This window comes from Prionailurus viverrinus, chromosome B3, assembly GCF_022837055.1.
Source record: "Prionailurus viverrinus isolate Anna chromosome B3, UM_Priviv_1.0, whole genome shotgun sequence".
NCBI classification, from domain to species: Eukaryota; Metazoa; Chordata; class Mammalia; order Carnivora; family Felidae; genus Prionailurus; species Prionailurus viverrinus.
In genome coordinates, this window is record NC_062566.1 from 50,996,460 (window position 1) to 51,284,817 (window position 288,358).

At 38.8% G+C, this 288,358-nt stretch overlaps 4 protein-coding genes across 14 annotated transcripts; 1 reads left to right on the forward strand and 3 right to left on the reverse strand.

The window, feature by feature from the left end:
* Nucleotides 1-15,566: 15,566 nt before the first annotated feature.
* SLC12A1 (solute carrier family 12 member 1) lies at nucleotides 15,567-117,024 on the reverse strand. The gene is made up of 26 exons (XM_047863020.1): nucleotides 116,605-117,024; nucleotides 104,500-104,634; nucleotides 104,269-104,344; nucleotides 98,474-98,569; nucleotides 95,772-95,911; nucleotides 94,608-94,718; nucleotides 92,572-92,683; nucleotides 90,489-90,616; nucleotides 70,703-70,787; nucleotides 68,113-68,264; nucleotides 66,865-66,972; nucleotides 66,423-66,546; nucleotides 64,536-64,637; nucleotides 61,976-62,131; nucleotides 58,486-58,585; nucleotides 57,592-57,703; nucleotides 49,005-49,145; nucleotides 46,381-46,487; nucleotides 42,617-42,699; nucleotides 32,968-33,111; nucleotides 30,023-30,154; nucleotides 29,673-29,784; nucleotides 27,734-27,820; nucleotides 18,431-18,566; nucleotides 16,760-16,827; nucleotides 15,567-15,721 (listed from the first exon to the last, which is right to left on the reverse strand). Exons 1-26 carry the CDS (start codon nucleotides 117,022-117,024, stop codon nucleotides 15,586-15,588), a joined length of 3,303 nt encoding a protein of 1,100 aa, XP_047718976.1. The 3' UTR covers nucleotides 15,567-15,585.
* Nucleotides 117,025-122,140: 5,116 nt separating this feature from the next.
* On the reverse strand, nucleotides 122,141-131,913 carry CTXN2 (cortexin 2). 9 transcript variants are annotated; one of them, XM_047863761.1, is made up of 4 exons: nucleotides 131,810-131,831; nucleotides 130,168-130,265; nucleotides 123,560-123,646; nucleotides 122,141-122,941 (listed from the first exon to the last, which is right to left on the reverse strand). In XM_047863761.1, exon 4 carries the CDS (start codon nucleotides 122,882-122,884, stop codon nucleotides 122,639-122,641), a length of 246 nt encoding a protein of 81 aa, XP_047719717.1. In that variant the 5' UTR covers nucleotides 122,885-122,941; nucleotides 123,560-123,646; nucleotides 130,168-130,265; nucleotides 131,810-131,831; the 3' UTR covers nucleotides 122,141-122,638. The 9 variants fall into 9 exon arrangements, with proteins under 9 accessions (XP_047719717.1, XP_047719715.1, XP_047719711.1 ...); XM_047863759.1 differs by lacking the exons at nucleotides 123,560-123,646; nucleotides 131,810-131,831 and adding an exon at nucleotides 131,832-131,850 and having other exon boundaries at nucleotides 130,168-130,202; XM_047863755.1 differs by lacking the exon at nucleotides 123,560-123,646.
* A 17,384-nt stretch (nucleotides 131,914-149,297) lies between these two features.
* On the forward strand, nucleotides 149,298-181,036 carry MYEF2 (myelin expression factor 2). Of its 3 annotated transcripts, XM_047863563.1 has the most exons (17): nucleotides 149,300-149,555; nucleotides 154,531-154,739; nucleotides 155,967-156,019; nucleotides 157,236-157,243; nucleotides 157,347-157,440; nucleotides 161,205-161,396; nucleotides 162,148-162,301; nucleotides 162,850-162,899; nucleotides 163,018-163,081; nucleotides 167,690-167,791; nucleotides 169,256-169,306; nucleotides 169,599-169,667; nucleotides 169,911-170,009; nucleotides 170,299-170,361; nucleotides 172,071-172,279; nucleotides 172,359-172,410; nucleotides 179,471-181,036. In XM_047863563.1, exons 1-17 carry the CDS (start codon nucleotides 149,395-149,397, stop codon nucleotides 179,632-179,634), a joined length of 1,794 nt encoding a protein of 597 aa, XP_047719519.1. In that variant the 5' UTR covers nucleotides 149,300-149,394; the 3' UTR covers nucleotides 179,635-181,036. The 3 variants fall into 3 exon arrangements, with proteins under 3 accessions (XP_047719521.1, XP_047719520.1, XP_047719519.1); XM_047863564.1 differs by lacking the exon at nucleotides 170,299-170,361 and having other exon boundaries at nucleotides 149,299-149,555; XM_047863565.1 differs by lacking the exons at nucleotides 169,911-170,009; nucleotides 170,299-170,361 and having other exon boundaries at nucleotides 149,298-149,555.
* Nucleotides 180,211-206,767, reverse strand: SLC24A5 (solute carrier family 24 member 5). The gene is made up of 9 exons (XM_047863566.1): nucleotides 206,647-206,767; nucleotides 205,760-205,939; nucleotides 188,241-188,324; nucleotides 188,044-188,147; nucleotides 187,608-187,708; nucleotides 185,527-185,810; nucleotides 183,251-183,457; nucleotides 181,252-181,353; nucleotides 180,211-180,533 (listed from the first exon to the last, which is right to left on the reverse strand). The coding sequence occupies exons 1-9, from the start codon at nucleotides 206,765-206,767 to the stop codon at nucleotides 180,211-180,213; spliced, it is 1,506 nt and encodes a 501-aa protein (XP_047719522.1).
* Between the last annotated feature and the right edge of the window lie 81,591 nt (nucleotides 206,768-288,358).

Below are 288,358 nucleotides of genomic sequence, written 5' to 3' on the forward strand. Positions count from 1 at the left end.
TTTCTTTGCTTTTCCTTCTGCATCTCTGATCTCCATCTGGGATCACTGTCCTTTTGCCCAAAGTGTTTTATGAATACTAACTGTCCTTTTGCCAATTTTTGTGGACTTTTCAGTTTTTGTCAGTTTGAACTGACAAAACTCTTGAACACTTCCTTAGGGTTCTTTGACAATCACTCAGGAATGGAAGAGGTGGGAATATTAAAAGAAAATTATCATAATTTCCCATAACTGCATAGCTCTGCTTATCTGAATTCAGAACATTCCACTGTGGGCAAAAATACTTCATTTATCATGCCACAGTTCACCTTTACCAGAAATATGTGTAAGCCAAGAAAAGACAGAAGCCATACTTTGGGTTCTGGTACCAAAAGATAGAAGTTCTTTGTTTCAAGCCCAGAGTTTTTTACACCATAGGCAAAACACCAGAGTAATGCTGAGGATAGGTGTGATGTATACCTATCTTTTGGGGAAGGGAAATTAAAATAAGGGAGATAGGAAAGAAGAACTCGTATACAGGTAAATAAATTTCAGTAAAAAGTACATATGTTTGTTCACTATCTGAAAGTTTGTCCTTTGGTCCAGAATACCATCCGCCTCCAGAATAGCACAATACCCCCTAAAATACCTTGTGTTTCCTTAGGAGTATCTATAGCCCAATTTGAAAACACTAGACTAGCATATACCTTGTGAATTCACAAGAATGTTCCTGCCGGGCTCTTAAGAAGAACACAAAAATCAAATATATGTAGCCTTTCAATTTCATAAGAGCAGCACATGGATCGTAAGAATAGAAGTAGCTCAGGAGCTAGACATTATGTTGAGTGGCAGTTAAATAAAGCAGGTAAGGAGGAAGCAAATTGTTAACAAAATAAGCATTTATTACTAGAAACTACTTTGGACTAATTCACATATGACTGCCACATGGTACTACAAAAGTTCAAGGGGATCAGAATAGTAAACATACAAACTCAGAAATGCAGTTGTCACGAATACACTGAATACCCAATCTGTTAACAGGATCACCATGAAAAGCTGACTCTGAATTATGCCAGTGTGTAGGAGTACCAGCAGGTGAAATTTCTGTATTTACAGCCCATAGAAGGACATTTTATTTCCTTTTAAAAGCATCACTGAGTTTTTAGGAAGTAAAGAAAATAAAAACAGGTAGCTTGAGAGCCAGGATACACATGAAAATCACCTAGAAAGCTCGGTCAAATGCCCATGTCCAAACCCTACTGCAAACTGACTACTCAGAATCTCCAGGGTGATTCTTGTTGGCCACCTCTGGTTAAGGACCATTGCTTTAGGGAATTTATTTCTAGAGAATCTGCTGGGGTCGATACAGAGGGAGAGAGAGAATCTTAAGCAGGCTCCACAAGTGGGGCTTGATCCCACCACCCTGGGATCATGACCTAAACCAAAATTAAGAGTCAGACGCTCAACCAATGGAGCCACCCAGGTGCCCCAATTTTACACCTTTTTAACCATTCTAAGACATGTGAAGGTCTGTCTGCCTGCTGCCTTTAACAGCACAAACTGGTAGTCACAAAAGCATGGGTCTCGGGGAAGCTTCTAGATCTGGGATCAATAAGACTCACAAAAGCAGGCCAGGTCTGTTCCTAAGTGTTCCCAGGGATGGGCTTATCTTCTCACCTTCCCTGAGAGCACGGGTGCCTTTCGTCTTGGCTCCATCTGTTGGGGACCATCTACTTCCTTCTGCTCCTCTTCCCCAACATGGGCCCCATCTCGGTCAGGTCCGTTTCCTGGATGAAACAAATGGGTCCAGGGAGCAGGTATGGAGAATGAATGTGGAAAAAGAAGATGATGTTAGGGCCACACTGGACAGTTTCAGTGTGAGTGGAAACCCACTGGTTGGTTGGTTTGGGGCAAGTGAATGTATGACAATCATTCTGAGCAGAACGTGAGCATGAGAGCCTTATTATATCATTGAGGGTGGCTCCAGGGGAAAGAATGCCTAGTTAAAACACTACCTCAGACAGTTTTGATCTCTCTATTTCTCAGGTCTCGTTGGTTGCACCTGATTTCCTCCACGACATTAAACAACCGTTGTATATGATTTTTCTGTTGGTAGCACACAGTTTTTCCAAATTAAAAAAAAAAAGACAGGAACAAAAAGGTTATGCTTTTCATCTATGTCTGTGTAAACAAACCCAGTAATTACCATAACTCAAATTGCTGCTGAAATTCTCCATATTTTAATGTGCACACTGTCGCTCTTGCTACTAAATCTCTGCATATATCCTGGGAAGTTAATCCTGAATTAGGAAACAGAAAAACTGATTAAAATAAAATTGGGCCAAGTCCATGATTTTTATATTCATAAGATTCAAAATTTCTGTGAGGAAATGTGCAATGCAAATTGAATTATCTTCCAGAATAATAACAAAAAAAGAGAAACAATGGTAAAATATGGGTATCCATGCAGAGAGATGTATGAATTAGGCTTGCTAAGGTTTCAGTTGATTGTGATTCAATATTCTGCTGCTCTGAAACAACCTTTACTTACTAGGCTGCACAAACTCAATTCTCTTCAGTCGGTAGTGGATATTATCCAGTTTTCATGTAGCAACATTTCATCAAATTTTACACCTGTATCAAGAGATGTTTGTTGCTGAACTTTGAAGAAAGCATTATCAGTCCTTATAAGCATTTTAATCACTGTCATTCCTGATTGCCTTTAGGACAAAAGTGCAGTTGTAAATGTTCAAAGAAAAGTCAGGAAGGTAAAAGAGCATTGTTTGGGCATCTATTGGCCTGGGCTAAGTGAAACGGACTATTAAGGAAATAATTCAGAAAATTCGAGTCTCCACATTTTCTTTTAATAAATTGGAACTAATCTGAATGTTTTCACTACATATCTTCCTTATTTTCCCCCAACCCCCAGACCCCCTTTCCATCCCTCTCTGCTCTCTGTCCCAGGAGGCTGACCTGTCTGGACCTCACCAATGAACTCTCTTGTCCTCTGGCTTGCCTTGGGGTTTGACCTCCAGCAGGAGGTCAGTGGGGTAGGGGAGGGTAAGTTCTGGGTCCTCTCTTGATGGCTGTGTCCCTCCACTGAAGACCACTGCTCTTGCCAAGGTTGCCCTTTCTTCTAGGCTCTAGAAGCTACATGCTCCCCTTTCCCTTCACGCCTTCTACTTCAGGATACTACTTTCTCCTCTGTAGTTTTGATTTCCCACATCTTGGCCCACACCTTTATAAATAGCACCTTTAGTAAACTCTCCTTAAATTATCCTGATTTGAATGCTCTGTTTCCCATTACAACCCTTACAGAGGCAGACTCTGTTTTATCCAGTCCTATATCTAAATTCTCTTCACATTCTGGGGCCACCAATATCTCTTACCAGGACTACCGAGAGATGTCTCTACTTCCACCTTTTATGCCTCAAAATCTTCTGAAGTTTTCCCATCACAAATATAAAATCCAAATTCCTTCCCATGGCGCAAGACCAGTCATACTCATCTCCTTGGTTCTAGAGCATACTGATTTCTCTTTTGCCTGAGGACCTTTGTCCCTATTATTCACTCTGCCTAGATTGTTCTGTTCCCTGCTTTTCATGTAGTTCACACAATCCAAGACAAAAATTGAGTAAGGAGATGGATTTTATTCAGTCGATTGCAATAGGAAACACCACAGATCTAAAGATTAGAGTGCATATTAGTTTCTTATGGTTGCTGTAACAAATTACCACAAAATTAGTGGCTTAAAATGATAGAAAGTTATTATTCTTATAGTTTTGGAGGTCAGAAGTCCAAAATGAGTCTTATTGGCTAAAAAGGAGTGTACTCTGGAGAGTCTAGGGGAGAATCTGCTCCCTTGCTTTTTCCCACATCTAGGGCTGAATTCCTTGGCTCATGGTCCCTTCTTCTGTCTTCACAACCAGTGGTGTAGCATCTTCTCTCTGACTCTGCTCCTCTCTGCTTCCATCACACAGCCACCTTCTGTCTATGGTCACGTCTCCTGTTCCCCTCTTACAGGAATATTTGTGATTATATACAGGGTTGACCCAGATAATCTGGGATAATTGTCCCATCTCAGGCTCCTTAATCGCATCTGCAAACACCCCTTTTTCATAAAAGGTAACTTTTATAGATTTTAGCAATTAAGACCTAGATCTCTTTTATGGGGCATCATTAGCCTACTACACTATATCCTAGAACAGTAGTTTTGCCTTAGATCTTTATAGGGAGTAGAAATAGTGGAAGAGGAAATATTTATTCCTGTGTCTAGCTAGTTTTAGGGGGACAAACAATTCTAACGTCAGCTAATTATTCATGAGACAAGGAACAGAGTCTATGGCTGACTTTGTCAGCTGATGTAGGCAAAAGGGGAATGGTTTAGGTTTGCTCTTGTCACAGGTAAATACAGCAGTCACATCCATAAGTCTTGAGAGAATTATGAGAAAGAGTGGACAGCAAGTCTTATCTAAGCCTGCGGGGAATGGTGGTTCATTGCAGTTTGCCATTTTCTAGAACACAAAAGGGTGGGTGATTTGAGGGGGAGGGATGTTTGGGGATATTTCTTAACCATCATTGTTTTCCAGGAGCATAGAGTTCAGGTAACATTAAACATTGTCAGCAACTTCTCTTCCTTAAATAATTTTTTGTAGATCCCCTCACTGACCACTCTAAGTACACCCTAAGTTTCCATTATTCTCTGTTACAGTTTCCTCTTTATTTCTTTATGGTATTTTTCATAATCCATAATTATTTTGTGTATTTGTTTGTCTATCAAAACCATAAACTTCTTGAGCACGGGGAACACGGCTGTCTTATATTTGAAGAGCTTAGGACAATGTGTCTTCATATCTTCAGGACGTTTTTGTTGAATTGACAAAAGAAGAAATACCAGATGGCCAATAGACTCAGGAGAAACTGTCTAGTAATGACCTCATTGGTAGTAAAAGAAATAAGGATGAAAATAACAGTGGGATAAGCAAAAAAGAGTCAGAAATCCCAGACAGGAGGACCCACATGTTCAGAGACACAGAGGTGTGTGCTAAATGTGAGTCACAGCTGGTGTGGGATGGAGTCTGAGCTCGGTGGGGTGAGGCTCCACAGTTAGTCAGAAACCAGACCCCAAAGGAACTTGGGATTTATACTTCCTATTCCCCTCAGTGCCCTGCATTCATTCATCCTTTCAACAAATATTTGTTGAATATATTTCATGTGCCAGGCACTGGTCTAGACATTGGGGACATAGCAGGAAACAGAACAGACAAAAATAAGTCCGAATAAATAGAAGTGATTGAAATAAACAGTTCTGAGTGTTAAAGAGAAGAGCAAAGCAGGAGGGTGAGATGTGGAATGTAGGTTTGTGATTTATAGAGAGTGGCCAGGAAAGGCCTCCATGAGAATATACGATCTGCCAGGTGTGGAGTTGAGGGGCAGGGGGCCTTTAACCAAACTTAAAGGAAGTGACATCCTAGAGAAGGGCATTCTAGACAGAGGGCACAGCAAACACTCAGATCCTAAGGTGTAAACTCACCTGTCAGATGGCTGGTGTGTTGGGGTGCCTGGGTGGCCAGTCAGTTAAGTGTCCAACTCTTGATTTGGGCTCAGGCCGTGATCTCACGCTTCATGCGTCATTGGGCTCTACACTGACAGCATGGAGCTTGCTTGTGATTCTCTCTTCTCTATATGCCCCTCCCTTGCTTCTGCTTTCTCTCTTTCTCAGAATAAATAAATAAACATTAAAAAAAAAAAAGATGGCCATTGTGGTCTGAACAGAGTAACTTGGGTCTTACAGTTGTCGGAGATGAGATCACAGAAGCGGGGGAGGGGTGCAGTTGCAGGGCCTTGTAAGCTTCTGTAAGGATGGTGGCTTTTCCACTAAGTGAAATGGGAAGCTCTTGGAAGATTTTGATAAGGGGAGTAACATACTGTATTTCATTTAATAGGATCACTTGGGCTGCTATGCTGAATGAGACAAAAAGGACCGAGGCCTGATGCGGGAAGACCTTTCAGGAGGCTACTCAGTGATCAGGGGAGAAATGATGATGGTTGCACAGATCAGGGAGGTTGCAGTGGAGATGGTGAGAAGTGGCTAGAATCTGGATATATTCTGAAACTGGGTCAGATGAGAGGTGAGAGAGAGAAGTCAAAGATGACCCCAAGATTCATGGCAAGGATGGGGTTGCCATTTACTGAGATCTGGAAGAATGCTAAACGAGCAGCTTTGGGAAGGGAGGTCAAGAGCTCAGTTTTGGACACATTAAGTCCAAAGTTCACAAGTAATACTTTTTCAAAAGGGAATTCGTTTTGTGAATGTACCTGCGAGCATTAGGAAATCATACAACTGGTGTTCATACCTCTCCAATGTGCTGATTGCATTAGTGGCTGCATAGTTTAACACGCCTCAAGACCTGTTCTTGCTTTCCTCTCTGAACTTCCTACCTTCCCTGAGAATATTTCTACCTCTCCTTTGTTGGGAGAAGTACAAGGAAAATTAGAAAATTTAAGTACATAATTGCTTTGGAAGTAGAAAGTCCATATGTGAAATAACTCCTTTTGCTGATCTCTTGGGCATCCAGAAGAGCAGACAAACTGCATTCAGAAGCTCAGGACAGCCACCGGCTTTGGGGACATAGGTGCATTGGAACGGAGGCCCATGCTTTGGCTCCCAAGGCTCTGCAGCTGAGTGCACAGGTTGGCATGTCTTTCCCCAGTAAGTCAAGTGTTTAGCTTTGGGCCCAAACAGCCCTCTGCTGAGAGGTCGTCCAGGCTAAGAAAGCAAGCAAAGGCTCTTTGCTTCCAATGCCATTGCTCTCGCCTTCTCTGAAGCCGCAACATTCATAACCTGGAGCCTGCTCTCACACTCTGAGTTCCCCTTCCATATCCCTCATCTTGAACTGTCCAACCTGAAAATATACTCTGCCTTGCTGCAGAGTCATTCCATGTAAGTCAATTTTCCAGATAACTGAAGCTTAGCTGTCCTTTGACGTCACCTATGTGAAGGAGAATTGTTCTGAGGATGAACTGCACCATTCTTGCTTTCTTAACCAGAGTACCTGGAAGAGAACTGAACATTTCTGCCAGAAGGCTGTCCTCTCACAATGATGATGTCCTCTGGCTCTGATGAGGGATGTAGAGTCTGTGTTTGCTACACTTAATGACCTCAGACTGCCATGTTTTTGAGGGGTGTATTTCTTTTTCAAAGTGTTTCTTGTTTTCTTCTGCATTACCCTTGCTGTCATTCATTGTTAGTTTCTGCCCACTTAATGTGTTGGAAAACACTGACTGAAAAACCATGTAATCAGAACTGTATATGCATATACTGTCTGAGAACCTTGATTTAGTACTAGAGGATCTCTGAGGTCTTTTTCAGTTTTAATTTATTTTTGTGGCTCTAGATTTCCTGGAAAATGGGCATAATTAATTATGTGTATATAGTGGGGTTTTGTTTGGATACTTCTCAGGGTGTTTGTAACTTATTATCTAAGTCCTAACTTGGCTCTTAGTGGCTGATATATGATCTTCAGAAGTGTGAGATACCATTTGTGATAGAATTCTAAGATGGCCCCTTCATGGTCACCCTGTGTAATTTGCTTCTCTTCAGCTTGGGCAAGACCTATGAGTATGATAGGATGGCACTCCAATGACTAGGTTACCTTCTATGTTTGGCAAAGGTAAAGGGATTTTGGATATGTAATTAAAGTTTCTAATTAGCTAGCTTTAATGTAATCAAAAGGGAGATCAACCCTGGTGGGTCTGGCTTAATCAGGTGAAGCCCTTAAGAAAGGGTCTAGAGTGAAGAGGTTTTCTCCCCTGCTGGCCTTGAAAAAGCTAGCTGCCATGATTTCTATAGTTGCAAGGAAATTAATTTAGTTAGCAACCACGTGAACTGGAAGCACCTTGAACCTCAGATGAGACCACAGCCCCAGCCAATGCCTTGACTGCAGTATTGTGAAACCCTGAGCAGAAAACTCAGTTAAGTGATGTCTGTACTCTCAACCCATGGAAACTGTGAGATAATAAATGGATATTGTTTTAAGCTGATAACTTTACAATAATTTATTATGGAGGAATAGAAAATTAATACAGCATCCTATTTGGATTTTGGGTTTAAAAGGTAAAAGAGCATACTGCACTTGCCATGCATGGGTTCACACAAACTTAATCACATTATGATAATTACCTCATCCTACTACGTATGGATAATATCAATTCTGAGGTTTATGCAGGCCCGGAAATAAAACCCAAGAATTTATTAAGATTATGCTTGTCCATTCCTGAGAATCAGCAAATAAAACGTGCAGGGCTGTTGTGGGAAGTCCAAGCCAACATTTCTCTATCAGTCATCGTACCCAGGAGAGAATCATAAGTTTAAAAAAAAGATCTCATGTTAAAAATAAAAAAAGCTAAACTACACTAAACTTAGTGGATATGAGGTGGAGTCAAAGTGTTTTTACAGTGATGTTTTTTTTTTCTTACTTATTTTATAGATAAGTGCAGCACAATATAATGATGGTACAATATCTTACATTTTTCATAACTTTATAAAACTTTTTTAAAATGTTTATTTATTTATTTATTTATTTTGAGAGAGAGAATCCCTAGCAGCCTCCGTGCTGTCAGCGCAGAGCTCGACCTGGGACTTGATCTCATCAACCCATGAGATCATGACCTAAGCCAAAATGAAGACAGTTGGATGCTTAACCAACTGAGGCACTGAGGTGCCCGAGTGTTTCATAAAACTTTTTAAAGCTTATTACATATGGCCCTCACGATATATGTCACTTCAACTTGACGTTGTATTTAATTAATTTAATAATTAAATACAACCTGGAAGGCAAGTAGTTTAGTTATTTATGGATGTCATTTAGAAAATTTTTAATTCCAGTATAATTAACATATAGTATTATATTAGTTTCAGGTGTGCAGGATGGTGGTTCAACAATTCCATACATTATGGGTTTCATTTTTACATTATTTAAAAAATACTCTTGGGGCGCCTGGGTGGCGCAGTCGGTTAAGCGTCCGACTTCAGCCAGGTCACGATCTCACGGTCCATGAGTTCGAGCCCCGCGTCAGGCTCTGGGCTGATGGCTCAGAGCCTGGAGCCTGTTTCCAATTCTGTGTCTCCCTCTCTCTCTGCCCCTCCCCCGTTCATGCTCTGTCTCTCTCTGTCCCAAAAATAAATAAACGTTGAAAAAAAAATTAAAAAAAAATACTCTTTTTGAGTAGTCATTATTGACACGGTAAAAATTAGATTTCTCTCTCACATACCTGTCCTTCATTCATCTTGTTTTACTCTTTAGAGTCAACCCTTACTGGTTACCTGAGCATTCCTCTAGAGGTATTCTATGCAATAACAAATAAATATTCAAATTATCAATAAATACAGGTACCTAATGCTCACTAGGTGTGATTAAGTAGTTTACCCTATTTTCTAAAAAGATAAATCTGTATCCCTGATTATGACAAATTATTACCTCAATATATTGATAAAATTGAGTTGTTAATATTTTATTTGGGATTTTTCTGTGTTTATTCATACAAGGAAGTTATTTGTCCTTTCCAGTTTTCATGGTCTGTTGTCTTTTGATATTGTTATGGTAGTTTCCCAGAATAAATGAAGAAGGGAAAGAGTTTTATCTTACTCCATTCAGCAGTAGCTTAAATAGAATTGTAATTATCTCTCCTTTGAAAGTTTAAAAGGTGTCACCTGGAAAAAAATTCTTTGGGTTGATACCTTTCTGCAGCTAATTATTTGACAATCTTTGAGTTTTATTCTTAAGTATTAGGTTTTGTCAGGTATTTTATGTTTTCTGTTAATTTTAGTAAAAAATATAAATTTTACTGGAAACTGATGTATTTCACTGGAATTTAACAATTTACCAGGCTAGAATTTTATTTTTTATTTATTAAAAAAATTTTTTTAATCTTTATTTTTGAGAGAGAGAGAGAGAGAGAGAGAGAGAGAGAGAGAAAGTGTGAGTGGGGGAGAGACAGAGAGAGAGGGAGACACAGAATCTGAAACAGGCTCCAGGCTCTGAGCTGTTAGCACAGAGCCCAATGCGGGGCTCGAACTCACGAACCGTGAGATCATGACCTGAGCCCAAGCCTGACGCTCAACTGACTGAGCCACCCAGATGCCCCCAGGCTAGAATTTTAAAGAGCATTCTTTAAAATTCCAAAGTTGTACCAATAGTCTCTTGCCTGTTCATAAATTTATAAATTTGTATGCATTTCTTTTTTATCCTTCAATGTTTCTTTTTTTGTTTTAGTAATAATAGCCACAAACAGTACTTGAGTTTGCCAGCTGTACTGTTTTTGTCTTTTCTGAAAATCATAATGTCTAACACTTAGTTAAGTTACCATGAAGCACTCCGCTATTAATACACATGATTTCATTTCTTTGCAACAACCCTCAAGGGTAGTTTTGTGGGGTTTTTTTTTAACATTTATTTTTGAGGGAGAGAGAGCGAGGGGTGAGGGCAGAGAGCAAGGGGGACAGAGGATATGAAGCAGGCTCTGCCCTGTCAGCTCAGAGCCCAAAGTGGGGCTCAATCTCTTGAAATGCACAATCATGACCCGAGTTGAAGTCAGATGCTTAATGGATTTAGCCCCTCAAGGGTAGATTATGAATCCTCAAGTTATGTAGGAGAAAATGGATTCTTCAGGAGGCAAGGTAGTGATCCCTCCACTACTCAGTAAGGCAACTGAGACTCAACTCTTCTCTGTGACTCCAGAAACTGAGTTTTTGATTTTACTTCCCTACTTTTCTTCCTCAATTTTTTGAAAACAAGTGTTTTTGAAAACACTTTCTCTGCACAAAAAAGGAAGGCTGACATCATTGTTTCAACATCAGAAATCCTCAAAGAGGTGCATAAGGCTGGGCATGCCTTGCTGAGGAGAGGGGATTCCACCAGTGGAACAGGGCTGATGGTGCGGGAGAGCTGGTGGCTCCGCAAGGGTACGTGGGCCACCTGCTGGGGCTGGAGCAAGGTCTGACTTCTTGGCCATTACTGCAACTAATTGATGGGGGTGTTGTGAGCTGTCAACAGCTGGGATGCAGTAGCACTAAAATGACTCACACCCCGAGAGAAATTTCTCTTCTCCCCTTGTGGAGTTCAGACAGATCTCACCCTCAGGTTGGTGTGTCCCTAATCTCTGCAGAGGGAAGGATTAGAAATATCTAGTGACCTGGGGGGCAACATCCAGTCAGCCAGGGCCCCATGGGGCACTGAATCTTTTTCTTTTTTTAAGTTCATGTATTTTTGAAAGAAAGCATGAGCAAGGGAAGGGCAGAGAGAGAGGGGGACAGAGGATCAGAAGCAGGCTCCGCCATGACAGCAGACAGCCCCATGCAGAGCTGGAACCCACAAATTCCAAGATGATGACCTGAGCTGAAGTCATCCTTTAGGGACTGAGCTACCCAGGTGCTCTGGGCGCTCATTCTTTTAAACCACAATGATGACAAGCAGATATGACAGGAGTTGTTGACACGGGACCTCCACCACACCTCTTGGTCAGTGTGACAATCTTCCTATTTAATCTTAACTAGGGGTCTGCTTGATATCATCTTGCAGAGCCAGTGTAGTAACCCAGCAGCCTGAGAACAGTGAGACCCAGGGCCAGAATCGCCCATCCCTGTGAACTTTCTTCCTTATATTAGGAGACATGCACTAAAAGCTGATTTTCTCCTGGGCTCAGCCTCTGTGGAAAGCACTTAACTTTCTGGTACCTTTCCAGGGCATTTGTGAGATGCTCCACTGCACCTATGTCTGCTTCCAGTGCTGGGGTGGCCTCACTGGGTGGTCTTTTCCGAATACTCTTTGTATCCAGCAAAATGGATCCCACTCAGTGCTGTACTCTGGCCTACCTCCACTTTCTCATCTCCAGATGCAAATTGTGGACAGGTTAGTGGAAGTCTTTCAGAGTCTCCTGTGATTTTTTTCCCTCTGGAGTATTGGTTGCAAGCTGACCTTTGCTGAATCTTGTCCCAAGTAAACTATAGCTTGATTGGTTTTTTTAAAGTTTTTACTTATTTTGAGAGAGAGAGAGTGTGAAGAGGAAGGGCAGAGAAAGAGGGAGAGAATCCCAAGAAGGCTGGGAGCTGTCACTGCAGAGCTTGTTATGGGGCTTGATCCCACGAACCATGAGATCATGACCTGGCTGAAATCAAGAGTTGGACCCTCCACCGACTGAGCCAACCAGGCACCCCCTAGCTCAATTGCTTTTTAAAAAGTTACCATGTTGATGATATACTTCCTTAGTTTCCTACTGTGATGCAGATCTTTCCTATTTTCATTTCTTTGGTCATTTCAGGGGAGATAGGATACTCAGTAGAGAAAGAAAGTCTTTGCTCCAGCTGTGCTTGGGGTGTTTTTTGGTTTTTTGTTTTTCTTTTTTGAACAGAAGTCTGGTCTTCCTGCATTTAAGGTATCTGTAGGACTTACAAAGAGAAACACTATGAAAATTAGTGATTGAATATTTGGATCTGAGACTTCAGGGAGATGTGGGTGAGAAATACAAATTTGGGAGACATCAGCCTATGGTGGCAGTCACGTCACAGGAATAGGAGAGACTGCCTGGAGCAGGTTCCAAAATCTTACAGATCATCAGTCCCTCTCCCAGATTCTAATTTAGCAGGCCTAGAGTAGTCTCCAAGAATCTACAATCTATTTTTTTTTAAGCTTCCAAATAAAGATTTCTAGAATTGAGTATTAAGAGAAGAACTTGTAAGACAATGCTCCCAGAATGGTCCTATTTAGGTACGAAAGGTTTATGTCTATTGCACATAGTTATGTTGTAGGGATGGTGGCAGGGTCATCCACTGAAAAAGTGATGAAGATTTTGAGAAGCCATGATGAGGAAGAAGTGGGGATACTGTGGAGACACATAGACAAAATGAGAGGACTGAGAGTTAGACACCAATGCAGGTGATTGTGCAACTGTCTCCTTCCTACTCAGAAAGTTGAGTGTAGACAGGAAGATGAATGGTTGGCTTAATTGAGTTGGGTGAAGCATGGGACAAGTACAGGGCATTAAGGGCTACAAAAAAGCTGCTGGTGTCTGACCACTGCCTCTATCCATTCCATTTTCTGCTGCCCTAACCTAACCTACTCTGGACCTCAAAGCCACAGTCCCTTCTGCCACCTGACCCTTTTCTCTCAGTCCATGTACCCTTCTTTTGTTAACCTGGAATCCAGGGATGTCGCTTCAGTCACTGTCTTGCCAGGAGCCCTCAGAAAATTAAATAACTAGTTTAAGGTCAAACTACTATAAATGGTGAGATGAAAATTTGAACTTAGGCCAGCCCAAGTTTTGTTTGTTTTAAGACCACTATTTTATAGGACCCCCGCGATGGGAACGGTGATGTCCCACCAGACCCTGGTTAATGAAGGACTTATTGCCCCAGCCACCAGGAATGCAGTTAGCAGTCAGACTTCAGCTCCCAGGCCCCTCAGGGATCCCTTGGCTGCAAAGAACTGCCTCACCCAAGGTCACACCCCTTCATGGACAGCACACATCCAGTAATGAATCAATGCATAAATATAAAGGCCCAGCCCTCTCAGCCCTGCTTGGGACTACTCAGAAGGAACTTTCTGTCTCCAGAGCTCCCTGTGACATTGGCTGAGGCTGTCCTCGGGCCTGCATCACAGCTCACCTTTCCTTCCACAGTTGTTGATCCCAAGAATACTCCTTAATAAACACACTACATGCTAAATGCTCTTTCAGAGTCTGCTTCCCAGGGAACCCAGTGTGCAACAGCCTCTCAAGGATATAGGAGCCAGACTTTCCTGTTACAGAAGTCCTATTACTTCTCACTTTTCCCAGAGTGTTTCTGAGAATTGTCAGGTCCAGAAGAAGCTGAATGCTCCTTCCCCTGGTCACAGGGACCACATCTCATATAGTCTTTGGATTTCAGTTCTTTAGGGCTCAAGAGAGATGGCTTAATATGGGGCTGAGTTAGGCAAACGGTCCTGGATTTGGAGTGTGGCTTGCCTGCTGCTTAAATTTTGCTGACTGTTTTTCCCTTTTCCTCCCTAGTCATCCTCCTGAGCTGAGTCTGGGCTTGGAATTCCTAATCTTGATTCCCAGTTTCAAACAAGCTTCAGACAAGGCAACTGATTGAAATTTTTTTTTTAAGTTTATTTTGAGAAAGAGAGAGAGAGAGACAGCGTGAGCTGGGGAGGGACAGAGAGGGAGAGACAGAATCCCAAGCAGGTTCTGTGCTGTCAGTGCAAAGTCTGAAGTGGGCTTAAATTCACACACCCATGATATCATGACCTGTGTGCCAAGATCAAGAGTCAGACGCTAACTGACTGAGCTACCCAGGAGCCCCACAACTGATTGAATGTTTAATGCTCACATTTGATGTGCCATTGTACCGTGATCTTAGTGACTGAAAAGTAAAAACATGAGCTAGGCCAAAGCAAACAAATTTCAGTGCTTTTATTTCAGGTTCATTGTTTTCCTTGTATTTTAGCAGTTAGAATAAACAGTCAAAACATGTTAGGAAAAAAAATTAAGTCATCCATCAGAAAAAAAAATTATAGGGTTTTCAATGTGATTAAGTATAATAAGAATACTAACAAAAATGAAAAAAATCAATACTTGCATGTTATATACAACATACAATTTTGTAATTTTGTAAGTTTCTCCACTTTACATTTTAATTATTCTTTTCAATCTACACAATCACTATATAGAGTAACTAAGTATATGATTCAGGATATATTTGTTTATAATGGTTTGAAAATTCGTGGTATTTGGTTTTCAGTTAGACATCTATGAAGATTTCATCTGTGTTAACCACTTAATTAGAAAAAATATGCAATGTACTATCATGGAGATTTCAAAATATTTAGCAGGTGAAACAATTGAAGTTTATCTATTAAAATGGAATCTAGTTTATTTAACTGGAATATTGTTGCCTTCTAATCCAGCTAACATACTCTTCAATCAGCAGCAAATTGAAGCCCTATGTTATCAATGATCGCTCAGATCACTCTAAGTATATAAGCTATGTTACATTAAATAACCTTATTTAGGTAACTGCTTTAAACATTCTGTAGACTCAAGTACTTCTTAAAGTTTTCAGTTATTGATTTTCAAATCTTCTTTGTAGGTATAAGCCTCTCAGAAGGCCAAGCATAATCAGTTCCTGCCCAGCCGGTCTTTTCCTTTGATAACCACCCATGGTTACTATACCAGCCTGTCAATAAGCATTTAATGAAAACCTGCTATGGGGCTGAGGCCTCTACTGGAGCTGAGAAGAAAACAAAAGATTAAGTTTGCCTAGAGAAGCTTACAATCAAGTTGGTGGTTTTCATGAGCATAAGCCAGCATGGTTTCCTTGATTTTCTTATTTATCAACAGCAACAAGAAATTGTTTTTCTAGGGATAGCATTGAGTTGGACACCCTCTTAAGCTGAGAGAGGAAAAAAAATAGCCCCCAGTAACTAATAAAAAAATGACATAATTTATGTGGAATCCTGTACGATTGTCTCCAGAGGTTTGCATATCCATCTATCAGATTTATAACATAAAGTACCACACATGTTTCTTAATTATCTACACATTAAGTTAAGAGGTGTTCTTATCCTTCATGTATTAAGAGTAAAATGTCAGCACATTTTTGTGGTTTCCTCTAACTAGTAAAACAGGAGGGAGGTTCTTCGTGAGGATTTCCAACCAAGCCATGTACAACCAATCTGATATAGATCCTTTTCTCGCCACTGGAAGGCTCCTGACAGCAATGGAAGAAAAATTTTAAAAGTGACAATTACTACAGGCAGTAACATCACTAGTCATCTGAGCTATTTAATAACCAGTGGCCTGAAACTTTTATAACCCTCCCCCAGAAAATGAAAGCATAGACATTATTTCGAAAATAGATATTAAACTGATATATTTCTTGGATAATACAAATATCTAAAACCAGAAAAATAGGCTTAGGCACTGTAGAGTAGCAACAAAGCATAACTATAAATTTTCACTCCTCTTTAAATAGAAAATTTGATCAAGCAATACCTCTCCTTTTTGGATGGAAATGATATTCCCAATAGTTTAAGTCTCTTATATTTGGCAGAAATCTCAGAAAACAGCTATTTGAACCCTCTCACCCAAATTGGGAGACTGTTCTAGGTCTTAGGTGGATAGTTCTCCAGTGTAGACCTTGAAGACATATTAATCTTCACACACAGGAATCAGACCATGAGGTATAAACGTAAAATAGTTGGTTTTCATGTTTAGCTATCACTGCTTGAGTCCACATTCATATTTACAACAGGTACACTTCTAACATTTGTGGGATGGAGGGTAAGAGTGGAAATGGGAAAGTCCCCTGCCTTTTTCTCCCACCCTGACCTCTTCTAACAGAGCAAGGAGCCTCATGAACATGCTATAGACTCTATATCTCAGGACCACTCCCAGAGAAGGTGCCCATGAGCCTCAGAGGCTGACTTAAGGCCTGCTAGGCAGGGAGTTCCAGGGTCAGGTTCCCGGAGCATGGTCTGAAGAGGAAGCCAGGGTTCTACGTGGGCACATGCCCTGGCCCCATGGGTAGGGCACACCGGATGGAAAGTCCAAGTGGGGCCTTCTAAAGCCCACGGGCTCCAGTTGGCAGGGTCTCAGGGTGGCATTTATTTTCCTTCACGGTCTAAAATCCCACATGTTCCAAATTTTTTTAAACTTTCCACCTGAATAGTTTAGACTTTTTAAGTTGATTAACCCATTTACCTAAGATTTCCCTGTAACATTCTTAAATATCTGCAGTGATACTTACAGGACAATGAGATTAGCAGCTCTTGAGTGTTCCTGTAAGAGTTCATTCAGGCGAACTTGGCGGTAACTCTGTGGACAACATTCAGGTTTTGTTGAGGGCAGTTCTACCAGAATTATGAATGATAATCTATCTTCTTCCCTCAAATAGTGGAGAAGTAGAAAAGCCTCACTTTAAAAAATTACAATTATTTCATCCATATTTGGAAACTAACAGCGTTTTAAAAACTCATGAGAATTTTTGGAAATAAAAAGAGTAAGACAAGGTTGTCATTGTGCAATAGTGGCTTATTAAATTCTAAGGGAAAAAGCAAGCAAGCAGAAGACATGGGTAATAGTAAAGAGAAGATGAGAATGGCCAGATCTGGGAACAGGTTTGAGGTAGAAGAAAACTAACTGAATCTTGATACCTAAGAACATAAATTATATCGTCACCTACACTGTTTAGGCTCTTTGAATATTTTATCAGCACAGGGGACTCGTTCCAACTAAAAAGGCAACCAAGACTCACTTGGAAAAATAACTACATTGATGATTTTGCTTTGATGAAAGTAATATTTATTATTATATTTCATTGGTTCAGAAACCAAGGCTTAGATGTATGATTTGCTCAATTATATGAAAAATCTTTGTCAGATCTGGGCAGTTTATTATACACAGTTTATAAATTTCAGCTCAGGGGGCTCCTGGGTGGCTCACTTGGTTAAGCATCCACCTTCAGCTCAGGTCATGATCTTGCAATTTGTGAGTTCGAGCCCTACGTGGGGCTCTGTGCTGACAGCTCAGAGCCTGAAGCCTGCTTCAGATTCTGTGTCTCCCTCTCTGTCTGACCCTCCCCCATTCATGCTCTGTCTCTCTCTCTCTGAGTCTCAAAAGTAAGTAAATAAACATTCAGGGAAAAAATTTTAGCTCAGTATTTTTTCTACTAAATTTGAAAGGCTTTAGTATCTCTCATTCAAATTTGTTTCAAATTCAGCTCCTAATGTAGTTTATTTAAATTCTGTAGTTTAGAGGTTTCTGTGGCCCTTTTCCTTGAATATCTAATCCAATTCAAATGTCAGTTCTTCTACCTAATTCTGTTGTCCCAGCCCTTTTCATCATCCTCATGATCACAACTTCATTCAGCTCAGGCCACATGGGGTAACTTCCGTCTTCTGGGTTCTCCAGAAAAGCTCCCCACTTTATATCCATCCTACAACATGTGCCCAATCCAACTTTCACAATTCTTGTTCCAATTGCATATTTTCTCAGATCCCTTTGTTAGTTTTCATAGCCTCATCAGGTTAAAATTTCTTTGTTACTTGTGTTATATTGTGAGTCAACTACCTTGATCTACTTTGCACACATATTGACTTAAATTATTTTAGACTGATGGGTATGTCTTCTGTTCTATAAAATTAAATTTGAAAGAAGACTTCATAATATATATCAATAATCTGGTTTTTTAAAATCTTTTTTAAAAAGAATTCATTTCATATCAAAACTGGAAACTAGTTTCTAAATCCTCATATCCCATAATATGATTGAAAAGCACTTGAAAAATGCAGAAACCCTGGATCTTGAATAATGAAATTCTATAACAGATAATGTTACTTCTTGATCATTAAATCAACTGTTGTTTTCTTTTGCAGCTAGTTAGACAGTAAAGTAAAAATTAAGGAAGACAAGTCCTTACCTTTTCCTTGACTGCTTCCAGTTCTGCATCTGTAATTTTCCACGGGGTTTCTCTCTTTAATTTCTCAGCAGTTGTTAAATCTTTGCAGCTTTCATGGAGACGATATGGTTCAATCATCTCTTCAAAGACTTTCCAGCTGAAATTGGAATTATAAAGGAGGGCTCACAGTGGGAAACTAACTCATTATTTCACAGATACTCCAGGTATGACTGGCTCTGCTGGCTGCAGAATCAGAGCTGAATGTCATGCAAATCTTTTAAGAATTATCTTTGCAGGGGACTTACTGTGAGTAAAGTCATGGATATAGTACTGCCTCCCTACCCAAGGCAAGGCCTCAACATGTTTGAGGCCTTGTTAGCCTACTGGGTATTAGATCCTCAATATAAACGCACCAACACACAGATAGCAATTATTCTGCAAATACACTTTCTACACGGTATAGTCAAAGACACAGTTGTAATGTAGACATGTTAGCCCATAAATAAGTTTCCATCTGCTGAACTGAGTTTCCATCTGCTTATTGTACAGACTGTATGGGAGACATTTATGGATTAATGTGGGAGATGAGCTAGGTTCCTTGGGGTGGGAGCTGGCAAGTCCTGCCCTCCCCTTTAGTCCAAGCGCCCCACCCCCTGCTGGCAGGGGGCTGTGGATAGCTAGAAGAATAATAAATTTAATGGTTGTAGAGCAATTTGGATGTATGCTGCAAATAATGGAGCTTTCGTCCTTCTGATGTCTGCTGTTGCTGCCTGAGATTTTTATTTTTTTTTATTTATTTATTTTTTTAACGTTTTTGTTTTTGTTTTTGTTTTTAATTTTTTTTTTCAACGTTTATTTATTTTTGGGACCGAGAGAGACAGAGCATGAACGGGAGAGGGTCAGAGAGAGGGAGACACAGAATCTGAAACAGGCTCCAGGCTCTGAGCTGTCAGCACAGAGCCCGATGCGGGGCTCGAACTCATGGATGTGAGATCATGACCTGAGCTGAAGTCGGCCGCTTAACCGACTGAGCCACCCAGGCGCCCCGCTGCCTGAGATTTTTAAATGACTGTTTTTCAGGTGCATGTCAGAGAAAAGAAAACAAAAATCAATAATATTTTAATGTCTAAAAATCCAAGGCCATTTTAGAGCAATTAAGAAGATGTCATTGAGTAGAAAAGTAGCAGTGCTATCTCACAGCTGTAGATCATTTTAAAACTTGCTAGAAAATCTCATTCTTGTCTTTCATAAGAATCTCATAGGATTTTTTTAAAACAGTAGTACAAAACAAAGCTTATAGTTTATGAGAGTAGTTGTCTTTAGTGTGCTACTTTAAGATGATCTCAAATATAAACAAGATCTTTTGATTTCATATAATGTAGCTTACTTATAATTTAGTACCTTTGAATTGAGGGGGAACTAAAATCAAAGTGCTGTTAGGTTAAGGGGTGCCTGGGTGGCTCAGTTGGTTAGGCATCTGACTTCAGCTCAGGTCATAATCTCACAGCTTGTGGGTTCAAGCCCTGCATCGGGCTCTGTGCTGATGGCTCAGAGTCTGGAGCCTGCTTTGGATTTTGTGTCTCCCTCTGTCTCTGTCCATCCCCTGCTCATGGTCTGTCTCTCTTTCTCTCTCAAAAATAAACAAATATTGGGGCGCCTGGGTGGCGCAGTCGGTTAAGCGTCCGACTTCAGCCAGGTCACGATCTCGCGGTCAGTGAGTTTGAGCCCTGCGTCAGGCTCTGGGCTGATGGCACGGAGCCTGGAGCCTGTTTCCGATTCTGTGTCTCCCTCTCTCTCTGCCCCTCCCCCGTTCATGCTCTATCTCTCTCTGTCCCAAAAATAAACGTTGAAAACAAAATTTTTTTTAAATAAACAAATATTAAAAAATTTTTTTTTGTTTAAGTGCTATTAGGTTAAGGAATTAAAATATGAGGAGATGAGTTCAATGATCTCATCAGTTGCCCTGATTTAGGATTTGCAGATCAAAGTGCAGAGATTACAAAGGAGAACATGCCAGTGTGCCTTTGTTAGGGATAGAAGAGCTACTTAATGTAGTGGAGTTCTGACATTTTGACTCATTTGGAACGATAGACAACACTAGAGAACACTGATATGCCTTATTATTCTTTCAGCTACACAATACTTCTCTTTGTTATTCCTTCCAACAGTGCCATGCCTTCAGAGACCTTTGGCAGTAATCTGTGCAGTGGAAAGACCCTGGCCTAGGAGAGAAGAGCCTGAGTTCTTAGTCCTGCTCTTCCATTGTCCTCCTGGACCTGGATAACCTTGCCTATAATAGGAGGTCATGATGGTTGCTCAAAGCTGGCAATGAGGATCGGTGTGATGGTTAGATGTGATCTGGGTAACAGTGCTCTGAGAAGTATACAGTGCCCTGTAAAACCAAGGCATTCATTTTACTGAATAGCCACAGGACTGAGGTTAGTACTGACTCTCTGTTTAAGCTCTCCACGTAATTATTTTGATCAGACTACATTTTCTTTGCATCTCAACCCTGGTACTTACAGGAAGACCAGTTCAAAAATAGTTTCCTAAGAAATGGAAGTAGAGTAGAGGTTGCTTGCTGTCTCCCTGGTATTCATACTATGCCCCTTTGGATGGGAGTGACTCCATCCTCAGCATCAGCCAATCAGGACAATTCTATTCCTTCTACCAGAGCATTTGGCCCGGGTAGACACATAGCCCAGGCAAGGTTGACCAAGAGGCACCTAACATCCCATTGACCACAGTAAGTGGCTCAGTGGCTCAAGCTGGTACAACCTGAATGGAACCCATGACCTGAGTTCGATGACTGAAGAAGAGACAAACCTTCTCTCCCACTGAACATAAATGAGCAAGTATGTAGACTGCTATTGGCTGTCATCCTGTTTTTATGAGCTAAATCAATTTGATTGATGATTTCATAACGGAAGGTGGGGTAGAGATTATGGAAGCGAATTAGTCCTTGATTGCAAAATTAACCTTCTAGATCAAACTTTGCCTGAAAGCCAAAAACATAGTTGGATTTTTCAGTTATGTTTGCAAATAATTTTCATTATTCAAGTCATTGTCAGTTTTCTTTTCCTGGTATTGAAACATGCTAAGTGACACAATAGGTTATAATGGGACTGTATTTGCCCATTTACTTTGTCTGAACTCTTAACGGTTCCTTGTCTATGTTCGTCTTTGACTTCATCCTAAGATTCATCCCTGAACTGGCCATTTTCCATCCTCCTAGCTAGGTGATGCAAAGGTGGCTCAAGATTTCTATTCTGATTCTCATTAAATCTGACTTTTCTTTTTAATTGACTCTAGAATAGGCCAAGATTTACATGCTATTGAATGTAAATGGCAATGAATTCAATTTTAAAAATTAACTTATACCTGCCCTGCCTTCCCCATCCTGTGCTTCACAATAACAAAGTTTAAAAATTTTTTAATTGCAAAAAAAATTTTCCCTAAGTTCATGTAAGCTTTCTTTTCTCAAATTAATATACCAGTTGTTTTGTGACCACTTTAGTAGCTTCAAACTAAATTATCCAGTTAATTGCTTCTACTTTCTCTTTAATTTCTGTATAAAGATTGTTGTCTTTTTGGCCTATGGCTTTTAATTCAGCATATTCAATAAAAAATTAATTTAACCACAAGAGATTTTCAGTTTCTCCAGGCTCAATTATTTTCTCATTAACTTTGCTTTTATACTCCCTTTCACCCTTGCCCAGTCATATTTATAATGTTTCTATGATCAAATATCTCCATCAAGACTTACTGATATTTTATGGGTAGCTGAAAGATTTATTAGAGGTAACTTAAGGCATTTAACATTAGCCTCCAACTTGGGAATCATTGACAAACTATTTTCGACATTGTGTGTCACCTGGTGACCAAAAAAAAGCCCAGTGATGGAGAAATGATTATTAACGGTAGATAGGGGCTGCCTAGTCAAGAAAAGCTGAAGTTGAGCTGGTGCCCTAAGCGTTGGGCCCTGGAACTAGGGCCGCATCAGCCCAGAGGAAGAGTCTTCTTCCTCTAATTGAGCCACTCAGAGGAGATGCCTTTTAAAAATTATCACAAACGCCTCAACAAAGTAGGTTTAGAGGGAACATGCCTCAACATAATAAAGGCCATAAGTGAAAAACCCACAGCTAATCATCAACAACTGTGAAAAACTGAAAGCTTTCCCTCTAAGATCAGGAACAAGACAAGGAGGTCCACTCTCACCACTTTTATTGAACATGGTACTAGAAGTCTTAGCCACAGCAATCAGACAAGGAAAAGGAATAAAAGGTGTCCAAATTGGTAAGGAAGAAGTAAACTTTCACTATTCGCAGATGACATACTACTATGTATCAAAAACCCTAAATATTCCACTAAAAAATTACTAGAACTGATAAATGAATTCAGTAAGATCACAGGATACAAAATCAATGTATTGAAATCCATTGCATTTCTATACACTAATAATAAAACAACAGAAAGAGAAATTAAGAAAGATATCCCATTTACAATTACACCAAAAATAATAAAATATCTAGGAATAAGTTCAACCAGGAGGTGAAAGACTTGTGCTCTGAAAACTATAAAACATTAATGAAAGAAATTGAAGATGACACAAACAAATGGGAAGATAATGCATGCTCATAGATTAGAAGAACAAATATTCTTAAAATGTCTATACTGCTCAGAGCAATCTCCAGATTTAATGCAATCTCTATCAAAATACCAACAGCATTTTCATAGAACTAGAACAAATAATCCTAAAATTTGTATGGAACCATGAAAGACTCCACATAGCCAAAACAATCGTGAAAAAAGGAAAACAAAAGAAAAAAGAAAAACAAAAAAAGAAAAAAGATATCTGGAGATATCACAATTCTAGACTTCAAGTTATACTATAAAACTATAGTAATCAAAACAGTATGGTACTAGCATAAAGACAGACACATAGATCAATGGAAGAAGATAAAAAACAAGGAACAAACCCATGATTATATGGTCAATTAATCTTCAACAAAGGAGGCAAGGGCATTCAATGGAAAAAAGACTCTCTCTTCAACAAATGATATTTGGAAAACTGGACAGCGGCATACAAGAGAATGAAACTAGACCATTTTCTTACATCATACACAAAAATAAACTCAAAATGGATTAGAGATGTATATGTGAGACCTGAAACCATAAAAACCCTAGAAGAGAGCAAGGCAGTGTGACAGTGGCCATAGCAATATTTTTCTATGTATGTCTCCTGAGCAAGGGAAATACAATCAAAAATAAACTATTGGAACTACATCAAAACAAAAACCTTCTGCAAAGTGAAGGAAACAATCAATAAAACTAAATGGCAACCTAATGAGTGGGAGAAGATATTTGTAAATGATATATCTGATAAACTGTTAGTATCCAAAATATATAAAGAACTTACACAACTCCACACCCAAAAAAGTAAATAATCCTGATGGGTGGAAGACATGAACAGACACGTCTCCAAAGAAGACATACAGATGTCCAACAGACACATGAAAAGATACTCAATATCACTCATCATCAGGGAAATGCAAACCAAAATTACAATGAGATATTACTTCATACCTATAAGAATGGCTAAAATAGAAAACACAAGAAAAAGTAACTGTGGTGAGAACGTGGAGAAAAAGGAACCCCGTGAAATGTTGGTGGGAATGAAAACTGGTGCGGTCACTCTGGAAAACAGTGACTTTTTTTTGAGGTTTCTCAAAAAGTTAAAAATAGAACTACACTGTTATCTAGCAATCATACCACTGGGTATTTTACCCAAAAAATACAAAAACACTAATTTGAAAGGACATATGCATCCCTATGTTGATTGCAGCATTATTTACAATAGCCAAATTATGGAAGCAGCCCAGTGTCCATCGACTGGTAGATGGATACAGAAGAGGTGTATATAGACACAATGGAATATTATTCAGCCAAAGTAAAGAATGAAATCTTGCCATCTGCAGCAACATGGATAGAGCTAGAGAGCATAATGCTCAGTGAAATAAGCCAGTCAGAGAAATATGAATACTATATGATTCCACTCCTATGTGGAATTTAAGAAACAAAACAAGCAAAAAAAGGAAAAAGAGAGAGAGAGACATACCAAGAAATTTACTCTTAACTATAAAGAACAACCTGATGATGATCAGAGGGGAGGTGGGTGGAAGATGGGTGAAATCGGCAAAGGAGACTAAGAGTACACTTATCATGATGAGCACTGAGTAATGTATAGAATTGTTGAATTACTACTTTGTATCCCTGAAACTAATATTACACTATTAACTACACTGGAATTAAAATAAAAAACTTAATAAAAAATTATCACAAAGTACCAGATGTGCTACCAGTGGCCATCTGTGAGATTTACTGAATGATCATTCTCTGTTTTAAAATAGGGTTACCTTTACATATTTGAATAGATTTGCCAACACCAGATACGTGACTGTTTTACAAAGCAATATGGCATCAGTTATGGTGGAAGACTGAAGAGAGGAGAATGGCACTTCCAGCACCCCTCTTCTTGGTGGTGTCTTGTCTTCACACCAGGTGACATTAGCTGCAAAGATTCTTTTACTCCAATATAAAATGGATTTTGTTTTTTGCATCTTCCTCAAGACATTGAAATATCAGAGAAAAAGATCTCCAAAATTGTGAAATCTAATTCATTTTTTTTTCCTGAGAAAGGGAAATAGATCTCTTCATTGTAGGATGGTGAGGATATTAGAAACACCGAATTAAAATGGAGTCTAAAATCAAATTTAAGATACCAGGACAAAAGCAAAAATGCCTGGTCCTTTGTTTCTTGCTACTCTCCATAATGTCTGCTGCCTAAAAAGAGAAAAAAAAACATGGCACAAAGTTCAGGGTTAGTAAAATACATTGCGTCTAGACTATGATGGGCACTCAAAGAATGGAAAGACATTAGTGGAAGAGGTACATTGACATTCTTCATGATAGGACAGATAAGACAGATATGCAGGGGGTGACCACAGCAGCTGGGCAGAGAGGAGCATGGAAGGGAAAGAAACAAGGACTTGAGTAGAGAAAACCAGATTGATGGGTATAGAGGCAAAGGATACAGGAACAAATTAATCAGTAAGCACAGACAGTCCTTAGCTACTGCTAAGACAAACAACAGCAAGAGGAATTTGGCTGCAAGAAGTAGATGACTAATTTGTGCCCAGCATTGAGCCAGGGCCTCTGGAAAATCCAAAGGCAGTAGGGTACACCGTGACTACCCTCCAGACAACAGTAAATGGCTCTATGCTTGCAGAGCTCTGGCAGGCTCTGGCCTGTTGCAAAGTAGCACATGCTAGGAAATCATTGTACCTGCTGTGTTATGAAATAGAATGCATTTCCACCAATTAGAGACACAAGATGAGCCTGTTTGATCACATCTCTGCAAATGCCAAGAGGTGATGACTTAGGAATTAAAATTCTTCAAATGAAGTGTGGGAGGTTACCAGAGATTACTACATGACAACCCAATTCATATCAGAAAGTTAATTACATTTACCAAGGAGAATTATAAACTTTGTTCTTAATTTTTCTTAAGTATTTAAAGCTGCAGAAATAGAGGAATACAAGGCATTGGTGGTATATATGATATGAAGACAGATTCCATGGTAATAACCAAAATGTAATCTGTTGATTATAGCTTTCTTATCACAATTAAAACATTTTGAGGGCGCCTGGGTGGCTCAGTCAGTTAAGAGTCAGACTCTTGGTTTCAGCTTCAGGTCATGATCTAGAGGATTGTGTGTTCAAGCCCCACGTTGGGCTCTGTGCTGGCAGTCTAGAGCCTGCTTGGGATTCTCTCTCCTTCTCTCTCTGCCCCTCCCCACTTCTCTCTCTTTTTTTTTCTCTCTCTCTCTCAAAATAAATAATTTTTTTTAAAAAAGGTATTTTGTAAAGCCACTTTAATTGATCCATAGCCTTAGAGGAATCATGAATACCCTCAAATAACACAAAGTTCAATGTTGTTGTTTAGTCAATAAGAATGCATCTTAAATCTAGATGTTTCTCCATTAGTTATTAAACTCATCTAGGATCAAAAGGAGGGAAGGGCAATAAGACTGGAGTGTGGAACTGCAACCCATCAAGAACTGCAGGCGAAGGGAGAAATGACTGATGGCCAACAGAAATGAGAAGAGGTCCAACAGGCCACCGAGAACCTAAGCTATACTGAGATCTTCGTTTCCCTTTGTAGTCTCAACCTTGAAGGACCACTCCATACGGAATCAAATGTGCTAAATTGCATCCAGATGTTGGGACGCCTGGGTGGCTCTGTCAGTTGAGCATCTGACTCTTGATTTTGGCTCATGTCTTGTTCTTGCAGTTTGCGGTTTTGAGCCCCACATCACTGCACTGAACTGAGCCTGCTTGGGATTCTCTCTCCCCTCTCTTTCTCTGCCCTTCCCCACGTGCATGGATGTGTGCTTTCAATCTCTCTCTCTCAAAATAAATAAACTTTAAAAAAATTTAAATTGTATCCAGATGTAATAGTAAATATGATTCTGGACTGTAAACAGTTGAAAATGCTTTATAATTGCTAAATTATCACTAGGTATTTTATTCAGTCTCAGCTTTAATTTCCAGGCAATTTTCTTACACCTCTGGGAATTCCTGTGAGAATCTAACCTACAAATTGTTTTCACATATATGGACTTGACACATTTAACAATTAACAAGGGTTAAAAAGATGTCATGATCTGAAGACATTTAAACAATTACTTCAATTTTGTCATTTAAAAATTTTGAAGCCAATACATTTCTTTGCCAGGCTTCAGTTTTAGAGGACCCCCCGCCTCGCCAAATTTCATAGCTTGACGTGTTGGGTCCCTAGTGCCTAAAAGTGAAAATGGCCATGGAGGGTGGGTTCTGTCATTGTGCCAAGAAGACTCAAGCTGTTTCTATCTTCTCTATCAGAGCTCCCCCTGCAGGATGCCCCACTAGGAATTTTAAATGATGAAAGCTTGCCCCTGACTGCTCAGTCCAAAAGAGTCTGAGCCCGTACTTCCTGCTATTTTGGCCACCACGGAAAGCAAGAACAGGAAGGGCAATTCTAAAATGCTAACTAACCTGTGTTTCAACAGCTCTCCCTCTCAAGCTCAACTTTACCATAAAACCTTTTCCTTCTGTTAGAATTTATTTGATAGCTCGGCATGATTATTTGAAGTCCTTTTTTATTATATCTTATTAGGCAGTCACTGCAGTGAATAGATAACATTTCTACCCCTTAATAATCAACACAAAAGAAAATGAGAGAGTACCAGGGGTAAACAATGGATCTTGTTAAATGTTTCATACCTCTCTTTGTTTGGCTTAATGTTGATGTCTCCAATGATATGGATATCTGCAAATTTTATCCTAAATTTGCTCAGAAGGGAAGCCATTCTGAAAACATAAAAGAGAAATACCCCATCACTGCATGTCTCGCTATTTTCAGTCAAAGAGGTTTGTGTTTAAGATACCACAAGCAGTCATGCCTTATTTCAGGTTCACTTTCACACAAAGGCTGTGGTCAGGGTTTGATTTTCATCACAGTGTATTAAATGTGGACCAAGCAATTCCACCAAAGACAGAGAAATTCATGTAGGTACAAACCCTGGAAACAGAAAATCCAACCCTGCATTCATGTTCTAGGTAAGAAAATATAGAGCTGTACATGCTTCCTTATCATTTTGGGGGAAAAAAAGAGGACAAGTTTTAACATTACTGGCTATTACCTTGCTGATCATTTTTATAGAGTTACTGACAATGTACTGAAAAACTAATAATTATGTCACATATATTGGAGGTTCTTTCCCTGGCAACTGGAATTTTTTATGTAATTTCAAAGTTACAGAAAAATTGCAAGGACAGCACAAAAAAAATCCCAGATCCACCAGCTGTTTATATCTTGCTCTATTTCACTGAACACTTTTTCTTCCTTATATATAGCTACCTCTATCTACAACCTTCTTTTCCTTCTTTCTTTCTTGCCTTCTATCCATCTGCCCACCTGCCCATCTGCCATTTAAAGTAAGCTGCAGCCATCAGGTCCCTTTCCCTCTAAACACTTGGGTGGGTATTTCCTAAGAATAAGAACATTCTCTTATACAAACCGAGTATAATTTTTGAAAGCAGGGCATTTAGCACTGATGCCATACTATCATCTAATCTACTGACCAATTTTAAATTTCATCACTTGTCCCAATAAGTTACTAAAGGCTTTAAGAAATAGAAATTATTATATAGAAATTGTTATAGCTATCATGTTACTTTCCATTTAAATATGACTCTCTTTAAGAGGAATTAAATCTATATATCTATGTCTGTCTATGTCTATGTCTATGTCTATGTCTGTATCTCTATCTCTCTATCTCTATCTCTATCTCTATCTCTATCTCTATCTCTCTATCTCTGTATCTATATAATATCCTTCCAGGACAGAGGAGAAAACATGAAAAATTACTGAATAAAAGCCTGTCATTATTTTGTGATTTCTGGAAGGCCTCAGGATGTAGTCCTACCATAAGGGAGCAAGGGCCACTCGAGGTCGCTCTTCAGATTTCCACCAGAGACCTTTGGATGCACCACATTCTCAATATCCTTGCTGCCTCCACAGCCACATGTCAGACCTCTGTGACTAAATTAATGACAAATCTGCGAATTTCCATGGTGGGCACTTATTTATTTTTTTAATTAAAGGAGTTTTCAACAGTTATTCATTTAAACTCTTTCAAACTACAGATGAGAAACTGGGGACCCAGATATGTACAGTGACTGTGACAAAATCTTGCAGCTCGTTGGTGGCAGAGCTGGGACAAGGATCGGGTTCAGTCCTTTAGTTCTATTTTAAGTGTACTGTGCTACAGTGACCACCACAAATCAAAAGGTTCGACCCCCCAGCCCCACCCCAAGGAAGCTATTGAACACAAATCCCTTCAGGCTTTTTGTTTCTTGGATACATTTACTAGTCAAACCAAAACAAACATTATACAAGATAATGATGCTCTCAATAAAGAATTGAGATGAGACTTCTGTGTCAAATTCCTTTTAAAAGCATTTGTGGCAGGGGATCAAGGGACATGAAGACAAAATGTATGCAATTTATTGACCAGAAAACCAAGTAGACACGAGGCTTATCGCGGTGGCTTTATCTTTAAATCTGTTGTGCCTCAAAAACACTTAAAGTTCTTAAAATTAAAGTATTGAAACAAAAAACATCCCAAGTGTTCTAACAAATGAGGGATGCGTTACTCACGCAATTTTTTCTTCTTCAATGCGGTTGATCTTCCCTCCAACATAGATCCTTAATTTACAGTCTTTCCATTTTTTTCTGAGAGTCAAGATATAGGGGATAAGGAGTGTTAACCCTGAAGAAAGAGTAAATTATGACAGAAAGTATAAGCATATCTCACTGAAAGAGAATGAATAGCCTTATATCTTTATTCATTCCCCCATTTGTTGCTCCTAAATAATTTAAAATCTCTGGGAAACACAGAAATATTATTCTTAAACTGATATCATTTTCATCTACCTTCCCATGCAGTTTGTTAAATTTATCAACACAGTAATTTTGCTCCCTAGTGTATATTCTGGAATTGTTTTTACCTCCGTCATCAAACAACCACCACACATCAATTGTGCCTTTTCCCTGTTTCTTTTTAAATTGGGTGCTGGCTTCCACTAGTTTCTGGTTGAACTCCCCCACGTGCATTGACTGGATTGTGCTCATGCTGCTGTCTGTAATGAAAGAAAAGTGGTATACCTATTGGTCTTTTGAAGAAAGAAACAAAATAACTTGCCAATAAATCTATTCAGGAAAATAGAGGAAGGGTCATGAATTTTAAGTGTTTTTATAGCTATAGGTAAACAGTGAGCTATGAGAAGGGGAGATAAAGGTCAAGTCCCACAGTAATTTAGGTTACCTTCAATAGTCCAACAAAATATGATATTGGTTTTATGATTACAGTTTTCATTATAAAACAGTAGATTATTTTCAAGTTCTTAGTAATCTCCAGGGTGGAATTTATTGTTTAGACAGGTAACGATGCTAAGTTATCTGATACAATAGACAAAAACCCCCGTTTTACAAAATTTCAGATATAACTCAATCATATTTCAAATTTACTTGAAACTAGAACATGTGGTGATTGGTTTTCTAGAGATAAGCAATAGAATCAGAACTATTTCTTCATTAGAGCATTCAATGAGTACAACTGGTATAAATTCCATGAATGTCTGCATTATGAAAGTGGCTAGGGACCAAATGCATCTTGACTCTATGACCCTTTGGACCTAATGTCAGCCTGGCTTGCTCTCTGTTTTCAAGGAGACTCCTGAAGCCAAGGAAAAGCCATGGAGCTCTATGAAAGAGATGAAAAAGCCAATACGGAAAGACAAAATTCCTTTACTGGAGTTATAGATAAGGATGCACATAAAGTACTTAAACATTTTTTTTTTTTTTGATGCTTTTTCCACCCTATCAAGGATACATTGAAAGTCTGCTAGGGAATGAGGCCAGTTTGAGCAGGACCCTCACTCCTATTTTCCAGTAGAGGTTTTTGTTGCTACACTGTATATATTATTTCTCATTTCCATGTCTTTTAAAGTTGTGACTTTATTGCTCTATTTCAAAGAGATGATGTCAGCCAAGTGCTTAGAGTAGGGCTGACAGCTGCTTCCGAGCTTCCTCTCTGATCTGAGAGGTTCTGAAGATGCTTTGTTCTGTCTTTTGCGGCATCCATGTTTTGGGCCTGTCAGTCCTGAAGCAATTATCTTACATTGCTTCTATCTCCCTAGGACTTCTGAGGGAGAAAGTAAATATCTTTACAAAATGGACCAAACTCTGCTCCCACTTACATGCAAATCAAAGCATCCAGGGGACTCACGCATTAGTGTCTGAAGGTAGGGTTTGTCCTGATCTAGAACTCAAAAGAGTTGTCAACCAGCGAAGGCCCAGAGCAGTGAAGGGGCCTACTTTAGAGCTACGTTTGAAATTTTAGGTGTTGGAAATAAAACATAACATCATTTTGCTTTTCTGAGCAATGAGACATGTTGACTTTCAGAAGAGTACCTCTTTGCCAAAAGATTTGTGATGCAGAAACAGGCTTCCAAAATAAATAATAAGTCCCTTCTCATTAATAAGAACATTGATGCTTCCCTCCTCTGCCATCAGCTAAAGAATAGTATTGGGCTATGACTTCTGAATTTTCCATTGCTTTTCGAGACGGTAACTAACATTGAAAGACTGAATGGTAGAGCAGATTCAATGAATAGTTAACATGTCTCATGAATAAACCAAATAATTGAAAAGGAAAGAAGATAGTTAGAATCTAGATGGTATTATTCTAATATTTACATTCTGAAAGTCCTGATGTACCTCCAGCTTTAGATTCAAACACATCATTTTCCTAGACAATGTCATGTTAAGGTACATAATATATAATAAGCTTTCCTATAGCCCATGGAATATTCCAGAAACCCGAGGGTACTTCCAGTATTTGAAGGGGGCAATGTTTATATTTTATGTTATAAATATGTTGTAAATATGTTGTAAATATATAAAAATATTGTATTACAGGTAAAATTTCATCCTTGGACTATAGTAGGAAAACAAGCAAACAGGTCCAAACTTTTTCCAGCGTATTAGAAGGCCTCATTGAAGAACCTCTTTGAAAGAGGTCAAACTAGCCTATAAGCCTGCTAAGGTGCAATATGGATCTTGCTATTTGATGTAAAAAACCTCCCAGAGAAATAATCTTTTCTGGGCCTCATACCAAGTGACTTCAGTTAAGTATAGGATTATTTGTGTACGTTAACATTATAATTTTCTACCAGCAGAGGTCGCTGTGGACCTCATTAAACTTAAACCCATGGTTTTTCTGGAAAGAAAGCAATTTCTTATTTACAAAAAAGTTATATATTTGAATCACCTATTTATAAATTTTACAAAAAGCTCTCATTCTGTGGTCTTTCGTTACTGGGGTGTATATTGGACATTCAGAGGTTGAGTATACCTCTCTGCTGAAATCTACAGGTAATTGGTATTAAGAAAGTTCCTAGTCCAGAATTCAGGTTTGTGATAAAGATAGCTGCCTTTTGAAACTAGGGATCTAGCTGGATCCCTCATTTACCTGTACTAGTTAATTTAAGTCTCCTTAAATGTCTGCAAGGTGTGTGTGTGTGTCTGTGTGCATGTGTACAGATAAACCCATTTGGGTATTCATTCTTAAATTTCTATCCCCTTTCCATTTTAACTAAGAAATGTCTATTTTATGGCACTCCAGTCTGCTTAAGCACTTCAGGACTCCCAAACCAAATATTATTATTTTAAAATTAAGTTTTTACACTTAGATGGTACAAAGGGCTTAATGTTATTGATAAATGACAACAATGTCTACATTTTATCTGTGCTATCGTCTTGAAAGAAATGTCTTTCAGTCCTGAGCTACACTCAATGCCCTCAACATCTTAGATGCTGACTTCTGACCCCTATAGATACTCAAGCAGTGGCTCATTTCATAATCTTTCTTGCAAATTTGGAAAGCACTTACCTTTCTTAGGCGTTGGCTTAGTGATGTTCAATTGGCTGGCTTTTTTAAACAAGCCTCGGATGCCTCCACTCCCTTCTTCACATTCGTTATCTTTGATAGTGGCTTCCAAAGCCAGCCGCTCCTGTTCCAATTTCTCTAATTCATCTAGTGAAAGAAGACAAAACTCACTTACTTAACTCAGTGACAAAGTTTCTAGGAGCCATCTCATAGACTATTTTAATATAAACGTGGTGGATATGCAATAAAATTAACATCATGTGATTTTTCCATATGATTATTAAAAGGTAATGCATATCAGCAAAGTATATTCAGAAAGTAATAACTAGCTTGGAAAAATATCTCTATGTGTTGTTATAATACATGAAATCACTGGGCTTTTTATTTGTGAAGGCAAGGGAGGCTATTTAATGACATCTTTATTCACTTCTGGCAAAAACCAAAATGCCAGATCCATTGTTCATAAGATCTTGTACACTGTTTGCCACTGATTTACTGACCTAAACTACTGTGTCAGATATTTTACAAGTAGAGGTGACAAAATTACCAAAGTATACTGGTATATATCAGGCACCCAACAATGCCTCCTGAACTGCAATGTAAAACTAGACAGCAAGAAGTAAGGAAAGGTAACCAAACTTTATAAAGGCTTAAATAAGCTCCGAATAGAAATTACAGTGAAAAATATCCACTAACAATTCTTTCTGATAGGCAAAATACTTTCTGGAATGAGTGACCAAAGGGAAAGAAAGAAAAGCTGAGGTTTCTGTGTGCCTGTCCGAGTTCAAATTGCTAAGAAGGGTCTCACAACACTCGAGTCTGGAACAAGAGTCAAGCTGTGCAGCCTCCTGTCCAGGGCTTAGACCCAGTTTCCAAGCTTTGATGTTGCATCTGACTGCCTTTTATCTTTTTTGGGTTCTGATTGTGACGAAAAATTCCTAGCTCCTACGTAATGCCCTGCATCACTTTCTGACCTCAACCTACATTGGGTCAGGGTAAATAAGACTTTAAAAGCAGTCATGGGACAGTGCTTAAAGAATGATGGGCATTCTTGCTTACAGTGGGCAAGGTGGCCTCTTGTCAGATCCCCTCATCTTCTTGCTTGCTGAGAACAGAGCCTTAGAAAGTGAGCAGTGTTCTGAGGAACAGAGTGGAAAACCTAGATTCAGTGTTACAAAACACTGGTAGGGCTTCTGTAAATGTCAACCCTTGGAGCCCATTGCCTTATCTATCTGGGAAGCGAAGCTATACAAACTCTAGATTTATCAATTATGTACTAACTAAATCTGTCAGGACAGTCACATCCCTAGACGGTGCTGTTATTCAGCTACACAGAATTGTCTGGCCTTTTTCCAGGTCTTAGCAATTAATCTTTTGCCAGTGGCATGAGATTTAAGGTCAAATCACCCATGTGATTTCCCCAAAGCCTCAAAGGTTCTCAAGATCAGCAGCTATAGAAAATCTGAGAAATTAGACTGATGGTATTAAAGCTCAGACAGGAGTTGCTTACCCCTGACTTTTGAAAGGTGAACACAAGCTGCATTGCACTGGAGGTCATGACCCATTACAGCTATGCTGCTGGCTTTATGTGACATTAAGCAAGTCATTGACTTTTCCTATGCCTCTGATTTCCTATCTGTGAAATGGAAAATTGTAACCCTTCCCCTTTCCCACTCTCCCAGCTTTGCAAAAAGAACAAACAACAGTTTCTGCATGGTACTTTGTTGCTCCTTAAAGACCAAAGCAACGAGTGTGTTCTATAGGCAGTGTATTTATGCAACTTCTGGAAATGGGCTTAGTCATGCAAAGCAAATTGAGTATTTTGAGAAGCCTGGGAGTTATTTTAGCAGTTACCATTTATTGCGCACTCTTTGGGTGCCAGGGATTGTGCTGCATATTTTCCTTCCCAAATGCTTCTGAGATAGTTGCTATTGTTATCCTCATTTTGAAGATGAAGAGACTGAGGCTCAGAAAGGTTAAGTGATTTGTCTGATGTCATCCCGAAAATAACAGGGTTCAAATCCAAAGTATCATGCCCCTTGCTTTCATCTACTGTTTGGGGTGCTGTAGGGGCCAGTTGAGGGGTCATCTACCCTTTGCAGTCGTCCGGAAGGCGCGTATTTGTGTGCGTCTTCGGGGGCAACTGCCAGGGCCATGCTGGGGAAGAGTTTCTTTTGCTGTACTTTTTTGGCAGACTCCAGCACACCCTGTGATTAGACACAAGTTGCCACATTCTTTGTCCTCTAGTTTGGACAAAGGAGGAAAAAAGATAAATCCTCCTTTGTAACAGAGTCAGCTGGCTGAATGAACTGGGAGCTACTCCAACTATTTGCTCAAAGGTATGTACACAGCCCATCCTGGACAGAGCAAACTGCAAAATCCCAGGCCCCAGAGACAAAACCAGACTTTGCTTGAATGCGTCAGATTCCGCGGTCCCCTCAAAGACAACAGACAGAGGCCGACGGAGAGAGTCTGTTCTAAGGGCTGAAATCTGCTTGCTTGGCCCTCTTGGATTTTCACACCCACACGGTGGTCTGCTCACTTGCACAGTGACTTTGCAAATTCTTATTAGAGTTAATTCTTAATTATTCCCTTTGTAGGTGATCTAAGGGCTCCTCCTGTGCAATCCATCCTTTTCTAATTTCAGTGCTAAGCAGAAGTGACGGTTTGATTATCTGTTCTGAATCATCTATCTGGTGTACAGCTTGCTTCTGTTCACATGCGAGTCAAGAGTGGACTTTGTGAAAACATTTCTTTCAACAAGAGTACTCACCAGCTGACTTGTGGAAGTGTGCCATTGGCCACAAAGGGGGGTGAGCCAAGGGAGTATGAATGGAGAGATATAAACGGATTTCCACGAGCACAAAAATAAAAATTGCTCATTCCCTCATGACTGCTTCTGTGATGTTCAGGATTCACAAAGCCCTTTCCTCATAGTCTCTTATTTGATCCCAACATGAGTACGGGGATGCAGGCAGAACTAGTGGCATTCTCCCCATTTTACTGGGAAGGAAACTTGGGCTCAGACAGTTCAAGGTTGCACACTGGTGATGCAAGCCTCCTGCTTCCAATTCTAGCTCTCTTGTTCCCATCCTTCCTCAGCAATAGGCCCTGACTGCCAATAGCTACCTGTTGAAGAAATCCACAGTCTGCATTTTTTTGAAGAAGCCATCCCTAAATCTCTCAATTAAAGAAATTTTTATAATGCTCTATATGTCCATGATACTCTGCTTCAAACTTTATTCCAGTAGACATAACTGTGTGACCTAGACTAGTTTTAAGATACATGTTTTTTTATGCCCTCTAGACTGCAAATTCCTGGAGGGTAGCTTATTTCATACTTCATCACCTCCATTTATTGAGAGTTTATTTTGTGCCAGGTACAATGCCAAGCACTCTGCAGCCATAATATCCTTTAATCCAAAACAATACATCTGTGAGCTAGGGGCTATAATTATTTCCATCGGATAATGTGAAAAGTGGGACACAGAGAAGATGAGTCATTTGACTAAGGTTACACAGTCAGAAAGTGTCAAGCTGGGATTTAAACCCAAGTCTGACTGATTTCAAAGTCTTCACATACTGCCTCTCACATTCTCAGCTGTGCCCAAACCTCCCTCCTCGTGCCTACCATCACAGTAAACACTCAAGAATAGTTTGTTGGGATAAAAGAACAAGTCAATGGTATTCAACACAGTTCAATACAGTTGAAAGTATCTCTATAATGGAGGGAAAACAAGTGAATTGTGGTCACAGATGAGCATGTGTAAAATTATGTGGAGGGGGGGGATACAAAAGACAATGTTGAAAAGGAGTGGGGTTAATGCCATATACAGAGTTATAGAAAGAGGACGTAATAGGGGCTGTTGGCCCAAACCAGGCTGGAATGTCACAGAGGGTAGGACAGGCAGGACTGATCACAAGAAGGAGAGTCAAGATGGGAATTTGAATCTTCCATAATAGATAATTCTATAGTTTATCACAATTTACAAAACCACAATGCAAGAGAGAGAGAGAGAGAGAGAGAGAGAGACACTGAGAGAGAGAGAATAAGAGCCTGCCTTTCTCTCATTCCAAGATTAAGAGAGTTTCTGAGGTTCTAATGATGGAAGAAAAAGCTTAGACCTTTCTGTTCTCTCACTTGAGTGGATTTGTAACCAATTCCTCAGATATAGTCCCAAACAGTTCTCATGGAGAGAACAAAGAGTGACCTTGTTCCGTGTCTTCATGCAAATGCCAAAACCACTTGAACAGTAGTTACCTGTTTTCAAGTCCTTTATAAATTGATTGTATGATAACCAACGGGAGTGACTATAGTTTGAAATTCAATTTAGTTGTCAAGATTGCCTCAAATGTTCTATCCCCAGTCTTTACATATATATATATATATATATATATATATATATATATATATATATATATATAAAGATGTTTTCAGAAATAGGTAGGAGTCTACACATTACAATTCACTTTGAATCTCAAGGATGGAGAACAGTCAATTATCTGACAGCAGAAAAGGGAACAGGGAAACCCACTGAGGAATCGCATCGCCTCCCATTTCACAGCATCCTTTCTCTTTATTAATTATTAAATTATGATTCTTTCCCTGGTCAATCAATTCAAAGCTGTAAATGCTCACATGAATCAACGTGACTTACCCCAGATGAAGTCTCGTTGAATTGAAGGCAGGAAGCAATCCTGCAGTGGTCGTCTTCCAATCAAGTAATTATTTACTAGCCTGCCATCTGTCTTTATTTTGCTAAGCTACTCCATCAGACACAGCAGAATCCCCATGCTCGGAGATGGTCATAAATCGTGTAGTACTTACATGGAGCACTTGACCGCAATATATTGCGGATCACGTTTCATCATTTTATTCCTACCAGTGCAATTTGCACTCTTTGTTGTAGATGGCAAACTTGCTAAATACCCTTGGGAAGCTAACAATATGAAATATTGCATTTTTTTTGTGTTGTCAGGCAATAAATTAATTTATTAAGAGAAACTGTCAGCCATCAGTATTGGATGAGTTGCTGCAGTGTACAAGTTAGAATGTTATGAGCATCGATCTTATTTATATGAAAAAGTTATTCTCCTCACATAATCCTGTGACACAGTATAGAAATAATTGTCATTAGCTGGTAAATTACCTATAAAGCTGATTTCTATTCACTGCTTTATTAACTACAGTATATGGGCACTCTGAATTGCTAATATTTCCTTTAAATTATAATCTGTGATGACACTGTGGTGCCTGTGTTGGAAAAGCTATGATGATAATCATTAACATAGTATAATGCAATACTTAAGATTTATCAGGCTCTTATTAAGCCCTATATTACAGTATAATATAATGAAACACAAGCTTGTTTCTTCCAATTCAAAATCTAATATGAGGGTGGTGTCATAAATTACATAAACTTCAAAACAATGCATGGAAATGTGGCATAAAGTTAATTTCTATCATTATGCTGTTGTTTTTCTGTATGTTCTTCATGTATTTGTATAACACTTTTTTGTTTACTCTAGATAATTGGTACTTATAATTATTTTATTAGCATCCAACTGTATTTTTCCTTTCTTGAGTAAGAGACAGAAATATTTCAAACATCAAAGTTGAGATAAATTGGATACATCCCTTGGGAAATTAAAAGGGGATGCAGTTCACTGCCAGGGTTCTTTCAGAAATACTACAAAATTTGCTTGCTGTATTGCCTTACAGGACTAAACTGATGGTGCATTTTGGTGGATGGAGCAGGAAAGGGTGGGAGTGATATTTTCCAGCTACCATCTCATCTTTCAGCTTGAGGAGATCAATATAACATACAAAGAAAATGTGTAATCTTAGTCATTTTCCTCTCTAGATCTCCTTCTTAAAAGGTAGACTGGCAGTTTCAAACAGACACAGATTTGAATCTTACCTCTACCAATTGCTAGCCTTGTGAATCTTGGGTAAACCTCAACTTATTACCTGTTCGCTGGGGCAAAGATAGTACACTCTTCATAGGGTAGTTGGGATGACAAATGTTATGATATATGTGAACATGAAGCATAACACGTGGCACATAATAAGTGCTAAAAATGGTTAGGGGTGCCTGGCTGGCTCAGTAGAGCTTGTGAGTCTTGACCTTGGGGTTTTGAGTTCAAGCCCCACACTGGGCATGGAGCCTACTTAAAAAAAAAAATGGTGGCTCCTGTTGCTGCTAATGTATTAAGTTCTACCAGAAAAAAATATAAATTAATTATGAACACTGAATGAGAATTAGTATATCTTTCTGCAGATGTAAAAGATCCATAAAAGAGAATAGGGGGCATAAGACAGGAAGCCTGAAGATCTCTTTGTTACATTTTTGCACAGGATAGATTCTCAGCTTTATCTTTTAAAGCTCTTCATACATAATCATAGAGTATACATATCACACAGTGGTTCTCTATCCTATATAAACGCTTGATCTTCAATTTCTTCTTCTCCCTTACAATACACTGGATTGGCTGCATCAGGAAGTTCACCTAATCCTCTTACATTGCCTTCTGTTATGAGGGAGACAATCATACATGGCCAGATAGAATCTGGACCATCAGGCACTGGCCCTCTCAAATCCCTTTCAGGCTTTTCCTTCCTGATGAATCAGTCAACAAAATCCCGATCCTTCTCTACCTGGAGACCAAATGCCCCAAGAGAAAAACAGGCAACTAGAGAGCTTGCTCTACCTCCAAAGAGAATTGACACTATTGTGCACAATCGTCCTCAATTTATCACTCTACACTTATAAATCTACATACCTAATCATCATTCCTCAACTCTTTTGCTCTAATTTTAGAAGATGAAGCTTTTTTTTTTTTCTGTTTCAGACCAACTCTTCCATCCATGCCTATCCCATGATTCATCCTATTCCTCCAGAATCTTACTCCATGGGTCATCCTTTGTTTTCATTTCCATCTTCAATCTCTCCCATTATCTTGGGCCCATTTCCTCAGTGTGAAAACATGACCCTCTCTTGCATTCTAAGGTCAATGGGTCTTCCTCTGGTAAATCTCAATCTCTTTCCTCTCGTTTGCATCCAAACTTCTCAAAGTGGTGGGCCACATCCATAGTCTCTGATTCTCTCCTCAACCCACTCCAACCCAGATCCTGCCAACACCACTCTACAGATAAGATTTTCACTCAGATTATCTGTGCTGTGTCAATTGCATTTCAGGAACAATCTCACTGATATTTCCTGCTGTATTTGACAATGTTGATGATTCTTATTTTGAGCACTCTATTCCCGTAGCTTCTGTGACACCACAGATTCCTGGTTCCTTTATCTTTCTGAGGGCTCCTTTCCTGCTCATCCTTTGGGGGCTTTTTCCCTGTACTTTGGGGCTCTTGACTACATGCACTCTTTAGATTTTATTTTCCAGTGTCATTGTTTCAAGTTTTACCTTAACTATGAAGTCTCCTGTACCAATCCACTTGGGTTGCCATAACACATACCACAGACTGGGTGCTTAAATAATAGACATTTACTTTCTCATAGTTCTGTAGACTAGAAGTCCAAGAAAAAAGTGTTGGCGGGGTGGTTTCATTCTGAGGCCTCACTTCCTGGATTGTAGATGGCTGTCTTCTTCCTTTCCTCTGTGCTTGTCTGTGTGCTAATCTCATTTCATAAGGACACCAGCCATATTGCATTAAGTCCCACCCTTGTGATCCTATTTTATCTGACTTACTTCCTGACAGACCCTATCTCCAAACCCAGTCACATTCTGAGAAATTAATTCGCTACAGAACTCTGGGGGAAAATAGCTTGGCCCATAACATCTCCTAAATGTGCATCTCCAGCTCACAGTTCTCCTTTAAGACCAGGACTATCTAACTGCCAATTGGACATTTCTGGTAGAATTTCCCACAGGAGATTGTTTAAAACTAAACCAGGAGATTGGCTTCATTATACCTACTCTTCCTCTTGTGTTTCCCATTTCCACAGGCAGTATCACCATTGATGCAGTCAGCCAAGGGGTCCTTTTTCACTCCTCCCTTTTTCATATCCAACCAACCCCCAAATGCTGCTCTGTGTGTCTTCAAAGTACTCCTGTCCTTTCCTCTCCATCCCTAGCTCTAGTTCAGGCTGTTCCATTCTCTGCCTTTGATTTTTACAAAAATCTTTTTGATTTGTCTCTCTGTTTCCATTCTAGCCCCTGTAACTGAAAGAGTATGAGATGTAAACCCCTATTTGACCACATTATTCCGTCACTTAAATCTCTTCAATGGTTCTGCACTGTCTGCAGAATATTTCTACACTTTTTAATATGGCAAATGAGGCTTTTAAAATCAGGATCTTATATCAGCAGCCTCAAATTTCACTATTATCTGCTTCATACTTCCTACTTCAGTAACCTGAATCTGCTCTGGGTAGCCCATATACCCCATCCTTCCATAATCCTGTATATTCACACCTTTGCTTGATGCTCTGGTCTTTGTCAGGAATGCTGTTTCCCAAACTCATTTCTCTTTCGCCCAACATTGCCTAGTTAACTCTACTCATCCACTAGATATCAAATCTAAAGTAACTTCCTCCAGAAAGACCTCTTGGAGTAAGATGTCCCTCTCTCTTCTCCATTATACTCTACAAATATACTTACTAGCACACTGATTAGTTTTGGTCTACCCAGCACCATCATTTACACCATGTCTGGTACACAAGAGACACCCAAAAAGTATCTCTTTGTTTTAGTGTTGGTCATCAGGGGACTCTATTTTCAAGTTCATCTGAAGAGATAAGTCATGAATTAGTGCCCTGTCCTAATATTTCAATGACTATTTAGATGTGTCCTTTATCTCATTCGTAAGTTTAAATATAAGTTATAACAAAAAGCTAAGTTTAAACATAAGAGGGTATGTTTAACTTCTTAAGATTAAACAAGTATACTGGGGCGCCTGAGTGGTTCAGGCATTTGAGCATCTGACTGCACCTCAGGTCATGATCTCGTGGTTCTTGAGTTCGAGCCCCACATCGGGCTCTGTGCTGACAGTTCAGGGCCTGGAGCCTACTTTGGATTCTGTGTCTCCCTCTCTCTCTACTACTCCCTTACTCACACTGTGTCTCTCTCAAAAATAAATAAACCTTAAAAAAAATTAAAAAAACAAACAAACAAGTAATCCTCTAAAGAGAAAAAAGCAGAGTTACTAATCTGAATTAGTGTTTCGGCCTGGGACTTAGATTAGTGATTCACAGCATGATACATTCAGGCTCATTTCCATGTTGGCTGAAAACCAGATCATAGACTCTTAAAAACAATATACATGGTTTTTTGAGAAAAGAATTAATCTCTATTTTCTCAAACATCTTGCAGAAATTAATTCAGCAGTTTATTTTACCAAAGGTGTTTATTTTCAGTGATGCTGGCTTTGTAGTTTTGTGATAAGAATAATAATTTATGACTGCCCTGGATTATTCCATATTTTATTTTGCAGGACAAAGGCGGTTTGTGTTAGCAGTGGAGAAAACACTGGGGAAGTGTATACACCTCAGGTCAGCACAAGAACATAAGCTCTATCATTAGGGGGTTTTGTCTGTATTGTGCACTGCTCCATCCCCAGCACCTAGAAAAATACCAGGCATGGAGTAGGTGCTCAATAAATATCTGTGGCTTGAATAAAGAAAGTACATACCTTGCACTTGAAGAAACTGAGAGATGTCAAACCCTTGGCTGATTCTGACTATGACCACACCAATCTCAAAATCAAATGCATCACTGAAAGTGAAAGCAAACTGGTTATTTAAATGACCCCTTTAATCTTGAGGTTTTGTACTAATAGTAAGAGAGTCCAAGATTCTCAATTCTAAGATTTTAACATAACTAAACTATGAAAATTCACTTGAGAATACAGCCAAGAGCTGATGCCTTTTGTTAGTTTGTTTTTCTCCTTTTATGCCTTTTAAAAATGTTTTCTGGATAAAGGTAACTGATTCATTTACTCCGGAACCAATTTATTCAAATAATACTGTCACCTAGAATTTTGATTATGAGCTTGTTACATGCTTTTAAAATAATTGTTTCATTTCTAATGTAAGCAAAACAATCACTGAAATATTTAGAACAGAGAGTTTCTAGGCAGCAAAGACCCTTTGAAATTATCAGCCAAATCCCTACTTATGGAGAAAGAATCCTACAACATTTCTGACATCAAGTTCCCAGTGAAAAATATCTCCAGTTCCTGTAAGGAACTTTCGCCATTGACTTTGGGCAGACTGTTTGAAACAATGCTTTTTCATAACAACCCAATGCCGTTGGCTGTTGTGCCTTCTCTACACTCAATCCAATAGAATTAGATTTTCTAGAAGGAAAAGAAAGGCTCTCTTTCTTTTATCTCTGTTCTTGTAGAATATTTTTTTTCTCTGCTCCTAAATATGGGGCAAACCAATTAGTACTTTGAGTTCATTAAAAATTTTCTCCTTGGGGGTTCCTTTGTTCAGTCTCAAATGGATCGGAAGCCTAGGACCCTTTCCATAGAAGGTCACCCTCTACCAGAAATCATGCAGTTTGTGATTATCTTATATAGGCAAACAGGTTTCTAATAGCCAAAGTGAACCTGAATTTTCAAATAATGATATGAATAAATTCAGTGTAATATGAATATCCATTCAAAATTCAATCTATAAGTGATCTTTACTTAGCAACATAGACCTAGCAAAAGTCGCCACAAAATAAATTCCTGATAAGTCTTGTTTCTAATTGTCCTTGATTGTAAAAAGGAGACAATGTGTTCCACAAAAAATATTTGGGTTCTGTGCTAGGAAGAATAATTTTAGACTTCCCAAAGACATCCACATTCTAATCCCTGGAACCTGTGAATATGTTACTTTATGCCACAAAAGGGACTTTATGGATGGGATTAGTTTAGAGACCTTGAGATGAGATTAACCTAGATTATCTAGGAGGGTCCAGTGTAATCACCAGGGTCCTTAAAGTGCATTTGGGAAGCAGAAGAGGAGGTGAGGGCAATGTGGTATGACCCATCAAGAGCTTTGAAGATGGAGGAAGAAGGCCATGAGCAGTGGACTGCTCTAGAACCTAGAAAGGGCAAGGCTGGGGATTCTCTCCTAAAGCTTCCAGAAGGGAATATAGCCTAGCCTACACCTCGATTTTAGCCCAGTGAATTAGTGTCAGACTTTTAACTCACACATCTGTAGGCTATTAAATTTGTGCTGTTTTAAGCCACTAAGCTTGAGGCAATTTTTTATGGCAGCCAATGAAAACTAATACAGATTCAAATTAAAATTAAGCCATACCTAAGAATATTATAAACATTCAAAATCTTTTATCTAAAGAAAAATTATAAAATTCTATATTATTGTAATAATGCCCCCATGTTAACAGTAATACTATGCTTTACTCTTACTCACAAAACCAATCAAAATAGTTAGAAAGGGAAATATAATACAGTATGGAGGTATGATGGTCTTCCCTTCTATATTGACCTCACTGCTGTGGTAGTAAGGTCATTTAGCCTTACTAAGCCAGCTAAGTTTTATACTAGTATAAATTTGAGCCACCTTAACACTGAACTTTACTACCAATAAGACCAATTTGGTATAAAATCCAGAAGTCTCCTTGGCCTAATATTATTGGGTTTGATTATTTTGGTCCCTTTAGATTTCTAGAATGTTTCAAAGGTGGGCACATTGGAAGATGACCCCAGATAATTTTGTATCAATTAATGGACACTAAATGACTGACGGTTTACATATGTCTTATTTGCTTCAATACTTTTTTCCCCCAAAGATGAAGATGAAATTTCTTTCCTCTCTGTCCCCCTTTTTTTCCCAGTGGTAAAGATGAAATTTTATTTTAGAATCTGGATAACAGAGAGCAGCTCTAATCTATTTCCAAGAATGGTCAGCAACTGACTGTTTCTGAATATATCAAAATGCTGGTTGGTGAACATGGTAAAATTCTACCCTCATCACCTGCTTTAGCCTTAACATACTGAACTTAGGGTATCACCAGGGGCCAAGTGGCAGCATTTGGCATCCAGACTTTATACCTTCGGGAAACACAATTCAGGAGAATGCATTTAGTACACAAGTTCCCCATGTCAGAAGGATTGTTAAGTGAATGTGTTTGGTCAGTAAACACATACAAATTTCAGATGATGAAAATTATTTTTTTATACTTCTTTTCAATACACTAAAACTACAATGTTTTTATAATGTTCCTTAAATCTCTCCCAAACAATGATAAATACAATGCTCATTCTAGCAGGGGCCAGGACATAGCCTGGCATAAGAAGCACTGTGAATACATGTGCTTGTTTTGAAGAGGTGAGGCTTTCTTTCCTGTGTATTACAGACTTTTAAAGTTCAGCCAGACTTCTCAGGGCACATTCCCTACCCTGTTGTATGGAATCAGAGCAAAGCCAGACTCCAGATGGGAAATATTCCATTTTCAGAGCTTTTGACAAAAGATAGCTGTTAGCATAGCTAACATCGCCCCCCTTGAGGCAAATATGGCTAAATATTTTCAAGACGGGAAGAAAGGCTCAGTTTTCTAGAATGGTCACTAAGGGTACTCTGAGCCTTTCCATATGTGTAGACTTCATTTTCACTTATGCAAAAGAAAGAACCAAGCCAGGTAATACTTTCGCTATACATGTACTATTGGAGGCAGCATAGCATTTTGGTCATGAGCTTAAACTTTGAATTTGGATAGTCCTGGGTTGGAATTCCAGCTATGTCACAACTGTCATTTTCTTCATGTTACTTAATTTTTAATGTCTGCATTTCTCCTTATAAAATGGGAACAGTATTAGCACTTACTTCAAAGTCTTCTTGTGGGAATTAAATGGGATAATTTGTGTGAAGGACATTAGCCTGGTGCCTGCTAGTCTCTTAAAGACTATCATTACGACCCTTGTCCCAAGACTTTTCCAATATATAGATATTAGATGTCACGTCCCATTTAAAACTCACTTTTTGTCCTTAAACCAACCCAGAGACACTGATATATGAAAGCCTCATATCAGCAAAGAGGCATCTGAGGCTCAGGGGTAGTAAACTCCTTATCCAGGGCTCAGAGGAGATGATGACTGAATTGGGCACACCAGCCAATCCAAGATTCCAGGTGTTTTGAAAGAACACTTCCTTCCTTACTTAGCTGTCCTTTGCTTTTAATCTTATGAATAGGTTTTAAGACTGCAAATCTTAATAATTACCTTTTTCTTTGACACCAAGTTTCCTCCACCCTGCTTCCTCTGACACTATGATCCCCTCAAGTTCTATTATTGGCAGTGTTTCTTGCACTTTGGTAAAGAATTCAGAGTACCAGGGGAATGCCTTCTTCTCAGGCAATTTAATCTGGTACAACAGCACCTGTTATGTACTGCCCTGGTTAGTGGTTTGTAAACAAGAACATGTCCTGAAAGCCATCACTTACTGTATGATTCCCACATAGTTCTCAATCTCTGTCAAGGGAGCTTTCCTCCAGTTTTTTTTATATCCGATCACCAGAGTGTTGGGTTTCATTCTTCCTAAGCCCGAGGCCTAAACAGAGGAGATAAACACATGGGCAATCCTTTCCAGACCAGGAAACTACCACTGCAAATGAAAAATAATGTCCAAAAGAGCACTGAAGTAATGTTCTGAAGATTCTGAAGATTAGATTACATTTTAGAGCATGTCCTTCATGCCCGTACCCAAGCATAAAATAGAAAGATTATTTCTAAATCATCTCAGCCATAAATGGATTTTAGATGACAGAAATGTAGCTTTTCTAAATTAGCAGTCATTTGCATTTCTTCTGACACACTCATTAAAATGGTTCAATAATTTAAAATCAAGTGAGGGTCGGCTTAACCGTTGGCATGCGTGTTGTAACTTAGTGGTTCAAAGCTCATTTCCACCTGTTTTACCCATAATGTCATTAGCAATAAAATCCATGTTTGGAAAATTCTAAGATACAAGGATCACTGAAACTCGTACTTGTATTATTTATCGAAGGGTAATGGCGCTATGTCTCTAGGACCTAAGCTTCTTACCTGATAGTATCATTAATAGCCATCTTCCATATCAGGTTTCACTCCCCCCCCCTTTAGATGACAGGATATGGCTTCCAGTTAATTAAACTTAATTTGGCAATAGTATTGAATACCTATTAATTACAAAGTGTTATGTCAGGTGCTGTAGAAGAGCAGTGAAGCATATTCTTTGGCCTTAAGGAGCTTGGAATAAGGTGAAGAAGGCAAGATACACACAAATAATTATAATTCAAGTGCACATGCAGTAGGAACTCATATGGAAGCATAAGGGAAGAAAACCTGAATTCTAGCTGTGTCTTCATGGATGGCTTCAGGGGAAAGGTGCCATTCATTCCAGATCTTGCAGGTCAGTTAGAGGTTGACAAGCATGGAAAAGAGAGCAGTGGGAGTGAAGGAAGAACACTCTGGGTCACAGGAGGAGTGAAGCCAATGACCAGAGCAGAACACATTAAAGGGGACAGTGGCGAGCAGGAGGAAGCAGGCATTGATGGAGGGTTCCTGAAATAAACTTTGCCTCCACATCTGTTGTGTTTCTCCTAGAAATGTCCAGGTGGCACGATAACTCCTTACAGCCATCATTTGGTGCTCAGCAGATACACGGCAGGATGGAGCTACACTACAGTTTGGGGATGTGGTCATTTGTACCATAACTTCTTAGAAGCAAAGAAGTCTTCATCCAAAATGGATGGTCATAATGGTCAGTGCTTCCCTTTAATACCACCCTGTCTTTCCCTTTGTACCCCACTTTTCTTTAAGGAAATTCAAGTGAACAAGCTTTCTGCATTGTCGAATGTTTTATGGTTTCTTCTGGATTAATAGAAGACTTACTTTCCAGGCCTGTGTCTTTTCTCTCCCTGCTTATTTCATGTCAGACCACCCATTCCTTATTGAAAGTTTTATTATTTCACCAATCTTCCAAGATAATTTTACCTTAAATGTGTAACCTTCCCAACATATTTCACCACAGGGCTCCTGAAAAGTAACTCACTAAAGACAATCAGCTTCTTAAAATGACACCTGTTTCCATGGTTTGGCAAATTAGTAACAGGTGAAAGGATGCTCATTGGGGGTAATAGGTCTTTCAGAAATGGCTTCTGTGTGCAGCTACTTTGCAAGAGTTCTTCAGGAATATAAGAGACAGGAATATACCAAATACTCTTAATCTCCAAAGTAGTACAGTTTATTTTTTCTCTCCTGACTGCATAAGCATCAGTGTCACCTGGACGTCATCCTGAATTTTGTCATTCCTGTAAACGGTAACTCTGAGAGCAAATACATCATTCAGTACATATAGAATCAGGGCTTTCCAACCATATTAAAGCCAGAATGATTAGAAAGCCAAGCCCTACAGTTTCTTGGGGTCTCTTGGATTGTTTGAAGAATGGTTCACCATTCTATTATGATCAGAACTGGGGAAAGACTCTGTGTACTAATTATGGAAGGGGAGAAAAAAAGGAAAGAATAAGGGAGAAAAAGATAAGAGAACCAAGGGCTTCCGTGTTGAGCCACAGAGATTATTACATTTTACTCAACATTCTGGAAATAATTTAGGAGGATAGGGAGATTTTTACGCCCAGATCACCATGCATTTATTTAGTCGAATCTAGCAGCTTGCCCTCGCACCATTCACAGAAGAAAAAAGGAGCAGAATGCCTGACTTGAGTATTGCTATATGCAGTATGAGATGCAAAAATAGTTTGAAGTTTTAATAGGATCCTGAATGTCGTCAACCATCAGAACAAATTTGCATTTCAATAAGTGTGGGGACAGAATGTATGCTGGTGGCCAAAGGCAACCTCATTTCCCATTTCCAGCATATCATCCATAGTTCATTGTAATAGAACCTCTCTGCTTTTGTTTTAGTTTTGCCTCTCCTCAGGAATTCGAAATGAGTTCCTTAACCATCTGCATTGATCTCTGATGCTGGGCTGCCTAACGGGAGCCATTCACTTTGGGAGCCTCATTAATAGCGAGTGCTAATTGTCTTTTGCCTCCGTACTCATTCCCTCAGTGTCAGCCTTACCTGAAGGAGACTTCGGACACCATCTCTGAAACAGTCTGCTGCCACTGCAGCATAAAAAGCCTTGATTTTGTTCTTGATAAGCCAGGCCTGCTTTTTTGCCATGCCGCTGTTCATCTCTTTAACACACAGCTTGCGCGGTCCCTGTACGACACGATGAAATATTGGTTAGAAGCCCTGCTATTATCCATTGCGCTGCTGTTGTTTTCTAAAGGACAAAAATAGCCAGCAATGCCCCATCGAGTTAAGAAGTGGGAAAGAGGGAAAAACACCTCACTAAACAGGGTTCACGTAGACTCAACCTTTTGGAGCAGGCCTCTGCTGCTCCCATCATTCACTTTCCACCCAGAATGTCCAGATGCATTAACACCTGTTTAATTAACTGCCTCATGCCAATGAAAGAAAGAGCTGAGGGCATCATGGCACAGGAGGAAAATACTGAAAATGCGAATGAAGAAATTCAGGATAAATACACAATGAACCTTTGACTCAATAGCAAGAGGTATGTTTAAGAACACTAAGGAAATCTCAGCTAGACCCCAATTTGAAGAAATGGGCAGAGATCTTGGCAGTCAGAACATGGTGGGTTGCCACTTTCCTTGTGTAATGTTGACCTTCCCCCATCCAACTAAATTAGGATTTCCCTCTCACTCAATGAATTTCGTGGGAACAGAAGTTCATATACCTGTGGCATAGGAAGAATACGGGAGCTTAATTATAAAATGAAACATTTTATAATTTTAAGATTTGAGCTCTGGAAATTCATTTCAACTAAAAATTTGATTCTTTTTCTCCTTCCTTACAGGTCCAAGCCAAGTCTTTTCTTTGCAAGTTTCAAATCACCCCTAAAAGTGTTTCTGATGATCTATAATGTGCCTGATAGGATATGAATCTATTTTCCTAGGAAATTCTTCCAACTCATGAACAGATTAGGTATGTTGTTGAACTGTCTTAGATCTCTTACAAGCTACCTAGGATCTTGATGAAATGCAATGTGTAGGTCTGGAATGAGGCTTAAGATTCTGCATTTCTAACAAACCCCCAGGCCATGCTTGGAGTCACAGTCTTAGAGGGTCTTTCACTAGAGAGAAAGGGCTTGGGATATATGAAAAAGATACCAGGATTTGTGGTCTGCAGAAGTGGTTTCAAATCTAAAATTGGGGGTGCCTGGGTGGCGCAGTCGGTTAAGCGTCCGACTTCAGCCAGGTCACGATCTCGCGGTCTGTGAGTTCGAGCCCTGCGTCGGGCTCTGGGCTGATGGCTCAGAGCCTGGAGCCTGTTTCCGATTCTGTGTCTCCCTCTCTCTCTGCCCCTCCCCCGTTCATGTTCTGCCTCTCTCTCTGTCCCAAAAATGAATAAACTTTGAAAAAAAAAAATTAAAAAAAAAAATCTAAAATTGGCCGTTTGGAAGAAGTTAATTATTTCTGAGCGTTGCTATAATTTTCTGAAAACAGGGATAAAACCTCTAGCCTGCAGGGTTGTTTTGAGCAGTAATGATAAAGTGCCCAGTCTGATGTCTGGAATATAGTAGGTGCTCATTCAAAGTTGGATGATTTTTATAATCTTAAATGAGTTTTCACAATCTTGTTGGAGCCCCAGACCTATTTCTACCACTGTGTTTGTTCTATGACAGAGTTTTGAATTGGGAGCCAGAGCTGGCTCTGGCACTGGCTGGCTGATACCCTGGTGTGTCATGTGCCTTTTCTTGGTGTGGGTTCTACATTTTAAAAATAAGGAAATTGTCTAGTTCATCACTGTCCAGTATGGTAGCCCTTATCCATTCACTGTTGAGCATTTGCAATGTGTCTGCTCCACACTGAGATGTGCTGAAAATGTAAAATACACACTAGATTTTGAAGCCTTAGGATGGAAAAAAAGAATGCAAAATATCTCATTAATATTTTTTATATTGTGCATATTGAAATAATAATATTTAGGATGCATTACATTAAATAAAATGTATTAAACTTAACTTTTCTTGTCTCCTTTTACTTTTTTGATGGCTGCTAGAAAATTTTAAGTTACATATTATGTTTCTATTATGCAATACTAGACAATCTTTGGTCACTTCCATTTTAATATTCTATTTGAATTGGATCAGATTCGTTATGTACTAATTTTAGTATTTTTTCTAGAACTTGCCAGCTTTTCAGAAGACTTGTCAAAAACTTTTTAAAACAGTTTGGGTGGCTTACATTAAAGTTACAAAACAAGAACCTTCAAAGATGATGGGTAAGTAAAGATACAGGGAGGACACGGGCACCTGGGTGGCTCAGTCGGTTAAGCGTCTGACTTCAGCCCAGGTCACGATCTCATGGTCTGTGAGTTCGAGCCCCGCGTCGGGCTCTGGGCTGATGGCTCAGAGCCTGGAGCCTGCTTCCGATTCTGTGTCTCCCTCTCTCTCTGACCCTCCCCTGTTCATGCTCTGTCTCTGTCTCAAAAGTAAAATAAACGTTAAAAAAAAAATTAAAAAAAAAAAAAAAGATACAGGGAGGACAGTTATTAAGCCAGAAGACCTAAACTAAAGAAAGATATGCCATTATGGATAAAATTCTGCTTAGGGTTCTAGAATGTCCATGCATTTTGAACCATTAGTTCTCTTTGGGCACTCTAGACTCCATCAGCTGCAAAGAAAGAAGAGATATTTTTTCAGGGAGGCTCAATGGTAACAGTATCCATGTGACAGAAGAACAACCAACAGCTAGAAAAGGTATTGGGCCATCAGTATATTGAGTTGTACCACAATGACTGTGCACCCCTGGGGAAAGTGGCATTGATTTAAATAAATGCAGTCTAATGTATGTCTATTATTGTTACAAAAATCCAGATTAAGCATTAATTGTGACAGAAAGATGTACTTTAATGCCTAAATTTGCCATATTGAGAAGTCATAAAAATATTTCAGACAGAATCTCTCTTTGCTAAAAGCGATTATAGTATCATTGTAGCACACTTACTAATGTGAGGCAAGGCTGCAATACAAATGTAGTAAGGAAAAATAAGCTAACAAAGAGGGAACACACACTGGAACATAATTACTCTCAACATTCAAATATGTCATAGTCACAAAAATGGATTTTGCCACTCAATTAAAATATTATAGAGATTAGCTCAGTTAGGATCCAAAATATGAATGCATAAATTAATTCAGGATTTGAACAAAGAAGCCCTAAAAGTCTTGTACGTATTATAACTTTGACATTGATTGAGAAAAGGGTAAAGAAATTCTAATTATTTAGTCTGGAGAAGTAGTTGATGGGATGCTACCTCAAATAAATGAATATTACGAAAAGAATTTGCGAATGAGTTCCAACATCATTAGGATCAAATAGAGAAATGTGGGCCAAAAGCAATGTTCTTTCCAACTTTCATTTTTCAAGACACTGAGAGTCTTACTGCTCTGTCTTTGCTTTCATTGCCGCTTTGGTTGGAAGTGTGGGAAAGAGAATTTTTCCTTTCTGATTTGGTCCATATTTCATCTCACCATGTGCCTAGTGCCCATTCTCAGGTCGTTTCATTTTTCCTGCATTGTGCCATGTCACTCTCTTATGAACGTCATGACAGAGCCTCAATGACTAAAGAATAATAGATGCATCTATAAAAATGCATCAACTTGGTGGTTGTGAACATTGAGACAAAGAGGTTGAAGATAGAAGAAAACATCAAAACTTTAGTTTCCTCTGGTTCATCTGTGCTTGAACTGCCCTCTGCTGTGCCAGAGTTAGGAGTTGGTTGTGTTCCCTGAGTTTTCTGAAGAGTGTCTTTGAATTCAAATAGAGCTTTAGGTTTTATTAAGATGTTTTCTAAATTTTAAGAAAAAAAAAAGAGAGAAAGGAAAACAGTAAGGGTGAAATTCTGTTAAAAGGGGATCTACGTAAGGAAGCTGGTCAAAAGCTATCTGTCATCTCCTTTACCATGAGAGGAGAGCAGGACAATCAAGGTTTAAGGAATGTGAAAGAGTAGGCAAACATTAATCAAAATAGATCTACATCTTGGCACACTTATGTGTAATGAGTAGAAGAATGCCAACAAACCTCAGGTAACATTGCCTTTGGAGAGGGAGAGAGCCATGTGCTAAGTGGTTTTAACAAGGACTTCAGCTTGAGCTGTGGTTTATTTCATTTTAAAAGTGAGTAGGAACATTTATGACAAAAATGTTAACAGTCATTAATTAAAAGAAGTAGGATATGGGTGTCATTTTATTTTATATAGTCTAATCATATGAAATTGCCTGTATTCAACAGTTTGGACCGACAAAAATGTAAATTTCATATGCTTCGACATAATATTTTTCTTAATGTTTCAAAATAAAAAATAGAAACAATCTAAAAAAACTTTATTTTTCAGCCACCAGAACAGCACAATGTACTTAATAAAAGATACCACCGTACACTTGAAAGTCTTTTGCAATTTTAAGACAAACAAAATTTAGAAAAGAGCTAAGTATTGCATTTGGGGGGCAATAAAGGCTTTATCTGATTTGCATTCTAAATCCCAGATCAGTTGGATCAAGTTTTCATCTTTAAAGTATATTTGTCTTTGATTTGTTTTCATAAAAATTACCCTGCCTTTCAACTAAAGCTGAGAAGTATGTGAGTGAGTGACTGTTGCGGCATGCACGATGCCTTCTCACACGATGCCTTCTCGCACGGGGAAGGTAAATGTGAGATGGCACCAACTGAGCAAGGTATACCCAGAGAACTAAGGGTACATAAACCCAAACTAAGTTATTGTAATGATTGATTTTATTATCGCTCTAACTCCTATGAATGAGGTAAGTGAGGAGACTAATTGACAAAGAAAGGCAATGTGTTTTTATGTTGGGAAAAGAGGGTAGAATTGGTGGAGATTGCAACCCCTCACTTAATACTTGCTTGTGGCTGAACCCCTGAATTAGACTACGCTTGACAATATGAGAAGATACTAGAAGGTGGAGTCCTACTCCCTCTGATCTTTCTATGGTGATAAGAATGAAGCACAGAAGAAGAAAATTACTTTTGTTCCGATTTTCTTTTCAATGTTTTATATTTTTGAGAGAGAAAGAGACAGAGACAGAACGTGAGCCGGGGAGGGACAGAGAGAGAGGGAGACACAGAATCCGAAGCAGGCTCCAGGCTCTGAGCTGTCAGCACAGAGCCCAATGCGGGGGGCTCGAACCCATGAACCGTGAGATCGTGACCCGAACCGAAGTCCAAACGCTTAACCAACTGAGCCATTCAGGTGCCCCTACTTTTGTTCAATATAAAGCCTCCTGGGATATAAGTATATCAATGATCTATCATGTGGTAATTCAAAGGAGAAGAATAGCCAGCATTTTAAGTTACCAAGCTGGATTCCTTAAAAGAGATGCCCATATTTGTCCTGATGAAGGTACCTCTGAAATCTTAAGGCTTGTAGCAAAGAAGCAAGAAGGAAAAAGAGGCTCTGGTGGATGAGTGTAAGAGTTAGTTGAATATTTGGAAGGATACAGTGGGGGCTTGGGGTTCAGCCAAAAGAATAACTCTTTCAATTCAATTCAGCAGCTTTGAGGGCTATAATGTCTAGTCCTTTAAAAATGTCTCTGTTGTAGGGGCACGTGGGTGGCTCAGTTTTGGTTAAGCGTCCAACTTCGGCTCAGGTCATGATCTCACAGTTCATGAGTTCAAGCCCGGCGTCTGGCTCTGTGCTGACAGCTCAGAGCCTGGAGCTGCTTCGAATTATGTGTCTCCCTCTCTCTCTGCACCTCCCCCAACTCACACTCTGTCTCTCTCTCTCAAAAATAAATAAACATTAAAAAATTTAAAATGTCTCTGTTGTAGAAAATGGCAGCTGGGCCACACACTTTCCATCGACCCACCAGCATCGAAATACCACTGAGCTCTGAGTCTTGCTCCTTCCTTGTAGTGTCACCACATTTCAAGTTAGCTCTTAAATAACTGGAGGCCAGCAGAGGGTTGGAGCACAAAGCCAGCTATCCTATGATTAGTTTGCAGGAATACGTATCTTACTGTTCTATCATGATCATGTTGGGTACCTAAAAAAGTCCAAAAATCCAGTGTCTGGATCTGGTTTCCTTAAGAAAGGATGCTTCCAGTTTTGTTGAAAGGGATAGATTTTTGGAATTAAATGGCAACTATGGTATACCAAAAATAATGATGATGAAAATAACAATACCAACAGTAACGACTACAATTAAGTGAGCATTTACTGTTTGACAGATGCTGAGCTGGCACTGGAAAGATCATCTGATAGAATTCTCACAATAGCTTTGTAACACAGGTGCTAATGTTGTTATTATTCTTCCCATTTTCTAAAAAAAAAAAGAGCATCGAGGCACTGTAAGACTAAATTATGTACCTAAGGGACTCACAGCTAACAGGTGGCAAAGAGTGATTCAGAACTTGACCATGTGTCTCAAAAGCCCATGAGCACCAGCTTCCCAGAGTTAAAAACTACATTGTCACCTCTCAACATTATCTTTTCTTATTTGACCTTTCCCATAGGTTGGCCTAAACACCAATAACTGTGCTTTTGGAAAAAGTTTTCTAGTGGTATGCTGACCTCCCCCCATGTCACTTTCCATCTGTTTCTTTGCAAAGATGATTGACGACTAAGTCTAGAGTTGAAAAATGCTGACAGCATCTGCAGCCCCAGGAGCTCACAGAGAGTAACTAACTGGAAAGTCATTAACTGATGCAGTAACTATTTCCTGTCCCTGAGAGAACCTCAGGACCTGGGAGCATGACTCATGGGCCTTACTCAGAGAGACCAGCACAATGATATATAATGTGGTCCAATATACCTGTCAGACAACAGGGCTATTGGAGGCACAGACAAGGATGCTTACTTCACGTGATACTCCACAATCACGCTCTTTTATTAGAGTGCAAGCAGCAAAGGGTTAATTAAAAGCAATATCTCTTGTCTCTATTAGAAGACCTTTTCTCCCTTGCCAATATAGGACTGTTCATACTCTCAGTTCATTTCTTCTGTCCTAAAGATTTTATATTGCCTGCTAAACTAAGTTTTCTCTAAACTGCTGGAGAAGAAAAACACCCCAAACTGCTTATTCCATCAAAACCAGCTCTTGTATTATATTGACCAAAATGAAATTCAGTAATCCAGGGCACAAAAGTTGATAATATGAGAGAAGGGTGCTTGATAAGATTTTTAAAAATCCTCTGGAGTCACAGTTGGTCATTACTTAACCTGTCAATCTTATGTAGTTGGTAGGGTGCCTTCTACTCCCCTTCTGGATAATTGCACTGAGTTCTATTGTCTCCGTTACTAGCATATGAGCACTTAAAGGAAGGAGAATGTGACCAACTTGCTTCATACAGCAAGTATTAGAGTACTGCCAAGTATAAAAAGATGCCTAAGTGCTGGTCATGATGATGTGCGGTAAATTTTGTCCCTGCATCATGGCACAGCTGACTGGCCCCAGAGTTACACGGCTTACTGACAGCCCTATTCCTGACAAGTACTGGAAGTTTGGGTAGTGGTACCTGATTCTATCAGCACTCCCAAGGACACAAGTCTGCTAAGGCTTTCTTCTCATGGGGTAACGCAGAGCACAGTCCGGTGGCCTGGACTGACATCCTGGTTCTGCCGCTTTCTTATCATGTGACCCTATGCAATAATTCAGTTTTCTTGCATCTCACTTTTCCAACCAATAAAACGAAAAAAGGCATTCTTTTTTCCTTCCCACCTCACTAGGCTGTTATATACCTCAAATAAGAAAAACTAGGAAAAAGCTTCAAAGAATTGATAGTTACTATAAAAATACATTGAAGGAGCTAAGAATTTTGAGTTGTGTGTATGTGTATGAGAGAGAGAGAGAGAGAGACAGAGACAGAGTTTGAGGTAGAGATGTGGGTAGAAGGTGTGAGATTGTTATGGGAACCACAAGTAGAGATAGGCTGATTTGGAGGACTTAGACTTACTATTTTATTAGAATTTTCATGCTTTCTCCTCACTTTAGAGATTGGTAATTGGTCAAGAATCATGGTTAAATTCTTAGCATCTACTTTTAATACCTCCTGGGAAAACCATCAATAAGTTATCATTAGTCTCCTACACACTTCCTAAAAAAAAGGAATCCATTCAACTCCAAATGTTTATCTAAGGCATGGGAAACTTGGTTTAATTCCCTAGATATCTGTAGTGTCATCAATTTTATCCAAATATTTAATCTAAATTCTATGTGCTGTCATTTCAGGACATTATGTCTGGTTTTCTCCTCATCAGTTAATCTATATAATAGTACTCTCTGGCTCATTCCGTGCTTTTATATTTCTGTGGACAGTTACCACCCCAAATGCCTTAATTTTATTTCTGAGCCAGTTCTCTTTTTCTTGTCTCAAAGGCCATCATTTGGAAATATTTATCACTTTTAGTTGGTCTCCCATGAAATCTGAAACACTTTTTATCTACTTATTTAAATTCAGGATCACGGCCTTTGCCAGTCCTTGCTCTATAAATCAAGGAAAAGGGCCCCTGTCCAAACTGCCTTGCCATTTTCTTATCACTGCCTGTGCGCACTTGGTTCGCCTAAAACAACACAAGGTGAGCAGGGAGGGAAAGCACCTTCCTGGGATGAAGTGGCTCTTACCACAAAGACTTCGCAGCAGATGCAAAGGCCACTGTTCTTGGTAAAGGCATGAGTAATGTCCAAGAGAGCAGGTCTTGTCATCGGTCCCCCTGTTAAGACAATGCACTGGGGCCTGGAAATGGAGAAAAGAAGATGTGAAACTGGCCGTTTCAAGAAGCCTATGAACCAGAACAACCCTGATGGAAATGGCAGGAACAGAGGGTTTGGCAAATGGGACAACTTCTTCCCTAAATAGTTCTTGGGTTTCTCATCAGAATTCTTGCATCATCCTACCTGTTCATCTTGCCATCTTTGTATTCTTAGTTCATTAGTCATGGCAAAATGTGAAGTACAAAAAAGGTGGTCTTGGGTTTACCCCTGTTTTCTTCCCTCCAGATACTACCCTATCCTAAATCCCCAATGTGACCTCTTACTCTCCAGCTGGCCTTTTCATGCTGCTTTCCTTCATCTTCCTTGCAAAGCTCATTTTTTTTCAGGTTCCATTCAAAATAAGATATAACTAATGAAGAGTTTAAAATGTTACTTTTCCTAAGAGAATTCAGTAAGCCACAAAGCCTTAAGCTGAACGAAGACAGCACCAATGATTAAGGTTTTGGGGGATTTGGGAACATCTCTCTAAAATCACACTCTTGGATCACCTCTCTATTTCTGTGCATGGAAGGTGACACCTGGCATTATGATAGTTTATAGTTGAGAGTGGGCATAGCTCAGGGTGGAAGAGAAGAAACACTCATTCATAGAGGTGTTGTCATGAAAATGAGGCAGTTTTGTAGGACTACCTATTCTGAGAATATACCCATAAAGTGTATCACTACTCTAGTGCATTTGTCTCCCATAAAGGAAAACCACTTCTAATGTAGAGCAATGCCAAGATGCCTAAGAGGTTAACTTTACCTGAAATTTTTCACATGGTCTTCCACGGTCGTTAATTCCAGGGCATTGTCTAATGCGCTCACATAAGAAAGAGCCTGTGTGGAGGAGCCCCAGTTCACATCTGTGGACAATGGAAGAATTTGGCATTAAAAGCATTGACCTTCCCTCTGTGTAAGCTGTTGCCTTCTATGATTTTCCTTGGCTATCTCATCAGTGAGGAGTGCCCAAATTAGAGAAAACACAATGTGGCATTTCCTAGAGATAGCATTGTGTCCTTTTATGAACACTTTATGAATTCTTAGAAGTGAGATCTCTCTTTCCAGCTAAGGGTCAGACTTTAAAGATTTGGCTCCAGAAATTTTGCTTGGTGAGAGAGGCTATGTGACAACCACGTTGCAAGTGGATAGACTTGGAAAAGGTTAGTCCCTAAGTAAATTCAAAAGGTCTTCATAAATTCTTGAATTGAAAAGAAAAGAGGCATTTCTGTAAACACAGATAGTGTGTAGCAATCTTTATATTTTGAATAGTAAAACTGAATAGCTCAGGGATTCTTCCTCTTGGGTATCTATAAAGAGAGTTTGGCAAGCATTTTAGTTTGATGTTTTATTTAGGGCCTGATCTTCGTAATAAGGGAGGGAAGTGCTACCATCTCCTACCTTTTTTTTTTAAATAAATTAAATATTAGATGGGGCCTCTAAACTTTATAAGAGGCAGTCCTGATGGGAATGTACAGACTTACTCCAGATGGTAGATAGAGTCATCTCCCTAGTCTTGTTTGGAAGAGGCAGGGAGATGGTGGGGAATAATTATCTGGAGGAAAAAAAAAAGACTAATATTGAGTTAGTATTGATTGCACCAGGTATTTAGCATACCTTAGGTTATTTTGTTCTTATAAAAATCCTACTAGTCAAATGGATATTTATAAGTAAAAAGTGAACCTTGAACCATTCCTCATACCAAGTGTAAAAATTAACTCCAACTGGATAATGGGCATAGATTTAAGATCTGAAACAGTAAAACTTTTAGAAGAAGCTTGTGACCTTAGATTAGGGAAAGATATCTTAGATTAGAAGCAAAAAGCCAAATCATAAAAAAAATGATAAATTAGACTTTCTAGAAATTAAGAGGGGTGCCTGGGTGGCTTAGTCGATTAAGCATCCAACTGTCATGATCTCACAGTTCATGAGTTCAAGCCCTGTGTGGGGGTCTGGGCTGACAGCTCAGAACTTGGAGTCTGCTTTGGATTCTGTATGTGCCTCTCTCTCTGCTCCTCTCCTGCTACTTATCATTCTCTCTCTCTCTCTCTAAAAAATAAACATTAAAAAAAATGAAAACAACAACAAAAAAGTAAGGTGACTTGGTTAAAAGCAGGGAATAGACTAGTCTGGAATCAGGCCTCATGCTGACAGCACAGAACGTGCTTCAGGTTCTGTCTTCCACTCTCTCCCTCTGCCCCTCCCCAGCTTGTGTTCTCTCTCTAAAATAAATAAATGTTTTTAAAAAAACAAATTAAGAATGTCTGTTCTTCAAAACAAACTGTAAGGAAAATGAAAAGGCAAGTCATAGCCTTGCAGAAAATATTTGCAAAACACGTACCACTAAAGGATTTACATCTAGAGTATATAAAGAACTCTCAGAACTGAATAATAAGAAAACAAATAGGCACAAGAAAATAAATAGGCAGAAGATTTAAACAGGCATTTGACTGAAGAAGATAGATGGATGGCAAATAAGATATTCAATATCATTAGTCATTAGGAAAATGCAAGCAAGTCATAATGATAGGACTCCACATCTATTAGAAAGTTTTATTTATTTTTTTAATCAACTGACAACGCTAAGTGCTGACAAGGATGTGGAGCATGAGGACTTTCATGCCTTGCTGGTAGGAAGAGAAGATGATATGGTTTCTGTGCAAAACCGTTTGGCAGTTTCTTATTTAAAAAAAATGTATATACACACACTACATGGTCAGAAAACCCACTCTTAGATATCCTACTCCTAGAGAAATGAAAACAGAGGTCCACATAAAGTCCTGTGTGTGCATGTTTATAACAGCTTTACATATAATCATCCCAAGCTTGAAACAACCCAAATGTTCATCAGCTGGTGGATGCAGTTCTTAAATTTTTCAGATATATTCATACAACGAACTACTACTCAACATACATGAACAATCCACTTACACATGCAATAACATGGATGAATCTAAAAACATCCTGTCAAGTGAAAGGAAGCATACACAAGGCTACAAAATGCATCATTCTATGTAATACTCTGAAAAGGCAAAGCTATAGCAACCAAAATCAGAACAGTTACTAGGGGCTGAGTCAGGGGGGGGAAGAGATCGAATACACAAGTGTGAAGGAACTTTGGCTGATGATGGAAATGTCCTCTGTCTTGATTGTGGTGGTGGTTACAAGACTGTGTAAATCTGTCAAAACCTATAGACTGTACATCTAAAGGGGATGTATCTTACCATATGTAAATTATGCCTGATGCGTAAAGTAGTAAAGAAAACAGCAAACAAATCCCTCTAAGCTAGTTACTGCCTCTCTACTTTCCTTGTGCAGTACAGGTAGGGGACATAGGAAGGTGGCTGGGGGCCATCTGGCTCCCGAGACTAGGCCTCTCTGTACCACACTCTGCTCTCTAGCTTCTCCCAGCTTCAGCCTATCCTTCTCATTGATTCAAAAGTTAACACCCAAAGTTCAGCTCTAATTGAATGATCTATGGCAGCTTCTTGTTGCTCACAGAATCCCTAGCATGACATTATGTTTCGTATTTATCTGGCCCAAGCTACTCCTCTGCCCCTTCTCCTTAGCACCCAAGAACTCCATCTGTGTTACAGGCCTTGAGCCATGTCCCTGCATGCCTCCTAACTTCACTCATGCTTTTCCTTCTGCCCAGAATAATCTTCCCTGACTCTGCCTGATTTGTTCATTTAACAAATATTTATTAAGTGCCTACTGAGTGTTAGTCCTGGGAATGCAGGCCACGAACCAGAAGAGTCTTCCTGGACAACCCTAATCAGAACTAATCGCTCCCTCTCCTTTTCTCAGTAGTTCGCTCATGTCATCGCATGGTACTTCCTATATAGTATTATGGTTACTTGCTTGCATCAGGGTCAGTGAACTACTTGAGGATAGGGACTATATCTTATTTAGCAGGATTCTTAGAAGGTGATATAATGGGGTTTGGTATCATACACTCTACTCAAAATGTCAGCTCTAGCTCATCCTGTCACCTTGAAAAACGGTCAACTGTTTGAACTTCAGTTTCTTCATCTGTGAAATGGGTCTAATGATACCTGATATACAGCATCATTGTGAGGATTCAAGGAGTGCTTGGTATATATGGTATATATGGTTAACTATTATGTTATATTTTTAATATCCACTGTTCACATAGCACACCTAAGCACATAGGAGGTGCTCAATAAACATTTGTTGAATGAATGGTTAGTTAGGGAGTGCTTTTGAAACCCCCTCCTGTACAGTCCTTATCTTACCTGGTTTCTTATAAGTCACGTATATATAGAGGAAGAACTCAATGACATAGGTGATGACAGCTGCCCACCAGTTGATAACAAACATGACTGCACAGCACAAAACAGCTCCAAAAAGAGATACCCACATGTTGTAAATTCCATACGCAGGTCTCCATCCTGAAATAAAAAATCTCAGTGCATAAGAAAAACTTTCACACTATTACTTTATACCACTGCATATTAGAATGCAGCTTGGGGGTGCAGGTTGAACATCCGCCTTTGGCTCAGGTGTTGATCTCACGGTTCATGGGTTCGAGCCCCACGTCAGGCTCTGCCCTGACAGCGCAGAGCCTGTTTCAGATTCTGTCTCCCTCTCTCTCTGCCCCTCCCCCCACTTGAGTTCTCTGTCTTTCTCTCAAAAATAAACTTAAAAAATTTTTTAGCTGCAGGCAACAGTTTTTCCTAGCATGAAAATCAGAACTTTTAGGTCAAGTTCCCAATTCTGTTATTAGTTTTCTGTGACCTTGGGTTCCTGGCCTATGAAGGTATAGTAAATAAGAATGCTATAAATATAGGGGCGCCTGGGTGGCGCAGTCGGTTAAGCGTCCGACTTCAGCCAGGTCACGATCTCGCGGTCCGTGAGTTCGAGCCCCGCGTCGGGCTCTGGGTTGATGGCTCAGAGCCTGGAGCCTGTTTCCGATTCTGTGACTCCCTCTCTCTCTGCCCCTCCCCCGTTCATGCTCTGTCTCTCTCTGTCCCAAAAATAAATAAACGTTGAAAAAAAAAATTTAAAAAAAAAAAAAAAAAAAAAAAGAATGCTATAAATATAAAAAATGTGTTACTCATGGCCTCTTTGTATTTCCAGCATGCCCCAATTGTCTTCCCAAACTATGAAATCTTAAGCCTCTGATATCTATGCCATCAGGAGTTAAAAGGAGGCAGGAGAGATGAAAAGAGTAGGGTCTAGTGGGGAGGAGGGAGAGACACTCCTTGGTGCCCCAAGAAAGAGGAGGTTAAGACAACGGGCTTATTGTTCCTATGGAGAAGGTAGAGCTTCATCAAAAGTCAAGCCAGTAACTTCCTGATAGCTCTGTCTTTGCCTTCTTTATGTTAAGAGGATAGTGATTGCCCTTTCAGAAATAATAATCTATGAGAAAAAGGGAGAAGTTTTTCTGTAATAGCTTTTTAAACCCGATGCATTAATGTTTTACATTTTACAGTGTAACTATTTCTCATGGTTCATATATGCATGGGAGTTTCCCATGTTCCTTGCAGTGAAGAAGCTGGAAGACAGTGTGGTCAGCTAGGGAAGTTCTGATTTGAAGGGCATTTGGTCTATGGGTGAAATACATATTAAATTTGGAGTTGCCAAAACACAACAGAGCCTTCAAAGTCTTCAGGAGCAATTTCTGAAATGGCCACCAGATGGAAATAGCACATTGAGAACATCCCTGGAAATGCCTTTATTTTTCCAAGTCTGGCTGTATGTGAGCGCGCGCGCGTGTGTGTGTGTGTGTGTTTGTGTGTAGCAGAGGCAGTGTGTGTGTCATTTTGTGGGTTTGTGTATCCATGTGTCTCTGTGTTTTTTTTCCCCTCTCTCTTTTTCTTTCTTCCTCTTTCACTCCTTCCTTTTCCACTCTTTCCCCCTCCCATCTCTATGATTTCACCTTGCTTTTCAAAGATGAACATAACATGGCATGGAGGCACACATTTCTATACTTGTTGTATTCACTGACTAGAACTTTCTGTTCTCTGTTTAAAAGAAGACAACACAACAGAAATAAAAGTTCCTCAGTTGTCCTCTGAAGCCCAGTGGCCTTGAGTGGACGAAGGCTCCCCTTCTGTCCATATTTTGTCTTACTGGCAGCAGGTTTTGCAAAGGAAGCTTGTGATCACAGCAGGCCCTAATAGAGTGGAAATGTGTTTACATCCCTGATAAAGGCTCTCATGGTGAAGAACTTTCTGAAGGTCAATTGTGACGAGTATCTATTCTGGTGGAAAGGTAGAAGGAATTCTAATAGCGAATGAAAGCAAGGAAGAGGTGAGAGGTGACTAGACAGGGAAGGTTCTTTGGCGTAAAATTTTGCACCACTTTCAACCACAGTCTGAGGAGGGCAGGGATGCCACTGGTTTCAATACGAATCTGCATCGACTGTACTCAGCAGGTAATTATGGGAACTACTCATCCTTCTCTTCTGCACCATGGGCAGGAAACAAATTGATAGTAAGGAAGTTTCAAATATATACATTTATTCCACTTCTGTGGTCACTTTCACCCTGGAAATAAATAGTGGTGTTTTTCTACCGCTGAAATAAATGTGGTTTCTCTTGCAATGAATAATTTATTGCCGCAGGAGAAAATTGACTTTACGGTTGGTCAAAAAGGCCATTGCTCAAATGATTCTTTTTCTATTTCAGAAGTCACCCCCCAACTCACCAAAATAAAGTGGATTACGCTGCCCACTAGGATATAAGGAAATACATAAACACAGATTGAGCACTTTTCACTGACTTATTTCATCTTATTGAGACAAACTAACTGCCTTCTTAGGCTTATTTTAGTTACGAAAAGTCAACTTACCCGGAGATTTGGCATAAGAGGCATGGAAGCAGGAGAAATTAATAAGTGCATATGAGGCCAGGAAAAAGTTGGAGATGATGGGGGCGATGGTGTTCAGTTCCGCTGTGAATGAAGCAGAAGTGAGCATGTACATATGAGTTATGAGACCAGGGGCTGAACAGCTGTCACAGCCTGGAAGCTTGACTTTATTTGGAAATTGAAAACATAGCTAGCATTTGTCAAAGTTTAAGAAGTTAGTGATTTTTCTTTGGGGTTGCATTCATTTAAAAATATTTTTTCAGCCGGGGTTTCCACAAAGTAAGATACAAGAAAACCTACCAATGAGAAAATAGACAATAGGCAAGACCTGTAATTCAAGTGGGCATGGGTAGAGGGTTTGGGGACTGGGCAGATGATAAACTCCCCTGTAGGTAGTCCAGAGGTACCATATCTTCTATTCTTTGTCTGCTGTGGATACAAGGAGAAATTATTTTTCTCCTGTGTCACTAAGCTCTGCAGTGTGACAGATTAAATACCAGGGCTCCAGCAATACCCAATTGGAAATCTCTATACCCAACTTACTCTTCTTGACTCTCAACTCTTGCTAGTCATTTGCTGCCCCCCCCCACTTTTAAACATTTCTAGAGAGTTCTACCTCTCAAGGTGTGCCAGAAAATTTTTACCCCAGTACCTAAATATCCAGTATGATTTAATCCTAGCTGAATTGTTTACTGTATGATATAGGAAGTAATTCAGAGACATTATCATTTATCTGTCAACCACAGTGATGCAAATACAGGTGGCATCTGGGTATGATTCTAGACCATAGATGCCAGCAAGGAATAGGCAAAAATGGCTGCCATGAAGTTTGTGCCATGAAGCTAGTCTACACTGTTCTCAGTGATTTTTAAGGATATTTATTTAATTTATACAATTTTCTAACACTTGGGCTATTCGATCACATAAATGCATTATAGGGCAATGATTTGAGGTGTTATGCTTAAGTTATAGAATGGAAGCTTTTCTGTAAATAATCACTTTTTATTTAATCTTTTAAAAATCTAAAAAACACAGACAGTCATATTTTCTACCTCTTCAACCTTGTAGAAATCTTATGAGGATTCAGGAATTACAGTCACTTCCTGAGTTCATGTGATGATGAGGGGCCTTTATTGTTTAGTGCCACTGTGCTGAGGAAGGCTCTGCCCTTCTAGGCACAGTTATCATGGCCTTGCTTTTGGCTTCTTTTCCTCTGATAGGCTCACCAGCAATGGTAGCACCTTAGGGAGGAACGAGGAACGTGCAGGCTAAAGTTGATGAATGTGCCTCTCCAAGATTGTGCAGCTGTTCCTATATCACTTTGGAGAGGAAGCCGAGATTACAGTCTGGGTAAGTGGTTCTCAAACCTTAGTCGTCTACAAATCTCCTGAGGAACTTGTAAACATGCAGATTCCTTATCTCCAGAGACACTGATTCTAATTCTGGGGTTGGGTCTCAAAAACTGGCACATTAACAAACCCCAGGTGATTCGGATTCTGATATAAGTGGTCAATGGACCATATTTTGAAAATGATACTTCAATTCTCCAGCTAGCTGCCAAACCAGGAGAGGTGGAGACAAGTGGCACCTGGGGAAGACTCTGGAATTACACAATCAGGGAGCTTGGAGGAAGGATTCTCTTGCGTTTGGTTGGATGGATTTCCAACATTCAGATTCAAAGAAGATTCAAAGTCTACCTCAAGTCCTCGAATGTTCTCTACACACAAGGATTCCTTGGATTAGACAGACTCCAATTATCTGAATTGGGATATTAAACATAATACAGGCAATTCGTCAAGCTAAAAAGAAAACCCTAACAGTAATCAGAAGAATTCCTTGGCTTTCAGGAAGCAAGAGAAAACTACGAACCAATAAGAATGAAGGCCATGGCTATAACAAAAGTGAGAATGTATCCTCTCAGGGGTTCATTGTTTTTCCCATATCCCTTTGCAAAGAACTGCAGGGCTTTGTAGATGTTGTCCTTGCACAGTGCCTAATGGAAAAGAAGAGGAGATATTCGTCATTTATATCTATGCACAGTCATTTTCCCTAGGTGATTCAAACAAGAAGATTTGGGGAAAGATGAAGTGGTACATGATATAGGCACAAGTTAACACTGCAGTTTATCATTCTTTATATTATTTGAATCGATCTTGACTATGTGGCAGACAGCATTTGAGCCAGATGCAAACGTTAAACTGTTTCAGAAAATGATGGAAGATGATTGCTCGTGAGAATGAGTATTTCAGCTTGATCCAAGTTTAGTGGAAACAGACGTAGGGAGAGGAACATGCTCTTGTGCTTGTATCACCTGGAACACTTTGGGTGCGCTGACGAGAGAGGCCAGGGCTGAGGACAGCGTTGCCGAAAAGATGCCAGCAGTGATGAGGGGGCCAAACCCTGACACCATGCTCATGACCTTGAGAAAAGACATTCCAGTAAGGAGACTCATCCATCACACAATTAAAAAAGAAAGTCAAAATTTTATGCAAATGCTTCCCTTTCTACTTTCTGTGATTTGGAAACTCCTTTACAAATTAATTGCTTCTAACCAGATTGCCCCCCACCCCTGCTTCATTCTCGAGTTCCTCAATATTTGTTTTTTTCAAAATGGACATGGCCATTTTGTTGTCATTGTTTATAACAATAAGAAATGCTCACCACAATACATCCAGAAGATACTGGAAAGAATAAATAAGGAAATGATTTCAAGGACTTGACAACATTACCCCTGTCTTTTTGGGCATATGTTTCCTGGACAATGGGAAATCCTATCCAGTAGGAACTGGTATTTAAATAAGTTTTGGGGAGGGCTCAGTTGTTTACTGGTCTTCCGAAAAGCTTTCTTGTTCTTCCTGCACATAGAAGCTTTTGAAACATTTGCTTTCTCTGTGATCATTAAATATAATTTTAGATCTTAGACATGATGAGATTCTATCAATTTAAGGCATATTTTGGAATAATGACTTCAACTGAGTTAATTTCTCTTTGTTGGTTGTTAAAATGTACGAATGAAGCCTTCAAGACAAATTTGCCTCTCCCTCTGCTCACCAATCATTCAGACAAATTGATGTTTCAAGTTCTGCAGCTTTCCCAACTTCCCTTCTTCCTCCCCCCTCATTTACCTCCCCTTTTGCCACTCACAATTTCCTTCTTGGCCTTGTTTTCCAGGCACTCCAGGACCACATTGAGGCCCTTTCCTAAACTGAAGTCCATGCACAACGTGCATTCCAAGTGCTAACTATCTAAGTCTCTCCTTCTCCCCGCCATGGAATCTTTCATAATTGACTGGAAGATGCATAATGTCAGGTGGTAATCTTTCTCTGGTGATGCAATTCATACAAGGGCCCATTCTCTTCCCACCACAGTAAACGTAACCACAGGATTTGCCACTACATAATGCCTATAGGGTTCCCTTCCCTCACTCATGAATTGTTCCTTGCTGAATTCAAACGGATCCACAATCAATCATTTGCAAAGTCAGAAGTTTCATTATACTCCACATGACATTCTACAAATGAAAATAGCAATCAACTTTTTTTTTTTTGGTCATTCAAACCTGGAAATTGTTCATCAGCCCATATTGACATGGTTCATGCCGACATCTTGAGAAGTCGTAGCCCAACCCACAGGCTGCTGAACCATTGCAGTTCATCCCAGAAATGATTGTGTCATTCATGCTTCCAGTGGCATCTCGGACCACACAGGCTCCTGGGGAAACAACCATGGCTTGTCATTTCTTTATAAGTGTTCTGCCCCCTATAAGGTTTTCTTCTGAAATCATAGTTTACTTTGAGTCTGAGCAGGTCCATTGCCATCCTCTCTTGTCATTCTGGGATCAGGTACCTGGAGGTTCCCATTCTCAGAGGCTTGAGAGTGCCCCCTGTCTCTAACAAGCTGCCACTTCCACTGCCTTGGGTGCTTTAAGTCCAAGCTTTCACCTACCTCTTTAAGACACTTGGGGGTTGGAACCCTATTACTTTCTGAAATGCACATGGCAATGCTTTGCACATAATATGTATTCGATTCATATATCTGGTTTGGTACTACTGATCAGGTGTTTTGCAGATAGAAGGATTTATTTTCTCAACGGTGAGAGAACCAAGGGGTAGCATTATTGAATTCGGTAATTAAGAGAACTGAGCCCTTGTTTTCAACTAATGATAGTCCTTTCATAATTATTTAAACATAGCTATAATTCTACTTTATATAGAATTTTAATGGCTTAAATAATAAAGAAATGGGGGATAAAATATTAAGATTTCCTTGGTACTATTAATGGTCAAATAATATTCTATCAACTATCAGTGTATTCCATTATTTTTATACATTTTGGTATTTCTGTTATTTTCTACTATAAACATTCTATGATGAACACCTTTGTACACAAAATTTCCTTCCATATTTCAACGTATTTCTCTAGGGTAGATTCCTAGAAATGGAGTTATGAACTTTTTAAAGATTCTTGATAGATATTTTAATCACTGACTTTCCTTAGGAATTTTATAACTATAATCTCTGCCACTATGTATTTGATAGAATTATTGAAATATATGACTATACATGGGATATATGTAGAAACTTTTCTGAACCACCTGAAGGATACATGTTTTGCAAACTAAATCCCAACCAATGAAACTGTTCATTTTGCAATTCCAACTCCAGCCAGTAGGAGTCATCATCCCTTGCTATTAACTTCAAGAGAGGTCTCAGTGACAGGTACCCTGTCAGGTGGTAATCTTTCTCTGGTGATGCAATTCATACAAGGGCCCATTCTCTCCCCACCACAGTAAACATAACATGACAGGACTGCTTAAACAGTTGAAATCATGGATGTTGGTTACCAAGCAAAACTATCCATTCTAGGTTTTACCTTTATGCTTTGTTCTTTTATGTTGAGCTGACTTTTCTGAATCATATATTTTGGCTTCTGCATTATACAACTCCCCAAATTTCAGTGAAGCCAAGCCATGAACCATAACTAATGACAGGCTATAGACCTCATGACTATCCTCCTCTCCAGGGAAAAGCATAGAAACAGATTTTCCGCCCCAGGCAAAAACTGAAAGATTCTCTGAAATCAGGTCTATAACTTTACTCATTCCTTCATTTTTACTTCATGTGAGATAGAAAACCATTTGGGAAATTTAACTTAAGGTGATTTCAATGTCATTTAAAAATGTGTCAATTTTCTAAAGTATTGGAATAAAATCTCTTTACATGTAACTAAACTTGAAAATGCCACAGCAATATAGCTAACATTATCCATTTTCCTCAAATAAGAGACAGTGAGAGGAGCAATAATCTAAGTTAACTGTTTTGCTTTTTTCTCCACAAACCAAAGTAAGATAAATGCAGTTCCCCAATTTCCTTTAAGTAGAGGACTACTGGGATGTGCCCTTCAGCAAACTGGTCATCCGGGCTTCTGCAGTGGGGAACTATATTCTGTGCAGTGCACAGAAAAGAGTTTTCTTCTCTGAATGTTCCACATTGCTTCCTCTCCTACTATGGTATAAGCATGAAGTGACCCCCAACCAGGAGGAGGTGTGGCTGCAGGCACCAGGTGGAATGAAAGTCAGCTTAGGAACAGCAGGTGTATTCACATATTTTCTGTTCACTGAGCAATGTGGGGGCTGGCCACCCACACTGCTGGCAGCTGGGTCTTGTTCTGATTTCCTGCCAACTAGTGACAGTGACATTTCCATATTAGGGACAGTTAGTGCAAGGAGGAGATACAGTCATCAATTCTAGATCTTTCATATTTTCCTAAGCCTTTTTGTTTTTGTCTTGTTTTGCTTTTGGCTTCTTCTCTCTGGCTGTTTCTCACCTCCCTCCCAAGACAAGGGAGGTGGGTGCTGGGTGGGTGCAAAACATCTTTGGCAGGGGGGATTATCACCTAGAGTAGCTAAATTGGATTCTCTTTGTGTTCAGGCAGAATGACAATCTTATTAACTCTATCCTAGCCCTGACCCCGAGACACCTATATTATGGCTTAATTGCATTCAAACCCCTAGAGCATCCAGAGGGGAATAAAAATGTTGTCTTTAAAAAAACACTTTCTACTTATGATCCATTGAAAGCCCACTGGACATGAAAGAACTAGACTCCTTGTAATTCTGGAATTCTTACACCAAAGACATACAACTTACCTACACAAATAGCAACTCCTATGTAGGCAACAGTGGTGATGAAAATGGCCAGCATGGTTCCTCTGGGGATGGCATCTTGGGGATCCTTTGAAAAAATAATGTGGTGGGATGAAGAGACAATGTAATAAGAAACAGAAATGACTTGGGGTTATTACTATATTTCAAATTTTTCATCTACCCTTCCTGAGGCACATTGTAAAGAAAAGATCAAGCAAATGGCAAAATGGTGAGCTTGAGTTTTTTCTGGAGGTGTTCACGTGTTCAGAGTGAATAAAGAAACCTCTAGATCTTCGTGCTGAATGAAAGAGATCGCTAACTGTCCAGGATGGAGTTTTTATAGAAAAGTAAACTAGTTAGATCACTCACTAATGCATCTCCCTCCCTTTTATCCACTGGGAATTTCATGCAGATGTATCCGACCTTAAAGTATTAGGGGAAAGACCCCAAACACACCCCACACATTGATACACATCGAGAATATCCATGTGTGTGTGTGTGTGTGTGTGTGTGTGTGTGTGTGTATTAGTTTTGTACCAAGCATAGGCTTGCTTAAAAAAAATAACTTTTAAGCAAAAAGGACGATGTACTAAATTCTCCAACCCCTCAAATTTCCCTTTTGGAATCTAGTTCAGGAATGACTGCAATGGGAGATATTTGATTTTCATAAGCAGGCATAAAGAAAGAGGCAAATTTAAGCTTATACCAGAAAATGGGCTTTTCTCTTGCTTATGAATGTATATAAATTCACTGAGCTGAGCTGACATCATATATAATATACCATTTTATATCCCATTTTGGGGGCTAAGTCATATCATAATCAATTTCCACACAGCATAACTTCTAAATAATTGAATTCAACTTAACAGGGATTATTAAATAGAGATTTTAATGTATTCATTGCTTATACAGGACAATGCCTGGCATATAGTAGGAGTCAATAAATATTGAATTGAGGGAGGCACAATCTCGGTAGATATTAGTTCCCCCACCAAAGGACCTGAGATTTATCAATACAAATAAGCAGTAAATGCAGCCAAAGTTTGAGATTTTTTTGTTTTTGTTTTTAACTTAAATCTGCTGATCAAATCCATCAGAGAGGGAAAAGAAAAAAAGGGGGGGTGCCTGGGTGCCTCAGTAGGTTAAGTGTTGACTTCTGCTCAGGTCATGATCTCACAGTCTGTAGGTTCGAGCCTCTGGTCGGGTTCTATGCTGACAGCTTGGAGCCTGGAGCCTGCTTCAGATTCTTGTCTCCCTCTCTCTCTGCCCCTCCCCCACTCATGCCCTCTCTCTCTCTCTCTCAAAAAATAAATAAACATTAAAAAAAACCACAACTCATTAGAGAGGCCAAGTCGTGGTAAATGTAAACCCAACCTCACAGCTGGAAATAAAATATACAAACAAATTTTCCCCTAATGGGAGTATGCCAGTCCTATGGAGCCACTATGTGATCATTAATTCCTCCCCATTCTTTTAGGAATGTCTGCCCAGGGGAGTTAAGATGGTGGAGTAGTAAGGGACCCTGAGCTTGTCTCGTCCCTGAAATGCAGCTAGATCAGCATCAAACCATTTTGAACACCCAGGAAATTGATCTGAGAATTAATGCAACAATCCTGCATAATTGGAGCCAGTGAATTTGGCAGGTACATGGTGTGGAGAAGTGAATTGGGGGAGAGAAAAGCTATAGAGCCACAGAGGGTAAGGATCCATTTTCATGGAGAAATGACAGAGAAAGAGAAAGGCAGAGAGTGCAGCACATGGGGATCGCACAAGAAAAGCACTCCCCCTGAAAGTAACTGGAGAGAGAGAGAGAGAGAGAGAGAGAGAGAGAAAATACTCGCAGGGGATTGAACAAGAAATCTGTTCCCCAAAATCACTAAAGGAGAGAAAGGAGAGGGTTTCAATACCACCAAGATTCTATAAAGAGTGGAGCTCAGAGTCTGAAGTTTGAAGCTCAGTGCCTGGCATTGCTTTGGTGAAAAAGTAGGGTGAATCCCCAGGAGTAGGCAGCATGGTCTGAAGGGTGACATCAGGGAGATTTCCCTGATTGGATAGCATTTGGTAGAAGCCATATGGCCTCCCCACAGGCATAGGTCCCAACAGACCCCAGGGAGTGGCCACGTTTAATGATATTAGAACAAAGATGCCAGAGGACAGCAAAACCTGGTGCCAGTTGTATGTTGTGATTTGCCATAAACTCTGGGTGTCTGCCACTGCACAATAGCAGGAACATTCTCTGGGGCAAGCCAGCATGCAGCCATTGCTCAGTGAGATCCTCCCCCAGAGAGTCCTCCAGAAAACCATGGGAGTTACTGAAGTGTGGGGTTTGGAAACACAACCCCATTTGAGATAAAACTCTGGAGGGAAGTGCTACTTGGCAGGCAGACAGCTTGGACGCAAACAGGGTAGAGGCAGGATCAGACAGAAGCTTGAGACAAAGGAGGATGCTTGATTGTGGGCTGGTTGAGGGCATGGGGTTCCTGCACCAGAGACTAAGGAGCTGAGTGAAGCCATTTTCACTTCTAGCGTGCACACATGTATCAACCTCAGTAAGCTAAGCAGCACCACTAAGTGCATAACAGAGTTACTACACCAAGCCCTGCCCACCTGAACCCTCCAGGCATATCCCCCAGAAGACAAACACAAATCCCTTCCACCTGTTTATTAATTTACGTACTATAGTGTGCTGCAAAGTTTCAGTTCTAGGGGAAACTGGATGTAACTTCATTTGGGTTTCATTTTGTTTGCTGGTTTGTTTATTTGTTTGTTTTATTTTTAATTTTTAACTTTTTTTCCTTTCTCTTTTCCCAAAGAAAAAATAAAGGAGTTCATGACCACTAAATCAGCCCCGCAAGAAATTTTAAGAGGGACTCTTTGAGTGGAGAAAAGACAAAACAAAACAAAAAAGACCAAAAGCAGCAAAGAATAGAAAGGACCAGAGAACATCACCAGAAACATCAAATGTACAGGCAACACAATGGCAATAAATTCATTAACTTTCAATAATCACTCTAAATGTAAATGGACTAAGTGATCCAATAAAAAGACGTAGGGTATCAGAATGGATAAAAAAAAATAAGACCCATCTATATGCTGCCTACATATAGCCAAGAGACTCATTTTAGACCTAAAGACATCTACAGATTGAAAGTAAGAGGATGGAGAACCATCTATCATACTAATGGAGCTCAAAGGAAAACCAGAATAGCCATAGTTATATCAGACAAACTAGATTTTAAAACGAAGACTGGGGGGCGCCTGGGTGGTGCAGTCGGTTAAGCGTCCGACTTCAGCCAGGTCACGATCTTGCGGTCCGGGAGTTCGAGCCCCGCGTCGGGCTCTGGGCTGATGGCTCAGAGCCTGGAGCCTGTTTCCGATTCTGTGTCTCCCACTCTCTCTCTCTGCCCCTCCCCCATTCATGCTCTGTCTCTCTCTGTCCCAAAAATAAATAAAACGTTGAAAAAAAAATAAAAAAAAACAAAAAACAAAGACTGGAATAAGAGATGAAAAAGGGCATTATATAATCATTAAGGGGTCTATCCACCAAGAAGATCTAACAATTATAAATATTTATGCACAAAACTTAAAGCACCCAAATATATAAATCAATTAATAACAAACATAAAGAAACTCATTGGTAACAATACCATCATAGTAGGGGACTTCAACACCCCACTAATAGTAATGGAAAGATCATCTAAGCAGAAAATCAACAAGGGAAAAATGGCTTTGAATGACACACTGGAGCAGACGGACTTAACAGATATATTCAGAACATTTAATACTAAAGCAGTAGAATGCACATTCTTCTTGAGTTCACATGGAACATTCTCCAAAATAGATCACATACTGGGTCACAAATCAGCCCTCAACAAGTACAAAAATATTGATATCATACTATGCATATTTTCAGACCACAATGCTATGAAACTTGAAATAAATAACAAGAAAAAAATTGTAAAGACCACAAACACTTGGAGATTAAAGAATATCCTACTAAAGAATGAATGGGTTAAACAACAATTTAAGAGGAAATTAAAAAGTACATGGAAGCCAATGAAAAGGAAAACATGACCATCTAAAACCTCTGGGATGCAGCAAAGGCAGTCATAAAAAGGAAGTATATAGCAATCCAGGGCTTCCTAAAGAAGGAAGAAAGGTCTCAAATACACAACATAACCTTACACCTTAAAAGCTAGAAAAAGAACATCAAAGACAGCCCAAAACCAGCAGAAGAGGGAAATAATAAACATTAGAGCAGAAATCAATGATATCAAAATTAAAAGAAAAAGAGTAGAACAGATCAACAAAACCAGGAGCTGGTTCTTTGAAAGAATTAACAAAATTGATAAACCCTTAGCTAGATTTATCAAAAAGAAAAAGGAAAGAACCCAAGTAAATAAAATCATGAATGAAAGAGCAGAGGGGTGCCTGGGTGGTGTAGTTGTTTAAGCATCCAACTCTTGATCTCTGCTCAGGTCATAATCTCAGTTTGTGAGTCTGAGCCCTATGTCAGGCTCTGCACTGATGATGTAGAGCCTGTTTGGGATGTCTCTCCTTCTCTTTTCCCCTCTTCTCTCTCTTTCTCTCTCTCAAAATAAATAAATAGGGGCGCCTGGGTGGCTCAGTCGGTTAAGCAGCCGACTTCGGCTCAGGTCATGATCTCACGGTCCGTGAGTTTGAGCCCCGCATCAGGCCCTGTGCTGACAGCTCAGAGCCTGGAGCCTGTTTCGGATTCTGTGTCTCCCTCTCTCTGACCCTCCCCCATTCATGCTCTGTCTCTCTCTGTCTCAAAAATAAATAAACGTTAAAAATAAATAAATAAATAAATAAATAAATAAATAAATAAATAAAATTTTAACAAAGAGAGATCACAACCAACACTGTAGAAAAACAAACAAAAATAAGAGAACATTATGAGCAATTATATGCCAACAAACTGGGCAATCTGGAAGAAATGGACAAATTCCTAGACATATCCTACCAAAACTGAAACAGGAAGAAGTAAAAAATTTGAACAGACCCATAACCAGTAAAGAAATTGAATCAATAATCAAAAATCTCTGAATAAACAAGGGTCCCAGGCTGCATGGCTTTCCAGGGGCATTCTAACAAACACTTAAAGAAGAGTTAACACCTATTCTCTTGAAGCTGTTTCACAAAATAGAAATGGAGGGAAAACTTCCAAAGTCATCTATGAGACCAGCATTGCCTTGATTCCAAAACCAGATAAAGACTCCAATAAAAAGAACTACAGACCAATCTTGATGAACATGTATGCAAAAATTCTCAAAAAGATACTAGCAAATGGAATCCAACAATACATTAAAAGCAGTAATCACCATGATCAAGTGGGGTTTATTCTTGAGCTTCAGGGGTGGTTCAACATCCACAAATCAATATATCACATTAATAAAAGAAAGGATGAGAACCACGTGATCTTCTCAATAGATGCAAAAAAGCATTTGACAAAATACAGCATCCTTTCCTGATAAAAACCCTCAAAAAGTAGGGATAGAAGGAACATACCTCAAGATCATATATGAAAGATCTACAGCTAATATCATCCTTAATGGAGAAAAACTGAGAGCTTTCCCTCTAAGGTCAGGAACACAATAAGCATGTCTATACTCACCACTGTTGTACAACATAGTGTTGGAAGTCCTAGCCTCAACAATCAGACAACAAAAAGAAACAGAAGATATCAAAATTGGAAGGATTTGCTCTTTGCAGATGACATGATATTCTGTTTGGAAAACCCAAAAGACTCCACCAAAGAACTGCTAGAACTGATACATGAATTCAGAAAATTTATATCAAAGGATATAAAATCAACATATAGAAATTAGCTGCATTTCTATACACCAATAATGAAGCAGAAGAAAGAGAAATCAAGGAATTTATCCCATTTACAATTGTACCTAAAACCATAAAATACCTAGGAATAAACCTAACCAAAGAGGTACAAAATCTATACACTGAAAACTAAAGAAAGCTTATAAAAGAAACTGAAGAAAACACAAAGAAATGAAAAAACATTCCATGTTCATGGATCAGAAGAACAAATATTGTTGAAATGTTGTTACTGTCCAAAGCAATCTACACATTCATTGCAATCCCTACCAAAATAACACCAGCATTTTTCACAGAACTAGAACAAACAATTCTAAAATTTGTATGGAACCAGGAAAGACCCCGGATAGTTAAAATCATGTTGCAAAAGAAAACCAAAACTGGAGGTACCACAATTCTGGACTTCAATCTGTATTCCAAAGCTGTAATCACCAAGGCAGTATGGTGCACATAGATCAATGGAACAGAATAGAGAACCCAGATTGGACCCATAAATGTATGGCCAACTAATCTTTGACAAAGCAAGAAAGAATATCCAATGGAAAAACAGGTCTTTTCAGCCAATGATGTTGGGAAAACTGGACAACAACATGTAGAAGAATGAGCCTGGACCACTTTCTTACACCATACACAAAAATAAACTCAAAATAGATGAAAGGTCCAAATGCAAGACAGGAAACCATCAAAATCCTAGAGGAGAAAACAAACAGCAACCTCTTTGACCTCAGCCACAGCAACTTCTTATTAGAAATGACTCTGGAGGCAAGGGAAACAAAAGCAAAAATAAACTGTTGGGATTTTATCAAGATAAAAAGCTTTTGCACAGTAAAGGAAACAATCGACAAAACTAAAAGGCAACCAACAGAATGGGAGAAGATATTTGGAATTGACATATCTGATTAATGGCTAGTATCAAAAATCTACAACGAATTTATCAAACTCAACACCAAAAAACAAATATTCCAGTGAAGAAATGAACAGAAGACATGAATAGACACTTTTCCAAAGAAGACATCCAGATGGCTAACAGACACATGAAAAGACGCTCAGCATCACTCATCATCAGGGAAATACCAATCAAAACAATATTGAGATACCACCTTGCACCAGTCAGAGTGACTAAAATTAACAATTCAGGAAACAACAGATGTTGGCGAGGATACAGAGAAAGGGGAACACTTTTGCATTATTGTTGGGAATGCAAACTGGTGCAGCCACTCTGAAAAACAGTATAGAGGTTCCTAAAAAATTTAAAATGGGCTACCCTATGACCCATAAATTGTACCATGAGGTATTTATCCAAAGATACAAAAATGCTGATTCAAAGGGGCACATGCACCCCAATGTTTATAATAGCACTATCAACAATAGCCAAATTATGGAAAGAGCCCAAATGTCCATCAATTGACAAATGGATAAAGAAGATGTGGTATATATATATATATATATATATATATATATATATATACACACACACAATGGAGTATTACTCAGCAATCAAAAAGAATGAAATCTTGCCATTTGCAACAATGCAGATGGAACCAGAATGTATTATGCTAAGCAAAATAAGTCAGAGAATGATAAATATAATATGATTTCACTCATATGTATAATTTAAGAAACAAAAGAGATGAACATAGGGAAAGGGAAGGAAAAATAAGATAAAAACAGAGAGGGAGACAAACCATAAGAGACTTGAATATAGAGAAAAAACTGACGGTTGCTGTAGGGAAGATGGGTGGGGGGGATGTACTAAATGGGTGATGGGTGTTACCATCACTTGTTGGTATTTGTTGGGATGAGCACTGGTTGTTATATGTAAGTGATGAATCACTAAATTCTACTCCTAAAACCATTATTACACTATATGTTAACTAACTTACATTTAAATAAAATTTAAAAATAAAAAATAAAAAAAAGGAGTATCTGCACATAGAGTTGGTTCTGCTACATGTATACCCAGCCTTCTCCTTCTGAACTATTATCTCCAAAAGTGATTTCAGCTAATAGATGCAGTTGAGCAACACATCAAAAGAAAAATACAATTGTGGTAGAAATGGGTCCCTCTCAATCTCCCAATTCATGCTATATTTCAAGTTTTATTTTATAGATTAACTATTTCTTATGATCTGAGTGGAATGCAAAGATTAAGTGAATAAAGGCAATATTAATTTAAGTAGGAATAAAGAAATATATGTAAGGATAAAAGGTGTGGCAATAAAAGGCAGTTGTGTACCTAAAACATGAAAACTTTGTTCTTATGTAGAACTATCTGCTACAAACTGTGAAATTACTTACTTAGAATATACATGAGAGTCAGACTGGACCCAGTATAAATAAGGATGTCAGTATCTTAATAATCATATATTCACATTGTCTGCTCTGGCTCCCTTTCTCCTAGACAGGGACCAGGACTTTGACAAATTCTTAGTTTTTACTTTAAATGTTAGTTTCCATCTCCCCAGCAGTTACCTAAAAATCGAACCTTCTTTAACCTTTTTTAAATTAAATATTATATATATTTTTTGTTAAGGTAGAATACACAGCAATCCATTAGACTGCTGCTTTTGGAGTGTCAACCACATCCTAATCTTGCATCTCTGAAACCACATCTTAACTGTCTTGATTAGATTTGGGTACCCCCCAAATCTTCTCCTAGGAACATATTTACAGATTATGCATTAGTGAGTTAACAAATGGAAAGTTCAGGGTGGGAACTTTGTAGCATTCCCTTGGGCCAACACTTGTTGACTGTCACTGGCAGCCTGAAGTGCCATCCTGTGAAGGATTCTGAGGCTGTGAACAGAGGTAACATCTTGCATATCCCTACAGTGTGTAAATAATACATGCTTACTAATCTGAAATAAATCTATTATGTTGTGATATTTCTGATTTCACTCAGAGAAATACAGGCCACTCTGACTTTTGGTCATGTTAATTATTATTTCTCAAAGTGTTCTCCTTTCTAGATCTTCATGACCCCATTCTCTATTGAGTTCTCTTACCTCTTAGATAGCTCTTTCCCTTTTTCTTCATGGACTCCTTTTCTACCATTAATATTTTGAGGGTCCCTGGGCACTGTCTTGGTTCTTCTCTCTCTTCTCTTTGCACAGACCTGGATGAACTCATCCACACCATGGATCCCAGTCCTGTCCAAGATCCTTTCCAGAGCTCCAGACTCATGAATTTAGTAACCCACTAGACATGTCCACTCTGATGTCCTTTTGCTATTGCAACCTCAATGGCCAAATCTGAGCTTCTTTTTCCTCATCAATTACAGCATGGAATCAATCAGTAGGTTGCACCCAGTATTCAAAGAATACGATAGAATAGAACTGATGTGACAATATCAGAAGATACCATTATTAATAAAGAACTGTTCGGAGAAAATTTATATGTGTGCACTTGATTTGATGTATGTTTTCTGCCTGCAGATCATAGTAGAAAACACTCTTTCCATTTCCTCTCCTAACCCTAACAAAAGCTAACCTCTTTGATCCATTCCCCCTGCCATGGTCTTAATTTAGACTCATGCCATCTCTTGTTCAGAGCTGTAATATCTTTTAACTGGTCTTCCTGACTCCAGTCTCCCTACCTATCACCCCCTACCCTTTATTCCATCCTTACAAGCTGCTAGAAGGCTCTCTCTAAAACACGTTACTCCCTGACCTATGTTCATTAGTGTCTCTAGCTGGTTTTGGGATAATACACAAACTCCCTTTTCTGTAGTCTAAAGAATCTCTGAGTTCTATTTAATAGTATATAGTCATGTATGTGTTGAAAGTTAAGCTTAATTGCAAAATCACCAAATATTTTTAAGCAGAAAGAAAGCAACTTTTTACAATACTATGACCACACAAATGCCTTGAAAATCATGACAGGACATCCTCTGCAGATATATTCTGGTTCTTTGCTTACTCCCAAGGTGTCAGGACACACAGCAGATCCTTTATAAATATGTTTATTAAAGTGTTGCTAAAACTATTTTACTTGCATACTGCACCACACATAAAAACTAATTTTCATCAGCAGCATCTTTCTCTGTGCCTTTCTCTATTCCATTCCATCTACTCCAAATGTCCCTCTCTTCTTTGTTCTGTAGATGAGCCCCTATCTGTCCCTTGAAATTTGGATTGAATGTCCCCCTCCTCTGAAACCCTTCCCTTACTGTTTCAGGGACAGGAAATAATTGTCAATATACAAAAAAAAAACCAATCTGATTTAAAATGGGTAGTTGATCTAAATAGACATTTCTCGACAGAAGACATACAGATGGCCTTCAGACATATGAAAAGATGCTCAACATCACTCAGCATCAGGGAAATGTAAATCAAAACCACAATGAGGGGAGGGGCCAAGATGGCAGAACAGCATGTAAGGTTTTTTTTTTTTGCGTCTCCCATCCACAAAATACAGCCAGATCAACACTAAACCGTCCTGCACACCTAGAAAACTGATTTGACGATTAACACAACAATCTGTACAACCTGAACCACAGAACTCAGCAGGTACCCGGCACAGAGAAGTGAACTGTGGGGGAGAGCAAACACACTGAGGGCAGGAGCTGTTTTTGCTTGCAGAGAGAGGACAGAGACCGGGACGGGGAGAGTTTGGGAAATCACCCCCCCCCCCCCCCGCAAAAGCAACCAGAGAGAAAGTGGAAAAGTGGAAACAGCCAAAGGGACCAATCAAAAAAGGGAGAAGGGAGAAAGGAGAAAGGACAGGGTTTAAATCCATTAAGACTCTATAAATAGGGTGAGCACAGAGTCTGAAACTCCATAGTTCGATACCTGGCGGTGCTCTGGTGGGAAGGGGGAAAACCCAGGAGCAGAGTGAGCTCCAGGGGTCCTTGGGACACACCCCCTGCTTGGAGGACATTTGGTAGAGGCAAAGATCTGAGAGAAGAACCACATTAGCTGGTGTTGGAATAAGGAAATTAAAGGTGAAGATTGGTGCCAGATGTGTGTTGTGATTTACCATAATCCCTGAAACGTTGCTGCTAGATGATTGCATGAGCTTTTTCTGGGTCGGGCTGGCAGTTTCTGGGCAGTTTCTGGGCATTGGCATCAGTGCTATCCCTGGAATGTTCCTGGGTGTGGCCAGCACCAGCCATTGCTTGGTGAGACCCTCCCCCAGAGGATCTGAGCGGGTCAAAGCCACAGTCCCTCAGAAGTGAGGGGTTGGGAAACACAGCCACATCTGAGATAAAACTTGGGAGTAAGGTGCCTCTTGGCAACCTAATGGTTTGGTTACGGGCAGTGTAAAAGCAGGGAGTGGATGGAAGCCAGAGACAAAGGACAGGTGGGGAGAACAGAGTTCCAGTACTAGAGACTGGGTACCTGGGTGACGCCATTTTCACCCCTCCTACGCATGTGCATACACTCCTACAAGCACCAAAACAATCCACCCCAGTAAGCTGAGCAGTGGCATCTAGTGGACAATGGACCCATTACACTAAGCCTGCCCAACCGGGCCAACGTCACTATAGGAACACAAGTCTCTCCACCTGCTTAGTTTACAACTATAAAGTCCTTCATAGTTTGACTTCTAGGAGAAAATGATGTAATCTCAATCATATTTTAGTATGTTGGCTGGTCCATCTATTTCTTTTCTTTTTCATTTCTTTTCTTTTTCTTGAATATAGAAAGAGAAAGAAATTATTTTTACTTTCAATTTTTATTAAAAATATTTTTGTTTAATTTTTTCTACCATATTAATTTTTGTAAATTTTTCAAATTTTATTTTACTTCCATCATTTCACTTTATTCTATTTCATTGTATACCTTTTTTCAAATTTTCAAACGTTTTCCATTTTTTTGGTCCCCTTTTTCTCTAATCTAGCAAGCTTCTTTCATCAACCAGACCAAAACAAACCTAGGATTTAGCATCATTTATTTTATTTTGTGAGTGTGTGCTGTTTTTAATTTTTTATTTTAATTTTTTTTACCTTATTAATTCCTTTTCTTCCTTCAAAATGATGAAATGAAGGAATTCAGCCCAAAATAAAGAGCATGAAGAAATGACAGCCAAGGACTTAATCCACACAGATACAAGCAATATGTCTGTTCCAGAATTTAGAATCATGATAATAAGAATACTAGCTGGGTTTGAAAATAGATTGGAATCCCCTTCTGTGGAGATAAAAGAAGCAAAATGTAGTCAGGATGAAATAAAAAATGCTATACCTGAGCTGTAATCTCTAATGGATGATACGACGGCAAGGATGGATAAGGCAGAGCAGCAAATCAACGATATACAGGACAAACTTATGGACAATACTGAAGCAGAAAAAAAGAGGGAGCCTAAGGCAAAAGAGCATGATTTAACAATTAGAGAAATCAGTGACTCATTAAAAAAGGAACAACCTCAGAATCATAGTGGTCCCAGAAGACAAAGAGAGAGAAAAAGGGGTAGAAGGGTTATGTGAGCAAATCACGAAAGAAAACTTTCCTAACATGGGGAAAGACACAGACATCAAAGTCCAGGAAGCACAGAGGACTCCCATTAGATTCAACAAAAACCAACCATCAACAAGGCATATCATAGTCAAATTCACAAAACACTCAGGCAAAGAAAGAATCATGAAAGCAGCAAGGGAAAAAAAAGTCCTTAACCTGCAACAGAAGACAGATCAGGTTTGCAGCAGACCTATCCACAGAAACTTGGCAGGCCAGAAAGGAGTGGCAGGATATAGTCAATGTGCTGAATCAGAAGAATACACAGCCAAGAATTCTTTATCTAGCAAGGCTATCATTCAAAATAGAAAGAGAGACAAAAAGTTTCCCAAACAAAAATTAAAGAAGTTCGTGACCACTAAGTCAGCCCTACAAGAAATTTTAAGGGGGACACTCTGAGGGGAGAAAAGATGGAAAAAAAAAAACAACAAAAAGAAAGCAAAACAAAAAGACCAAGAGCAACAAAAACTAGAAAGTACCAGAGAGCACCACCAGAAACTCCAATTCTACAAGCGACATGATGGCAATAAATTCGTATCTTTCAGTACTTACTGAAACGTCAATGACTAAATGCTCCAATCAAAAGACATAGGGTAACAGAGTGGATAAGAAAACAAATCCACCTATATGCTCTTTACAAGAGACCCACTTTAGACCTAAAGTCACCTTCAGATTGAAAGTAAGGGGATGGAGAACCATCTATCATACTAATGGTTGTCAAAAGAAAACCAGAGTAGCCAAACTTATATCAGACAATCTAGACTTTAAAATAAAGACTGCATCATGAGATGAGGAAGGGCATTATATCATCATTAAGGGGTCTATCCACCAAGAAGACCTAACAATTGTAAACATTTATGCTCCAAATTTGAAAGCATCCATATATATGAAACAGTTAATCACAAACATAAAGAAACTCATTGATAATAATACCATCATAGTAGGGGACTTCAACACCCCACTTACAGCAATGGAAAGATCATCTAAACAGAAAATCAACAAGGAAACAATGGCTTTGAATGACACACTGGACCAGATGGACTTAACAGATACATTCAGAACATTTCATCCTAAAGCAGCAAAATACACATTCTTCTCCAGGGCACATGGAATATTCTCCAGAATAGATCACATAATGGGACACAAATCAACCCTCAACAAGTACAAAAAGTTCAAGATCATACTGTGCATATTTTCAGACCACAATGCTATGAAACTCGAAATCAACCACAAGAAAAAATTTGAAAAGGTCACAAATACTAGGAGACTGAAGAACATCCTACTAAAGAATTAATGGGATAACCAAGAAGTTAAAGAGGAAATTAAAGTACATGGAAGCCAATGAAAATTATAACACTCCAGCCCAAAACCTCTGGGACGCAGCTATAACAGGAAAGTATATAGCAATCCAGACCTTCCCAAAGAAGGAAGAAAGATCTCAGATACACAACCTAACATTATGCCTTAAAGAGCTGGAAAAAAACCAGCAAATAAAACCCAAAACCAGCAGAAGACAGGAAATAAGAAAGATTAGAGCAGAAATTAATGCTATTGAAATTAAAAAAACCCGGCAGAACAGATCGATAAAACCAGAAGCTGGTTCTTTGAAAGAATTAACAAAATTGATAAACCACTAGCCAGTTTGATCAAAAAGAAAAAGGCAAGGACCTAAATAAATAAAATCAAGAATGAAAGAGGAGAGATCACAGCCAACACAGCAGAAATAAAAACAATAAGAAAATATTATGAGCTATTATATGCCAATAAAATGGGCAATCTGGAAGAAATGGACAAATTCCTAGAAACATATACACTACCAAAACTGAAACAGAAACAAATAGAAAATTTGAACAGACCCATAACCAGTAAGGAAATCAAATTAGTAATCAAAAATCTGCCAAAAAACAAGAGTCCAGGGCCAGATGGAAGGAAAACTTCCAAACTCTTTCTATGAAACCAGTATTACCTTGATTCCAAAACCAGACAAAGACCCCGTTAAAAAGGTGAACTACAGACAGATTTCCCTGATGAACATGGATGCAAAAATCCTCAACAAGATATCAGTTAACCAGATCCAACAACACATTAGAAAAATTACTCACCACAACCAAGTGGGATTCATACCTGGGATGCAGGGCTGGTTCAATATCCACAAGACAATTGATGTGATTCATCACATCAATAAAAGAAAGGACAAGAACCACATGATCCTCTCAACAGATGCAGAGATAGCATTTGACAAAATACAGCATCCTTTATTGATAAAAACCCTCAAGAAAGTAGGGATAGAAGGATCATACCTCCAGATTTTTTTTTTTTTTTAATTTTTTTCAACGTTTATTTATTTTTGGGACAGAGAGAGACAGAGCATGAACGGGGGAGGGGCAGAGAGAGAGGGAGACACAGAATCGGAAACAGGTTCCAGGCTCTGAGCCATCAGCCCAGAGCCCGACGCGGGGCTCAAACTCGCGGACCGCGAGATCGTGACCTGGCTGAAGTCGGACGCTTAACCGACTGCGCCACCCAGGCGCCCTAGATCTTTAAAGCCATATATGAAAGAACCACCGCTAATATCATTCTCAATGGGGAAAAACTGAGAGCCTTCCCCCTAAGGTCAGCAACAAGACAGGGATGTCCACTATCACCCCTGTTATTCAACATAGGATTGGAAGTTTTAGTCTCAGCAATCAGACAATGCAAAGAAATAAAAGGCATCCAAATTGGCCAGGAGGAGGACAAACTTTCACTCTTCACAGATGACATGATACTCTATATGGAAAACCTTAAAGATGCCACCATAGAATTGTGAGAACTGATCCATGAATTCAGCAATTTGAAGGATGTAGAGTCAATGCACAGAAATCAGTTAAAATTCCTATACACCAACAATGAAGCAACAGAAAGAGAAATCGAGGAGTCGATCCCATTTACAATTGCACCAAAAACCATAAAATACCTAGGAATAAATCTAACCAAAGGGGTGAAAAACTTATACACTGCAAACTATAGAAAGACTATGAAAGAAATTGAAGAAGACACAAAAAAATGGAAAAAGATTCCATGCTCCTGGATAGGAATAACAAATATTGTTAATATGTCAATACTACCTAAAGCAATCCACATATTCAATGCAATCCCTATCAAAATAACACCAGCATTCTTCATAGAGTTAGAACAAACAATCCTAAAATTTGTATGGAACCAGAAAAGACCCCAAGATTGCTACAGCAATCTTGAAAAAGAAAACCAAACCTGGAGGCATCACAATCCCGGACTTCAACCTATACTACAAAGCTGTAATCATCAAGACAGTATGTACCGGCACAAGAACAGACACTCAGATCAATGGAACAGAATAGGGAACCCAGTAATGGACCCACAAATGTATGGTCAACTCATCTTTGACAAAGCAGGAAAGAATATCCAATGGAATAAAGGCAGTCTCTTCAGCAAGTGATGCTGGGAAAACTGGACAGCGACATGCAGAAAAATGAACCTGGACCACTTTCTTACACCACACACAAAAATAAACTCAAAATGGATGAAAGACCTAAACATAAGACAGGAAACCATCAAAATCCTCGAGGAGAAAGCAGGCAAAAACCTCTTTGACCTGGTCGCGGCAACTTCATACTCAACGCTTCTCCAGAAGCAAGGGAAACAAAAGCAAAAATGAACTATTGATAGTTCACTATTTTGACCTCATCAAAATAAAAAGCTTCTGGGGGCGCCTGGGTGGCGCAGTCAGTTAAGCGTCCGACTTCAGCCAGGTCACGATCTCGCGCTCCGTGAGTTCGAGCCCCGCATCAGGCTCTGGGCTGATGGCTCAGAGCCTGGAGCCCGTTTCCGATTCTGTGTCTCCCTCTCTCTCTGCCCCTCCCCCGTTCATGCTCTGTCTCTCTCTGTCCCAAAAATAAATAAACGTTGAAAAAAAAATTAAAAAAAAAAAAAAAGCTTCTGTGCAATGAAGGATACAATCAGCAAAACTAAAAGGCAACAGGCGGAATGGGAGGAGATATTTGCAAATGATGAATCAGATAAAGATAGATTAGTATCCAAAATCTGTAGAGAATTTATTAAACTCAACACGCAAAAAACAAATAATCCAGTGAAGAAATGGGCAAAAGACATGAACAGACACTTCTCCAAAGACATTAGATGGCCAAACGACACATGAAAAAATGGTAAACATCACTCATCATCAGGGAAATACAAATCAAAACCACAATGAGATACCACCTCACACCTGTCAGAATGGCTAACATTAACAACTCAGGCAACAACAGATGTTGGCAGAAAGAGGATCTCTTTTGCACTGCTGGTGGAAATGCAAACTGGTACAGCCACTCTGGCAAACAGTATGGAGGTTCCTCAAAAAATAAAAAAGAGACTTACCCTATGACCCAGCAGTAGCACTGCTAGGAATTTACCTAAGGGATGTAGGAGTACTGATGCACAGGGGCACTTGTACCCCAATGTTTATAGCAGCACTCTCAACAATAGCCAAATTATGGAAAGAACCTAAATGTCCATCAACCTATGAATGGATAAAGAAATTGTGGTTTATATACACAATGGAGTACTATGTGGCAATGAGAAAGAATGAAATATGGCCCTTCTATGCTAAGTGAAATAAGCCATACAGAGAAAGATAGATACCATATGTTTTCACTCTTATGTGGATCCTGAGAAACTTAACAGAAACTCATGGGGGAGGGGAAGGACAAAAAATAGGTTAGAGTGGGAGAGAGCCAAAGCATAAGAGACTCAAAATCTGAGAACAAACTGAAGGTTGATGGGGGGTGGGAGGACGGGGAGGGTGGGTGATGGGTATTGAGGAGGGCACCTTTTGGGATGAGCACTGGGTGTTGTATGGAAACCAATTTGACAATAAATTTCATATATTGAAAAAAAAATAAAAATAGAACTACCCTATGACCCAGCAAATAGGTATTTATCCAAGGGATACAGGTATGCTGTTTCGAAGGGGCATATGCAATCCAATGTTTATAGCAGCACTGTCAACAATAGCCAAAGTGTGGAAAGAGCCCAAATGTCCATCAATGGATGAATGGATAAAGAAGATGTGGTGTATATATATATATATATATATATATATATATATATATATATACACACACATACACACACAATAGAGTATTACTCAGCAATCAAAAAGAATGAAATCTTGCCATTTGCAACTACGTGGATGGCACTAGAGGGTATTATGCTAAGTGAAATTAGTCAGAGAAAGACAACTATCATATGACTTCACTCGTATGAGGACTTTAAGATGCAAAAATAGATGAACATAGGGTAAAGGAAGCAAAAATAATATAAAAACAGGGCGGGGACAAAACATAAGAGATATATAGAGAACAAACAAAGGGTTACTGGAGGGGTTTTGGGAGAGGGCATGGGCTAAATGGGTAAGGGGCATTAAGGAATCTACTCCTGAAATCATTGTTGCACTATATGCTAACTACCTTGGATGTAAATTTTTAAAAAATAAATAAATAATGTGTGCTTACAGGGGTGCCTGGGTGGCACAATGGTTAAGAATCCAACTCTTGATTTTGGCTCAGGTTATGATTTCCCAGTTCGCAAGTTCAATGCCTGCCTTGGGCTCTGCACCAAAAGTGGGGGATTCTCTCTCTCCCTCTCTCTCTGCCCTTCCCCTGCTTGTGTTTTCTCTTTATATCAAAATAAATAAACTTAAAAAAACATATGTGCTTATAGTCTGCAGAATTTTGCATTAGTGACCTCTGATACTTTTCTAAATCTGAGAAACTGGAAGCTCAACATCCACAGCTAAATTTCATTAAGCAGACATACTTACTATTTGAATCATTTTGAACAAGTTACTTAATTATCTGAGCCTCTGCCTAATTTATTTTATGCCATATCTCAGCTCAAGAATTGACCATGACACTGTGGTCCCTAATATGACAAATCTAAATGCTCTTATTCATTCACTCAACAAATATGTATTGAAACCTTACTAGCTCTGAGGATGCAGCAATGAATATAACCAAAGGTAAGGTCCCCACTCTGACAGAGTTAAGCACCTCTTGCTTAGGTCCCACCAACAGCTATTTCCTTTTGCACTATAAGGTCATCCAGCCTCATCAGGGCTTCTCCAGTTAAACTGTGAGGGATGACTGTCCTTTTTCTTCTCTACCTGGAATACCTGTACATTTTCTCACCAACAGTCACTATTTAGCTTTTGCTCTAAGTTCACCCTGAAAAGTTACACCCTTAAGGAAATCATCCCAGACTTAACAATTATTTGTTTACTATGTTTATTTCACAATTTATTTAGACATACATGTGGTTTTCATTTGTATATATCTCTTGACAGCTCTTGCAAATATTTCTTGTCTTCCAAAGTTGATTATAAATGTATGAGTTAAAACCTGTGTCTTTTTTGTTAATGGTAGAGACTGTTTACTATCCCCTAACATCCATTCTTATCTTCCTCCTTTTAATACTAGAACTCCCTAAAATTCAAAGTACATGGCTGCCCAGCTAGAGACTACATTTCCTAGCCTTCTTTGCAACTAGGTAAGGTCATAGAGACTAAATTCTGGCCAATGGAATGTCCGCAGAAGTAATACATGCAAGGGCCAGGATTTCTTGCCCTCTACTTCCTTAATCCTCTTCTTATGGGCTGGAACATGATCTTGAAAGTGACCAGTCATCTTGGACATTGCCGGTGAGGGCAAACCAACCCCAAAGGAATGTTAAAACAAGAGAGGTCATCTGGGATTCTGAGCTACCTTTTGGAGAAGATTTTTGTTATTCTACTGCATGACCTATGAGCTAAGATTTTTATCCAGTAGAAAAATAAACTTCTTTCTTGTTTAGATCACTGCTATCAGTATTTTATAAAACATGCAAACCAATAATCTAACATAATGCTCTTTATGGTACTTGACATGAAATACTATGAATGGAGTGCTAAATAAATACTGATTGAATGAATATATGCATATATATTCATGTGTATATTCATATGTATATGTATATGTATATTCATATATGTATATATATTCAGATATATATATCTGAATTCAATAAATAAATATTCACTAATAAAGTGATTTGGTGGGGGTGGGGGTGGGTTTTTCCCCCCCAAATGTTATGTTTTCTTGTTCATTATGTGTTTAAAAGAGAAAGGCGGGTTCTGATTTATTTTCACTGAGCTATATTCATTTTCTTGGAAATGTTATATACTATCAATATACTCTATCCTTCTAATGTCACTGAATAAGAGTTTTGGAAGGAATATCTGAAATAGGATGGTCTGGCATTAAATGTTGGCATTAAAAGAGAGAAGTTTTAAGTAACTGGGACCCATACAGAAATTTTAGTTTTAAAATTTGTAGAGAACTATGGTCACTGTTGGCCTCTATAGCTCATGCTGCTCACCTATGTCACCACCACTTCCCAGGACCACAAAAGCAGAGGAAACAACATACCTCCAAATCTCCTGAGATATTGGCACCAGCAAGAATCCCAGTAGCTGCGGGGAAAAAAATGGCAAAGACAGAGAAGAAGCCTTCACCTTTTGTGAAGCTTGGCCCAAAGTTTTCCGCAAATATTGATGCTGTAACACAAGTAAAGAGAAAATTATCATGTAGACTTTCTTTACAGAGTATGAGATTGGTTTCCTTTAGTTTCTATCAATGTCTTGTGTAAATGTTTCCCTATATTTTAAATGGAAGGAACTTGAAGAGATTGGTGTACTCCTGACAAACCTCATACTCATGTTGCCGAGAGTCAAGGTTGTAGATTTCTAGAACAGCTCTGAAAAACTTTTGTGCCAACAGAGACCCAGGCCTCCTGACTTTTTGAATCTTTCTAGATTGAAAAAGGGGGAAATGGAGAATGTTTCTCATGGCTATACTGGCATATTTGCAAATATACCACACACGTGTACTGCACTATACACACACAGCTACTTTCTTCCATGCATAAATACCCTAATCAACACACAGATTTTCTATGCTTTTTTTTAATTGTAGGAAAGCCCTGTGGGTGAAACTATCTTATGATTTTTCTACTTATGTTTACCCTCCCCATTCCCTGCTCCCAGATATTAGATCTTAAATTCTTATAGCAAATTCTCATATACAGAAGTTTAATATAGTGAAGAGCCTTGGCCATAAAACAGTACTATTCCATGAGGTCTCAGCAAATTATTTAAATTAGAAGCAAACAATGCAGAAGAAAAACAGAAAAAGGAAGGGAGAAAAATGCAAACAAAAGAATCTGGCCTGATGCAAAAACAAGGAAAGAGAATTTGAGTCATCAGAAACAATGCAGCAGGAGCTAGAAGGACTCAGAAAATATATAGCAGGAGCTAGAAGGAGGGAAAGGGATAGAAAGGAAAAAGGACATTAACATACAAAGCAAAGAATACAAACTTTACAAAGAAAAAGAAACAGGTAGAAAGGGGTGATGGGATACCTAAAGGAAACAAATACTAATAATAAATAATGAAGAGAAATATTTTTTTAAATCTCAGCAGTGGATTCTTGAGTAAGCTAGAATGGACAGCTAGGAAGGTGTACATAGGTGGAGTAGAATTTCATGCTCAGTATGATTCCCTCAGGATGATACACCAGCTCCTACAATCTTTTATGCTTGAAAACCTGACAGTGATGCTTAACTAGATAACACTAGATAATCCTAGAGATAAGCAAGGTACAAAGAAGTTTAGAAGGGGGCACCTAGGTGGCTCCGTCCATGGAACAAGTGACTCTTGATCTCAGGGTTGTGAGTACAAGCCCCATGTTGGGCATAGAGATTCCTTGAAAATAAAATCTTATGAGGCACCTGGGTGGCTCAGTCCATCGGGTGTCTGACATTGGCTCAGGCCATGATCTCACAGTCTCTGAGGACAAGCCCTGCATTGGGCTCTGTGCTGACATCTCAGTGCCCAGAGCCTGCTTTGGATTCTCTCTCCATCGCTCTCTGCCCCTGCCCCACTTGTGCTCTGTCTCTGTCTCTGTCTCTCTCTCTCTCTCAAAAATAAACATTAAAAAAATTTTAAACACAATAAAATATATATTTTTTAAGTCTAGCAGGAAAAGGACTATGTTGGACTTTAGTACTCTTAATGGTTGAGCAAATTGCCTGACCTATGTTCTCTTTCCTTGCTTATACAACTCTACTTCTACTATTTGATAGCAACAACAATTTGTCCTACACTTGAAGGTTTTCAAGGAACTTTTGCATCCACTACCTTATTTACTTCTCAAAAATCTCTTCAGGAAGTTATTGTTATCACCCACTCTTGGTCAGGGAAATTTGAGACCCAAACATGTTAGGTGACTGGTCTAGCTGCGAAGTAGCAGAGTTGAGACTCACTGTGGATTTCCTGAAACCAACCCCAGGCTCTTCCCTGGATTGCACTGGCTGGGATTGCACTGGGATTGCACAGGCTCTTCCCTGGATTGCACTGAGATTCTAATGGCTGAAGTGGGGGACACAGGGATGGTGATGGAAGTGGACAGGGGAGAACCACTGATTGCAAAGCAACTAATTTGTCACACGTACCTTGGTAGTTAAAGAAACCTCTGGACTTCTTCTCATTGTTGGATGGAATGACGGTTCCAATAAAGAAGTTTGCAATAGCAATGAGAAGAATGACCAGAAGTATCACTTGAGCCTGGAATGACAAAGAAAAAGGAGGCCAACTTAGATTCATTTAATAACTCTTCACCTAATTGTAAAAGTAATGTCAACTGAAGAAAGATTCTACCTGGTTATTCTGATTAAAACTACTATCCAATAGGCAATAGTGTATCCTTGTAGGATACACTACGTCTGACCTGAGTGTAGCTGTTAACATTTTCAGTGGGCACATCTGCTTGTGCACTTGAAGGTGACATTTCAAAAATATTCCAAGTACTAGGTGGTAACTTGCTGCAGTGTCCTCAGGAACATAAATGGAGTCCAAAGTTTTATCGCTGATAGAGCTTATTTCTTTTCTAGACAGACTGCCTATGGATTCTTTCTTCCCTTTCCCAGTGCTAAATGCAACAGGAGTATGAGAACATGATGATTCATAGAGCTCCTGTGATGCCTCATGCATCTGATTTTGGGCCACCAGTGTGTGCTCAGCACAAGCAGTTTGCAAGGTTGACCAATCAAATTGTCTTTCTTTATCCCCCCCTCGCCTCCTGCTGACATTTCAAGAGTCTTTTGGCTTGGCATTCCCATATGCTCCTCCCTCTGCAGGGAACTCTTTGCATAACTATTTCCTTCTTCTCATCCTTGAAGTCTTAGTTACCTCTTCAGAGAGGACTTTATTGACCACTGAATCTAAATAATAACAGCTATCATTCACTGAGGGCTTACAACAACAGAGACATTTAATTTTACCGGTATTCTTTCAGATAGATAATACCACCAATAACTGTATGAAGTAGGCAACCTTATTATCATCATTTTAAAGATAAAGAAACTGAGGCACAGAGAATTTAGGCAACTTTCTAAAAGTCACACAGATGTAAACCAAGTTCAAATTCAGGTGCTCTGACAACAGAGCTGGCGCTTTAAATCTACCCTCTACTGACATGAAACTACATTGCGTCCCTGAGGGAATAAAGTCATTGTAAGTAGATTCCTCTTATTTTGTATCTCAGTGCCCTGTTCAGTTCCTTTACAGCACTTTCACAACTTACCTTTTTATATTTACTCGTTTATCTACTTGATCATTACTACTATTCCCACAGACCATATGCTCAACTAGGGCCAGGATTGTGCCTGTTTTGGTCACTACAGAATATCCTAGCCTAGCAAAATGCCCAGCATATAATAAGCCCAGAATATAATAAACACTTAATTAATTTTTCTTTGATGTGTGAATGTATAATCCACAAATAAATGCCATATGGGAATGTTTCCCATTGCCTTATGTAGGTGGGTGACTTTGGCCCCCTTTGTATCTCTGGTGACCTCTTGAGGTCTAAGCACTGCATCTCCAGGCACTTAAGACCAGTTGCAATTATATCAGTCACTGTAGAGTTATAAATCAGGAAAAATACATGCTCCTGACATGCAGAAATTTACTAACTGTATTACTATTAGTTAAATCCAGATATTCTCTAGTTCCAGGGCCTTATGATGCCCCCAAATTTGCTCCTGTATTACTGTGTCTCATAGGAGAATGATAGCTCCTGCCTCTATTACCTTCTCCCATTGCATTTGCCATTTCCTTTGGGCTTCAGCACCATAGCCAGCTTGAAATGGGCTACCAGGGGTGTGACTAGGAGACCCAGTTTCCAGCATGTACCACTGCTATGATCATAAGGGGTCTGTGTGTGAAAATGGCAGCAATGTTGGTGTGTATGTCACATGGTGACAGCATAAAGAACAAAGCCCAGACCAATCAGGTGACACATGAGCGGAGTCGTGACTGCCTGGACCTCGTGCTCTGAGGGCTTGGTGCTCTTCCCATTGCTAACCCACAACTTTTGCCATAGCAAGTAATAATAGCAATTCTTTTAGAATACAGGGTTTGTTCTATTCCTGCAATTTGGCCAAGACCTGAGCAGCAGTGGGTGATAGCACCATTTTGAGAAAATCACCTTTGCTTCCCATTCCATTCCAGCTACTGAAATTCCTAAAAGAATCACCACTGTGATGGAGCCTATTATCCGGATGTCATTGGTTGGATCCACCATCATTGAATTGCTCTCCTGGAACAACAACAGAAGTCATTAAAATGGTTAGAGATGGAGCTTTTTTGGCCTGTATGTCTTATTATAGAAGAGACACTGTGCACTCATGTCTGGGGCCCTATAGGATAATAGAAAAATGAAGTGCTCCTAAATCTGAGATGAACATTATTTTGTCCTATAATAATAGGCCATTGTTAGCCAAGTTTGGAAGTTCTAGATGGTCATTCTACTCACAGATTTTAAAGCTATTGTAGCACTAAGGTAAGTATGTGCCCTTATAAATACAATGTTTTCTTTCAGAAGAATGACTAGTTATTTTTGTGTGTCAAGGGGAATCTTAGAGAAATAAAAATGAGTGGTTTCCAACGTGAATATTGGAAAGTAAGTGTCATTCAATTAAACTACAGAAACCAGATAATGCATGTCTTGAAGATCATGTACCTTATGAACTATATAATTCACTCATTTATTCATTTAATTTTCAAATAAAGGTCCTGCTATGAATTGGATTCAGTGAATGCTATTACTTCCAAAAAAGGAGGACTAGAAGTTAGTTCACATACCAGCTAATTAACATGGTCACATACATACCGTCTAGATGGAGCACCTAAACTAGGAAATGCTTAATTTCCTGCAGTGAGTTATTCAAATGTTTGAACTTTCTTTCCCTTTTGGAAATCTATAACCATAATAGTAATATTGCTACTGAAAATAATGTTCATCATTTATCTTTTGTTTCATATTTTACACAGTATTTCATTTGTTCTGTACTGCATTTCTATTAAATACATAGAACAGTATTATTAGCTCATATGACAGATTTGAGAAAAAGGGTTCAGAACAATAGAGGGAGTGGCCCAGAATCCTCTCAGCTGATAAATCTGAGAGTCGGGATTCCAAGCCAGTTCTGATGCCAAGCCCAGAGCTCCTTCCACTATATCCAACTTCCACATTCTACAGAATAAATGTATTTCCTCTCATCTTGCCATGGCGATAACCCCTAGTGCCCTGAAAAGGCAAATTAAACTGAATTATCTTACTTGGCTGAAAAAAAGAAAAACTTTTAATTACCTTAAGAAGATCTACCACTGTTTCAGCAAATCCCACCACATACATAGCAACAGCCACTGCATTGGCAAAAGCAAAGATCAAGCCTATAGACCCACCGAACTCGGGCCCTAAGCTTCTGGAAATAAGATAGTAGGCCCCACCTAAAACAAAAAAATGAACATGTTTTACTTTGAGGAACTGCTAAGGGATTTAGTTTATATGACCAAATAATTTTGAATAATTTTTATTCTAATGAAAATATCATAACTTCCTAATAATTTTAGGAATCTTGTATCACTTTAATGAATAACTTAGCCTTTTCTTGTACTCTGAGAACTGTAATAGAATTTAGCAGAACTATGCTTACTTAGTAAATTCTGATTTATCGAAACCTAATTGTATACAAAGTTTACAAATAATACAGCAAACTTTACCAAAACAAAATGCTTTGCCTTTAAAAAAAATTCATTGGTTTGGGGTGCCTAGGTGGCTCAGTTGGTTAAGCATCCGACTTCGGTTCAGGTCATGATCTCACGGTTTGTGAGTTCAAGCCCTGCATTGGGCTCTGTGCTGACAGCTCAGAGCCTGGAGCCTGCTTCGGATTCTGTGTCTCCCTCTCTCTCTCTGCCCCTCCCCTGCTCATGCTCTATCTCTCTCTGTCTCTCAAAGATAAATAAATGTAATAAAAAAAATTTTTTTAATTCATTGGTGAGTTCAAATCAATGATGTAACCAATGAAAAAAACTTTGTATTTGGAATGTCCAGGAACAGGCAGCCCTAGGCAGAAAATGATGTAGGAGATGTATATCATTGCTATTCTAACTTCCTTTCTGGTATAATTTTCTGGTATATATTTGCTGCATAAAAAAAGTATTTGTATAGTGCTATGTATTATCTACTCTATAAATCAGAATTGGTTCTCTACGCTTTTAGCTCAAGAAGGCATGATTATTGCCAAATACCCACATGTGTATGGGTGGCCAATGGGAAGAAAGATAGAGAGGGTTTGGAACAACTGTTTCTCCTCTGGACCTTGAATAATGTAGTTCTATATATGGCCATGTACCCATGTGCACAGGGAAGCCTGAGCTGGACTGGTTAGCTTCTAGAGTGTACTGAGAGCAGGTAAAAAAGACGAGGTATTGAGAGGCCTAGATAGCTAGGTGTTATCACGAACCATAGTAAATTAATGGCTTTCTACAGTGAGCTAGTCTTAGAGTGGACAGAATTGGGAAGGGAATGACACCGAACAGACATATCTCAAAACAAAACACAACTATCTTTTGTGGAAAAGGAATTTCCTCCACTGTAGTAACTCCTTTGGGTTAAAGGGTCAAAGCTCTCTTCAAAAATGTAACCAATTATCTGGGTGGAGCAAACTGCCATTATTTCCTTTGTCCAGATTACATTAGATAAATTAGCTAGCCAGTCACTTAGGCTTGGTCAAAGTGAGAGACTAGCAGGGGAAGCTCTGAGAGCAGGTGTATTTGTCAGAGGAGAAGGCTCTTAGAAGGCCCTGGGAAGGGGCACCTAGATAAGCTACCCAAGCTGAGGCCCCAGGAGTCAAACAGAATGGGAGGGGGAAGGCAGGAATTAGAACAGCAATGACAAACCTCACCCTCTTCATTTTCTGCCTTAGCTTGCATATTCCTGGATGATTTAAAAGTAACTCTTTGTTATGTTTGTTGGTTTCTATTTTCTTCCTAAGGATGTTTTCAGGCCTGTTAGCCCCTAGAAGTATAGCATTGGGGTGAAATCTGAGGGCTAACTAAGCAGGAAGTGTCAGCCAGGGTGCTGAGTGGGCCTGGCAGAGAGCCAGCAGGGCTCATCCAAGGTACAAAGCAACCATGTATTTTACTGTAATTATCTATGCCTTCTTTCTAGACACCTGGTCACTCTCTGTAAACATGTTTAATCACAGGAAATAGGTCAAAGAAAACATCTAGCGGTCTCTTAATTTTAGTTGAGAGAATTTTGCCTTGATGTTCAAATTTGGGTTAGCTCACTTTGTTTTAAGGCTTTGGGGACTAATTATTTAGATGCAGATTTTACTTCCAGCATTAAACCGACTCTGGACATTACTCTGTAACCAAAGCTTGTCGTCATAAGCAAATGAATTGGCTTACCTCCTCTTACTACTCCATTTGTGCAAATGGCAGACATAGAAATACCTGTGAGTGTCGTCACTACCACACTCAGGCCAATGATGATGACTCCAAGACCTGCAAAATCCCCCAAGAAATGTGTTTGGCTCCAGCACGTCCAGAAGCAGCAGTCTGAATTGTCAAAGAAGGATCAGTCTCCCCACGAAAAACCTGAAATGTTCTAAAAGATCCCATTCCATGAAGATCTAGGAAGCACCTGAAATGTACTAAACTTTAAATTAAAGCCACATCCAGGAATCCTTTCCCAAGAGACACCGGCAAGAGGTATGCAGCCTCGCCTGGAAAATAAAACATTCACCTACACAATTCTGAGCATCTGGAAACCATGAGCTGCAATGCGCCAGAGAGATCCGTTAGAGACGATCCCACCACTGACCAGCGTAGACCAGGACTGCACTCATAGTACCTTATGTTTCCTTCTGCATCCAGGTCACTTGTATAGTCCACCAGGCATCAAGAGCATTGGGCTACTTGCTTGTTCCAGTCAAAAAGGAGTATATAAAAATTTTGCCTACCCGTAGCAAGTGATGAGGGCATTAGATATCTTAGAAATGTTACCTCCACGAACAAACCCGTTAGTTGCTATTGCAGAAGTTGACAACCCAGTAATAGAAGTTACCATGGTGGAAAGAAGAATTATGAGAACTCCAAGACCTGTTAGCAATGAGAGATAGAAGATATTACATTTTACTTTTCTGACTTGGATTCCCTGTTGTTGCAAACTATATACTGCCTTGAATTTAAGTTTTCCTGTCCATGCCTGGGCCCCAGTGGAGTTCCTTTGTGCTCAGGAGAACCTGGTTGGCCTGGCATAAAGATCAAGTCGGCGGCCTGCTCATTACGATGGAGGATGGTTTCCAAAAGTAAACACAATCTGAAATGCGGCCCTGGAAAGGAAAAGTTGACTTCTGCTGGTGTCCTGGGAGAGAAACTACCCTGGCTGTGAAAAGAGAAAACATGACATCTGACCTTCTCTCTTGCTTGAGAGGAACCTGAATGAGAAAGTTGGGGGTTTGACAAAGGTTAAATCCTTCCTCATTTTTCTCGAATCTCTCTTGCCTGAAGGAGAAAAAAAAAGAAGCCAACTTGGATTACCTTTGAAAACACTCCAGAAAGGTCAGTGGTGAACTATCTGAGTCTTTGTTGCCTTTACCTTACAAATGATCGTGCGGGTCACAAGTTTAATTACCTCCTCTGACATATCCATTTGTGGCAATAGCAGAGGTGGATAAACCAGTGATACCAGTCACTGTCACGGCTAAGCCGATGATAATCACACCAAGACCTCAGTTGGGAGAGGAAAAATAAAGGCAATTAAACAGTGCAACAATCCATCAGATCGTTCACATAAAAGCCAGCAAATGGAGGGTAATCAACAAAGAACCACATCTGAATTAACAAATTGGCCTGGAAATCACCAGAGTAAGTGCTCAGCTTTGAAGTTTTCTGCCTGTAGTAGCACAGAGCCTAGAAACCAAAGAGCTAAAATGTGCAGTGAGAATTGCCCACAAATGAACAACAGTGGCTGGTCAAAATGTAGTGGGAACCCCATTTTTTGTGCAGTTCTAGATACCTGTAAACATAATAATTGGTCAATATGATTCCAAGCTGCCTTTATAACTAGACAGGAAATGTTCACCCTTCCAGATAACTCTCTTTTTATGTACATTTGGTTGTGTAGGAGTGGAAAATTATATCCAATGTAACAAATTGTTTATCTGGCAGATAAGTAAAGTGGAAAGAATCAAACTGAACTATGTTCACTTATTGGCTTTGTGACCTCTGGCAAGTTACTTACTTTCTGAGCCAAAAATGGCAATGAGATTAGAAAGAATACATGTGTAAAAATGGCTAGCAGAGCACATAGAACACAGTACACGATCAGTGGCACTGCTTTTTGATTGTGTCCACGATAGTTATAATAGCTGTTGCTTACTGAAAGCCCACTATGTATCCAACTATGGGTCAAGTAGAATGAGAAATGCAAGGAACAAATAAAATGAAATGAAAAAAGCTGCCCTCAAGGATCTTATGGTGCAGAAGGTCAATGATTATAAGAGGGAGAAAGTGATAAACCAGAATTCAGAGAAAGGCAAGGCTGCTTTCAGCTTCAGGAAGCATACAGTCAAGAGGACACTGAAGGGTAGCAGAATATGCTATCTCCAAATGTACCACTTTTGCATAAAGTATATTTTTAGCTAACGGCGACAGAAAAAAATCAGCTACCTTCCCATATTTGTCTTAAAACAAGGCATAAATTTGTAAAGGTGTCTCTACTTTCCTCTATACCAGGAAGGACAGAAGTTAATCATCAGAGGTAATTCTAGACCCTTACTGGCTGGAGTAGTGCCAGAAGAACCTACATAACAGCCTTGACTTAATTTCCATGAGTTCCCTCATGTATCTGCCTTCCCACAATCTGCCATTCTAGAAACTCAGTCCTTTTCCTTTGTCTTGTCACTTCTCTAAGAATACATTGTTCTTTGTTAAGATGTTATGTAAGCCAGGGGCCCCACGGTGGTTCGGTCGGTTAAGCGTCCGACTTCAGCTCAGGTCATGATCTCATGGTTTGTGAGTTGGAACCCCATGTTGGGCTCTGTGTGGACTGCTCAGGGCCTGGAACCTGCTTTGGATTCTGTGTTTCCCTCACTCTCTGCACCACCACTCCCTCAGCCCCCACTCACACTGTCTCTGTCTCCGTCTCTCTCTCAAAAATAAATAAACATTTAAAAAGTATTTTTAAAAAGATGCTATGCAAGCCCAAGTTCTAACCACTCTGTTGAGTTACTCATTGCTGAGTCTTCTCATGTGGACACATGATGCACATGTTAATAAATTTCTGATTGTTATTCTCTTGTTAGGTTGCCTCTTGCCACTGTTAATAAAGAAGTTTAGGGTCACAGGCACTGAAATCACCCTGGTTCTAGTGAGAATGCTCTTGCCTACATATGCTCCCCTACATAAAATGGATGCTTCATAATTGTTGTTGGCAAGCTGTCTTGTTCCAGGGATAATCAGAACAGTAGTCATCTGAGAAAGGCTGTGATTTCTCTGGCCATGCCCTGGGAAAAGGGGAAGTGGAAGGAAATGAAGGACAGACATAAATGGAAACAAGGTTTTGGAGGTTGCCTCTCTTGATGGTCCCAGCTGTATCCTGGCTCTAAAAGAAGTCTCCAGGCTATTTTACAGTTTGAAGTACAGTAGGAGGAGGCTAACTATAGGCATGAGATACAAACTTGGACCATATGGCTTTGGCCCCTACAGACTCTTAAAGCTTGGATTTGCAAGAAATAGTTGCACTAAATTCTTTGAATCTATTGCAGGGATCCTTTGGTATATATTACCTCTACATCACCATGTGGCCTGTTCTTTGCACCTCTACAAGTAATTTCTTCTTATCTTCTGCACACGATTTTGCTTTTGCTTTTGTTTTGAAGACATTTGATATCAAATGTTTAGCTCACCCCAGCAACTGTACAGAACTAAATAGTTTGTATTTCAGGACATGAAACCTACTTTGACTATTATTTTCATACCCTTATTTTCCCTTTGCTTCTATTTTCCCAACAATTCTTATTTATTCTTTTGCACTGTATATATTTCTGTAAACCATTTGAAATCCTAGAACAAAGTTTTATACACTTAAACAGCAACATATTTGCATTTCTCTCACAATCAAACAAAAAAATCCCAGGGTAAAAGGCAGGTTAGAGAACGTTCAGTTCATAGTTTTCTCAAAGTGTGGTCCTTAAACCACCTATTTCAGGAAATATTTAAGTGTTTATTAAAAATGCCCAGACCTGTTGGGATGAGCACTGGGTGTTATATGGAAACCAATTTGGCAATAAATGTCATATAAAAAAAAATGCCCAGACATACTAAGTTGGAATCTTTCAAAGTGAATCCCAGGATTCTGTGGTTTTGGAACCTAACTTCCCAGGTAATTCCTATGCACCCCACAGTCTGAAGACTATCGCACTACCCTAGCCTATCTCAAGTTGTGTCTGTCTAGACAGCACAGTTATTTAGCTTTATCTTCAAAGAATTGATTGGGAAACAGTGAATCCAGGTCCTTAATTTTCAGATGAGAAAATGAAACTCATGGAATGACTTGCTTTAGTTCATACCTCTTTCACTCCCTTCTTCCATGCCTAATGTTTAAATTTATTAGAAACCATCTTGCCCCAGCCTAAGTCCCCTAGACAGAGAACAATTTTATGACATTTTGGGCTTATTCTACAGTTTGCTTTTGGGGAAAAGACAGCCAAAACTCTTGGCCCTAGAATGGTTACCCAAGGGCTGTAGCTACTGTTACTCTTGGCTCCAGCTTCTTTCTGACTTTGTTCCTAGGGTCTCCTCTTGAAAGGATCTTCCCTAAACGATCCCAAATCAAGGAGAAACTACTTGTATTTGCTTCTTTTCTTACCCAATAAAGGGAATCTAAATGGGACCCAGAAGGTGACTTAATCAACTCATTTAGCTTTAAGTTCACAGCAAAGGCCAGTAAAACTGAGTAAGGGTGGTAATAAGTTTCTATGACTCACTAAAGTCTACTTTCTGAGAACTAAAACAACAACAACAAACAAACCTTCATTCAAAGGAAAACCCACTAGACACCCATTTAAAGTAGGATATGACTACTTAAAGGAAAGGTCCTTATTAAAACAACACTGATGTCTGAAAGTATAATACACAGTTTAGCAGAAGATAGGGTTCTCCATGTTTTACACTTTTGCAGTAAGCATGAAACTGGATTGACTGTAAAGAGTAATGTAAGATCTGATTAAGGTTCAGGTTATCGCTTAACACAAGGATGTTAAATAAGTTGCGTTAGAAAGAATTACTCTTGCCCTTGGCTACACTCACACCTCCAAACAAAGTAATGCTGCTTGATGATCTCAATAAGTTACTAAACTGCCCTTAAAAAACTAATTTTGCATGAAACCCTGGGGCAAACACTTGGCAATATTAAGATGCAGATTTTCCATGGAACAGCATCTACTTATTTTGGACCCTGCGGCTATAAGCATTCATTTGATATGCATCATAAAGCTGGCAAGCAGCCCTTTGTCAGGAACCCAGCACTTGCCAAACATGAAACATGGAAAAACTATGGGAACTGGTTCCAGTGTTTCAATTTACAGCTCAGCCCTTTCTTTTTGCGAGTTAGTCTTCCAGTCTGCCTTGAGGAGCAAAGGTGATAAATAATGACTGAGTAACTTTGAATGTGAATTGGGATACGTTCTGGAGTAGTATCTAAAAGCACATCTGAATCTCTATGTTCTTGACACTAATGATTTATAGGTCTTCTCCAAAAATGGATTTGTAATACATTTTCCATACATAAAGTAGAACGTCACTAATTTTTATCACAATAAATCAGGAACTTTGATAAAATTCAAGGAAATTTTTCATATAAATTATATCTATATACTCTTGATTTAAAAAAAAGATTTGCCACAGGAAATCATGTTTTAAGTAAAATATAATCTTCAAAAATGTCAAAGAATCACTCAAAATAATCTCAACATCATGCATTTTCCATTAGAAAAATTAGTAGTAGGGGCACCTGGGTGGCTCAGTCGGTTAAGCGTCTGACTTCAGCTCAGGTCATGATCTTGAGTTCATGAGTTTGAGCCCCACGTTGGGCTCTGTGCTGACAGCCCAGAGCCTGGAGCCTGCTTCAGATTCTGTGTTTCCCTCTCTCTCTGCCTCTATCTCCCTCTCCCTCTCTCTCTCTCTCAAAAATATATAAAAACATTTTAAAAATTAAAAAAAAAGAAAAATTAGTAGTAGTTACACATGTTATCTCAATCATTTCATCTATCACGTTTAAGCCTCTGTCTGGCATATTTTATTAATCTTTGTTTTCTTACCACTGGTACCTGAAAGTAACACAATTATTTTCTTTGGCAAATGTTCAACAATTCAGCATTTCTATTAGTCAGGTCACATTGTTCCCACTTTTCCCACAAGCTGTTCTTGTTGAGTGAAATTTTGCCAATAAGCATAAGGGGGATGCACAAATGTCAGTATGTCCCAAACTATGAATAGTACTGTTTAAAATATATGTGTCCCTACAGATCTGTACACCTAAAACTTTAAGAACAAATAGAAATATTAAATTGAGCATTTATCTGGTTGGTAAACTGGAAAATTCCAGTCTCCCAGAAGTTAACGCTACACTTTCCTCTCTGACAAACATGGTCAAAGAGGCAAAGTAAAAGAGTTCGAGTGCAGATTATTTCTGTGACCTCCATCTCACATTCAGCATTAATGGTGAAAACAAGTTGCTTATTGAGCTTATAACTGACACTGAAAATGGTATACGGGGCATGGGGAAACATGCTTACCAATTCCAGCTTCTCCAACAATCCAAGACAGGCGAATGAAGAGCATGACACCCCAGATATTCAGCATGCATCTTACCTGTGGGCCAAAGGAGCATTGAAAGGGATATGAGAAGTGATAGTGGGGCAAAACCCAGCCATGTCCGTAACTCTGTTGTCCAGGATTTGCTAACATTTAGTCCACTAGGACACGGAACAAACAGATTTCATTTGGAAACATAGGAGCTTTCTCACCAGCACACCTTTCACCCATCCAAACTTCACAACGCCAGCTTTATCCTCCTCTTCCTTGTTTTCAACTTCTTCATCTCCAGGCATTCCATCTCCGTTAGCAACCCTGTCAGCTGAACCTGGTGCCACTGCTACGTTCTGTATTTATACAGGTAGCAAAAAAACACACAATATTTAGTCAACAGAAGTCTCCAGAAAACTTTCAAAGGCAAATCAAAATAATTGACATGAAATTTTGGACACATCAAATTCTAGCATGCATGCACATAAGGTAAGTATTTTCTTGCCCTGGGAGCTGATGGATTCATTTTGTGAGATTTCAGGCACAGCAAAGCTGCAAAGGATCTTGGGCAGTCCTACGGGTGAGAATATTACCTTAGGGGAAAATGGTTAGATTTAGGTAAATTTAGAATACAAAAAGAACAAACAAAAGAAAAAGAAACAAAGGCAGCCTGAAAGTCTATCAGAAGTGAAAGAGGGTCTTTGAGGTATGGTAGGAGGTTAATGTCATTGATGCAGGCTAACTGGACTTCTTTCTATTAACCTCCCTGGGCTTCATCTTATTCACCTAAAATAATAACAAAACTTCTCTAAACATGTCACAGTATCTTTAAGAAGAGTGAATGAAAGAACACATAAAAGCATTTTCTTTTATAAATTTATGTATTCGGTTTTTTTGTTTTAACTTATTTTATAGAGAGAGAGCGAGAGAGAGTTAATGAACAGGGGAGAAGGACAGAGAGAGAGAGAGAGAGAGAGAGAGAGAGAGAGAGAGAGATCTGAAGCAGGCTCCACACTCAGCCAGGAGCCCAACGCAGGGATCCATCCCAACACCCTGGGATCATGACCTGAGTTGAAATCAAGAGTCGGACACTCATCTGACTGCATCACTCAGGCACCCCTATACTCATTTTCTTTAAAAACAGGAAGAAAAGGGTTAAAGTTCTAAAAATATTTAAAGGCACTGTTTGGCTACAAGGATGCTATTCCTGTAGAGGAAGTTTCTTTCAGATTCGATATGCCTTTGCCTGAGAATTGCTGGATGTGCTGGTAGCATTGTACAAAGGGTAAGAAATCTTATGACTGACTACTAGAAAAGTAAGCTGAGTACAAATAAGAAGTAGTATAAAAAATGTCAAAAGCTTATTTAGTTTTTTTTTGTGTGTGATCCAATTTTGAAAAATAGCTTCCTCGTCAGTAAGGATAGTCTCTGAATTCTACTGGAGAAAGAAATAGCCCTGCTTCTCTCAAGTGAAAAACAACCCTAACTTCTCTTTTAGATATGACCTTGAATAATTTCAGATACACCCACTTAATTTAGCCTATCTGACACCTACTTGATTCTAATGGTTAGACTATATACCCCACTGAGTTCCCGAGAAGCAATATTTTCCAGTAAGGGGTTGAAACCATTGGGGGAGTCTCTTAGATTCAGCATTTAACTACCATTATTAAAGAACAACTTTGGGGCGCCTGGGTGGCTCAGTCGGTTAAGCGTCCGACTTCGGCTCAGGTCATGATCTCACAGTTTGTGAGTTCAAGCCCCACGTCGGGCTCTGTGCTGACAGCTCAGAACCTGGAGCCTGCTTCCCACTCTGTGTCTCCCTCTCTCTCTGCCCCTTCCCTGCTCACGCTGTGTCTCTCTCTGTCTCAAAAATAAATAAACATTAAAAAAAAAAACAAAGAACAACTTTGTTCTATTTAAGTGGCCTAAATTAGTTTACAGCTGGGATGATGTGTCCCCCTATTACTGAGATGTCTCAGACAAGGACATTTTTTTTCCCCCTCTAAAATGAGACTGGCATGAAATAAATACTCAGTGTTTACTATAAGGACTTTATTTGAGGGCAATTAAAGTTTTTGTCCTTGCCATGTTTAAGAGTTATTGCTTCTTTGGGCTTTGGTGTATCATTAGCATACCCACTATAATCTGACTCTAATTTGGGCTGTTTACTCCAAGAGACTTTGACTTCTTGTCTTCTTGTTCTTCCATGTTCTTCTACTTCTCTATGTCAATAAGAATTTCTTCCGAGTTTGTTCTCCCACAAGATTTTTTTTCATGATACTAGTGGACATTTGGGTAACCGATGCAATACAATGTGGTAAGTCATTGTATATTAACTACAGGATGTGGGTTACTTCTCCTAGATGCCAACAAAGACCCTACTATACAGCAGGTCATCAATAAACATTACTGAATCCATAAAGTAGGCTTGGAGGCCACCTGATCTCTACCACTTCAGAGAAGATGACCTCATTTCTTAACCATTCCTGCCTCCTATCTCCTTTCTCTTCCATCCCTATTGAGGATTTCATTTTTCATTGTTTTCTCTGTGTAACCCACATTAAAGAAGGGAGAAGAAGAGAATGAATCTCAAGTCAGATCATCTTACTCTTTTCCAACAGCATTGCAGGGGAGGGGTAAAACTGAATCACAAAGGAAGCCGAAATTAATAGTTAAAATTTAGTTTTGAATTACCCGAGGAATATCTTAATCTTAAGCATCCTCTGTCCCTACTTGCACAGATAATTGAAATCTGACATCATATATTCATATTAAAGTAAAATATGGATAAACAAAGTCTACAGAAATTGAGGCTGAACTAGCAGGGCAGAAACTGGCTATCTATACCAGCTAGAAATGCAAGTCATGGATGTAATTCAAAAATTTCCAGTAGCTCATTTTAAAAATAAAAGGAAATTAGTGAAATAACTTGGGTTCAGCTTTGAACCCTTAAATTTTAAAAATATACCTAACTTTCATACAATATATTTCTAATCTTTGAAATGTAATATTCATTAGCTATGGTGGCAACCCACCTTGTAGGAGGAACCTGGATCATGGACTGCTTTAATATGTTTTACGTAATAGATCTATATCAAATATTATCATTTCAACATATAATCAATATAAAAACAGTGATGAGACATTTTAATTCTTTTTTTTTTTAACACTATGTCTTTGAAATCTGGAGTGCAGTTTACAGTGATACCACATCTCAATTTGTACTAGCACGTTTCAAGTGCTCAATAGCCACGTGTGGCTGGGGCTATTATATTGGAGCACACATATCTATGCATTGCAGTCAATTACAGATGGATGGAACATTTGAGGTTTTTCTCCAGGCAGTTAAAAATCCTATTTTTTCTCTGAACGGATTCTATACTCATAAGGCAGCTGTGTGGCTCAAATGTAACTTTAACTTTCCGTAACTAGAAAATCAATGAAAGCAGAGAATTGAGGAATGTGATAAAATGCCAAGGAATGTTGAAGAGATTATTTGGTTAAGAAATTCATTTATTTGATTTGATTTGAGAAAAACTTTTAAAATTGACACTATTCTAGTTAATGAAGATCTCACAGCCAGACCATCAACAGCTACTCATTCAGGGAGAAGGCAATTTCCTTTTCCTCGGTTAATTGGGGATCCCATGAGACAGAGCCTTAGTCACTTGCTTTTTAAAGGCAGTCTTGGGAATAAAACCTATGTTTTCTGATCAATCCTGTATTTGAGGGTTTGGTCCAGGAAATTGCTTTGCTCCCAGATGAACTCCAGTCGTAACTGTGACCCTTACATCTGGATTAATGAGAATACCAATGACTGTAAAAAACATCTTAAAAAATTGGCGAAAGGATGAATAAGATATTTAAAATTTCCCCTTATATGGACATTTCTATCTGATGGATGTCCTTCTGGGCACAGTTTAATGGTTCTTCAATTTATCACTAGGACATACACTATGAAGCAAAAGGAATATTCTATGAGGGCCTGTCAGGGAAATCATCATATATGAAAGTTAGTAGGGAAATAATTTTCTAAAGCTATTCAAAAATAGAGTCAATGTAGGGCATTCAACTATTTCTTAGGTGAATGTGTTCAACCTGCTAGAGTTTCCACGTTTTCAATATATTTATGCCTTAGAAAGGAAAAAAAACCTTTAAATGTATATTTCTTGCCCTGACTATAAAGCCCTGATAATACATTTATAAGTACAGAATCTATTTCCATTGCTTACTCACTTACAGGAGCTTAAAACTCACTACACCATATAAACTTGGAGGCTTGGAATCTAGTTTCAGCGATGCAATTAATTCAGGGTGTGTCCCCCAGCAAGTCACTTAACCTTTCCTGGATAGTGCCAAGGAGGATAAATCCAATGAATTTTCTGAAAATCTTACTTTGAAGTAATTTACTCGAAGGCAAAATCATTTTTCTATGTTTGTCATCTTCCTCTTCTAACATGGCAAAGCAAAACTTGGTTTCACTCTTAATAAATGCCTCCTTTGTGAGCCTATACAGCAATTACAAAGTCAACTTATCATCAAAGTACTGAAAAGACTTTTAGTTGAGGGTTATGGGCACTTAATGGCTGTGAGCTATAACCAGTGGCTGACAGACTCCTGGCTGGTGCATTTTCTTGGGACCAAAGTCTCAAAGAATAGAAGTTTTATGATTGTTCCCTGAAACCAGTTTTTTCCCTCATACTTTGAATTAATTTGTTTGTTCATACTCCATCACCATAAATGATGACCCACCACCTTTCGTAAATGCATTTTAAACTGCATAGCTTTAGGGAATGATTATTAATTTACCAAAAGTTTTACCTGTACATTAAGTATTCAGAGAAAGTAAAATAAAGTTCATTAGGAAGAAAGAAAGAAAGAAAGAAAGAAAGAAAGAAAGAAAGAAAGAAAGAAACTTCTCTTCTCCAGTATTGATAAACTAGTAAAGCTTCAATCACATGCAGTTTAAGGGGTAAATTCCTAATGGGTTTTGCTAGATGATAAAAGATTATTTTATTTAATATGAAATGCGTGATTTTTTCAGACCCCAGAAAAATTACAAATGCATTTCTAGCTATCATCAAAGAAGAAAAAAATAAGTGTATTTATTCTTTCAATTCTAACTAGAGGGGCACCTGGGTGGCTCAGTTAGTTAAGCGTCCAACTTCATCTCAGGTCATGATCTCATGGTTTGTGAGTTCAAGCCCTTCATCCAGCTCGCTGCTGTCAGCATACAGCTGTCCTTAGATCCTCTGTCTCCCTCTCTCTCTCTGCCCCTTTCTGGCTTATGAGCATGCTTTCTCTCTCTCTTTCTCTCTCTCTCTCTCTCTCTCTCTCTCAAAAATAAGTAAACATTTTAAAAATCGTTAAATAAACTATACCTAGATAATATTTGCCACTATACATGTTTTTAGGTTTTCAATCTCAGGATGGTAGAAATCTTAGCCCATCCTAGAGAAACAACTCCATAAATATTTAGGACTATATGATCCCCTCCCAGTTGTTTTAAACTTTCTTTTATTATTAAAATATTTAAATATATGCCATAGTAGGGAGAATAAATAGATCTCATGTGCCTACCACTGAACTTCAACAGTTATGAACATATGGCCAGTACTATTCCACTTAAACCTCTCACACCCCTGCCACTGGATTATTTTAAAACCAATCCCAGCAAGGATCAGAGAATTTTTAGGGTTCATTTCAGCATGAAAAACACGATTTTTAAAAAAAAAATTTTTAATGTATATTTTTGAGAGAGAGACAGTGTGTGAATGCTGGGGCCAGAGACGGAGAGGGAGACACAGAATGTGAAGCAGGCTCCAGGCTCTGAGCTGTCAGCACAGAGCCCGACTTGGGGCTCAAACTCACAAACAGCAAGATCATGACCTGAGCCGAAGTCAGATGCTTAACTGACTGAGCCACCTAAGCACCCCGAAAAACACAATTCTAATCACATTCCTATATTTTACTAATCAATGTTATTATGTTTGTACATTACAAGCCCTTTGTGATAAATGGGAATATTTTAAATTATGAAAGTGAGAGGTTTCTTGTTTTAAAAGTTGCTATAAACCATGCCTCTAAATCACTACTAATGGTCACAATTTATTATAGTATTTTTATTGTACCTGAAAACATATAGCTCACACAAAAATTAACTTATATTTTTGATAACTTAGGCCTAAAGGTAGCTATGTGTGTAATAAGCAGTGTAAGAAAGTAAAATCAAGGGGTGCCTGGGTGGCTCAGTCAGTTGAGTGTCCAACTCTTGATTGGGGCTCAGGTCATGATCCCAGGGTCATGGTATAAAGCCCGGTGTTGATCTCCGTGCTGAGCATGAGGCTGCTTAGGATTCTCTCCCTCCCTCTTCCCCTCTCCCTCATTACACTCTTGTTCTCTCTCTCAAGAAAAAATTAAAAAAAAAACAAGAAAGTCAAAAGATTCTTAATATTTTCCACATATACATGGGAACTGTTAGTCTATTCACCACCTATCACTGAACTAAAAACTAAAACTTCTGATAAGTATTAAAATGAGTCTTTAGTTGCAGATTTTCACTCCAGCAAATATTTTAGGGGTGACCACTAATCCTCCTTCAAGGCACTTATTGCCTCAATTTTTATGTCTACTTAATTGGGCTTGGTGATCTTTCTAATTTGGGATAGCCCCAAGTTGAATGCTAAAGTTCCAAATTTGAACTTTAACACATTTTAGAAAATACTATTTCCCAGAGAATGCATTTGTAAACCTTTGTTTGTCTATTTAAAGAAGATAAACATTTATACATTGGTTTATGTACTTTAATGTTTGTTAACCTGATTACATGTCCTTTATTTCTACCCATAACAAAGTCATTTGACATGTCAAATAAATCCTGGAGAGTAGAGATCAAATCTCTTTAACTCACTTTATACAGCATCTTGTATATAAAAGACTAATAAATGCTTTTGATGATGACAACGAAAATGATCGAGACCTACAATTAATTCTGTAGGAGAAAGAGAGAGAAAAAAAAAATTCTGTAGGAGAAAGCAACATGATCTTTTGGCACAGTCCCCAAAACAAGAAAGGAATTGAATCTCCTGTTCTGCCCATCAGGGCTGAGATGCAATTTCTTCTTTGTGGCTGAGTTCCACTTCCTTCTGTAGCTGTCAAAATGAACTGAGGCAAAGTGAAATGGGAGAGTAGGCTGAGGATGCAAAGTAGCAATAAACAGCATGGACTCTGGGGGCACCTCGGTGACTCAGTGGGTTAAGCACCCAATCTCAGCTCAGGTCATGATCTTGAGGTTTGTGGGTTTGAGCCCCATGTCAGGTCTCTGCTGTCAGTGTGGAGCCTGCTTCAGATCCTCTGTCCTCTCTGCCCCTCTCCTGCCTGTGCTCTTTCTCTCTCTCAAAAATAACAAACATCAAAATAAAATAAATAAATAAATAAATAAATAAATAAATAAATAAATAAATAAATAAAAAGAGCATGGACTCTGGAGTCATGCAGACATGGGTTCAATTTATTAGACACATGACTTTTGTTTCTTGACCTTGGAAGTTTTTTGACTTAGGTTTTTGTTTTCTCTTATAAAAGATCCATAGGATTTTATAAAAACTTTAGAATCTATAAAATAGCAATAACAATAGTACCTACCTTGAAGGTGTGTTATAAAAATTGAATGAGAACTTGCCAAATGTGAGCACCTTGTCTGATAACAAAAAATTCTCGGGGCCCCTGGGTGGCTCAGTCGGTTGGGCATCCGACTTTGGCTCAGGTCATGATCTCACAGTTTGTGGGTTTGAGCCCCCGTGTCTGTGCTGACAGCTCGGAACCTGGAGCTGCTTTGAATTCTCTGTATCTCCCTCTCTCTCTCTGCTCCTCCCCTGCTCACACCCTGTCTCTCTCTCTCTCTCAAAAATAAATAAACATTAAAAAAAATTCTCCATAAAAAGTTTGCTTTTGCATGAGTGTATGTAATCCTTTCTATTCACAAATTACTTTTCCTAATGCTTTTTATTCACAGATTACTTTTTGTTGCTAACTACCTAATGACCCAAGTGTGAAGTTGTTCCATTGTTTTTGTTTTGAAACATTCTCTAAATGGTTGGTTTCCTTAAAAATAATATTGCTATCTTAATTTTTGTGGTATTTTATTCTTTGTATAGACAGTTTATTTCAATGACATCAGAACACTGACTTTGATAGAAAGGCTATATATTTTCCTGATTCTTATATAATTATATTTTTCTGAAATGCTAACAACAATGGTGGTTAGTAAGACTGAAAAGGAGTTCCATTTTGGTTAGCCCTGTAGTTAGGAATTGTGCATATAAAGGTGGCCACAGATTTGCAACAATGTGGATGGAACAAGAGTGTATTATGCTAAGTGAAATAAGTCAGTCAGAGAAAGACAAATGTCATATAATTTCACTCATGTGGAATTTAAGAAATAAATGAACATGGGGAAGGGAAAGAAAAAGAAAATAAGATAAAAACAGAGAGGGAGGCAAACCATAAGAGACTTTAAATATGGAGAACAAATTGAGGGTTGCTGGAGTGGAGGTGGGTGGGGGGATTGGCTAAATGGATGATGGGTATTAAGGAAGGCACTTGTGGGGATGAGCACTGGGTATTGCATGTAAGTGGTGAATCACCGAATTCTACTCCTGAAGCCAATACTATATGTTAACTAACAACACTATATGTTAACTAACTTGAATTTAAATTAAAAAAAAGTAGAAATGAAAGATAAAACCATGATCACTTAATAAAGTAGTTTAGTAATCAAAAAAAAAAAATGTGGCCACAGGATTATGCTGGACAGTAAAAGTACAATTATTTTTACAAAGTAAAAATACTGGATTAATCTTTACCAGATATCTAATAATCATTATATTTTTTATATGGAAAGAACTCCAATGTGCATTGTTTAGTGAAAACAGTAGAATGCACAACAATGTGTAAAATGTTTCAATATGTGTTTGAAAAAAATACAGACGGAAAATTTGATAGATGAGATAGAGATACTTATAGATATATATGTATATTTGTATAGGCATAGAAAATTTCTGGGAGGATTTATAAGAAACTGACAGTAATGACTGGGAGAGAAAAACTGAAGATCTATATTAGATAAGAGACATTTCAAGATATACTTTTCAGTACTTCTTAAATATTTTATTAGTGTATATTTTACTTTTTGAGTAAAAATCAGTGAATACAAAAATTGCCATCATCATTATCAACAATGATTTGTTCAGTTTCTACCCATTGTAGAAGGCAACATGCTAGACTTCATATGCATGTAAACTAGTATTCACAAACATCCTACAGTATCAGTTGAAGTTATGTAGCTTATATAATATTGCAGAGAAAGTAAAGGATGGAGCCATTTTTTCCTGCTTTTAACTAGGGTTTTTGGAAATCTATAATTCATAGCCATCTGTATAGGCATTTAGCTCTTTACTACAGAGAAAATAAAAGGATTTTTTCAACTATGATCTCAAATCATTGGGATTACAAATTTTGTCAATATGTATCATTCCTAGAGTTTCAGTGAAGGTAGAGACTTAAAATAACGTCTTTCAAACCTATTTTTTATTTCAACTATTAGGACAACCTTGACATATAATTTTTTTTCTGACTTGGAAGTTATAGCCAGGATTCTGCAAAAAATCCAACTGGTTTCTGTCTAAATATGTTGTCACTTAATGTAAATACACAATTCTTTCATGGCTTTTTAAAGCATTATACTCGGGTACAAAAAAATATATCACCAAACTTGTACTATGTCAATTGCTTTCCACTTTTAAATTGTTTGAGTAAACATTATCATTTATAGTTTTTTGCATACGAAATTGGTGATGTGTCTGAGTATTATTATGTAATATTTGTTCTATTGATCATGTCTAGTTGTGATTTGGGGAACTACCATAAAAATGTCAAGGGCCACAAGGAGGTAACAGCATAGCTCATTACACTATAGGTCTTCATCTTTCATGGGAGGGAGGGTAAGCAGGAGGAAAAAGAATCAAATTCACTAACAAAGAAGAAAAGGATGAATTGACAAAGTCTCAGATTGTTCATGTCTGGTATCAAAGGATAGCACAGAGGTAGATCATATGGAGAGGTGGACTGGGCCCTACAAGTTTAGAGACACTAGTATATAGATTCATGGTTGCATTAGAATTCTGCTCCCAATTTGGCTATGTGGATACTTCTGTGGGATTTAATGATGAAGTGTCTTGATAACTGAGGGTCAAATTCATAAAAAGAGTAACTTATTACTATACTCATTCAGAATGATTATTCAGGGCATTGAGCCTGAACCTAATTTTTAAACTATTTAATTTGGTATTTCTTTGTATCTGAGAAAAAAGAGCTTTACGTCAAAGTTAAGTCTTTGTGTAATTTTCAAAAAGAATATGATATCCCAAACAGCTATGAAAACTGTCAAATGCAGCTACTGCATTTCGACTACGGTTGTTCAGATTGGCTTTTGAACAACCAACCATTCCCGGAGAGTTTTTCTCCCCTTATGTAAAGATTTACATAAGCTGTGGCTTTAGGAATTGTAAATAAGCTATGTTTCTCTCTCTAGAACATTAGTCCAAAGAACAATGTGAGTTTACTCCATTTCCTTATTAATGGAAATAGACTTTTGTTTTCTTGCAAACTGGGGGACAAATATGAGAATATTTAAATTTTGATGATGCTAATTTTACAAAGGATGAGCTTTAAGACTTATCATGTGGAATGAGGTGGAGTATGGTGGGAGAGAATTTCAGATCTTTTTAAAGAGAACTTTGGCTCATTTTACTTCTTCAGAATAAATTGAAATCCCTTTATAATGCCCTAAGTTTCTTTTTCTGTGCTTTTTGAAAACTCCTTGTGCCCTCTTCTCACAACCAACTTTTCCCTCTTTTCCTTCTCCCCCTTCTCTCTTCTTTCCACTTTCCCACACAAAGCAAAGTGATACCTGGGTCTGATCTCAGGAGCTTCAAATCAACCTCCTTCTCAAAATTTTAATGGGGGCCGCCATTTTTTTCTGACATTGTCACATTGTTAACTTCTTTTGATCAAAGCACTGAATATCCTAGATAAAGTCTAAATCTTCTATCTGTAAAGAAACCAGCCATTCAGCAGACTGTTGCAAATATAGTACATGGGACAAGTAAAGCCTGGTGAGGAGAAAGGATAAGGGTACAGCATTCAGAGCATGGGCTCCTCTCAGGAAGTCACTCAGCCTCTGGTGGTAGGATGCAGAGTCAGGGACCCCGAGCAACCAAGGAGAATACATTTTAGAGATGGGTTTCCTTGTGGAAAGAAGAATGAACAGAAACTAAAGGGAAAACTTCACCCTTATTAGCATCTTCCATGAGAGCAATATTCCTAGACTCCCTAGTGTGGGTAACCATTTGATAAAATCAATGTTGAATGAATGGATATGAAAGGAATTGTTCCAATCAATTTTTTCTTTTACCTCAAAACCTGGGCAAAAGTAAACTATATTTGGATATGTGACAGCTAATTATTCTTTTTAGCAAGTAATTACATCCATAAAGAATGATATTCATTCCAAAATGTGTTCCAGAAGAGCAGGAAGATAAAGTGCATCAATATATTTTAGAGCAAGTTATAGAAGAAGAAATCTATGAAGTTTATCAATGATTTGCTACATGATTAGAAAAAATGCTACCTCTTGCTTCTAGCAGATTTGGGAACCCATTATTGATTTTCATTAAATAATGAAAAGCTTAGCCATTTCTGTACTTAAATTTAATTCAGTTACTTTTATATGCTTAAGAGCATTCAGGAGCCTCAGGCAAAGTTTTGAAGAGGAAGGGATAAAATGCTGAATCTTATAAATCTTGGGTTTCTCTTTAAAGAATATAAAATACCCATGTGCTCTAAAGGCTGACACCACAGTATTAACTACAGTAAGCTCCAGTGATGATTTTTCGTTTTTTTGTTTTTTTTCCCCCTCTTACAACTGCTGCAGAGGCATTCATACTAAGGTGAAATTAGCTTAGTATCTGGTTTGGAATGTTTAACCAAGTGTGCACTGAGTACACTATAAGTTTAAAGAAAATATAATGCACTGCCTCACTTTCAGAGCTAATTCTTTAGTTCTCGGTGCTCAGTAAATATTTGTGAAACACTCCGTGTATTGTCTAGTTATTGGGAACGAGGGACAGCTGTGTAAGGAAGGAGGGTGGTTTGGAATAGACTTCCCCACAAGACACTCCGACATTCATAGAATGATTAAAGAGCAGGAGATCACCTGAAGGAATAAAGGGAGGGAGGATACTTGCCTGTGCCCTGAAGCTTACCTTTGCAAGTTGCTCGTGAATCTCAAGCAGGCTGGGTCGGTTGACCTTGGGCCCGCTGATGCTACCAGTATTGCGATAGTACTCAATCTTGGGAACAGCATCCACGGTGTTGTGGCCAAAGGTTTGTAGGTAGTATGTGTTTGTGTGAGAATCATAAGCATGAAAACTGGCATCTGTTTTAGCGGTTTCTCCATTTTGGAGGAAATTGTCATAGCACTCCTGATTTCCAGGCCTAAAGCTGATTCTGAATCTGTTCTGGGTTTCATCTCCAAAAGAGGTTTCCTCATAATGTGGAGGATCAGTGTTATTATCCACAGCCGCGCTGCTCTCGTGGCTCTCATTTATGACATTAACTTGAAAGCGATTGCTATTACTGGGCGTTGAATCCAGAAATACATTGGAAGAGTTGTTCAGTGACATCTTCCAAAATGGATTTTTTTTTTTTTTGGACTAAGCTGTCTACTTTATGGTTTTTTTAAAAAAAAATCTATGTATTTCCTCCTCAAAATAAACTTTAATGTGTTTACATTAGGGAGCTCCTGGCCTTTGTTCTAGAAGGACTCAACAAATAGATTCTTGATGTATTGTTTCTCTCCTATACATCCTTTGAATGTTCTTCAAAGCTGCCATTGAAAAAGAAAATTAAACTTGTTTCAAGTAATATAAACACATTTAAGTAGGCATAGGGGTATGAGGGCAGAGTTTTCTGTTACAAAACATATAATATCTTAAATTCATTCCATTAAAAATTACCTGTCCAGGAACTCTAGTCACCTGAGCAATTAAATCCCATAATAAATAACTAGGGACCTGCTTCAGCAAACAGAATTTTCAATGGAGTCATTAAAATATTATCTATGTTTGTAGCATTTGTTTGGACTCAGTGCAGTTGGATTTAATATGATTTTAGAAAAGATATAACTCTACCAGTGAGTACAGTAAGAGAAGATGAGAATATTCTCAGTCTGAAACACAGTTCATTGACAGTACTAAATGTTGAAACTGCAAAGTATTTTTTATAGACATGAATTCATACTATCTAATAATGATGATTATATTCCATGATGATTATAAAATTTAAAAATATTTTTTAACTTCTAAAAAATACATGCTTGTTAATTTTTAAAAATAAATCCTGGGGGCACCTGGGTGGCGCAGTTGGTTAAGCGTCCGACTTCAGCCAGGTCACGATCTCACGGTCCGTGAGTTCGAGCCCCGCGTCAGGCTCTGGGCTGATGGCTCAGAGCCTGGAGCCTGTTTCCGTTTCTGTGTCTCCCTCTCTCTCTGCCCCTCCCCTGTTCACGCTCTGTCTCTCTCTGTCCCAAAAATAAATAAACGTTGAAAAAAAAATTAAAAAAATAAATAAATAAAATAAAAAAAAATAAATCCTGTGAAGATGATAGCTTTGTAAATTCATGGATCTTTTACTAGCCTCTCATCTGCTCATACATTTATGTTTTGCAAATACTATCATGGAATCTTTAAAAATATATGGGTATTCAGTGTAACAAAATAAATCTCAGTCCTTAATAAAGGTGTACGCTATATTTAGGTAAGATAATCATGCCCTGTTAATTCTCTTTAATGAAATAGTCTCAAATTCATTGAGAAGCTTTTAATTTGACTGAGAGGCAGACTACATAATCACTTCTTTTACCATCCATGATATGAGCCATCTTAGAACATTCTTTAGTGAGATTAATAGTTCTTTATTGATAACTTAAATTTTGGCTTTTTAGAAAAGCAGACAAATGCAAACAAAACCATGCCTGTCTCCTGAAGTTACTAGGCTATTTCTTTGAATTAAAAAAAATATCTTAACTTCAACTTGCAAAGAACATTTTTTGGGGCAAAACTATAAGTGAGGCTGTTATTTCTTTAGTTTTTATAGACCATCCCATGTCTCTTCATAGTCCTTGACATCCTCACCTTTACTCCATTCCTCAGAATCTACTTTATGACATAATATTAAATGTGATTTTTACCCCATCCAGAAATGTTTAACTTACCATCAGAAGAAGCCTTCTTCTCAGGAAGCTTTATCTGTTTCAACACCACCCAGGCATATATGGGGCACTTAACTTTCACTCCAAAACCTTGGGCTTCTTATTGGTTAGAACCTTCTTTGAAAGAGGTGACTGAGCAGTGATTGGCCTGGAATAATACCGTGGGCCCTGCCCAGTCATTAGCCCTGAGGAACCTTAAGTACTTCATCAACTAGTAACCAGTAGTAAATCATTAATTCATTTAGACAGAAAGTCACATTAAGTTTCTTTAATTCATAAGGGAAGTTGGATTGCTCAACAGTAATAATCCACCAAAATATAATCAGTGCTTCAGCTGTTTGGGGCTAAATAAATTCAATCTCATTGTCTTCACGATTCCTGGTGGCCTCCTATTATTTAACATGTACAGCAAAATCTAGGCCGCCAGAGATAATTTCTATACTTGGTAACTAGAAAATGGTATTTGAGATTATTTTCTTTTTTATAGTAGATATTAGCTGAATTCTTCTCTGCATGGGAAGTGAGCGGATTGAATGTAGAATTGGTGATTTATTGAAAATATTTCTACCTAGTGGAAAAACTGAAGCAGGAATGAAACCGTGGGTAAGGTTCCCAGTGGCATTGCTAAATGACCTTTTTGTCTCTACCTGGCAAAACATTTATATCAAACCTGTTTTTTTAGTGTTGTTGAGAGACAGGTTTTGCTCAAATCTGTGAGGCGGTGATTATTAAGACAGCACAAACAATTCCTCCACACAGGTCCTGTCACTGGTTTTCAATCAGATTGATTGAATGAATCCACCTTGTGTTTTATAAGAAACTACCCAAGTGATTTCCACCTGCCTGAGCAGCACCGTTGTGGCAAAACACAGTGGTTAGGAGCAAGACTCTGAAGTCAGTATACTCAATTTGCATCCCAGCTGTGCCACTTCCTAGCTGCGTGAGCTTTGGCGAATTACTCAGTCTTTCCAAGCCTTAACTTTCTCATCTGTAAAATGCTGTTGTGGATAATAATGTTATCTACCTTGTTGTAAAGTTACTGTGAAGATCAAATGAGTTAATTTGTGTATAGGATTTAGATCAGCACTTGTTTGTACTTAGCACTTGCTTTTACTATGTTGGAAATATTTACAATTGACTGCTGACTTTTACTTAGTCATATCCAAGATTCCAAAGTGAATTGTTAGAGATTGGGATAGGTACTATGCCTATTAAAGTAGGAGGAAAGTTAAGTTGGTGAACAGATGCTGGATTGTAGAAAAGGGTCTGGAGATACCTAAGTAAAACTCCGTAGACGCTCTTAGGTAAGTGTCATGCTAACCAGCCAGGCTAATGCCAGAGGCTGTTTCAAAAATAGAGACAGAATTACAACTATGTACCACTAACTCATTCTGCTCTTAAGTACAAGGCATTTATCTGTTCGACAAAAGGTTCTGACTCCCCACACAGAAGGCATGGGAATTACGCCTTTCAGATTCAGATTCATTTCAGATTCATCTGGGTGTTGATATTATTCAGAACAGCTAAGACGGGGCTGGTACTCAAAATAAGTCCTATTCCCTGGTCCTGGTGGGAAGCTTTGAATTCGCTTGCAGTTATCTCTGCCACCTCTAGTCCCCTTTTCCTTCAACCATTCCCTCAGCTCCATCCCTCTTTCAGGAGCCCACCTATTTATTCCTTAACCTTTTCCTCTGCCAAAGACTGTGCATGCATCTGATAGTGGTCAATTTTGCTTTTTCCTTGCTGTCTGCCTGTCTGACTGCAGTGTTGTGTGAATTAGTTTTAGTCTCGGTCTTACATCAACCAGACATTTTTGTTCTAAGCCTTTTATCTTTTTTTTTTTAATTTTTTTTTTTAATGTTTATTTATTTTTGAGACAGAGAGAGATACAGCATGAACGGGGGAGGGGCAGAGAGAGGGAGACACAGAATTGGAAGCATAAGCCTTTTATCTTAACCATGAAATGAAAGTCTTTGTTCTCTATTAAGGGGATTCAGATGTTCTGGAGCAGATGGGAGATGGTTTGAGGATATGGATGAAATTACAACATCCATAAGCCAACTTTGAAAGGTAAACTCAATTTAGGCCTTTCAGACATAGGAGTAAGGTAATTGGAGGAAACTGTCTGGAGGTGTGCTCCTCTATTTTTTCTCTTGTCTTCCCTCATGGGGCTCTAGGAAAGGGGAAGCTAGAGGATGATATGACTATGACATTGGACTCTCCTAGAAGACTTAGCATTTCATGAAGTTTCCATGATGTATCCATACTATGGCCATCCTTCATATTTTTTTATATTGTTTCCGGCTCTGAAAATGCAGACACTGACCACTCTTTCCCCACCCCACCCCCCACAAAAGTCTAAGGTGAACAATAGATCATGAATAAATGCTATGGATAAAGACACTTTTGGTTAAAATAATTTCTGTTTAGTGGGATTGAAAATAATACTATGGTGGAATTGATGAGATATGAAAAGCTTGTGAGTGTTGAAATTTCAGAAATAATGCTCATACTTCATAAATTTTCTTGTGTTTTAGGTTTTAGGGTCTTCTTTTTGAAATAAAAATCTGACTTTGTTATGTTCTAGTCACCAAAACGCAGGGTCTTGTTGGATGTCTTCCCTGGGAGACAAAAGGTGCATCTTATACTTAGCTACATATCTTAGCAAGTACTTTAAAAACCTGGTTCACTAAGGAGGTGCTTAGTGTCCTGGTATATACAACTTTCAGTGTGTCCAGCTGACTTGGCTCAATAAGGTGTTCTTGGACCAAACTGATAACTGATTACAAGGTGTCCCAGGCCGACACTCCTATACCTACTGGGTCTCAAAGAGCCTCCTTGAGGTGTGGGCTTGGTCCAGAAGATCAACAGCCAACACAGAAGTGTTCTAAATCTATTAGGAGACGGAAAGTATCAGGGAATCATATCTGACACAACTGGTTTTGGAGTGATCTGAGCAGTAACCATAGTCCTAAGATATATAGAAATCTTGAGGATAGTGTCTGGGAGCACAGCATGATGTTTACAAATAATGACTCTGACATTAGACTGCCCATATTCAATTCCTAACACAACCACTCTCTAGCTTGATGACTCTGGGAAGTTATGTAATCTGTCTCAGCTTCAGTTCCTCATCTGTGACACTGAGACAATAAAATGGAAATAGTAGTGTTGAACTCAAAGGATTCATAAGGGGATCAAATCACATAGTAAATGGAAAGCACCCATCTTGGTGCAAACTCTTAGTAAATATTAGTCATTCTTTTTTCTGTGTGTTTGGCAGTTCTGTGTTCTCAAGTGACACAAATAGTTTTGTATTTATTTATCTCCTACTATATTCCTCAATTTGATAACCATAAAGAGTCAAAATTTTGTAGCTGTTAAGAATTTTATAATAATATCCTATCTTTTCATTTATCAAATGAAGAGAATGAAGGTTGATTAAGGAATAATTTACACTAAGCCATTGCTTCTTTAGGTTTGAGAATCCTTATTAGCATTACCAATGAGGATAATAAATGATTGCAAGGTATGTTTCAACAATGTTTTATGGTTTTCATATTGCTTTCACATTCATCTTACATCACTTGGTCCTCTCAACATTCTGCAAGATATGCAGGATAGGTTTCTTTATCCTTGTTTTTGTAGATATGGAAAGGTTCCTCTTAGACAGCTTTATAGGTCATAAAGCTTCTTGGCTAAGTCAACATTAGAATTCAAACCACAGAATTGAGACTCCTAAACTGAAAAAATTTTCGTAACATCCTAAATCCTCATTCATCTCAGATCTCTGGGTTTCCCGATACGTTCACAGAGTTCATAGGGCACTAGAATTGAAAGGGACATTAAAAATCCTCTGGTTAGCTTCCTCACTGAAGTCCATAGAGATTAGATGACTTGGCCAACCATACATGTTTATTGAATTTAGTGGATGAAATGAGCCTCTTCCAGCATGCTTGAGGAGATTACAATTGTATCTTCCATGGGTCCCAGTGGCATAACTCTAAAAAACCATAAAGGTGGAACTCTCACGCAAGTGCATATTCAAATGTCCCTTTATCAAATTCTTCAACTTCATCTTCCCATGTAGAGGAAGGCATGCTACTGTACGGGTCTAACAGGATTTTGAAGCATCTAATAATAAGAAGTCCTAAGAAGATACACAAAATCCCAACAAAAGCAAAGCCAGTTTTTTGTTCCAGAGTCAACGAAAAAGCTGATACTTCATTGACGCTCATCTTAGCTGAGGAGTTGCCACAGTAGGTACTACTCATTATTCACTGTCACATCATTATGGCTCTTCAGAATTCCTGCTGGAGTCACCTGTTGGCCTAAATACAAAATAGAACTCAGTTTAGTGTTATTCATATACGGTATTGAGCAGGTAATTGTTTTATAAAATCTGGCAGTTTTCAAACCCTCTTGACTTAACTCACAAAAGATGTGTGAAAACATCATCAGATATGGATCAGCATCAAATTAGCATTGGAGATGCTATTTCTATTGTAGTAATTACTGAATTGCCTCGGTGGGCAAATGAAACTGTACCTACATGCACTAAATATAAAATCAGATATGAAAGTGAATATTCAAATAATGAACCCTAGAAGTTTGGATTCATTGTGAGATGGTTAAGTCACTACTTCTTTGAACTGAATTGTCATCTAATTTTTGCTTCATTTTTGCACGTGTAGATAACACCATAAATAATCATAGTGTGTGAGCTGGTCAAGCTCGCTAAGGTCCATGTTCTAAGGTCTGTCTCCAGTGCCACTTTGGCTGATACAGATTCTGATCCTTTTAAATAGGTATAAAGTCTCTCTTTTCATTCCCTTAGCTTTTAGGTGTATGCACTTGTGTTTTCTTACCCACTACCACTCCGTATGCTAGATGTTAATTTCTTAAAGAGGTAAATTGTGTTTTTAAAATTATTTTAGTAAGAGCCGTACCCAACAGAACATCCTGCAAGTAGCAGGCAACAGTAGCTGTGGATCATTAGCCATTGCCCCGCCATCCCCATTAGCTTTCAGAACACCCTAAATGGACATAAAATCCAAGTTAAACAGCATGTTTTCCATAAACATTCAGCTTCACAATGAGCTCCCCAGTTCTCTTCCCAGCCAGAATCTTACTCCTAAGCTTGTACTCTACTGAGATTTTAAAACTACAGCAAAATTGTTCAGAAAGTGTATGTTAGGGGCGCCTAGTTGGCTTGGTCGGTTAAGCGTCCGAGTTTGGCTCAGGTCATGATCTCACGGTCCATGAGTTCAAGCCCCACGTCGGGCTCCAGCTCAGAGCCTGGAGCCTGTTTCCGATTCTGTGTCTCCCTCTCTCTCTGCCCCTCCCTGTTCATGCTCTGTCTCTCTCTGTCTCAAAAATAAATAAATGTTAAAAAAAAAATTAGAAAAGAAAGTGTATGTTGGATTGAAGCAAAACGGATTTTCCCACTTGATGTGTTAATTAAGTTAATTAATTAAAATTAAGATGAGTTCATTAGATCAAAGTTTACTAACACACAGCCACCCTTCTTGAGAGGACTGTCATTAAATAGCTTATCATCTAAAAACTGAGAATAATAGATTGCTAGTGTTTGCACTTTTATTGTTGCTTTTTCTAATAATTTTTAAGAATTATTTATTAAAATGACCGACCCTTCAGATTTTTTTTGTATTCAATTTTCAGAAAACCACTGAGACAGAACAGGGATGGGAGGTAAGGAATAAAGAAAGGTAATTAAAAAGAACAAAACTTGTAGCTTTCAAAGTTATTCACCAATGAATAAACCAGTTAATATTTAATGATATTCTTTTTATTATGGTTTGGATTACAAAACAGCTTTATCTTTGCCTTCAAATCTTAAGTGTCAGGAATATTTAAATTTTTTTTTCCAACGTTTATTTATTTTTGGGACAGAGAGAGACAGAGCATGAACGGGGGGAGGGGCAGAGAGAGAGGGAGACACAGAATCGGAAACAGGCTCCAGGCTCTGAGCCATCAGCCCAGAGCCCGATGCGGGGCTCGAACTCCCGGACCGCGAGATCGTGACCTGGCTGAAGTCGGACGCTTAACCGACTGCGCCACCCAGGCGCCCCAAGTGTCAGGAATATTTAATACATTCTGGGGTATGCTGTTATTTGACTTTTTTAATAAAAGGAAAAATACTGTTTTCAACTTCTCTGTTAAACTTCTTTCCATCAAATCATTTTTTTCTGCCCTAATACATATTGGTATAGACTATACTTTGGTTCTTTTCTTAATTTAGTATCACTTAAGTGGCTCAGAGTGATTTCTCTGATCGACCTCTTATAAGTACTCTTTATCTTGTAGAAGACATGAGACTGGACTGAATATCTAATGACCTTGGGACTTAACTAGAACTTTTTTCCGATGAAATTTCTACTTTTATTGCTTTTGTCAGTTAAAGGTCTTTTGCTGAGATCCATACATCCTCTGGTTCATTTGTTTAACAAGTGGAGAAACTGAAAAGCAGTATGTTTATACATGGAGATGCTGAACCAAATATTTGTCATGTAACAGGCTGATTCAGCCAAGTAACTAGTCTGAATTCTTTCTTCACTAGAGCCATGACCTTGCTAGGCTATATCATTTAATAATTTCAGAGAGCATGTGTATAAGAGAAAGCAATAAACCTGGTTTACTGATGGACACTGTGGTATGTACGACAGGCTCCCTTCCATGAAGGATTTATGCCCAGCAGCTAGGAGTGTTGCCACCAGATGGTCTTTGGCTGTAGCCCCTTTCGAGGAGAGCTGCGTCATCCAAGGTCACTTCAATTCCTAAGGCAGACCATTTTTTAAATATTTTTAAAAAATATTTTTATTTTATTTTTGAGAGAGAGAAAAAGAGAGAAAGAGATAGAACATGAGTGGGGGAGGGGCAGAGAGAGAGAGAGAGGGAGGTACAGAATCAGAAGCAGGCTCCAAGCTCTGTCAGCATAGAGCCTGATGCAGGGCTCGAACCCACGAAATGTGAGCTCATGACCTGAGCTGAAGTTGGAGGCTTAACCAACTGAGCCACCCAGGAACCCCAACTGATAAGGCAGACCGTTTTTAATGTCTGATTAATGTGAGAGCAAAAGACCTGATCATCTTGACACAAGGGAGTGCAACTCTAAAAAACCATTCTAGCTCTAGAGTTGTTCATGGAGTAAACCAAGACTGTCACTGGTTCCACGTCACAGCTCGACTTGTGCCTATTCCTGCCTACTTTCTCATTCTTCCACGGGTGTTGAGCCCAAGGACACTACTTAACAAACATCCTCACACTAAACTCTCAGAGTCTGGTTTCTGAGGACCAAATGTAACAATCGGTGGTACAGAAGTGAAAACATCTGGGCAGTTTTCATAATCTGCACTTTTTTTACCGAGTTCATTTTGCCATTATGAAGAAACAGCCTAAACTATGTATAATTATGATACTAGTTAACTTTACATGTTTTTAAAAATCATAATGTAGAAAGAGACACAGGGTCATAGCTGATCATTAGAAGAGTTAAGTCAGTTGGCTCTTAATGATTAATCCACTAGACTCTGTTATTCTTATTAAAACCTATCGACTAAAAAATAAATAAATAAATAAATAAATAAATAAATAAATAAAACCTATTGACTGAGCAAACAAAAAAAAAGGCATTTACTAGTTGTAGCAATAAAACACTCAATTCATGGGGCGCCTGGGTGGCGCAGTCGGTTAAGCGTCCGACTTCAGCCAGGATCTCGCGGTCCGTGAGTTCGAGCCCCGCGTCGGGCTCTGGGCTGATGGCTCAGAGCCTGGAGCCTGTTTCCGATTCTTGTCTCCCTCTCTCTCTGCCCCTCCCCTGTTCATGCTCTGTCTCTCTCTGTCCCAAAAATAAATAAACGTTGAAAAAAAAGAACACTCAATTCATTTGTCAATATTAAATTAAAACACAGTATCTTCCTAGTTAGAGATATAAAATTATACTTTTTATCACAATCATCTAACATACGAGATAATGCTTTGTTCTGAGAGTCTCAAACAATCTGTGAATTGAGCTACTTTACTTTTTAAAGGAAAAACTCCTACTTCTCAAGTACTGGTTACAGTTCCCAGCATATCATAGATATCCAATAAATATTTTAATTGAATCAAAGTAAATTTATTGAAAAATATAATTTTTTAAGAATAAAGTTCTGGGTCCTAAGAATCTAATTGTTGAATATCCAGAAAACATATTAAAAACATTTAACATTTAAATGTCAAAATGAAATGAATAAAAAAAACTTTTATTTGATTTCAAAAAAAAATTGGCCTCAAAGATAAGTATCAAAATTCAGCAGCTCATTCAGAGTTCAGTGTTTCTGTTTGTTTTTATCAAGTTGATTAATAAGAACATTCCTGGAAAGATTCACATGATTTGTACTCAAAGTGATTCTAGCCTGTAAGGGAGAGGATACATGCACAAACAGGAAAAAACTGGTATAGGCTTCTACAAAGACAATAAAAGGAAAGGAGGAGCAAACTTGTATTTAACATACACTGTATACCAAACACTGCTTTACATATGTTATTCTATTTAATCCCCATAATAATCATACAGGGTTAGTAGTATTATCTTCAACATATTGATGAAAAAAGAGATTCAAAAATCAACAAATTTAGAGGAAATAGATATTTCACCCATTTAAGGATCAGGAAAGCTTTTCTTGTAAAAGATTGTATTTGAGATGAGTCTTGAAAAAAGACAGAAGATTTAGATATGCAAGGAAGGAAACAGCATGACAATGAATATGAAGGCAGAAAAGTGCTGAATTTATCCAGAGGAGCAGTTTGTTCAGAGCAATTTGATACAAGCAAAGAGGAGTATGGGAAACAAAACATTGAAAAGGTAGGTTGAGCCAAAATGTGAAATGTCCTGACTGTCAGGCTAAGAGTTTGCAATTTTTTTTAATTTTTTTTTTAACATTTTATTTATTTTTGAGACAGAGAGAGACAGAGCATGAACGGGGGAGGGGCAGAGAGAGAGGGAGACACAGAATTGGAAGCAGGCTCCAGGCTCTGAGCCATCAGCCCGATGCGGGGCTTGAACTCACAGACCTCGAGATCATGACCTGAGCTGAAGTCGGCCGCCCAACTGACTGAGCCACCCAGGCGCCCCATAAGAGTTTGCAATTTATTTGCCCAAGGGCTGACTGGCTTGGTGATGAGACAAAATAAACATAGATTTCAGGGGGGACATCATAGGAAATAAATGTTCCAGGTGAGAAGTAATGAGGGCTTGGACTACAGGGTAGATGAGTGGGAGAGGAAATGGGTTCAAAAGATGTTTATAAAGATATCAGGGATAGTTTTGGCAAATAATGGAAGGTAGTGGGCCATGGAGAGAGGTATCAAAGATGACTCCACTCTTTTAAGCCTGAACAAGTGCAAAGGCAATGTTTTCATCAACCAAAATAAAGAAAATACAAGCAAAGTGTAAATTTAGTAAACAAAGGGTTTAGTTCTGGTCTTAGTGAATTTGTGGTGTTTACATCTGGCACACAATAGACATCAATCAACAGGCAGGTTTTTTTTTTTTTCTTTTTTAAGTTTATTTATTTTGAGACAGAGAGAGAGAGCATGTGCACACTCGTGGGGGAGGGGCAGAGAGAGAGGGGGAGAGAGAGAGAGAGAGAGAATCCCAGGCAGGCTCTGCACTGTCAGCGCAGATCCACACAAGGGCTCTATCTCAAGAACCCATGAGATCATGACCTGAGCCGAAATCAAAAGTCCAACGCTTAACTGACTGAGCCACCCAGGCACCCCTCAATAAACGGTTTTAAATAAATTAATCCAGCTCATTTTGTCCCACATAAAATCACTGGTGGGGAAAACATCTTAAGGATATTATTGCCAAATAGAGTTTGTGGGGAAGAATGCCTCCAGGACACAATTTAATACATAGAAGCATTTACAGATCAAAACTTAAGAGAAGGAAAGAATTGCTGAGTTTTTCAGGAAAGAGGAGACCAAGGAAGATGACAGGTGTATTCTAATATTTGAAGAGTTATCCTGGAGGAAGCCAGATCTACTTGTTCTGGATGGATCCAGAAAGCAATTTTGATGTCATCCCATTAAGGTTCTATTTGCAGTTACCAAAAAGGATTGAAAATGAAAGAAGCCTAACAATGAGCCTCAAAGAATCCCTCTCTTACAAGAAGAAAACAGGATCTGCTAGTAGAGTTGTGTAAGGAATGATCAGAGTTCTAAGTGAATCTGCAGTAGGAAGTTCACTTGGAACAAAGGAAGCTAGAGTTTCTTTTTTTATTTTTTTTTTAAATTTTTTTTTTCAACGTTTATTTATTTTTGGGACAGAGAGAGACAGAGCATGAACGGGGGAGGGGCAGAGAGAGAGGGAGACACAGAATCGGAAACAGGCTCCAGGCTCTAAGCCATCAGCCCAGAGCCTGATGCGGGGCTCGAACTCACGGACCGCGAGATCGTGACCTGGCTGAAGTCGGACGCTTAACCAACTGCACCACCCAGGCGTCCCAGGAAGCTAGAGTTTCTGAAGGTGCTGGTAAACAGTGTTGAATTCTTCAGTGGTGATGGAAACAAGTGATGAAAAACAGGACCCTGGGTTTGGCATTCAGACTTTTTTTTACCGCTTTTAAAGCTTCAGTTGAATGTCCAGGAGGGACAACAATTGAAGAGGGTTTTGGAGTGATGGGTAATGAATAAATGAAGCCCAATGTTAAAAGAAACTTGACAAAAAGGAAGTTTCATTTCCTTTACTTCAACAAAAATTTAAGTGCATAAGTTTAGATCATTAGACTACTTATTTCCAATAATAAGGACAGGATTATATATTCAGCTGTTAAAAGTAGAGCCAAGTAAATACACTTGGGGTTCAAAGAACTAGGAAATTTCCATTTTTAACCAAAAGTTGGGTGACAAAGAACAGAGGTTTTATTAAGATCTTAAAAGGAAGAACTTGGGCTTTTATATTCATTTGAAAATTCTGCCTTATGCTAAAGATGAAAACCAAATACAAGTCAAGAAAAACAACTAAAAGGATAATATTTAAAGCTTGAAAAAAAAGCCTGGCCATTGCTGTAGGCTGTGGACAGACAAGCAAATTAGTAAAAAGTTAAGCAATTGCCTAACAATGTGTTCAGCAAATAGATGCTCTTAGTAATTTAAGCCATATGTGTAGCAACTGAAATACCAGTATTTGTAGGCCTAAATTTTTCAAACATTTGCCCAAACTTTCCATTTTACTTGCTCTGTGAAATGAATAACTTATACTTTCAACAGCAGGTAGAAAATTTTTGAGAATATACTGCTAAGTGCAATGAACTTTGTACCTTTCTATTGATATAGAGCATAATTAGATTAAAAAGTATTGTTAGTAACAAAATATTGTTAAAAATAAATAGAAGTCTCCAGTTACAACACTGATTTCTTCATAATTAATAAGATATCAAAAATTACTCAACAATGTGGATAAAAGATACATTTTACTTTCTCTAGTCCATGGAAGAGATGGAAATGCAAAACAAATCAGTATGCTCTGTAAAACAGACATTTTAATGCCTACCTCAGAGGGAAAACATCATCTTAATATCTTGTTTACTGGGAAATAGAAAAATGAGAGACATTCAGACCATGAGGTTACAAAACCATGATAAATAAGCCCTGTTGAGAAAAAAGAAATGAATTTTCAAAAAAAGAGTAGATGTAGAATTATGTGATAAGAGTCATTCTAAACATCCTACACCATAAAATATGGGTTAAAAGATCAACATTTAGGTCCTTTAGAAATGAGCAATTGAGTTGAAGGTACATCATTTCCTTCATGGCAATTATCAGGAGCTGGGATTTCTAAGTCCTGATGAGTCATAGGATTGGGCCAACAGTATACCGGTAGACCAAAAGGCCAAAATCTCATTCAATGGCTTTGTAGTTAGTAACCAGTAAGCAAAGCCTGTCTTTGATCAGTCATACAAATGATACCATTGTGAGTAGTCAAGCAAATAGTATTTTTATACCTAATATATACATAGCCCTTCATACATGTAAATGTTGTGTTACTTTTTTCTTCTATGAATAAGCGTACTGATTAGAAAGATATAATTTCACTTTTTAGAAACATATAGTATGCATAGAACAATGTGCAACTGCAGAAACCAATATTGAAGAGTATATGCCCATTAAAAAAAGAACCTCTAGCATTTTAATCAACAGGTTTTTTCCTTTGGTTTATTTATCTATTAATGATAGTCTAAACAGTTTATCTGAAATAACAACTATTATATTGGAATATGGTGTTCTTGGTGAAAAGTATTTTGATGTTAGTTATCAGATATAGTAATCTTTAATGCTCATAGTATGGATATTCATGATTTCATGGAATGAGAACTATAAGAAATATCAGGCTTAAAAAATAATGAATCCTCCCATACGCACATAGACACATCCCCCACTCTACATCAAGGTTATTAAATCCTATTCAAAGTAAACAGGGAAAAAGAAACACTGTTCAGTCTGCTTCTGCACAGAGCTAGTTAATCATTAGGAATGGAATGTGTTGGAATTAAAGGAAAACCTTAAATTACAAACCCAGATGTCTTCATCATGATCAAGTGCAAACATTTCAGGCCTTCCCAGAAATCCAAAACCTCAGGATCTGCCAGAATTGCACCCTCCCTCCCCCACCAACCTTTCAGATTTCAACCTTAAGAGAACTTCCCTCTTAAGAGAATCTTCACATAGCTCCCCAAGGACTCTGACATTCGATCTTTTCAAAACACTGGAAATCTGGTCTGAAAATTTTCAAAATGTCTCACTAGAGAAATGTAGACTGTCATTATCATTCTGCCTTGTTTGTCTCCAGTTCTCTTTGGACATGTTAAACTAAAGAAGCATAGCATCAGCAGCTAACTGCACACACACATTTTTTTAAATTTATTTTTTCTTTTTGGCAGCAGCACCAGCACCAGCAGAAATATCAGGGCTGTATCCTCCTTTAGAATTTGAACTGACCAGACCTGCAGGATCCATTCGTGAGCCCCCCTACCCCCCGCCCCTGCTCCCACCTCACCACCCCCTCACCCCCGCCCTCCCCAGCCTCCTTTCCCACTCCTTAGCTTCATAAATACAAGAGAATGAGGACATGCTTCTCATCTGAACCTGCACTGGAACCCTGTCAGTTAATGCGGAGGGTAGGGGGAGAAAGTTACTTCGCAGGCAGCGATGTCTCACCTTCCATGCTTGTTGCCATGGAGATGAAATCCAGCCAGTAGACTTAAGTGTTGGCAGGTTTGTCCGTGTTCGCTGATCGGTTCGGTAACAATGTAAAAGGCGTGTCCTGGGAACCTGCGTGGAGTCACAGTACCGTGGTTAGCGCTCTCCTGGCCTACGTGTGTAAATATCTGTATCTGTCGGTGAGAGATAGAGGACGTGGGCGCTCGTGAAGTACGTGTGCGCGCGCGTGTATTTGCAGGAAAATGTGCCTGATTTATTCGTTGTGGCAGAGTGTAAACATTGGCGCGCGCGCGCGTATATGTGAAGGCATCTGACCGTGTGTGTTTGTGAGACCGACAAGAGTTGGGAAATGAGAAGGGGGAAGGGAATCGGCCACCGCAGCAGCAACAGGCTCTATCTATTCTCAGTTTTGCTAAAAAGAAAAAAAAAAATAGGTGCTCATTTTCACTCATATCACACTGCAGTTTAGCAATCGGAGTTCATCGCCAATTTAATTAATTTATTGTTAAAATCCTTGTTTTCCTCTCTTCTGCAGCAGCATCTGTACCGCGGGCATTTTGTTGTGCTCGTTGACCGCAGTCTCAGTGAAGGAATAGACGCTAAATTCTTCTTTCTTCTCATCTGATTAGAGAAAGACGAGAATGAAAGTGTATTGGTTTAAGTGGGGACTGCATGCGTCATTTGGAGTTGTTTTCTCCTACTCTTCACCTTTTCTTTTCTACGTAAACCCAACCGGATCCTTCCCCCCAAGCTCCCAACCTAGCTCGCCGCCCCACCCCCGCATTTAAGGCAGGAGTCTAGGCGCTGTCCGTAGTGCTGAAAAATTGCGTTGTAAGACCTACCTAGTAGATAGAACACACCAAGAGAGGAATGCTCCATTAAAGCCCATATGTAGTTGCAAGGCACATTTTCTAAAGTGTTAAATACATAGAATCTAAACTTAAACCTCAATGAAAGCAAAGCCAAACAAAAACAAAAGAAAAACAACAACAAGAAAACCTTTCTCCTCATCCTAACTTAGGGGTGTTGTCCTACTCAGTTATAAGGCTCCAATTCTATTCATGTTTGGATACTATATCCAGAAACTTCAAGTTACAAACACCTGTAGATTCTCTAAAAACTTGATTATTGACCTTGGAAATTATTAAATTGTCAGCTATTGGGGAATATGTAGGTGCAGAATTGGGTCACTGTTTGTGTAGAAAAATGCTGAAAACACATCATGTAAAGGTGTGTTAGAATTCAATAATAAAGTGAAGACAAGGTAATGGTCATTCAGAATATTTATGTATTCAGGAAATTTCATGGTCTTATAAAAAATTCTCAATGTATAACTTGTAGTTCATATAAGACTATACTCAAAAATTTTTATTCTTTTTTTATTTAAAACCATTAAACACCCCATAATATAGGTGAACTAACTGCCCACCAATAGACTGCAAAAGTTATTCCATGTTCCTAACCAAGGTTTTAACTGGCTTTTTTTAAAAGCTTGCTAAGGTCCACATCTTATTTTGGTACTATGCCAGAGCAGTGCTTCTTGAAATTTAGTATGAGTATGAATCATCTCAGGATCTTGCTAAAATGCAGGTTTTCACTCAGCAAGTGTGAGTTTGGGTCTCAGATTCTGCATTTCTAACAAGATCCCAGGTGATGCCAGAAGTTGCTAGTTCAGGAACCACACTTCAAGTAGCAAGGTTTTAGAAAGATTGTATTATGGCAATGCGGTCACTCATAGAGTATGGGAAAGGAGGTCGTTTTCTTCCTTCTATTGTTCTATGTATGTTTCTAGACTGCTGTAAGAATATTCTATTCACATAAGTTCAGAGGTTAACCATTTTGTTTGTACAATATTAACAACTATAACAAACTTTATAAATTTAATCATTTGATCTTGATTTGGCATTGTCCGGACACATACCACTGTTTATTTCACTCTATATTTTTACAGTATAACTTGCAATCACCCATTCTTTTTGTAATCCAAGCTCATGGAAAGAAACTAAATTATATGATTTTACTGCTTATGTATAGGCCTCAGTCCAAGGATTTGTTGTCATGATTTTATGCTCATGATACTGATTTTACAAATCTGAATGTTACATATCTAATTCTTACCCAGTTTAAAAAGTGGGATAGGGCCATTGTTTCATTGATCATTTGAGTAAATGCTGATCTGTTGTGTCCCTGACATGACACATGTATACTTAGATTTTGAAGATTCCTCTGGATGGTTTTCTTGTTTTTTAAAAAATCCATTTATACATCAGTTGGTACAGTGCTTTTAGTTAATGCTTTTGAATTGACGCCAAAGGAAAGTTTTTACTATATATTAGGTTTCTAGGTATGTGTTAGTGCATGATCTTGATCTTTTTCAAGCTATATGAATGGTGGTGATGTTCTGGAAACTCTGCAAATGACTCATTCAGGAAAGCATAATGAATTAAAAATCCATTATGTTCCACTTTCTTTGCTAGATGCTAGGATACAAAGACTGATGATCTTTAATCTCTGACCTTGATGAGATACATTGCAAGACAACATGGCAAGTTCTACCAAGTTTTATAGAAGCACAGAGATTAATGATATATATTTTATTCTCTACTGCCAAAGAAGTGATGAAGAATAGCAAAATAGATAAAACCCAGAACATCTGCATTTTGGGTCCTTGCAGCATTGGCCTGCTGCTCAATATGTATTTTAAAAATTGTTGAAAGATATGAAACACATGAATACTTTTCTAATGTGCACATGGTTAATCCATACTTCTGGATAGTCTAGGATTTATTTTCAGAGATATCCAAATTATTAGAAAGATAAATATGTGGGTGGCATTTTTTAGACCTCCCCCAAGCAGAATTGCCTTTACTATGCTTTGACATTACATTTTCAGCTTATATGCAAATATTCTGTATGAAACAGTCTTCAGTTTATATGTCCTGTTCTAAGTGTACTATAGGGTTGCTAATAAAAACTTGGACTTGCCCAACATATCACTTGCTATTCTATATATAAGTTCTCCCTAAAAACATTTCTATTAATGCCAATCTCATGACTTGAACTTTCATACTTCTCCTCTTCACTTAAACCATCCCAAGGTAAGTGTTATGTTCTCCTCTTATACACAATGTACATCGTGTAAGTGATTCCATTTGCCTTTTCTTTTAGTTACAAGGGATGTCAAAGTCAAATTAACAACTAAAAATTAGTACCTGTGTAAAATATTAAGGCTTTTATATTTGTGTTCTTTCTCTATTGCCTTGACTACTGCAATTTTGTTTTCTCAGGTATTGGTATGTTATTTTCTTTTAGTTGCCTGATGTAATGTGTGTCCACATATAAATGTCCTCACAAAATCAGAAATGAAGTAAAGAAATTAAAAATAAGCAAATAAATACATTTATTTTTCTACTTTTTGGCTCAAAATGTTAACTACCTTTTGGGTATATATGGCTATTCTATAATTTTGTTGTTTTTTTTAAGTAATTTTTTTAATGCTTTTTTTGAGAGAGACAGAGTGTGAGTGGGGGAGGGGCAGAGAGAGAGAGGGAGACACAGAATCTGAAGCAGGCTCCAGGCTCGGAGCTGTCGGCACAGAACCCAACACTTGGCCTAAACCCACGAACCATAAAATCATGACTGTAGCCGAAGTCAGACACCTAACTGACTGAGCCACACAGGCACTCCTAAACTTGTTTCTAATAAGATGCTTAACTATAGAAAAAACAATCATGTAGTTAGCTATGAAGATAGAATATAATTTATTATGACTCAATAATAAAGGTTAAGCTAGCAGAAGAAATTTTGAATTTATGGAACTACATATCAGCTTTATTTCAAAATACTTTGTTTCTCTGTTTCTTCTTTTATATTGTAGATAGTGTCCTTTATATGACTAGGACTTTTTTTTTATGTCAGAGAGTGGAAGTGTTGATTATCTAACTTGCTCAGAAACATGGTAACTATAGAAATTTAAAGAACATGATAGCCCCACTCTGAAGAATATACTTTTGAATGAGGGTGTCACAAAGGAGGTAAAAGCAAGAATTTCTTTAACAAGGCAGCTCAGGATTCTTCTCAGAGGAAATTTTGCTTGCTGTGAATTCTTGCTACCCTGGCTCTAGGTGTCTTCTTGCTCTGAAATTATCTATGTTGGGATCATCTCTCAAACTTATTAGGCCAACATGTCACCCTCAGCTTTTCATGGAAATCAATGTCATACCTGACTGGTTTGATTATTTTTTCTAAACTAAAATGTCTTAATGTAGCTGGGTCTTTTTATTCAAAATATTGCTATTTACTCAAATATTCGACACTACAACTTTCAAATGCAGAACTCTAAAAAATGTATTAAAGACAAATACAAATTATTTTTGTTATAGACATTAAAATATTAACCCAAATGCTATTTCACTTAAGATGGTATTAGATAATTTGTTTTATCAAAAAGTCATCTGTTTATCTTTAAGAAATACATTCCTCCTTGGGTGCCTGGGTGGCCCAGTCATTTAAGCCTCTGACTTTGGCTCGGGTCATGATCTCGCACTCTGTGAGTTTGAGCCCTGCATCGGGGTCTGTAATGACAGCTCAGAGCCTGGAGCCTGCTTCGGATTCTGTGTCTACCTTTCTCTTTGCCCTTCCCCCACTCGCACTCTGTCTCTCAAAAATAAATAAATAAACCTTAAAAATGTTTTTAAAAAGAAATACATTCCTAACTATCCTGAGTGTCATTTTTAGCTACCTATGCTTTTGTTCTGTATGAGTGGTTTTAATATTTTTAGAGGGTTAAGATTGATTGAAATTACAATAAGAAATATATGCCCTCTACCTAAAAATACATATAAGCAGATAATTCTGCTCAAAACCCAGAGCATTCACAGGCCCTTGGAAGTCCATTTCTATAATCCTGATGTAATCCAAAGGACAAGTTAAAAATTTCAGCTATAAATGAATGGTTCATCGTCTTGTTCTAACTTTTGCAACTAGGTATTGACTGGCTTAAAGTGCTGTGTTTTTTTTAACCACTCTATTAGTTTTCTAGTTTCTTTTCTTAGAGTTCTTCCTCTAGGTCATTTTACCATCTGATCTCTGGAGAGTACCAATGCTGAATATGCTGAAATAGGATTAGAGAGTACAGTAAGTAATAGGACGATTAGATTTGATTAGAAAATGACTATGGGATTTTTGTCAACAGTGAAGAAATTATCTAAAGTGAGTGGACTCATGAGAGAATTGAGCACGATGACACTTCAGTGTGGATAATGATCTGATGTTGGTCTGTTTGATGAGTACCATTGAAAATGAGATGTTATGTTTTGCTGGTAAAATTTTCTGCAAAGAAAAAATGCACTAAATGTTTCAGTTCAGAGTGATCTATTTAAATGAAGTTTCATTTAATTGGCTTTAATTTACAGCCCATAAGCCTTAAATTGTTTCATTTAAAGTGTACTTCAAGCCCTCTACTATATTTACTCTTGAAGCTAATGAGTATGATAGGATACCTTGGGCACAATCTCCACAAATATGGGAGCCATAACTATGGTATAATATATTTAATTGGTTTAAGTTATTTTACTGGGTTAAAGAAACAAAGAATCAAAGGCAGTTTATTTTGCTGCATTTTATATTTCTCTAATATGAACCAATTAATACATAATTGGCAAGTAAGTATGTCAATAGAATATGGAAATCAATCAGTTTATACACAGTTTTCCTTGATACATTTGGGTTTGACTACCAAGTGAAAGCAATTTAACTCAAAGTCCACACTAACAGCTGAATGCAGTAAACTGTGGAGGAAAGCAGTCCTATACACATGCCCATTCACCTCTTCATCCTCTTGGCTCAATTTAGCCACATGCTCTGTCTTGAAATTGCATATTAACAGTTCTTCCTGGTCTTTGTGCACTTGTCCCTGTTTTCATAATTCAACTTGCCTTATATATTTCTACACCATTTGTTGAAGAGACTGTCTTTTTTCTGTTGGATTTTCTTTCCTGCTTTGCTGAAGATTAGTTGACCATATAGTTGTGGGTCCATTTCTGGGCTTTCTATTCTGTTCCATTGATTTATGTGTCTGTTTTTGTGTCAGTACCAAACTGTCTTGATGACTACAGCTTTATAATATAGCTTGAAGTCTGGAATCATGATGGCTTCAGCTTTTCTTTTTTCTTTTTCAAAATTGTTTTGGCTATTTGGGGTCTTTTATGGTTCCATACAAATTTTAGGATTATTTGTTGTAGCTCTGTGAAAAATGCTGGTGGTTTTTTGATAGGGATTGCATTGAATGTGTAGATTGTTTGGGTCAGTATAGACATTTTAACAATGTTTGTTCTTCCAATCCATGAGTATGGAATGTTTTTTTCCATTTCTTTGTGTCCTCTTCAACTTCTTTTGTAAGTGTTCTATGTTTTCAGAGTGCAGACATTTTACCCCTTTGGTTAGGTTTATTCCCAGTTATCTTATGTTTTTTTTGTGCAACTGTAAATGGTATAGATTCCTTGATTTCTTTTTCTGCTTCTTTCATTATTGGTGTATAGAAATGCAACAGATTTCTGTACTTTGACTTTACATCCTGTGACTTTGCTAAATTCATGATTAGTTCTTTGCTAAATTCATGATTAGTTGTAGCAATTTTTTGGTGGAGTCTTTTGAGCTTTCTACATAGAGTATCATGTCATCTGCAAATGGTGAAAGTTTGACTTCTTCCTTACCAATTTGGATGCCTTTTATTTCTTTTGTTGTCTGATAGCTGAGGCTAAGACTTCCCGTACTGTGTTAAATAGTAATGGTAAGAGTGGACGTCACTGTCTTGTTCCTGACTATAGAGGAAAAGGTCTCAGTTTTTCCCCATTGAGGATGATATTAGCTGTGGGTCTTCATATATGGACTTTAGGATGTCGAGGTATGTTCCATCTATCCCTACTTGGTTGAGGGTTTTTATAAAGAATGGATGCTGTATTTTGCCAAATACTTTTTCTGCATCTACTGAGAGGATCATATGGCTCTTATCCTTTCCTTTATTAATGTCATTCATGAATGCATGAATGAATGAATGAATTAATGTTGATTGATTTTCAAATATTGAACCACCCCTGCAGCCCAGGAATAAATCCCACTTGATTGTGGTGAATAATTCTTTTTATATGCTGTTGGATTCAATTTGCTAGCATCATGTAGAGAATTTTTGTATCCATGTTCACCAGGGAGACTGACCTGTAATTCTCCTTTTTAGTGAGGTCTTTTTCTTATTTTGGAACCAAGGTTATGCTGGCCTCATTGAAGGATGTTGGAAGTTTTCCTTCATTTCTGTGTTTTGGAACAGTTTGAGAGGAATAGGTATTAACTCTTCTTTAATTTTCTGGTAGAATTCCCCTGGGAAGCCATCTGGCCCTGGACTTTTGTTTGTTGGGAAATTTTTGCTTACTGATTCAATTTTTTTTGCTGGTTATGGGTCTGTTCAAATTTTCTATTTCCTCCTATTTCAATTTTGTATGTATTTATATGTTTGTAGGAATTTGTCAATTTCTTCCAGATTTCCCAGTTTACTGGCAAATAATTTTTCATAATATTCTCTTATAATTATTTGTATTTCTGCAGCGTTGGCTGTGATTTCTCCTCTTTCATTTGCGATTTTATTTATTTGGGTCCCTTTTCTTTTCTTTTCAATAAGTTTGGCTGGGGGGTTATCATGTTTATTTTTTTTATTATTTTAATGTTTATTTATTTTTGAGAGAGCGAGAGAGAGGAGGAGAGTGATAGAGGCAGAGTAGGGAAGGGGCAAAGAGAGAGCGAGACACAGGATCTGAAGCAGCCTCCAGGCTCTAAGCTGTCAGCACAGAGCCCGATGCAGGACCTGAGTCCAAGAACTGTGAGATCATGACCTGAGCAGAAGTGGATGCTTAACTGACTGAGCCAATCAGGAGTCCCAGTTTATCATTTTTATTAATTCTCTCAAAGAACCAGTTCTTAGTTTCATTGGTATGTTCTACTGTTTTTTGTTTCTATATTGTGTATTTCTGCTCTAATCTTTATTATTTCCCTTCTGCTGGCTTTAGGCTTTCCCTGCTGTTTATTTTCTAACTCCTTTATTGTAAGTTTAGGTTGTATATTTGAGAATTTTCTGGCTTCTTGAGGTAAACCTGTATGCAATGTATATTTTTAACTTGTATTTTTAACTGTGCTAGTATTTTCATTAGTTTTGTAAATGTTTTTGTGGTGCTCTGGTTGTGAAGTTGCATGGGTTTTACACTGTTTCCCATTCCTCCACCCCCAGCCTTGAATGATTTTTTTTTCTCCTGAATATTATCAGTTATCTTTTTCTTTGAGCGGGCTTTATTTTGTAAAGCAGTTTTAGGATTACAGAAAACCTGACCAGAAAAATACCATATACCTCCTTCCCCCCTTGCCCCACCGTTTTATCTATTATTAACATATTGCATTAGTGTGGTGCATTTGTTATAATTGGTGAACCAATATTGATACATTATTATTAACTAAAGTTCATAATTTACATTAGAGTTCATCTTTGTGTTGTTCAGTTCTGTGGGATTTGACAAATGGTTATTGTCATGTATCCATCATTACAGTATTGTAACAGAATAGTTTTACTTCTCTAAATATCTGGTGCCAGACTTACATATTTCCCCCCTTCCACCCACCTGCATCATGAACCCTTGGAAACCATTGATCTTTTCCTGTTTCTATAGTTTTGTCTTTTCCAGAATTGTATGTATGGAGTCATATACACTCGTTTCTTTTTCAGACTAGCTTTTTGCACTTAGCAATATGCATTTAAGCTTCCCCCATGACTTTTCATAGCTTGATAGCTCATTTCTTTTTATTGCTTAATAACATTCCATTGCATGGATAGACCGAAGTTTAGCCATTAGCTTTTTTTTTTTAACGTTAACTTATTTTTGAGAGAGAAAGAGACAGGGCGTGAGTGGGGGAGGGGCAGAGAGAGGGAGACACAGAATCTGAAGCGGCTCCAGGCTCTGAGCTGTCAGCACAGAGCCTAACGTGGGGCTGGAACTCATGGACAGTGAAATCATGACCTGAGATGCTTAACTGACTGAGCCACCCAGGTTCCCCTAGCCATTAACTTATTGAAGAACGTCTTTGTTTCTTTCAACTTTTGGAAACTATGAATAAAGATGCTATAAATGTTCATGTGCAGGTTTTTGTGTGAACATAAATTTTCAACTTATTTTGGTTAATAACTAAGAGTGCTATTGTTGGGTTGAATGATAAGACGATTTTTAGCTTTCTTACTGTCCTTCAAAGTGACTAAACCGTGTTGCATTCCCACTGGCAGTGAATGAGAGTTCTTGTTGCTTCACGTTCTTCATCAGCGTTTGGTACTTGTCAATGTTTTGGATTTTAGCCATTTTAATAGCTATGTCATGGTATCTCAATGTTTTAATTTGAATTCTCTAATGACATAAGATACTGAACATCTTATGCTTATTTTCCATCTTTGTATTTTCTTTGGTGAGGTGTCTATTCAGAACTTTTTTCACTTTTTAATGGGGTGGTTTGTTTTCTTATCATTGATTTTTGTATATTTTGGACAGATGTCCTTTATAAGATATATGTTTTGCATAGATTTTGTCCCAGTCTGTCTTTTCACTTTTTTTTTAAATGTTTATTTATTTTGAGAGAAAGAAACAGAGCACGAGCAGGGTAGGGGCAGAGAGAGAGACAGACACAGAATCTGAAGCAGGCTCCATGCTCTGAGCTGTCAGCACAGAGCCCGGTGTGGGGCCAAACTCATGAACGGTGAGATCATGACCTGAGCCAAAGCTGGAAACGTAACCGACTGACTCTGTCACCCAGGCGCCTCTGTCTTTTCACTTTTTAAAAAAATTTTTTTAATGTTTTTATTTATTTTTGCGACAGAGAGAGACAGAACATGAGCAGGGGAGGGCCAGAGAGAGAGGGAGACACAGAATCGGAAGCAGGCTCCAGGCTCCGAGCTGTCAGCACAGAGCCCCACAGACTGTGAGATCATGACCTGAGCCAAAGTCGGACGCTCAACTGACGAGCCACCCAGGCGCTCCTGTCTTTTCACTTTTTAAAGTGACCAGTTATTTTCAGGGGATAATTTTGTAGAACAAGAGTTGTTTTATTCCTCTGCCTCCCACCCCCCTGCCAAAAATGTGTGCATTGTTGAAGTAACACTTGAACACTAGATATCAGATTTCTAAAACTAAGCTAGCCAAATAAAACTTACACTTCTCATATTCCAAGCAAAACTAAACTGAATGAGTGTTTGGTAAGATACAAAGTCACTTTAGGCAACTACAGAAGATAATTAGAAAGGTTCACATAGGGGCTTTATATTTCAATACTACCTAAAAGTCAGTAAAATTGAAGTTAGTGACTCTTGGATAAAAGAATACTTGAAAGTAGGAAGATTTTAAGGAAAAAATATAAACCTGGTATTTTGAGGACTGATTAGTTTTAGTAACTTTTACATAAAACCTCTGCATACATATTAGTTCTTATTTTACTGCTCTTAGATGAGTCTTAAACCAATAAACAGCTGGGACTAATAAGGTCTGATTTTTCAAATGCATTTTTGACACAGGTTTCCAGAAATATTAGGAATCTAGATGTAGAAATCTAGGTTGAAGTAAATGAACACCTATATAAACCTATATTTCCTCAATGACTTCGGCATTGTCAGAACATTTACCTTGACAGTTGTATTACCATGCAATTTCTTTAATAATCTGAAGGATAGCTCAAAGAACTCAAAACTGAGATTTGTTGATGAAGTCAAAAGGATAACATCAATATAAGTAAGTATTTTTACATATTTAACCTTATTTAGAGATTTAGACATTCCTAAATGTAACAGATACAATGAGTGAATGGATAAATGGACAAATGCATATAGTAAGTTTACTCTTTTTGCCAAAACGCTTAGACATTGTGCCAAATATTATCTGTTGATACTCAGCACCATCCTCACCCTTCTATATTCCTCCTGTATGTGATATTTCTCAGAATCTGTTGCCAGCAGTATTCTAACCAAATTCTACCAATGAGAGGCACTGGTGTAAAATTTAAGAGGATTTTTTGAGTCCTAGCAATAGCTCCTAGACCTTTGTTCCCCCAGCCCTAATTATTGTGTAAACCTCTAAATCTTTGGGCATGTAATCCTACATGAAATAGCTACAGTGCTTGGCTGAATATTGGCTAATGTTTTTAACATGTTTAAACAGTTTGCGAGGGGAAATACCATGATGTGAAGTCACTCCAGCCTACCATTCTGCAATATAGTATGAAAAAATGTAACACATTTGTACACTACTGAAAAACCATTGCTTCCAATGAACTAGACTCAATAAGCAGCCATCAGGAATGGTGTGTCCCTTGTTTTAAAAGGTTGCAAAGGGTAGGATATGTGGATTTTGTTTGGTGTCATGAAACTGGGGTAACACAAATCCAATGGCATCACCTAAGTCAAAGGAAGTTATTTTTCTCCCCAAATAAGAAATGTAGGTGTAGGCAGTCTGGGGGTTTTACAGTGGCTCAGTAAGGTCATCTGTGTTTCAGTTCCTAGTTTTCTGATCTGACATCCTTAGCTGTGGCTTTTGTCCTTATTCCTGTTCCATCATGGTTTCCAAAGGGATACTCCACCCTCTAGCTTCACAGGACAGAAAGAAGGCAAAGAACTTATTAAGAAAGACACTCTAGGAACGCCTAGGTGGCTCAGTCAGTTAAGCGTCCAACTTTAGCTCAGGTCATGATCTCACAGTTTGTGGGTTCGAGCCCCGCATCAGGCTCTGTGCTGTCAGTTCACAGCCTGGAGCCTGTTTCATATGCTGTGTCTCCCTCTCTCTCTGCCCCTCCCCTGTTCACGCTCTGTCTCTGCCTCAAAAATAAATATTTTTTAAAAAATAAAAAAAAAAAGGAAGACACTCTAGAATCTCTAATGTATTTCTCTTTACAACTTCTTAGATAGAGCTGTGTCCTATGGCCGCTCCCAGTATGTTAGCTGGGCACACTGCTACTCTACACAACATTGTGGTTCTGTCAGCAAGGAACAAAAAGGGAGAATGAATATCATAGAGGAAACTTGCAATGTTCTAAACCATTTGGCAAAGGAGTAAACAAAAGCCAATGTAAATGATGTCTTCAGAACAACAACAACAACAACAAAAAAAACAAAACCAAAAACACTTTAAAAGTAGTGTTGTGTTACCATAGCATAGAAAAAACTATTAAAGCAACTCAGTCATTTCAGTAAAAATAATGATCATTAATATTAAGTTCAGCTGTATATAATAGACTGACTAGCAGCAATTTAATCAGGATAGAAATTTATTTCCTCCTGGAAAGAAACTTGGAGTAATAATGTGAGGGTTGTTACTGTGGCTTTCTAATAATGAGCTGATCAGTCTATTAGTCTATTTTTCTGTTCCATCATCCTCAGCACTTAGTTTCCAATCACAAGGTCACTTCATGGTCAAACATGGTTGCTGTTGCTACAGACATCATTTCTTCATTTCAAGCCAGCAGAAGAAGAATGCAAGGGAGGACAAAAGAGCCATTCTTCCAGTTAAGTTAGTTCTTTCTAAGGAAACTCCTATTTTGTCCTCACATTTCTGCTTATATTGTACTGCCCAGAACACAGTCACCTGGCCAGCCAGAGCTGCAAGTGAGGCTAGGAAATAGTAACTTTCAGCAATTTTCAAAGTCACCTTAGATTCTATTATTAAACAAGAAGAGGAATATGGATTGTGTTAGTTATTATCTCATTTATAGGATTATCTTCAAATATGCAGGACAGTGTGTGGATTGAATTTTATTTTTCATCATTCTAAGAAATCTATTTTCTCTTCCAAACATTGTAATTGAAAACTGAGAATAGCAGTCCCACAAAAGGTAGTTATTTAAATGAAAAACAATATGTGCTATAAAATAATCACTTTCATTAACACTCTTTAGATTAGGACTAAGTCTAAAATGATTAAAAATATTACCACAGAATACCCATTTCTTTGGACAAAGGAAGCCCGTTTCATGGAGTTATTTAAGAGGAGGAGCAACTATGCCTATAGGAAGGGAAGCAGGGTAGAGACATTAGATTGGCTCTTCTGATCCACCTTTTAATGGAGTTACTGGGGTGAGATTGAGGAAAAGGCAGGGTTATTTAAGTTAAGAAATTAGTGAATAAAAATTGAGACAAGTAAATGTCTAGGAATTATAGGAGTCTTTAGTCTTCAAAGAAAAAAATCTCCAAATATTGTTTATAAAAATTAAAATTAGGGGCACCTGGGTGGCTCAGTCAGTTAAGCGTCTGACTTCAACTCAGGTCACGATCTTGCAGTCTGTGAGTTCGAGCCCCGCGTCGGGCTCTGGGCTGATGGCTCAGAGCCTGGAGCCTGCTTCGGATTCTGTGTCTCCCTCTCTCTCTGCGCCCCCCCCCCCCACCCCGTTCATGCTCTGTCTCTCTCTGTCTCAAAACTAAACGTTAAAAAAAATTTTTTTTTTAAAAATTAAAATTAAAATTAAATCTGTTATTGGGTGATGACCCCAGCTTTGTAAAAGTTGAAAAATGAAACAGTTATCTAAGGAATTCAAGCAAAACCCATTGTATTATCTGAGTTATTTGAATAATTGAGGCGAAAGTGGGATTTCTGCCTGGATTATTCACATAATTGCCTTAATTCTAAGATTCATTTGGTGGGTAGAGACCTCTCCTCAGGATGTATTTTTAGAATGCTAAATGTGAAAAATTAGATTCCTAAATTAAGCAAAGCAATAGAAGGAGGGAGTGACAGAGGGGGGAGAGAGAGAGAGAGACAGAATAGTAGGTCATTGTCAGAATAAATCTATACTTTTTTCCCATACTTTTTCTAATGACAATAACTGACATCCACTTTTTTTTTTTTTATCATAGAATTAACTTACATGATGGGAAAGGGAACTATATATGGATCTCAGATATAACCCATAGTATTTTTTAAAGTCATAAATTCCTTTTGGAGTTTCAGTTCTTTAAAGTTTGGAAAATTAGTGGCTCTAAATCCAGCCATTTAATTTTACAAAGCCAAGTAAACTGACTTAACAATCATACTGTACTTTCTGGTTGACTTCATATTGTTGTTGGTCTTTGCCTTCAATTCTTTTTTTTTTTTTTTTCAAAAATTTTTTTCAACGTTTATTTATTTTTGGGACAGAGAGAGACAGAGCATGAATGGGGGAGGGGCAGAGAGAGAGGGAGACACAGAATCGGAAACAGGCTCCAGGCTCTGAGCCATCAGCCCAGAGCCTGACGCGGGGCTCGAACTCACGGACCGCGAGATCGTGACCTGGCTGAAGTCGGACGCTTAACCGACTGCGCCACCCAGGCGCCCCTGCCTTCAATTCTTAAAGACAAATTAAAAGGATGATCACATCCAAGTTGCCACTCCATTCTCTTCTTTGGTAGCAGAACTCTGGGCAGTGAGCCAAACTGAGAAATTATTTGCCAGCCTCCCCTATAGCTGAGTGTATCATATTGCTAAATTTTGACCTATAAGTCAAAATGTTGTTTGAGATTCTGGATGCCTCTTTACTGGACTGCTTCTGGCTTCTACTGAGGACAGGTGCCTAGATCTCCAGTAGCTATCTTGGGCCATAGAAAGACATTAAGAATAGAAGCCACACACTAGGTTGGTGAAAGATTTAGAAGAAACCTGAGCCCATGATGACTATACCTGCTCTAGGGTGCCTACTTTTGCACTATTTTTACTTAATAAAGTAGAAACTTTTATTTTGTTTAAGACACTATTATTTTTAATCTCTGTTACCAGCAGGTGAACACAATTCCTATATGACATTAAAGTATTGGTTGTAAATATTTTAGAATTCTAGGGTTAAATTTCCAGGTATGTATAATGGTCTCTTTAAATCTCCTCTCTCTCTCTCTCTCTCTCTCTCTCTCTCTCTTTCTCTCTCTCTCTCTATCTCTCTCTCTCTGTCTCTCTCACACATACACACTCCAGTTTGTAAGAAAGAAAACTAAGTAGTTATAGTAATTCATTTTGTGCAATTATAAATGATAGCATTTGCAGTGGGAATTTTGAGAAGATAAAAACTAAACAGCATGTGTACATAAACACATGTGTACATAAACTTCAAAAAAAAAACAGTGGAAGGAAGGAAAATACAGAAATATATTGTAGCAATAGAATGTTAATCACTTTTTTTTCACCGATTTAGCTAAGGTAAGTATAATATTTATAGCAAGAGAGGAAGAAAACATCTATAGAGCAGCCCAATGGAGTAGTATCAATAATTTTCTCTTTAGAAGCTGCCCCAATTCTCTCCATCTTTTAAGACCCAGCTCTTCTATGAAATGCTCAGCAATCCTCCTATAGGAAAAACCTTTGCCCTTGTTCCATTTATTAGGACCAGGACTAAGTTATAGTGAGGGAAGCATTTTTCTTAGGCATGGCACAACATTTTAAGAGGTGCCAAAAAGCTCAGTAATCAATAAAAATATTTTAATGAAATATTTTAATTAGCACACTACAGCATGCAGTCCAGTCTTTTGTTTTATAAATAAATTTTTAATTATGCTTCACATTTATCTCAATTATAGCACTCAAAAAGTGCTTTTTATGAATGTTGTCTCCCAACAGTACCATACTCATTTTCATATTCCTCATGTGCCTACTACTCTGTGTTAAGCATGAAGGTCTCTTAAAAAATATTAAATTGAATCTATTGAAAGATTTTGCAAGAAAATACTGTATTAGGGGCAGCAGGATTAAATTTTCATCATTAAATTCAACTATAGCAAAAGAATAACAGAGGATAATGGATGTTTTGAAAGTGCTTATAATTCAGTTCTATGGGAAAATCACCTGACTTCTCTTTGACTAAAACCCTGCTCAGCCTGGAGAGATAGGGAATTATAATACTATTTTATATTCATATAGCACTTTGCCCTACATAAAGTGCTTTCTTTTAATTCTCACCTTAATCCTGTAAAGTAGGTATTATCATCCTTATTTATTACAGAAAGATTGAGAAGTTAACTGACTTGCCCAAGGAGTTATAGGCAGAAAGTGGCAGAACTGAGGTCCTAACCCAGGTTTTCTGTGTCAAAATCCAATGCCTTTCTGCTATTCCAAATGCTAAGTTTTGGGATTGACCAAGGAGAAATAATTCATGCAGTAACTACAACAGCGTGTGTTGTGTTTGTTAAACGATGTCAGTAGCACCCTAAACAGCAGTATTTTACCAAGTGTGCTCCTCATGAGTAAAACTGTTCTGATTTTTATGTGTGTACGTTTGATGAAGTAGCTCAACTCTTCTGGTATAGGATCAGATGTTCCAAGGTATTTTTTGGTTGAGGGCAGAAACTTACATAATTAAAATGTCAAAGAACCGGGGGGGGGGGGGGGGGGAGGGGGGATGAGGAAATTATGTATTACTTGAGTATTAGTTTCTAGCTACCACTTTACCACTAATGTGTATGTGATATTCTGCAAAGCATGTAAACCATACAGGCTTGCTTCTTTATGAAAAGAAACATTTGGGAAGGTCTTTCAGCTGAAAAAGGTTATTTCAATGTGAAATACTATTACAGTATTCAAGAGTTAGGAATTAAGTTTAATGGGTTACTTTTTTATATTTAGGGGGAAAAATCTAGGACTATATTTTAAAACTCCATACAGTAATTAAATTTGAGAGCCTATAACTGCTTCAAATATAATTTTCACCAACATAAACACAACTCCAAACCAAAATGTCCATGATCAGCCAATCTAGTAGAAGCTTTCTTCTGAAAAACAAAACAAAACAAAAAACTATAGATTCTCCTCAGGGGTTGCTATCCAGAGAATTAAAAAACTTGTCTTCTTTTTATATGCCGATAGCTGAATTCCACAGGAAATCCTCTTTCTTAAAAACGACCAGAATTCAAAGAAATTCAAAGGTATTCATTTTGGTGAATTGCAACCTGTCATCAATAACTATTTATTGAATGTCCACGGGGTGCCTAGGCATTTAAGTGGCAAGTGATTTGTTTGTATTATTCAAAGGATTTCTAAGGCGAGTCTGAAGATTTGCAGACGTCTTTAAAGATGCAAAGTGGTGTGTGCTTCTCTCATTTAAACTGCCCCTACAAGGAATGAACTGAATAGTCTGGGTTTCAGAGCTCTAGGGATTTCCAGCACTCAGATCCGACTTTTGTAAGCGAAGACCCCATTGGGTGCCAATCGATAGGCGGGCTGGTGGTCAGAACACAGCCCCACCAGGGGCTTCTGGACAAGTTAGGCCCTCCCTGGTCTGAAGCAGGGCTGACTGCGGCAATGGCGGCCCTGACCCGCCACCCCATCCCTCCCCCCTACCCCTCCGCTCCCACCCCCCACACGCGGCTCACACCCTCTCCCAGTCTCCCAGCCTCGACCGGTTCTCGCGAGATCCGGGCAACTGAGCGCTCGGGGCCTTTTCAAATCGGGATCCGTTACCGCTTTCCCGGCCGCCGCCATTGTAGCGCTCGGAGCCCCTCAGCGCAGGCGGCCGTGGCGGAGGCGGAGGCAGCGGCAGCGGGATGGCGGACGCCGACAAGCCCGAGGTGCTCGGGGCCGCTGGCGACGACAGTCCGCATCAGCAGCCAGTGGAGCAGCCGGGCGAGCCGCGGCGAGAACCGCACCCGCCGGAGCCAGAGAAGCAGCCGCCGCAGCACAGCAGCAGTTCCAATGGCGTTAAAATGTATTGTCTTTTCCTCCGGGGATCGGGACGAGGTGGGGGGCGGGGAGTTGGCCTCGGAGGGGGGCCGAAGCCGGCCTGGGCCTCGGTGGGGGATAACTGCTCCCGGGCCGTAGGCGGCGGGAGGAGCAGGTGCAAGTAGGGCCGCTCCCAGGCCCTTCCCTCCCGCCCCGGCCGGGGGAGCCGGGGTGCGAGCCGGGGGGCCGACGCCCCTCCCCTGTTTCCAGCCGGACACTGCGGGTCACTCCTTCTTCCCAGACTTCCAGCTGGAGAACCTTTGAGCAAAGCACGGCGGCCGCCACTGTCTGGAGGAAAATGGTCCCCCTTTTAAAGCCCAGTACAGTAGTTAGTGTTCATCACTAGGGAGTAACTAGGGATGACATCATCGGACATTTCCTCTTAACTACCGAGAACGTATTTAAAAGGAATAGTCCCCGATCTCCCGGCCTCATTCTGAGCTTTATAAGTTCAGTGTTTGTTGTTGCTTTCTAAACATGTATTAATTTCTGAATATATATATATATACACGCCACAGAGGAAGTTTAATAATGTGCTGTGAGCCTAAATCCATTGTGTTACCCTTGAATTGGTAAGAGGTTATTCAGAAAGGGAAATGTGCATGGTTCCTGGGTCCCCCACATCCCTCTCAAATGTTTGTAAGCCTTGCAGGTTTTTTTTTTTTAAGAACTCCATGTGTGATGGCTTGTTCTTAATTTTGGTAAAATGGTAAAATAAGATTTTTTTTTAATTGAAGAAAGTGTCTAGAAAGAATGTAGTTGACTCAAATCCATAATAATTTTTAGTTATAAGGAACTGTTGGGCTCCCCATTGTTCTTGTTATATAGGAGGATACGAATCAGGCATTCTTTTGCATGTGCCCAGCTCTTTAAACTTGAAGTTGAAAGTATGTTAATAATTTACTGAAAACATCTTTTTCCTTCTCTCAGTTATGCCTCAGAGTAGAAAGCAGTGAACATGTGGTCAAACTAAAATAGAAAAGAGAATTTTTCTTTTCTTTTGTATAAGAATGTTTGAAGCAGTATGGTAAGACCTGGACTAGTTTATGTAGGAATTGGTCGCAGATAAGATAGCTCTCCCAGCTCAGTTATGACACTCTTCCTCTCACTTGGGTTTGAATAGGATAGGTTGCATCTTCCAGGCAGAATAGAGGTGCAGGTGTAGGAGATTCGACCTTGGTGGAATTTGTTCCTAGGTGCAGAATGGTGCACCTCAGTAACTGAGCATCTGGAAAGGGAGCACTTTCTACCATGCATGCCAAACTATGGGCTCTCAGGGATTTGGCCTCATAAATTCTAATAGAAGGCATTGGAATGATAAAATGTGTGCTTTTTGTTTATCTCTAAATGTGGGCTTGCCACCCTTTTCTCCTAAACAAAAACCACAGTCTTGAATTACAGAGAGAAGCCCTACTATACTTGGGTGTGATTAGTATAATAGTGTCCATACAGATAAAGCTGGCATGTAAACCTCCCAGATCTAAAAGTCTCTAATCCCTCTTAAAGTCTCATTGTGGGTTAGCTAGACAAGAGGACAGAGGTAGGAAATGAATCTCTTTCACTTCAAAGTGAGGAAAAGGAAAATATTAAGTAAAGAAATTAAGAAATGCTAGTAGAATATACAAATGAAGATTCTTTTAATATTGTTTATAGTTAATATCTCTCAGACCTTCCTGTTTTCCCAAGTTGAATAAAGAAGCAAATCTACTCTCAAGGGTTTCTTGTACTGTCAGTTCCATAAGAACCATATAATGGTCCAGCATGGGTCGGTCATTCATACTGAAAAACTAGGAACATTTACCTGTGTCAAGCCAACAACCTTTTTTTGACCCTGTGAACCAACCGGAGTAGTTAACAATCTAACACATAACCCTTGACTACCATACATTTTTAAGGGTAAGAATTCACAGAGGTTATAAAAATTACCAAATATTGCCTTAAAATATGTATTGCTTAGAAGAGAACAGAGTGCCACTTATCAAGGTTGAAATGACTTTTGCTGAGGTTAATCCATAGTCACTGAGTATAGAGACCACTATGTCTTATTCATCTTTGTATCCCCAAGGCCTTATGTTTATAAAGGCCCAGTAAATACTTGTTTAAGAAATGCAGAAGTGAACTTTTATGATTGTGAAACTTATACACAGAGAATTTCATGGGCATATTCACATCTTTTGACAAGAAATTAAAGATGTTTCCCTAGGTTTAGTCTTTTCCTTTATGCCAAAATGGTATACTAGCTATCCTTTTCTTAAGTGAACAGGAGGAAAAATAGCAGTATTGTTATAACTCTTCATTATTTTCAGTGTGATTAACATCTTGGAGTATATGGAAATTGAAAGTTACATTAGGGTATAAAGTGTTGTGTAAAATATTAAGCATCGAAGCAAGGTGAAGTGTTTGAAGTAGAGTAGTATTTTTTATTATATTAGGAGTAAGAATGGAACTGGGCTTAATTTTAGATTTCATACTATAGCATGTTTTTAAAACCACGTTTTAAAATTATGTTTTCTTATTTGATGTTGAATATTGATTTTTCAGAAATTTATAACTTCAGTGGGCATAATTCCATCTTAAGAGTAGATAACATTTTTGTGACTTAAGATAGTCACAGTCTTTATTTCAAGTACATTAAAGGGGGTGGTTTAAGTGAATAGTTTGAGCATTATTACAGGGAATTCTGGATATAGTGCCAATATTTGATGTTATGTAGCATCATTTCCCTAAGAGCTTTCACCTGTATCTTAACTGTCCATTCCATAGTGTATTTATGACATAAAAAGAGTTTAGGAATTGAATATTAAATTGTTTGTTTCTCAATAATCAGACCATACCTCTAGCCATTAAACTGGTCTGCCTTCCATAGATAATTTATACACTATAGATGAGTAGTGTAGTAATAACCTTTAATATGCCACTAAGTGAGGAAAACTTGAAGAAATTGCTCTCTCTGGTCATACTTGTAATAAATATTTTGGAGAGGGTATCCTACATTAATATCATTGCTTTTCAGTGGAATTATCAGATTGTTTTAAGCAAATGCTTACATATAAGCATCTTCTATTCATATAAGAATAGAAGAACATTGTAATTCAGAACTCTGTGCATTTTTCACAGCTGGTTTCATTCAGGAAGAAAATAGGTAGGAGAAGGCATACTTAGCTAGAGACTATATAGATGTCTGCTTACCTAAACAGAGACAGTTATTTTACAAACATTCATAGAATACAGTCTACTATGTACATACATTCTTTGGGGGCTTAAAAGGAAGAGTTTGTTCTTGTATCTACTGTACTTAGAACCACAGTAAAGGCCTCTGTACCTTTTGGCCGCTTGCTGCCATTTTCAAAAGTCGCACACTGTTCAGACAGGTAGGTACTTGCTGGAGCTGGGACAGTTGTGAAGACTTACTCTAGGCTGTGCCATTTCTGATGAGGGAAGATGTTTGATTGTAAAGGTGTCCCTGTCAAGGTCTGAAAAGGTGGCAAAGCAAGTTTGGCTCTAATGTCTCTTCCTTGATTTTAGCAGTTTTTCTGGCAGACGGCAACACCATCTGTGCCCAGATGAGCATGGGTTCTTAATTGACTGTTCATTCAAAAATTAGTATTTATTGAGCAACATGTTGTGTGCAGTCACCATGCTAGGTGCTGCTCATACCAATGCAGGTAGTTTTCGTTCTTACAGAGTTTTTTTTTTTTTAATTTTTTTTTTCAACGTTTATTTATTTTTGGGACAGAGAGAGACAGAGCATGAACGGGGGAGGGGCAGAGAGAGAGGGAGACACAGAATCGGAAACAGGCTCCAGGCTCTGAGCCATCAGCCCAGAGCCTGACGCGGGGCTCGAACTCACGGACCGCGAGATCGTGACCTGGCTGAAGTCGGACGCTTAACCGACTGCGCCACCCAGGCGCCCCTACAGAGGTTTTTACATCCTATATTTATGGTTGTGTTGTTACCTGCTCAGAAAGGTAGTGTCTAAAAATATCAATATCACATGGAACAGATGACTACAATAAGACGTGTGTGTGGAGCACTACAGTGTATAGAGTCCCACAGTTGGTTGGCTTAGAAGATAAGTGAGTGCCTGGATTATGAAACCTGGTTGGTTGTTGGAAAAACCCAGGAAGCTTTAAAAATTTTGGATTTCTGAATGTCATTTCCAGAGATTTTTATTAGTATGTGATTGTGGAAAATTGCTTTAAATTGAAGTATTAATTAAATAGTTTTAGATTCACTAGAATAATTAGTGATTTAAAACCTATTGTTATTTCTTCTGTGAAAGAAGATTCCTTTTGATAAGTAAGTTGCATTTTTAAGATATATACCCAAATTTTTATCTATAGGATTTACTTTAAGTATATACTTTTATGTTATGGATGGTTGGTGGGTAGCATCAGATCGTCGCATTGTGATTACAGTCTTACAAATTAAATGTTTTTCCAGTTAGGGTCTCATTAAAAAGTTGATTTATAAAATTTTGATTCGTGTTGTCTTTTAAGTACTGCTTCCTACCTCCGTTCCATCCCATCGTGTAGGTGATAACTACTAGTAAAAATTATATGATTCTATGAAATACCCTATCTTAGTTTATAGGTTAATACATAGAAAGTGTTGAGTATGAACATATTAGAATACCTTACTAATTAATTATCCTGATCAAAGTTGGGAATAGAAAAAATTATGAGAGTCATATGGGCGTGTATGCATGTATAGATACCATAATATAACTATGTATTTTAGTTATGTTTTTAAGCAAACTTTATGAGAAGTTTGGTAATATACCCAAATTCTTGCTCTGAAATGGCATTGGGTAATTTCAAAGCAAGCAAGCTGACTCTCCAGGTCTAACTTGGTGGAGAGTTTTGAGAAGTGAAGTGATAAATATGCAATATTTATGTAATGTAGGCTTCCATTATTAGAAACATGACAGATTTTCTTCTTGTTTTGTTTTTAATTCATAGGGAAAATGATGAATCAGTCAAAGAAGATAAATCTGAATTAAAAGAAAAATCTTCAGGAAATAAGAAGGCCAATAGATTTCATCCTTATTCAAAAGATAAGAATTCAGGCACTGGAGAAAAGAAGGGTCCAAATCGAAACAGAGTTTTCATTAGCAACATCCCATATGATATGAAATGGCAAGCTATTAAAGATCTAATGAGAGAAAAAGGTAACCATTCCTGATAAACCCACTGTTGGCTTATCTTCATATAGAAGGGGGAGGAACTAAGCAAACTTTTTTATTCCTCTGAGCCACACAGACTCAAAAAATTGATTTTTGTTTATTTCTTGACACATGAATTAATCTTTTCCTCTTCTCTCACTTGACAACAATTTCATTACAAAGTCATACGGATAAATGAAGTTTTTTTTTTTCCCATTTTAGTGGTATAGTAGTGAGCCAGCATATGCATGCCACCAAGAATTTTGTTAAAGTGATTGCTTTGTCTAGTTGAAGTTTTTATAGATTTTTAAAGGACTATTGCATTAGTTAAGCAATACATTAGCGTGTTAAAGTATGAATAATAAGGTCTGATTATTTTTTTCCAAAAGCTGTTTTGTTATTATCTTGGTGGATTCTGGAATCTGGCTGTGGAGTTCATTTTGTTTGCATTGTCATGAATGCCATGATGCTGTCTCTGCAGTTCTATTTTAAAATTGCGTTACTGCTGTTGCAGTTTTGTTTTTAGAATAACTTGAAAACCTTCATTTTATATATATGGTTGGTTTTGGGGAAAAATAATTTTAATATTTGATCTTGTAAAAGTTAGTTTTGTTATCTCTTGAAAAATTGAGTTTCAACAGTCCTGCAAACTATGTACTTGGCTTTGAGGCTGATCTCTTCTAATAAATAAAAAAAACCTTGCATTGGTGTATCTGTTGTAAGGTGACAACTATTTGATTGGTTTTATTCATTGACTTTATTTAGAAAGTGTGTGGCTTGCTGTGAAGCATGACTTGTAAATTTAGTTTACTGATGGCAAACATGATTGAAGACATTCAGGTAGAAAGTCACCTTAAAACAGCTGTTGTGTGTAGGCGACCAAAGTTACTTGAAAAGTGTTAATGTTGATGTTTTTAATATGATAGGTTAAGGGACCATTTGTATGTATATGTGCATTTGTTCACCAACTATATCATGCTGGCCAAAATATGATCTGTAGTATGAATTAGGTTAATATGGTTGTTAGCTTTTTTAGAGAATGTGGATGATGTACATTTCAGAAAATTAGTTAAATTTACATAGCCATTGATAGGAGGTATGTTGGTCTGGTTTTGATTGTTGGTGAATAATAGGTGCTTTTCTGTAGAGTTGTGCACAGGTGTGCAGTAAAGCAAGATATTGGTGTTTAAATGTATTGTTTCTTGGTATCTTCCTTTTGTATGTCTTATGTAGTCGGTGAGGTTACATACGTGGAGCTCTTTAAGGATGCGGAAGGAAAATCAAGGGTAAGTGCTGTGGGCCATAATCTGCTTGAGGTTTAAAAGTTCCTCAGCAGTTTACTTTTTTGTATAATATTTGTACCAGTTTTTGGAAACTTAAGTTTCATTTTGTTTTACTTTATTATGCAAGATTTGAGGCTTTATACTAGCAAGTCTGATATTTATTCAATCCAAACTAGCTGCCTGGAAGGGATGGGTTTGTAAATGTTCATAAAGGGCATTCACTTTTCTAATGCTTTAAGGTAATGCTTCTTAGCCAAGAGATTTTACTATAGGATTTTTTTTGTTGTGTTTTGATGTCTTCAAGGATATTCTAAAAGTTACTGCATTGATAATATTCCCTAAGAGTTCTCTGACAAGCCCATAGCTTAAAGGTGTTAATTCAGAATGTATGTTTGAAATTTACATTGAAGAACTTAATTTGGTAGCCTGCAAGACTACATAAGAGGCAGTGCTCTGACCAATTGGTATGAATGACATTGATGATTAAATTGACATAGAAGGAATTGGTTGATAGTAGGTTTTGATTTTTAGCAACAAGAAAGCAATACACTGAGGAATACAATGGAAAGCTTTAACAGTGTTCAATTATATTGCAAAAACCAGTTGGTGCATAAGAAAAACTTTGTCGTCACATTCACATGGCACTTCGAACAGTAATGGCAATTATTTTGAAAATGTATAGGTTTGTTTCTTTAGCATAAGTGATTATTTTATGTACTTAAACTGGATGCTGTTAAATTGTGTGCAGCCAGTTTTCTCTAATAGAGAAATTAATTAAAAATGAGATTATTTCCTATTTTTACCTTAATAAAATTGAAAGATATACATTAAAAACAATTTGTGCATAATACATTTTTTGAAAATAGTCGTAACAATGGAAGAAGTGTTTTATGGAAACCTTCAATTTCCCTGAGTTACTTTTGATTGAATTTGTGAAAATACCTTATTTAGTCTTAACCTAAAGAAGAGTCCTCTAAAAGTAAATATGTGTTCCAAGCTTGTTAAATGCTAGATGCTACTGCCTTTAAATAGATCGATTTAAACATTGACAGAAGATTTGTGGTCACTTGCTATTATGTTCTAGAAGTGTAAAAGATAAAAAGTGATTGTGTTATCAGTTGCTTTTCATGACTTAAATATTAGAGTTTACCATTAACTTCGTCTACTGATCTAAAACTTTTCTTCTTTTGCATATATTGACAAATCTACCTGGATATAGGGTTGTGGGTAAGAATTTTTTTTAAGTTTCTTAAGTCAAATTTAAACTTCTGATTAAGAAAAAGAAAATTTAGTATATAAACATTTCCTATAAATTTTTTTCCCCATTAAGTGTTGTTGAATTCAAAGATGAAGAATTCGTAAAGAAAGCGCTAGAAACTATGAACAAATATGATCTTAGTGGAAGACCCCTGAATATTAAAGAGGTAAGATTTCTTATATTTGGAATAATTTAAACTTTTGGATATAAAGACATGTTTTCTTTGGATTTTCATCTTGGGGGATGTATTTCTCTGGCTCCTCCTTTTTTTTTTTTAAAGCCTAGATGCTTATTAAAGCATTATATAATTGAAGATAGTTTTGCTTGTGCATGGTTTCCTGTTTGCTTTTAAGCAGTTTTCCTATATATTTGATTTGTTCCAAGTTGTTATAAGCAGAGGTGCATGATTTAAAAAATGCAGATATTTAAAGATGGCAAGGTTTATGTATTGACTTTATTTGGTATAGACATTTTCAGTTTTTAGATTGTGGTGTTTAACTTGAGAATTAGATATTCTTGTAGTTGATAGTAAAGGGTGCTTAATAATGCAAATACCTTATGGATTTGAATAAAATTGATACTCACTTTTAGTTAAAATTACCCTGAAACTATGCCAGATTAAAATTTGAGAAAACTTGTGAATCTGTTAGTGAAATTTGTAACTGGAACTTGGAAACCCCTAAAGTGGGTATGTTCCCTTTGTATGGAACAGTAGTATAATACATTGACAAAAGAATAATCAGAAGATACTTAAAAAACTATGTACACTTAAGTGTAATTGACCTTGGTAATGATTAGCTTGAATAGCAGTCATTTTCATTTCTTCCTTTAGTTCATATTGTTAATCTTACCTGAATTGTTTGATCATGGACCAGTTACGTATATATTCTTGCTAAAGTCTGTGTTACAAATGATTGAGGATGTACTTTAGGACCCTGAAGAGTCTCTACCAGCAAGGTTGCAAGTCTCTGATAGTAGAGCATTTCTGTCAGTCACAGTTTAATTTGGTTGAGTAATGATAGGAGTCCCAGCTCACTTTCTAGCTCTGTGACTAGGCAGGTTACTTATTCTCTAAACCTCAGTAATTATAATAGTACAAATGGTAGTACTTACCTAATAGAGTTTTTATGAGTATTAAATGAGATAACATGGTAGAGAATTCAAGCTCTGGCATCAGATAATCTGGGTGATTCAGGGCAAATTACTTACCTTTAATTACTTAAAAAATTACCTAACTTTAATCACTCTCTATTTCTTTGTTTCTTTATCACTAAAGTGAGAATGATATTAGAAGCTGTCTGATAGTTTTATAAGGTTTCAGTTAATATATGTAAAACATTTAATAAATGTTAGCTACTAACTATAATTGTGATGTTATTATATAAAGCACTTAGCACAGTGCTCAAAATATTATATAACTACATAAGAAATGTTAGCTGTAATAATAATTGCTTGTTGTTATTCCAGTCCAAGGTGGGAATATTCCTGGTTGTTGGTCTCTTGATTCTGACTATGAGGTGATAATAGCTTAAAATTAAAGCCCATGCTACCAACAAATACAAGTATTCCAAATCCCTTTATTGGAGTCAGCTTCTGAACTCCTCTAATTCTGTTTGAGCCTGGGGGGTTTGTCTGTCCGTCCTCCTTCCTTCCTTCCTTCCTTCCTTCCTTCCTTCCTTCCTCCCTCCCTCCCTCCCTCCCTCCCTCCCTCCCTTCCTCTCTCTTCCCTTTCCTTTTCCCTTTCCCTTTCCCTCCCTCCCTCCTTCCTCCTTTCCTTCCTTCCTTCCTTCCTTCCTTCCTTCCTTCCTTCCTTCCTATTTTGACTGGGAAGTAGAGAAAGTTTAGACTGTTGTACTCTGTGCCAGCCATTTACCTGGTGGTTTTTATGCTAAAGGACAAACCTATGTTGTTTGTGTTCTTTTAAGTTTTAGCACTTCCTGTATCCTCAGTAATATTTTAGAGACCCTAGAATAGAGTTATGTGATCAAATTGATGTAGGATACTTCCATTTTTAAATTTTTTTAAGAGGGAAAAATAACTGAGTTTGGCCTAGCTAAATGATGAAGTATTCTTTATTCAGTTAACTTTATGGATTATTATTACTAAAGGTCCCTTTCCTGGGAATTTCTGATTTACAAATGGATGACTGGGCTCAGTGCTAAAACTACTAGTGAGAGTCTAAGAAAAAATATATTTCCAATATTCCCTACCAGATATTAGAATTTTATTTTTTCATTAATTAAATGGTGTTAGGAGCAGTTATAAAATTTAATAGGCCCTCTAATAGCAATAACAGGTAGTGACTGGCAGGCTGTCCTCCAAGGGGAAAAGAGGAATAAAAACCATGTTATATAGTGGCTACTTTGTTTTAGATGAATTGTATTTATATATGTTTTACGTTTTATTATGCATATGTGTGTATGTATTTTTGTGTGTATATATGTTTATATATATGTCAAAAATATAAAAAGACAAATCAAAACATACTAAGATGTTAAGGACAACAGTGTATCTCAATAGTTTATGAAGCACCTCCTCTACCTCTACCCCTCCTTCTCTCCATAGGTAACCACTATCATAAATTTTCAATTTGTGCAAGTTTTTGAAGCTTTAGTTAGACCTGAAACATTTATTATTTACTAACTTAAAAATTTTGCAGCATTTTTCAAAACATTTATTTCTTTATTTCTGTATTTCTCTTTATTTCTTCATGGTGAAAAAATACTTTGGAAGCTAGTATACCTTTATTAATTGCATTCAGTTTTTTTTTTAAATTTTTTTTTTAACGTTGTATTTATTTTTGAGACAGGGAGAGACAGAGCATGAACAGAGGAGGGTCAGAGAGAGGGAGACACAGAATCTGAAACAGGCTCCAGGCTCTGAGCTGTCAGCACAGAGCCTGACGCGGGGCTCAAACTCACGGACTGTGAGATCATGACCTGAGCCAAAGTCAGCCGCTTAACCGACTGAGCCACCCAGGTGCCCCTGCATTTAGTTTTTCACCTTCTATTCTCCCAGCCTTCCTAGAGAATTTATTAAGGTCATCCAACTTTCTTTTTATTAATATTCCCAGACTGAGACTAGCAATATAGAGTTGATGGTTACATTTATCATTGTCATTTGGTATTGCAGATAATAGTCTATCAGTGTGTTTATGTGTTTTTTGTGTGTGTTTTGCATTCCACCTGGTGAGATAAGTGAGAAGTACATTTAAACTCACTATTTTTGTTTTGTTTAAAGGTAGAATATTTCTCTTATACAGTTAATGAACTTAAAGCAGTTTTTAATATCATTTGCTTGGACACTTAGCCTTTCTTTATCCCCCCCCCCCTTCATCTCAGATCATAATCCATTGTCAGATCACAATCATTGTTGAGAAAGGAAAAAGGTTGGAAAGTGGGTAATTGTATTTTGTTTAGGAATGAAACTTACACATTATAATAGTTCCCCTTTACCCCAATATTCCTGGGTTTTGTAACAGTCTGTTCCACTGTTGAAAAGCTTTGAATTAGTCTGATTTGGCATTGCCTTGGGCATCCAGTGGTGAGAATTCACCATTACTGCATTTTAGCAAGAAAAGAGTCACAGTAAGTACAGTATTTTGTTCCTCTTTGAGTTATATATATTTATGCGTATGTGTCATGTATTTGAACCCTAGTATAAGGGCAGAATTAAACTAATTTCAAGTTCTTAAGTGACTTTAGTGATTGGAAACGGGTATTTAATTGACACCCCTGGAGACTGAAATCTTTTGTCTGTCCACAGGTTTTTATGGGACTGAATTCTCTGGATAAGAAAAAAGCTCACTCTTCAAGAGGGCCAATAATTTGAGCCAGTTGGGATAGCTACTGTAGAATTTGAAGTTGTTATTTTAATGATACAGATTTACTGATGTATCTAGTGGTATTTAACATTCAATGTGTGTTATAGGATCCTGATGGAGAAAATGCTCGTAGGGCATTGCAACGAACAGGAGGATCATTTCCAGGAGGACATGTACCCGATATGGGATCGGGGTTGATGAATTTACCACCTTCCATTCTCAATAATCCAAACATTCCTCCTGAGGTTATCAGTAATTTGCAGGCTGGTAGACTTGGTTCCACAATTTTTGTTGCTAATGTAAGTTTAAGCTTTAGTCTAAAATTTTGTCATTCAGATATTCAGTTCTAATCATGAGGTTATTAAATTAGATGAATGGGTTGTAGGTTTAGAGAGCATTTTGCTGATTTTTAATGAAAGTAAGTGAAACAGTAATTATTGGAACTCAAACCCAGTTTAAGTCTATATATATATATATATATATATATATATATATATATATACACATATATATAAGGTTAAAGTGTAAATATGAGTATTTAGTATTCTTTAAAAGTGAACTGTGGAATTTACAAATACCTATGCAGTTCTTGAACGTGTTTACTTTCATTATATGGGACTTTTGTTCATATTGGTAAATGGATTTCTTTCTTTAGCTTTGATATTTGATATTTGTGAATGTGCACATTGTAGTTGGTTTGTCATTTGTTCTAAGCTTTTGAAAGTCAGTGATATCAACAGTACTTTCAAAAATCTGAATTTCTCTCAGTAAAAATAGATGAGCAAGTTTCACATGTACAAAACAGGATGAGCAGATAAGAGGCTGTTTTGGAAATTAAAAAAAATTAAGGATAAGGAACAACGTTGGGTGAAGCTTGATTGATTTTAAACAACTTAAGATGTTTTTATTTGAATACTGTTGTTGATGTACCATCTACCAAGAAGTATAGTTTTTTATAGCTATTAGAGTTGAGAAAAGATTTGTTTGTATTATTTATAAATGGGGAGAGGGGTTTATTAGGTATGTAACTTTATATAATTTTATGTTAAGCTTGACTTCAAAGTTGGTTGGAAGAAGCTAAAGGAGGTGTTCAGCATAGCTGGAACTGTAAAACGGGCAGATATTAAAGAAGACAAAGATGGCAAGAGCAGAGGAATGGGCACAGTCACTTTTGAACAAGCAATTGAAGCAGTTCAAGCAATTTGTATCCTGATTTACACTTTAGTGCTATCTAATACGGTTGAAGAGCTTGATACCATTTTGTGGGGGTCATGGAATTTAAAGTTGCCTGGCTTGGAAATATGTATTAGACTTTAGTCTCCAGCACATAAGTCTATATATATATATATATATAGACCTTTACTATGTCCAAGTACTAAAGTCACTCTTAAAACTTGAATTAGCCATATTATGTAAGCCTGGTATGAACTCTTCTACTTTCTCTTCCTGCCACAATGAACTGTATGTATATCCACTGTCGACAGTTAATGTAGTCCATTGTGCATTAATGCAGTTGCTTTAAATGAAGTTTTCCCCCAGTGGTTGACTTACAAGATTATATTTTATTCATAAAGTAAAAGTATAAAGCAAAGACTTCAAGATTGTTCTTTGAGTATATGGAAGAGACTAAAATAAGTAAAATAGTAAAGATGTTGATTAAATTATTAGAGGTAGTCTGACTCTAAGATTATTAAAAATATGTGTTCAAGTATAATTTTATAGTCAACTGGTTTTCCTTGACCAAACCAACAGCTATGTTCAATGGGCAGTTTTTGTTTGATAGACCTATGCATGTGAAAATGGTGAGTTCCTCCATATCACTTCAACCTCCCACCTCTTCAAACTTGTATCTGCTCTCCTCTGCATTGCAGATCTGTTTAGTTATGAATTAACCACAGAATAAACTTTTTTTGCAATTAGGATGACAAGTCTGTCCCTCATGAAGACTACCGCTCACATGATAGTAAAACACCACAGTTACCACGTAAGTAAAAGTTATTATTAGAAGCAGAGCAGGCTATATATTTTTTCAATTTTATTATATGCTAAGCAAAACTCCTTATTTTTGCACCTATATCCCAAATTGCCCACAGTTTAGGATTAGTTTGGCATTATAGAGATAGTTTGTCATGATTGCTGAGGAAGACTGAGAAGATAAACATGTACCTTTTTTTTTTTCTTTTTGGTGGTTTTTCCTTATTACAAAAGCAATACATACTAAAAAAATTGTTAAGTTCATATACATGAAGGGAAAAAGAAGTCCTTTTAATTTTACCACATGTAGTCTCCATTTTAATATTTTTCTGTATTTTTTATGGTCTTTTTAGGGTTTTTTTTACATAGTTGAGTACTACCATATAAATAATTTTTTTTAACATTAATCTGAAGTATTCCATGTTGGAAAATTCTTTTTGCATATTTTTATTGGGTGTGTAATAGTCCATTGTATGGATGCTCCCTAAGTATTTCACTGTAATGTTAGGTATATTTATTTGTTTTAACTTTTTTTTCTTTAATTGCCAACAGAGTAATTCATGTCTTTCTGTATACAAATATTTGGTATGTTTTTGGTTATTTCTTTCAAGTATATTTACAAGTTCTCAGGTGTGTTTATTGATCAGTATTATCGAATTATTTTCCAAATGGTTATAAAACATAATGTACTTAACATCTTTGTCTCAGTGTTACATCTGCAAAATGAGGATGATAGCGCCTATATCATGGGGTTGGCATGAGTGTTGCATGAGTTAATATATGTATAGCACTTAGAACAGTTTTGGAATAATGTAAACACTCAAAAACTAGCTCTTCTTACTCTTTTACTGTACCTTCTCTGATTTTTATTAAGTTTTTTTTAATGACAAAATATTTTAAATATACAGACAAAAATAAAATTAATCATGTAGCTATCGTAGGCCATATTTGTTATAGATGATTTTCCTTTAAAATAAAATTTTACAGATAAGGTTGAGACTCCCCCTCTCTCCTGACCACCAGATACCATACCAAGAGGAAACAACTTATGAATATAGTGTTTATTGTTTTAAGTTTTAGTCATTTGGATACACATTTATACATACACAAACATTATAGTTAATGGTTTTGCTGGATTTAAAATTTGGGGTGAGTGACATCCTATTGTATATATTCTGCAGCTTGCTGTTTTTGGTTTAATACTGTTTTTGAGATGCATTTATATTGATGTAGCTCTAGTTCCTTAACTTTTTAATTTTTTTTTGAGTGGGGGGGCAGAGAAAGAGGGAAAGAATCTTAAGCAGGCTCTAGGCTCAGCACTGAGCCCCACACAAGGGGCTCAAGCTCCCGACCTTGAGATCATGACCTGAGTTGAAATCAAGAGGTCGGGTGTTTAACCGACTTGAGCCATCCAGGCTCCCCAGTAATTTCTGTTTTTCTAAGATTTTTACTATTTTTGTTCATTTTCAGATTTATTGGCATAAAATACCCTCTTAAATTTCCTCTACATCTATAGTTCTTTCTTCTGATAAATTCTGAAGGTTTGTAATTTCTCTTTTTCTTGGTCAGTTTTGCTTAGAGATTTTTCAGTTTTATTTGTGCTTTCAGTTTCATCTTAATTTCTGCTCTTTAATATTTTCTTCTCTCTATTTTTGGGGGTTTAGTTTCTTATTTTTGTCCAAATTCCTTAAGTTGACTGTTTACTTCACTAGTTTTGTAGGCTCTCTTTCCTAATAAAAGTAGTTATAACTATAAATTTAGCCGTTGCACACAAGTTTTGCTATGGAGTATTTTTATTGTGATTTCATTTTTATTAAATTACTACTATGACTTCTTAAGCCATGCAGTTTTGAATTTCTAAATGTATGGGGCTTTTCATTGTTAATTTTTAACTTATTGTGGCCAGAGAAGATACGATTGTGATTTTTGGAATAATTTGGACTTTGTATTATGGTCTAATATCAGGCACTTTTTTAATACATATTCTAGGTATGCTTGGTGAGTGCAGTGTTCTATATATGTCCATTAAATCAAGTTTGTTAATCCATTTACATTGTCTACATTTACATCACTACTAATCATCATGTGTGCTTGGGCTGTCAATTACTGAGAGATGTATATGGTAAAATTTCCCACTAGAATGTTGGATTTTCTTTTTATTGTTGTTTGTTTTTTGGTTTTTTTTTTTTTGGTTTTTACTTTAAATATTTTGACACTAACTTAGTAAGTACATCTAAGTTTAGAACTGATATATTTTCCAAATGAATCAAAATTTTATCACTAAGTGATTTTATCTTTAGTAACTAAGTCTTATCTAATATTGATATAGTTATAACAGCTTTGTTTTGCTTATTCACATTTATTACTTATGTGGGTTAATTCCCATTGTTTTACGTTCTATTTTTGTGCTTTTTACAGATATTTTCCACCTATCTTGCTTTCTCATTTAGTGGTTAGCCAGGATTTGTAATATATCTGTGAAGTCTGAAGTTAATATAATTATTCTTTTACTCAGTAATAGAGTGACCTTTGAATGCTTTAATTCTAATCACTTTTTCTATTGAATTATATGCCGTTATTGCTCATTGTCTTAGTTCTGTATTGCTTTTTTTCATGCCCACAAATTAGGCATTACTACTATTTACCATTTTCTTGGCTTACCTTTCTCTACTCTCACAGACCCTGGCGCTAATTTTTCTCAAAGCATATATTTTAAAAGCTCTTTCAGTGAGGATCTGTTGTTAGTAAATTGTCTCAATTTTGGATAGTCATAAATGTCTTCAAAGGTAGTTTTACTGGTTATACAGTTTAAGATTGATAGTTATTTTCTCTCAGCACTTTGAAAAACCCCACAGTCTTCTGGCTTCCATTGTTGCTATTAAGTCAGCTACCAGTTAAAATGCCTTTCTTTACAGGTTAGCTGTGTTCTTCATGTTGCTGATTTTAAGATATTTGTCTTTGGTATGCAGTTTTCTGCATTGTTGGTATGAATTATTTTATTGGGCTTTCACAATAGAAGAATTCAACTTCTTTTTAAGTGAACTCTGGAAAACTCTCAGTTCATGTGTCTTTGAGTATTTCCCTTTCTCTCTTTATAGGGCAGTTTTTTCCTGCCTCAGCCAAGTTTACCTTATCACTTAGAGTGTCATCTTTCGAGATTCTGCCTGGCTTTCTGCTGGGGCTTCCAGTTTACTTTTCCACTATTAATACTCTTCTAGTTATTTAGATAAAAAATATTCTCTGTTGTATTCAGACTTACTCTTTATCTCTTCTTTTTGAGATTCACATTTTTATATATTCTTTATTGAGATATAATATGAACTCATACACTTTGACAGAATTAGTTTGTTATTCAAGTTAATCATTATTAATGTCCCTATTTTTCCCTTCCTGCCTTCTTTTGTTCAGATTATTGTAACTTGTCAAATGGGAGCCTCCTTACTGCCAATGATGCCTATACTCTTATTTTGGTGAAAGCATGATTTCCCAGATCTGTGAAGATTTTTTTTTTGTCATAGAGATATGAGATTGGCCTAGTCTCAAAGAGTCCTGGTTCCTTTTAGTGAAGAATGATTTCAGAGATGAAAATATGAGTCCTAGGTATAGACATGAGAGTATTGTTGATAGTCAAGTATGCTGTTGCTTTCAGTTAGACCATTTTTAGGTACTGAGCTGTTATCTTTTACCAGATGGCATTGATCTTTTCAATTACACAGCATGCTTCTGTATTTTATCTTAAAACACACACACACATTTTGTGTGTGTGTGTGTGTATACATATATATATATATACATATATATACATATATATACATATATAGTATAGTTTTCTCAGCCCCTACCTCGTAATTGCTACATTGGCTAGCAAGAACATACTCAGATTTAATATAGTAAAATAAAATAGTTCCCACTCAGCTGTTAAGTCTTTAAGGTCATCAAATTAACTTCTTAAAGTCTATTTTCAACAAATTTAATTAGTTTATTTTAAGAGAGGTAGTAAAAGGAATACTGGATTTAGAGACCGAAAACTTAAATTGTAGTCCTACCTTAATCACATAGCTAAATGGCATTATACAAGTAACTTAAGGTCTCAGAAATTTCCTCCTGTGTGGAAAATAGATGTGAAAACACTTAAGGTGCCATATAAGTAAATAAATATGTCATGGACAAAACCAGGTAATGTAACATTTGTTTTATTCAATATTTTGTTTTCATTGTTGTTGACTTTTTAGTTGGATTTGAACCATCTTAAACGTAATTCTATTTTAAGTGGTTTTACAAACTCGAGCAAGATTCTCATTTTCAGATATGTATACCATTTATAAGGTATATAATATTATTCAAAATCCTCTTGGTATTTGATTAGTCCTTTTTAGAATGCCTTGAAACTAGGATAGAAGGTAGGTCTGCTTCATAAAATACTTCTCATTAATAAATGGTGTTATAGTGAGGCTTCTTCACTGTGCTGCATTCTGATGAAAACAAGAACCAGTGCTCTTATTTGCAAATTTGCAAAATTTTGGCAATATTACGACAGGCATGTAGCTTAAAGAATTTATTTAGTGCCAGTTAGTTAATCATATATGGGCTGGTAATATCATTTTCATTTGTGTTTTAGGTGGTCTTGGAGGCATTGGAATGGGACTTGGTCCAGGTGGACAGCCTATTAGTGCCAGCCAGTTGAATATAGGTGGTGTAATGGGAAATTTAGGCCCAAGTGGTGAGTATTCTCACTTTTTTATTTCTTTTTAATGATACATTGCTAAATTTATAAAGCTTACATTTACTAGTTAGTAGTGTTTAAAGGATTCTGTTTTATAGTTGAATATTTAGGATGTCATTTAGCCTAAAAAAAGAGTGAAACCTTGAGACCAGAGAACATGAAATAGAGTGAGCAAAGGTCAAGAGGGTTCCTCTGAGGCCAGCTGTGTTGTAGCTAGCCGTTTAGCACTTTGGATTTTAAAATGTCTTTGAGGCAGGAGGAGAATGTTTAACATAGTGTCTCGTGTATCATGGATATACAGTATTTGTGGAATGGCTGAAATGCTACCCTATCAAAAGCAAGTTAAATTTGTATTTATAGCTGGGAAGGTAGCTTTTCAGAGAGCTGTTTGGCTCTTTACATGGACTAATTTACAGTTTGTCTCTGAAGATTAGTTTTTAAACCTTGTGGTTTCAGAACCATTTTATTCTCTTCCAATTTGGTGGCGGTCCCAAAGTGCTTTTGTTGACATGGTTATGTTTGTCAGTATTTACTGTGTTAGGAAATAAAACTTAGAAATTCAAAAATATTTACAGATTTATTTAAAATAACAGTTATCGACTTGTATTAACATAAATATAATTTTTAAGAAAATGTTTTATTTTCTGTTACAAAATATTAGTAAACAGAGTGGCATCGTTTTATCTTTTTGGATATCCCTTTAATGTTTGATTTAAGGCAAGACAGCCATGCTGTTATATCTGCTTCTGCATTTCGTTTGTTATATTGCATACATCATGTAGTTTCTGGAAAATTACACCTTATATTCATGACAGAATGAGAGTAAACAGTCAAATAATATCTTAATATTACTTGATGAACAAAATAGTTTTGACTTATTGGACCCCAGACCATACTTTGAGAACTGTGTCTTAATTGATAGAGTACTAAATGCTCTCAGATTCCTGTTTTTTGCTGAGATTCTATAGCTAAACTTTAAAAAATCAGTGTAGCTATGGTAATTGGTCTGAATGAAATAGAAATTTTTATTCTTAGGCCCTCTACCTTCCTAAACAAAGGCTTTTTTATTCTTTGTTTTTTTTACTGCTCCCTTAGCTGCCATGTTGAAAAGGAGTCCTTACTTTCTGACTCGATCTCTAAATCTGCTGTGGTGATACTTTGTGTGTGTCTGTGTGTTAAAAAAAAAAAATGAACAGTTACCTAGTCCTAGATATTCTCTGCTTGAATGTGTGACCAGTGAATTTTTTCTTATTTAATAAATATTCATAGAGGCCTTTTTGAAGACTCATGATTAGACAGCTGCTGTACATAGCACTTTAAAGCCTCACACATGTGCCCCACTGCTTCTCTAGCATTCCGTCATGACTAGACCAATGGTATCTTTTGCTATATTGTGTTATGTCATTCTTTAGTCCTAAAAATAAGATTGACTGAACGTACATACTATGTATTTTATTTGAGGTATGGGAATGGATGGTCCAGGTTTTGGAGGAATGAATAGAATTGGAGGAGGTATGTATAAGCGTTTGTTTTTTGTATGTACCCAGTACCATGTTTAGTAAATTAGAAGCTGTGTTGAGAATTCTAAGGGAAAAAAAAGTCATAGTTTATTGTTGGCTCATACCTAAAGGCTGCTAGCAGAAACTGAGCCTAGTACATACTTAAGAGATGGGAAATGATGTGTTAAGCCCCTGCACATGGTAGAGTGGATGAAGAGCTTACTGGTGAGACATAACATTTACAACATGTACCTTTCAGCTATATAGCTAATAGTCAAATCTCAAAATTAATCTTTATTCCGTAGGAATTGGGTTTGGTGGTCTGGAAGCAATGAATAGCATGGGAGGATTTGGAGGAGTTGGCCGAATGGGAGGTAGGTAAATGTAGGAATGGGCACTGTAGAGGTCTCCAGAGGGCATATGGGGCATGACGGGTAGAGACAGGCATAACAGGACGGGGGATATCATATGGCATGTGAGGTAAGTTGGTAAATCACAGACTTTTTGGTATTTGTGACTTTTGTCATCTTTTCAGTTTACTTTCATTATGTTCCTAAATGGATTACCATGTACTGATACACTTGAAAAAGGGTTAATTTGTTGCATAATCTTTTCAGAGCTGTACCGTGGTGCGATGACTAGTAGCATGGAGAGAGATTTTGGACGTGGTGATATTGGATTAAATCGAGGCTTTGGAGATTCCTTTGGTAGACTTGGTAGGGCTGGCTGCATATTTCTCCTTTTCCTTTTTGCAGATTATGTTTTTCAAAGTCTGTTTCCTTTTTTTGTGAAAAATTGGACATTGATAATGTTTCATGTAATTTATTGATGAAAACCACTTTAGGAATTTTAATGTACTAGCTCTCTTTTTCAGTAAATTACATATTTGAACCTATTTTTAGAAGACGTACACTTTTTGGTTACTGTACAGCTGAGAGCATAGTACCTTGGGAATTTTAAAATATGATTCTTCCAATTAATTAGTATCTTTCCATCCTTGTTTAGGCAGTGCAATGATTGCAGGAAGAATAGGAGCTTCTAACATGGGTCCAGTAGGATCTGGAATAAGTAGGTTTAAATTTTACTAGAATTTATTCAGTAGTATTTGAGTGCTTGCAAAAGACTTTGCAAGAGTAGTTATTATAGTATAGTAATATTTTTTTCTTATGTGTTAATATGTCTTGTCATAATTTAGAGAAACTTTGAGAGTTACTGAGCTTTTCTGTTTGATCACTGTTTGAAATTTCTAAACTAACTTTGAATTTTACCTCTTTGACATTTCTGAACTAACAACAGAGTATGTGTTAACTGTCAGCTAATCCAAGAAGCTCCGTTCCAACTGAGGAATCTGGGGATTTCCTTGATCATGTGTCAGGAGGAACTTTTGCTTTAGCACCAACTTTGTTTCCTTGCCTATTGTCTACAACTGCTATTGGTGACTAGCTTATTTCATGTGTGAACATCTTGTGTCTTTTGCCCCTGTTACAGCACCTCTAGAGACTTCCTGAGGTTGAGAGCTAAGGTTGAAAGAGATGCTTATTTCCTTTCCTCTTAAACCTTTCCTGTGATAGAATCAAGAGTAGTTGGGGAATGCCACATTTCTTCCACCTGTTTCCTCTACCACATTTTAGGCCTTATGTTAAATCTTAAAACATGGCTCAGTTTTTGATCTCTGTTGCTTACTGAGCCATGTCTCTGTGAGCTCTCCATACTTTATTGACTCCTTTAATTGATTGAAACCTCACATAGGAAATACAGCCTACTTAAAGTTTTCTAAGGGCAAATTCAGAAATCCTGTCAGCTGAAGATATTTACTTCCATTTTACCTTGCTTCTCGTTCCTTTTCATCATTTTTTTCATCCTTGGCCATTTTCCCAGTAATCATAACTTCCCTACTTTCCTTTTTCACCTCAGTGTTTGTACTTCTGTTTCCCTAACTTTAGATTTGTTATTCATAGAAAGCCAGTGTGAGGGTGGTTAATTTTTGAAATTTCTCCATATGGGGATATTAGGTACAAGAGAAAAGAAAAAGTTTTGGGAATGTATAGGATTGGAATAATTAAAGGGGACTCAGTGCATAAGAATAAATTTGGTATGAGCTTTGAGTTAAATTCTCAAGCTCTGGCTAGAGGGGTGTGATTCCATGTTTTTCTATCTCCTTAAGTTCTATGTAATATTGAAATTAAAAGTTAAGTTTTCTGTGGTTATTGAAAATTGAATTGATATGAAAAGAGAAATTGCATGTGAAAATACTGAAGATACTGAAGTGAAAATATTATGTAGGAGAGTATGATAAGAGCAACAGTTAATGTGTTGGGAGTTGTAATATATTTTTTTGTTTTAGCAGTTATTACACATGGTATTAAAAAATAAACATGATAAAACTATAATGTTAATGGATAAAACAGGTAGATAATTTACATAACTTAAATGATGCTATTTTATGATTGGAATAGAATTTTTTAGAAGTATATATGTGTGATGTATTAACATAGTGGCTAGAATTAACAGATTCAGTTAGCCATTAACATTCAACTAACTGAATGTAGATCAAATTAAATTCTATTTCTTGGAAGATTGTTATTTTGTGTGTATGAAAATAATTTTATGTTTATGTATTATCTACTTATATAAATGAATTAATTTTTTTCTCCCTTTCTTTCTCAAAAATGATTCTGTCCCTCCTCTTTCCTTCTTCCTCTTCTTTCTCCATTTTCTTCCGTTTTTAAAAAAACACCAAAATTCCCCAACCCCCCCTTTCCGTTCTTGAAATCCAGGTGGTGGCATGGGTGGCATGAACAGTGTGACTGGAGGAATGGGGATGGGACTAGACCGGATGAGCTCCAGCTTTGATAGGATGGGACCGGGTATAGGAGCTATACTGGAAAGGAGCATCGATATGGATCGAGGATTTCTATCCGGTCCAATGGGAAGCGGAATGAGAGACAGAATAGGCTCCAAAGGCAACCAGATATTTGTCAGAAATGTAAGCAACTAAACGTAAAGGATACTTAAAATTATTTTTTTCTTTGTATATCTGTTACTAATACCTTTTTTCATTCTAGCTGCCTTTTGACTTGACTTGGCAGAAACTAAAAGAGAAATTCAGTCAGTGTGGTAAGTATACTAATGACTGCAGATATGATAATATTGATTACAGAGGAAAAACTGATTTTAAACCTTTAAACACTGTGTTTAGACCTTACCTGTCCAGAAGTCTGTTCCTGGATAGTATGACAGGTCTAATTCCACTTGAAATAAATTATGCTGCTCTCCTCTGACAAGGAGCAGTGCAAATTACTTCTAAATAACAAGATTTAGAGTAGAGCCTGTCATTGTCTTCTGTGGAGAAAGAGAGGGCTTGCTTTATTACCTGATTTTTAAAAGGTTAGTATATCATCATTGCTTGCGTTTAAAAAGATTTTTTTCTGTGGAAAGTACTAATGAAGGGTATACTTATTTCCTTGTTTTTAGTGGAGTGCAGTGCATTGCCACCATGACCCCAAAAATGCTGACATCCAAATGATGTGGGAGTCTATCGATGAGACCCATTCTGCACATTGTTTCCTGTACAATACAGGAAACTTAGCTGATAGCAGAGAACCCACTGCCTGGAGTTCCTTAGACGGGTACATTCTGGTGGCCCTTCTAGCTCTTTTATAAACTGTTCTTGGCTGTGATGGGCACTATGTACAATCTTGATATGTTCGTTAGGTCTGTAGAAGATTAGGTGGTTTTACTACTTGAAAAGGGGACTTTTGCTGCTGGGAGAAATAGTGTGAGTGGAACAGCGTAACAGATTTCCTGCCAGTATTTTTCTGCTGTTGCATGGTATCCCAGAGACTCTCTGATCACAATAGTAAGCTATATGGGTGGCCTGTAGTGATGAAAGGAAACTAAAAGTGGTACATGCAGTTCTTGAGAGTTGACAGAAAGTTAAGAGTATTTGGAATATATATTTACTTTTTTTGAGATCACGAAGGGGATAAGTTTAGTGTTCTCCCACAAAAGTAGCCTTCAGCTCTTCTCATAAAGTGGTGGTGATCACTTAGGATCACGTGGATATCATCTGTGTTCTGAGTACCTGACTCTGTTGTAGTAATCTGTTCATAGGTTGTTTTTTTTTTTTCAATGTTTATTTTTTGAGAGAGAGAGAGAGTGTGTGAACAGGGGAGGGGCAGAGAGAGAGGGAGACACAGAATCCGAAGCAGGCTCCAGGCTCTGAGCTGTCATCACAGACAGCTGATGCGGGGCTGAAACCCACGAACTGTGAGACCATGACCTGAGCCGAATTCGGACACTCACCTGACTGAGCTACCTAGGTGCCCCTGTTCATAGGTTTTCTTCCCTCTTAGATAGAGGCTTTTGATGCAGGAACTGCATCGTTTCATTCTAACATTTTTCATTGCCTCGGTATATATAGGAAGAGTTTATTAAATGTTTATGAGTGAGTTAAGTATTCTGAGCAGATCTTCATTCATTTATTCAGTTACTTATTCAGTCAATCAGTCTACAAATAGTATGTTTTTGGCAGTCTGCTTGTCATTAGAATTAGACATACAAACAGTGAAAGATAGTATCCTTGCCTTCAAGGAACATGCAGTGTGAATCTGTCAAAGATGTTCTTTTGACTCCTTTTGTTGATTATCTTTTTTTTGGCTTTCATGTATATTCAAATAAGAGAAACTTAATGTTTTTTAATTGTAAAAATGTTAAAAATGAGGTAACTATTAAAACAGTTACCATGGGGGCGCCTGGGTGGCACAGTCGGTTAAGCGTCCGACTTCAGCCAGGTCACGATCTCGCGGTCCGTGAGTTCGAGCCCCGCGTCGGGCTCTGGGCCGATGGCTCAGAGCCTGGAGCCTGTTTCCGATTCTGTGTCTCCCTCTCTCTCTGCCCCTCCCCCGTTCATGCTCTGTCTCTCTCTGTCCCAAAAATAAATAAACGTTGAAAAAAAAAAATTAAAAAAAAAAAAAATAAATAAAACAGTTACCATGAACAGAAAACAGAATTGTAATGTTGTTTTCCAGTGTTGGTAGTGTTTGTAGGAGTAAGAGGATCTATCAGGATGAGTCAGCAACATCTGGCCATGAACCCCATAGACTGCAAAAGAATGGACATGTTAGGGCCTTAGTGAATACATCAAATGAGGAGCAGTGGCGGCAGGTATAGGTCATATCTGTTGTAGTTTCAGTGAAAAAAAACAGCGCCAAATGAGATAAATGACATTTTTCAAAGTAGAACTGAGACACGAAAAGAACAAAGTGTAGTACACAAATGACATTACTGAAAATGTGACCAATATTGATTTGACTTTTCTTTAGCATATGTGTAGCAGGCACATTTCTTTTTGAGGTCACATGTGAGCAAGGCTTGCAGCAACTTTGAGGTCTTGTATGGAGATTCTTGTTGGAGTGGCATTGATTTGATAGATGGACATTAGCAATTCAGACGTTTTCTGAAAGGAAAAAAGTAGTATCCAATTCTACATTTAAAAAATGTGTACAGCATTTTAGCTAATACAATGAAAGGTGGGGGCGCCTGGGTGGCTCAGTCAGTTAAGTGTCTGACTTCATCTCAGGTCATGATCTCGCAGTTTGTGAGTTCGAGCCCGGCATCAGGCTCTGTGCTGACAGCTCAGAGCCTGGAGTCTGCTTTGGATTGTCTGTCTCCCTCTCTCTATGCCCCTGTCCCATGCTGGCTCTCTGTCTCTCAAAAATAAATAATCATTAAAAAATTTAAAAAATAAAATTATTTTTTATAAGAAATTATTATTCTTTATTTTAGCTCTCCTCTTAGGTCCTTTATTAATCTGTAGTATCGTGAGTGTAATGATTTTTATTTTTCTTATCAATTCTATTGTAAAAGCTTCTGATTTTTATTTAGATTTATATTAAAGTAATGCCACATTTAAATAATTCCCCACCATCTTCCTCTTTTTAACCTTAAAATGCATTGATGGTAAAGAAAATAAGTTATGGGAATATAGAGTTAAGTGTTCAGCTATTGGCAACTATGGAAGTTACCTGGCTTATATGAATTGAACTATCCATTTTTCTGTCACAGCACTTTATTTTCAAATCTTAAGAGAGTTTTTTCTTTCTTAGTATGAGAAGTTTCTTTCTAACCTGTTCCAAGTCAATAATGACCTCTTTCACAGTAAAAGTCAGTTTTGTTGTTGTTTTTTTCCCCCTTGAGCCCAAAGTGAGTAAGTATATCCTTTTGGTTGCTTCTTAGTAAAAGTCTAGTGGTACTCCATGCATCTTCCCCAGACAGTATCTGTCGGTAAATGGCTCACCAGCAAAGCCTTCTGCTTACCAAATGTCTATACAAATCTTCCTTGACTTACAATGGGGTTACATTCCAACAAACCCATCCCAAGTTGAAAATATAGTAAGGTGAAAATGCATTTAATTACACTTAGCCTACTGAACATCATAGCCTCACCTAGCGTACCTTAAACGTGCTCAGAACACTTATATTAGCTTATAGTTGGGCAGAATCATCTAACACAAAGCTTACTTTATAATAAGGTGCTGAATATATCATGTATCATTGACTAAATATATATCATGAATATATCATTGATTAAATACTATACTGAGTGTGAAAAATAGAGTGGTTGTGTGGGTCCAGAATGGTTATAAATGTATGGCTTGTTTACCCCTGTGTTTGCCTGACTTACTGAGAGTTGTGGTTCATGGCTGCCACCCACTATCACTAGTATCATACCACATACCACTAGCCTGAGAAAAGATCAAAATTCAAAGTACAGTTTCTACTGCGTATCACTTTTGCATCATCATGATGTTGAAAATTGCAAATTGAACCATTATAAGCTGGGACCATCTATAGTGGTTAACTGTCCTTGATGGGGCAAATACAAAGGCCAAGAAAATGTATTTTAGGTTATACTACCTCAGTACAATATTTCTTCATACTTTGTAATTTGGGGGAAATTGTGCTCACATATCCCCAGACATAACAACATGAAGAATGAGTGTAGTAAAATAGATCTTTTTTTAATCCTACTCTATGTAATTCCTCAGTGACATGCATTTTTAAGAAGGCTGAGTATAAATTAACTGAACCATTCAGAGTTAGTTGTAGTTTGTGCTAACGGACTCATATGGACATAGTCTTTCAAACTTGCTCCTGTATTTATTACACACTTTAGCTATACTCTGACTTGGCTTGGTATGAGGCAGGATCATAAGATTTTAGAACTGCAGTGCAAGGAAAGCCTGCTGAATTATTCCTGCTATAAACCATGTAAACAAATATAACTTTGATCCACAGATTTCCATTATGTAGTTTTCTGGATCAGTATGCTTGTTAACTGGCTAGAAAATAGAGACTTGGGTTAGATTTTATTTACTAAACCACGTGCTGCTTCAAGGATGACTAGTCGACTTTAACTCTGGCATATTTTAATAGTGAAACATAATGCAGTAACAGTAAAAATAATACATGAAGAGCATTCACTGATAGTCTTTTGTTTGTAAAGAAACACTAAAACTTTGTTTTTTGTCCCTTATATCATAATTACAGCTTCTTATAGAGTATCTGATTTTGTTTTTTTCTTTTGTGGTTATGTTACACTTTCACTTTGGTAATGGCTTTTATTGAACCATTTATTTATTTTTGCTTTAATTTTGTCTATTTTTAGATAATGCTTTTATATCAGCATTTCCCAAAGCATACCCACAGGATGTTAATAGGCTGGATTAAATAAAGTGAAAAGGTTTCTTTCACTGCAGGATAAGTCATTTTTTAACTAGTATATGTAACAGCAATATGTTTGATTATTCTGTTGTACTGATTTCTCCTTGCGTACTATTTTGTCCTATACTATTATTAAAATAGCAGTTCTATTTTCGTTTTTCTTGGAATCACACAAGATCAGTAGGTATTTAAGTCATTTAAGAGAGTCCTCAGACTTTGTAATATGTAAATATAGCCAAGGGGGTCTGATTTTAATTGTTGGAAACTAAATTTTTTTCTCCTCAATTATTTATCTTTAGAAAAGTAAATTATCTCAGTTGGTGTTTTTATGGGATTAGAAAACGTAAAACGCCTTCTGGTTCTATGCCTTGTGGGAGTTTTGAACAGTCTTACCATGAAACAAGTATCTATAAGCCACTTTCTGTAGCCTGAGTGTTCAGACTGTAAGAATGTGGAAGCATTTTGGTGGAGAGACCTTGTCAGATTGAAAAGCTGTGAGATCATGGTGGGGTCAGGAATTTGGGAGTCTGACTGTTGATTCCTAAACTGATAGAGACAATTTAAGAGAAGAAAGAGAGAGGGAAACTTGAAAGATTGAGACAGATTTTGCATGAGATAATTACATATTTTCCTTTGAAGTTTTGAAGATTTCTTGGCTTGAGTAAAACTTACTATTGCTAATAAAGCTGATGTTAAGAGAACCCCTAAGTTTTTATGAAAGGTGAAAGTAGATAAGGAAGAACCTCTAACTTTAAAAGCCCTTGAAAATTCTCCACAGTAATCCACCGAAATCACTGTACTGTGCTGCCTTTGACCAAGGTATGCTTTAATTAAACTTGCTTTTTCCAGGTCTCAGCATTCACAATATTAAGAGGACTCTGGAAATTGCTCTGCATCTATCTTTAAAGTTTTTTAAAGTTTCATTTTATGTTGTTTATTAGAAAATGTGATTTCTATGTTTTTTGTTTTGTTTTAATGAATTGTAGGTTGGTTATATATTGTTTGAATTTACTTTAACCATGATAATATAATTTTTTCTGGGGATTAGTATGTTTTATAACTTCTAGAACAGTTAAAGGCTCCCTGGCCTCGGTTACAAGATCATGGTTTTGACTCGTGACATTTATTAACTTGGACCATTTAGTTAGGGTGAGCAGTTGATTACCAGTTGGTTTAAAAAAATGCAGTAAGAGTGGGATTGGGGAAATGGTTGAAAAAACAAAAACAGAGTAGTCCAGGATGTTATAGATAATAAATCATTCAGATCAAGATTTAAACAGAAAAAAAAAAAAATTTTCTGCTCCTGCATTGAAGTTAAAATAGATCCTATCACCTGGGAAAGGGCTTATGCAGTTTTTTTTCTTTTTTTTTAAATAAGGCTTTTATTATCTCCCTCTCCTTTTTTGTCCCTTTATAGAACTAAATATGTTTGGCTTTCTAAGTATGTTGCTAGACTAAAATTAGCCTGTAGTGATTTGGCCACTATATAATATTCAAGGAAAGGAAATATGGTAAGTGGGCACACAACTCCCCTAAATGTGTGTGGATCTGATGATAATACATCCCAGTTTGCCTGGGGGTAGTCTCCTTTTCATCTGTTATTTGTGTGTAATTACTAATCACTCTCCATTTTACTCTCAAAGGTGTTCTGGTTTGGGTGGTGGATGTTTATGGATATTTTGTAATTTGACGAATGATTTGGTGAATATCAGCAGTGATATTACCTATATATGCAATAATTGTCTGATTTTCTTCCTCCTCCTCAAAGCTTCTCTGAGATTCTTGTTTGGGCCTTACCATCACTGTTACTTCTATTGATTTAATCTATGCTATCTCTTCCATGCCTATTTCCATAACCTATTTGGTACCACTCTTACACTGGAGTTCAAATTGTGGTATTGAATAAATAAAATGGCACTGTGGTTAATAAGTAGAATTAGTGGGGCCCTTTTTGGCCTGGTAAAAATTGAAATTCTGGGCAGTTGCTACTATTTGCAGTGGTGAAATAATGAAAAGGAAGATAAAAGGGAAAGGAGAGATTGGGGAGACTGGGCAGAAAGTGAAAAAAAATTTTTTTTTTTTCTAAAAGTAATTTTGTTCATATTTGTAAGTTTGTTATTGTGCATGGTGACTTGCTGGCATTTTATGCTGTTTGCCTTGCTGCTATAAATTTACTTCAGAAACTAAGAATTTAAAAGTATTTTTTTATGTTCTACTTTAATAAAATATTAAATCCTAAGCAAATTTTTTTTATTCCTATTTTGTATACTTTAACATGTTTATATTCAGAATGTAAAATGATGAGAATAATGTTTATATGATGTTATTTTTAAATCATTAATATTTTTAGCCAGCTATTTATCATTTCATTGGCTATGAGGAATATCAGACCTGTGTAGTGAGATGAAATCCACTTAAACTGACTAGTAATTTTATAATTTTTATTTCACAGGTCATGTAATGTTTGCAGAAATAAAAATGGAGAATGGAAAGTCAAAAGGCTGTGGAACAGTCAGATTTGACTCCCCAGAATCAGCTGAAAAAGCATGCAGAATAATGAATGGCATAAAAATCAGTGGCAGAGAAATCGATGTTCGCTTGGATCGTAATGCGTAATTTTAAACCGCGGTTGGAACATTCTTACATCTGTTTTGCTGAATCTCCTAGAAAAAGTCATTTTTTTTAGTAATACTGTATGCTTACAAAAGCTGTAAAAATGAACTTTTAAAACTCCCACCAGCTTTTAACAGTATAGTGTTAAATATACTGTGGTTTTTGTTAATCTCAAGTTTGGGTTTTTAAAGACAGCAAGTTGGTCATTCAGTTTAAATGAATGGTTATACTGTTTTTAATGAAATAAGCCATTTTTCTTGTTGTTACTTTCAGTACTACATAGTGGGATTTGTCCAAGTTTCCTCAACTTTTATCAACTTACTGTAAGGTAAAACAGATGGTTTTTTCAAAACTTCCATTTTATATATGTAATTGTCCTTGAAAAGAAAGGGCTCAGACAAATTAGGATGTGATTTTGGGTTGGTTTTAAATTACTTTTCTTTGGTGATGAAGAATTACTGTAAGTAAGTTTTAGATTCTGAAGTTCAGGATATTTTTTATTTGACTTAAATGAAGAAATGGAGTTTTCCTGCTCTTCCTTCTCCCATCATCCACGTTTTCCACATAACCCTATTAATATCAACCTCCACAGCCCCTTATTTTATTATTTCCGATGATTCCAAGTTCATATAGAACCGATAATGTGGTAATCCCCAAGTATAATAATAGGCAGACTACTCCCAGCTTTCTGTCTAGTTTCCAGCCATTGAAGTGAACTGCTGAAAAAAGGAAAATAATAGAAATGTTGAGAGAGATGGTTATGTAAGTTAGTCCTCTGCTGTTCACTTCTACAGGAGCTGATGCATTTATAAATGCAGTTTTAATAAACCATGGAACACCTAGGCACAGCATATCAAACACATTGGATCCCACGATGTTAGACATAGCCATATCTCCTTTGCCTGCAAAAACAAAACAAAACAAAAAAAAAGCATGTTGTTAAAATGTGCACACCAATGCTGTATTTTTATTAATAAGCTTCATAAAAAAACACTGGAAATTTTTTTTGTTTGTTGGTTTTGGAAAATTGTTATTAGAACAAAAGTCTTACTGAATTTGTATTTTTTAATTTTGGGGGGGTTAGTATTTAAAGTCTTAACATTTATTTAATAATAATTATCTTTATTTATTAAACCATTTTTCAATAAGGTCTGTAGATTACTTGTTGCTTTTCATTCTCATTTAATATGGTTAATTATGATTTAATGCACATTTCAGATGAGTATTATTTGGGGGTTAGATTTAGTGAAGTTAATCTGCAATTAAATAGTAAACCCTTCCTCTTGAGTCACTCTTTTTTTTTTCTTCAAAGTATGCTGAGGAAATTTTTTTTTTAATGTTTATTCATTTTTGAGAGACAGACTGAGCGAGGGGCGGGGCAGAGAGAGAGGGAGACAGAATCTGAAGCAGGCTCCAGGCTCCGAGCTGTCAGCACAGAGCCTGATGCGAGGCTCCAACTCACGAATCATGAGATCATGACCTGAGCTGAAGTCGGACGATTAACTGACTGAGCCACCCGGGTGCCCTGAGGAAATAAATATTTTTAAAGGTACTTTTGCTCAGTGTATTTCAGCCAGGTTTGAAGAATGGGCATTGCAGCACGAGGGACCTAGCTCTTACCTTTTCTTGCAACCAACACACTGGCAATCGTGTCTGGAAGGCTTGTTCCTGCTGCTAATAAAGTAAGGCCCATTACTGTGTCTGGAATTTCTAATGTTTCCCCTATAATAAACATAGATACTACAAGTTACAAATCTTATAGATTCAATAACCATTCTCTGCAGTTATTTCATATATTTCCTTCCTGAACAAAAAGAAAATAGGCATATTTAGATTTCACAACCAGTATGTACTTAGATTTCAGCTAGAAAAATATTTGAATAAGACTGGTAAATTGGGTAATACAGGTAGTACAGATTTTTAATGATAGATATCTAAAGATATTTAATAGACAAAATTCTGCTAAGGAATAATTCCCCTGCCTGATAATGCCTACCAAAGGTTTGGATGTTCACTATTAACTGACCAAGGTTGTTGCTTAATATATGCTAATGATAAGATTGGTTATTTTCTCTTTTGCAAAGCATTTTCTTAAAGTGGTCAGAATTAAACAAGTTGTTTATAGCTATTTTTAACCTATAAATGTGTTAACATGGTACACATTTTTTAGGTCCTACTTTGGTGATATACCTTAAACAAAGGAAAACAAAAATCGGGTTCTACCTGAATCTTCCTAACATCATGTTCCCGATTTATTAATCCTTCTGTTAGGTTTGATGTCAGTGCAGCATTTTCCAGAAATGTGTTCAGAAACAGAATCAGAGGGAAGTTAAATAAAAAAACATGTAACTGCTCTTTTAATGTTGCAATTGAATACTTACCTTAAAGTCTTTTTCTTAAAATGTCAATTAAAAGTACTTTAAGTAGCTGTTTATTGCATGCTTTATATATTGATATTGGAATTATAGTTGGTTGGTAATTTTTGTTACTGGTTTGCCAGAGTTCATATGTACATAAATAACACTAATATTTATCATCTTGGGGGCTGTTCTATGATCTGTTACTTGATTTTGCTCTTTTCCTGATTTCCTATTGTTAAGTATATTCTGGCTGAGAAAATTTGGAGAGATTTAATATGCAAGCTAATTGGACTTTTTCATCCTTGTCATTAAAAGAAAAGAAATACTCTGCTCTTTGCTAGCATGCTATTCTAAGTCATACATTAATTTGGGGAAAGTCAGAGATCGGCAAGCTTTTTTTGTAAAGGCCCATGTAGTAATTATTTTAGGCAATGCAGGCTATATGGTTTCTGTTGCAAATATTCACCTCTGCCATTTCAGTGTGAGAACATCCACAGATAATATATAAATGATTGGGTGTGATTATGTTCAGTAAAACTTAATGAGCAAAAACAGGAGTCCTGACGGTTTGGGCACACAGACCATAGTTTGCTCACCTCTGATATGTTCCTTTGGGTTAACCTTTCTGGGAGAAATCCTTGATTTTTTTTTTTCCTATGTTTATATTCAGTGTTTTTCTTTTGGAGTTCTGTGAAACTAGAGCTGATTATGGCCAGCAGTAATATTTAAATTTTAATCATGAAGGTAGTAGAAACCTAAACTTAAATTTTATTTTATGTACTTTTTACCCATTTCGTAGTTGGTTTGTATTGCCATATCCAAAAGCAAAGTGAAATGTAATCCAGTTAAACAGTGAGCATGCACTGTTTTCTCAAAATATTGTCCCTTTGCTATATTTTTCATTGTGGAATAGAATTCAGTGGATACAGCATATTGTAGACCCCATACAATGTGATTTAATTATTAGCATAATAGGACATCCTGTGTACTTGATTTCATTTATAAGAAGATCCCTTGACTTGTAACTCTAGGCTGTATAATATTTGAGAATATAGTTGGTATGTAATACACAACTTACAAACCCCTGAATGATCTTGCTGGTATATTAATATTTAATCTTTTTGTAAATAGCAGTTATCTTTAGTCTTTGTGGAAAGAGAAATTCCTCCTTAGCTAGACTTTTAGTGAATATAAGCAGTTCTTCTGTGAAACTGATTATTTTCTTTTTTAAATTGTGCTCTTGTACTAAAGATACATACCAGTTATTGTGACCATCCAAACCAGGATATATGTAAATGCGGATATCCATAGTGCTGACACGAAAAAGGTTATCATAAAGTAATTTTTCCAAAACTTTCTTCTACAGTCTGGTGTGGTTAGAAAAAGTAAGGTAATGATAGGAAGGGATAGTACCCAAAAAATTCTTTTTAAGTCTGCTTCAGGCATGTTGAAAACACTTGGTGGATCTGTTGAGGAAAAAATAAATGATTTTGAGTTTTCTCAAATGGCCAATTAAGTTGGAAATGTCCATTTAGAAAGCTATATTGAAATAAATTAGCTGTATCAGTTTCTAAGAGGCTATTTAAAACATTTGAATACCTCATTACTGATATTGCTGGCAAAAAGGAACTAATTGAGACTTTAGGGCAGACAGTATAAAATGCGATACTCAGCATTTCTTGATTTGGGACCTAAAAATCCATCAAAATATCTTGGATCATTCAGTAAATGTATTAGACATAATGTTTATTAAGTGTCAGTTGGACTTCTCTTGGTTTTCTACAATATGAATGGTTTTTAGTAACTTTTTTTGCTTATGGGTCTAACTTGCCTTCTACCTATTATAGCTAATGTAGTTGTCTCTGTCCTCCAGTATTGATGATGTCTCTAGCCTGCCCTGTGTATCAGATAATGCATACTTATGATGTATAAAACAATTATAGCATAATATTTTTATTAAGTTGAATATTCCATTCTAAATATCATTGTGATTTTTGGGGGGCTTCAAGTTTTCTTTCTTAACATTTATTTGTTAAACTTGGAATTCACTATAATTCTTAGGAAGAGCCTTTAAGAAAATAGGAACTAGTATGGAATCTACAATATAACTTATAAAACTTGAGTATGTTCTTTTATTTAATTTGTTTTGTTAAGTTAGTGGAAGACAATAATATATTGGATAAAAATAAGAGTTCACTTTAAAATTTAAAATTTGCATGGCATTTACAAAATAATGTACTATATTGTAATGTACCATAATAATGTAGCCATGTATTGGATCAAATTACATTACAACTAATGCCAGTAAAATAACTCATGAAAAAATTTGCAAAGCTTCAGCCAATGGACCATTAAATAATATTAGATATAATTTTAGTGTAATGAAAAGATTCTTTTGGTTCTTTTGAATTTCTTGTTAAAAAATTTAACTTAGCAATATGCCACTTGCACCTGAAAGTCTAGAAACTAATTTTTATAAGAAGGGGAAATGTCATGTTGTAATTTTTTTAGGTAGTAAATTAGAATAGCTTCCTAATGTACTTAGGTAAATTTAGAATCTGTTTCATACAACCACTTTGTAGAAAACTAATGCATAAATTTCTGTTTCTGGCCCTAGATGAACTTCTACTAAATGCATTTATCCACATGTTCTGCAACTGCTTCAGATGACATATTTAAAACTGGTTTTTCGCACACCAGCACTTTTTCCTAAATTCCAAATTTTTGTAAGTGGTGTTCCCCTTTTCTCAATCAGTCATGAACGAAGCCTCAGAATTTCCTCTGCTCCCTTTTCTGACCTGTACAGTCTTTCAGTTGCCCTACCTTGGTGATGCTTCCTCTGCATTGTCTCTTTTATTCCTACTCCTTTGCTCTGTCCAGGCACCTACCAAACACACCAGCTGTTTTAGTGGCTTCTTACAGACCTCCATTTCTTTTATCCTCTGATTGCCCTGCTCAGAAACCTGCAAAGATTTACATACTAGCATATAAGGCTCTCCTGTTCTTTACTATCAACCTTTAATCTGCTTCTTTAATGTATACATTCTGTGCTCCAGGTATGCAAGTTCTTGACCAGGCCTTTTGCTCATATTAATTCGTTGGCCATCAGTTTATCGAATATACTTTACTTTTACTTCTATGTTACTTACATAACAGACTTCTGTAACTGTTAATTATTGGTAATAAATCAGGCCGTCAGTTAAAATCTGATCTATTCCGCAAGGCTCAGTTTAAATGCTGCCTTCTCTGTGGTTATCTTTCCTAGCTTTTATACAAATTTTATACAGTCTGTCCCATTTAGGAACTACAGTTGTACTTTATTTTCTCCTCTTTATAGTACTTAAACCTTCGTATTCTAGCTATTTTCTTTTTTCTCTACAGTACTGGAAGATTCTTAAGGATAGGGACCACCTCTTCATCATGTCTGAATATCCACAGTGTCTTTTACATAAAAAGTATATAGTAATTGCTGAATCAAAATGAGACAAGTTTTTCTAGTGAGTAGATTTAATAGTGGGCATGATGTGCTTATTACCTTCAGAAACCTGACTAAGACCATGTAAACTTAAAGGAAGCTGAGAGTAGCCAGAATCGTCATGAAAAATCCCACTGTCAGTTCTTGATTGCCGACGGATGAGTGGCTGACCCTCGTCTTCCCATCCCATCAGTGGTTCTTGCTCACTTCTCCTCTCCGTAGTTTCAGCAAGACAAGTGCAGCAAGGGCTGAATTTCTTTATAATATATTGGTTAACTTTAATGTCAAAACACAGCACCAAAACATATAATCCATATATCAAAAGCAGTAAAGTTCCTTCATACCTATAAATTAGAGAAATTTGTGTATTTTAAAATAAAAAAAACAAAGGTTTTGTAGAGCTAGTAGTTTGGGGGCAGTATCTGCTTAATAATTTTCCAACACAGCAATAAAACAAGCAAATAATATTTCTAGGTGTATTTTGGTTTTATAGTTGTGTCCAAACTTGGCCACAGCATTATTACAAATTTATGCATAAAAGCTTGGCATTCATTTCTATATTTCAAATAAAACCAAGGATTCTAAATTCATTGTCTTCATTTATACTTTACAAATTATAGGCATAAAAAATGCTTTGAAAATAAAAATTGTAGACTTTCAAAATAAAAGTTAAACTAGTGAATAGTGATGGGAATTCTCCATCTCAGTTCATTGACAGCATGCATTCCTCAAAATATACAGTATTATAAAAGAATATGGTTTATCTGTTAGTTCATTTCAACTGTGTCTATTCAAATCTGGTGTAAGAATTTTGTGTAAACTGTTCAGAATATATAAGGCTTTGGGACTTTTCAGTTTACAGGGTTTTTTTTCATTTCTTGTTTTTTTTTTTTTTTTTTTTGATATAACTAAATTTGGCTTGTAGTCACAAGACAATAAGGATATTTAAAAAATGAAATTACATCATAGGCACTAAGAACTGTTGTCCCATACTCTGCTCTCCTAAAGAGTTGTGATTAGGTAATACCACTACATTTGAACCTTTCATTTACCTTTTATTTTATAGCCAGTGAAGCTCTGCTACACTGAAAGCACAGAATTCTTGTTTTCCCTAATAGAGGGAGCATAGGTTTGGATACTCTTAAAGTTATTGTCATTGTCCCTTTAGAGACAATCATTAGGACAGTCATTGTCACTTTAAAGATAACTGCTGAGTTCCAGAAGGATCCCTACTATAGCCAATAGGCTTTCTTTGGGGGAGAGACTAGATTTCAGGGTGATTCATTTAGAAATTCTGCTCCCTGCAAGATTTTAAGTTTCTTGTCTGCAGGTCTTATGCAGGGTTGCTAAGTTGTAATACTCCAGAAAGTTGTAAAACTCCAGTTGTAATACTCCAGAAAGGTGCCATTTACATTGTTTTTTATTTTTCTGGTATCCTGTAGCATTATGCAGTGCACAGTCTATATGGCTGTGCATTTTACATTCCTCTCCATCCCTTGTGACTCCTAGCATAGTGATAAACCCATAATAGATACCTGGTTCTTCTTAGTTGAAAAAGTTATTAGCTGTCCACTGAGTCACCCTCTTTTTCATTTTCTTGCAACAGCAAGACACTGGGAGGTAAAGCAAACAATTGCTAATACCTATATATTGTTGATTCTTAGAGGAAGAAGGCTATAGTTGTTGCTAAATGAACATCAGAGAGAGAGTTGGAAGAATTTAAAGATTTTAAAATTTACTTCCTCCGTCATTTCTCTCCGGTCTTGTGACTATGACCACTTCTAACCTAGGCAAGGTAAACCACCCAGTAGAAGAAAAGACCCAACTGCTGGGGCTTTAATTGACAACAAAAGGGGAGACTGAACAGGCTGAGGGGTGAAGGAAGGGTGGTAATGTCCAGTGATTAGTGAGACAAGGAGACTCACATGACTGAAGAACTTTCAAAGGGAAAACCCAACCAGCACCTGTGATGAGGAAGTTAGTTCAGAGGCATGTGGGAAAATGGTACCAAAGTGGTAGGTAATTGAGAAGTGACTGAAATAACATTTCCGAAAAAGAGATGTTGCTAAACCATTGGAATTTCATAAAAACCCTCTCTGTAATTGTGTTTTCCATAAGAGTAATGATCATTTCAAGCTTACCAGTAAACTTGGTTGTCGAATATTATGCCAAGAACTGCAGCTACACTAATTGCATATGCTGCACAGTCTCTGAATAAGGGCCAACATGATAGCGTTGAGGCCTGTAAAATGATAATTTACTGTTTCCATTACAGTGTAACTTCAAGTACATGCTTAGCACAATACTAAAACTATATGTTTGTTGCTAAATATTGTAACCTTTTGCATTTTGCTTAGAGAAGGAATTTTAAGAAAAACAGTGTTTCAGAACCTACTCTGGTTTTCATAAATTTGACCAAGAGCTATTTGTGGGTTAACTTTAAATGAAAGACATGTTTTTCTACTGATTAATAAATTTGATTGAACACATTACTAGTGCCTTGTTTGTTCTAGACCATAAACCATTTTTGTAATGTGTCAAGACAATAAATTTGTGGAGTAAAGTTGTTTTACATACCACATTAGATAGTAAGCCACAAGCTGCACAGATGCCAAAGAGGTTATACATTGCAGATCCAAGAATGGTGCTAATGCCAATGTCTCCCTTTGTGATAAATACACCTATGAGCAAGGTAATTGCTACATTAGTACTACGAGACTTGAAGAAGATAAAATCACATTGAGTAAGCAAAAAATATAAGGAGCGATATTTACCCAGGAAAGCAGTAACCAGCTCAGGAGCTGAACTACCGGCTGCCATAAAAGTTGCACCTGCAACATCCTGAGACAGTCCAAGGGCTGCAGACAAATGAAATTATGTGAAAGTGACAAAGGGAATGTCTCTATAACTAAACATTCAAATCTATAGCTTCACAGAAAAGCACTAACCGTGACTTAAACTGGAAAAATAAAGCATGCAGGTTAAAAAATTAGAGGAACCCAGTCTTGCTCTATCAATCCATTACTTAATGCTTCCTTAGAAGGGGAGAGAAGGCCAGAGACCAAGGGAGCTATACTGCAACTCCGTGTTCTGAATGCCAAGATGCAGGGTTTTGTGGGACCCAGAAAGAACTTCCTTTCTAGCTGGGTGGCTGTAGGTGTATGGCAACAGCCAGACTTCTTTAAAATAGTACTGTCAACAGGGCTCCTGTACAAGTTGATGAAACTGAGGTATCTCAGGAGTCCTAATCCAATTTGAAAGAGGAGAAAAAACGAATATTGGTAGTTTTTAAGATCTGTAAGTGAAGCTGAATTAGGATTATTCACAAATTGGCAATTTCAACTGTGTCAATACAAATGAGAGGAAATTAGTTCACTAAAAACCAAATAAGAATTACTTTTGTATAATTACAGTCTATTGATTTAAAACCTACAACCATTAAAATTTTAGAGTAGTAAGCCCAAGAAAATACTAGTATTCAAATCGTTTGTGTATATCCCCGAGACTTACAAGCACATCCACTGTCTTCAGTGATGAGATGAAGGGTCTTAGGAAGTTTTTGGCTCTTTCAATTTTAGAACTAAGGGATCTACTATGGGAAGGAGAAGAGAAAGTCATGTTGAAAAGACTACCTTGTTTTGGGAAGGCTGAGACAAGGTTGCATCAGAAATCCCCAACTAGGTTTTACTGGTACATTACGAAGTAGCCTATGGAAGTAGCATGCTTTTTTATTCTTGGTGTGGCAGATTGTATTTTACAAAAATGGCTACAGTATTTGTGTCCTGGTGATTTTCCAGAACCTTTCCATTCCCTGCCTCTCACCCCCCCACAAAAGTGGAGTTTCTGTCTCCCCCTGTCACCACTTTGACTAACATGGCAGAGCCATAATATTTCTGAGGCTGGGACATAAAAGGTGACAAAACTTCTTCATGGTTCTCTCTAGGGACCTTTGCCTTAGAGCCCTGAACCACCACACAAAACCCCAGCCACCGTGAAACTCCTGTACTGGAGATACCGCATGAAGAGCCCATACAGAAATAAGAGGTGCCTGAGGAACCCCTACTAGTTCAGTCCCCAAATTTTGAATCTCCCCATCCCAGGCACCAGACAAGTGAAAGAGAGGGAGCTTTCAGATAATTCCAGCCTTCTCTTCTGACTATAACTGCATGAGATACGTCAAGCTGGAACTAACAGCTGAGCCCAGGAAACCCTCGCATCTGTGAGAGGTAATAACCATGATAATTTTTTAAGCCACTGGTTTTGGGGTGATTTGTTAAGCAGCCACTGATAGAACACCTGGCTATTGTACTGAGTACCTACTATGTCAGATGCTTTTTGAAGTGCTTGGAATATGGCAGAAAAAAAAAAGACCAATGTTTCTGTTCCCGTGGAACTTTAATTCTAGGGAAAAGAAACAGACAAGATAAGCAAAATATGTGTTATGTTAGAAATAGCAGGAAGCAAAAGCAGGGAGTGGGGAGCATATAGAATGTCATGAAGAAAGGATTGTAATTTTAGATTGGGTAGCCAGAAAGGCCTTTGCGGAGAAGGTAAATTAAAAGTTTTCAAGTGAGAAAGCTAGGCACATATGTAGAGGCAGACTTCACTTTACTGTGCTCCATAGATACGTGTTTTCTACACATTGAAGGTTTGTGGCAACCCTGTGTCAAGTGTATCTGTGCCTTTTTTCGAACATCATTTGCTAATGTCATGTGTCTATATCACATTCTGATAATTTTCTCAATATTTCAAACTTTTCCCTTAGTATATTTTGTTATGCTGATCTGTGATCTTGGATGTTACTCTTGAAACTGTTGGGGTTGCCATGAACTGCACTCAGATAAGACAGCAAACTTAACTGATAAATACTGTATGTGTTCTGACTACTCCCCCGCCTGGCTGTTCTCCTTTTTCTTTCCCTCTCCTAGGCCTCCCTATTCCCTGAGACACAATACTGAAATTAGGCCAATGAATAACCAACCCTACAGTGGCCTCTAAATGTTCAAGAGAAAAGAAGAGTTGCAAATCTTTCACTTTAAATCAAAAGCTGGAAATAATTCAGCTTAGTGAGGAAGACATGTTTTAAGCAGAGATTGGCCAAAAGCTAGGTAGGCCTCTTGTATCAAACAGTAGCCAAATTGTGACTGCAAAGGAAAAGTTCTTGAAGGAAATTACAAGTGCTATTCCAGTAAACACACAGAAGGTAAGAAAGCAAAAACATCCTTATAGCTAATATAGAGGAGATTTTAGTGATCTGAACAGAAGATCCAACCAGCTACAATATTCCTTCCAGCCAAAGCCTAATCCAGAAGACGGTCTCTCTTTAAGTCAATGAAGGCTGAGAGGGGTGAGTGAGGAAGCTGCAGAAGAAGTTTGAAGCTAGCAGAGATTGGTTCGTGTGATTTAAGGAAAGAAGTCACCGCCATGACATAAAAGTGCAAGGGGAAGCAGCAAGTGCTGATACAGAAGCTAAAGCAAGTTATCCAGAAGAGCTAGCTAAGATCATTAATGAAGATGGCGAAACAATAGATTTTCGATGTAGACAAAACAGTATTCTATCGGGAAAAAGGTGCCATCTAGGACTTTCATAGCTAGAGAAGACAAGTCAATGTCTTGCTTCAAGCCTTCAAAGACAGGCTTTTGTTAGGAGCTCATGCAGCTGGTGACTTTAACTTGAAGTCAATGCTCATTGGCCATTCTGAAAATCCAAGGCCCTTAAGAATTATGCTAACTCTATTCTGCCTGTGCTCGATAAATGGAACAATAAAGCATAGATGACAGTATATTTATGTACAACATGGTTTATTAAATGTCTTAAGACCACTGTTCAGACCTGCTGCTCAAAAAGAAGATTCCTTTCAAAATATGGCTGCTCATTGACAATGCACCTGGTCACCCAAGAGCTCTATTAAGAGATGTATGATAAGATTAATGCTGTTTTTATGCTAACACAACATTCATTCTGCAGCCCATGGATCACCATTCTAGATCCCATTAAGAACATTCACGATTCATGGGAAAACCATCAAAATATCAACAGAAGAGGAGTTTGAAAGAATTTGATTCCAACTCTCATGAATGATTTTGAGGGTTTCAAGACTTTAGTGGAGGAAGTAACTGTAGATGTGGTAGAAATAGCAAGAGAACTGGAATTTGAAGTGGAGCCTGAAGATGTGACCGAATGGCTGCCATCTCATGATAAAATTTGAGTGGGTGGGGAGTTGCTTCTTATGGATGAGCAAAGAAAGTGGTTTCTTGAGACGGTGATGATGCTGTGAAGACTGTTGAAATGTCAGCAGAGGAATTAGAATATCACACAAACTTCGCTGATAAAGCAATGACAGGGTTTGAGAGGATAGACTCCAATCTTTAAAGAAGTTCTAGTGTCAGTAAAAGGCTATCAAACAACACTGCATCCTACAGAGAAATTGGTCATGAAAAGAAGAGTCAATCGATGTGGCAAAGTTCATTTTTGTCTTATTTTAAGAAATTGCCACATCACCCCAACCTTCAACAACCACCACCCCGATCAGTCAGCAGCCATCAACCTTGAGGCAAGACCCTCTACCAGCAAAAAAGATTATGATGCACTGAAAGCTCAGATTCTGGTTAACATTAGGTAAAAGGTTAGATAAGGTAAAACGTAATAGGTGGCTAGATCATGTAAGACTTGTGAATCCTAGCAAGGATTTTAGCTTTTATTTTGAAAGATATGGGAAGTGTGTGTGGAAAGTCATCCACCTCCTTCTTGCCAGTGATGCCAGCCCTAGTCATGAGGTTATTTGGTCTCAAGAGGCCTAACCAGTTCTATCTAGTCTGAGCTATTTTGCCACCTGTTAAGCCTCTGTTGTGAAAAGTCCTCTTAGGATATGTGGAATGATTCCTCACTATTTGCCTTTGGTCATGTTGCTTGATGAACAGGTTGCAGTGATGAATGAAGGCAGAGAAGTAATATTGTGTGCAACACAGTTCATAACATTTCCTTTGCTGGTTAGAGTCTATCTATCTATCTATCATCTATCTAGCTGACTCTGTGCAAGACCAAATTGGCCATAAAATTTTTTTTTTTTTTTTTTTTTTTTTCAATGTTTATTTATTTTTGGGACAGAGAGAGACAGAGCATGAACGGGGGAGGGGCAGAGAGAGAGGGAGACACAGAATCGGAAACAGGCTCCAGGCTCTGAGCCATCAGCCCAGAGCCCGACGCGGGGCTCGAACTCACGGACCGTGAGATCGTGACCTGGCTGAAGTCGGACGCTTAACCGACTGCGCCACCCAGGCGCCCCGGCCATAAAATTTTAAAATAGAACATGATAAGACATATTGCTCTGTGCTTAACTTTGTTCATTTCAGGAATGAAGTAAATGATATCTTACATTCATAGTATACAATTCACTTTCATATACATAATTTAATAATCTCAATTATCCTCTGATATGAGTGGTGGTATTTCCATTTTACAGATGAGGAAACAGGCCCAGGAGGTTAAGTAACTCAGTTACATGGATAGTAAGGATCTTATATGTGAGAAGTTAGGGCATAAACTCCAAGTCTGTTGTTTCTAAATCCAATGCTATTTCTATTTCACCACAGAAACCTAATGTAAAAATGGCACTAAGGCAGGCCAATTATAACATGTTGGGCGACTCAGTTATTTTCTTTCCTGCCTCATGGCATGGGCATATAACTACCCCATTCTATTCTTTCCTAGGGCAAATAATAGTTACTGGGAGTCAGGGATACTTTGGAAGTTTTCTAGCATATTCCAGAGAATGTATAAATTTAGTGATATTCGATATTAGCATGAATTCTCTAATTAAATCAGGGCCTGATAATATGTGGATGAAGTTGCAAAAGAAACAAATGCTTAATTTTGAACTAAATGTCCAAACTTGGTGCAGCTCAATAGTAAATGACCAATCTTTGCTTAACGCTAGTTTAAGAATGCTTCATTAGAAAAATTCAGTCTCAGGAGGGGAAAGGTGATCTGTTGAGCTGTTTGTCACAAGGAAGGAAAATAAGTGACCCTTTTGAACACTTTCACTATCAAAAGGTAGTAACAAAAAAGCGTGTTGCTATTCATTGGGCTCTAATTGAGTTATGAAAGGAAAGGTTCTGTAACGATGGATGTATAAAACTTCAAAGATATTTTAACAAGTCATATCTTAAGGTTCTAAGCATATTTTGTAAAATGGTTTATACCTTTGAACTTTAGAATAGACTGACTTTGTCTTCGCTGACCTTTGGGTAGCATTTCTCTCTGCGATAGTTTATTATTAAAGATAAATTGTTCTGGTTTTTTTCCCCCCAGAGCTATTACTTTTTTCCTCTTTATTACTCTAAAGGAATAATCACATTTCCTTCAGGATATAGGAGAACTGTTCAAGGTGAGTTTTCTTTATAGGTTTAGATATCGTTACATTGTTTATATAAAGTGCAACTTTATGATAATGACCTGTGGTCTATGGGGACCACAACTTAAACCAAAATTCATCAGACTTTTTCTTAGACATGTTCTCTTCTCTGATGCTATGTTGAAAAGCTTATGACAGCTTTTTAAAACTCTCTTCTGGAAAGATAATATAGTGGGAAGAGTTTTAAACTAAAATGGAAACCTGTATTCTGGCCCTGCCTGTACTTAATATGGGATTTTAGACACGTTATTCAGACAAGCCTTACATTTTGTCATCTGTAAAATGGAGTGTTGGGGGCGCCTGGGTGGCGCAGTCGGTTAGGCGTCCGACTTCAGCCAGGTCACGATCTCGCGGTCCAGGAGTTCGAGCCCCGCGTCAGGCTCTGGGCTGATGGCTCAGAGCCTGGAGCCTGTTTCCGATTCTGTGTCTCCCTCTCTCTCTGCCCCTCCCCCGTTCATGCTCTGTCTCTCTCTGTCCCCCCAAAAAATAAATAAACGTTGAAAAAAAAAAATGGAGTGTTGGACTACATACTCTTTGAGGCCTCTTCTAATTTTGTCAATTTTTATCAAAATGTAGGATATGGATTCTATGCTTTTAGACTCTATGCCACTTTTTATTGTTAAATAAATTTATAATAAAAAAACCTCCTACATTACTGAAAATTTAGGAGATAGTGTGGGAATATAGAAGGGGAAGAATCACTTACATGTTTACCATTGTGTTTTAACCACTGATATCATTTTAATGTATCTCCAGCCCTTTCACAATGCACATTTTAATAGTTATAAGCATAAGCTATATGTAATTTGTCATCCTCTAATACAATTTTAGAAACTTTCCAGTGGCAGCAAATTTTCATGCTTTGTGAATGGATTAGGATGACCAATCAAAGGTCATTCAGACCCACCTCCAGTGACTGGGATGGTAGTCATCCTGAGTAGTTTTAATTTCGGTCCAGAATGAAGTGTGACAGCAAACCAAGGTGCTTTATGATTTGCAAAACTGTTCTAACATTAATTTCAAATATATTTTTAGATTTTTTTTGAGTACAGCTTTAACATCATAGGGATAAATGCCTAGCTTCCCAATGTACAACATATATATATATTCTGTGATGTTTTTAGCAATAAATAAAAACATTTTGATTTCTTTATAGTTACCACCTCATATTTTATCTGAGCTATGAGGGAATAAATTCTGAAACCCTGTGTAATGCTTTTAAATACCTAATTCCACTTATGAGGACTCCCTCCAACCTCCAATCTAATGTCTATAACATTATAGTGATTTTCCACCTGGCCTAAGCTTATCATATAATGCATGTATAAGACACTTTATCTCCAAACCTCACAATTACCTCAGTTTTGGCTCCATAACTTGCCCAAGGTCACATAGATAGTAATTGCAGAGACGGGATAGACACCTAGATCTTTTTTACTTTCAAAAGCTACTCTTTCAGCTATCCATGTAGGTAAAGCAAAGAGATTAATGCATGGCTTTATTATTATTGTTATTATTACTATTACTATTATTATTGTTGCCTGTATATGCAATAGCATCTTGGTAATACCCAGACAACTTGGCAGTTACTCAGATCCATATACCTTGGGTAGATTTAGATACAGTCCAAGGGGACCACAACTTAGAGAAAAGAAACACAAAGAAGATGAATATGCTCTTAAGACGAGCATGAATGCCCTTGTGGCAGTGAGAAAGCACGGTTCTTAGATTCTTTGTTCTTTGGGAAGGCTTGGCCTCTGTAAATTTCATGAGGATTAAGAATCAAACAATCCCCTGAAACTGTTGGCTATCCAAATGCCATACCCACGGAATTATTCAACTCCCTTTCACTTTTATCCATTTAGAACCAATTCCACCTGGAATTAAAACTCACATTTCTCTCTTATTGTCTATTTCTGAGACATAACCTTGCAGTTGAACATGGGCAAACATGGTTCAAAGCAGAGTGAATAAAAAAAAACCCTTTTGATAACAAATTAGATATTTTATTTAAGTATGTTTCCCCAACACCTTATTAAGATCATTTTCACTTAAGACATGTTATACCTCAGGGCGCCTGGCTGGCTCAGTTGGCTGAGCACCTGACTTCAGCTCAGGTCATAATCTCATGGTTCGTGGGTTTGAGCCCCATGTCAGGCTCTGTGCTGACAGCTCAGAGCCTGGAATCAGCTTTGGATTCTGTGTCTATCTCTGTCCCTCCTCTGCTCACACTCTCTCTCTCTCAAAATAAATAAATAGGCATTTAAATTATGTCAGGGTCTGTGCTGGCAGCTCAGAGCCTGGAGCCTGCTTCAGATTCTGTGTCTCCCTCCCTTTCTTCCCCTTCCCAACTAGCACGTGCTCTCTCTCTCTCTCTCTCTCTCTCAGAAATAAAGGAACATTAAAAAAAAAAAAAGATGTTATACCTCAAAGGGTCAGCATGGTGGAGGAATTAGAATTCCTAACTGAGTAGTATATTAGTGTAACATTTAAAAAGATAAGTGTCGGCGACACCTGGGTGGCTCAGTCAGTTAAGCGTCTGGCTTCGGCTCAGGTCATGATCTAACAGTTCATGAGTTCAAGCCCCACGTCGGGCTCTGCGCTGACAGCTCAGAGCCTGGAGTCTGCTTCGGATTCTGTGTCTCCTTCTCTCTCTGCCCCTGCCCCACTCATGCTCTGTCTCTCTCTCTCTCAATAATAAATAAACTTTAAAAAATAAATAAATAAAAAGACAAGTGTCTTAGCCAGCTCATTGTGGACTTTGGGCTATATCAAATGACCAATTGTAGGGGGTCCTCAGTTTTCTACGAAGTTAGCTTGAGAAAAAGTAAAGAAAGCTACTGTAAACAGTGGCTAAACAACTCTAAGAGACCCCTACTACATATCGAAAGTATACATAAAAAGGATTTATTTTGGCTTTATGCTTAATGTTTGTGTTTCTAAAACCAAACTGCTTATAGAGATGAGATCTAATAGTCTTATCTGGGCTATAATTTAATTTGGTTTCTATTATATTTTTAATTTATATATTAATTTATATTTAAGTTAAATATTAAATATACTTTAAAGATATCACTTTTTAAAAAAGAAAGGGTCACTAAAGATTGAATAAAATCATATGGATTTTAATGTAAAAGAAATAAAAGGAACCCTAGACAGAATATTCCAGAGATATTTGAAGTATCATTTAAAGTTGTTACATGGATTATTAGATTAGATAAAAGAATGGGTTTCATAAACGTACTTCCTCTTGCTTTTATTTGCCTTAAACTTGGTTTTCAAGGTCTAGCAGATGCACTCTAGACTTGATATTTGCCCCAAACATATCCATATTGACTTTGATCACTCACCTTCTGCACCTTCATTTTTGCTGAGTAAAGAATTATAATCTCTGTAGTCTGTTCTTTTTTTTTTTTTAATGTTTATTTGTTTTCGAGAGAGAAACAGTGAGAGCCAGGGAGGGGCAGAGAGAGAGAGAGAAAGAGAGAGAGAGGGAGGGAAGGAGACAAAGAATCTGAAACAGGCTCCAGGCTCTGAGCTGTCAGCACAGAGCCCGATGTAGGGCTCGAACTCATGAACCATGAGATCATGCAGTATTGTGATAGACCATCCAACAAGTATACCATAGAGCTTTTGGAAGAAAGAAGAAACCCCAAGCAAACAGTACCAGATGTGACTAGCTTTACAAACCAAGCATGGGAATTTTAGACAGTTTCATAAGTCAGGCTTACATGAATGAACAGAGACCACAAAGACCACCCCCCCCCCTTTCTTCCTTGTCCTCATTTGGAACCTGTCTGTTTCTGTCTCTGTCTCTGTCTCTGTCTCACACACACCTCAGTGTATCCACCCAACTCCGGGTCTAGGGTAGCACAACTGGTGGGGATAAGGGAGCTCCCTTAAGATTATTCTTTACCCCATTACCTCTAGCTCCCTTGATCTCAGATAATATTCCACCTCTGATGACATCATTTATAACCCCTTCCCCTGAATCCTCTCAATTCTATTTCCCAATTCAGAAACTGGGTCTTATCTCTGAAGGTAAAATGCTCTGGACGCTAGAGTGTGATTTTTATTCCCTCTATGATGTGGATTAATTTCACTTCATTCCTCTATGTTCAATGAATCATCATTAGCCTCTTATCCGAGAGAACCTCAGTGGATATAAAAGAAAATGGGATTCGAGGAAGAGGGCACAGGAACAGCATTTCCATATTGGTGCTACAGAGTAAAGATGACAGCAAAATGTCTCGGGTTGTCTAACAAGAGGTATGTGTTGAGGGTGGGGTGGGGAGGAGAGTTTGTGTGGCTTCTGTGATCATAAGTAGAGCAAGGAGAAAGAAAAGAGCCTTGCTGGAAGAAGCCTCCTGTGGTGGTGACTCTAGAGGAAATTGCCAGATCAACATAGATAGCTACAGACAGAAAAAGGGTCCAGGGTGGGTATCAGCAAGAGGGCTGGCCTCTACCATGTCCTGCTCATCCTCTGCATGGAGAGTCCTGAGCTATTCTATCTTCATCTGAAGACCCTTCCATTGACCAAAGAACTACTACTGGTGGCTTGAGGAGTGGGTAATGAGGTGATGGGGCTGGGGTGGGCCAGGGTCCTGTCAATTCTCCCATCATGTTCTAGGTTGGGACTTATAACATGCACCCTACAGAAAGTCATTGCAACCTATGTGATGATTTGGTTTCACAGTACCAGACTAAGATCTCATGGGCATTCTAGGCAACCAAAGGCTTAGGCCTCGGGGTCTAATTATTGTATTTGGCAAGTGTTTATAACATTAATTTACAACCTCCAATAAGTGGCTGAAAGTCTAAACTGATTTTTTTAAGCAATTCAGTGGATTCTCTTTATTTTGTAGTATACTTCCTCCATAGTTACAATGAGTATTTGATGCTGTTGTTGGTTCTTTTTGTCAAAACTCCAGTGCTGTTGGGATGAAAACACCCTTTAAAACTGTTCACGGGTTCCTTGGGTGGCTCAGTCAGTTAAGCAACTGACTCTTGATTTTTGGCTCAGGTCCTGCGTTGGGCTCAGTGCTGGGAAAGTGTGCTTGGGATTCTCTTTCTCCTTCCTCTCTGCCCCTCCCCCACTTGCACATGCGCACTCTCACTCTCAAAATGAATAAATCAACTTAAAAAAAAGACTGTTCAAATAGAACAATTCTTCTGAAACAACCGTATTATGGCTGCTAACCTCAAAGAAGGATGTGTCAAATTATATCAGAGCAGTTGAGAATATTGTTGGATGTCAGCATTGGAGAGGGAAGGCTTTATTGGCTGGTCTTAGGTAATTATGTATCATCTCAGCTTCTCATCAGCAAAACCAAACTCATAGAACTGACTTTGTGGGGTTTCTGTGAAGAACAAATGAAACCGTCTCTATTTAATTTAGAGCCATGCTTGGTCTTCTATAATTGTTTTTTGACAAATAGCTAATAACTAAATATATAAATAAATAACAACACTCCAGCACATTGTGGAATGCTTCAGTAAACTGTTTTCAGGATTACATTAATCCTTATTAGTTGACAAAATGGGTGGAATTATTATAACCCAATGCTCTTCAAAAGAACTATGGGGAAATGTAAAGTGTTTGCAGACTTTTCTGAGGCTAGTTTCTGTGGATGTAAACAAATCCCAGGGAAATTGTTTTTTATTGCTGATGTCCTAATTTGGATGGACTATGCTAGACCTTGAAAAGAGAAATGACAGAATTAATTTATAGGCACTTAAAAAATGAATCAGGCCAGCACTATTTCTATCTCATTTTGTTGCCAGTATTTTCAGCACTCAAGACCAGGGTCAGTTCTCAGCAGCTGAAGAAGATTTAGCAGCAGCGTGGGTATCCATCAATCACACATGTGATATTGTGATTTATAAGAAATACGTATTTGGTCATTCAGACGACCAAAATATATTTCTCTCATATATTTGGTCTTCAGCCACAGTTACTGACTCATGCTCCCAAAACCCTTGGAATTTCCTAAGAATTGAGAGTGATGAAGGCATCTTTTGTTATGTTAACAAAGCGACTTTTGGACCCTACCTAAGAACAAACCCTGTAATTAGAGGGTTAGAACTTTCAGTCCCACCCTTGACCTCTAGGAAGGGGAGAGGGACTGGAGGTTGAATAAATTGGTCAATGATTTATTTGATCATGCCTATGTAATGAAGCCTCCATAAAACCCAAAAGAACCTTTCGGGGTTCAGAACCTATCTAGTTTGGTCTCAGTAAAGGGGGATTTGCTGGAATGGCCCTGGCTCACAAAAGCATTTGGTTTGGGAAGAGAAAGGATGAAAGGAACTTGGTATCTGGGTGGCCACGCGGTCAGATTAGAAAGGCAACAGAAATGTGGGTGCTAAAGGTATACCCACATAAGGTATAACCCTGTGGAAATCACTCTGAAAATTTGAAAGGTGCATGAAAGTAGCAGCCTATAAGACGAACTCCCATTTTGGAAGGCAATTGAAATAGGTAAGTAGATATCCCTGTGTGCTCCTTTGAGATGGCTACCTGGGTTCATGGACTGAGTGGACATGAGGGTCTGGAGCAATGCAAAGATGGGCTGAATCTAGACACATTCTTCTTGTATCCCCAGAAACACAAAAATGCCAATAAGAACTGTTCTATCTGCCAACAAGAGAGACAGAGACTACAGAGGGCTATGTGGCAGATTCCCTAGTAGGAAGGTCCTGACCAAAGCTGGCAAGAAATATTGATACTGGTAGTCTTTGGGGCCTAAAAGTGGGTCCTGACAGGAGTATTCACTGCCTCTGCAATGGGCTTTGCTTCTCTAGGATTAGATGCAAATGCTCAAAATACTATACAAGAACAGGAGCCAAAGATATTGCATTGATTTGGATTGCTGACCATTTCTCCAGACCAAGGAACGCATTTTACGGTCCTTGATATCTAGCAATAGGCAGAGAGAGAAGCTTGATAGAGAATCGGAGTGGGCAATTGAAATATTGGTTATCGAAAATGGGGGAAGATAAGGGCACTAAGGGTTGGCCTATAAGCCTTCACCAGTGTGTGCTCACCCTGAACATGAGGCGTCCTGAAGAAGTGTCCCCCCACTAAATAGCTTTCTGTTTTCTGGTGGATCTGGGGAAGAGTGGGAGGGGGAAGGTGTTGGTATTCTTTCTTCCTCACATCACCTTAACTTTGTTGTTTTGTGCCCTTGCTAGATGTAGTGGTCAAAGGACCGGGGCTGCAGCCACAAGGGCTGGAAGCAGGGAGGATTGCTAAGGAATGGTTGTCTTCAACCTTTGTGTCACAATCCCTAAGGGTCTGGTGGGATAAGAGGCACCGTCGCCCCATCTGCCAAATTGAGATTAACAGTCAATTCAGCCATATTGTTTGTGGTAAAAATCACTCACTAGTTGTGCACCTGTATGACCTTAGATTGTGTGATCAGGAACGGACTGAAGGCGGGCTATTGCTAGTATTGCTTGCCTGCATGCAGTGTAGCTCAGCACTGTGGACTAGGTAGTTAGTTACTAATGAACTGAATGAGAGTCTAGTAATGTGCCAGTATCTTTTAACTTCTATGATTGTTTTGCTACCAGGGGTACGTGTTTGAAGACCAGGAGGTGGGCTGCTGCGATGTTGTGATTTATAAAAAAATAGATATTTGGTTTTCATCCATAGTTCCTGCCTCAAAAGCCTGCTCCCAAAAGTTCCTGCTCCCCAAAGCAGGAAATTCCTACCTGTAGAGCTTGATAAAGTTGTCTTTTGTCATTTTAATGAGGTACATTTTGGGCCCCAACTGTAGAGGGCTGCTGGTTGCCAAGGGAACAAACCATGTGATTAGAAGGCGGGAACTTTCAGTCTCACCCACAGGTCTCCAGAGAAAGGAGGGAGGGCTGGAAGCTGAATCAATTGCCAAAGGTCATGATGTAATCAACAATGCCTATGTGATGAAGCCTCTGTTAAAAAACAAAAAGCTGGAATTTGGAGAGCTGGGAGAGTGGCATGTCTGGAGAGGGCATACCTCATACCTTGCTTCATGTTTCTCTCTTCCCTCTGGCCGTTCCTGAGTTATATCCTTTTGTAATAAACTAGTAATCTAGGAAGTAAAATGTTTCTCTGAGTTCTGTGAGCCACTCTACCAAATTAATTGAACCCAAGAAGGAGGTCATGGGAAACTTTGATTTATACACCCAGTTGGTCAGAAGTATAGGTAACAGCCCAGCCTTATGACTGCTATCTGAAACCCAAGAGGAGGGTTGTTGGAACTCCCAATCTGTAACCAGTTAGTCAGAAGCATAATAATCTGGGCTTGCAAATGGCATCTGAGATCAGTTGGGGATGGGGAGGGCAGTCTGGGATCTGATGCTATCTTTGGGTAGATAGTGTCAGAATTACTTGCTGTTGGGGGAACTGCACCCCCCCCTCCCCTGCCAGCTCCCCTCCCACACATTGGAATTGTGAACCCAATTCTGGACTGAATACCAATTTACACATTCATAATAGCTACTGTATTATATTTCACAGCAAAGAGCGATTCACTTGTCTGCTGCTGATGTTTCAAAGTAATTCCACAAGTGGCCTAGTGGAAGTCATTATTATAAATATTCTATGAAGTCACTTAATGAAGATTATTTTGAAGTAGCAATCTAAATTTTAATGCAGTTGCTTCTGCAAGGCTAGAAAAGTTATTTATTTATTTACCACTCCCAAGACAATTTTTTATAAACAAAATTCTTGATGAATTTATTCTTTTAGTCAAGGTATAGTTTGGAAATGTGAAAACAAAAAACAAAAAACAAAAAAAAAAGATCTTATGTGGATCCTGAGAAACTTAACAGGATCCCATGGGGGGAGGGGGGGGGAGGAAAAAAAAAGAGGTTAGAGTGGGAGAGAGCCAAAGCATAAGAAACTCTTAAAAACTGAGAACAAACTGAGGGCTGATGGGGGGTGGGAGGGAGGGGAGGGTGGGTGATGGATATTGAGGAGGGCACCTGTTGGGATGAGCACTGGGTGTTGTATGGAAACCAATTTGACAATAAATTTCATATATTTAAAAAAAAAGGAAATGTGAAAACAAAAAGAAAAAAAATTTTTTGACTTTTCTATTTTCCAGGAAGAGAAATTTTCAAGGTGGGACAGAGTACCTTGAATTTAAAATTTCTTAGTGTTAATATAATTAACATAATCTATGTACATCGTCTAATTAAAGGTTCACTACTGGCACAAGGATGAACAAATAGATTATCACAACATTTAAGAGTTTGGAAGCAGAGGCACATACATATATATAAGAATTTAGTATATGAAAATTGATTAACTTTCTGAAAAAGTAGCACTGAATTCTATAGCAAAACAAATTCTTGGTGAAAGAAAGAAAGAAATGTAAAAAAAAAAAAAAGAAACTACACGTAACAGAAATTATGATAATTTCTCTGACCTGGAGATAAAAATTTCTAAGTGTAAAACCAAAAGGAGAATCATAAAGGAAAATATTTATAAATTTACTTAAAATATGTACACTTCAATGTGATAAACAAATTACAAAAACAAACAACAAACTATGAAAAAGCATGTGATATAGAAATGATATTAGAAAAAGGGTTAATATCCTTATATTAAAATAATGTCTTGGAAATCAGTAAGAAAAAGACAAATACCCTCCTGTCAGAACATGGGCAAAAAAGCACAAAAGCAAAACCACAAATTGCAGTAAGCATGAAATGTTTACAACTTCACAAATAATTGGATCAATACAAATTTTACAAAATGACATTCCATTTTAAAGCAATTAACAGACATTTTAAATGATATTATTCATGGTTTTCTGGAATGGAAGTTATCCCACATTCTGGAGGTATAAGTTGGCACACCCTTTTTGTGAAGTGCTTTTGGTAATGTATAAAATAAAGCTTAAAATATGCATAGCTCTGCATCTTTATCAATAAACAATCAGAGAGGTTTGCAAAGATCTTGTACATGTATGGGCACAACATTGCTTAGGATAAAAAAATTAAAAAAACACAAATGTTCAATGAGATTAATAATTTTTAAAATTATGATAAATTTTTACTGGGTACCTACCATGTATAAAACCCAGTGTTAGGATCTTAAATCATTTGGAAAATCATGCTACCGTTAAAAATCATGTTTTTGAAGAGTATTTAATAATATGGGGAGATGTGTAGAATAAAATATATGAGGAAAAAGTGTGTACCTTTGAGTGTACTTCAAACTGTATATATAGCAAGATCTAAAAGGTCAAAAGAAAATACACCAAATGGTAACTGTGGGGGTCTCTGGGTGATGAAAATGTAGTGATTTTACTTTTTTCTTCTATTTTTCTTGCATTTCATCAATCTGAGTAAAAATACGATGTGAAAGTAATTTAATCTCTATTATAGAAAAATATTGATGTCAATGTAAAATGGAATGTCAATATAAAAATGTATATATTTATACTACTTAAGTTAAATAATAATAATAACAAACATGCTTACCTGTTCTATAAATTTTTTTCTTTAAACGAATATGTGTTGAGAGCCTCTGCTCTTTCCAGGTCCTGTTTTAGGTCTTAAGGGTACCGCTATGGTGCAGTGAACAAGAGAGAGAAGGACTAGCATTTCAGTGGGGTTGGGGAGCAGGGGCCATGGGAAAAAGGAGAGTTAATATTCTAGCTCTCTCTCTCTCTGGGAAGAAATGCTAGCAATCTGTGTGTGTGTGTGTGTGTGTGTGTGTGTGTGTGTGTGTGTGTGCATGTATGTGCATGTGAGATGGGGGGAGAGGATGCAGTTTCTGTGCAATCCTGTGAGTATGCAGTAGGAAACCAAACCCTTAACTTTAACCTTCTCTGAAATGAGCGCATTCAACCAATGAAACCAACCAAGCAAGAGACAGACTGGAAACTTCTGCTGGCCTTTTGCTTATATGGCCTGAATCATCACTGATATCCTGATTTTAGGGACTGGTATACTGATGAAAGGGATATGCTCAGAATTGTGGACAATGTACCTGGCCGAGGGGATGGAACAGAGGGGCTTAGCCTGGCAGATCTTATTTTCAGAAACCTGAAAGTGAGCTTAACTTTTAATAACTGAATTTACAATTATCTGATGCCTGAGGTCACTTTACATAGGACGCAGGACTTATTTATTTATTGGTTCATAAACATCAGTTACTTTCCTTACTGACAGAAGGCTGAAAAAGGAAATGGGGAGGAAGATAGTCCTTAATGTCATTTGTTTACCATCTACCTTTAAAAACAATTACGATTTTAGAGTAAAACAGAAAAAAAAAGTTTTTGAAAGCATAAAATGGCAAGCATTAGGAGTCTCTTGTATTAGGGGTACACACCAAGTGCATATATGTGGAAACTTGGAACAGTTTAGAACGAACTGCCAGCCAGGTAGTACAGCAGACAAAGAGTTTCTGGAGATAGTGTAATAAAAATTGCTGGGTACTCATTTAAAGATGCTCTGCTGCACGTGAACCACCAAGAAAAACCACATGCAGGCCAGTTCCAGAAGGTAGGGGCCCCACAACACAGAAGGCCATCTCTGCAACCAGCTGAGATGGACAGAATTGTTGCTGAGCTGTTTTAAAGACAGCCACGTGGGGTGCGTGGGTGGCTCAGTTGGTTAAGCGTCTGATTTCAGCTCAGGTCATGATTTCACAGTTCCTGAGTTCGAGCCCAGCAACAGGCTCTGTGCTGACAGCTCAGAGCCTGGAGCCTGCTTCTGATTCTGTGTCTCCCTCTCCTTCTGTCCCTCCCCTACACACACTCGGTCTCTCTCTGTCTCTCTCTCTCAAAAATAAATAAACATTAAAAAAAAAATTAAAGACAGCCACGTATTTGTGGCACAATTAATTTGGAAGATGATGGGGGAGATTTCCAGCCACTTACATTCGCTGATGATTTCCAGGGAGGGTAGGAAGTACTCATCACAGACAATAGACACGGCCATGAACATGTACAGGATAATTAGGAAGTAGATTACAATGCCTCCATCTGTGCGCTCCTGTTTTGTGAAAAACCCTTCAGGAAATTCCAGGGATGGAGGTACAATGCATTGGGTGCTATTTCCTGGTAAGAAAAAGAGGGAGAAAGTTTGAAATATGTTGGTGTCACTCGTTCCAAGCCCACAAGGAGAGATTTCTCAACAAAACTCTTAAGTGTGGGGTAACAGTGGAATTTCAAGAACCCTGGTGAAAATGTATAAAACACTTTTGAATATGATGCAGCTGTAAAGTTTAAAAAAAATAACCTTTGGGACCCGAAAGAGATGCTTTAATGAAATAAGCTGATGATAGCAAAAGAACTACAAGAAGAAAAATTATGAAATCACTCTTCCTTGTCTGCTTTCTTTCTAGAAGGGAATTTTGAACCCCTCTTCCTCCTCAAAGAGACATTATGTCTCTGATGAGAAAGATTTCTAGTATCTGTACAATTTCATTTTCCCATCTCAGAGCCCAAAGTTGTCCACAGACCTGTGAAGAATCCTCCACTGTTGCAGAGAATTTCCAAGACGAAAGAAGATTTTTTTTTCATGATGAAGTCTCTAACAATAAAAAACTAGAGACCCGCCTGTTTTATGCTGTCTGTGAATTATCTCTGAGCTATCTTTGAGAACTTATTCGAGGCATCAAAAGTGTTTGATATTCTTCTAAGTGCTAAAAGTCAGAGGAGGAAGCATAAGCCGAAGTGAGTCAAGTGAGAATTTTCCTCTCTTTGTCCCTTTCATCCATATGTGACAACAGCAGCAGGGGCAGCTGACCCCAGTGTCCACCTACCTGTGGCCCTCGGGAGACGCCGGGGCAAGGGTGCACCTGAAGAAGGCAAGTGTGTGGTGGCCCAGAGGACGCCGAGGAGCAGAGCCCTTCTTGCCCACCGTTGGCCCCCTTCGGTCTGCATTTCTGCCGTGCTCTCACTGCAGTGTGCCGCTTTGGGAAGGGGGAAAGGGAGGACTAAGCTGGATCATGTGAGGAGTCTCCTTCCTGTTAGCTGCCCTGCTGAGAACACATCTCAGCAAGGCCTGTGCAAGGGGGTGGGGTGTGAAAGGAACCAGACAAGCTTCTCTGATCAGAAGCCCCAAGCTCCAGAGAGGCTGGAGGAGGTGGGGGGTGGGGTGGGGTGGGGAACAGACAATTCTGTACAGCTGTAGTTCCTGAGGGCAGATTCGGGCAGCATGCTCTCTAAAGCACGGTTTTATTTACTGGTCTTCATAGTGGCTGTGTTTTTGACTTTTCTCTAGATTTGGAAAGGTCTGAGTTTGCAACTGCTTCCGTCTCCCTCACTTCTAGAAGTTGCCAGGACTGGTGTTGTGAGAGTTCCCTGGTGAGACTGGCAGCTTGTTATATTTGTTTTTGGCCTGTCCTCATCTTCTCCAATTAGATCTAGAGGCAGAAAGGTGACTTCGGAGACTATTGGAATAATCTAGTGGAAACATGATGGTGGCTTGAGCCAGAGCAGTGGCAATGGGGCTGGAGAGAAGTGGACAGCTTCCACGACTATTGGGGAGACATGGTGGATGCTTTGTGATCACTGATTAGCTCTGCTGGGGATTCTAAAAAGCAAGGTTGACATGCCAGGGGATTTCAAATATAGACTGCTGTCTTCCCTATCCTCTCATTGAGCGTGCTTGTCAAGGTGTTAAGAACTTGGGGCAGTAACATGTGAAGTAATATGTGCCTAACAGCACAGGTTCTGAAGCCAGACCACATAGTTTGAGTCCTAGCACTGCTACTTACTAGTTATGTGTCCTTGGGTAAGTTATTTAACCTCTCTGCTCCTCAGTTCCACTATCTGTAAAAAAGGAAGGTTAGAACCACTTCGCTTCTGTGGTGAGGATTACATAAATGAATGCACGTAATCTGCTTAGAGCCATCTCTGCCACATGGTTAATGTTATCTGTCTATCATCTATGTTATAATTATTAATGTATCACTCTCGATTAAGAGAAAAGCTTCTTGGCCAAAGGACTTCTTCTTTTTAGGTTTTGCAACTCTCACGGTTCCTTTGCTTTGCAGAAAAAATCTAAAAATTGATGTGCTTGCTAAGTTTTAGATTTAGAAACTGCATTTTTCTGGTGGAAAGGAGTTAAGTTGCTTCCGGATGTTTATGATGTTAGATTGGTAAAAATTCTCAAATGTCCTTTCGTTCTGCTGGGAATGGTAGCCATTATAAACCTCTCTGACACTGTCATTTCTAGGAACTGTCTATCCAGATGTGTGGTGTGGTTGTGAGGTTGGGATGATGAATCACCAAGTGTAGCCCAGAACAGAGCAGAGGCTCAGCAAACAGTGTTCTGGCTGTCGACTGCCACAGGAGGTGGCGCCCTGGACCACTGGATCATAGCCTCAGTGCCAGCAGTGGCTAAGGCCAGGGGTAGAGGTCACTTTTGTGCTGAGTGGAAGTGACTTATGAGCCTTTCCTCTCCAAAATGCAGTAGTTCAACCAATTATAAGACTAAACATTATAAACAAACAAAATAGTACAAAAATTCAAACCCACAGTAAGTATTTCCAGTGCAAAATATTAATCCAGGAAAGAGCAAATATTCAAAGATACAAGCCAATTACAATGGAATAGGAGTGCCTTGCACAGAGTAGGTACTTTTTTTAATTTTATTTTTAAAATTTACATCCAAATTAGTTAGCATATAGTGCAACAATGATTTCAGTAGATTCCTTAATGCCTCATACCTATTTAGCCCAACTCCCCTCCCACAACCCCTCCAGTAACCCTCTGTTTGTTCTCCATATTTAAGAGTCTGCTGTATTTTGTCAAATGCTTTCTCTGCATCTGTTGAGAACCTATAACATTGAACATGAACATCATGTGGTTCTTGTCCTTTCTTTTATTGATGTGATGAATCACATTGATTGCTTTGTGGATATTGAACGAGCCCTGCATCACAGGTATTAAATCCCACTTGGTTGTGGTGAATAATTTTTGTAATGTATTGTTGGATCCAGCTGACTGATATCTTGTTGAGGATTTTTGCATCCATGAACATCCATGTTCATCAGGGAAATTGGTCTATAGTTATCCTTTTTAGTGAGGTCTTTATCTGGTTTTGAAATCAAGGTAATGCTGGCTTCATAGAAAGAGTTTGGAAGTTTTCCTTCCATTTCTATTTTTTGGAATAGCTTCAAGAGAATAGGTGTTAACTCTTCCTTAAATGTTTGGTAGAATTCCCCTGGAAAGCCATCTGGCCCTGGACTCTTGTTTTTTGGCAGATTTTTGATTACTAATTTGATTTCCTTACTGGTTATGGGTCTGTTCAAATTTTCTATTTCTTCCTGTTTCAGTTTTGGTAGCATATATGTTTCTAGGAATTTGTCTATTTCTTCCTGATTACCCATTTTACTGGCATATAATTGCTCATAATGTTCTCTTATTATTGTTTGTATTTCTGCTGTGTTGGGTGTGATCTCTCCTCTTTCATTCTCGATTTTATTTATTTGGGTCCTTTCCTTTTTCTCTTTGATCAAACTGGCTAGTGGTTTATCAATTTTGTTAATTCTTTCAAAGCATCAGCTTCTGGTTTCATTGATCTGTTCTACTATTTTTTTGGTTTCGACATTAATTTATGCTCTAATCTTTATTATTTCCTGTCTTTTGCTGGTTTTGGGTTTTATTTGATGTTCCTTTTCTACCTCATTAAGGTGTAAGTTTAGGTTGTGTATCTGAGATCTTTCTTCCTTCTTTAGGAAGGCCTGAATTGCTATATATTTCCCCTCTTATGACTGCCTTTCCCGCATCCCAGAGGTTTTGGGTTGTGGTGTTATCATTTTCATTGGCTTCCATATACTTTTAAACTTCCTCTTTAACTTCTCGGTTAGCCCATTCATTCTTTAGTAAGATGTTCTTCAGTCTCCAAGTATTTGTTAACTTTGCAAATTTTTTCTTGTCATTGATTTCGAGAGTCATAGAATTGTGGTCTGAAAATATGCACGGTATGGTCTCAATCTTTTTGTACTTGTTGAGGGCTGATTTGTTCCTAGTATGTGGTATATTCTGGAGAACATTCTATGTGCACTGGAGAAGAATGTATATTCTGCTGCTTTAGGATGTATATTCTGCTGATTTAGGAAATGTTCTGAATATATCTGTTAAGTCCATCTTGTCCACTGTGTCATTCAAAGCCATTGTTTCCTTGTTGATTTTTTGATTAGATGATCTGTCCATTGCTATGAGTGGGGTGTTGAAGTCCCCTACTATGATGGTATTACTATCAATGAGTTTCTTTATGTTTGTGATTAATTTTTTTATTTGGGTACCTCTACATTTGGCGCACAAATGTTTACAATTGTTAGGTTTTCTTGGTGGATAGACCCCTTAATTATGATATAATGCCCTTCTTCATCTCATGATATAATCTTTATTTTAAAGTCTAGATTGTCTGATACAAGTATGGCTACTACAGCTTTCTTTTGTCGACCATTAGCATAATAGATGTTTCTCTGTCCCCTTACTTTCAATCTGAAGGTGTCTTTAGGTCTGAAGTGGGTCTCTTGTAAACAGCGTATAGTTGGATCTTGTTTTCTTATCCATTCTGTCACCCTATATCTTTTGATTGGAGCATTTAGTCCATTGAGATTTAGAGTGAGTACTGAAAGATATGAATGTATTGCCATTATGTTGCTTGTAGAGTTGGAGTTTCTGGTGGCGTTCTCTGGTCCTTTCTAGTCTTTGTTGCTTTTGGTATTTATTTATTTATTTATTTATTTATGTTTGTTTGTTTGTTTGTTTGTTTTCATCGTTTCTCCCCTCAGAGAGTCCCCCTTAAAATTTCTTGCAGGGCTGGTTTAGTGGTCACAAACTCCTTTAATTTTTGTTTGTCTGGGCAACTTTTTATCTCTCCTTCTATTTTGAATGACAGCCTTGCTGGATAATTATTGGCTGCATATTTTTCTAATTTAGCACATTGACTATATCTTGCCACTCCTCTCTGGCCTGCCAAGTTTCTGTGGAAAGGTCTGCTGCAAACCTGATCTGTCTTCCCTTGTAGGTTAAGGACTTCTTTTCCCTTGTTGCTTTCATAATTCTCTCCTTGCCTGAGTATTTTGTGAATTTGATTATGATATGCCTTGTGGATGGCCAGTTTTTGGCAAATGTAATGGGAATCCTCTGTGCTTCCTGATTTTGATGTCTGTGTCTTTACCCAGGTCAATAAAGTTTTCCTCTATGATTTGCTCACATAACCCTTCTACCCCTATTTCTCTCTCTTCGTCTTTTGGGACCCCTATGATTCTGATGTTGTTCCTTCTTTTTTTTTTTTTAATTTTTTTTTTCAACGTTTATTTATTTTTGGGAGAGAGAGAGAGACAGAGCATGAATGGGGGAGGGGCAGAGATAGGGAGACACAGAATCGGAAACAGGCTCCAGGCTCTGAGCCATCAGCCCAGAGCCTGACGCGGGGCTCGAACTCACGGACCGCGAGATCGTGACCTGGCTGAAGTCGGACGCTTAACCGACTGCGCCACCCAGGCGCCCCTGATGTTGTTCCTTCTTAATGAATCACTGATTTCTCTAATTCTTAAATCATGATCTTTTGCTTAATCTCCCTCTTTTTTTCTGCTTCATTATTCTCTATAAGTTTCTCCTGTATGTCACTGATTCTCTGTTCTGCCTTGTTCATCCAAGCCACCATGGCATCCATCCGTGTTTGCAGCTCAGTTATAGCATTTTTTATTTCATCCTGGCTAGCTTTTACTTTCTTATGTCCACAGAAAGGGATTCTAATCTATTTTTGACTCCAGCTGGTATTCTTATTATTGTGATTCTAAATTCTGGTTCAGACATCTTGCTTGTATCTGTGTGGATTAAGTCCCTAGCTGTCGTTTCTTCCTGCTCTTTCTTTTGGGGTCAATTCCTTCATTTCGTCATTTTGAAGGGAGCAAAAGAATTAATGATGTAAAAAAAATTAAAAAAAAATTAAAATTAAAAAATTAAAATTAAAAAATTAAAATTAAAAAATTAAAATTAAAAAATTAAAATTAAAAAATTAAAATTAAAAAATTAAAATTAAAAAATTAAAATTAAAAAATTAAAAACAAGCACACACACAAAAAAAATCGATAAATGATGCTAGATCCTAGGTGTGTTTTGGTCTGGGTGTTGAAAGGGGTTTGACAGATTAGAGAAAAAGGGAAAGAAAAAAAAAAGGAAATCGTTTGAAAATTTGAAAAAATGAATACACTGAAGTAGACTAAAATGAAATGATGGAAGTAAAATAGAATTTGAAAAAATTTACACAAAAGTAAAAAGTATAGTAGAGAAAAAGGAAAATATTTTTAATAAAAATTGAAAATAAAGATTATCTCTTTCTGATTCAAGAAAAAGAAAAGAAATGAAAAAGAGAAAAAAAGAAAGCAAATTGAATAGATGGACTGGTGAACAGACTGCAGTATGTCTGAAATTACTTGGTTTTCCTCTAGAAGTCAAACCATGAAGTGCTTTATAGTCCATAAACTAAGCAGGCGGAGAGACTTGTGTTCCTGAAGAGCAAGGTTGGCCCAGTTGGGCGGGGCTTAGTGTAATGGTTCCGTTCTCCACTAGATGGCGCTGCCTAGCTTACTGGGGTAGGTGGTTGTGGTGCTTGTAGGCGTGTATGCGCATGCCCGGGAATGGTGAAAATGGCGTCACCCAGATATCGAGCCTCTAGTATTGGAATGCCGTTTTCCCCAATCAACAATCGCTCACCCGTCCTTTGTCTTGGGCTTCTGTCCACTCCCCGCTTTTACACAGTCCGTGACCAAGCCCCAGGCAGCACCTTCCTCCTGAGGTTTGTCTCAGATGTGGCTGTTTTTCTCTGCCCCTTACTTCTGAGGGACTGCATCTTTGACCCGTTCTGCCACTCTGAGGATGGTCTCACTGAGCAATGGACGGGTGCCGGCCGCTCCCAGGAACATTTGCGGGACCATGCTGCTGCCGAAGTCCAGAGACTGCGGCCAGGTGCCAGCCCGCCCCAGAAAAAGTTCGCGAGATAGTATAGCAGCAGCGCCTCAGGGATTATGTAAAATCACCACACACATCTGGCACCAGGCTTTTCCCTTAACGACCTTGTTCCAGCACCAGCAAATGTGGTTGTTCTCCCGGGTCCACTGGGGCCTTGCCTTTGGGGCACCCACACAGCCACTACCAGGTGTCCTTCCAGCAGGGGAACCGCCTCTCCCCGTGTGGCCTGAAGAACCCCGGAGTCCACTCTGCTCCTGGGGATTCGCCCTTCCCACCAGAGCACCGCCAGGTATGGAACTGCGGCGTTTCAGACTCTGTACTCCCCCTGTTTATAGTCTTAATGGAATTTAAACCCTCTTCTTTCTCCTTTCTCCCTTTTTAGTTCAGTTCCTGTGGCTGTTTCCAATTTTCCACTTTCTCTCCAGCTGCTTTTGGGGAGGGGTGCGTTTTCCCATATTTTCCCCGCCATCTCCGTCCTCTCTCCGCCCACAAAAGCACCTCCCTGCCCTCAGGGCTTCTCTCTCCCCAAGTTCACATCTCCGCGCCACATACCTGCTGAATTCTGTGGTTCAGGTTGTGCAGATTGTTGTGTTAATCCTCCAAGCAGTTTTCTAAGTGTGCAGGATGGTTTAGTGTTGGTCTGGCTGTATTTCATGGATGCGAGACACACAAAAAACTTCCATGCTGTTCCGCCATGTTGGCTGCTCCCCTCATAGTAGGTACTTAATAAACATTTGCTGTTCGATTACGTTGTAATGATTCTTAAAAACACATTCCCAGAAATTGCTCTGAACAAACTATAAAATAAAATATGAATGTACCAAGGAAAAAGAATTTAGAAGGCTAATTAGATTTCCTTTATACATTTATTCTTCATTTTTCGAAAGGATCTTAAAAAAAGCTTTGTATTGTAAAATGAAACACAGATAAAACCACAGGAAATAAATGTAGAGTTTATGGTTATATTATTCTCGTTATTTTATAAGAGGGGACTCTTTTGTAAACACCCCTGATCAAGAAATAGAACTTTGCCAACCATCCCAGAAGCTCCTTCATATGCCTCGATCCCCTCTCTTCCTTTTCTCTAAAAGTAAACAGCTACCGACTTCCATAGTGATCACTTTCTGTGTGTGTGCATTTTTAATCGTTTATCACCCACTCCTAAATGGGGGACACTATAATTTAGCCTTAGGGAAAAAAAAGACTTTTAAGTTTCTTTTCGTTTACAGATTTCTCCTCTTCCTTTTTCTTTTCTTTATAATTTATCTGTTGGAAAACCCCAGGGCACTGGATCTGTCCTGATTTTGTTGAGTGTGTCCTACAATATAGCTCAATATGTCCTTCCGTTACCTTTGCTTTTGTTAATTGGCAGCTGGGTGCAGAGGCTTGACCAGACTGGGTTCTGTCCAACTGGCAAGACCAAACGGGGTAGGTGGTATGATCTTTCCTCAGAAAGCTCATGAAGTCTGCTTGTCTTTCCTTTTGTGATGTTAGCAGCTATTCCCTCCTTAGAGATTGCAAAACAGCCACGTTCTCATTCTATAGTTTCTTCTTCACTTGTTACTTGGAATATTTTACAGTGAGACGATTTCTATCATCTACTCTTGGGGTACCCAGTTTATATAGAAAAGATAAGATATGTGACTGATCCTTTTCCTCTACTGAACACTTCTCAAGTTAATTGGCTCTCAATTTTCTTCCAAAAATAACCAACTAGATTTTAAAAAGTTATTATGAATCAATGTATTTAAATATATTTGATGGATTCCATTTGCAACTATTATCTTTTTTGAATTTCAAATTGTCTCATCGTTAGCTGGTGGGAGCTTTATCTTTAGGCTGGCTTCTGAGAGCCTTTGACATGACCTTTAGTTTTTCATAGCTTTTTTTTATTACCTGACATAAAAGAGATGTTCCAGGCTCTTATACATAAAACCAGTCATTTATCCAAAATGCCTCATTTTCTTTAAGTGGAAAGTATGTGTAAGTAAGTGGATTATGATCTAAGAATCTGGGTTGCTAGGAATGCTCATTGTTACTAGATCATTCATTGTTTGCAATCCTCCCTGCCCCATCCCCACCATATCTCTTAATAAAATGACTCATGAGTTCGTATTCATACTTTCCATACAAAGGTCCTATTTCCGAGGACATAGGGGATGGTAGAATTAGAATATCTAGTGTTTTGTAATTACTTATTTACTGGTCCAAAATTACATACATGAGTCTCAAAATAATGAAATTGATTCTACCACCACTAATATAATTACTGAAAAAAGTTAAAAATTTTTGCTTATACCCTACTCTTCTTCTGAGAGCTAAAACCTATCTGCATTGCCTGAGCATACAGTCATTAAATGACTCCCTTTAACCCCTATTTAGACTTGGTACTACAAGTAACAACATTTTAAATGTTTGCCATCATTCTAAGCTTGACATTCTCTAGACATTTTGATGCTTTCTACTGAATCCCTTGGAAGAACTCATGGGAACAGTGTTCCTTAAGTTCTTTCACATCACAATGATTTGTCAGTGGTTTTTATACTTGAAAGTCAGCTATGCTGGATATAAAATCACCGGATATTCCCCCTTTAGTATCTTAAACACGTTACTCTGTTTTCTTATGGCAGAAAACGTTGTTGACAAGCTGATAATTATAAAAGTTTCTTCTCCTTAGAAGTCATTTGTTCTTTTTTTCCTAGATACCCTGACTTTTTTTTTCTTTTTCCTTAAAGTTCAGTAATTTTACTAGAATATATCATAGCGTTGGTCATTTTAAGTCAATAATCTCAGGTATGGAATGTGTTCTTTCAATATGTAGTTTCAAATCTATTTCAGGAAAGTTTTATTGAATTATAGTTTTCTGTATTGGTTCTGTTCTCTTTCTTTGGAGCTTTTTCTTTCAGGGACTTCCATTATTTCTGTGTTGGATATTCTTTGGATATCTTCAATATTGTTACTTGGTCATAAATCTTTTTTATCTTTTTCTTCATTTCTTTTTGATTTAAAAATTTTTCATTCTTTCCTTTCTATTTCTTTTAAGATACTATGTGCTGTGTTTTTTGCCCCTGTGTTCCCTCTAGTTTTACACTCAATTTTTCAAAAATTTTTCTTTTATATCTAGTATTTCCAGATCACTACAACCTCATTGCTGAATTTTTTTCTTTCTAATTCTGATTTATGCTGTTCTTATCTTGTATGATTTTCTTCATGTCTTTTAGATTTCATTATAATTTGATGTCTTGTGTGGTCATGTCTTCCTGGCATGCTACCCATGTCTGAAGCAGTGCTATTTCTGCCCCTATTCTCTTTAATTCTTTTAGTCACTTTGTGTGGGATTTGACCTCCACATCATTCTTTTTCTCATTTTTATGTGAAACTAATTTTTCCTAAACTGTTTTTAATGTTTATTTATTTATTTTTGAGAGAGAGAGAAAGAGAGTGAGCAGGGGATGGGCAGAGAGAGAGGGAGACAGAAGCAGAATGTTTTGAATAGAAGCAGGGACTCGAACTCATGAACTGTGAGGTCATGACCTGAGCCAAAACCAAGAGTCCGATGCTTAACCAACTGAGCCACTCAGGTGCCTCTAATTTTTCCTAAACTTTAAGAAGAAGGTGTTGTTAAGTGTAGCTTCTTTCAGTCTGCAGAGATCGCTCTTCTATTGTTTTCTTGTAGTGTTCAAACATATCATGGCTTGCTCTCTCAGATTAACAGGTTCTGTTCTCCACTCCTACTTTTATTGGGGCCTTTTCTTTCCCTTTTCTCCTACTGTCTCTATCTGGTTAGCTTTTATTCCATGACCAGAAGTTTCAACATGTGGTTCAAATCTCTGTGTGTCAGCCCTATCCTAGAAGGGAGTCCTGCTTGATCAGTTTTGAGAGTTCATATGTATCGAACTTTATTGTGACCCTTGGACTCAACTACTGTCGGACTGAGTCAAACCATTTTTGGTTTTAACTCCCATTCACAAAGAGTCCTGTTGTACTTTATCAAACTTTTATTGTTATTTTGGGGTGTCTTACTGTTAGGTTAGTTAGATTCCCTGTGCCTTCCCTGTCCTTTTCCTACATAGAAGCTGATACTGTGCATATTTGGTGGCCTATTTGGTGTCATGAGGGTTCTTTGTCCCCACTCATTTGTATTTGGGGCTGGTGGTGATGATAGCTTGACACTTTTATTTTATTTTATTTTTTTGAGAGAGCAAGAGTGAGGGAGGAGCAGAGAGAGAGGAAGAGAGAGAATCCCAAGCAGGCTCCACACTGTCAGCTCAGAGCTCGATGTGGGACTTGAACTCACAAACTGTGAGATCATGACCTAAGCCGAAGTCAGATGTTTAACTGACTGAGCCACCCAGGTGCCCCAACACAATTTTATTTTAAATGTTGTTAATGGGTCTTTATTATCTAGTTGCTTTGTTTGTTTTTAAGTGGAGATTTGGAAAGATTGAGAAAGTGTGCCACTCCTGTCTCTTGAAACACCTTTTTTTTTTTTTTAACCAAAGGAATCCATGGTTGTATTTTTTTAACCAGAATTTTTTTAGCACGCTGAACATATGGTTTACTTGACAAAGATTCTATTTACATACAACCAGTAGGAAACTCATCTATTATGTAAAGTTGCACACAGCTAAACTGTTACTGAGGTTCACACTGTGCAAGCAAAACAAAACTGTGAGCCTATTGGATGTTTGATCTTGGGACAATCTTCAGGCTTCTTGTGCTCATTTGTAATATGAAAGGCCTGGACTGGATATGTTCTTAATTCTTCTTATTAGCACTTGCTAGTATTCCACATTATTAGACTCTGAGTGGTGGTTTGTACTCAGAATGGAAATTAAAATAAATAAACAAATAGAGAACCTCCAAAATAAGCTGTCTTGAAAATGTTTTGAATAGTTTTCACTGAGTTGGACCCACACAGCAGTGAATGAGACCAACCTAATTTGGACCTCACAATAAGGCCCAATACCTACTTACTTAAGTAACCCATTAAAATCAGTACAGAGGTGCTTATTGAGCTGTGAGAGAGAGAGGGAAAGAGAGAGAGACTGGGAGAGAGAGAGAGACCGAAGGGAACTCTGTGCTGACAGCATAGAGCCCAACGTGGGGCTCAGACTCATGAACCATGAGATCATGACCTGAGCTGAAGTTGGACATTGGACACTTAACTGACTGAGCCACCCAGTCGCCCCCATAAGGAATTTCACAGTGACTTTTCCTTGACAACATCCATGGGACCTCATAAGAATACACAGGGTCTTTTATCTCATCCAAAGGCCATTTGGTCTGTTGTCTAAGCATTTGTCTGAAGTGTCCCCAAGCCGAGCAGCTCAATTAGCTCTCCAGCTCCACCTGCTGATTCTTCAAACACAGTTGGGCTCTCCAACTTCCTATTGGAGGAAATATGGAAAAATCTAGTAGAAGACCTGTGAAATCTGTCATTTGAAAAGATATTTTGATTCTCTTCCATAGAATGAAAGCTAGCGATGTCTGCCACCCCCTGGCTTTTAGTATCTGCACCTTTAAGTGAAAGCTTTCATAGGCTTCCCCTATCACTGTGAGGACAGAGGAAGAGAACAAAGCAGATGGTTAAGGCTGCCCCCATACTCTGACTCCAGCTTGTTGATAGAACTTTTTTATTTTTTAACTTTTCACGCATAGGTAGTATATACACACATATAATTTATGCATGCATATATTTTGAAAAATGCATATATTTTGGCATTGCCTTTTGCAGTTTAAACATGCAGAATCAAGTCCCACAGGTAACCCTTAACAAGGTGAGGGATTGACTGTCACCATGTTCAGAACAATCTGGAAAGGTTGGGGCAGAGTGAGTGTTGAAATGTGAGTGCATTGTCAGAGGGAGGCTTCAGTGTCTCAGTTGCTGGCATCTATATGTGATCCTCCCTCAGGCTGCTTGCTTATGGGAGTAGCCTGGGAATCCTCAGTGAGAATTAGTCGAAACATTTTCAATTCCTAGAAGGTCTTCACCGTCTTCTCAAAATTTGTATTTCCCCCCCTTTCACTGGAGGGCATATTCCAATTCTGTGAGTACTAAGGAGGAGTTCAAGGTTTTCAGATCACCTATTATTTAAAAAACTACTTTGGAGTGAAAATAATTTTAGAATTAACTAAACCTCAGTTAACTCTCCCCTTCTTCATTCTTTCTGAAGTATACTAAGTGGGGATAATACCACATGCGTTTTAGGCTATGTGATGACAGACCTAAAATATAAATATTTGTCCCCTTCCCCTCTGCACTGCAACTCCATAGGAGCACATTCTATGTTAGCAGAACTTGGCAGAGTGCTTAGCTCTCAGTGCAATCGAATGTATCAGGTAGGCTATCAGCTGGGGAACAAAATGGTGAGGGATTTTCATTAGCTGTATTTACACAGATTTCAATTTTGCTTTTAGTCTGCTTATTCATACTTAATTGAGGTAGCCTTTCTTTGTCTTTGTCCTCATACTCCAAAGAAAAGCCTTTCCTGAGTGTCTCAGTACTTGGTGGTTGAATGAATGATCTGGAAAAAGGCCTGCCTTGGCCTGACTTTGCATTTCCTCCTCCAGCTCTATTTCACTGAGGTGTTCAGAAGGGATGGCAAGTGAGACAAGAAGTAGAGGGGACCTGACTAAAATATGCTGGAGTGTGGAGATTTATTTTCTTCACTTTAATATAATAAACCCCCTCAGGGTCTGACTTAGCACCATCATTTTTCCTTAGTCTGCTCTCTGAAGGCTGCCAACACGACGTGAGGAGATTGATGCCTCCTTTACTATAAATAATTGGGACGAAGGCATTTATCAGGGATTCTTCAAAATTTGCTGGTCTTAGAGCTTCTCCCCTAGGCTGGGAACTCAAGAGCCCTAGGGTGAGGTCTAGAGCTCATGAGAACTGAACATAAGAGAATCTGGCCCTGAAGAGAGAAAGCCAGTCAGTGCTTTGTATTTCTCTCCATGCTGGGATAGGCTGTGCATATCATACCGTGAGCTTTGAAGTCCTTCCTTAGCACACAGAGAAGGAGGTTGTCCTAGCTCTATTGTGTGTGGTGGTGGGAGTTTGGAGCTAGAGGAGAAGTAGGGAAGTGGACCCAAAAGATCAACCACTGTAATAAGAGTAGCTTAGTGAACCATGCCCATGCTGTCCAGGGCTGCTGCTGGGACTGTGGCTGTGGTCAGTCTTTGTCAATCAGTCTCTAGAAGGCATGGTCTGCACAAGTCTCTGTGAAAAGGGTCCTTGCTTTCCATACCACTGGGCTACTTGTTCTGCTCTGTCTTTGACTAGATATTCCCAAGGAACTCGAAAAATATTACCGTTTTCTAGAACCTAAGGACACACATATCACGCTGTTTTTCCTTCTCTGCCTCTTTTTCCAGTTCTTCTCCAAGCTGGAAGGTCTCCCATGTGTTTCCCAGATCCCCTTCAAGGGAGGAGTGTTGCCCCAGTGCTGTGGGTGGCCTCCAGCCTATGGCCTCCACCTCTTAGCCCCTTGAGGAGCTGCCTGAGCAGCAGAGAGCCACCTCACCTGAGATCACATTACTCCCAGGACAGCCCACATCCAAATAAGGCTGGGATGTAGAAGCCTAAACATTTTAGCCTGGCATAGACAACTCTGACGATTAGTGCTCATTTCAGAGTTTCTCACTGGTTTGGTTGTGGCTACATTCACCTGCTTCGAAGTTTAACTTCTTCCACCCCCACATCCTACTTCCTCCTTTTCCTCTCACAGATGCTAACTCCCAGTAAACATCTTACACCCCAACTGCATCTCAGTGACAGCTTCAGAGACACCTACCTATCTATGCAGACTCTTACCTGCCTTGTAGCTTGGGAGAAATCTACTCTTGGTATATAACGGTGGATTTTAGATTTTAGAAATTGCTCTTTTTCCTTCAACTCATCTTGGCTTTCAAAGATGTTGTTGTCTAAGGGTAGAAAAAAACAAGTTGAATTTGAAACTCAAAGCTGAGGAATGGCCTCTTTGTTCTAGGCTGTGTCTCCCCTGAAGGGCAGAAAAAAAAATGAGTTGAATTTGAAACTCAAAGTTGAGGAATCACTTCTTTGTCCAGGCTGTGTCTATCCTTTCCTTGAAGCCATGCATGCCATTGATTCCATGGATGAGTGGTCAGTCACAGGGCAAGAGGAAATGGAAGAAAAAAGAGTTTGAAAGATTTCAAAAACATGATACCCATTGTATCTATATTATAGAGCTTTGTAAACTGTGGAGTGCTAGGCAAACCATGATAATTGTTGCTCTTTTGATGGATGAGTGCTGTCCCTTCCACCATGTTGTGGTCCACTGAACAATGGAGCTGGCCTCATTTAGATCTCTTCCGCAGCCAACTTTGTTCCCAGATGCTTTGGGAGGCTGTTTAGGGAGGAGGGGAGCAGCGGCCATGATGGCAGAAATGGCTTAATCTAGTTACAATATGTTAATTTCAGCCCCTGTCTATTGCTTTCTGCTCTCCTTTTGCTCATGAGCTTATTTTGTGGCTCTGGTGGATCCTTCTAATCTGGAGGTTTTCAGACTTTTCTCCTAGATACAAATGGAATTTGTTTTTAAAGGGTCACCTCTCTTTCTGTGGCTTGTGTGACTTGTGCAGTCATCAATTTGTCCTGCATATGGACTCGTGTCACAGGGAGGTATGACGTGGGAGAACCCTAAAAGACCAGCAACTTGGATTCCCTTTACAAGGAATTTAGCTGCAACAGTGAGCATTCACTCAGCATCCCCTTAGGAGCCTTGGCTTCCTTTGAGGAGAGGTCACCAAAAGACATAGGAAAAGGACTACCATGCAGGTAGAGTCTCTCAACTGATTTTTTATGGAGTCCGGGTCTTTATGTGACAGGGAGACTGAAGCAGTGCTTACCAGTTCTAGCCAGCATTCTTCCTCTCTTTCTTTAAGACTTAAGGTTTTCTTTAAAAAAAAATCATGGAAGTCATTTGGTACTTCTACATGGCAGAGTAGAGGTTTTGTTAAAAAAAAGTCAATAATAAAAATGTTTTTATTGAGCATCTGCTATGATCCACGCACTGTTCTAAGCCTTTACAGTTATTACTGTACTTAATTCTTACAGTAACTCTAAAATAAAGTTGCTACCAATATTACCATTTTATACATGAGGAAAGAGAGGCAAAAGAAGCAGGCATCCATCCTGGTTCAGTTTCTAAGTGTTCATAAAGAGTTGCTAACTATGTTTTCCTTTTTTCTTTCTTCGTTTTCTTTTTTTTTTTTTTTTTTGGAGTGGTGGGTTATATCTTTATTTTATTGATAGCTACGTTTTCTTTTCATTTACTCAATAACTATTCACTAAGCACCTGCTGTATGCCAGCTGCAATGCCAGCACTGGAGGATAGAGTGCTGAACAAAGCAGACCTGCTCCCTGAACTTTTGGAAGTTAAAGATGGTCAAGACATATGGTTCCTCAGGGCCAGTACCTGCATACCAAGTTTTTTTTGCTGGGGAATACATTTCAAACCCTCTGCTTACTGCCTAATTTTTCTTAAATGCTTATCTGGGAGAAACTAGGTTTCTGGGAAATTTTTGAAGGATGTATTATATGCAGCCCATTTTCCTTCCAAGTTCCCAATCTTAGTGAATGCCATCACCCTGATTGGCATCCTTGACTCTTCCTAATTTTCCCAGCCCCTGCCATATCTCTCAATCTCCAAGTCCAGACATTTCTTTCTCCTAAACACCTCTTGGGTCAACACACTTCTCTCCATGTCCATTGGTACCACCATTTGTTGCCCAGAGTTCTAGAATAGCCTCCTGATGAGGGTGTCATCTCTCTTGCCACCCTAAAGCCCACTATCCTTGTGTGTCAAGTAGGCAATTGATATAGGAGCATACAGCTCAGAGGTGCAGCCTAAAAGAAGAGGAGGATCCAGCTAATGAATTTCAGCACGCCAGTCACTGAGGTAGGAGGAGAACCAGAGGACTGTGGTATTGCAGAGTGGAAAATGGGTGGTTTTCAAGCAGGGAGTTGGTTAGAGTTAAGGTGAAACACTAAACAGTGCATTATATTTGGCAGCACAGAGATCATGGGTGACCTTAACCAAGAAGTTTCATTAGAGTCCTGTGGATAAGTAAAACGAGAATAAACCCTGAGAAGGAAAGAAGCAGTTTGTTTTGTTTGTTTGTTTTATGTGAGAAAGAAATTGAATAGCAGCTGGAGGAAAATATTGGGTAAGGGATTTGGGTTTTTATTTGTTTACTTGTTTTTACCACAGGGATTCTATTGCATGTTTATGCATTGATGAGGATGATCCAATGACAAGCAAGAGAGTGAAAGTGCAGCGAAGACAAGGGAAACCTTGAGAAGGTGCCAGGGATCAGGGCTCCAGAGCTCCAGAGGGTGTCCAGGCCTTTGTTGGGGGAGCTCTGCTTCCCCCTCTAGAGCAAGGCGAATGGAGAAGACAGGCATAAACGAGGCAAACTTATGGACTTGGTAGGGTGGAAGATTACAAATTATTATCTGATGGTTTCTATCTTTTAATCATAAAGAACATTTTAAAAATCATGTTTAACTCACATTTGAAGAAGGTTTGAGGAGAGAGACTATAGAAGGTATAAACTAATCATGATGAGTCTGGAAAAGCTAATTTACTGAGGAAACATAAGAAGAGTGTTGAGTGTTTTGTTCAGGCTTCTGGTAATGAATTTAGAGTGAAACCAGTCAGCTATATTTCATGTGTGTGTTTCCTCCAGGAATATTCTATTTTCTAAATATAGGTGTGGATGAACTGGACTCCACCAGGCTTGGTTTTATTACATGCAGATGGGACAAGAGAGAGATGTAAAGGAGGTGATAATAATTTTCAAGGAGGTGAAAATAATTATAGATCAGGTGATCTAAAGGATTCAGAAGGAAAATAAAAAGAGAGGACTGATTGGTGGCTAATGGGAATGTGGTTGATGGTGTGGAGATATCAGTGAGGTTAAAGAATTATGTAGGTGAGCCGGAGCTAGGGGAGAAGGTGTGGGTTAGAGACTGCCTTTAATGAAACAGATTTACAGGTGGCATGGTTGTAATAAGAACAAGGTAGTGTGTGATGATAAGACGAGCTCAGTTGTAATACTGTGGAGGGTAAAGCAACTGGAGAGGAGAACGTTAAGGAGCTGAAAATTCAGCATTTAGCTGCCTTATTTTGCACACCTCTCAATGTTTTGTGGTTTTTGGTCTTTCCAACAAGTATGTTATTCTCTGAAGGAAGGAACTACATTTGTCTTGTCACTGTTTACTCCCTAACGCTCAGCTCAGCATCTGACCCATAAAATACTCAATAAATGTTTACCAAATGAGCAAATAAGTCCATTCTTTTAAAAATTCTAGAAGTTATTCCTGAATTGAGAGCTCACCCTAGGACCATTGTCTTGACTCCTTATGGACCACTTTCTGCGAGCTGCCTTGTGGGTAATGGCATTTACTGCTGCTATGGAAGCACTCCTGTTTAATTCTCCTTGGTATTTAAGACAGGGCTTGCTGAGGAAGTAATTCACTCCTTTGCACAGAATTCCCTTAATCAGGACCCACAAGGGAAACTTTTCTAAGATTTCATTGCTAGGAAGACCTGTGGCTCTCTTAAGTGAACAGACACTTTGTAAGCCTCATAAGCAAATATGTATTCCTCTCTGCTTTGCCCATTACAGCCAGATTTGTGGCTCAGGCTCACCTTCAGCAATTATGCAGAAAAATATGGTATCTATTTCTTAGGAATAATTTTACCCTTTGCTTTATCTTGTTATCTTTTCCTGATTTCCTCAACTGAGTGATTTCTTCTCATGTTTCATTTCTCTTCTAGAATATTGCTTGAATATTTAATGCTAAGGTGTTTTCCCAAGGTTCAGCTGGATGGAATTTTATTCTGACCACTTCAACTGATGCATGTTTCTGGTGATCATGTGAAAAGCAAGCTTGTTATTTCATAAACTGTAGTAGTGAATATTTAGATTATAACCATTTGTAAACAATACATATGTCTCAGAATTTATTGAGCTAATCTTTTTGAGTTCAGCTTGTAATTCATACAACATAGAATGTTAAACATGTCACCTAGTTTGGAGTTAATAGCAAACACAAAATTGCTTACAAAAGGTAAACACAGTTTTGAGCATGTATCAATTAAATCAAAAGGTCCTATCTGAGCCTTTATTCATTTAATTACAGAATCTTATAAATTTGGGGGGGCATATGCTGGTTTAATCAAATAATTGAAGAAGAATAAAAAGAACTAAGTCATGACTAAGGACTTTGGGAGCCTTATTAGAAATGCAAATGCAATAATAAGGCAGAGATCAAGATGACAAATTTGGACAGAGGCCATTGCAGAATAAGAAGGATGAACAGAAGTGAGAGGACATGGGAGACTCTACAGAACTAATCACAGAGGAATACGGGGCACAAAAATCTACACACTGTTAAAGAAAATGAAAAGGAAAAACAGGAAACGTGTGACAGCTGTGAGCTTTGCAACACACAGTATTGGAGAGTCATTAAATACATTGAAGGAGTACATAAATACTGTCATTATGTGAAGGTTTATTCCAGAATGCTAGCTGAGACACCTACTATATTTTACAAGAGTTGTTTTCTGCAGATGGAAATGTGGAACCCACAGGATGGAGAGTGATACACAAGGACAGCTCAGCAAAGGGACCCACACCACTGGGGCCGTGACCAGGCCACTGTGGGTGATCTAGTTGGGGACGCCTATAAGCTTCTTTCTACAAAGTCTGATCACTGGTCTCAATTAAGTGTTGCCTATGAGAAGAATGAGACTGTTGATTGTGTTGGCCATGAAATATATGCACAGGAAAAGAAAATGCATTAATATTTTATCAACAACTGTAAAAATATTCCAGAGCGGTGTAAGATATGTTGGCAAAGCACGTTTTACATCTTTTTGTAAGCTACCTCAAATCCTTTCTTGGGAGAAGCTGGGCTATTCGTTAAAGAATGCAGGGGCGCCTGGGTGGCTCAGTTGGTTAAACGTCTGACTTCGGCTCAGGTCATGATCTCGCGCTTTGTGGGTTCGAGCCCCACGTCGGGCTGTGTGCTGACAGCTCGGAGCCTGGAGCCTGCTTCAAATTCTGTGTCTCCTTCTCTCTGCCCCTTCCACGCTCATGTTCTGTCTCTCTGTCTTTCAATAATAAATAAATGTTAAAAAAAATTAAAAAAAACCAGACTATATAAGGTCATATTTTCAGTATTGATTTAAAATAAATGACTCTGGAAATGGAATGTTCATTATTAGTACCATTAGAACTAGTAGCTATTGTACATTGTGTGCTTCTGATGTGCTAAGCAAATGCTAAACATTTTTTGTGGCTTATTCATTTGATCCTCATCGTAATCCAATGAGAGGGATCATCACTATTCCCACTCATGCAAGTGGCAAATATTTATTGAGTTCCTAATACGTGCCAGCAACTTTTTTAGTGAGTGAGATAAAGATCTTACCTTCTTGGTGTTTCCTTACTGATGGAGAATAATGGACACAGAATCTAACAGAATACCAGTAGTAATACATGCCAAGAGAAGTGTAGAGGGGGATAGGGACTATAATTTCAAAAAGCGGTCTGGGAGGGCCTCTCCAAAGAGATGACATTTGAGGAGGTGACTGCATACAGTGAGAAAGTGAGTCATTTCATAAACACAAACTCAAAAAAGGCTAAGTGATTGGGAAGGGTCATATAGATAGAAAATGGCAGAGCTGGAATTCAAGCCCACGAATTCCGTCTTCTAAAGTCAGGGCTTGCTGTTCGCTGATGCCCAGTGGCAGGCCTGCTGGAGCCACGGCACTGTGCCCAGGCTGCAATTTCATGGTGAAAAGGTAAACACGTCTTTGATGAAAACAGATTTGAAAAGCAGCTGGGATCTGTTTGGCTGTGCGAAAATGGTGAGAGGGGGAGTGTCTTCCAGGGACTGTGTGGTGTAGTGTCAGCACTTCTAAAGCATTGCTTGATGATATATCTGCAGAATGTTCACATTGCTTGAGGGTAATTCATGTCGCATCCTTAGTCCAGTCCTACAGGATCAAGTTGATAGAATGGAAACACATTTACCCCCTTTAATCTCCTCTCACTTATTGTCCCTGTCATGCTATAGTTGCTGCTGGAAGGCAGTGCAAAGACTGTCCCATTTACACTTAACAGCCCACCTTTGTTGAACTAGAATTCCTGTCACCTCCTCTTCTCTTCCTGATACCCTCAATACAGAAGATGGGTAGTCTCTGGCTGGTCCCATGGCACTGCATGTATGGACTGGGTTTCATCCCCTTCTTTCCGAGTCTAGGAATGAGAACAGTGGTAGTGCTTGTTCATAAGAAGGAAGGGAGAGCATACTATTGGTGGGAGCCTGGAGCTGGGATAAGCCCCCAAGGAAAGGCTGGCCCCTAAAAATGCAAAATAACAGTCTTCTTGTTGAGTAACTTTTGAATAAATCTCTGAAGTTTCTGGAGAGGTCACAGAAGGGCTTGGGAGAATTGTAACCTGTGTTCATTTGCTCATTTGCACTTTTTTCAAGTACTTATCAGGCACCTTCAATATGCACAACACAGTCCTTATCCCAGAAGGTAGAACACATGCAGCTTCATGGGACAGACAGATGTAAACAAGACCATCACATTCAGTGTTACAAGTCGTATAAAAGAGGCACACACAGGGGTGATGTCAGAAACACAAAAAGTGACTTGTTGGGTGGTTCAGAGCAGCTCCACAGGAGGTGCTGTTGAGGATGGACCTTGGTGGAGATGTAGAATTTGCCAGAGAAGGAAAGAATGAAACTCAGTCTTCTAAAACAGAGGGGATAGCATATCTAAAGACAGAACTCAGAAGTGGCCTGGTTGGTTCAGGACACAGCACTGGGGCATGAGATACCCCTACAGGCAACTGGGGTTCTGGGGGAGGGCTGACTGGAGAGGGGCTGGGCCAGACACAGGGTCTCAGGCTTTTTCTCTCCCCCTGTGGACATGGAACCGTAGGTGTGGGGAACATCTAGTGGATAATGAACCTGTCACCCAGATGGTGCCTTGATTAAACTAGATATTTAGGGGCGCCTGGGTGGCTCAGTCAATTAAGCATCCGACTTCGGCTCAGGTCATGATCTCACGGTCCGTGGGTTTGAGCCCCGCGTCGGGCTCTGTGCTGACAGCTCAGAGCCTGGAGCCTGTTTCAGATTCTGTGTCTCCCTCTTTCTCTGACCCTCCCCTGTTCATGCTCTCTCTCTCTCTGTCTCAAAAAATAAATAAATGTTAAAAAAAAATTTAAACTAGATATTTGAAAACAGAAGATGATTTCAGTTATTGCCAAATGAGAAATTCCTGGAGATTTTTGTTTTGTTTGCACACGTATGTATTATTTATCAGCATACACGTTTTTTTCCTTAGGTGTGCTTGTGTGCAAATGATGAACAATGTGTCATAGGGCTGTAGATTCTTACAGCCATAAGAAGTTGGTTCTGACAGTGAGTTTACTGCACAGCATGGGTACTAATGCTTTGAACACTTAGCCACACCACTTAGGTGGGAGTATAAATTGGAGCAGCCCTTCTGAAGGGCAATTTGGTAATGTACATCAAAACAACCTATGACATCTGCACAGCACTGACCTCAAATTCTTTTTTAAAGAATTCGTCCTAAGGGAATGGCTAGAAATGCATCTAGAGTATTCATTCATTGGAGTATTTTTTATAATGTCAAAAAACTGGAGATCATCTACATTTTCTCCTAAAATAATAATGGTATAATGGGGAGCTTTATAGGTGTTAAAAGGAATAAACAGAAGTTTATTTGTTTTTATGGAAATTTATTCCTAAATGAAAAATTAGTTTACTAAATAATATGTACAATGACTCTAATCTTGTAAAAATGTGATGTATAGTCTGTATGAACAAAGTCCAGAAAGATATCTACCAAGATTTTTTTTTTTTACATTTATTTATTTTCGAGAGACAGAGAGAGACAGTGTGAGCAGGGGAGGGGCAGAGAGAGAGAGTGAGACACAGAATCAGAAGCAGGCTCCAGGCTCTGAGCTGTCAGCACAGAGCCCAATGTGGGGCTTGAGCCCACGAACCGTGAGATCATGACCTGAGCTAAAGTCAGAAGCTCAACCGACTGAGCCACCCAGGTGCCCCTCTACCAAGATGTTAATAGTGGTTATTGCTGGGTGGTAGGATAATAAGTAATTCTTGACTCTTACTATTGGCTTATCTATATAATTTCTAGGTTTTTGGCTTTAAAAAACAACAACAACATGTATTACTCCATGACTTGTGCAATATAAGGTTATACATTATTTCTCCACATGTATGCACACTGGCTGGTTGACTGTTCACCCACACCTTTTTAAGATTCTTCTGTCATTCTATTTGGGACTATTTGGCCAACAACTCAGGAAAACAGAAAAAAAAAAGTTTGTGGATCATATATTATGGTTGGAAAACTTCTGCCGTGTGCAGGCCATGTCTGTGATTTGAAAGACAAGCCAGGCTTATCTCCGTTCCTTTTTGGAAAGCACATATCTTTAGATTAAGCATTGCTGGCAAATTTCCAGAATTTCCATTTCCTTAGTAACTGAGCAATGTAATAAATTGGATAAAAGCATCTGCTATTTTTCAAGTCATCTGTGCTGTGCAAAAGTCTCACCCGGACACCTGGATTCCTTTTCAGAAACTGTGTGATTTTCATATTCTGCACACACAGATGGAAATAATCTGGGTTTAGGCTGGTCTTCCTTGGGGGAGCTGCTTATTTGCTTTCACCCACTGCTGTGACTCTAGTGTTCAAATGTGCCTCGCCAGAATCTAGTGTCTATTTCTGAAACTTTTAGAAAGGATTCTGTATCTTGGGTTTTATGAAGATGGTAAACACGTTGTGGAAAATGAAGTGAAACGCCATTCACTGTTCTTATGTATCAAACTCAAGCTGCAAAGGAAGATATGCAGCAGATTCTGCTTATTTCTCTTTTCCCTCCTCACTACAGAAGTTGGAGATAACCTTTCACTGGATTAGTTCTGGTACGAACTAGTTTCTTTTCTGCATGTCTCCTGTTGCTTTTATCTGAAAAGGTCCTGTCTACCCTGGGGTGTCTGCATCCTGCTTACCCCTTTATTTACAGAGTCTTTGTTTATGGCAGAATAAAGGATTGAGATATTAATTGGTGCAGGTTTTCTCTGTTTTGTTTTTCTCCTGCCCCCCCTCCCTCCGTCCCTCTTCTTGGTTACCATGGGAATCAAGGTTGTTGCATTTCTTTGTCCTAGAAACGTTTGCAGGGCAGTGAGGAGAAGCTGCTTGAGGGCAACAGCCCCTCTGGCATGTTATAAAATCTTGAACTCGTTGTAGACAGCATTGGGTATTCTGGAGAAAAGTGGTGCGGAGGGAGCATCTCTGAGGACAAGTTGAGGGTAGCGGAGGCCCAGGTATTAAGAAGGGTCTGGAGGCCAGCCAGCCTGGGGCTTGGTTGGGACCCACACCCTGCTCCCCAGCAGTGCTCTGGGAGAGACAAGGCTTGCAAAGGTAAAGGCCACTGCAGCACCAGCAAGACCAGCAGAAACTCTCTGCTTTGGAGCAGTTACCCTTCAGAGGACCATGTGGACATAGACTTCTAAGATGTCAGAGGGAGGTGTGGGGAGAAATGAGGACTTGCCCCTCTTCCAGGGCTCCTTGTAAATCTTCCAAGTAGTGAAGGGGAAAGAGACTGGAATGAAAGTCTGAGAGGCTGTGTATCTCCAGCCCTGGATGGCATGAGCTTTGAGGTGGATTTATGTTGGTGAAAAGAAAATGCTGTTTTTGGCTCTGACGTCACTGGCTCTGAGTCCATCAGATTCATTTTTTTGAGAAGACCTTGTTTCCTTTCAATATTCCTCCAACATGCTGACAAGGGTCGTATAAATTTCTGAGTTTCATAGATTGAAAATGAGATTGTTTGGACTACCTTGTTCTCTTCGTGATGATTATTGGCTTGGGTGCCAGAATCTGAATTTTTAAGGGCTGTGGTTATTAATGGGGTCCGCAACCCCTTTGTGTGGGAAAAGTGCCTTCCAGGTTGGAGCTGAGCATAGATAACCCATTTCTATAGCTTTATGAGATCTCCTCTATCACATTATTAAGCACCATCCCTCCTCTCTGTAGCAGCACGAGCTATAATTGTTCCTCTTTGTGTAGGAGCAGGTAATCCATTTTTAGCTGCACTATTTAAAACGATGCCATTGATTATTCCTTGGTTTATGTCATGGTTTCCAAGTCTGTGTGAATATAAAGTCACTATAAGTTTGGATCTCTAATAGTTACTGCTTATGCATCAAATGAGGCTATCAGCGCAGGGCTGGATGATTAGGATGACACACTATGAAAATGAAAATGGATTACAAGCTGTGGATGAGAAATAAGGATGGGAGCCCTGACCTCAGCTTTCTGAGAGCTCAGTGTGGAAGACTTAGAACACGTCACCAATACCTATAACACATAACCTTAAAATAAGACAGGGATTAATAAGGGCTGTAGTTAAGTTATAAGGCATGATGGGCATTCAAAAAAAGGCAGGGTTTATTCCTGGACAGATTATGTAGAATAGTCCTGAATGATGCAGAGGATTTGGGTGGGTGAAGGCAAAAGGTAGCTTATGTTTCTATTACTCATGACGTTTTATGACTAAAGCCTATGGATTTGGTTCTTAAGATAACTCATAGGCAACCCAAATCACCATATTTTTCCATCACATCTTAAGCCTGAGTTTAAGGTAGACAGGAATAAGGTAAGACTTCGATTTCTCTTTAGGAGAGTTTTCATTCCATTTCCTTCTTCCTTTTCATTCTTTTTAACTGAAGAATTAATGGAGCCAGTGGTGTGAGTTCAGGCATTCTCCAGAGATCAGGTATGACTGGAGACAAAGGGAGGTTTAGAGCTCCCTTATGCCTTGGAATGATATGCCACTGGCCCTCACCATCCTGCCTGTGCTTAAGAACAGCATCAGAGCAGAGAAGAGGAAGGGGTAGAAGAGAATCTATGTCTCCAGGTTGCTCAGCTATAGATTGCTGAATACCAAATACGGGGAAGGCCTGAGGCAGAATGAGGCAATGAAACGTGGGGAACATGGTGACTAATACAAGTGTGCTCTCCACACGTTTTGGATCATCAGTGAGGCAGTGGTGAAATGGAGAACTACTTGAATAGAAAAATTTCCAGATATAATAGTACTGAGTTTGGATGTCCTATTATAATATAATCATAATAACTAATATTTATGGAGCACTCACTTGCTGCCTAGCTCTTGACACGCATTATCTTATCTACTGCACATAACTACCCCATGCAGGAGATATAGCTGTTATCCCTATTTTATAGATGGGGAAACTTAGCAGAAAAGTTAAGACAATTAGCCAAGGTTATTAGCTAGTATCTAGTGAAGCAATGAAGTGTGGCTCTAGAGCCCCAAGGTGTAATTCTTATGCCATGCTGACTGTCTGGTTTTAGGAGAGCAGAGCAGGGTGTGTATAGGGGATTTCTGTTAGTGCTCCCAGCATTGCGGTTGGTAATGGAGACGTCACTGAGTTTACATGCATCGGGAGAGATCATTTAACAAACCATATTAAAACAAAAGCAATGGTTGTACTCATGCATTTCCTCAGACGTTTTCTCTTTTATCCTCTGCCATCGATAGGGTGGTGGCTAGCCAGTGGCATTTTTAAAAAGCATCAATAATGAATTAAAATAGCTTTTTGATGGAAAAAGTATCGATAGCCTATAAAAGAGTAACATTCTTAATAACTCACTTGGGGTTGACTGAAGAGAGCAAATGAAACGTATTTGCAGCATGTTGTTTTTGCTGGTTTAGTTTCTGAAAAATAAATAAGCCGATAAACTCCACCACTGGAGGTTACTGGCTGTGTGTTGAGTTACAGGATTGTAATACTTATTCACCAATCAGGAAACATGAGTTTGCATCCCTCAATATGCCTTTTCTTCTCAGACACATATTTGTATAATTCTTCAGCTTCCTCTAGGAGGAGTGATATTGAACCTATATCCTAGGTTCAGTTGCTGTTTACAAGTTAACAGCCAATTCTAGACTCCAATTCCAATATTACAAAGAGAGAACATTTCTTTTTTTAAAACATTTTTCTTTTACATTTATTTATTTTTGAGAAACAGAGTGAGACAAAGCATGAGCAGGGGAGGGGCAGAGAGAGAAGGAGACACAGAACCTGAAACAGGCTCCAGGCTCTGAGCAAGCGGTCAGCACAGAGCTTGATGTGGGGCTCGAAACCACTGTGAGATCATGACCTGAGCCGAACTCAGACGCTCAACCGACTGAGCCACCCAGGTGCCCTGAGAGAATATTTCTAAGAGAACTTTCAAATTTACATCTCCACCAAAGCAATGGTACAAATACAATGGAATTAACAGGAATTTTAACTGACCTTGTCTCCTCCTGGAGACATCAAGCACTATTCGCTAGGATCCCAGCACAGGAGGTCTCTTAAGGGCATACACAATCATAAAGAAAATTCACTTATATTTTGGTAAAAAGTAATGCATGCATATAATACAAAATGCAAAAGGTGTTAATAATATATATTGAAAGTGAAGGTCCCTCTAACCCCATCCCCTAGCCACAGCAATTACTGTTTTTTTTGCCTTGTGTTACATGACATCTTGGTTCAGATAAACTGAGAGTATTTTGACTTTACTATAAAATAACCAATTAAACTTTCACCTTTAAAGAAGTTATCAAATAACACTCGTGCACAATACATCATTGCACGCCTCACCTCTTCCCTTATAACCAGTCCGTCTGTTACAACTCTGATACTCACCCCATTAAGGATGAGATAAGGGAGAAGGTGGGAGTAAAGGCTTTGTCAAGCTCATGGAGGCACAGGGATGGTGGGCAGCCAAGGCTGGGTAGGATGAGAGGTGAGGTAAGAATCAGGACTGTGTGTTGTTCAGACGAATTTTTTAAATCCAATTTTTAAAACTCAAATTGGCTGCTTCATAATGTCATGTTTTATGTGAAGCAGAGCTTTAGTGACAGCCCTCAGTGGAGCTTGGAATCTGATTAGGACATTTGGTTGTCTAAGGTAATATAACAGGAGTTCGTGACTAAGCCCTAACGGTGAGAAAGCACTGAAAGCATTATGATGTGTTCCAGCCTTTATCACCAGTGGGATTGAGCGGCAACCCCACTTTAAGCAGTGTGAACAGGGGGAAGGTAGGAGGCTGTTGTCGAACATGCTTCCAAAATTCACTGAAGCTCTTGCATGCCCATAGGCTATGAGTATCTTTGTAGTACTTGTTTTTACACCATCTTCCCCCCCTAAAAAAAGTTTACCGTGGTTTCTAGTTCTGATTGATTCATTACAATGTAGTATAGTGGAAATATATATATATATTCCAGCAAAATAAAAGAAGATGGAAATACACACAGGGGAATAACATGAGCCAAGGCATGGAGGAGTGACAGCCCTGCGTGTTTGTGTAATGGAGAATAGAGTGGCGTGGTTAGGTGTGGGTGAGGAGCATGGAGTGACTATTGCTCTAGAGGAGGTCTGGGCCTGGATTATGCTTAGAACTGTATGAAATAGGGAGGGGCGCTCGGCCATTTGAATCAGTACAGGGGTGTGATCAGAGTAGAGAACAACATCTTTGGTGGCAATGTAGAGAGGGCTTGTAGAGAGAAGTCAGAATTGCTTGTTTCTTCCATGCTTAGTGGCTAGCAGTCCTAAATGTCACTGCACCGAGAATCCAGGAATATACTTAAAATCCTGCAGCACCTCTCATCAGAGGCATAAGGAATTTTAATGCCAGTTCTCATCCTATATTTTGGGCTTTCTAAGAAATTTATCTAGCCATCTGGCTTACGCTTTGGACACTACCTGCTTGCATTGCCATCTGTTTGGGGGGTGGAATTCAGACATTTTGGGATCTTCCATCATGTCTCAGTTGTTTATGTCTTTTTTTCCCCCTTAGTTATGAACTTAGTTAATTTCTATTATTGGGCAGGTCGACATCGTCACTTTATAGGTAGATTTTCTATATCCCCAAAAGGATGGAAATACTCCTGTTCAATAATGTAGGTACAATAGCAATGACAAGGGCGAAGATGAAGTTTCCAGTACTGGAGCCTTGTGGCATAGCTAACTCATGTGTCCAGAGCCGTGTGGGTATGATTCAGCCTCACTCAGCAAGGCATGTGAAGATGGTGGACAATTGCAGCACGTTTGAGTGCTTCTTTTATGATGAATATGGGTGGGTAATACAGAGTGATGAGAAGAAATACTAAGAGAATATGCTGCAGAAGAGAGACGGGAAAGATTTTAAGGAACTGGCTTATGGATTATGGAGGCAGGCAAATCCAGAATCTTCAGAGTAGGCCATCAGCCTGATGGCCCAAGGAAGAGCTGATATTGCAGTTTGAGATTACCTGCTGGTGGAACTGTCTCTTGGTAAGTGGTTAGGGATGATTGGAGGTCCAACTGGCTTCATGGGGAGGTCAATCTTTTGTTGTACCTAGGCCTTCAGTTGACCGAGTGAGTCTCAATCTCCTTGATAGAGGGCAATCTGCTTTACTCAAAACCTGTCAATTTAAATGTTATCCTTATCTCAAAATACCCTCACAGAAACATCCAGAATAATGTTTGCCCAAATATCTGGGCAACATGGCCCATCCAAACTGACACATAAAATTAACTATCACAGAGAATCAGGCACACAGGGATGAAATTAATGTAAAGATGGAAGTGGAGATTGGAGTGATCTGTCTACAAGCCAAGAAACACCAAGACGGCTGGAAACCTCAAAGATTAGGACTATCCCACAGATTCGAGAAGGAATCAATCCTGCCACTATCTTGATTTTGGAGTCCTATCCTCCTGAACTGTGAGGACACATTTATGTTTTTTTAAGCCACCTGGTTTATGGTAGTTTGTTATAGTAACCCTAGGGAACTAATATATACCTAAACTCAGCGGCGTCCAAGCCACATTTCCCAGGAGGAATTAGGGTCCCATTCTGGGAGTAGTTTGGAATGTTTACGGTGCCAGGCACATTGGCAGAGCTTTGGGGAGGACCATGGAAGGAAAAGAAAGGCTTAGGTACAACGTTTCCAGGGGATACTAATATGAAAGCCAAAGGCAAACACACTGAAAATAAGTGGAACATCTCTGATAGGAAAATGGGTTAATTTCCTTTGATATGAAAAGCAGCTACCAAAAAATCAGTAAAGAAAAGATAAATGCCTTTTGGAAAAGTGAGGAAAATTGAGAAACAATCAATATATAAAAGAAGAATCTGATAAATCACCACTAGGATGACCTGGGCTCATTGTGCATCATGCCTCCCCTTAAACTTGTGCTCAAAATTTGGTCTTTCAAGTGCATCCTGAAGATGCAGGCCAATAGCAGGCCAGATGAAGTCAAGGTGGGCACTGCATAGCTTGCCCCATCAGCTGGACAGGTTCTGCCTCACAGAGAGGCTTTCCACAAACCCAGAACAAATGGTGATGTGAAATATGAAAGCATGATCGATTGACTAATCAGGAAGCAGGCATTTGTTGAAGACCCATTTTGTCTCCAGCACTATCCTGTGCACCGTGAGGAGTATGAGAACACCATGTTCCTCCCCTCTAACATGGAAGAGAAGAGATAGGGATGAGAAATAACAGAATGACAATCCAAGGAGGGATGAATTGTTTGGCCTAGATTGTATCAGTGGTTTCCAGTTCCGGATATATTCTGGATGTATTCCCTGAAGAGATCTTTAAAAAATGCAGATGCCTCTGGGAATGTTCATAGTAGCACAACTTGTAAGAGCTCCAAACTGGAAACTCTCCAAATGCACATCAACAGTAGTTTGGATAAATAATTATGGATTATTCACATAATGGAGTGCCATTCAGCAAAGAGAATGAAAGATCGACAACTACACACACCGATATGGATAAATCTCTTCAGTATAATGTTGAGTGAAAGAAACCAGATAAAAAAAATATCATATTTCAGTGTGCCATTGTAATGTAAGATGTTAACAAGAGGGGAACCTTTGTACAGGGTATACAGGAACTCTCTGTACTATCTACACCTTTTCTGTAAGAATAAATTGTTCTAAAATTTAAATGTTTTATTTAAATATAAAAACATCATACTGTATGATTCCATTTATGTCAAATAAAAAGACAAAATTTGTCTTATGCTGTTTGAAGTCAGGAAAGTGTTTTCCCGGGGAGGAGTGGGGTCTGCAGGGGCACAGGAGGGCACTGTGGGGATATTGGTAATGTTCTGAGTCTTGATCTGTATACTAGTTACAGGGGCATGTTTCATTATGAAAATTTATCAAACTGAACACGTGTATGCACTTTCTGTAAGTAATATTTTATTTCAGTAAGAAGTTAAAAGCTATTCTGATGTCTACTCCTACCTAGACTAACTAAATCAGGTTTCTTGGGCATTAGTATTTAAAACAATTTTTTTAAATTTATTTATTTATTGAGAAAGAGACAGAGAGCGCAAGCAGGGGAGAGGCAGAGAGAGAGAGGGGGAGAGAGAGAATACCAAGCAGGCTCCATGCTGTCAGCACAGAGCCTGACATGGAGCTCAACTCACAAACTGTGAGATCATGATCTGAGCCAAAATCAAGAGTTGGATGCTTAACCTACTGAGCCACCCAGGTGCCTCAGGCATTAGCGTTTTTAAAAGCTCCCTAGATTATTTTAATACACACCTAGGAGTGAGAGCAACTGCTATATGTCTTGTAGGCAGTGAGAGAAGTCAGGAACCAGTCTGGACTTGAGCTGTGAATTCAGGTTTCCCGGAGAAGGCAGAATACGCGTGAGTCCTCAAAAGCTGGGAGGGATTGATGAGGCCAGTGGGACTCCACAGTAAATGAGTGTTTTGAGCCCAGGAAAACATTCCATTTCCAATTCTCATTTTCCTATTTTTCTGGTGGTAGCTACATTTTCTCATAGAAACTTGGTCCTAAATGTTCTTGTCTCATGTTGACCCCTTCGGTTCAAGAACCATGAACAGGGTTTCATCTGAATTCATGCAAAGAGAATTAAAAAGCAATTCGTTTTTGTACTCTAAACACTAGATTTTATCTAATTTGTATACTTTCTTGTATTTCTACTCGAGCCCCAGTAAGCCCTCCAGAAAGCATGCTCGAAATAAATGACCGAATACACAAGCCCCAGCATTTAGGTTGCATCCACAGAAGCACTCCCTGTGGCATCAGTGATCAACTGCTAAGATGTAATACGTTTAAGTGTATAGTCAGGGAAGGGAAACTTCTTGGGGTAAAGTTTGATGGATGCTGCCTTATGGAGGAACTTCTGTCTGAGTGTGTGTCTCTATTTATGATTATTATGAGCCCAGACAGGCCAGTGGACCCACTGATAGGTTTCTTACTTATGAGGAGAGAGGAACTATAGAACATCCACAAAGAGCATCTGCAGACCTAGGGTTGGTATTTTCATTCAGATAGCCTTTACTTCCATAGGCTCATTCTAGGTAAAAATGGCAATAACAGCCAGCTTTTATGGAGTGCTCACATCACACCAAGCACATGGCCAAGCCCTTTCCATGAATTATCTAACTGGATCCTCACTTCAATCTTAGGAATCCCCACTTGACAGATGAGAAGCCTGGTGCCTGAGACTAACAATTTATCTAAATTCCCACCACCTGTCAGAAGCAGAGCCCATTATATCAAGTGACTTCCAGAAATGTTTTTTTTTTTAAGTTTATTTATTTATTTTAAGAGAGAGAGAGAGAGAGAGAGAGGATCCCAAGCAGGATCTGCACGGCCAGTGCAGAGCCTGATGTGGGGCTCAAACTTCCAAACTGTGACATCATGTCCTGAACCAAAATCAAGTGTCTGATGCTTAACTGACTGAGCCACTCAAGACCATGTTTGAACCATGGTGGGATAGTGCCTACAGCCAGCCCTCCTGGGAAAAGTTGGGATGATCCAACCCAGCAACAATGTGTCCTTAAAGCCCCCTTTCTCCTTCCCGCCCAGATTCATCCCCTCCGCCTCCCTCACCAAGCTCAGAGTTTATTACCTCGTCCTTTCATGTCCCTTTGACTTTTCATCTCCTGATACTCGCATTTATCCTGAAAAGTTGTGTCTCCTTCCTGCTTCACTCCTCATCTCTGGAAGCGTGGATAGTGAATTGAATCATGCCAAGACATTTGAGATTTGCTGAGTGATGTCTCTTGAGAGTGATTGCACTGGACAAGAAACTCCATTGGGAACACAGTGCTTACCACTGTGAGTGCTTCTGAAGGTGACTTCTGCTAGCTCAGGGGTCAGCACACTACAGCCTGCAGGCCAAATCCTGATTTAGTAACTAAATGGGAACACAGCTGCACCCTTCCATGTATTGACTGTCTATGGCTGCTTGGACGCTGAGCCGGGGGCAGGGTAGAGTAGTTACTGCCTAGATGGTATGGACCACCAAGCCTACAACACTTGCTTTCTGGGCTTTACAGGAAGATTTTGCTCATCCCTGGGCTAACCTGTGGGGGAGGGTTCCACTGCAGGACTTGGCACAGAGGCTCTCGATAAATGGCAATTTCCTTTCCTGCAGGTTCCGGGTGTCTTCCCATGTTGCATTCTGGGTACGAGGAGCATCCGGAAATCACATCACATGGGTCACTGCTTCTCCTGCCCCTTCAAGGTGGGCCACAGAGGCCACAATCCTCGCTGAATATCCATTTGCACTTTGGTGAGTGAGAAACTGACAAGTATCCTTGCAGACCAAAGCAATGTGCTGTTCATATTGAAGAGGGTATTTTATGGGTGGCAGGCAGCAGGGAGACCCTGGGATGGGACCATCATCTTGGTGCCAGGAGTACTGAGCAGGAGGACTGCAGGGGTTGGTGCTTCGGTGCCACAGACACGGAACAGTTATGTGTCCAGATAGTTGTTTCCTTCACCAGGGTGGAGAAGGGATATCATTTCTCTTTCAAAATACCTGCAACATAACAAAAACTGAAACTAGTCTTGAAACGTGAAGATAACTTGAAGTTAACTGCAGTATCTGCTTTATTATACGTTTGTTAAGGACCATTTTCCATCAGGCAATCTTTGCTGTTTGCTGGTTACCTTCAGAGGTGCCTTGCAGTTGTTGTGGACAGAACTGAATGGCTAGAATGCAGCCATTCCAAGAAGTCACTAAATGTGACCCCTCGGTTGCTACATTAATTTTACTTTTCCTAAATCGAGGGACCTGCATTTGGTGGACAATTCTTTACAGGAACTGTATCTCCCATCTTAGGGATACACAGGTACTGGGATCTAATCTTTTCTCCTGGATTACTTAGAAGGTCTTAAGCCTTCTTCATAGGTCACATGTGACTTGATATCTCACATTGTACCTCTGTTCACCTTAACTAAGATCTAGTTTTTTTGAGGTTGGTGCAGTGGTGGAGATTGGAATTAATAAGTAACCCCATTGTCTAGCCAGGATTCCCTAGAGGCTTACTGGAACAACAGATTCCAGGGAGTAAGAGGGAGGGCTGAGGGAACTGAGGCCTGGAGGAGGAGGGGTGTGAGTGGGGTGAAGATGGGCTGTGGAGCTCACCTCCTCTACGTAAGATGGGTCGTTCCATCTCGTGACGCCTTTTTCCAAGAAGATGTATAAACCAGGTCCTTTGCCAGGACAGTCAACCCTGAGGCAAGAAAAGAGGAAGAATTTATCCACCAGCTCTTATCTTCCCACCATCCCCTGAAAGGTTTATCCACAGGTTTGTAGTTCCCCTGTGCTTCCTGGTTGCATGTATAGGCCCTGAGTGGAATCCTGAGAAACCCCAGGGTTCAGCCATAGATGTGGACACTTTGCTCTCTGGTATTCGTCAGCACCCCCTATTTTGCAGCTGTCTGCTTGAGTCTCTCTCTGGTTGCAGAAGCACGTCTAGCCCACATACTAGGGAGTTAACTTTCCTGGGAGCTAAGAGTTGGTGCTAAATTCTCTGGTGCCTTCATCCCTCGGGTGAGTCAACTATAAGTCATGTGCTATGCATTCTTCCAGAGGCTTCCAGTGGCCTGGAGGCCTAGGTACCTACTCTAACACCTCCCATTAGCCCTGGCTTTCTTTCCATCTGTTATCAGTGTTCCTAGCATCCACCCGAAACTCTTCTCTCTGGATCTGCTTTTAGGAGAACTTAACCCAAGCCCGTAGGTGAGAGTTGCATGGCGTGGGCATGTGGTGAGTCCTGCCATATGACACCTGTGCAGTGCTCCAGGAGCAGTGGCAGCTGGGGCAGAAGTCAGGAGAGGTTGAGGTGACACATACAGGTGTTGGGTGATGTCTGCTGCACCTGGCAAGAAGGGTTACAGTTCATTGATTTTAAACTGCCACCAAGTAAGTATTTACCCTGTGCAGAATCTGTGCTGAGCACTACGTGTGAATCAATGCATTTAAGCCTCACCGTTGTGACCCAGACACTATTACCATTGTCCATATTTCACAAGTGAAGAAACTGATGCACATAAGGATGAAGTAATCTGTCTAAAGTACTATAATAAGGGCAGAGGCACAACTTGAACCCAAGGCAGTCTGCATCCAGATTCTGTGCCTATTAGTTAATGGTGAAGGATGATGTATCTTAATGATTGCTCTTTGCAGCTTTAATATGACCTGATTTAATTAGGGGACAGTGCCTTTCAGGCCCCCTGTTCCAAAGACTTCCTACCAGGCCTGGTGCCTTAGCTGATTGTGTGTATGTGTGAGTACTGGGTGTTGGGAGCATGGGAACTGGGAGTTAAAACACGATGACCCCTTTTCCTATGGTGTTGGTACCCAAACAAGTAACCTCCCAGCCTTTGTAATGAAAGCAGATGCTCCATTTGAGTCTCTCATCCGGGTTTGGGTTTTTTTCCAGGACCAGAGGCTGTTTCTAAATTAGACTCTAACTTACCGGCCATCAAATAGCACAAAGCAAACAACTTTTTGATGAGTTAAGTGTAAATGAGTCAGAGGAAGAGAGATTAAATTTTCCCTCAAATACACATGGGTTAAAAAAATTATAGTCTCTGGAGAGCCTGGCTCCTTGAGGACTGAGTTTTTGCCAAGTCAGCACGTTGGAGAAAGAGTCTGTGACTGTATGCCAAACCCCAAGCGCCACTGGCTTCCTTGCCTTCACTTCTTGCTGAACCCGGGAGGAATCCGTCTTCCTAAATCCTCACTGTCTGTCAGAACTGAGAGCCCATTTCTGTGCAAATGATTCATTGTTGTAATTTGTTCCACCTCCTCACAGACTCAGGGACTTTTCATTTTTTTACATCAATTCCTATGGAGTATTTCAACAGGTCTTTTTTTTTCCTCCTCTGTCTCCCTCCTGCCCTTCCATCGTCTCTGCCAACAGATTCCAAACAGGAGTCCTCGACAGGGCTTTCTTTGTCTAGCCCCGAATCTCACTCTGCCTCTGGCAGTGTATTTCTGACAGGTGCAGAGCAGACAAGAGGAATGACAGCATCATGCAAAATGCAAGCAGATATAGTAGTGTGCATCACCATTTCTCTTGCTGGTGTTCCTTTGGGTTACCGTGAAGTCACCTTTGGGGACAACTTTTGTTCTTTTACTTAAACAAAGAAGTTGCTGCGGATATCAGTAACCCTCCAATTCGGCTTTTAAGAGCACAACAGTGAGAAAAGGATTAGAATGATTTTGAGTATCTTAGATATTTCCCATTCTAGGATTTGGAGTCAAAATGTGTCCAGCACTGCAGGTGGCTATAAAAATGGGAGTGCAGGAGGACCACGGAGGGGTCCCTGAATACTGGTGGCAGAGGGCCAATTTGCTCAATTGCAGGCAATTCTGCTTCTGAGGTGGGTGAGATAAACAAGCCCGAGCCAGGGAAATAAACCTCTTCTCTTTGCATTTTAATCCCAATAACTATGGTTTCCAAAATTGAGCCACTGGCACTTGCCAATTCCTCTGCGTTTGGAGTGGAGTTTAATGAGCACCCAGCATGTAGTTGTCTCTCCTGAGCTTTTTGCAGAGTGTCCAGATGACGCCTCAGGAGAACTCTGCTTGTAGAACTTGTGGCATCTGCACCTGCACCACTCCAGAGGGCTGGTCCACTCACACGCTTTTTGTTCCGTGGCTCCCGGATGCTGGTTGGATCTGAGTGGAGACCAAATCCCAGGGAACACGCACGTCAACTTGTCAAATGTTCTGCTGGGTGGGTGGCATATGTTGGCGTAGGATCGTGCCCATTTAACAGCCTACATGCAGCTCATGCAAGGACTGCGAAGCGCAGCCCGCCCTGACACTGAGCTGTACACGTGGACGCCATGGTAAAGTTGAACGGCAGATGGAACACTCCAGCAAACCTTTTATTGGCCATATGTCACTTTTGAGTGTTGGCCAACAAACTAAAATTTCAGCTAATATATAATGATTTAAACAGCAAAAGGAGCAGCTGCACTTTGATTTTTGGTGCCTATCTTCCCTGCTTTCCCAGCGCGCTGGAGTTTCTTGAGCTGCTTTCTTTAACCCTATACTCGCTCTGAGTTCTCACCAGGTGGCACCATCTACAGAATTACGCTACTGGTTACATCCAGCTCTGTGTGACAATCTCTCTGTTCCTTCTTCCTTGAGGGCTGTTTTCTAACTTCTTTGTGGTTATAATTTTTTTTAATTTGATAAGAAAATGCTACAAAGCACAACCCTTGAATACTTTTATACTTTTGCCAGCTTAGCTGTTTTTCTTCTGTTTTTCAAATCCTCTTGGGTAAGGACCCCTTGCATTCTTTTTGGGGTGTCTGAGTTGGCCTTCTGCTTAGCCTGCAGAGCCTGTCCTTGGAGTAGAACTGTGGGAGGGGAGTTCATTCTGATTTATGAGGACATGACCGGGGATGGAGCTCCTCTGGAAAAATTCAGCTTTTATTGTCAGAATCATCTAGAAGGAAATGATTGATGTCAGGAATAAGTAAAGCAGGCCACCCCTTGGCTCTTGAGTCCCTTCTGGCTCTTCAGTCCCACACATTGAAAGTGCCAAGTCTCCATTCTCAGCAGCCATGGACATGATAGCTGGCTTAGTGCTCGAAGCCTCATGGAAGAACAGGCTTCTTGTTATAAATTCAGGGTTATACAGTTGTTTCTGGGGTCAGTGTGCTGGAAACCACCAGGAAAGGAGTGGGAGAACAATATGAATTTAAACTTGCATGCTTGCTAACCACTAACCCAATAACTCAATGTAGGGATACATGATTGCTGAAGTTATGTCATCATAAAAGGGCTCTATAGTTGTCACTCTAACAAACTCCAGCTCAGGTTTCTGTATATTAATTCCTGCAAAGCTCAGCCACCTCCCTGATGCTATTCAAAAGATTTCGAACAGCATTGTGAATAAAAATTATAGCAGAGTACATCAAACCCAATGATTTCTATAACATCTGGAGCTAAGCACATTAAATGGGGAGTAAAATGCACATTCATCACGGGTGTTTGGGTTTGTTTTCTGTTTTTGTAAAGAGAGGAAGTAAGACATACTTTTCCTGTAGGGATTTTTAGTTATCTGTTCCTGTGTTAAACTGGACACCCTACAGAAGAATTATGGTTTCTGTATTTATATGTTGATTCTCTTTGTAGGTCTGATGAAGATTTTGTCCTGTAGCAACTTTACTTTGGGGAATTTATTCAGAGATAGAACTGCTGTGTGAAGCAACATGTGCACACAGTTAACCATTTCAGCATTATTTATGAAAGCAGGAGATTGGAAACAACCCAACTGTTCATCAATGGAGACCAGACTAAATCATAATATATCCACACACTGGGATGCAACTGTATAAAAGAGAGACGATTCTCTCTATATACAGAGATGGAAAAGGCTCCAAGACATTTGTTAGTAAAAGTCAGAACACAGTATGTGGTGTACTCCATTTTAATTCATGTAATATGTGTATACACAAAAGGCAGGATACACGAGAAAACAAGCTGAGAGGAGAGCAAGAAGAGAGATCACGGGAGGGAATAAGCCACTCACTTCTTTTTTTCTTAATTGCATATATTTGACATATAGCACTGTATAAATTTGTGGTGTATCATGTGTTACTTTGATACAGTTATATATTGTGGTATGATTGTCATTGTATTGGTATATATCACATTACATAATTATAGTACAATATTATCTGTATTCATTTTACTGTGCATTCTACCACTATGGCTTATTTACTATGCTTTGCAAGTTTGTAACCTCAAATCACATCCATTTATCCTCCAGCCCACGATCCCTTGGTAACTACCATTTTACTCTATTTTTTTATGAGTTCTACTTTTTCATATTCCATACATAAGTGATAGTGTGCATTATTTGTTTTTCTCTGACTTATCTCATTTAGCATAAGGTGCTCAAGGTCCATCCATGTTGTTGCAAATGGCAAAATATCCTGCTTTCTTGTGGTTGAATAATATTCCATTATATATATGTATATATACACATACCACATCTTTTTATGCATTCATCCACTGATCGGCATTTGGGTTGTTTCCATATCTTGGCTATTGTGAATAATACTTCAGGAAACATGGGAGTGTGTATATCTGTTTGAGATAAAATTTTTATTTCCTCTGGGTACGTACCCAGTTGACACTCATTTCTTAATCTCTTGGAATCTGGCTTTTGTACCCACTGTTGTGAAGGAAAATTTTCACACTGGCTCACCTATAATGTCCTAATTAATTGTTAAACTCTCAACCTCCTCGATGTCTTTGCTTCCTGTTGACCATACACCCCTTCAGAATGAAGTATTTCTAATATAGTACAGTCACAAATTCTGCTGTTCACTAGCTGTGTGTGCTTGGGAATGCTTCTGCTTAACCTTTATGAACCTCAGATAGAGACAGGGAAGAAGGAGGGAGCTAGCATTTCTGAGTGCCTGCAATCTTTGCAGAAATATCTCTTTACTTGTTTTATTTTATTTTATTTTATTTTTATTTTATTTTATTTATTTTTAAAATTTTTTAAATGTTTTTATTTAGTTTTGAGAGACAGAGAGAGACAGAGTGCGAGTGGGGAAGGGACAGAGAGAGAGGGAGACACAGAATCTGAAGTGGGCTCCAGACTCCAAGCTGTCAGCACAGAGCCCGACGTGGGGCTTGAACTCACAAGTGGTGAGATCATGACCTGAGCCGAATCCAAAAGTCCAACACTTAACTGACTGAGCCACCCAGGCACCCCAGAAAATATTTCTTTTAATCATTACAATGGCTCAATTAAACAGGTACTATTATCATCTCCATTTTACAGAAGAGGGAATCGAGGTTCAGAAAGCTTAATTAACTTGCCTCAAGTCATAGAACTCATAGGTAATGGGGTAAAGATTTGACCAGTCCCTAATGCAAGTTTATGAGAATGTTTTGTGTCTGACAAATACAGCCGTGTTTTCATTCACCTTGTTTCTTCTCTTCTCCTGGACTATTTCTTCCACTACTCTGGCTGCTCAGAGCAGAGTTGGCTCTTTTTGTTGGCTCTTCTTCCTTCTCCTCACACATGGTCTCTCCTCGTCTCCAAGGTCCTGCCCTTGTCCTCCCGCCTCTAGCTAACCCCCTCCCCCCGAAGAGATTTGATCTTCACCCTATGGGTTTACTTTCTAAGTCTGTGTCTGTATCTTCAGACATTTATTTCGACTTGCTTAATGGACATTTCACCCAGACATCTTGCTGGAACCTGAGTGCAAGTATTTCCTGAGCCAAATATATCATCTTTTTGCTTACAGTCTCATCCTCCTTGTTTTCTTTTTCTGATAACACTACCTCCCAAACCCCTTGTTCCTTAAGCACAAAACCTTAGGGAAGATTTTGATTCCTTTTTTTCTCCCTTGCTTCTAGTTCCCAATAAGTAAAAAAAAAAATTGCTGTTTTGAGTTTGACTGACTTCATAGAGCTCTGTTATACATTATGTCTTGCCTGGGGAGTTCTCTCTTCACTGACCACCTCACCTCCAGCTTCATTCCTCTCCTATCTAGTACCTGACAAATAATCTTCATAGAGAGTGGCACTCCTAAGATCTATGTGAGGAAAACTTTTAAATGCCAATGAGGGACACACACAGAAAAAGTTTTCATAAATGGAAAGGCCAAGAGCATAAATTATTACAGAGCTTCCAATTCTCCCCAAATTAATCTATAAATTTGATGAGGCTTCAATAAAAATACCAATAGGAGGGTTTTTTTAAATATTTTTCTGTAACCAGATAAGCTGATCTGAGAGTTTTTATGGAAAAATAAGTATGATAAAATATTGTAGGAAAATTATGAAAAGAAGAAATAAAAGGGAATGAATTCTAAAAGATATTAAAATTATTAAAAAGTGACCATAATTAATATAGCTTAACTGTACATAATAAATGAGAACAAAGACAGAATAGAATCAGAAACTGATCCCAAAACTTTTATGAAAACTTAGTATTTGATAAAGGCCGCATATCTAAATTAGTAGGGAGAAATTTACAATTCAATAAATGGTGTTGAGACAATTGGGTAGCCATCTGGAAATTAATAAAGTTGTATTCTCCTAACTCCTTTAATCTAAAAATAAGTGCCAGATGGACTATCAACATGAAAATTAAATGATCAAGGTTCTAGGAAAAAAATGGAAAACATTTTTGTAATCTGGGAGTGGAAAAGAACTTTCGAAGCATGATAAAATTCAGGAGACATAAAGAAGAGACTGATAAATTTGGCTCTAAAAATCAAAGATTTCTGCATGATAGGAAACACTATAAATAAAGTCAAAAGACCAATCAAAATCAGGGGAAAATATTTATAACAACCATGTCAGACAAAAGGCTAAATTTGTTAAAACATAAAGGACTTCTACAAATCAATAAGAAAAAAGATCAACAACAGTCTACTAGAAAAATTGGTAAAGAACATGAACAAATAACTCACAAAAAGAAATACAAATGGTACTAAGATACTTGAAAAGATGCCTATGTTCCTACACAATAAACAAATGTACACTAAAACTACAATTTTCACCTAATATCCAAAGTTTCTTAAAATGCATTTTTACAACTTGTTTTTGATAACAGTATAGAAAAACAGACATCTGTACGTATTTAAGGTATATAAATGGATACAACTCTAAAGAGAGCAATTTCAGAATATTTATCAACATTTGAAATGTGCATACCCTTCCATACATCAATTCCATGTTTAAAAATGTCTCCTACAATTATGTTTAAGCTTGTGCCTGAAGAAATGTCTAAGGATATTCACTGTAGCACTGAGTGCAACAGCGTATTTTACCATCTCAAAAAAAGAAATGAAAAAACAGTGAAGCATGGGACCTGCCATGTTTACCCTCTACACAACCCCCCCCTCCTCCTTCCCCACTGATTGTTTTCTCTTTGGGTGTTGAAGGTTTTGTGATCTAGCCTCAGCCTGCCTTTTCAGTCTTGCATCTTGCTTCTTTCTACACTTGTTATACTCAACCAAATGACTGTATTGCTGCCCTGCAGGTCCTGTCTCCATACCTCTCTTGGTGCTGATGCTCTTGCACTCTTCCCCACCACTCCCTTCTTCATCTATGTGAGTCCTAACTCTCCTTTATAACCTGACTTGCATGCTACCTTTTCTGATGACATCCTTGAGCCCTCGACAATCCCCCATCCCTACTTGAAAATCTCTACCTGCTATGACTTTTGCCACAGCATTCTGAGTTTATTTCTGGAATGACAATGATATTTTGATGTCCTCTTTTTGATGCAGCTATTTTAACCTGGGGACACTTTGATACAACCTACAGAAGACACTATTAACTTACATTTTCTCCAAGAATGAAAACATTTTCATTGTTTTTGAGTATGTAAGTAATATGCACATACTTAAAAAAGTGGAAAATCTCAGGACTTACTCCGTGTGTGTGTGTGTGTGTCTGTGTGTCTGTGTGTGTGTGTGTGTGAGAGAGAGAGAGAGAGAAAGAGAGAGAGAGAGAGAGAGAGAGAGAGAGAGAGAGAATAAAGGAAAGATAAATTTCTGAAGCAGATTCCTGGGTCAAAGATATATATATTTAAAATTTTGGCATATGTTGCCAAACTGATCTTCAGAAAAATTTATATTTCATTCAACAATAGTTATTGAGGTGCGAGTGTGTGCCAAGTGCCACGTGCTAGATATTTAGGATACAATGGTGAGTAATGACAGATGTGATCCCTGCCTAGACTCGTGGAGTTTGATGTACGTGTTACTAAGGAAAGACACATAGTCCTGTTAGAGACGGCGGTAGAGAGGATTTGGCAGATTTGGGAAGTTCAAGGATGGCTTTCTGGAGGAAGAGACATTTCAGATAAGGCCTAAAGCTTAAATGGTAGTTAAGTAGACTAGTGGGAGCCATAAGAGTTCTTCAACCACAGCCTGTGCAAATGTGGCTGCAGGGCATTTGCAGAAAGTTTGCATAGCTGGTGTGGAAAGTGAAGGGCAGTCCAGTGTGAGGTGAGGCTGGAGATATGAATAGGGAGCAGGGCACAGATGCATTTGCAGGTTTTGCTAAGGACTTATTGTTGTTCCAGCAGCAAGGGGAGATATAAACAGGGTTTAGGGGTCATATTTGTATTTTGAAAAGATAACTTTGGTTGAGTAGAGAACTGATCAACACACATGAATGAACACGGTTGACAAGTTAGGAGGCTATTGTAGTCATTCAAGTGACAGATGACACTAGCTTAAACTAGTGTGAATTGCAGACAATATGTGATCAAGGCAGAAATACAGAAAAGTGGATGATTTTATAATTTGACCAATACCAGAATCATAGTGGATGTCACTGATCTGTCTTTGCCAATCCAATGTGTGTGTAATATATATATGACATATATATTACACATATAATATGGATTATATGTATAACTTAAATAATTTTCCTTTGATTATTAGTGAGGTGAAACATTTTTTGTATTTCATTGGCTATACTCACTTTTATTTATTTCTTCTTTTGAATTATCTGTACCTATCCTTTGTTCATTTTCTTATTGGGGTACATACGCTTCTTCTGTTCCAGAATCCAGTCCAGGATTCCACATTGTATTTAGTGTTCATTTCCCCGTTGTCTTCTCTGGTCAATGAAAGTTTCTCAGGTGCATGTATTTCTATTAATGATTTGAAGAAACCATTGTTATATTGATTCAGGGCAGAGCTTGGTAAGAATCCAAGTATAAAATCAAGGTAAACTTAAACAAATTGAAAATAAAATGACAGTGTGTGATAGACATTGCAAATATTTATTCAGTTTTATTTAAAACTAGATTTAAGTTTGGGTGTTTGTATATATATATATATATGTGTGTATATATATATATATATATATATATATATATAAGTTTGGGTGTTTGTGTATATATATATATGTATATACATATACATATATATACACACATATATATGTATATACATATATATATACACATATATATATATGCTTATGTGAGATATCATTGTCAAATCACCATCTTTTCCTTCATTTTATGGTTTTGGCATAGTGCTTAGAAGTCCCTCCATCCCAATGGATAGAACTATTTATGTGAGTTGTCTCATATTACTTTTACAACCACACATTTTCGGGTTATATCAAGTAAGATGAAAAACAGACATCTTCACCCTTCCTTATTCGCTTCATCCTTGACTTCACCAGATGGGATGATAAAAATCAGTACTGAGGTGATGCTTATGATATAAGCAATGTCAAAATAACAGCATACTCTGCTCTGAACTGCTTTGACTTTGCACCTAACTTGGGTACTGACCAAAGCCTCCCCATATCCATGGTATTCTTTAATTGTTTTATCAGTCCTACCAGATCATGGATTCCTCGAGGGCAGGAATCACATTCATCTCCTTTTGCATAATACCCACGTAGCTGGGTCCTCCTTAGAAGTCTCTGCCAATGTAGCATTCCAAAGCATCTATTCATGGAAGGAACTCAAACTCTAAACATTGACAAAAATGTAGATTTTTTCAAAAGTTTTGTGAGGTATTTATTGGAAGTGAGAATCCATCATAAGTCACACAGCATGACAATCAAATATCTATATCAGGCAGCATATTTGTCCACTTTGTCTCCTCCCCCTTCTACAAGCAGTCTCTAGTCAGAGTAAAAACAACTAGTCAGCAAAATAAAACCTGCCATGTTAGCCTGATGAGGGTCACGTGTTTTTTTTTTTGTTGTTGTTGTTTTTCAAACTTCCTTGAGGGTTTTAGTTCATCTTATCAAGGCTGTTTCCCTTGGTGTGTTTATCAGGAACCTTTGTGTATGATAGTCAATATGTGCTTGTGGAAATCAATAAACTGGGCAACAATGCTGTTCTGATGCTGGACTTAAGCAGTGACTCAGTTGGTGTCTAGGAGGCAAAAAGATCTTCTTTTACTAATTCCTTTTTTGTCTCCATTTCATGGAGAGAATTAGGACTTTATTGGAAACCCACCATAGTTTTATGGGCTATCAGATCAAGTTAATTGTAATAAGGATCCACCTTAAATTCTCACCAAAGGGCTTAGTTACTAAAGCAGCATTTTCTTAAATGGTCCCTTAGCACAGACTAGAGGACAATGTTATTGCAAAGTGAGCAGATGGTCTGGGTGAACTGAAAATATGGATATCACCTGTCTGTCCTAGGTGGTTAGCCAGATGCAAATCCATTTGGGATAAAGGCTTCAGGCTAGAAGCCAATGGCCCCCAAATGGGAAATTTTATCTCTTCCCTGAGGAGTCTGGAGAAAGAGTTGAGACATTGTGTACCATTGGACAAAGTAGATGTAAATGTTCTTGGTTCTAAGGAGCAAGCCATGTGCACACAAGTGAGCAAACCAGATTATAGGGGGTTAAGAAGGTAGCTGCTTGATGCTTCACCCAGGCCTCGGTTAAGAGCAGGGCCATGGGACGTTTAAATATCATCTGAGCACCAGCTCACAATATGAGTTCAGGTTCAAGTTACCAGATGCCCTGGCACCTAAATTCTGGCCTAATGGTGAATAGAGTCATTTTTATTCTTTTCCTCCCTTCTTTCATTTTCTTTCTTTCTTTCTTTCTTTCTTTCTTTCTTTTTTAAAGTTTATTTAATTTTGAGAGAGACAGAGACAGAGACAGTATGAGCAGGGGAGGGGCAGAGAGAGGGAGAGAGAATCCTAAGCACACTCCACGCTGTCAGCATAGAGCCTGATGTGGGAGTCAAACTCACGAAACCATGAGATGATGACCTGAGCCCAAGTCAAGAGTCAGACACTTAACTGACTGTGGCCACCCAGGCGCCTCTCCTCTTTCATTTTCTAATGGCCTCGTCCTGCTTCATGGGCCCATTTCAGTCTTAATTTATCTGTAACAATTTTGCCTTCTGTGAACTTACCTCTTGATGATGTGACATCACTTTCTTTTAGCTTGAGTATCCTCATCTGAAAAAAAATGGAAGGAAAATGAAAGATGATATAAAAGAGTGACCAGCACAGGACTGGACACCTGGTAGGTGCTCCTGTAGCATCTTAGGAGAAGCTAAGGCTCATTTCAGCTGTCAAGACTGAGGCTTTTTCATTCTCTCAGGCCATTGGTGAGACCATGCCTCGAACAGAGCGACAGAGGTGGCAGAAGCCTTGCTCTTTACTGATTCCTTGCCACATCAAAGCTCTCAGCAGTGAGATCTCTTGCGCATTCTGAAAGCCTGGATGATGGCTCCCTGGTATCTCTTCATATGCCACAGCCCATGAGCTGCAGCTTCTGTTGACCCCTCTCAGGGTAAGACAATGGGCTGGCGACAGCTGCGGGAACCACGGGAAAGAGCCAGCAGAATCCAAGCTGTAACTGAGTTAATGACACTGTGGCATTGGGGTGGCTGTCTTGAGGACTATCAAAAGGAGAGAAAGAAGGAAAAACAAGGAAAAAAAAATCCCAGGCCCCAAAACAAAGACAGATGTTTTGACTTAGGACAAAAGCATTAAGAGCCGTTTAGAGATTTGTTTTCCTAACAGCAAATAGATAATTGGTTTAAAATAAATCAAAAGACGTTTTATATTTACATCAAAATTAACCCAAAAAGGAAGATCAATGAAAATTGAAACCTCTCTACTCTATTTTCCCTCTTTTCTTTCTTTCTTTTTTCTTCTCTTTCTCCAATACAATAAACCTCCTTCTTCTTAAGAATTTCACATGTCAAAATAACAGCATGCTCAGGTAAGCTGGAACCAGCACTACCCTGGATTTAATCCATAAATGGCAATCTTGGAAATGCCACCCCCCATCTTGTGCTGCTCTGTGACTTGAATCTGATTGAGGCAGAAACCTCTCTGGATTTACATGTGAGTATAGTGTGGTAATGATGTCAGGGAAGACCAGTGATCGCCAGCATTTGTGGAATAGTGCAAGGAGCCCATGCCTAGGACTCAGGAGACATAGGGTATAGTTGTGAGTTGGATCCTAATTGATGTATGACTTTGGGAGAGTAACTCAATCTCCTGGGGACTCCCCTTCCTATGGTCTCTTCCTTGTTTAATAGTCAAAGTATGGGGCGCCTGGGTGGCGCAGTCGGTTAAGCGTCCGACTTCAGCCAGGTCACGATCTCGCGGTCCGTGAGTTCGAGCCCCGCCTCGGGCTCTGGGCTGATGGCTCGGAGCCTGGAGCCTGTTTCCGATTCTGTGTCTCCCTCTCTCTCTGCCCCTCGCCCGTTCATGCTCTGTATCTCTCTGTCCCAAAAATAAATAAACGTTGAAAAAAAAAATAAATTAAAAAAAAATAAATAAAAAAAAATAGTCAAAGTATATGTCTTGGGCAGAGAGTCTGTTTACAGTTATGTAGCTTAAGAAACCCACTCTGGAGGCAAGTCAGGGTTGAAATCTAGTCTTTGCTCCCCCTGCCAAGATTCTGTCTCCCCAAAGGGGAAACTTGCTGAGACCCTGATAATGAGCCTGGACAAAGGCACTTCCTAATGTGGGGCAGAGTTGAAGAGAAGGGGAGGCAATTTTGAGAGCCTGGGACCTGAAAGCCCAAGGATGTGCCTGTATTTGCAGGATGGTCAAGAGTGACCAATGGCAAGTCTAAAGGAGACAATCTGGAGTAGTTTAGGAGATGGAGGAGGAGACTGAGAGTCAGTGGGGAGAGGAATCTGGGGAGAAGTCTGTGGGAGGCAGAGAGAGGAGCCCTTTTCCAGATGTCAGGGTGATTTGGAGTGCAGCCTAGCCTCAACTGGATGATAAGATGCAGAGAAACCAGACAGGGAGGAGGGTGCATTCATACTGACCTTACACCATTATGACAGATGCTACGTTTCGCTGGGGTTTTGAGGAGGGCTGCGTGTTGGGGGGTGGGCACGGTCTGGGAGAGGGTGGGGATGAGAGAAAAACATGGGATGAAACAGACTCCAAGCCTCTGCTTTTAGGTAATGTGTGGCTGTGATTTGTCTACTTTTATATAGTTGAATAGACTTTGTTCCTTAGAGAGTCTACACTCTTGTAGTAAAGTGGATTGTTTTGTGCCTAACTGAGCCTGACTGAGTGGACTCACGTTGTGTTTCGAGGTTCTGAGATGGAGAGATGCTGAAGAGAAGTGACCAGGAAAACAGAAGAACCAGGGTGGTATTAAAATGAGGCAGACCTATTTGGAAGACCCTAGACATGGTCACTCTTGGAAGATGACATGGATTATGATCTGAAAGGCTGGGTCAGGACATGTGAATAAGCTGAAGACAGGGACTGTAGAGCTGGGTTAACCAGAGGCTCTCTTGGGGCATCTTTACAAGGGGCAAAGCCAGGTTCCTGGATGTCTAAAGAGAACGGCTCCCCAAAACACATTCAGACCTGTAGGATCTGGGGACAGCAGGAGAGACTCCTTTGGAGAATCTGGGGAGTGAAGGGGTACCTGAGAGTGAAAGTGTGTGAAGAGGGTGTTTGTGAACTGGGGTTGGGACCAGAAGGAGTGAGGTCTGTGCTCGACAGTAGGTCTGGTTTCTTAGATGGGACAGTAGAAGCAGGCAGCACAAGTAAGGTCCCAGTACAAACTGACATTCGTGCTGTGCTGGGCTGAGCCCAGTGTGGTAGTTGGAACCTGTATTATGGCCGTCACTCCAGAGCTCACACCCTGGACTCTCCCAAAACGTGCTAAAGAGGTGTGTGTGTGAGCAGTGTGAGCTGAGGGCACACAATGGAGGGGGGCACTGTTAAAATCTCAAAGAACAAAAAGCTGGGTAGCAATCGGGCTTTACCACCTGGTTTGGAGGCTGAGGATAACAAGGGGAGCAGACATGAGGAGTTTTGTTGTGGAGTGAGAATAGCACTGGGTTAGGTGAGTTAGAAGATGGGTGTTGGCTCTTCCTCAGGCAGCTGACCTTGCTTACCAAATATGGGCCTGTTGGTCTTTTTTTTTTTTTTTTAAAGTTTATTTATTTATTTTGAGAGAGAGAGAGAGAGAGAGAGAGAGAGAGAAGGGGAGGGGCAGCAAGGGAGGGAGAGAGCAAGAACCCCAAGCAGGCTTCTCATTGTCATTGTGGATCCTGACGTGGGGCTCGAAGTCATGAACTGTGAGATCATGACCTGAGCCAAAGTCAAGAGTCGGATGCTTAACTGACTGAGCCACCCGGGTGCCCCCCAAATGGGCACCTTGGTCTAGAAGGTTCTTTTTAGCTCTCTGAGACTGAGACAAACCTCATGCTCCATTGCTCAGTACCCTCAGCTCAGTCTTCAGAACTGCCAGAGGATTGTCTACATTAGCATCGCTGCAGCAGAGGTACCCATCACCCTGCACGGAAAGCCAGTGTCTAGATAACAAGCCTGAAGCACCAGTCCTGCAGCTCCTGAGTGTGGGTTCATGGCACACACTTCCCACTGTGATAGCTGCTGCTAACTGGACTTGGGATGCTTTTACATACTATCCAGAATCTTGGCATCACTTATTTTTATTTGGCAGATGGGAAATTCAGAGTTCAGGAAGGGTAGGTGGCCTGCCCAATGTCATAGAGACGGCAGTCAAACCAGACAGAGTTTTTCCTTCTCTACTTGATTTCCCCCAAATTGAGCCCATTTCCATTTTCACACCTTGAATCACCCTAATTTCTTCAGACTCCCAAATTGCTATTTCACAAAAGAGAATTATATTCTTTGTACCTAACTCTAATACCTTCGTGGAAATAATGGTGTCTGGAGCACACTCACTTACAAAAAGTCACCCTTGGCAAATATTGTCAAATTAAGATTTGTAGGCCAGGAAAGAAAATCAGATAAAATTATATTCTTCTGTTCCTTTAAATCTACCATAAAACCAAAAATCTTTAATGAACCAGAAAATCCACAAAAACCATTAAGTTAAAAATAAACTTTAAAAATTGACTGGAAATCAACAAGAATAATAGAAAATGTAAAACCTGCAGACTAGAGCATGATTATATTATCGATCTGAAGGATTAAGGCAAAGAGAGGGGACTCCAGGTTACAGGATGATGAATATTTGCTACCCTTTGACTGAAAACTTCCAGGCATGATGGGTGGTTAGGTTTTAGGACCTCAGGAGGAAGCCACTTTCTCTGTACCCTCACCATGAAGACGTTTATTCAACAGACTATACTCCAAAACAGTTTTATTGGCAACTTCTGATGTCGCCATACAATCAAATCAAATCAAATTGCTTGTAAACAGCATAAGCTTTACATATGCAAGTGGTACCTTACTCCAGGGGCCAGAGTTTGGGTCTCAACCACTGTTTTATCCTCAGGAGACCTGGACACCATAAATATTTGTTGAACAAGTGAATCAAATATTCTACAGATAATACCATTTTGATATTATTCTTTCTGATTATACTGATATCCCTCTGATATTCTGATTTTGTGGGGTGAGGGATGCTCATTTATTATTTATTTGCAACCTAAAAACTTCCCTGGGTGGTTTTGTTGCATCCTATTCTGTTTGGAGGGAACCTACAGAAAAGGAGTCCTCTCACTGACAAGGAAGATGGAGGAGATGACATCGGCCATCCTTTCAAGAGCCAAGATTCTAGGATTGTGGATGCATCAGGGTTCTCCTGGTGATACCATGTGATTTATCCTTGCCTTGCTCACTGCCATTCTTCTCTGGTGGCCTGGCTGAGCTGTCTCAGTATATTCATTTCTGCTCCTAGAAGCCCAGACATCATTTGACTTCTATGATCCAGTCCTTGGAATTTTCTTTTTCAAACCATAAATACAACAATAGAAGGTATGCTGAAGTAGTTTTTTAGGTTTCTCTTGAGGGCAGACTCCATTCATTCATTTATTCAGCTGATATTATTGATACCTTATGAGGTGCCAGGCACTTTGCTATTACTGTAGATCCAGCCCTAAACCACACAGACAAGTCCTTTTTCTCATAGAACTTTAATATTGATGGCTGGGAGAAGTGCCCCAGTGGTGTGGGCTCTGCCATGACCGGCCTCCACCTCCCCACCCCATCTCTGGGCAGGCTTTGCAGTAGGAAAGGAAACAATAGCATGCCTGTTAAGTCTGGGTAAGTAACAGAGGTGGCATCAAGGACCTCACAGTTTTAGGCTTATTAATTTTGTGTTTATATGGTTTTTAGGATTTTTTACATCCTGACTAACCAAGGTTGCTAGTGCAAATGGCCACATAGAGTAGGAGGAAGTGCTCCAAGCCATGACTGCCCCCCAGCCTGTTACTGCACCACCTTTGCACCTTGGCCCTTTTCCTAGTGGAAGTTGCATAGCGCAAATGGCTTGATTCTGATACTCTCTGGGACTATTTGGGTTAAGACTTAGGGTCAACATTCTGCTACCTTGCCCTCCAAGAGTGCCCTGGTGTGAATATTTTCCTCTAAGGAGCCATGTAGTATAGTAGCTAAGAGGCACCAGACCTCGGCTGTGGTCTTGGGTCTCTCAAGACCTTCTTCTAGGGTCAGAGTAAAGCAGGGTTTTAATCTGCCCTGTGAGTTCTGTGATAATGCTTTGCCTCATGAAGCAGTGAGCTCTGGTCCCCTTTGCTTGGGCTTCCTGCAAAGAGCTTTTGGGGAAGGTATGAACCCTGCCAAGGCTCCTTGCCTTCCTGGGATATAGGTATATATGTGGTGAGACACTATGAAAACTTCCAAATAGCACTGATGAAAGGAGACAAATCAGTGATGAGTTTCCTTCAGGGCTTCTGTGTGATGGAGTATTTCACCCAAACTCTGGGATGACTCCATCCCAATTATCAGTTTTATTTTTAGGAGCCCTTGAACAGGTCCCACCTGGTTATCAGAACTGATTTGAAAAGATGGCTCCATTCTACCCAGATCCCAGGGAGCATGATTCATTTGGCCAAATATTTGGGAACTCCAAGAGATGGTTTCATCAACTACCAAAATAAATTAATCACAACAACTCCTTGAAGCCACTGAAAATCCATTCTGGAACATGGTTATAAATAAAAAAAAATAATCAAAATAAAGAATTGGTGATTGGTGTTTGGGGACTATGGGAAGAGTGAAATTTTCCCTCAAGATTTGCCTTTGCTGTTACAAGAATTTATCTTGCTGGACTCTGTTTCATCCTGTTCTGTTGCCTGGTGATGTATACATTGCCTTTTTGATAGCCAGAACTCTGCCTTCCTTTTCCCCTTTTCCCATCCCTCCCTTGAAGCAGGGAGGCAAACAAACAAGACACAAAGGAACAGAGCCAAATACTACAAAACATTAATGGAATATTTGCTCCAGATGAGATTTTTAAAGAGGCACTTTAAATGCAGCAAAGACCTTAGCACTCACATCAATGTTCCTGTAAGCAGAAAATAAAATCTACAAATAAAGTTTTAGTGGAAGGTGTATCACTTTATTTTATTAGTATTCATATTCCAAACTCATGTATGCAATTGTGGATAACTTCATGAGACAATTTTGCTCTTTGGAAACAGTCAACAGCCCCAGATCAGCCTAATAAACATTCAAAATATCATCCACACCAGGCACAGGTGTTTTGCAGTTGCCACCTGTGCTGATGTTTAGTGGGCTAGAACTATGAGCACCACCATAATTTGTGCTCTGGCTTTGCATCCCACATGCCACTGCAATGAAATGACCCAATTTGTCCTGCCTCTGCCTCGGAGGGGACAGGGTCTCCAGGATCCTCCTAGCAATATACCTGTCGTCCACTTTATTATATTTATGGTCGGAATGACACTCCTCCTAGCCTCCCGTAACTGTTCAAGGACAGGTTAACTCTGAAGAAAAGGTGCTTGAGGGTTTCCTGGACTGCTCTACTGTTTGATCTGGCCTCTGACTCACAGTTGTGCACAGGTGAGGTCTTGAAATCTAGACCCTGGCATCCTTCTCCAAGCAGGTGCAAGATGGTGAGATTATGCACAAACCTGGGCCAGCACCAGGGTTTGTTTTTTTGTTTTTTTGTTTTTGTTTTTTTTTTACAAACTGGCCTGGCCTTAGAGAGGATCTATTAGACTATAGGAAATGCTGGTGCTTTGCTACTTATAAAGAATGAATCTCCTCGCAGCTTCATTGAAGCTTCCCAAGGGCATTCCCATTTTGACCCCAAAGCATCTATAAGTGACTTTTCCACTATACAGGCACTTGTTCCCAAGTCTGGTGTTGCTCTCTTCACTCCGGAGCCACTTTAATGATAAACCAAGAATCATAAATTCCCAATAGAGGTAACTCCACTTTTGAATTGCTTATGGTTTAAAGAGAACTTTCAGATTAAAGACAGGGAAGAAACCTGAGGAAAGCCAAGGATTTCAGCAGAATACATTTGGATGGAAAGGAATCCTAAAGATGCCCCAGAGGGGGAAACCACCCAAATTGCAGCCTAAGAACCTGGGGAAGTGTCTGACCCAGATAAGTAGGGTTTGGTTTAATCTTTAGATTCTGGTTGCTTAATTCCCAGACTATTTGCTGTCAGAGCTGCACAATCAATTGGCCTAAGGAGATAAGGGACCTGTTTAGATTAACATCAGAAAGAAAAAAATGGCACATGCTCTGGAGGAAGTGTCAGTTTTTCTCAGCTAACAGGCAGGGAAGGTAGAGCCGAAAGGAGGTGCTGGATAGTTCCATCACATTCCACCTAACTGGACAAACCGCTAGACTGTGGGAGTGAGGAGGCAGTGATCCGATGTGAAGGGGACACTGTACACCCAGGAGACATTGCAAGAGGAGGGTATAACACAGAGGACTGTGTCCAGCCTCAATGACAGAGTGGCTCAGAGCACAGGCTTTCAAGACAGAATTTCCTGGGTCACATCTGATGCTGCCATTGTATCTTACTCAAGGGCCTTAACCTCTTGGTGCCTCAGTTTCCTTCTTTTGTAAAATAGAACCAGTAAGGCTGACATGCAGATCAAACAAGTAACAGAGTTTACAACCATGCTTGGCATATAGTTATTACTATGATTGTCACTATTGCTGTATTTGCTGTTATAGCCTCCCACCCAGGTTTCAGTCATCTGGATGCTTAGGTTTCAATAGCTCCTAGTGGTTTATAGTTCCAGGACCCAAACCCAGATTTACAGAATCAGAATCTCTCTGGGAGAAACCTAGGAACCTGTATTTTAATAAATGTCTCAGGCAAGTCTGGAAAACACCGAGAAAATTCCTCATCCGGACCCCAGACCCAATCTAGGATGGGACTTCCATCACTTAGGCCCACTTTGCCTCTCCTTGTCTACCCGGTCCCCGGGACACATCTTCTTCTGGACCATGCAGCGTTCTGTCTTCTTATCTTTGCTTGAGGAAGGCTTTCTCCTCCAAGTACACGTGGAGCTCCCTCTGCACTCTGCTACTGCCACGGCCTGGAAAGCTCTCCCATTGCTGAGCAGTCCCCAGTTGTCTGTATACCAGTGCTGGGCATTTTTCCTTCTTTGAGGGCTTCTCTGCCTCCTTTCCTCATCCGGCAGAATTTCTCATGCAGCAGAGCTAGATGGTTGTCTTCTGTCTACTGGCTCCCCTGCAGTTCTCTTTAAGAGGGACTGGATTCCAATCATGAGATGCTAAGGTGCCATGACCCGTTTGTCACCAGCTGGTGTCTCCTAGCCCAGGGATGGCAGGGCACGAACAAGGAGATGATCTAGTCTCTCAGGAGTCTGATCCTGCACTTTTTCTCACACTCGCTGGTACTGGTCCCACATCACATGCCAAATCCTCGGCCTCTCCACAGCCTGTTTAAGCCCTTTTCCTGCTGTCTGGCCCAGGTCCCCAGAACTGCTCTATGGCCCCTCTTTTCTCTCCATCATCATTGCCCACACAGGATGTGGGTCGCCTCCCCACGGCCTCTGCTCAGGGCTGGAGACAACCCAGTGTAACCACCACCTTGGTCTGGTCTGCCCCAGGGTGAACTGCTGGGTCTGACCCAGGGAAAGGACATCGCTCCACTCCAGCCACAGTGGCCCTGCTGCCAGCCAGGAGGAATCTGTGAGTTCTGTGAGCCTGCGGTGATGAGGAGGTCAGAGAGGAAGCTTGGAGCCATAGTCCAGCCCCAAGGGACAGACCTCCCTGGAGACTTGGGAACCGGCCAAGTGGCAGCCAGGGGGCAGACATTCCTGGTGTTTCTGTTGCTGCCTTTGCCACACCCTGGGGCTCACCACATGCTCTTTAGGTCTGATGTTTGACCTGCTTTGTTAGCAGATCCCATCTCCCTTCTGCTTCTTCCTTTGTACAGAGGGAGTCTGGTGGGGGGGGGGGGGGGGGGAGGGGCGGTGGCAGCAAGGCCAGAGGAGGTAGGAGGGGGAGGGAAAGGATGCACTGTGACTTTAGGTGTATGATGACTCTAGGTGACTGTAGCACCTAGTCATGGTTCAGGGAAGCTCCCAAGGCTTGGGGCCATGCCTGAGGAAGGTCCTCTGTCTTCCCATGTGGTCATTTCTCCAACGGCAAGGAGAGGACAGTGAGAAGGCACAAGCAATGGTGCTATACCCCAGGACTATTTATTAACTCCTTTTTGTACAGAGTCTATTCCTTCTCTAATAATCAAAGCTGACTTTTTGAGAGAACAGATACATGGCTTCTACTTTAATTTATTCTTTCATTCAGCAAATACTCACTGGGAACATTACTCTGCCTGGGCCCTTGGGGTAAAGGTGCTGGGGAGAAGTCTAGGGGTGAGAGCGTAGATGAGACACGCCAACAGCACAGTGCCTGGGGTTGAGTCGGCTTCAAAGAATGGCTCATAAATGGAAGCAGGCAACTCTAATACAAGGAAATTAAGGGCCACCTAGGTGCTATAAACACTATACAAAAGGGTCAGAAACTCTTTCTTGGCTGCAGTGCCTGAGGGAGTTGTAAAGGTAGAGGCAACACATGGGCTGGCCTTAAAGCACAGTGGACACTTGTAACCATACAGGTGTGGTGGGCACTCTTGGTGGATGTCAACCTGAGTACATATGGGGAGATGGAAAGTTCTGGAATATTTGGGAAGTGAATAATGCTTAGTTTGGCTAAAGCCTCAGGTTTCTTAAGGGAAATAGTGAAAATCCTGGAAGAGTTGGCTAAGACAAGTTGCTGTAACATCTCTGACACAAGATGAGAAGTTTGACTTGATTTGGTCAGATATGTAACCACCGGAAGCTATTTTCCAATAGACAGATGAATGAACATGGCAAATTTTGCTGTAAGAAGCTGAGTCTTCCTTCCAGGATGGGAAGATCGTCAACATAAAAGTGTACAAGGGAAAGAACCGTGGCAGTGTGAATAGAAATGGAAAGATGAGCTGTAGAGAATGGTCCTGAGGGAGACTGAGCAGGATTTGGCAATGCTGTGGGGACCAAATGTAGTGAGGTATCAGGAAATGATTGTGTGTTTCTATATATGGATTCCTGTTGGCTGGAAAGCTTCTCAGTTCAATATTCACAAACATTTATAAGTGCTTACTCTCTTGTCTTGTGTGAGACAAGCCAATACAGGAACAACAAAGGTGATCAGACATAGTCTTTTTCCCAACTGGAGAAGAGACTTAGAGGAGAACCCAATCCATCCCTTCTATTCCCTTTGAAGGGAAATCAGAGATGATTGAATGTTGTATTTAATATCTTCCATGAAGTATGAATGAGGGGGAAAGGACCCAGGATTATTGATTCTCTGTGAACAGATTTGGGTAGTGTAATGATTCCTTTGGCTTTGTTTCATTTGGTAGCTCTTTCTTTCTTTTTTTTTAAAAATTTTTAAATTTAAAAAAAAAATTTTTTTTTTCAACATTTATTTATTTTTGGGACAGAGAGAGACAGAGCATGAACGGGGGAGGGGCAGAGAGAGAGGGAGACACAGAATCCGAAACAGGCTCCAGGCTCCGAGCCATCAGCCCAGAGCCTGACGCGGGGCTCGAACTCCCGGACCGCGAGATCGTGACCTGGCTGAAGTCGGATGCTTAACCGACTCCGCCACCCAGGCGCCCCAAAAATTTTTAAATTTTTAAAAAATGTTTATTTTATGTTTGAGACAGAGAGAGACAGAGCACGAGCAGGGAAGGGACAGAAAGAGAGGGAGACACAGAACCAGAAGCAGGCTCCAAGCTTTGAGCTGTCAGCACAGAGCCTGATGCAGGGCTCGAACCCACAAACTGCAAGATCATGACCTGAGTTGAAGTGGGACGCTTAACTGACTGAGCCACCCAGGTGCCCTATAGTAGCTATTTCTTTTGATTCTAACATGGGATATGTATTGAGTCACAAAGGTGAGTAAGAGATTGACTCCTTCCCTTTCCCCAGGATCTCCCAGCTTTTGAGGATAGTCAGAGGGGCATGGAAAGAATGGCAGGGCTGAGGTAAAGAAGAGGACACAAGCAAGTGGTCTGGGATTGAAAGGCAGGTCTTGTATGCCACTGGCACACAGGAGCTGAGGGGTGTCCTTCTGGGAGAGTTGGCATTTAAGCCAGATGTTGAATGGGGTAGGATTTCAATAGGTAGACATACGAGAAGTAACAGTGGTGTTCTGGTGAAAAAAAGAGGGAGAGCAAAGGCAAGGAGACAGGGAATGTGGCACATATTTGGAGAAATGCTACATTGTCTTGTTTGAAAGATGTATAGGCAGAATGTATCCCTGTTTAACTGGGAGTTTTGTTTTGCTCTGCTTTACTTTGTTAATGAAGTTAATAGTAACAGTTGGAAATCCAGTTAAGTGGTTCAGAAGTTGTGGTTTAGTCGTTTCCAGTTTTACTGTTCTGGGTTTCTCCTTGGGCCTAGAAGACATCCTTACTTGTTAGCAACTGTCAAGAGGTCTTTGATCAGGCAATTTCTCCATTCCAGCCCAGAAGTGTGTTTGCTGGGCTTTGACTTTTGGCAATAATGTATCCTTGGGAAGAAGACTTTCATCACTCACTACCCAAAGAGGTGGGAATCATGCTTGCTTTCCTTACTAGTCTCTTGATGGACATTGAAATATGTATGTGACAGGACATATATGGCAACATATGGAAATCACCAAATTCTATAATAATATTCATGGAAACCCAAATGCTCAAGGCCAGGAATTGGCTGAAATTAGTCTTTTGCATGTTCTTACTTCATCAGTCTGGGCTTTCCTTTTCTCTTAGAGTTGTTGATTCATCAAAGAGCAACTAGAAATATTATGACAACAGTATCTTTTACATGCTAAATAAGAGGACAAGAAGGACCACCCAAGGGTAAAAGAAACAATTAACCAACTTAATTATCAGCAATAGGTTGTCAGTAATTCTTAGCTATGTTCTTTTGGCAACATTATGTGCTAGCATGCTTAAAGTAAATACAAGAAAGGATTGTTTTTCTTTGGGGCAGGGCATGGTAGGGGAATGGTGGTTAGAGTTGGGAAATTGCTTGTCAAAACAGAAAGGATTCTAGTAAATCCATGAGATTCAAATCCTAAACATGTCTTCAAGCATGAAACGTTGAAGTTGGTGTCTGACTCTACGTTGCTTTCTTAGCTTTTCCTGATGTACCAAATGACCACACACTAGGTGGCTTAAAAACAGGAGAAATTTATTTTCTCAGAGTTTTGGAGACCAAAGTTCAAAACCAAGGTGTTTTCAGAGTCACATTCCTTCTGAGGTGTTGCAGGGAGAACACTTCCTTGTCTGTTCCAGCTTCTGGAGGCTCCTGGTGTTCTTAGCTTGATTCTACATAACTCTACTCTGCCTCTATCTTCACATGACCTTCTGTGTGTGTCTCTGTATCTGAAACCTCCCCCTGCCTTTTGTTGTGAGGACACCATCATTGGATTTAGGACCCACACTAATCAAGGATAATCTCCAAGATTTTTAGCTTAATTCCACTTACAAAATCTCTTTTCCCAAATAAGGTCACATTCACAGGTTCTAGGGATTAGGGTATAGACATATCTTTTGGGGCCACCATTGAACCTATGACCCTGAATATGTATTCTTTGGTGGTACAGAATGTGCTCCTGGATGTTCAACTAGTTTTTGTTGATGAGCAGATCATCCTTAGAACAGCAGAGGATTGAATTCAGTGCAAGGAGAGTGGAGAGTGTAGCAAGTCTGAATAAGTTGCACTTGGGACGAGAGGAATAATGTAGTTTACTGGACAGAGATTACACAGTGTATTCTGGAAATGTATCAACAACTCTCCTGATAGACTCCATGCCTGGGAATTAGAGATCCCCAAAGAAAGTCATCTACATGGTACATTTTGTTGTTCATAGCACACTTTGCTGTTTCTTGTCCACCACCCCCCCACCCCCCGCCCTTCTGTTACAAATAGAAAGCTTTGAATTAATCTAGTTGGACTTTTGAAACTCTGAAGTGTTATGGAATGAAAAAGTACATTTTAAAGCAAGTCACTCTAAAATAAATAGAAGATAACCCACCAAATAATACGCATCTAAGATTTCGGGGGGAATGTTTAATGGCATCCTTTCAGGGTCAGAGTTTCCTATTTTTCAAATGGGAATATTAAGACATAGAGAAGCTGGGTCCACAAATGCAGTCAGCTCCTTAAACAATAAGTGCAGAATCTCTTTTCTCTTCCACTAGCTGAGAAACACAGCCACCCACATATTCCTGCTCCTCTCCCCCAGTACTTGGTGATGTTGGTAGGAAATTGCCCAGAGAGCACTGACTCACCGGAAATGTTGTCCTTTCAAGAGTAAACAGCAAGAATGAAATCATGTCAGCACCATTTACCAATTTTACTTTTAATTGGCTTATATGCCTTTGATCACTGAAGGGGAAATAAGTGAATGAGGGCTGGCACAAGCTTAAGGACTGGCATTATTACCTTGTACGTTCGTTTAGACCATTTTCCACCATCCACCTGCGATGCAGTTATTTATTAGCATAATATGGTTACAGATCTATCTGTGGGGCTTAAAGATGGAAATTGAAACTCCGTGATGATTTAGCTGAAAGTTACTGGAGCATTCATAAAGCTGTCAGAATTACAGGAGAAACCACATTAAGGAAACGCCAGCACTAGTTGCTGTTAAATGGATATTCAAACATCGTCAGCACTGTTATCCACGGAGGACTGGTCTAATTTATAAGCTCCTGTACAAGGGGATAATGGTAGCTGCGGGTTCAAAGGAAAGTGGATCACAGGAATGACATTAGGAAGAGTGATCACATGTTTTAAAACATAAATCAGGACATAGGACAAAGGACTTTCCCCCGATTCATTAATTTATTTACATCTTTAAAAGGTATTCTCATTAGTAAATCACATTTATAGGAAACAGTAAAATGAACGGAAAAAGTACAAATTCAACTTTTATTCATTCAACAAATACTTATTGAGTATTTGCCAGGCATGGTTTTAGGTGCTGGATATGATGCAGACTAAACAGACAAAATACTGACCAGAGATAGTAATCAATTGTTCTGTCAACAGAGGCTTATTGAGAGCTGCTACACACCAGGCATGTGCCTATGGTTTATATTCTGTCAGTTCATGATCACTTATATTTGTGATCACATATACTTGGGAAATGAGGTATTACTGAGTCTGACCCTAAGAATTCCTGGGAGTACCCAGGTGTCTCCCATGGGTCTGCTGATCACTCTTGGGCATAACTTGTTGCTCTGTTGGTTAAGCTAGAGTTCTGTAGACTTGGCCTCAATGTACAGAGTAGCTACTCTGAGTCAAAATTTTGTTTCCATTTCCATGGCTGCCTCCAGGTATATGGCCTCAGTGCTGTTGTAGTTGGAGAACTGGATGCGATGTTGGTGCCCCTGGGATGGAGCCCTGTGCTCTGAGATGTTGGCCTGTCATGACTGAATGTGTTCCTTCTCCAGCACACTGAGCTCAGGTTGCTTGAGCCCTAAGAATTACAGTGTTTATCCAGTCAATTCTTTCAGTTCTTCTCAAACCAGAGGTTCTTTTGCAATTCTGCATCCACCTCACAAGCTGTACTCATCTCCTAGTCCCATATATATCTAAAGATGTTAGTGCATGCACCTTCCACTCACCGTGGGCCTCTGAGACCTGGACCTACCAAACCAAGACATCTTGTTACACACACACATGCATCTTTGAAAACAAGATGGCCTGAGAAAATCTGGAGCAGCTGGCCTTAGGAATATAGCCACTGGGCCCAAACTGAATGACACAAAGTTCAAGGTAGAAAAGCCAGTATTCTGTGGAATTGAGCAGGTAGGAAGATGAACCAAGAGTCCATTACGAAGGCAAGAAACAAATTTGGGTATGAGCCCCACACCTGGAAATGAGATTGAAGTTAAGGTGCAGTAATTAGAAACATGGGAATTTGCATCAGAAATCAAATCAGATTGGCAAAGAACATCATGATATATACCCAGATCTTCACTGGGAGGAATTATTACTTCTGCCTATTCTGCCATTAAAGATATGGATATTGAGCTCCTGCCCTGATGAAGGCTCTGCATTAGGCAATGGGAAATAACTATGAGTGAGTTCTTTTCCTTGTCTCTAAACAGCTTAGAATCTAAAGCACAGGTCAGAAAAGTACAGCCCTTGGGACAAATCCAATGAACTTTCTGCTTTTGCATGGTCTATGAGCTAACAATGGCTTTTATATTTTTAAATGATTGTGGGGGGGGATCAAGAGACTAATATTTCCTGATATGTGAAAATTGCATGAGTTCAAATTTCAGTGTGTATGAATAAGGTGTTATTGGAACACGGCCTTGCTCATTCATTCATGTATTGTGTGCGGCTGCTTTCCCGCTACAATGGCAGAGTTGAGTACTTACTACAGACGTTGTATGAGCCACAAAGACTGAACTGTTTACCCACCCCTGTTCTAGGAAAGGGAACAGAGGAGATGCACAGACATCAGCACATGACTTTGGGGAGAATATAGAGGTAAGGATGTACCCAAGGGTATTCCTGGAGCATTGAACAGGGGATTATAAAAGAAGCACAATATTCAGTTTCCTTAAGGTTACTAGAACAAATGTATAATTAACCAAAGAGAATTTTTACATCCTTTTTTTTTGCTACCACATAAGCAGGGAATCAAGGGAACAATAACAACAACAACAAAAACCATGTTACTATATTTCCAGTTTAGCTCTTTTGTTTTTGTTTTTGTTTTTACTTATTTTATTATTAGTAGTAATGACATTTCAGCTTTCTCTTAAAAACAGTTTATACACACAGGTATTAATTTTGCTTTATTACCAATTGTCTTATATGTATTATTAAAACATTATTTTTTCAGGATATCCTGCATAGGATAGAGTTAAAAAAAAATAAAAGATTCTTTAATTTTTAAGTAGTCTGAAAGCTGTGATCTGGTGCAGCTTGGCAAGGCCAGGTCCCTGCATTGGTTCAAATGGCAAGCCTCCCAGCAAGGCCTGAGAAATGGGTGCCCTCTGAGCCATTCCTTTTTCTTTTTTTAATAATTTAAATGTCTATTTATTTATTTTGAGAGAGAGAGAGAGTGTGAGCAGAGGAGGGACAGAGATAGACACAGAATCCAAAGCTGATTCCAGGCTCTGAGCTATCAGCACGGAGCCTGACATAGGGCTCAAACCCATGAACCATGAGATTATAACCTGAGCCAAAGTTGTATGCTTAACCGACTGAGGCACTTGGGAGCCCCTCAACATTCCTTTTCACTGGATTGGTCTTCCTAGGGTGGGAAAGGGCAAACCTGGGTCCCAGCAATACCAATGGTGGCAGGTGTATATGGCTGACCTCAAAGTCATTTTTAAACTTTTTTTTTTAACGTTTATTTATTTTTTGAGAGAAAGAGAGAGAGAGAGAGAGAACGAGTTGGGGAGAGGCATAGAGAGACACACACACAAAATCTGAAGCAGGCTCCAGGCTTGAGCCTGACACGGGGATGAAACCCATGAACCTTTAGATCGTGACCTGAGCTGAAGTCACATGCTTAACCGACTGAGCCACCCAGTCCCCCCCAGAGACATTTTTAAATAAAACCTCTTCCATATCTGACTTAGGTAAGCTGAACAGAAAAAAACCAAAACCAAAAACAAAAAAACCCAAAACCAGATCTGGGGCTGTGATTCCCATTTTACTTTTTCATGTTTGGCTTTCTCTGATGAAAGTGTAAGTTCATGCTCTAAGGAACAAGTGGTCAGTGACGCAGGCCAGTAATCCACACTGACTCACTGAGAGGCAGCATAGCATTGATTATGGGGTTAGGACGTCTGGATTTGAAGAGCAGCTCTGCCTCTCAGCAGCTTTGTGACTCTGGAAAATTTATGTAGCTTATGTACTTCAGTGCTCATTAAAGGAGGAAGGAAATAGCACCTATCAAATAGGGTCATTGAAGATTAAATAAATTAATCCATGAAATACGTTTAAAACAATGCCTGACATATAGATGAGTCCTTAACATTTGCCATGTTGATGATGATGATGGTGATGATGATGATTATTATTCTTTGCTCTCTTGGAAATACCTATTCAGAGTCAATCCTAAACACCATTTTTAGACTCTTAACATATTTCCCGACACTCCATCTTCAGAGAGGGAATCTTTCTCTCTCTCTTCTTTTTTTCTGAGTTCCTCCCCTGAATTCTAGCCTCTTCCATTGTCCATTGTCTTTTTGTCTTACTTCAAGCTTTTAAATCCCAACTGTAGCAATCTAGCAAATATGCCCAGGCACTACTTTTATTATCCGGGTGAGGGGAGCCTGGTGGAGTGATTAAATGCTCTGTATAAATGCCATTGATGATCCAGTTTCTGTTTTAGAGCATCAGTCATTTCCTCTGCCACAGAAACGGTGACCACTACATATTTGTTGGATTGAACTGAATTCTATTCTTGCTCTGACAGTGATGAAAATCCCATTCTCCAAAATTTATTGCTGCATTAAATTAGCCTGGAGCTTAAGAATTGGACAGGTATCCGTTTATTTACATTTAAATACCTGATACTTTCTGCTTGACTGTTCTGCTCTGGAAAACAGAGTTTGGAATCTCTGGCTCCTGATTTATACAAGGGATGTGTTATGATTTTTCAAGAAGATCATCCTTATCCACAATTTTCTGGGGTTCTTGCTTTAAGTATATCCTTACTAGGCTCCATATGTGTTCCCAACTGATTTGTTATTGACTCAGGTTCCTCCCTTTCCTTGCACTCAGCTGTTGATCTCTAAATTTGAGAGATGCTTGCAAAGGACTGACTTAGGATTTAACAGAGGGTGAGCAAGTGTTTTAGTTATCTATATCTGTGTAACAAACTACCGTAAAACTTGGCGGCTTGAAACAATAAACATTTAATCTCATAGTTTTGGTGGGCCAGGAGGCTGGGAGTGGCTTGGTTGGGTTATTATGGTTCAAGATTTCTCACAATGCAGCAATCAAAGGGTCGGCCAGGGCTGCAGTCTTCTGAGACTTGATTGGGTTGGAGAATCCACTTCCAAGATTATGAACATGTCTGTTTGCTTGGGGTTTCTTTTCCTTGCTGAGTTGGCTTCTTGGCAGGGCTACCTACAGAGAATGGCAACTGGCTGGTTCCTCCAGATGGGATGAGCCATGTGACTGAGTAAGAGTGCTCAAGACGGAAGCCAGAGCTTTTATAACCTAATAATAGAAGTGGCATATTATCCTTTCTGTATGGTGTTGGGCATACAGATCAACATTGGTACAATGTGTGTATAGACTACACAAGGGTATGAGTAACAGAATATGGGTTCCTTGGGAATCATCTTGGGGGTTGATTAGCATATTCTACCCTCTGGGTCCCTAATGATTCACATCATTCCCACAAGGAGTACACATTCATTCTTGCACGAGTTCCCCCAACGTATCTCATTAAAGTTCCAGCTTGAAATCTAGGATTTTGTTATCTAAATCAGGTCCAGGAGAGGAAGAGGTTTTTCAGGTATAGTTCCTTAAGTGCAACTCCTCAAGTACAGTTCCTTTTCACTTATGAAACTTAAAGGAACAAGTTGTCTTCTCCCCACACCCAGCATACAATGAGGGGACTGGCATATGATAATGGCTATAGACATTCCGATTCAAAATGAGGGGAGGGGCGTCCAGATAGCTCAGTTGGTTAAACGTCCAACTTCAGCTCTATTCATGATCTCACAGCTTGTGCATTTGAACCCCGCATCAGGCTCTGTGCTGACAGCTCAGAGCCTGGAGCCTGCTTTGGATTCTGTGTCTCCCTCGCTTTCTGCCCCTCCCCTGCTCACATTCTGCATCTCTCTCTCTCAAAAAATAAATAAGACATTAAAGAACAAACTTAAAAAAAAAAAGAGGGGAAATGAGAGGTGCTTAGGTGGCTCAGTAGGATGAGGATCCAACTCTTGATTTCATCTCAGGTCATGATCTCATGTTGTGAGACTGAGTCCCACATTGGGCTCCACGTGACCAACTATGGAGCCTGCTTGGGATTCTCTGACAGCGTGAGCCCAATGTGGAGCTTGAATTCATGAATCCTGAGATCATGATCTGAGACGAAGTTCTATGCTCAACTGACTGAGCTGCCAAGGTGCCTGAGGGGGAACCATTTTAATAGATGTGTATTGGTATCATATGGTTTAATTTGCTTTTCTCTAATGGTTAATGATGTTGAACAAATTTCCATGTGCTTATTTGTCATCTGTATGTTCTCTCTGTTGAAGTGTTTGTTCAGTTCTTTGGCCCATTATAAAAATTGTGTTGTTTGTATTCCTACTGTTGAGTTTTGAGGGTTGTTTTTATGTTCTGATAAGTCCTTTGTTAGTTATATATTACAAATATTTTTTCCAATTAATAGTTTGTCCTTTAATTATCTTAACAGTGTTATTTTGGTGAGGTCCAATTTATCTTTTTTTTTTCTTTACTGGATAGTGCTTTTGGAGTCATATCCTTGAACTTTTGCCTAAAGATTTTCTACTATTTTCTTCTAAACTTTATACTTTTACATTTATATCTGTGATCCTTTTTGAGTTATTTTTGTATAAGTTGTGAAGGATATGTCAAAATCCAGTTTTTCACATGTGGATGCCCAATTGTTTCAATGCTGATTGTTGGACAGATTGAGCTTTCCCTATTGAATGAACTACCTTTGCACCCTTCTCAAAGGTAAATTGGTCATATTTCTGGATTCTCTACTCTATTCAATTTATTTATTTATTTTTTAATTTTTTTTAACGTTTATTTATTTTTGAGACAGAGAAAGACAGAGCATGAACGGGGGAGGGTCAGAGAGAGGGAGACACAGAATCTGAAACAGGCTCCAGGCTCTGAGCTGTCAGCACAGAGCTTGACGTGGGGCTCGAACTCATGGACCACGAGATCATGACCTGAGCCGAAGTCGGCTGCTTAACCAACTGAGCCACCCAGGCGCCCCTCTATTCAATTTATTTATATGTCTAGCTATCTAGCAATACCACGCTGTTCTGATAACTGTAGATTTGTAGTAAGTCTTATAATTACACAGTGCAATTTATTGACATCTATGCTTCCTTTTTTCTTCAAAATTGGCTATTCTCTAGCTCCTTTGCCTTTTCATATAAATTTTAGAATCAGTTTGTATATATCTAACAAAAATCTTCTTGGATTTTATTGTAATTGCATTAAATCCATAGAATAATTTGAATCTGTGAATACATTAAAACAGTATGTCTCTCCATTTATTTAGGTCTTTAAAAATTTCTTACATCAGCATTTTGTAGTTTACAGCTTACATGTGCTGCACATGTTTTATTATATTTTTTACATAACTATCTCATTTTTAGGAGTACTTATTGAAAATGGTATTTACAAAATTTTCCATTCCCAGTTATTGTTCATTGCCTGCATATGGTTCATTGCCTGACTTCTGTGTGTGGTTGTGTATACTGAGATTTTACTTATTTCATTTATTAGTTCTAAGAGTTATTTTTTAAAATACATACCTTGAGATTTTCTATGTAGACAATCATGTAATCTATTTAAAGTCACACTTTATTTTTTTCCTTTCCCATCTGTCTGCCTTTTATTTTTCTCAACTTATTGCATTGGCTAGGACTTCCAACACATATATTGATGAAGGAAACTGATCTACAGTTTTTTGTTTGTTTTTTGTTTTTGTTGTTGTTTGGTACTATCTTGGTATTTAGTGTCCTTGGTTTTGATTTTGTCTGGTCTCAAAATGAATTGGGAAATATTCCCTTCTTATCTATTTTCTACTAAAGATTGTGTAGAATTCACTTTATAGCTTCTTTAAATGTTTGATAGAATTCTGCAATGAAACCATCTGGGCCTGGAGATTTCCTTTTCTGAAGGTTTTAAAAATTAATAAATTTCCTTAATAGTTATGGGATTCTTTGGGTTGTCTATTTCATCTTAGATGAATTTTCATAGTTGGTGTCTTGTAAGGAATTGATACATTTAATCTAAGTTGTTGAATTATTGTGTGCACAGATATTTGTATAGCTATAGGGGTATGATGAAATGTTCTTTCTTTTATTCCTAATATTGGTAATTAATATCTTCATTCTTTTTTCTTTGTCTGGCTAGAGACTTATCAATTTTACTTATTTTTTTCAAGGAAGCGGATTTTAGTTTCATTGATTTTCTCTTCTAAATTTCATTATTTTTTTTTATGCTTGCCTTGATTTTATTTTGCTCTTCTCTTCATAATTTTTTTTTTTTAGGTTTATTTATTTATTTTGAGAGAGACAGAGACAGCACTAGTAGGGGAGGGGCAGAGAGATAGGGAGACAGAGAATCCTAAACAGGCTTACCACTGTCAACTTGGAGCCTAATGTGGGGCTTGAACTCCTGAAACCGCGAGATCATGACCTGAGCCGAAAACAAGAGTTGGACACTTAACTGACTGAGCCACCCAGGCGCCCCTCTCTTTTTGCTTTCTTAAGATGTAATCTTAGACCTTTGATTTAAAACCTTTTTCTTTTCTAATATAAACATTTAATGTTATAAATATCCCTGTAAGCACTGCATAAGCTACATCCCACACACTTTGTTATGTGTATTTTAATTTGTGTTCAGTTCGAATATTTTCTAATTTTCTCTGAGACTTCCTTTTTTTGACTCACAGATTAATTAGAAGTATGTTGTCTAATACCCAACTATTAAGAGGCTTTCTAATTATTATTCTGTTATTGATTTTTATTTTAATTCTACTAGAGTCAGAGAAACACTCTGTATGGTTTTTATTATTCTTTTAAATTTGTTGAAGTTTGTTTTATGACCTAGGATATGATCTACTTTGGTGAATGTGTCACGTGCACTTGAAAACAATTTGTATCCTGCTCTTGTTAGGTGGACTGTTCTAGAAATGTCAGGTCAATTTGGTTGAGAATGTTGCTCAGTTCTATATTCTTGCTGATTCTTTGTCCACTTGTTCTATTGCTTACTGAGAGAACAGTGTGAAGTTTCCAACTGTATCTGTGGATTTGTCCATTTCTCCTTTCACTTCTACTTCTTTTTGCTTCATATGGTTTATTTCACTTATATATTTTTAATGTTTTATTTATTTTTGAGAGAGAGAGAGAGAGAGAGAGAGAGCGAGCGAGCATGCACAAGTTGGGGAGGGGCAGAGAGAGAGGGAGACACAGAATCCAAAGCAGGCTCCAGGCTCTGAGCTGGCAGCACAGAGCACCATGCGGGGCTTGAACTGGTGAGCCGTGAGATCATGACCGGAGCCGAAGTCAGATGCTCAACAAACTGAACCACCCTTGCTTCATGTAGTTTAAAGCTCTGTTGTTAGATGCAATATATGTTAAGAATACAGTTGTCAGATTTAGCAAAAATGAGGACAAAACAAAAAAAAAGACTAGGATAAATTTTAGATACACAATGAATAATTTGTTCATATAAGTACATCCTATGCAACATTTGTATTGTATCCGGCAACCCTAATTCAGAACTATTATGTCTTCTTGATGAATTGAACTTTTATTAATTTGTAATGTCTCTCTTTATGCTTGTTAATTTTTCTTGTTCTGAAGTCTACTTTGATATTAAAAATGATTCCAGTTTTCTTTTTCCCTTTAGCTTTTTTTTTTCTTGATTAGTGTTCTCATGGTTTAAGCACACCAAATGGAGACAAATACTGTCAGATTTAAAAACAATAATAGCAACACCAACAAACATGTGCTATCACCAGAAACTCATTTTAAATATATTATATGTATTACATTATATTATGTGTCAAATACTATCCCAAATGCAATTCTATTTAGGTAGACAAAAACACCACTGTTATCACTTTTCACCAGTTAGTAGAAGAGGTAACTGCAGTTAGAAAATGATATAGCTACTAAATTATGGAATCAGAATTTAAGGCTTAGCCTGACTCCAAAATTCATGTTTTAACTTCTAGGTTACTAGGTTACTCTGGTTACTTTGTGTGTAATCCAGGAGTTAACAAACTTATTTTTTCTAAAGGACCAGATAAATATTTTAGGCTCTGCAGGCCATGTGATTTCTCTTGAAACTATTCAATTTTGCCTGGAGACCCAAAACAGCCACTGATAATATATAAATAAAAAAGTGTGCTTCTGTTCCAATAAAGCTTTATTTGAAAAACAAGTGGAAAATTAGATTTGACCTGTGGGCTTCTGTTTGCCAATTCCTGCTTCTAAGTGTTGGCAGATTTTTCAGTTCTTGTCCCCTGTTGGCTGTATTTCTCTGGTTCTTGATTTACGAGTTCATTTCAGGTCATCATACCATCATAGCTCGTGATGAAGCTTAATTCACATTTCAAGCAGTCACGTGTCCTATTCCCTTACTTAAGATCTATTTTTCTAATAAAGAACACTTCAGGGTTTTTTTGTTTTTATGCTTAGCAGATCCTAATATAGATGAATTATTCAGAGGCAAAAGAATTGAAAGAGTGATATACAAGTCTCTGTCCAAGAGAACAGGGAGAGAGATGTTGAACACACACAATCTGTCTTCACTCTGCAGCCTGGTTGCTGAATCTAGTCCAAGTATACATGTAATTCCAGTGTACTACATCCCTGAAGGAATTATTTGGTAACTTCTTGTGTGCTTCCAAGGTTATGGGTTCTCAATCTCTAAAGACAGTCCTTCTTGTTTCTTCTTTGGAGATGGAATAAGGAGACCGCCCTAGTTCTTGGAAATGTGTAGATAATGAACTGGATTGGGTCTGTGATTTGTTTCCATTTATGAGTTCTAGCCTTTGAAGTCACACAAAATGAATGTAATTTCTTCAACAAGGCAGTCTGGGATTATAAATTTATTTTCTACATGGGAAAAATACTAGAACTCACTAATAGTGTCAATGGCAAATGCAAAATGCTTAGAAATAAACTTAAAAAGAAATTCCAGGATTTATGTGCAGAAAATTTCACAATCTTTTTGAAAATATAAGAAAAAATGGAAGCAAATGAGGAAATACACAATGAGAAGACAATACCATAAAAATGCTGATTGTTGCCAAATTAGTCTTTAGATATAATGTACTTCTTATTCAGACCCCAAAAATTTATCCTTTAGAGGGGAATATTTTGCAGATAGGGCTTTCCAGGATGCTGACTGAGCCTTAGTTCAGCATGCAAGGCATTTATTTGGGAGTGCTTATGGACCAAAGAAAGATAGTGGGGAGAAGCAGGGCTGGACAGAAGGAGGAATTGGTCTGCAAAACAGTGTCAGGCTTCCTCTGTCCCCATTGTGAGCTCTGGCACTAGCTTGAGTCTTTAGTTATACCAGGTTGGGACTCCCCTAACCCCCAATTGATCATTCATCAAATGCAGGCTGCTTCTGGAAGGAGGCTTAATCATAGGTGTGGTGATTTTCTTTATCTGAGGGTCATCTTTGGCAGCACTCCCAGCAGCTGAGAGAATAATCTTCTATTCCTGAAGGAGGATCACAACGTTTACCCCATGAAGGAAATTGGACAAAAGTTCTATCAGTAAAGTTCATCTAAAATATGGGAGAAATCTTGCCCATAAGTTATACTGTGAAGCTATCTACAATCATTAAAAGAGTAAATTATTGGCATAGACATTGAGAGACTGATCAGTGAAACAGAAATGAAAGACCAGCACCAGACCATTGCATGTACATAATACATGTGGTCCCTCAGTATAGTAGGGAATGAATGATTATTCAATAAATGGTATTGAAATAAAAATGAAGTTAGATTCCCAATCTTATACCTTAAATTTCATTTTAGATGGATTAAAATCCATCTCAGTGTAGAAAATAAAACTTAATTGTACTAGTAAAAAATGTAATGTTATAAAGGGAGTAGAGGACCTCCTAAGCATGATCTTAAAGTCAGAATTTATAAAAGAAGAAATATTAACTCCAACTATGATTAACAGCTTACAATGGCAACAAACTTACTATATTTGATAAAACTAGAATTGACTAAAAGCTTATTATGTACCAGATACTGTTATCAGGACTTGATATGATTTGCCATCTAATCCTATGATCAAGGTACTATTGTGTTTCCTATTTTATAGATGAGGAAACTGAGGACTAGAGACCCATTTACCTATGTTCACATAACCAGGACATGAAAAAAAGCAAAGATTTGAATCCAGCTTGTTCAAACCCACTATTCTTTAAATAAATGTGGAAGACAGTGACAACCTAGGAAAAGTGTCACTAATGGCAAAGGTCCCTATCCCTACTTGAAAAAGGTCTGTTACAAACTGATAATGAATATATGGACACTGGATTAGAACATTCAAGAGCCCAATGTAAAGAAGAAAAATAATGACCGATAGATAAGTGAGAAGACCTTCAACTTTACAGTCTCACCAGTGAAGGAAAAATGAAGAATTCCAATAAAGAGAAAGCATTTTTCCTCTGACTCTTAAGCCAAGAGTAAGAAAAGCTGCTGTCCTAAGTGACAAAAGCATGGGGAAATTGTCATTGCCATATAGCTAGTGAGAATACTGAGCAATACAAATTTTCCAGAGCTACTTTGCAATATTTACCAAAAGCTTTGATCCAACAATGCTACTGACAGCAATTTAGCTTGAGAAAATATGTAAATATATATGTTAATATATGTTAATAGTATATTAATTAATGATATATACATCATTCTGATGCTGTAATGATAATAAGAGCTAATTTTTAAAAACAGAATATATTTACACTGTACTATACTGTCGTTAGTGACATAAATGCATCTAAATTAACCAAGGAAATTGTTTAGTTTTTTCACTGCATGAAAAAAGGTATAGTGTCACATTTTGTAAATATAGCCATACATATAATTATCTGGATGGTTATATCTAGAATTTTAGCAATACTTATCTTTAGATGGTGGGATTATGGACAGTTTTTCCCTTTTTTGCTAATCTTTATATCCTTATTTTTTACCATAAATGTATATGTCTTGGGTAATAAAATATACATTTTGTTGTTTAATGCCAAAGTTTTGAGTAGATGTTCTTAAATCTGAAGCCATTTTAGAAATAGACAGCAGCCACATTCCTAGCTGGGTATTTAAAATTTCTGTACAATGTGTTTCAACTGGTTTCATATTTTGGTTTCAATTTGGGTCAATTTTTAAAATTTCAACTTGGATCATTTTTTTGCACTGGGTCCTCTCTCTGTATCTGTTTCCTCCCTGCACCTAGAAAACTTGCCTTTTCATCTGGTAAGTAAAGCAGCCAGAACAAAGCCACCAATGTAATTTGAGTAGGTGTGGATCAGAATGAATCAGGCTGCAGGAAATGATTTGGGACTGTTTTTCAAGATCTTTGCTTTTTTTCAGTCTTTTGTATTCAGGGAAGATTGAAAGCCCAAGTGGGAGAGGAAGGCTTTCAGGTTCTCAGGTTTTTAAAATGCAGGTCTCCAAGGCCTTAGACTGAGCTTCCTAGGCATGACAGGAACAGAATTTGGTGCAAAAAGCAAGCAAATCGCCTTGGCGAAGATATTATCCCTGTGGTCCCTCCCATCTCCCCACATGTCCTGGGCTTTCTCTGCTCTTCTCCTCTGTCAAACACCCCTCTGCCCTTTCTCTACTCCTCCCCCTCCCAGCTCCCTAAACTGCCACTGTCCTTGAATTTGGACTTCTTCCCAAAGAAAGCAGAATCGCCTAGGGAAGTAAGGAGAGAAAATGAGTTTATTTTCCAGTTCTCAGGGGCTACTTTTAGTGAGACAAATAGCTCAAGGACTGTGCCAAGCTGTGTGTGTGTGTGTGTGTGTGTGTGTGTGTGTGTGTGTGTGTGTGTTTTGTTTTGTTTACTTTTGCATACATGCATTGCCCTGATGCTTTACCCTCACACTACCCCCTCTCTCAAACTCTGCACACCCTTCTCACTCCCACAAGATTCCTAACTGGGGAGCAATGTAACAAAGGGAGGGAAGAAGGAGATACAAGCAGTATATGATCATGGACACTGAGGGGGCAAAGGCAGGGGAGAGATGATCTGAACAAGATACCCACAGATATTCCTGTTTATTTCAGATTCGTCTATTCATTTGTTCATTCTTTCATTTACTCGCCCATCCTCAAACATGAATGTAGTTCCTATACATCTCAGACACTCTACCAGGCCAACTAGGTAGATAGACAAACCTACTTCCAGCCTCAAGTAGTTCAGTTAGAGACAAGATAGCCAATTATGATGCTCATCAGAATCACTTGTGAGAATACAGATTTCTAGGCCCCATCTCAGACATTCTGAATCAAATTGCCAAGAAGGGGAGTTTCAGAAATTATAATTTTCATCAACTTTTTCAGAAAATTCTATGCAGTCAGCTCTGATCTGAAGACCAATGTTAGGAAACCATTGGTAAGAGGTTCGTGATGCATGAAGAAAAAGCTAGGAACCAAACTGCAGTGTAAATGCCAGGCCAGCTGGCTCCTCCTCTCTCCTTTCCCTCCTTCTGGGAGCACCCAAGTCAAGGATAGTTTTCCAGTTTTCTATTGCTGCCTAATAAACTGCTCCCAAACTTAGTGCCTTATAGCAGCAGACAATAACAATAGATTGTTTTTCACAATTCTGTGAGTTGACTGGGATCAGCTGGGTGGTTCTTCTGTTCCATATGGTGACTCAGGTGGCTGCATTCAGGTGGGTACTCCAGTGAGGCTGAAATGTCCAGGATGGTCTTTCTATGAGCACCTCTCCATGTGCTCTCTCATCATTTGTAATCTAGCCCAATCTTCTTAAACACCTTTGCATCCAACTCCCAAGAAAGAAAAATCTGATGCTGACATTTTGTTTAAGGCTTGGGTTCAGAAGTCCCAGAAAATTAGTTCTGCAGTATTCCAGGCAAAGCAAGACACAGAGCCAACCCAGATTCAAAGGAAAGGAGAAATAAATTTATCTCTCATTGAAAGGAGCAGGAAAGAATTTGTGGTCATATTTAATCCACCATACATTCTTTAAAATTATGCTGATTTATTAGGTGCACATACCCATAGACTTCCCAGATGACTCCAGTGTAGGGGTTTCAGATATGGTTCTAGAAATCAGTCACCTTAGACCAAGACCTTGGCTAGTTGTACAAGTGGCCATAAATGAACAATAAAATTTAATAGAGACAGGCTGTAAATACAAGATGGGTCACTCCATTGTGACTACATAAAAAAGAGCTAAAGATAAATAATGAACAAACAAGGCATGAGAATGTAACCCAGTGTTTTTGCCAAGAAGGCAAGCACAGTATTGGATATATCTAGAAATTCTAAAGCATGGTAAAGCCATGATTAGAGTATCATATCCAGTTTTGGCCCTTATCATTAAGAGTCAGACTTACTCAGGCTAGGAATAGAAATGAGTTTTTTCTTTCCCCATCATGTCCTGGAGACTGGTCTTGATTAGGGTATCCTGGCTAGTCTATACTGCAGGAAATGAGAAGGGAGAAGGAGGCAGTGGAATGGCAGGCCATCAGCCACCTGTTGACTTTGTAGAGCCAGTACTTAGGATATCAATTAGGTCATGTGATTTCTCTGTTTCACCCTCCTTTAGCTACTCAGATTACTCAAAGTAAAGCCAAAGTCTGTGCAAGAGCCAGCAAGGCCCCACCTGGTCTGGCCTCCCTATCTAACTTCATGTTCTACAAATATTTCCCTTTCCATTTTACTCCCATCAGAGTAGCCTTTCTGCTGTTGCTTGGAGATGGCAGCACACATCTGTCTCCAAGCCTTTGCATTCACTCTTCCCTCTGTCTGGGATGCCCCCCTGTGTCTGCACAACTCAGGTCTCTGCCTATATTCAGTTCATCACCCTGCATTAGCAGTAACTCCCACTTTCATACTCCCTATCCCCACCACCTTGCTTTGTTTTCCTCCCTGCATTTACTAGCATCTGACATATGTTTATTTTCTTGTTTATGTGTTTGTTGTCTCTCTTCCCCCACCAGCATGTTAGCTTCAGGAAAGCAACAGCACTGCTTTGTCTTCTGTTTTACCTCAAGTGTCCAGCTGTCCCTGGTCACTTATAGGTACTCAATAAGGGTTACTTGAATAAGTGAATGGATCTCTTTGTGAGCCTTGGGGAACTGAATGCAACACCTGGATCATAGCAGCCCTATGGAGAATGCTTGCTGAATCGATTTGTTGGCCAGTGTATTATAGAGTCAATGGATCAGGAGACCCAGAGTTAAGTCCCTGCTCTGCCTCTAACTTCTTTGTGACTTTGGGCAAGTATTTATCTTTTCCATGTATCATCGGGCATCTCCCCTATAAAACTCAACATTTAAAGGAATCCTAGATGGGAAAGTGTTTTGGAAAGAACGTTACCAATGGTCTGTATTATTCTTTGAGGGTCCTGCCTGTTCCTCAAGGCAGGAGAATTGCAGCCCACTCTTTCAGTTCAAATCTTTGTGTCCTGCTTGTGGGGAGGGATAGCATCAAACCAGCTCATTTTTAATGCATAAAGAAGTAAGGGTAATGGAATTTTGGGTTGGGGTGCAAGGATGCACTAGGCAGGTAGAGATGGCAGTGTTCAGGACACTGGGAGACATGAGGTTTTCCACTGTTGCAGTTGATTAGAATGCATGTCAGGAAAACATGAGCAGGGATTTATTAGGGTTTTGAATCCCTCTTGATAGAATGGTTATTTTCTAAAATGTTAATGAAAAGATAATAAATAAAATGCTAATGAATATAGCAGGAGCATGGAGTTAGATGTCAAATTATCTGGATTTGAATTCCATTTCACTTGTTAGGTGTGAGACCACAGACAAATTATCTAATACTTTCAAATCCTAGTTTCACATTGTGGAAATTGGGGATTGTAGAAATTATCCACCTTGCCAGGCCATTCTAAAGATTGGATGAAACATTCCATGCAAAGTGGCTGGAACGTGCACATATTATTATTCTTGTTACTATTATCAGGAATAGTAGTACAGGAGTAATGGTAGACTCATATCTACCTAAATTAAATCATCTATGTTTCATTTTCCATTCAATAAAATGGGATAGTAATCTATATGACAAAGCTGTTTTCCCACTCTTGCTTTGGAAGCCAAATGATGGTGTATGTCAAAGAACTTTGTAAAAGTATAAACTTTTATCCAGATGTGAGTTATTACTGAATGTGAAGATTCAGCTACTGTCATGGGCTCCAGGGCCCAGGTCCATCTCCCTTTCTCCATGAAACACACGATGGCCCTTCTGCTTTGGCTTTGGCCCCCCAGTCTCCAGCCCCTCCAGTTGCTGAGTCAGATCATCCTACATAACTGAAGGGACCAAGGACCTCAGTTCCAGATGCAAGATATATACAGGCCTTTCTCTTGTCAAGTCTCTGCAAAGTACCCTAGAGGCCATGATAGAGGGACATACTCTAAAAACTACTATTACAGACCCATCTGAGGGTTGTCAAAACTGTCAACAAGGAAGGTTCTCAAGTTTCTCTCCCTGAGGTTTTTAAAAACAAGAGTCTTGCCTAAAGATGGAGCCTTAATTATATGACCTCTCAAGATCACATCTAATTAAGATTCCATGTCACTTCCTGAGTTTGTATAGCCTCTCTTTTGAGAGTAAGGCTCTTCAGTAATTAAATATCTGAAGGAACTGGGCATTCATTATTTGAGCATTAATTCTGAAGACAGATCAGGGGATTCTGTAATTTCAAATCATTTTGGTAAATGGTCATTTGATTATTACCCAACTGATGGAATTAGAAAGAGATCTTTGAACTCCATCCTTGTTCCTGTCCCTATTCTTAAGGCTTCTCTGTATAAAGGTCTTTGATTAACTTGCTTTAAGGATGCTCTTCTGTTGGATTTCCTCTCTAGACTTGTCGGTCCCCTCAGTGATATAGGGAACTCCGTAAGGGCCAGGACCTGTCTTGTCCTTGTGTGTCTCTTGCTGCCTGTCACTACACAGGGTACAAATGTACAAAGCAAAAGTTTGGTTTTGTTTTTAATAAACACATGAATAAAGTTTCAGGAGAACTGTCTATTGATCATGACCAAACTTGGGACTGCTACTAAAAAATGTCAGCGTACATCTTGGATTTGCTTTGTGGTTATCTGTTATCTGGAAACAAAATAATTAACAAACATTTTGAAGTAAACTTTTCTGACAATTCTGAATTAATTTTAATGAAATTAAGTCCATTTCTGGAACTTGCAGAAGTCATTCCAGCAAGTGAGTTTTGTCTGCAGAGGATAAAATAAGACTCCCTTTCCACACCACTCAGAAAACAGGACAGAAGAAGGTCTCTAAACATGATAGCAATGAAAGTGGATGTGAAATTCACGTTCCAGTCCTGGGTCCTCTGCTTTGTCGTGTGGCTAAGATAGAAACATCCAGTGAAATTTGACTTGATCAATATAGATCCATTTTTCTGAGCCAGTGATTTCCTGAAAGAGGGTGATAGACTGAAGTCCTGAGATTTGAATCCTGATTTTGACTTTATTTGATACCATGGACCTCAGTTTCTGTGTGGGTATAATGGGGGTGGAGTGGAAAGGGGAGGCTCCAGTGTTCTATGACTCAGTGCCTGTTTTCGGGTAACTTACCCACCAGAGAGTGGAAATAGCAGGGAACTTTATGGCTCTGACTGAATTCCTCAGGAGCAGAGTCTCTCAAATGCTTAATGCATGAGAAATAGCAAGGAGTGTTTATTGCCTTGTGGGTTTGTGGCTGAGAGTCATGTTGGTTTGGGCCCTGGCTTTGAGGACAGGCTGAACTGGGTCCTTTCCTTGGACTGCCACTCATTAGTTTTATCACTTTATGTATGATAACCTTTCTAAGCCCATATAAAGTGATAATATTTACATTCCATTGAAAAATGTAAATAAAAATAGAGGCCATATCATAAGGTCGGTGAAAGACCTGAAATGATAAGGTCTGTAAGATGATGTAAGACACACCTGATACACAGTAAAAGCTAAAAAATGATCATTGCTTATGTGGCGGTGATGGATGAAGATGGTGATAACCATGATGATCACCTGGAAGAGACAAGGATGTCAGTTGCCTTATCTGCCTCTTAGATTGTTGAGAAGAATAAAAAGAGTTTAACAAAACACCTGGCACACAGTAAGTGCTATTAAAGTATTGATTTTTTTAAGAAAAACACATAAATATGTTCCCCACACTCTCCTACATAGATCAAGCTTCTGCTGCATAAAACCAGCAGACAAAGTTGGTGTGTGCTACCCCTGAGACATTGTCTGGGCATTGTTGTTCAATTTCACGATCAAGAAAGAACAATTCACTCCCTCCTGGGTGTGCTGTTGTCTCTAAAGACAACAGGTGCTCTGCCAGAGTACAACAAACATTTCTTTTCCTTGTTTCCTCATGTTCCTCCTCTTTTGTGTTCTCCCTCCACCCCCCTGCCTGCCCTGGCCGCCTTTTGGTTTGTATTCAAGTTATTTCCCTTCTGCTGTGATCTTCCCCCTCACATCTGCTCTTATCCCTCCTTTGCTGCTAAGCCACATGAGTCATGAGGGCTGCTCTGACAGAGGTGCGACTGTTCTTTGGCAATCAAAGAGCTTCTCAGGCCTGCTCAAAGTCATAAGGTAATGCTGCAAATGCCAGCCCAAATGCCAGCAGAAAGCTGGACCCCCTTTCATCTCTGTCTTTTGAACAACTTCTTTGTGGGGTCTCCTCACAAATGGTGTCTTGAGACAGAATGTGTTTTAACCCATTTGTTTTGCTTTTCTTCCTCAGCCCTTGTAGAAGGAGTGGAAAGTCGGAATCAGTGAGAAAATTCCTGCTTAGCAGAGGGAGCCTTCCATGAAACTGCACTGCTAACTTGGGCTAAAAACGAGGTAATTTCCCTGAAACATAAGTTTGTCACATCTGCTGAATTGTTCCGGGGGCTGCATGTCAGATTCCTTCTGTACCTTACTAGAAACTCATGGAGCCAGAAGGCTGTGGACTTGTCTTCAAAAATTAATGGGTTTTGGCGAGACTGGGTGCCTCAGTCGGTTAAGCATCCGACTTCAGCTCAGGTCATGATCTCACAGTCCGTGAGTTCGAGCCCCACGTCAGGCTCTGTGCTGACAGCTTGGAGCCTGGAGCCTGCTTCGGATTCTGTGTCTCCTTCTCTCTTTCTCTGCCCCTCCCCACTAATGCTCTGTCTCTCTCTGTCTCAAAAATAAATAAAAACATTAAAAAAAATCAATGGGTTTTCTCATCTGAAAATTGGAATCTGAATCAAGTTCATCACATCAGATTTTTGTATTTTAAATATCTTAAACTGGTCTGCCATGAACCACTATGAATATCCCAGGCTCAAAACTTATTTAGGGAGAATTTTTGATTCTGGGAATAATACCAGAAGCTTATCCTGTCAGAGCATTTGTAAAGCGTTTTCCTCCTTACATTAGTAAAAATCCAAAAATGAGATCAAGATTCCTTCTAAATCCTATCATTTAACTATTCATATTTAGTTACTTGTTTACATTCAGCCTAAAAGTCCTAACATAGGTGTGGTAATGGGAGAAATGAACTGTCTTAATTCCAGAACTGAGCTGATGCCTCCTGAAGATAAGATCCTTGTGAGATGTTCCTGGGATAATTAGGAAGAGCCTGAAGGATGTATGGTTTGGCCTTTAGTCTTATTCTAGTTTTAATAAGCTCTGTTCCTTGTCCAGGTACAGGTGTATCAACAGTTATCAGAGGCAAGCAAGAGATCATTTCTGCTGTCCCACATCCAGCCCCCAATCTGCCCTGAAATTGGCATTGAACATATAGTGTGTGTAAGCATATAACCTACATTATCTCTAATCTTTATAAGAACTCTATGAAATGTTATTATCCCAAGTCTTCAGATAAAGAAACTGAAGAATTCAAAAGAATTATTTGACTTAATCCAAGTATGGCAGGTTATGGTTCCAAAATATGGTCTTAGTAATATTTTCTGTGGCATGGCTCATCCAGAGTCTTGCCACTCACCCACTCAGAGGGGAAGTTCATGTTCTCTCCCCTGTAAACTTGGCAGGTTTTGTGATTGCCTCAACACGTAGGATGTTGTAGAAGTGATGCTGCATGACTTCTCAGTTTGGTTTAATAAAAGGTGACATTGTTCTGTCTAGCTCTTTCTCTTCCTTTAGGAATACTTACCATGGGAACCCAGCCACCATGTTTTGAGGAAGCCCAGGCTACATGTAGAGGTCACATGTGGACGTGCTGTCCAATAGCCCTGGTTAAGGTCACAGCCAACAACCAAGTGCTGAGATTTCTAATGATTCCAGCCTGCAACCTCAAGCCACACCAGCTGGAGTTGGGTGTAGCAGAGACAAGCTGATCCTGCTAAGTCTTGACCTGATTGTAGATTCATAAGCAAAGTAAACATCATTGTACTAAATACTAAGTTTTAGGATGATGTGTGACATAGCAATAAAACAAAAAAAACTAAGCTAGTCTATGGATGATCTGGGATTCAAGCTCCCATCTTTGTGCCTCTGTAGGCTCTGTGACTAGTGTATGACTTTATACTACTGTAGGCTGTTTTACTGTCCCAGATCCTAATTCTCCCAGGCCTTACTCCTCAAGTAACTCTTCTCCATCATAGTCCTCTTTCAGCCTGGGACCAGAGTCATTCTGCCTCTGCTTGCTGTATGTGTGCTCGTTACTATTCAGTCCCTAATTAACTTCTGGCCATCAATATACAGGAATCTGAATATCAGTACATGCACTCCATGTATAGACGTGCTTTATGCACTCCAGGAGAAGCTCTCCACATTATATTCTGGATGTTATCATTGTTTCCTAGGCACATAATAGTAAGTCTTCATAACAGTTAATATAGTGCAGCAGTAATGTACAGGTTTTGAAATCTGAATGTCTTGGTTCAAATCTCACCTCTTCCATTTACCAGCTGTTTGACCTCAGGCAGTTTGTTTAACTTCTCTGTATCCTAGTTTTCCCATCAATAAAATGGGGGTAATAACAGTTCCTTCTTCACAGAGTTGCTATCATGGATTAGTGAATTAAGGAATTAAATCCTTAGAACAGCAGTTGGCATATTAGCTCTCAGCAAATATCATTTTTATGGGTCAGCTGTAATTTAGAAACATATTTCATGACACATTTTTTTTTCCCTTGGTCGTTGGATAGGAAAAATGTTAATTTCTCCCGTTGGCTGTTTTTCTCCATGGTTCTGTGTAACCTGCTTTTGCTTAATGTGGAAGATGGGGCAAATTCTGCTGGGCGTGCATCTTTGAGTAGGAAGGACCAGAGACTGGCCAGAAACTTTGGCATCCAAGGTTCAGCTTTGCCCTTATCTTCACAACATCACCTGTTCTGCCAAATGAGAGCTCTTGACTTTTGTTCATTGTAGTGTGTGTGACTGGCTCTGTAAATCAAAATTTATTTTGAAAGACACTTGAGAAAATGGGGTATCTTTCCATAAGGATTCGGGGGAACCAGCGGGCAGGCAGCATAAAAGGTTGAGGAAATCGTTCTGCCTTAAGACAGATAATAGAGAAACACAATCAGGTAGGATAAGGTAGTGGCTGACAGAGCATCGGTGATCATACGGGACAGAACTGCAGAGGGTCTTTAGTCCAATCTCCTGTCTTACAGATGCAGTCTCAGGGGTAGAGCAATTGCTGTGAGGTGGTACCACCTGCATGCACGTTAAGAACATGTGGCTTGATTACCTTCTGTCCTTGATCACCAAAGACATTTGACTTTAGGGCCTGTTAATTAATTTAGACTGTTCTGATGAAATGACTTGGGTTTTCCGTCTTCATAATTAACTTTCTGTTCAGTTTCTTTTGCTTGAAGAAAAACTGGGGTAGACAGGTAGCTGTGACAAAGCAGTATATATTTAGAAGTGCCATTTGCTGAAACTAGCCAAGTGTCAG

Excerpts from the sequence above, each read along its gene's own strand:
- SLC12A1 (XM_047863020.1), bottom strand. The coding sequence starts at position 117,024 with ATGTCACTGAACAACTCTTCCAATGTATTTCTGGATTCAACGCCCAGT. Across the intron at positions 66,547-66,864 it reads GCGCACCCAAAGTGTTCCAG|GCACTGTGCAAGGACAACAT; the intron begins GTGATACAAGCA and ends CTTTTCCATTAG. Across the intron at positions 58,586-61,975 it reads CGTGACTTATAAGAAACCAG|ATGTGAACTGGGGCTCCTCC; the intron begins GTAAGATAAGGA and ends CATTGTCCACAG.
- CTXN2 (XM_047863763.1), bottom strand. The coding sequence starts at position 122,884 with ATGAGTAGTACCTACTGTGGCAACTCCTCAGCTAAGATGAGCGTCAAT.
- MYEF2 (XM_047863563.1), top strand. The coding sequence starts at position 149,395 with ATGGCGGACGCCGACAAGCCCGAGGTGCTCGGGGCCGCTGGCGACGAC. Across the intron at positions 163,082-167,689 it reads TAAAACACCACAGTTACCAC|GTGGTCTTGGAGGCATTGGA; the intron begins GTAAGTAAAAGT and ends TTTGTGTTTTAG. Across the intron at positions 172,411-179,470 it reads AGAGAAATTCAGTCAGTGTG|GTCATGTAATGTTTGCAGAA; the intron begins GTAAGTATACTA and ends TTTATTTCACAG.
- SLC24A5 (XM_047863566.1), bottom strand. The coding sequence starts at position 206,767 with ATGCAGACCGAAGGGGGCCAACGGTGGGCAAGAAGGGCTCTGCTCCTC. Across the intron at positions 188,325-205,759 it reads CCTGGAAATCATCAGCGAAT|CCCTTGGACTGTCTCAGGAT; the intron begins GTAAGTGGCTGG and ends ATTTGTCTGCAG. Across the intron at positions 183,458-185,526 it reads TCTTAGTCAGGTTTCTGAAG|ATCCACCAAGTGTTTTCAAC; the intron begins GTAATAAGCACA and ends TTTCCTCAACAG.